Source organism: Arctopsyche grandis, chromosome 12 (genome assembly GCF_051622035.1).
Source record: "Arctopsyche grandis isolate Sample6627 chromosome 12, ASM5162203v2, whole genome shotgun sequence".
Taxonomy (NCBI): Eukaryota; Metazoa; Arthropoda; class Insecta; order Trichoptera; family Hydropsychidae; genus Arctopsyche; species Arctopsyche grandis.
This window is the reverse complement of record NC_135366.1, coordinates 8,434,454-8,722,811: the sequence shown is the minus strand read 5'-3', so window position 1 is coordinate 8,722,811 and position 288,358 is coordinate 8,434,454. Positions and strand designations below refer to the sequence as shown.

General features: G+C 33.9%; 11 protein-coding genes and 1 non-coding gene across 20 annotated transcripts; 5 read left to right on the top strand and 7 right to left on the bottom strand.

The window, feature by feature from the left end:
- Positions 1–79,911: 79,911 nt before the first annotated feature.
- Positions 79,912–90,795, bottom strand: LOC143919743 (maltase A3-like). Its single transcript, XM_077442235.1, has 13 exons — positions 90,575–90,795; positions 84,332–84,511; positions 84,076–84,242; positions 83,871–83,996; positions 83,658–83,793; positions 83,155–83,266; positions 82,869–83,064; positions 80,980–81,087; positions 80,760–80,907; positions 80,591–80,688; positions 80,425–80,522; positions 80,200–80,346; positions 79,912–80,130 (listed from the first exon to the last, which is right to left on the bottom strand). The coding sequence occupies exons 1-13, from the start codon at positions 90,729–90,731 to the stop codon at positions 79,983–79,985; spliced, it is 1,821 nt and encodes a 606-aa protein (XP_077298361.1). The 5' UTR covers positions 90,732–90,795; the 3' UTR covers positions 79,912–79,982.
- A 2,211-nt stretch (positions 90,796–93,006) lies between these two features.
- Positions 93,007–96,608, bottom strand: LOC143919723 (maltase A1-like). Its single transcript, XM_077442189.1, has 13 exons — positions 96,319–96,608; positions 95,840–96,019; positions 95,586–95,746; positions 95,362–95,487; positions 95,140–95,275; positions 94,952–95,069; positions 94,543–94,738; positions 94,354–94,461; positions 94,123–94,270; positions 93,933–94,030; positions 93,759–93,856; positions 93,529–93,669; positions 93,007–93,414 (listed from the first exon to the last, which is right to left on the bottom strand). The coding sequence occupies exons 1-13, from the start codon at positions 96,458–96,460 to the stop codon at positions 93,345–93,347; spliced, it is 1,722 nt and encodes a 573-aa protein (XP_077298315.1). The 5' UTR covers positions 96,461–96,608; the 3' UTR covers positions 93,007–93,344.
- Positions 96,609–96,940: 332 nt separating this feature from the next.
- Positions 96,941–206,718, bottom strand: LKRSDH (lysine ketoglutarate reductase/saccharopine dehydrogenase). Its single transcript, XM_077442338.1, has 21 exons — positions 206,509–206,718; positions 204,821–204,967; positions 201,247–201,423; positions 198,568–198,720; positions 197,600–197,681; positions 196,382–196,446; positions 194,978–195,056; positions 192,244–192,371; positions 173,171–173,322; positions 165,568–165,690; positions 155,172–155,343; positions 136,791–136,861; positions 135,699–135,832; positions 127,400–127,646; positions 119,650–119,786; positions 102,699–102,811; positions 102,445–102,616; positions 101,847–101,941; positions 100,472–100,673; positions 97,792–97,968; positions 96,941–97,134 (listed from the first exon to the last, which is right to left on the bottom strand). Exons 1-21 carry the CDS (start codon positions 206,578–206,580, stop codon positions 97,016–97,018), a joined length of 2,817 nt encoding a protein of 938 aa, XP_077298464.1. The 5' UTR covers positions 206,581–206,718; the 3' UTR covers positions 96,941–97,015.
- Positions 142,414–144,891, bottom strand: LOC143920120 (zinc finger MYM-type protein 1-like). The gene is made up of 2 exons (XM_077442832.1): positions 144,693–144,891; positions 142,414–144,622 (listed from the first exon to the last, which is right to left on the bottom strand). The coding sequence occupies exon 2, from the start codon at positions 144,577–144,579 to the stop codon at positions 142,414–142,416; it is 2,166 nt and encodes a 721-aa protein (XP_077298958.1). The 5' UTR covers positions 144,580–144,622; positions 144,693–144,891.
- Positions 190,638–190,709, top strand: TRNAP-AGG (transfer RNA proline (anticodon AGG)). Its single transcript has one exon. It is a non-coding gene; the product is annotated as a tRNA-Pro (tRNA).
- A 10,352-nt stretch (positions 206,719–217,070) lies between the features above and the next one.
- Positions 217,071–222,433, top strand: LOC143919868 (ethanolaminephosphotransferase 1). Its single transcript, XM_077442422.1, has 10 exons — positions 217,071–217,379; positions 217,527–217,641; positions 220,239–220,332; positions 220,411–220,479; positions 220,566–220,758; positions 220,837–221,093; positions 221,224–221,381; positions 221,632–221,812; positions 221,891–222,076; positions 222,155–222,433. Exons 2-10 carry the CDS (start codon positions 217,634–217,636, stop codon positions 222,209–222,211), a joined length of 1,203 nt encoding a protein of 400 aa, XP_077298548.1. The 5' UTR covers positions 217,071–217,379; positions 217,527–217,633; the 3' UTR covers positions 222,212–222,433.
- Positions 222,434–222,640: 207 nt separating this feature from the next.
- Positions 222,641–226,370, bottom strand: SWIP (strumpellin and WASH-interacting protein). Its single transcript, XM_077442324.1, has 5 exons — positions 225,969–226,370; positions 225,694–225,881; positions 225,136–225,620; positions 222,922–225,057; positions 222,641–222,847 (listed from the first exon to the last, which is right to left on the bottom strand). Exons 1-5 carry the CDS (start codon positions 226,259–226,261, stop codon positions 222,641–222,643), a joined length of 3,309 nt encoding a protein of 1,102 aa, XP_077298450.1. The 5' UTR covers positions 226,262–226,370.
- Positions 226,371–228,491: 2,121 nt separating this feature from the next.
- On the top strand, positions 228,492–237,143 carry Nup214 (nuclear pore complex protein Nup214). The gene is made up of 24 exons (XM_077443495.1): positions 228,492–228,677; positions 228,755–228,893; positions 228,968–229,149; positions 229,224–229,402; positions 229,479–229,687; positions 229,763–229,883; positions 230,137–230,224; positions 230,308–230,407; positions 230,491–230,644; positions 230,726–230,840; positions 230,919–231,087; positions 231,173–231,252; positions 232,691–232,867; positions 232,944–233,110; positions 233,188–233,352; positions 233,424–233,630; positions 233,707–234,200; positions 234,302–235,927; positions 236,004–236,183; positions 236,263–236,326; positions 236,407–236,516; positions 236,589–236,708; positions 236,778–236,904; positions 236,987–237,143. Exons 1-24 carry the CDS (start codon positions 228,639–228,641, stop codon positions 237,012–237,014), a joined length of 5,040 nt encoding a protein of 1,679 aa, XP_077299621.1. The 5' UTR covers positions 228,492–228,638; the 3' UTR covers positions 237,015–237,143.
- A 2,932-nt stretch (positions 237,144–240,075) lies between these two features.
- Ssb-c31a (single stranded-binding protein c31A) lies at positions 240,076–242,078 on the top strand. The gene is made up of 2 exons (XM_077442436.1): positions 240,076–240,823; positions 241,128–242,078. The coding sequence occupies exons 1-2, from the start codon at positions 240,749–240,751 to the stop codon at positions 241,386–241,388; spliced, it is 336 nt and encodes a 111-aa protein (XP_077298562.1). The 5' UTR covers positions 240,076–240,748; the 3' UTR covers positions 241,389–242,078.
- Positions 241,942–244,999, bottom strand: LOC143920554 (uncharacterized). 2 transcript variants are annotated; one of them, XM_077443466.1, is made up of 10 exons: positions 244,750–244,999; positions 244,469–244,676; positions 244,093–244,360; positions 243,873–244,011; positions 243,664–243,793; positions 243,376–243,586; positions 243,170–243,302; positions 242,955–243,099; positions 242,589–242,810; positions 241,942–242,512 (listed from the first exon to the last, which is right to left on the bottom strand). In XM_077443466.1, exons 2-10 carry the CDS (start codon positions 244,673–244,675, stop codon positions 242,039–242,041), a joined length of 1,929 nt encoding a protein of 642 aa, XP_077299592.1. In that variant the 5' UTR covers position 244,676; positions 244,750–244,999; the 3' UTR covers positions 241,942–242,038. The 2 variants fall into 2 exon arrangements, with proteins under 2 accessions (XP_077299592.1, XP_077299593.1); XM_077443467.1 differs by having other exon boundaries at positions 244,754–244,994.
- Positions 245,000–248,581: 3,582 nt separating this feature from the next.
- On the bottom strand, positions 248,582–253,483 carry Prp40 (pre-mRNA processing factor 40). Of its 8 annotated transcripts, none has more exons than XM_077442252.1 (15): positions 253,040–253,448; positions 252,516–252,671; positions 252,256–252,404; positions 252,061–252,185; positions 251,239–251,363; positions 251,012–251,160; positions 250,800–250,911; positions 250,358–250,720; positions 250,183–250,288; positions 249,859–250,088; positions 249,592–249,789; positions 249,398–249,505; positions 249,149–249,322; positions 248,893–249,065; positions 248,582–248,827 (listed from the first exon to the last, which is right to left on the bottom strand). In XM_077442252.1, exons 1-15 carry the CDS (start codon positions 253,286–253,288, stop codon positions 248,728–248,730), a joined length of 2,517 nt encoding a protein of 838 aa, XP_077298378.1. In that variant the 5' UTR covers positions 253,289–253,448; the 3' UTR covers positions 248,582–248,727. The 8 variants fall into 8 exon arrangements, with proteins under 8 accessions (XP_077298378.1, XP_077298376.1, XP_077298383.1 ...); XM_077442250.1 differs by having other exon boundaries at positions 248,583–248,827; positions 250,174–250,288; positions 253,040–253,483; XM_077442257.1 differs by having other exon boundaries at positions 248,583–248,827; positions 249,592–249,777.
- Positions 253,484–258,012: 4,529 nt separating this feature from the next.
- On the top strand, positions 258,013–262,825 carry Synj (synaptojanin). The gene has a single exon (XM_077442463.1). The coding sequence runs from the start codon at positions 258,150–258,152 to the stop codon at positions 261,288–261,290; it is 3,141 nt and encodes a 1,046-aa protein (XP_077298589.1). The 5' UTR covers positions 258,013–258,149; the 3' UTR covers positions 261,291–262,825.
- The last annotated feature ends 25,533 nt before the right edge of the window (positions 262,826–288,358 follow it).

Here is a 288,358-nt window from a genome sequence, read left to right as displayed (position 1 = left end):
ATCAAAGAATTCGTCATTGCAAAAATATACAAAAAACTCGCTTACCTCACCAAACCTAACCCAACCTAACCTAACCATCACCGAAATCAATGAATTCGACATTGCAAAAATATACGCAAAACGAGCTAACCGCACCAAACCTAACCCAACCTAACCTAACCATCACCGAAATCAAAGAATTCGACATTGCAAAAATATACAAAAAACTCGCTCACCTCACCAAACCTAACCCAACCGAACCAAACCATCACCGAAATCAAAGAATTTGACATTGCAAAAGTATACGCAAAATTAGCTTACCGCACCAAACCTTACCCAACCTAACCTAACCATCACCGAGATCAAAGAATTCGTCATTGCAAAAATATACAAAAAACTCGCTAACCTCTCCAAACCTAACCCAACTGAACCAAACCATCACCGAAATCAAAGAATTCGAGATTGTAAGTTATTCACAAAACACGATAACTTCAGCAAACCTTACCCAACCTAATCTAACTAACACCGAAATCAAAGAATTCGACATTGCAAAAATATACAAAAAACTCGCTTACCTCACCAAACCTTACCTAACCTAAACTAACCATCACCGAAATTTAAGAATTCGAGATTGTCAGTTATTCACACAAAACGATAGCCTCAACAAATCTTACCCAACCCAACCTAACCATCACCAAAATCAAAGAATTCGACCTTGCAAAAATAAACAAAAAAATTGCTAACCGTACCAAACCTTACCCAACCTAACCTAACCATCACCGAAATCAAAGAATTCGACATTGCAAAAATATACAAAAAACTCGCTTACCTCACCAAACCTAAACCAACCTAACCTAACCATCACCGAAATCAAAGAATTCGAGATTGTAAGCTAATCACAAAAAACGATAACCTCAACAAGTCTAACCCAACCCAACCGTACCATCACCGAAATCAAAGAATTCGAGATAGTAAGTTATTCACAAAAAACGATAACCTCACCAAATATAACCCAACCTAACCCTTCTATCACCGAAATAAAAGAATTCGACATTGCAAAAATATACAAAAAACTCGCTAACCTCACCAAACCTTACCCAACCTATCCTAACCATCACCGAAATTTAAGAATTCGAGATTGTAATTTTTTCACAAAAAACGATAGCCTCAACAAATCTTACCCAACCCAACCTAACCATCACCGAAATCAAAGAATTCGACATTGCAAAAATATACACAAAACGAGCTCACCGCACCAAACCTAACCCAACCTAACCTAACCATAACCGAAATCAAAGAATTCGACATTGCAAAAATATACAAAAAACTCGCTTACCTCACCAAACCTAACCTAACCGAACCTAACCATCACCGAAATCAGAGTTTTCGACATTGCAAAAATATACACAAAACGTGCTAACCGCACCAAACCTAACCTAACCTAACCTAACTATCACCGAAATCAAAGAATTCGAGATTGTAAGTTATTCACAAAAAAGGATAACCTCACCAAACCTTACCCAACCTAACCTAATTATCACCGAAATCAAAGAAATCGACATTGCGAAATTATACGCAAAACGAGCTAACCGCACCAAACCTAACCCAACCTAACCTTACTATCACCGAAATCAAAAAATTCGACATTGCAAAAATATACAAAAAACTCGCTTACCTCACCAAACCTTTCCCAACCTAACCATACCATAACCGAAATTTAAGAATTCGAGATTGTTAGTTATTCACAAAAAACGATAACCTCAACAAGTCTAACCCAACCCAACCTAACCATCACCGAAATCAAAGAATTCGAGATTGTAAGTTGCTCACAAAAAACGATAACCTCACCAAACCTAACCCAACCTAACCTAACTATCACCGAAATCAAAGAATTCAACATTGCAAAAATATACAAAAAACTCGCTTACCTCACCAAACCTAACCTAACCATCACCGAAATCAAAGTATTCGACATTGCAAAAATATACACAAAACGTGCTTACCGCACCAAACCTAACCTAACCTAACCTAACTATCACCGAAATCAAAGAATTCAAAATTGTAAGTTAATCACAAAAAACGATTACCTCAACAAGTCTAACCCAACCCAACCGTACCATCACCGAAATCAAAGAATTCGAGATTGTTAGTTATTCACAAAAAACGATAACCTCACCAAATATAACCCAACCTAACCTTACTATCACCGAAATCAAAGAATTCGTCATTGCAAAAATATACAAAAAACTCGCTTACCTCACCAAACCTAACCCAACCTAACCTAACCATCACCGAAATCAAAGAATTCGACATTGCAAAAATATACAAAAAACTCGCTCACCTCACCAAACCTAACCCAACCGAACCAAACCATCACCGAAATCAAAGAATTTGACATTGCAAAAGTATACGCAAAATTAGCTTACCGCACCAAACCTAACCCAACCTAACCTAACCATCACCGAGATCAAAGAATTCGTCATTGCAAAAATATACAAAAAACTCGCTAACCTCTCCAAACCTAACCCAACTGAACCAAACCATCACCGAAATCAAAGAATTCGAGATTGTAAGTTATTCACAAAACACGATAACTTCAGCAAACCTTACCCAACCTAATCTAACTAACACCGAAATCAAAGAATTCGACATTGCAAAAATATACAAAAAACTCGCTTACCTCACCAAACCTTACCTAACCTAAACTAACCATCACCGAAATTTAAGAATTCGAGATTGTCAGTTATTCACACAAAACGATAGCCTCAACAAATCTTACCCAACCCAACCTAACCATCACCAAAATCAAAGAATTCGACCTTGCAAAAATAAACAAAAAAATTGCTAACCGTACCAAACCTTACCCAACCTAACCTAACCATCACCGAAATCAAAGAATTCGACATTGCAAAAATATACAAAAAACTCGCTTCCCTCACCAAACCTAACCCAACCTAACCTAACCATCACCGAAATCAAAGAATTCGAGATTGTAAGCTTATCACAAAAAACGATAACCTCAACAAGTCTAACCCAACCCAACCGTACCATCACCGAAATCAAAGAATTCGAGATAGTAAGTTATTCACAAAAAACGATAACCTCACCAAATATAACCCAACCTAACCCTTCTATCACCGAAATAAAAGAATTCGACATTGCAAAAATATACAAAAAACTCGCTAACCTCACCAAACCTTACCCAACCTATCCTAACCATCACCGAAATTTAAGAATTCGAGATTGTAATTTTTTCACAAAAAACGATAGCCTCAACAAATCTTACCCAACCCAACCTAACCATCACCGAAATCAAAGAATTCGACATTGCAAAAATATACACAAAACGAGCTCACCGCACCAAACCTAACCCAACCTAACCTAACCATAACCGAAATCAAAGAATTCGACATTGCAAAAATATACAAAAAACTCGCTTACCTCACCAAACCTAACCTAACCGAACCTAACCATCACCGAAATCAGAGTTTTCGACATTGCAAAAATATACACAAAACGTGCTAACCGCACCAAACCTAACCTAACCTAACCTAACTATCACCGAAATCAAAGAATTCGAGATTGTAAGTTATTCACAAAAAAGGATAACCTCACCAAACCTTACCCAACCTAACCTTACTATCACCGAAATCAAAGAATTCGACATTGCAAAAATATACAAAAAACTCGCTTACCTCACCAAACCTTACCCAACCTAACCTAATCATCTTCGAAATCCAAAAATTCGAGATTGTAAGTTATTCACAAAAAACGATAACCTCACCAAATATAACCCAACCTAACCTTACTATCACCGAAATCAAAGAATTCGACATTGCAAAAATATACAAAAAACTCGCTTACCTCACCAAACCTAACCCAACCTAACCTAACCATCACCGAAATCAATGAATTCGACATTGCAAAAATATACGCAAAACGAGCTCACCGCACCAAACCTAACCCAACCTAACCTAACCATAACCGAAATCAAAGAATTCGACATTGCAAAAATATACAAAAAACTCGCTTACCTCACCAAACCTAACCTAACCGAACCCAACCATCACCGAAATCAAAGTATTCGACATTGCAAAAATATACACAAAACGTGCTAACCGCACCAAACCTAACCTAACCTAACCTAACTATCACCGAAATCAAAGAATTCGAGATTGTAAGTTATTCACAAAAAACGATAACCTCACCAAACCTTACCCAACCTAACCTTACTATCACCGAAATCAAAGAATTCGACATTGCAAAAATATACAAAAAACTCGCTTACCTCACCAAACCTTACCCAACCTAACCTAATCATCTTCGAAATCCAAAAATTCGAGATTGTAAGTTATTCACAAAAAACGATAACCTCCTCAAGTCTAACCCAACCCAACGTAACCATCACCGAAATCCAAAATTTCGACCTTTCAAAAATAAACAAAAAAATCGCTTACCTCACCAAACCGTACCCAACCTAACCATACCATCACCGAAATTTAAGAATTCGAGATTGTAAGTTTTTCACAAAAAACGATAACCTCAACAAATCTAACCCAACCCAACCTAACCATCACCGAAATCAAAGAATTCGACATTGCGAAAATATACGCAAAACGAGCTAACCGCACCAAACCTTACCCAACCAATCCTAATCATCACCGAAATTTAAGAATTCGAGATTGTAATTTTTTCACAAAAAACGATAGCCTCAACAAATCTTACCCAACCCAACCTAACCATCACCGAAATCAAATAATTCGACATTGCAAAAATATACAAAAAACTCGCTTACCTCACCAAACCTAACTCAACCAAACCTTACCATCACCGAAATCAAAGAATTCGAGATTGTAAGTTGCTCACAAAAAACGATAACCTCACCAAACCTAACCCAACCTAACCTAACTATCACCGAAATCAAAGAATTCAACATTGCAAAAATATACAAAAAAACTCGCTTACCTCACCAAACCTAACCTAACCTAACCTAACCATCACCGAAATCAAAGAATTCAACATTGCAAAAATATACAAAAATCTCGCTTACCTCACCAAACCTTACCCAACCTAACCATACCATCACCGAAATTTAAGAATTCGAGATTGTAAGTTATTCACAAAAAACGATAGCCTTTCCAAACCTAACCCAACCTAACCTAACCATCACCGAAATCGAAGGATTCGAGATTGTTAGTTATTCACAAAAAACGATAACGTCATCAAATCTAACCCAACCCAACCTAACCATCACCGAAATCAAAGAATTCGACATAGCAAAAATATTCCAAAAACTCGCTTACCTCACCAAACCTTACCTAACCTAACGTAATCATCACCGAAATTTAAGAATTCGAGATTGTAAGTTATTCACAAAAAACGATTGCCTCAACAAATCTAACCCAACCCAACCTAATTATCACCGAAATCAAAGAAATCGACATTGCGAAATTATACGCAAAACGAGCTAACCGCACCAAACCTTACCCAACCTCACCTATCCATTACCGAAATTAAAGAATTCGACATTGCAAAAATATACAATAAACTCGCTTACCTCACCAAACCTAACCCAACCTAACCTTACCATCACCGAAATCAAAGAATTCGAGATTGTAAGCTAATCACAAAAAACGATAACCTCAACAAGTCTAACCCAACCCAACCGTACCATCACCGAAATCAAATAATTCGAGATTGTAAGTTATTCACAAAAAACGATAACCTCACCAAATATAACCCAACCTAACCTAACCATCACCGAAATCAATGAATTCGACATTGCAAAAATATACGCAAAACGAGCTATCCGCACCAAACCTAACCCAACCTAACCTAACCATCACCGAAATCAAAGAATTCGACATTGCAAAAATATACAAAAAACTCGCTAACCTCACCAAACCTAACTCAACCGAACCAAACCATCACCGAAATCAAAAAATTTGACATTGCAAAAATATACGCAAAACGAGCTTACCGCACCAAACCTAACCCAACCTAACCTAACCATCACCGAAATCAAAGAATTCGACATTGCAAAAATATACAAAAAACTCGCTTACCTCACCAAACCTTAACCAACCTAACCAAACCATCACCGAAATCGAAGAATTCAAGATTGTCAGTTATTCACAAAAAACGATAACCTAAACAAATCTTACCCAACCCAACCTAACCATCACCGCAATCAAAGAATTCGACATTGCAATAATAAACAAAAAAATCGCTAACCTTACCAAACCAAACCCAACCTAACCTAACCATCTCCGAAATCAAAGAATTGGACATTGCAAAAATATACGCAAAACGAGCTAACCGCACCAAACCTAACCCAACCTAACCTAACTATCACCGAAATCAAAGAATTCGACAATGCAAAAATATACAAAAAACTCGCTTACCACACCAAACCTTACCCAACCTAACCTTACCATCACCGAAATCCGAAAATTCGAAATTGTTAGTTATTCACAAAAAACGATAACCTCAACAAATCTAACCCAACCCAACCTAACCATCACCGAAATCAAAGAATTCGACGTTGCAAAAATAAACCAAAAAGTCGCTAACCTTACCAAACCTTACCCAACGTAACCTAACCATCACCGAAATTAAAGAATTCGAGATTGTAAGTTATTCACAAAAAACGATAGCCTTTCCAAACCTAACCCAACCTAACCTAACCATCACCGAAATCGAAGGATTCGAGATTGTTAGTTATTCACAAAAAACGATAACGTCATCAAATCTAACCCAACCCAACCTAACCATCACTGAAATCAAAGAATTCGACATAGCAAAAATATTCCAAAAACTCGCTTACCTCACCAAACCTTACCTAACCTAACGTAATCATCACCGAAATTTAAGAATTCGAGATTGTAAGTTATTCACAAAAAACGATTGCCTCAACAAATCTAACCCAACCCAACCTAATTATCACCGAAATCAAAGAAATCGACATTGCGAAATTATACGCAAAACGAGCTAACCGCACCAAACCTTACCCAACCTCACCTATCCATTACCGAAATTAAAGAATTCGACATTGCAAAAATATACATTAAACTCGCTTACCTCACCAAACCTAACCCAACCTAACCTTACCATCACCGAAATCAAAGAATTCGAGATTGTAAGTTGCTCACAAAAAACGATAACCTCACCAAACCTAACCCAACCTAACCTAACTATCACCGAAATCAAAGAATTCAACATTGCAAAAATATACAAAAAAACTCGCTTACCTCACCAAACCTAACCTAACCTAACCTAACCATCACCGAAATCAAAGAATTCAACATTGCAAAAATATACAAAAATCTCGCTTACCTCACCAAACCTTACCCAACCTAACCATACCATCACCGAAATTTAAGAATTCGAGATTGTAAGTTATTCACAAAAAACGATAGCCTTTCCAAACCTAACCCAACCTAACCTAACCATCACCGAAATCGAAGGATTCGAGATTGTTAGTTATTCACAAAAAACGATAACGTCATCAAATCTAACCCAACCCAACCTAACCATCACCGAAATCAAAGAATTCGACATAGCAAAAATATTCCAAAAACTCGCTTACCTCACCAAACCTTACCTAACCTAACGTAATCATCACCGAAATTTAAGAATTCGAGATTGTAAGTTATTCACAAAAAACGATTGCCTCAACAAATCTAACCCAACCCAACCTAATTATCACCGAAATCAAAGAAATCGACATTGCGAAATTATACGCAAAACGAGCTAACCGCACCAAACCTTACCCAACCTCACCTATCCATTACCGAAATTAAAGAATTCGACATTGCAAAAATATACAATAAACTCGCTTACCTCACCAAACCTAACCCAACCTAACCTTACCATCACCGAAATCAAAGAATTCGAGATTGTAAGCTAATCACAAAAAACGATAACCTCAACAAGTCTAACCCAACCCAACCGTACCATCACCGAAATCAAATAATTCGAGATTGTAAGTTATTCACAAAAAACGATAACCTCACCAAATATAACCCAACCTAACCTAACCATCACCGAAATCAATGAATTCGACATTGCAAAAATATACGCAAAACGAGCTATCCGCACCAAACCTAACCCAACCTAACCTAACCATCACCGAAATCAAAGAATTCGACATTGCAAAAATATACAAAAAACTCGCTAACCTCACCAAACCTAACTCAACCGAACCAAACCATCACCGAAATCAAAAAATTTGACATTGCAAAAATATACGCAAAACGAGCTTACCGCACCAAACCTAACCCAACCTAACCTAACCATCACCGAAATCAAAGAATTCGACATTGCAAAAATATACAAAAAACTCGCTTACCTCACCAAACCTTAACCAACCTAACCAAACCATCACCGAAATCGAAGAATTCAAGATTGTCAGTTATTCACAAAAAACGATAACCTAAACAAATCTTACCCAACCCAACCTAACCATCACCGCAATCAAAGAATTCGACATTGCAATAATAAACAAAAAAATCGCTAACCTTACCAAACCAAACCCAACCTAACCTAACCATCTCCGAAATCAAAGAATTGGACATTGCAAAAATATACGCAAAACGAGCTAACCGCACCAAACCTAACCCAACCTAACCTAACTATCACCGAAATCAAAGAATTCGACAATGCAAAAATATACAAAAAACTCGCTTACCACACCAAACCTTACCCAACCTAACCTTACCATCACCGAAATCCGAAAATTCGAAATTGTTAGTTATTCACAAAAAACGATAACCTCAACAAATCTAACCCAACCCAACCTAACCATCACCGAAATCAAAGAATTCGACGTTGCAAAAATAAACCAAAAAGTCGCTAACCTTACCAAACCTTACCCAACGTAACCTAACCATCACCGAAATTAAAGAATTCGAGATTGTAAGTTATTCACAAAAAACGATAGCCTTTCCAAACCTAACCCAACCTAACCTAACCATCACCGAAATCGAAGGATTCGAGATTGTTAGTTATTCACAAAAAACGATAACGTCATCAAATCTAACCCAACCCAACCTAACCATCACTGAAATCAAAGAATTCGACATAGCAAAAATATTCCAAAAACTCGCTTACCTCACCAAACCTTACCTAACCTAACGTAATCATCACCGAAATTTAAGAATTCGAGATTGTAAGTTATTCACAAAAAACGATTGCCTCAACAAATCTAACCCAACCCAACCTAATTATCACCGAAATCAAAGAAATCGACATTGCGAAATTATACGCAAAACGAGCTAACCGCACCAAACCTTACCCAACCTCACCTATCCATTACCGAAATTAAAGAATTCGACATTGCAAAAATATACATTAAACTCGCTTACCTCACCAAACCTAACCCAACCTAACCTTACCATCACCGAAATCAAAGAATTCGAGATTGTAAGCTAATCACAAAAAACGATAACCTCAACAAGTCTAACCCAACCCAACCGTACCATCACCGAAATCAAATAATTCGAGATTGTAAGTTATTCACAAAAAACGATAACCTCACCAAATATAACCCAACCTAACCTAACCATCACCGAAATCAATGAATTCGACATTGCAAAAATATACGCAAAACGAGCTATCCGCACCAAACCTAACCCAACCTAACCTAACCATCACCGAAATCAAAGAATTCGACATTGCAAAAATATACAAAAAACTCGCTAACCTCACCAAACCTAACTCAACCGAACCAAACCATCACCGAAATCAAAAAATTTGACATTGCAAAAATATACGCAAAACGAGCTTACCGCACCAAACCTAACCCAACCTAACCTAACCATCACCGAAATCAAAGAATTCGACATTGCAAAAATATACAAAAAACTCGCTTACCTCACCAAACCTTAACCAACCTAACCAAACCATCACCGAAATCGAAGAATTCAAGATTGTCAGTTATTCACAAAAAACGATAACCTAAACAAATCTTACCCAACCCAACCTAACCATCACCGCAATCAAAGAATTCGACATTGCAATAATAAACAAAAAAATCGCTAACCTTACCAAACCAAACCCAACCTAACCTAACCATCTCCGAAATCAAAGAATTGGACATTGCAAAAATATACGCAAAACGAGCTAACCGCACCAAACCTAACCCAACCTAACCTAACTATCACCGAAATCAAAGAATTCGACAATGCAAAAATATACAAAAAACTCGCTTACCACACCAAACCTTACCCAACCTAACCTTACCATCACCGAAATCCGAAAATTCGAAATTGTTAGTTATTCACAAAAAACGATAACCTCAACAAATCTAACCCAACCCAACCTAACCATCACCGAAATCAAAGAATTCGACGTTGCAAAAATAAACCAAAAAGTCGCTAACCTTACCAAACCTTACCCAACGTAACCTAACCATCACCGAAATTAAAGAATTCGAGATTGTAAGATATTCACAAAAATCGATAGCCTCAACAAATCTAACCCAACCCAACCTAACCATCACCGAATTCAAAGAATTCGACATTGCGAAAATATACGCAAATCGAGCTAACCGCACCAAACCTAACCCAACCTAACCTAACCATCACCGAAATCCAAGAATTCGACATTGCAAAAATATACAAAAAACTCGCTAACCTCACCAAACTTTACCTAACCTATCCTAACCATCACCGAAATTTAAGAATTCGAGATTGTAATTTTTTCACAAAAAACGATAGCCTCAACAAATCTTACCCAACCCAACCTTACCATTACCGAAATCAAAGAATTCGACATTGCAAAAATATACACAAAACGAGCTCACCGCACCAAACCTAACCCAACCTAACCTAACCATCACCGAAATCAAAGAATTCGACATTGCAAAAATATACAAAAAACTCGCTTACCTCACCAAACCTAACTCAACCTAACCTTACCATCACCGAAATCAAAGAATTCGAGATTGTAAGTTGCTCACAAAAAACGATAACCTCACCAAACCTAACCCAACCTAACCTAACTATCACCGAAATCAAAGAATTCAACATTGCAAAAATATACAAAAAACTCGCTTACCTCACTAAACCTAACCTAACCTAACCTAACCATCACCGAAATCAAAGTATTCGATATTGCAAAAATATACACAAAACGTGCTAACCGCACCAAACCTAACCTAACCTAACCTAACTATCACCGAAATCCAAAAATTCGAGATTGTTAGTCATTCACAAAACTCGATTACCTCACCAAACCAAAGCCACCCCAACAAACCTAACCCAACAGCTTACCCAACCTAACCTAACTATCACCGAAATCAAAGAATTCGACATTGCAAAAATATACAAAAAACTCGCTAACCTCACTAAACCTCACCCAACCTAACCTAACCATCGCCGAAATTTAAGAATTCGAGATTGGAAGTTATTCACAAATAACGATAACCTCATTTAATCTAACCCAACCCAACCTAACCATCACCGAAATCAAAGAATTCGACATTGCAAAAATTAACAAAAAAATCGCTTACCTTACCAAACCTAACCCAACCTAACCTACCGATCACCGAAATTAAAGAATTCGAGATTTTTAGTTATTCACAACACTCGCTTACCTCACCAAACCTAACCCAACCTATCCTAACCATGCATTAACACCCTTCAAGAAAGCACCAATGTTACTAGCACCTCTACTGCTCTCAGGAATGTCTTTGTATATTTGAACACCTGTGTGGAAATCACCTCCTGCAGTTTTTCCTTCCTTTTTCTACCTATAATTAATTTATTCCTCTTTCTAGTTTTATTATGATGTATATCTCTTTTCCTTACTATTTGATTTATTTTATTTTATGCGTCATTTAACAGAAAATGTAATTGGAAAGTCAAATAAATATTAACATCGAAATATAGAACAATATTCTTGTCGAATAAGAAATTAATCGATTGATTGGTTGCACAAGGCATTGCTTAAAATCAATGGAATTATTTAACGTTCCCTTAATACGATGAAAGTTTTCCAATAGATCCATCGATGAAAATCCGAAATTAGCGTTTTTTGCTTTGGCCTAATACATATGTTTTTACATATGTGTTTCCTATCTATTGATGTTATTATTCCATAAACTCAATATTTTATCAGAATTCATAGATCTAAAAACGTAACATAAATATTTCACTATATTATTTATATGCTTTTCCTCCAATATTTAAAAATTATTTTTATAAGCTTTTTGTTTCTATGGAATTTTGTCGTTAATTAGTTTTTTTTTTCTGTTTTTGACCTGGAGTGATCGATACACTATATACGATCGATTATATATGTATATAAAATGAACTTATGTATATATCTCTGCTTAAATGAGAATTATATTTTCTCAATTCAATGAATTCCTTAAAGCTTTGTGACCATTGCTTAGCGCTTGCATTCGTGTGCATTTGCACTAATTTAACGATTGAATTTATGTTTTCTTCTAAACTCGCATAACACCCATTCAGATTAAGCGATATGTGTGTGGAGTTTTCCTTTGAACTCTCTGTAATATTATCTCTCGAATCAAGATTTCCTCTTACCCGAGTGTTGTTCCATTATTTTTTTTATCGTTCTTACATTATCATTTTTTGTTATAAAGGGAACCGCGAATAATACTGCGCCTGAGGAAAGCTTCCCGAAATTAAGCGACCATACATAGAAACATCGGAATATTAAATAACCCCCGTCATGGCGTCGAGTTTTTGCATATGCGACAAAAAAAAATTCTGTGCGTTTGCGACAAAACGAATGAAATCGTATTTCCATTTATCGAGATTAATTTTTAAAATAAAATTATATAATGTCTCAAAAACTGAATATAAAAAATCAATATAAAAAAATTCCATCTTATAAATTTAATGCGAAACGTTAAAAGAAAGAGTCTAAAGTTTCTCTAGAAAATTGAACGACGAAAAAATGTATTGAATCTTCGTCGAGAACTCAAAGATGAGGGAGGGGGTAAATTCATCGTGTCGATATTGAAAAAATATTAAATTATCAATACACCAGCAAAGTGCCCATCAAAGATGAAGGGTGCTCATATTTTCTTACATTATATTATAATCCAATAATGCTGCTTCCAATATATGCGCAAAATATTAATATTTTATCGAAGAAATATCTCAACATCAAAACATTACTCAATTTAGAGCTCTCGCTGACATTTTATGATAGGTATATATGTCTTCACCTGTTTATTGAAAAATTCTACGTGCTTTTATATCTGATATTAAATTACAGGTGATTTAAAAACAAAATTATTTTATATGTTGCGTGATGACAGACAGCCAAAAATCTATACAAAGCTTTTGTTCGATGCGATACATAGCGACACACCGAAAATGTCCGAAAAAAAGCAAAAAATAAATATAGACGTGACAGTAAAAATGTACCGCAACTTTCGCACAGAGAAATATATATACATATATAATTTATCTGTTTGCAGTGGCATAAGCGTGAATTATATTTTTAGTAATTTGCTTCATCATAAACGCCCGAAGCGTATTCCCATTGTTAAAAGGGAAAGCTCATTCGGACGAAAAAAGCTTTTCGCGAAGAGCTTCTGACCAAAAATTCTCTCGGCCGCACTCTTTTTTGCCCCCGCCAGTTTATTTTGCTCCCGGGAATAGCCAAAAAATAAAAAATATAAAATAAAATGATATTAAAGTAAAAAACGTTCAGTCGGTCAACAAAAAATGGCTGAATATTCGTATAATTTTACCCTGAATAGATGTCATAAATTTACATAATCATTCATTTATAAAACACACTATATTATGCATATACAATTTGTTTTGTACATATTTTACCTGAGCTTAAGTTTTGCCTTAGCCAAAAAAATAATAATACCCGTGTATTCCGAATATTTTCTTCATTACGAAATATCTTATATATTGATATGATCAAAAAGGACACTTCTTGGAATTTGCGTTTACTTTCATGGCTCGAAGGCGTACTTTGTTTCTTCCATTGTTTAATAATGGAAGGCGAGGCTTAATATCGAATCACCTTTTACTCGATATAATCCTGGCTACTTATTATACCCTTCCGAAAGTAATCCATCAAAAATACATTAATTATTACGTATATATTAATTCATAAATTTGTGGTGAAGTTTATCCAGCTTGCCGTTTGCGTTTCCCAATATGTACATATGTACAATGTATATGTATGTATGTACCTATACAAAGAACAAAAGTGTTTGTGCGGCGAACATTGTTTTCGAGTATTCTCCAAAAGTTTTAATGCGAAAACATTTGGTGCTATTAAAATTAATGCGTTGCGCAAACTTTGCATGATGTGTTGATTTAATAAGCTACATACGAGAGCTCTCTCCCGTTCAGAAAGCTTTCGATTTTGCTTCTTATCTAAGACCCTATTCATAACAACAGCATCTCTGCCATTGCTTTGTGGTTTTGTTTATATTATACACATATGTACACTGCTGTAAAAAACCATTACCTACATATTGCACGCTTTAATATCGAATGTTACTGTCGAATTTATAAATAGGATATTTTGAAGGGCTGCACGCTTTAATCCGATAGTGTTTTCGTTGCTGAAAACAATTCTGAAATCCATTTAAAGATAGACAGTTAAGATTACCTCTTCGAAGCGATGAAATCATTCAATCATACTTTAAGTTTATTTTTATATCAAATTGCTTAAGGTCAAAGTTTGAATAGGCTATTTGATTGAATTATTATAAATTCACATAATGACTGTCGTATATTTAAGGATTCGGGAAAAGGTAATATATTTTTTCTCAAAAATATTTTTCACCGCATATTTTTTCAAAAATACAAGTAGGCTCACAGTTCTCTATAAAAATTCCTAACATTCCTATATATTTACTGTGGAATTAAATGTACCTCTACACATTTTATTTTAGAAGGACTTTCTATAGATGTATGTATATTTTATTTTATTTTTTAACATATTAGCCACAGTGACATTACAAAGCACTGTAACGCGTCACTGTGGCAAGTCACACAATCATAACATCATAATAATAATAACCTTAATCATAATATTAATAAACTTAATCATAATAATAACTACTTGTTATATTTTGATGGAAAAATTATTGACATTTATAATTGATAAAATCAACCACGGGCGTTGCTTTACAACCACTCAACTAGTTCAGTACAGCTTACATTAAACGAGTCAATTTCATCACCAACCCCGTTGAACAGATACATCGCTCTAGATATTGGAGACGTTGCCAACATATTTGTGCGAACCACAGGAGGAGAAAATATATGTACATACATATGTACATACATACTAGTGGCGTTCCGTCCATGGATGCTGTGGATTCTGCGCATTCCTTAAAATTTACGTCAAAAATATTTTCATACCGTTTATTTTCTGAATTTCTTAGTTTTATTTTTATTTTTGATTACGTGATTATGATATATACGATATTTAGTCTGATCCAAAATTGACATGAGCATCCCCGTTGAAAGGCAGTAGCCATATGCGTGACCGGTGCTTGTTTCCCATCAAGCAAGTATTACCATGGATGCTGAAGTTCTCTACAAATCTTTTACGCATGCGCATAAGTGAGCTGTGACTCTTGCGTCTGCGCATGAGTGAGACGACTCTACAGTCGTTTCACTCGCGCGATACTTGCTCTGGAAGCAAAATCTCCTTTTACGTACATATGTATGGACTTGATTCGCTTTTTACATACCTCTTTCATTATGTACGGAATTTCGCTTGATTCGTTGATTGGTTTTTCGTACGTTACGTCCTAAGTTATATACTTTTATTATTTTATTGTAATTTTTTACGTCCTAAATTATTATTTATTATTGCCCTAAATATAAATAGCCAATAAATAGCAACTAATAATAATTGCAATTGTTTAATTAAAAATGTACTAAAAAAGGACATTTGCTTCTCAATATAATGAAAAAGAGATTATTGTTAAGAGCTCAAAACCCACACCGATATTGAATATTCATAAAAACGAAAACATATCAAAGACATTTTAATAGATATAAATATGACAATTTTTGGAAGAACAAAATAAAATTTAAAAAATTAAACTGATCGTGTTTTGTACAGAATCCTCTGGTTGAAAAGTCACCGCACGCCACTGATACATACATATATGCAGGGCCGATGAGAGGGGAGGGGCGTGGGGTAAAGTTCCAGGGTCCGGATTACTCGAGGGGCCCCGTGTCGGGACGTCCAACTAATCGATATTGATATTTTATATTACTCTACATAAAAATACATGTATTTATTTAATACTAAATGTTTATTGTTTTTCAACCCACGTGTCCAGGTGATATCGTATCTGATATATCATACTTTATTATTCAATTATTTTATAAAATAATAACCAACATATTTCTGACAGATTTTTCTCATATTAAAAATACATCTATAAGATGTATTTTTATTTTATTATATGTATATATATATATATATATATATATATATATGTATATATATATATATATATATATATAGTTTGTCATATATTTTTGATAAGATCAATAATATTACGTTTATTACAACTAAATGCATGTACATATGTTATGAAACTAAAACCTTTTAAATTGAAATTTCTAGGATAATAAATTTATTCAAAATAATTTATCTGTATTTAATAAATATTTAATTCAAAGTTGAGATAAGTCGTAACATATGTACATATGTATGTAGTAGAGATATTGGAAAATGTTTCTGGAATGATTACTATGATGATCCTAGTACCAAGCCGACGAGACAAGTATAAAAAGTTCATCTATTGAGAATTGACGTTTCGCAGATGTATGTATGTATGTATCATGTATATACATTTTTATAGAAAAATATAATATATGTATATACCTACATATAATATGTAAAAAAAAGAGAAAATATGCGTTATATTTATATAGTTATTTTGAACTGTGATTATATTGTATATTGTTTTGCGGCGTTGTTCTACTTTTACTTAAATAACTTTTGATGTTTTAGTAATTAGCTTGATGTATCTTTTGAATTAGGCGTATAACCCTATCTGAACGAGCTCACCTATGTCCACATATTGTACACACATACATGTTATGTATGTGTAATATGACAAAGGTATACCGTATACATACAATTACATGTATTAATTATATATGTATGTATGCATGTACATATATGTAGGTAGTGACATAAAATAAGCAAATGTTCTCGGGTTTGGGTCACCTTCTCCGAACGGTGACCCTTTTCAGAGCATCGTCATAATTCCTGGAAACTGAAAAGACCCGGGGATTTTGCGCCAGAAACTGGGCAATTTGCACGGCTGGCAAAGAAATCACCGTGATCCTCTTTCCCTCTCTCCTCAGCTACAAAGGACTCAAGTGTTTAAGTTTGCATTAGCCGAGCAACGTTTATTTATCACGCGATCGTAATACCCCTTTAGTATATTTCGAAAACTGCAATGGATACAAGTACATATTGTTGCTGGAAAAATGAAAATGAACTCGCATTGAAAGTTATTATAATTTTATATAACAACAACCTTTGTATTTTGTAGTCTGCATTGTGAATTTTTTTATTTCTAACAATTCCATTACAAAACTTGTGTGTGAAAGCTTAATTATGAAAGTTCAACAATGAGCTTTCGCAATGAGTACATACATACATATATCCGAGCTTTTGCTCGAGTTTAATGCATTATGGTTTCCTTTCGGCTTCATTGTAACATCATATACGCTGTTCTAATATCAATGGTAAGAGTACAATACTTACATATATATAAAACATAATTTTTGATATTATGTTCAGTATCGAAAACTTAAAATACATATATCGATACGAATAATACTTTTAGTCGGTATCGCTTGACACGACTATTATCCATTGATATTGTATCGTTGAATCCGAAATGGAAGGATGAATGGTTCAAAGTAAAATTGATCCCTCATTCAATTTCAGAATGGCGAATAATACGAAATCGTGAATGACGTTTTGGATGTATAGAATGTAAGTGACTCGTTGATTTGTATGAGAGAATAATCACATTAATGTATCTAACACGCATTCAAAAGCAATACAAAAAAATGTATTTCGGGGTAATAATACAACAATTTTTTTATTATTAACCTTTTTCTATTGCGAAACAATTAAGCAATTGATTCTAAAAATCAATAATTTTCAATTCATAGCTTCACTCCATTTAAACGTATTTAATGGAATTATTCTTTTTTTTTTATATGCATATTATTATTTATATACGCTTTTTAGATGATATTTGAATGGGTTGTGTATTAATATTGAATTATTTTTCAATATTAATTAAGACGAGTTTGGCGATTTTAATAAGGCAAGATTCGGAACTTATCGAATCTTGCCTTATTAAACTCGCCTGAAAGATCCAACTCAATTTTAATAATTACCATTTTAATAATTGCATCTGTGCACATCGAAAGGTTACCCGTCATCTGATGTGCAATCTATCATTCGAGAAGATGAGAATTGCATTTAAAGCAGCCGTCCGTTAATCTGTCGTTCAATTTGTCTGGCGGTTTTAGAGCGGATGCACCGCATCCGTTTGCATAATATATTTGTTTGTATATTATTTTAAGTAAACTTTAACTTGTGTTTTCAATGAGTTAACTACTTAAGCATTTAAAAACATATTATTTCGCTAGAGAAGATCTTGGCAAAGACAGCCTCGGCATATTTCCATATAACGAAAACCATCCGCAGGTTCCGCGTTCTTAGCGAGCGCATAATTAACGGGACCACTCCGTATAATGGCGGCATCTCTGCAATGAATATGTAATTCGCCAAATTAACACCGAAACGGCGCATAACTTTGAAATCAAATATAACCGGAAGATAGGGGGGGGGGGTGGGGGATAGTAGGAATAGGTCGGTTTTCACATGCGACACTAAAAGGTGTAAAATGTATGACGGTGCGTGGCACACACACGTGAGAAAACTAATTTCCTTTCGCATGGAAAATAAAATTTTCCGAGATTGTGCGGGAGAGATTGTTACATACGTAGCCCTTCAGCTGAAACCGGAAATGGGTACGGAAATAAGCGCGAGACTGTTAAGATACCATCTCTTCGTCGCTATCCATTTGTATACGCGACTGCGTTCCTCAAACTATCGCACTTTGCATTACAAAACACAAATTGGATATGCCACTCAATGGTTTAAATATCACAACCTATACCCAATATTACATACACATAATATGTGATGTGATCTTTTAGATTGTGATCACACTAAACCAAATTTTATTACATAAATTAAGCTGAAAGCGCTTTTTACCGGTCGGATTACAAACATTGCAGCATTTTTATGAAATAAATCGTTTGGTTTTATTTATTTGAGATTAGGTTGTTAGGGCTGGTAGTACGTTGTAATTCGAATTCATATTTTATTTTATTTTTCATAGATATATGTATACCAGGAAAGCTCGACAGGTAGACCTCAATGCGCCTTCCTTGACAGTTAATTACAAACATTGCACTATTTTTAATACATAAATCGTTGTATTTCAAGACTAAAGTACACGAAATTAACAATTAATTAATTAATGAATTAATCCATAGAGACATCTAGAGAAATGTGTAAGTGGCAATGATTAATAATATTCTTTTCCTTTTGGTTTTGGTGGAAGAGAGACTGCCGGTCGTGTGGCGCAGTGCAACTGGTCACATACTGAACTAGTAATGAGCTGATCACAGCTATACAAAGCTAAAGCTAACTGTCGGAAGCCCTATATTTATACATATAATATAATACATATAAGTGGGGAGTGGCCATAATAATATTAAGATTGTCCAACATTTATGGATTTAGACTTGTACATATTTTTTTACACATTGTGCATAAATCAAATTCAGATATTTGTGACAGCGGGTAGGGTGGATTTTTCCAATTTGATGGATGAACCGTTTCAACAATAAAATCAGATAAATTGGCAAACTGGTGTCAAAATATGGAGTCAAAATATCCAAGTCTAACCAACAGCATTAAATATTAGCCCGGGATGGAACCCGGTAACCTCTCGGCGCTAAAAATAAACGCAACCACCCAGCTTTACCGCTGGCTGTAATTAATTAATTTATATAAAAAATTGACTGGATGTATTTACTCCCATTGCTATAAATAAGTCAACACTAAATATAACTTTGGATTGCAGTTTGTAAAACAAACAAGGTTTATAATTTTCCATGCACTATGTAAACTAAAAAAGATGAAGAAAGTCTTGGAATTATCGTCTTCTACAAGCGAGGAGGAGCTTGAGATTAATTGCACGGTTGCATTTTAAGAGTTTATATAACCCATTTTAAGAGTAATACTTAAGAGGGATGTATACCCGAAACTTTAATTTTGTTGCCCTTCCTTTCTTCGGTATATGTATTGAGTGAATTATATTAAGTGAATGCGACAATATTTATTTATTTAAAGTTAGTTTTGGACCATTGCGGCATTAAAAGAAGAACCTAATGCGCCACAATGGCCTACATTTGATAAAGAAAAACAAAAATAAAATACATAAAATAAAAAGCAAAAATGAAAGGCAGAAAAAACATGATAAAATGATATATATCAATATATATATATAAATATATATATATATATATATATATATATATATATATATATATATATATATATATATATATATATATTGAGTCAATGCGACAGTTGCGCTTCGACTAGATAATACGTATTTCAAATCGACAAAATCGAGGTTTCGTATTCTCCAGTTTTCTCCTCCAAAACTGGACCAATTTAAAAAAAAATTTCATCATCGGTATGAGAAAGATATTTTCTATGTTTGTGTCTTGTGTATTAATCTACTGTTAAATTAGCACCCTAGAATCTTTTTGTGGGTGTAAAAACGAGGCGATTTTATATATGTTTGGTGGCTCCTAGCTCCTATAAAAAATAACTAATCAAAAAAATAAAAAATAGAAACATGCCTATGGTGGATATCCATAGCATATTAAAAAATAATTTCTCTAGTGCCATAATTAAGGATTTTTTCCGTGTTTTTCTCATACATGGATACATTTTATGTATACTCTGCGGTTTCATAGAGTTTTCCCAGGTATGCGAATGGAAAACTGGCGCCGAGATGTCGGCGTCTGTTTACAACTGGCGCGGTGGCGTCGAGATGCACTGAATTATAGTAGCTCTTTTCCTTTAGTCGCACTTCCGGTTGAATCCACGTAAGGGGATACCTTCAGTTGGCAAAAAGTTGTCTGCTCTCTTCAAGATCTGACTCATTCGCATGATTCATCGGTTCGGTATAACACGTACAAATAGATTCACTTTGAAACTTTTTCATTATTTAAACAATAAACTTAATATCGCGTATTGACAAATAGAGTGCTGCTAGCAATACGTACATATGTAGATATAGGTACTCACTACATCTATGTATGTTCATCGAGTTTCCGATTTCCCGGAATTTTTCAATTATATTACAACTGAAAATACATCTCAACTGGGTGACTGACACTGCACCGACAGTCAAAAAAATCGAAAATGTTCATTTACCATATCATACATATGAAAAACGGTTAGTATATATATATATATATATATATATATATATATATATATATATATATATATATATATATATATATATATATATATATATATATATATATATATATATATATATATATCAGTGGCGTGCGGTAAAACTCTCTCTCTCCCCGGCGTACATCCTCACTTAATTTGCACGAGCAGGATACAAGAGGAACAGACTTTTCCTCCCGTATCCTGCGCGCGCACATTAAACAAGGCTGTATGACAAAAAGAGAGATAATTTCACCGCATGCCACTGATATACATATATTATATATACATAGTACCGTTTACCATGCACCCTTTTTTTTGATCTTTCGACTTAAGATCTTTCGATTTTCGATCTTTGCCTTCCGATATTTGCTTTTTCGATCTTTAGGCTTTCGGTGCCGTGTTAGATGTAGAGGTTAGGTTTTCGTGAAAGCGTCACTCGACTAGTATAATATATTGAGTTGGATTGTCACATTTTTGTTTTGAACACATTCTTAGAGTTATCGTAATACGATAGTCTGAACCATTATTCGTAATACCTATCAAATATTAAAACATTATTGAATTCTAAATCATTCGTAAAAGCATCGGAACTGTCAAAACTCAACTGTTATATTATAGCTCACACATTGTTGAAAGTGTATTTGGCTGGGAAGGTTATTATTTACTAGTTGTATTGTATTCGAATATGACTGACCCAAAACTCCAGTTGGAATATACATACATAGTACAACTGAAAATACACTTCGACTGTAAAACATACAATACTGGACAATATGAAGATAGCGTCTGATGTTTTTATCGAATAATTCATTTATTGATTATGGAAGCCAGTATGAGTATATTATTTCATACATATGTATATTTAAATATGTATGTACATATATATTATATGTATGTACGATTTATTTTTGTTTATTTTGTCAATGTAAAGGAATTGAGTGTCACATTGAAAATGGTGTCAATATTTTGTATTTCAAAGTGTATTTCAGTGGATGTAAACATAATGTATAGAAAAATATAAAAACGTTGTTTTGTCACGAAAAAATAATACCTATGTATATATAATGCTTTATTCTCTGGAAAGCTTTCAATCTAGTATTTATGCGCATACATATTGAAATGTGATGTTGGGTTTTATGAAATTATTTTATCAATTTCAAATGCCAACGTCTTAAAATTGGAGTCTGTAAAAAAATAATTAATTGATTCAATCACTAAAGTATCAAATTTTCAATTTAAAATTCGACTATTCGGACGAAAACCTTTAGACCATTTATTGAACAAATTAGTTCAAACCTTTTTAATGTAATTTTATAATAGTTTGCCTCGTATGGCTCTACTTATAGATCTTACCGAATATACATACATATGTAGGTTTCATATGTACATATGTGCATTCAGAACGTTCACGTTACTGTTTTATTCTATGAACTGCATTTTTTTAAATGGAGCGTATACGAAACGAATTCAATAATGGATCTGAAATGAACTTCACAAAAAGAGCTTTTACGATATTTACCTATGTGTGTTAAAGAGCGAGTTGAGCGAAATGTATCCCATTGCGATAGAGAAATTGAATAGAAATTCAAACCTTTATAATTTCAATGCTTTGAAAACGTATAACTTGCGTATTCTCAGTGTAAAGTCATATATGTATGTATAGTTTGTTTTCAGATCTGAATGCAGACTATATGCTGGCTCATCGGCATTTTCGTCGCTTTTTAAGCACTGACTTTTTAAATAAAAGAATATCTTGAAGTGTAATTAATATGCGCACTTTGTGATGCTCACGGTTAGACCGAATCGGTGATATTTTTCATAATGAAATTTTCCGACTTAACTATCGTTTTTACTGCCTGTTTATTACTTGATACTTAATGTTGTTCCCAACTGTCGTTAAACAGCAATAAAATCTCTCGAGAGTAAAATAAAACCTTTTTCCGACGAAAAAGCGGACAGGTTCTCTCCCTCGCTTTAATTATTTCCCGAACGTCTATCTGCGGCAGGGAGTTTATAAGCGGTCAGTCATTGGTCGAAACGCCGTTAAAAATATAATTCAGAATCCTAAACGCTAACCAGTGACAGCGAATAAAATACGAGGTAGATATTTGCATGAATTTACCGACAAAATAACGAAACCGTTAGAATGATACCTGCGACCATTAATTACATAAAACCGTCGTTCGCCACTACCCAACCGACCCGGCCAGTTTACAATTAAATGATTAATTAACTAGATTTTATTTTCTCTTTGTTCCACAAACACACTACGCGGTTGTATTACTAAGTCATTGGTATAATTGGTAAAATTTCGCACCGAACACTTACAAATACGTTCAATTACGATCTTTCAATTCGCTTTACGCTGCTGAAAAGATATGAAAGACACGTTCAAAAGTAATGTCGTTCGAAAACTTTGCAATGTGACCATTTAAATTCAAGCACTGCGATCGTTTTCATCGCAGAATGAAATTGCTAAGAAGTCTTTTCAAATTGTATATTTCAACTACTTATAATTGTACGTATCAACCAATTATACAATACTTTTTTAATAACCTATAATTAAAAGCGAACGCGTGAAGAAAGTGGATTTTATTCTGATTCATTCAGACGTCTGGAAGATTACGTATGTAAATTGTGTTCATGCATTCAGACCACCAATCCAGTCATATATTTTTATGGTGTTTTCGTCTGGTAGTAGGGTCGACACAAAGGATTTATTCAGAGGTCTTTCTCATACCTCTGGGTGGGGGGGATTCACTAATTGAAAGCGATCTCGCAAGGAAAATGATCGACAAACAAGATAGTTTTCTCAGTGCTTCTTTTGAGCATTACACACGTACAGAAAATGGATACCTAAGCTAATATTTACTTTCGCTCTGGGACATAAGATCGACGTACATACGTCATCGCACCAAAAAATATTTGTTCCCAACGAGTCTCCATCATTTTCTTATTTGTTTTCTCTCTATTTGCTCTGTTCCTTTCCTTACAGAAAATTAACGATACGCTGAATTAAGCCCTTCTCCTTATTTAATACAAAAACACTGCTAGCATTTTCCCCAACAAAATATATAGTATGTATAGTTGACAATATTCATACATACCTACATATTTAAATTTCCACTAGTTCAATAGTATTTTTTTCGTTTAAGGATATACATATATTTACCAAAATATAAATCATCCTAATATATAAATATGCTGGTTTTTAATGAATTTTCTCCTTTAAATGATTATTAAAAATATAAATATCATTGTAATAAATCATATTTGTTATTTATTTATTTTTTTTATTGAAAAATCAACAGACAACAGGATGTTGATATGTATAAAAAACAAATAGTAAATATATAATACTAGTGTTGGACCCGTTGATTTCAACGGGTGGTTTCGAAAAGGAATTGAAACTCGAATAAAAATAAAGTTAAAGATATTGAATCGACTGGTTTCGGAAAGAAATTTATGCACGAATTACGAATGACAAATTACGAAGTGATTACGTTTTGTGCATCGCCGACGCCTCCGGCACCCCGGGGCCTTCGCCCCCGGCGCTCCGGGGCCTTCGGCCCCAGCGACGCCGACGCCACCGACGCCTCCGGCGCCCTCAGCGCCCCCGATGCCTTCGGCACCCCGGGGGCTTTGCCCCCAGCGCCGCCGACGCCTCCGGCGCCCCCAGCACCCCCGATGCCTTCGGCACCCCGGGGGCTTCGCCCCCAGCTCCCCCGATGCCTTCGGCATCCCGGGGGCTTCGCCCCCAGCGCCGCCGACGCCTCCGGCGCCCCCAGCACCCCCGATGCCTTCGGCACCCCGATGCCTTCGGCACCCCGGGGGCTTCGCCCCCAGCGCCCCCGATGCCTTCGGCATCCCGGGGGCTTCGCCCCCAGCGCCGCCGACGCCTCCGGCGCCCCCAGCACCCCCGATGCCTTCGGCACCCCGGGGGCTTCGCCCCCAGCGCCCCCGGCGCCACCGACGCACAAAAATGAAAAATATGAAAAAAATGAAAAATATGAAAAAAATGAAAAAACTAAAAAAATGAAAAAAACGAAAAAAAATGAAAAAACTGAAAAAATGAAAAAAATGAAAAAACTGAAAAAATTAAAAAAATGAAAAAACTGAAAAAATTAAAAAAATGAAAAAACTGAAAAAATTAAAAAAATGAAAAAACTGAAAAAATTAAAAAAATGAAAAAACTGAAAAAATTAAAAAAATGAAAAAACTGAAAAATGAAAAAACTGAAAAAATGAAAAAAATGAAAAAAATGAAAAAACTGAAAAAAATGAAAAAACTGAAAAAAATGAAAAAACTGAAAAAATGAAAAAAATGAAAAAACTGAAAAAATGAAAAAAATGAAAAAACTGAAAAAATGAAAAATATGAAAAAAAAAATTATTTGTTCCCCATACTGGTTGACTGGTTGATCGTCCGTCACATACAAATATACAAATATATTTAGCGACAGTCCGTTTTTATATATATTATATATGTAACATCCGAGTCCAATAACAGATTTTTACAAAGATTATAAAAATAATGAAAAAGATAAATATAAGGAAAACAAATGAAAAAGAAAAGAATAAAGGCTATAACATGACAAAATAGAACATTGCATAATTAAACTATAGTATTAAAATATTGGAAAAAGGTTATAAAATAGAAAATAAGAAGAAATTGAAATTTACAAATATAAAACAAATGAAAAAGGTAAATACAAAATAAACAAATGAAAATGAAAAGACTGAAAGCTATTACATGATTAAATAGCACATTACATAACTAAACTAAAGTATGAAAATATTGGAAATATTGGAAAAAGGTTATAAAATAGAATAGGAGAAGAAATGAATCAATCGGTCAAGATTCTCTTGATGTTAGACCTGAATTGATGTAGGGAAATACCAAATAGATCAACCTCATTCAGCTCTCCGTTAAACATACGATAAACGCGCTGCAGATAAGAATATTTTTGGGAATTAGTATTGAAAGGATCAAGTGAAAAGAGTGCAACGTGTCTAGAGTACCGAACTGGGATTCTGAAATTAACCTTATTCAGTAAATCAGAACAATCAAGGAAACCATTTATGAGCTTAAAGAAGAATATAGCATCAGTATGTCGTCGTCTGACAGAAAGATTGTTAAAAGATAGGATTTTTAAAATATCGGAAACAGTAGAATGGGTATAGATAGGAAAAAGGTAGCGTAAGGATTTAATAAATTTAAATTGAACTTTCTTAATAAAATTAATATGGGATAAATAAAAAGGTGACCAGATAATTGAGGAAAATTCAAGGTGAGACCTTACAAAAGAAAAATCTATGTTATGTAATCTATCAAATATTTTTAACAATCTGCTCATTTTCTTCGTCTGAAAAATATTCCATTTAACTTTTCTCACTAGCCTTTAATAAAATACAAAAACTTTACAGTGAAAAATTCGAAATGACACGTTTTTATTATGCATGATGCACATTAGAAATTCATTGAATTTTTCCCAGCTATAATTTGAATAAAACGACAGGGAGTGGAAAATACATATTTTGACGTGCAGAAAATTACGTTATGCATTCAACCGCACGAGTGTTCAATACATTATGTTAAAAATTACAGGAGTCTGTGATATCGTAGGATTTTTTTTACATATTTCCTCATTATAAAAAATGCTCAAGATTGGATTGAATCGGAGTGCGCGAGTCTTTAATACATACATATATAAAGGCAAAACTACCTCAATCATCACCGTTTAATCAAACGCCGCCACCCTTATAGAGCTCCGAAGTTTACGGTATTCCATAAAATTTCCTCTTCCACTGCTCGTTGTAATTATTCGCTCTTTATTTCTCACTTTGGGATTTCAATTTTCGGCGCCTTTTCGTCTCCTTCGTCGATTTGGCTCGTTATTCCCCAGCCGTTTCGTTTTTATCTCGATATTAAATTGTGCAACGGTGATGACGGTCGTAGCGGTGGTGAGAGACGAAGTCGAAATGAAACATTAATATTAACTTGATGTATCCACGACTATTAAAAAAATTAGCCATTAAAATTTAATCTACCTTTGGGACATGTATTCAATGAAAATACTTTGCACAAATTTTTAAAATACGTACACACATAGATATATAATTATTTCACATTAGCTATACTATAAAACTCATTTGAACTAATGGAAATCTAGTGACTTCTATTTAACTGTATAAAATATCTTTATTTATACATATACATATTTTATTTTATTCAATCAATCATGCACACTCACCTTAAATATCGTTCCAATTCGACGATTATAATTATTATATACTTTACATTAAACACGACATCTATGATCATCGGTTATCGGTCATAAACATTGTAAGCACCGGAAAAATTCACTAAATTGCACTGAATGCTGGCGCAGTTTCGAGAAGTCCTAATTTTCAAAGGTGCTCAAACTTACGCAATAAATTTCCACAAAAAAAAGATTAACACCCTCGGATAACATACAAATACCCCTTGATGCTTTTTTGTGGAATTATATTGAGTAAAATAGTTCTCCTTGAGCATCTTTTTGAAATTTTAAATGTCTAGAGAGTGCAACTACCTCGAGTGTATTTATACGGTCACTGTAAGCATTATACAAGTCAAATACGATCAAAATCCACAGAAACGTCTATGGAGAAGTTTGCAGCATTTACATATTTAAATCAGCGAATAGTTGAGAAGCTGAATAACTCAATTTTTTCAAGAGATGATGAAAGAGGAATGCCATTGTGTAGGAACCGTTTCAATAATAACCTATTAGTTAAGTAAAAATATATATGAGATAATGGGAGCCTATAATTCATATGTTATAAGATATAGTATAAAATATATAAAGTTATAGGCGTTTAAACAATTAAAATCTGACAAATCTAGATGATGGCGAAAAGTCAAACATATAAGGTTACTGACCACTAAACGTCAAGATGACCAAAATGTTTGCATTTTTAAACGTATCTATGACGATTATTTTTCATCATCGAACTATCAAAATCGATTCAAATTTCCATCGTTGACCAAACCGCGCAAAATGGCAAAGTTTCCAAACCACCGGAAGACTGTAGGAATACATACTGAATCGTTAGTGAAGTGAAACATAGAAAAGTCTAGTAAAAATCAGATAAATTGGCAAACTATGATAGGAAACGATCGACCTGTAGTCACATATCCAAGATCTGGTTCTAAGACACTTACCCCTTGGACAAATACCTCCCCGGACACATACCCCCGGTCAAAAATCCCCTGGAAATTAATCCCCCAAACAAATAACTCCCCCCCCCCCTCCGTCGAGGATAAAAAATTGACAGTATCTTTAATAAAAAGTCAGTATCAATGCTAATTTATTTCAGCAAAAAAATACAGATATTAATAATACATATATCAGATTCTTTATATATAATCAACAATCAATAATAAAATATCAATAATAGTTTTGTATATTTTAAATATACAAAACTACAAAATCAATTGTATTTTAATCTCTTTTCTCGATTTTACAAATTCCATCATGGATAGTATAAAAATATAATAATAATAATAATATAACAATAATATATACTTTTATTAAAATTTACTTTCAATACCACAGAAACTCTAACTGGTGACTAAAATTAAATATTCTTTATATATTGAAATTCAATATGCTCTACCACACTCAATTAATTCTTATTTATTACTTTACTTTATTGTTAATTATTAATTATTTATTACTATTTTTAAACAATTTTTATCCATGGCGGAGTTATTTGCACGGGTGGTTAATATTTCCACCTCGGTGAGCGTAGATTATCGGATATTATTTTAACATATTCATCTGGTAACCTGCACTCATCATTACTTTCTCAATTTGAATGTGATGTATGAGGTAAATCTTAATCTACTCTCTTCCATTTGGGCCTCGCTGTGATTTTATTTTTTATTCATATTTTGTTTTATTTATTTTACTTTTTCTTTCTCCTTTGTACATTTTTATGTACTATTTTAATTGTATTATTATTTTCCTTTTGTTACTTTTTTTATTATTATTTTATTTTACCATGTTTTCTGCTTTTTAATTTTTCTGTTTTTTACTAATTTTACTTGTATTTATATCTTTATTATGTAGGCCATTGTGGCGCATTAGGTTCTTCCTGTAATGCCACAATGATCCAAAACTATTAATAAATAATAATAATATACAGGGGGATTTTGGCCGGGGCATGTGTCCAGGGGGTACGTGTCCAGCCCTGTACATGTCCAGACACCCCAAGGTCTGGCCAGCAGCATATGCACATATGTATGTAATTTGATTTTCAAATTCAATATGAATTGCGTCTTCTGTTTATCGATTTTAAATAGTATTTTAATAACTATTTAATTAACGATTCAATTATATGTAAATTTAGATCCAATATTTTATATGACTAGGATTGGCGCAAGGCAAAAGGGTTAACGCCATCGAAGGAAGACAGTTCAGAGTTGGTTTCGAAAGTGGCGAACGCTGGACGAGGGTTCGTCGTAATCGTTTTAATTAAGGTCCCGAGACCGGAAGCGCGATTCGAATGCCAATCGGCCGGAAGTGAGTTGGCCGCGCGTTTAAAGGTTAACAGCTTGATTAGGGCGGTTTCGGCTCATTAACGGCCTCCGGTGATCGATCGTATCCGTCCGTCTGTCTGTCCTTTCGGGCGTCCGTCTGTCTGTCTGTCGATGTTTTCACGCCCACGAACACCGTATAAGAAACGCCATTAGCCGTTACGGCCCTCGTGAGGGCCGCCGTTAAAAGCATTAACGTATTCCTTTGTCTCTGCGATCGATGAAAAACACCATACTACATATGTACTTCCAATCTGACGAGGGCCGCTTTCACACTTGTTCCTGTATGTACTGCGAACACCAGCAATAATGAAAAAATCTGGTGAATATACGACATTTTTGTCCGTCCCCACCTATTTATTTATTTATTTATTGAAAAATCAAAAGGCCTCAGATCTAGAAATTCATAAAAATAATGAATAAAGGTCTGACCGCACTATGCGGCAACTGAACGATCCGACACTTCACAACAGTACGCGACCAAATATTGTTTGTATGAAATTGTATGAGACATAACTAGAGACACGTATTTTTGATATTTTGCTATTAATGCTTAATTGATGCTAAAGTTCGGAATAGATGCTAATAGATTCGTAAATTCGTAAAATATGCAAAAAAAAACAAACAAAAGTGAAATTTGCATAAAATTTATAGACAATTTAGAAGGGTCTTCCTATCCCTTTGCCCATTTATTATGTGAAGAAATTAGGGGGATAAAACAGAGCTTGCAATTTTCCTGTTGTTTTTCCTGTTGAAACCAAGCAACTGCTTTTGTCTACTACTGTAAACAAAAGAAGACAGTTGGAGCTGTGTTTACAAAAGGCCGCTCAAAAAAGCGTTTTAAAACTAGACTTGCACTAAGACTAAATGAGACAAATCTCTACCTCCAAACATTGAGTAAACTATTCAATCTATCTGTGGCAGGTACAAAGTCTAATATTAATTTTAAAGAATTAGTTTTGTTTTTTAGAAACCTGCCATTGTTTAATGTATTAACGGAGGCTCAATGTTTGTAGGGATATCAGCACTTTTCTAGACAATTAATAGAGAATATAAAAAGTTAATCCACGCCGGATATATTGCTTTTATTGATGGCAACAAAAATTAAATATGGAGAGTTTGGTTGTGCAGCCCTAAAATCTATTTGGTGTTCCGTCAATAGTGTGGATGCCGAAAGGTAATTTTAGTAAATACAATATAATTGTTGCCGATCGTCGCACAAACCTCAAAAAAGAATCTGTGGAAATATGCTCTATTTTGAGTTTTAAAAAATTTTAATTGGTATTATATTTTTATATTCATATTTTTTGTCTTTGTATTTTTATATTCATGTTTTTTTCATTGTAATTTTAATTCCAAAACATTTTTGAATTTTTCTAATTTTTTTTAATTGTTGTGATATCTTTAAATTGTATATATGTATATAAATTTTATTAAAATTCATCGAAATTTTTTTATTATTTAAAATTAAAGTCTTCATATAAATAGATGCTAAAATTGAACATTTGTAATGCCCTAAAACGCTAAAATGCAAAATGAAAATGCTAAAATTGACAAAAATAGATGCCCAAAATACGTGTCTCTAGACATGACGCGCTGCGCGACAGTCGCATGACGTAGAACGACACCGTGCGTCAAAGTTGACTTTTTGACCAAAATATTTATTTTGGCACATTTTTAGTACGATTTATACATAGGTGACACGACATGGACGAATTTTCTAATTAGTGTATGGATAAAAAATATAATTTCTGTTTCAACAACAACTAATTCCTGAGGTGATGGTTGACTCTTCGTTTGCATATCCAGTGAGCGAATAATCTGTTAAGCTTAAGTCAGAGTTGCAAAAAAAAAAACACTAGTTTCTACAAAGCATTATAATCCTTTATACTTGAGACGTACCTATGTACTTTACAATTTTGTACCCGAATATCCCGTATTTGAATGTTTGGGTTTGGCTTATTTTTCAATAAACATGTTGAAACATGCTCGGGATATCGGAAGCAAAATTTTTTTTTATTAAAAATTAAGTAATTAAAAAAACCACCGATAGTGGCGCTGATACCGGTATCGTTCTTTTTTATTTCGATAATACCGGTATCGGAAATTCCGGTATTTTTGCAACCCCTAGTATAATATGTACATGTATTATGTAATATTCAGGCACGTGTAACAATATCGTGTTTGCCGATTTGTATACGCTTTTCCAGCTCAGGGTACAATCGGGTATTGGAAGTTGGGCGAATAGGAAAAGGGAGAAGGTGAGTTTTGGGTGAAAATCTTTCGCGGTCCGATGATTTTTATGAATGCGCGTACGCCCCTAGAGTTTTCGAAGGGCCGTTTCGTTATTTTCGAAAAGGGTTTAAGTGTGTTGCCCGCAATCAAAATACTTCTAGCGCGAAATGTATATTCAACTATACAGCGATATGGACGCGCTTTGCAAATTTGACACAATTCCTTTTGCTCAACACTCTTTCACATATATTTTTGAATGCTTTTTTTTATCAGATAATTAAAACAACTGCTGAACATATGCGAATGGTATCGTTAATTTTGAATTTAAAACAACGGTATCATTCACAATCATGACTAAAGAGCGACTAGTCGTAGTTGCTTTTGAGAATAACAATAGACCGTTCTTTAAAATACCTTAAAAAAGACTTAAAAAAACATGGTTTTTCTAAGAACTTAACAATAGCGACCCTTTTTTCTGCCAAAAGAATCCATCAAACGTCATAGACTAGTCATGAATAGAGGTAGGACCGGAAGCGTGCTTTTTCCAGGAATCAGGGCGTTTTGAGTCTATTTACAAAGCTAGAGTGCAAAAAAAAGTTCAACTATAAACAAAGAACGGCACGCTTCCGGTCCTAGAGATCCAACTTGTCCGCCGATCACCGTTCCTTATTGTCAATTACTATTCTCAGCCTTTTTTGCTCTCTTGTATCCTTCTTATATTCCTCAAATACATAGATAAAGTCGTGGGATGGTCACATCCGAATTTTTACTTTATCTATGTTTTTTCTATATGTACAGTAATTTATTGTAAGTTACTTTTACCGGCGAACATTCTTAATCATGTTGTACGCTTATCACTGAATGAAAGTATTAAGTAAATGTAAAAAAATATGAGTTTTTAAAATTTATAATTTCTATTCCATGTGAAAGAATATCATTCTGATCCGTTGAGCGGTGTGGGAGAATATTGGATCCAAAAACTTAAAAAGAGAGGGCATCTACATATAAGGAAAGTTACCATTTCCGGCTAACTTGAAAATTTGAAAAATAATTACCTCGTATCAATTAGCATTTCAGTAACCGATAAGTTTCAGTTCGATAGGATTAACGGTGTTTAAAAAATCTCCAAAATACACAGACACAGCGTAAAACACGCACACAGACACACGCACACGCCCACACGCACACGCAAAATTTTTCTAGATCATGAAAACGCGATCAGTGATTGATTCCGAGTTCAAATCAGTCAAAATCTCGAGTTTGAATTTTCGCACGATCACAAAACTACATCTATTATTCGTACGTGCATAGATAAAGTAAAAAGTAACAAACAAATCATTAGATTGTATTTACAGCAAACGCATTTGTCGATTGTAAGCAGGGACCCGAACCGTTATTTTTTTCATTCCGGTTTTCTTCCCAATTCGGTAAAAAAAATATATCGGTTCAGTTCTGGCTTTTGGTTTTCGGTTTTCGGTTTACGATTGTTGGTTCTCTTGTGTTTTAAATATTAGCAAGTTAATGCAAATACACCCACACCATCTATACCTCTCTTTATACGGCTTTTCGCTATAGATTATTGTGTTCATATACATAATCAAAATGTCAAAGGAGAATATGTCTTAGCGTGTACAGCTTGCCGCTGGTGCACTGCGGAATAGAGGGCGGATTCTGATGTAGCTAAAACGCAGACAAAATACATTTTTTAGTTATACTTAATTGACTTTAGGCTTACCAACTCCTCGAGGCTCACCAACTTTTAATCGGGCCCTGCTTTTAGGAACAAAAGTGCGTCAACAGTTTAGAAAGAATCTAGTGGTTTGTTTAAGTTTATTTTTACAGGTATGGGTGTATTTACTCTTGCTTTTCCGTTCACTGGTGTTTGAATCGCGCACTTTTGATAGCCAACTTATAATGTGTTTATTGATATCTAAGATACATATATAATGAGTTCATTGACAACTCGCAAGCTTCACATATAATTGTATTTAAATCGCAATCGTTATAGAATCTTTGACAGTTAATTGTTAAGTATGTGCCATCATTCCCAAAGTATAAATGTGCTTCACCTGTATGGAATAACGCCTCGAATACTAACCTTTCCAAGCTCCAAGTAATACAAAATAAATCCCTAAAATAATTTATAATACACCCATAGATATATACTAACTTGAAAAAACTGCATGCCATATATAATATTCCGTTTATTACATACATTACTAACAAACTAACCAGTAGATTCTATGACAGAATCGCTAATAACTAGAGACCGGAATCTGAGGGGCTGTTTATTGTTCAAAGATTGTAAATGCATTGTTAAAGGTTTGCTGAACCTTTTTTACAAAGGATTTACAACAATGGAACAATAGGCGGCACGTTTCCGGCCCCTTCAGATTTCGACTTCTACTAATAACCATACTAACACAAGTGTGTTAGTAAGGTTAGAAGAATCTCGGTGATTACAACAAAATGTCTATACCCTTCAGGTATAAACACAGATTACCTAAACACAATCTGCTCTAGGTCATCGACTTTAGAGAGTCTTTAATTAATATTATGTATTAGATGTATTATGAGCATTTATAAGAATTGTAAATAGGCTTTTGAGCTATTTTTCCTATTATGCTGTACATTAACATTAGAATAATATAATACTATGATAACTAACCAAATTAAATTAAAATTGTAAAATCAGTAGCTATTAAAATAGATATAAGATGTATTGTGAACATAATTTTGTAATAATAAAAAGCATTTAAAAATCAAAATCAAAGTATATACATTAATGTATATTTATTTTACCGAACCGAAATAAAATATCGGTTCGGGTCCCTGATTGTAAGAATGGAACGCGGCGAACGTATTTATTTAAATTTTTAACAATCTCAACCGATACAATATGTATGATTTGCATAAATACACATTTCCATATAAATACTTGGTGTTTCATTTTTGTTTTTGTTTTTTTCTCTTCCTTGAAAACGGTCAAAATGGGCAATTTTCTCATTTTTTTCCACGGTCTACTTTTCATATTAAGTAGCCTTCGTCCTTCTCTCTTTTTCACTACGTAACGTGCTTTTACTCCCGTCCTCAATCGTGTTCCTTTTCTCGAAATGGAGATAAGCACAAATATTATTTTATAAGTGTATATGTATATAGGATGGTAATGGAGAGTACGTTTCGTTACCCAAGGCGTTAATGACGGCGTCAACAATGGCGACGACCGGTTCATTTGCCGCCACATTGTTTTTTTCTTCGGCCAATATGGCGGCTCAACTTCTTTCATTTCGTCCTCTCGACCACGAAGATGGTTGCCAAAAATAAAAAGTAAGACAACGCGTCGCATCACATCATAACAAAAACAAATACGTCTATGAACCGACATGGATGAAATCGGGAGGGGGAAATTCTCTGGTCGCCCATTTTGTTTTTTCTTCTTTTTTTGGTTTTTGCCGCTCGTTTTAATAAAATATTCAAACGTAACAGCCGACCATTAAGTATGTCCCGCGCGCATGCTGTCCCCCCGTATAATTTGAACATTACCACTATACTTTCGCGGGGAAAACCTTTGAATTCCCTCTCCCACTTTTACATACATTTCTTGTTTCTCTTTATGTCCGCATAATTTCGTAATTCAAAAAGGACATAAAGTCGCCCCGTAACAAGGCAGGCCATAATTTGAGGACGAGACGTATCCACTCGTATACTCCCCGTCGCAAATCCCTCCCCCCATCTCCAGCCGACTCTTGTCATGCACCGCTTTTATTTTATGTATTGTGTTCGAAGATTGGGTTCGTCAAATTTAGTCGGCGGATTTTCATTCCCACCCGCGCGTTTCTTATATATTTTATTTGTTTTTTTTTACTTCTTCGCCGCCGCGTGTGTGCGGCTCGTTCGTTTTAGGGTGTAAGGGGTGGAGATGGTGGAAACGTGCTTTGATGTCAAACAAGCGAACGATAATTCGAAATGATATCTTGGCGTATCCGAAAGGATTCAATTTACTCGGTGAAATTGGGACCAAGATGTTGAATTTGGTGGAGTGATATTAAGGACGAACGTGCGTGTGTATATTTTCCAACCGAATAAAAGAAGTAAATCCACTTCACCTTTTACAAAGACTAACTGCCTACGGGATAAAAAGCTCAATATTTTCCCCTCACTTTATTTTAATTTCATTTTTAATTTTTTTCTGTACATAAAATGTTAGAATATACAACATCACTACGTAAAAGGCTACTAATTTAAACAAGTAATATACAAACACTTACAAATATACAAATATACATATGTGCATATATATCTATACATATGTAGGCATAGCCATAAGGCTTACAAATATACATATGTGCATATATTCATACATATAAAATATATGTTTGTACATATATACAACTTCTCTGCCACAAAATTTTATAATTTTCTGTATAAAACTATCAAATTCATTTTTACTCCTAACTTTCATTCGCCCGAATAACGCCAGCCAGTTAATTACACAAACATAATCAGTGGCGGCTCGTGTTGTGGCGCTACAGCACCCCCAGAAAAATTATGAAAAAATCGCATTTGTATAGATTTAAAATAAAAATTATACGATATTTAACATACTCATTAATAATGAATATGAGTATCAAATATCTAAATGCAGCGCCGCAGCTCCTGTGCACGAACCGCCACTGAATAATTATTTTTCCCTATTTATAGATCTAACTCGAGACTTCCTTTTAATAATTGAATCAATTTTGAATCAACCAATGCTCCAATTCTACATCTGTATGTATTCATAGAATTCGCTATCTTCAGTGGTGTAGTGCTAAATAAAAAATAACCATGTCGGTGTTTAATTTTTACAACCAGCCCCGCCCTCGCTTTTTTCGTTACAAAAAAAAGTTGTATCCCAATATTGGTAGTTCAAATATTTATAAAAAAAATCAAATAATAATTAACAAATATTCTTACTTTTTGAAATTATGATGTATTTTCTTCAACATCTTTGATTTTGCAAAACTCGTGTTTGTGTGTCAACAGCAACATTTGCTTTTAGCAATTCTAAAACCATGTACATACATATGTATATATGTATATGTCAAACTATCAAATTTTAGCATGTGAATATAAAGATGACTATTCATTTAAGCCGAGTTCCCTCATTTTATCTATCCTCAAGTGCGTATTGAATAAATCAAAGAATGTTTTCTTTCGAAGTTTTGAGTGTTTTTAGATAAAAAATCCAATAAATTTCATTACACGTCTTTTAAATTTTGAATTTGCTCAGATTACTATTCGATTGTGGTCATCGAGTGTTAGAACGAGAGTCTGCTCGCAATATTTGGGATACAAAATTTTATGTGAAATTTTAGTCAAAATACGTTTTGATTGTACTCGAAAAACAATGTTTATATCAATCAAAATGCCAGGGCGGCGACCTGGCCCGACTACACCACTTGCTATCTTCATAGCATCTACTCAGTCTTCTTAAGGATATATGTATGTACATATGTACTATATACATTATCTTGTATTTGTATGGTAAATTATGATAAATTGAGTTGCAATCCACTATTAGATTATCCACTGTAATGAAACCATTCAGAGCTTGAATGCTTACAAAAAACACTCGAGATATTCGAATGCACCATCCGATCCAACTCGAGTCTTTTTACGATTCATCAGTTATTTTCTCGTCGGTTGAGCATTAAATATCTTTCTCGTTTGTATTTTATTCGAATTACATTGAACTGCGAAAGCTGCAGCACCATAAAATTCGAGCAATGACGAAAAGCTGCGGCTGTTTCAACGGCAACGAGGCTTTTCATTAATCAGTTCTCTCTATATAATATAATATTTGCTAAGGTGAAACCCCCATTCTTTCGTTCAGGGTTTCTTCCGGCAATTTTATGATTCAGCGCTTCTACACTACTTTTACGATTCTTTCGCATTCGCGCAGCAATAACTTCCACAGGCAAAAGTACTAACTCGGCTAGCAAAACGCTTGTTTCACAGACCTTTACGACCGTTTCATATTTCATTTTTATGTCGAACATGTCGTATAATATTAACAAAGCGACGTGTGTACGTTCAAATTATGAAAATCGTGGCTCATTAGAGTTCCTCAGTGTGTTTGATGTTGGCGAAGGTATCGGGATGAACGCCACTGGAAAGTAAATGTTAGATGGGAAAATAAATATTCGAGGGCAAGGGCTCGTATTATAATAAGTCGGGTGAAACCATCACGAAAGATACTTACGGAGCATTTAAAAAGCTTTCAAGTGCTTTCAGGACGTTTAAAAAGAAACTGTACAGCTTTAATATTCCGCTTTCGTGAATAAGCGATGTAAACTCGTAACACTGGGCGCGCGCTATAACTTCACTTAAATAAAATAAAAAGGAAAAAATGCGGTTCAACTTATTAAGCATCAAATTATACGGTGTACTAAATTGAAAATCATAGGCTTGGAACGCTGCTCTGTATTATTTTTCGCATGAAAATGCGTGTAAAGTTAAATTAAATACTAAACACGCATAGCTTAATCGTATCCGCAACTAAATAGAAAATTGAAATTCGAATAAACGATTGAAAAAGTATATAAAATGAGCTCATTCTTAATTGCATATTATTGAGCGTACAGACGTTATCATGAAACTATGAAAATTTAAATTTAAAAATATGGATGTATCATAACGAATTTTTTTTTTTAAATTACCATCATCGTCAATGTCCCTTTATATTCGTTTCTGGCAAATATTGTTTTCCGTTTCTCTGTATAAGGTAGAAGTTCATATTGTGAGATATTTTTACATTCGTATTGCCTTTTCTTTCCAGACAATCTACAGTCAAAAATTGTACAATTTTTCATCATAAAGTCCTTATTTGAACCATCTGCCTATTCATGCTTGCGTTTCATTTTCTCCAAAGCTCGGTTTAGACGGGACTTTACATTTCGCAAAGGAATGCGTGCCGTAAACTCGTATTCATATTGCTATTGTGAAATGTATACAGACGTATATCATGTTTATAGTTTTTATTGCAAATTAAATCGTTTAAAGTTGCGTTAATTGTACATTGTGCAGTATGGTGTGCAAGTGTACCTAAACGAATGCAAACACATTGCTGAAAGGTGATATTTATGAGAGTTTTGCACTTTTGCTGAAATAAAGCGGTAGCTGCACTCGAAAAGGTGGTCTCAAGAAATGCATCCGCACACTTTCGGGTATAAATTGTGCAAGAACGTCGCTAGCAGATGCTTCCGAAAATTACGAGCGTTAAAACTTTTACCAACAATAAAAATTTTGATGTTTACAATGTACGTGTGAATTTTTTGAATTTTTATAATGTGTATTTATACACATGTGTTGAAACGATAAGTTATTATAAATTTTGCTAATGTCTTAATATTTACTTATTCAATAATAAAATACCCAAGTAAAATAGACTTTTTCTTACTTTGACACCTAAGCATGAGTATTAGAAATAGTTTAAATCTTAGTGCATTGTCTTTTGTTTATAATTTAGATCATAAGTATTCTAAGGATTATGTAATAAGAAATAGTGATATGCTCGGTTATTATACTAGAAATTAGAACAATTTAGCTGTAGTTAGAGTAAGGAAAAACGAGACAGCTGATGATGTATTTCAGAGGGGTGTGCTCATATACAATGCCTTCCTTGAGTGCGTGGATGCATTCTAATTTCTTCTAAGACCGTGGATGTATTCTTGCTAGGTGCAAGGAGACATCTCTGTGAGGGACGGTGCATATAAGTTTAGTATATGTATAATTCAGTGGCATGAGGTGGAAATTTCTGTTTCTATCGCACAGCTTTATTTATATTTGCGTGAGTAGGATACGAAAGGATGCTGAGACGTCATACCGCATCCTCTTGTGTCCTGATCGCACACACGTAAGTAAGACTGTGCGACGAAAATAGGAAGAATTTTACCGCACGCCACTATGTATATGTAGTTTTATAGTTATTTAATTAAGTATTTATTAAATTAAAATAGATGTATGTATTAAAACTAGTTAAAATTATATAAATAAATAATTATTGATACAATGTTATTCTATCGTTCGACCACGATTTACTGACTTTGAGCGTCGCTTCACACTTTTCACTCCGGTTTAATTTTTAAACTCTTACAAATAATATACAAATCGTGTTTGAATATTTAGCGCGTCCAATTATGCCAACTCAAACAAATCGTAAATCTGTTCTTCGAACGGCCTTTGTATAATATTTATTTAAATTGAACCTTTCTTTTGTATATATTTGCCATTAAAAGTTCATAATACGACTTTTCCTTAATTAAAATATAATTTTCGTACGACTCAATTCGGTTAACTATTTGACTTGCAAATGAATCAAACTGTACCGACGAACCTATGTATATACATACCTATCCAAATTCGTCCTCCAGCTTGGTGCAAATATTCCGAATATCCGGTTTCGCGATACCAATTTTCGACTACTATTTCCATATTTAAAAATGCCAAAAAAAATACACACATGCAAAGAGAATGAGAAAAAAAACCGCTCGCGTTTCTCTGGCGCATATAAATCGCGTGAATTGTTATTCATGGACGTTAAAAGTGCGCGTATTCTCGCGGGAACCAACTGTATGATGAATGCTCGCAACCGTAACCACCAACAGTCATCTGAAGAGTAAACAATCCTTAGAACAGTGTGTGGTTCTCATCCTGTATAAGGCTCGTTAAAAATGTAACCAAAAATCCTTCAAATAAATCGCAAAATTCGCATGGCCGCATTCGAAGAATTCCTTCCATGCCCGTATATGAATTCGTATCACCTTTGTTATGAATGTGATCAATTTTTACCAATGTACATATTTTCAATTTATTTTTGCAATGAATTTATATTATTTTTTAAAATATAGATATACAAGGGATATTTGAATTTTTAAAAATATTTTTTATAGCTGAAAGGTTTTATTTATTTTTCGGATCTTAAAACCAAAATGAAATATCTATAAATATATGAAAAATTTGTTCCAAGGATAAATAGTGAAGCGAAATTGAATTTATATCAAAAAAATAAAACAAATGAAACGCCTAAGGCTTTCTTTTTATTATATTACGCGTCTGCGATACATATTTTAGCATTTTTCTAACAATCAACTTTGCTGTGTTATGTTGCTTACATTCTAAACCAGTGGTTCTTAACCTTTTCAGTGAGCCGCACCCCTTTAAATCTGAAAATATGTTCCCGCACCCCCTTGAAAAATGAGTTTTGGAATCTTTAATTTAGATAAATACATTCATTGCATTTTTTTTCTTAGCGCACATATATGCCACTTGATAGGACACTTCTAACAAGGGCTTTTGAATTGTTGCGGCACATAATTTTGTGATTGTACCACTGGCGTCAAATCGAGCCTTCTTTGACGTAGAAATGTTCAGACTATGACCTGCACCTTCACCACCATGAATATTATTGAAATATTCTAACAACTTTGATGGTTTAAGATTGGATTTTGAAAACATCTTGGAACGTAAGATGCATTGAGGTCAAGGTGTACCATATTTTTCTGTTGTACAAGTATATCCGTAACCAACATAATCGTCTTTCCACTGGTTTAATACAGTCAATTAAATAATAATTAGAAAGAACGTATAATAATAATAATAATAATATGTACTTCAAAATTTTGTGACAAAAATTCTTACGTTTGTATGATCATTATATCCTATTCGGGCTTTAATCACTGAACAATTAAGTATGTATTTGTTTCTGCTTTAAAATGGTAGATAACGTTTGCAATCGAACTTTCGTGTGTGTACACATGCTAGTCTCGAGAAGTTTTTTGCTATCTATCTATCTATAGTTTTTTTGCTATCTGCCACTGTCGCAAAAACAATTGTAAACAGTATACCAGTGGAGACGACGGTGTGCAAATTCTGAGAAAACTGTCGTTTTTATTTGGGAGGAATGAGGAGAAAGCTGAGGCGATATCCTGCCATAAATTATATTATTTTATTTATAGCTACTCAAACGCTTTCGTCACGAAAAAAATTAGCCGATGTCATCGAATAATAAAATAGTTTTCAAATGTCACAAAACTAAATTTATTTTGTTAGAAACGACTCCCGCACCCCCTGATATGCCGTCTCGCACCCCATGGGGTGCACGCGCTCCGGTTAAGAACCACTGCTCTAAAGCGACGAAGGCAAAACTCAGTTGGGACCAGTAGCGTACAAAATATCGAAATAAAAATTAAAATTAAAAAATTAAAATTAAATATCAAAATTTTAACTATTATTATAATATTAAAATTAAAATTAAATATTAAAAGTTAAAACAGAACATATGTATGTACACAATTAAAATAAATGTTCGGTATTGAGCTAAAATTAAACATCAAATCATCATATACAGGTAGTACGAAAATTATTTTATAAAAATCGCTCTTTAAATTTGATTTTTAATTTATTCAACTTTAATTTTAATATAATAATTATAGTTTTAATTTTTATATTTAATTAAAAAAATTTTATTTGATTTCTGATATTTAATTTTTATTTCAATATATTGTACGCTACAGTCCCAACGAGTTTTTATTACGCGACAAAAAAATCACCGCTGGATGTCACCGAAAAAAAAAATAGAGAAAAAAGCCTTTGATAATACTGACAACTTTGCCAATTATCAAAACACCAAACGATCACACACATTATCATGTTATACACTGTCATATGTAAACAGTAGTGGTACTTTTTGACGAAGTGTTTATTAAAGACCGGCTTTTAAAAAATAATTCTTTGATTTCTTTTCGATCATAGTGCGTATCAAAACATCTTAAGTTGAGAACTACCTGTATTTGATTGTTAATGATCGATTTTAGCTCAATCTCGAACATTTATTTAAATTGTGTTTGTTCTGTTTTAACTTTCAATATTTAATTTTAGTTTTAATATAATAATAAAAGTTTTAATTTTGATATTTAATTTAATTTTTATTTCGATATTTTGTACGCTACTGTGCCAACTAAGCTTACCTACGTTGGTTTAATTTGTACGCACTATCATACAAACGAATGATTCATTTTTATAATTCCATATGATGTACCTATATAGTATGTACATATATACATAGTATATACGAATACATTATCTTCTTTTTGATTGATTTTACCCTGTTTAGCTTCATTATCTGTAAGAGTGATGTTAAATATCAACGGCATCTGCTCGCGCGAAATCTATATATATATATATAGCTACATATAATATATAGCCAACGGCAAACAGTGCGAGAGTGACGGTAAATATGTGTGCGTCTTATATTAAATTCTCTATTAGAAACATTCGCTCGAGATTGGCAGATATCCTATGTATGTTACCTCGTCACGACGCAGACTATTCAAATATTTGTGAAGCGTATTCTCTTTGTTTCGATTCTCTCGTCTTGCGTGAGTGTGATTGACAAATTTATCAAAAATAAAAATGTGGCGCGTATTACAATGCAAATGTATCCTCCATTGGACGTAATTATTCGAAAATAAATATTATAATGTAAAATAATTTGAACATCGATGGTTTTATTATTAATATTGTTCTATATTAATGATAAAAACCACTTTTTTTTTTATTCTTTCGGGTTTATTGGAGGTAGAATATACATACATAAATAATGGTAAAAAAAACACTCCCACGGGATTTATGTAAGTCAATTGAATAAGAAAGGTAGATTCAATTTATTATTCAATAATAAAACAGCTATGATATATTCGTACTTTTAAGTATTTTCGAATCTTAGCTATTTTTGTCTTTAAGCACATTTTTGATATAATTAAATATTAAGTTGTGAAAAAGACTTTTTTTTTTGAAAAATCTGATATTAATAATACATCTTTTTTTAAATATTTTTACCCATTTTTCTTTAATATTTTTATTTGTGTCGTTTCCAAGTAATTATAATTGAAAATATTTTGGCGTTTCTACAGTATTTGTAGCTTAGTACAGCTACATACATATATGTATATATGTACATACATACATATCGTATATATAAAACCGAAACGGCGTATGTAATACGTTTCTGATTGGTTGTCGTCAAAGTCGTTTCTGATTAGCTGATTTGGTCAAAGACGTTTATGATTGGTCGATCGTTAATTTTTTTTTTTCAATTCAAATAAATTTATTAAAAACAACAAATTAAGATTTTATTCATGGTTCGATGGTATTCTCACTACTAGACTGCATTTCCATTTCAAGTTACTTTTATTATATCCGTGCTAAAACGGAAATGATTGTCAAAAATGGAACCGAGCGAAGCCTGGTAGCACCACTAGTATTTAAATATTACGTTTCTATCACTCCATCACTTTACTTTTCTTCTCCTTTCCGTCTCTTTATCTTAATACCTACTTGTATCGAGGTCCCCACGGCACTTATCTTCTTTATCAGCGGTTTCCAACCCGTGAAACGCGTACCACTTGGTGGTGTGCGGTTGATAGTTGGTGGTACGTGAAAAAAACAGTAATGATGGACGTTCAGGAATGAATGATTTACAATGATAAAAAAATAGAAATATTTTTTATAAAATTAAATAATTTAATCATAACATATTAATAAATAAATAAATACTTTCAAGTGATAGAATTTTAAAAGCTGAATTAAAAAAAATAAGGTTATTAATATTTGGCTAGATATTAGTGAGGAATATGAACAGCTTGCTGACAAAGCGCTTAAATTTCTGTTCCCATTTACTAGCACTGAACTAGTTGAGAGACCTTTCTCTTCATATATGTATGTATTTTTATAAAAGACAAATATATTGAATGTAGCTCCAGAATAAAGGGTATATCTCGCATCATTTGAACCAAATTTTAAAAAACTATGTTCCTCGAAACAAGCACAAAGATCTCATTAAATTTATTTTGTAATTAGACTTATTAAGAAAAGAAAATATATTATATGTACTTTTCAATTTTGTGCTTTTATTAAAACCATATATATCAGTAATAGAAGTATGACGAAATAATAGATACATTATTATATTAAACTTTGAGCATATTACAATTGCTTTACAAAACTTTTTTTCTACAAAATTTCTTAATAAAACAGATCCATTGCGTCTACCCTGTCTTCAAATTCCTTACCATGTTAATACTATATACATATGTATAATTACACTTGCAATAACAAATTTCATGAAATATTTTTATATGGTGGTACAATTTAGTGTAATGTACTACCAAGTGGTAAGCGAGTCAAAGAGTCGATTTCAATATTATAGAGATTACAAAGTGTCGTTTATATTTTACTAGCTGAACCCGGCATGCGTTGCAATGCCACAATAATGCATGCAATTCCCGTTCCCGTTCTCATTCCCGTTCTCGTTCCCGTTCCCGTTCCCGTTCCCGTTCTCTTTCCCGTTCTCATTCCCGTTCCCGTTCCCGTTCCCGTTCCCGTTCCCGTTCCCGTTCCCGTTCCCGTTCCCGTTCCCGTTCCCGTTCCCGTTCCCGTTCCCGTTCCCGTTCCCGTTCCCGTTCCCGTTCCCGTTCCCGTTCCCGTTCCCGTTCCCGTTCCCGTTCCCGTTCCCGTTCCCGTTCCCGTTCCCGTTCCCGTTCCCGTTCCCGTTCCCGTTCCCGTTCCCGTTCCCGTTCCCGTTCCCGTTCCCGTTCCCATTCCCGTTCCCGTTCCCGTTATTTGAAATTATTTAATTATTTGTTTATTTAAACCTAAAAACATTTGAAATTATTGCGTTGCAATGCCACTCATTCCCGTTTTTCCCGTATCCGTTCAAATTAATACTTAATTATCAAATTAAATTATAGTAAAGTATAGGAACGCATACGTGACAGACAGAAAAACATTGATTTTTATATATGTATGTATATGTATATGTAGGATTGTTACGAGTAGTAAGTAATGTAAGGTTGGAATGAGTGGTACATAGTGTAAGCGTTGGCATGCGTGCGCGCAATTTGATTACCATCGTAATCATTTCCTTAACTACACACTTGCGCTTCATACTTTCGCGTCGATAAAATCGTAATAACGAATATTATTATCAAGAGGTATTTTTCCTTTTTTTTTCACAGTTATCTTTCGGGACATGCCTACAACAAATCCTGAAAGTTCTATCGTAATCGTTTCTTTAGTTTAGGAGCCTATTCGATACAGACAGACAGACAAACATTGATTTATATATATATATATATATATATATATATATATATATATATATATATATATATATATATATATATATATATATATATATATATATATATATATATAGATAACTAATTGAATTGATAAGCTTTGTTAACATATGTACATATGTTCATAAATTAGAAACTAAATATATGCATAAAATAATGCAGAAAGAAGAAGTATGAATTGATGTTTACTTAAATATGAAGTTTGAATATTTCATCAGGATATCCAGGATGATTTTGGCCTTTAACGGTCAGTTGCACTATAACACTGGCTTTATTGAGAGAACGTACCTCTATATTTTACCGAAAATGTGTCCCGTTGACCACTATAAAGTGTACGTGTTACGCTTTCACATATTTCGCGCTATTGTTCCGAATTCACGGACGACAGTGTGCAAATACATAGCGCTGCCGGGGCGTTGCGGTCGAGTGTCCGTGACACCGAATTCGAGGGGCGCTAATTAAAACCGCACACGTTAGCACAATTAAGAGGACATAGACAGACACACGTTTCCATTACTCACCTGACTAATTAGTTCTTAAAATATCTTTTAATTGATATGTACGCTATGTATGCTCGTGTACATTTGATAATGCTATGACATGCGAATTTTTGAAGTGACAATTCTGCAAGTTGGTGAAATTAACTATTTTGCAACGAGTGTTACGCAATTTATTTAAGGAAACTTCCACTTTGATGGTATCGCTTTTCTTCGTTGCATTGGCGGTACGTGACTGAGCGTGCAACAAGTTTTCAACGATTTTGTTCGGGAAGCGTAATATAGTCCTTATATATAGTTACATATAAATTATATGTAATTATATGTATTAATAACGTAGATTATATGATATAATCTACCTTATTAACTTATTTTTATTTTTCTATAATAATTAAGTTTCAATTTAATTACATTTACAAACATTAAATATGGCAATACTATGTATATCACTCAGTCACGTTTTTTACGTGCTTTGGGTTCGTCCCGTCGTTATCGTAAAATTGTTTGATTTGTCCCGCTTTGCCCGTCCACTGATGTACAGAAGATTTTATTTGAAAATAAAATCGCTTCTTACTATTACTTTTACCATAATTATTTTTAAATAACTGGTACGTATAACAGTATGTTATATTTAAATTTTATCTTGTTTCAATTTGTTCTTTTAAAGAAATTTACGTTCTGGTAAAAATTGTATTATTTTACAAAAGAAGAATTTGATTTTTCTTGATTTTTAAATGCTTTTTATTATTACGAAATTATGTTCATAATACGTCTTATATCTATTTTAATAGCTACTGATCTACTGATCATTTTCTATTTTACAATTTAATTTGGTTAGTAATCATAGTATTATATTATTCTAATGTTAATGTACAGCATAATAGGAAAAAGAGCTCAAAAACCTATACAAAAGACGAAATGAAAATTTTCATTTGCACATAAATTTTTCAATTACAAGAAACCGAGAATATATTTTTGAAAAATTTATTTTATTTGTATTATTTGTATTATATTAGATTAAAAAATCAACCTGCGGTGCATGAACATGAAATATAATATAGATATTTTTTATCATGTTTCTATTTTCCTTATACGCAAGAATTGTACATTCTGAAAAAAAATACAATTCCCTCACAGTATTAATGGTTACTTGAGGGAAAAATGATATTTATAAGGGGGGGGGGGGATAATTTTTTTACCGGGCGTCCCGTTTTGAGTCCTGGGAAATATAATAATAATAATAATAACTTTTTTATTCCAGACGATAGGGAGAATAGTGAATCCCCATCGTCCATAAAAAATTAACTAAAAAAATAATAATAATAATATGGTCAGCCTCATTATGTATTTCAGTAACAATCTTAAATCTTGTATGAACAATAATATTTTGTAGTATGAATAGGAGAGTAGAAAAGATGGATGTACATATCTTCACAGTTGCGTTGTTCATGTTATATTATTATTCGTTGTTGTGTTTTCTAAAAAATGGAATGAATATTAATGTTTTAATATTGCAGAATTTCATTAAATTAATTAACCACATCTGAATACTAGTAAATTTCTTATTATTTGTAAGCGTTAGTCGAATAACTCTGGCTTTTATGAGCATTTATGCGCTTTTGAACCTCGGTTAAAACAGAAAAGGTACAATTTCGAGAGACTATTCAAAGTGCAGTACACCTAATTTCCCCGAGGGTTTCCCAGTTTCCGCTCACTCTCGCAACAGTGGTGGCACATAATCGTGAGCGTTTTTTTAGCCCTCAATCAAAATTTCCCGCCGGTTCGTGGATTTTCCAATTTATTTTCCATTAAATGCGCACCGGGAAATTGTCGACAGAATGACGAAAACCCCGTGTGCCACCGAGCAAAGTGCATTTTTCTTTCTTTTTTTTGCGACAGGCAGAGGTCGGTCGCATTCAAGCTGAGCTTTCTAAAAAAAACCCTCAAAATAGCTCACCGCCAAGGAATCCTTTATACGGAGCTTTTTAAGCGCAGTGCAAACTAATTCTTTCAAAAGCCCCTCCAAAAAAGCACTTTTTTGGTACGCTCTTGCCCCCTTTTGAAGCAATCGCTTGAGAATGAACCAAGTTATTTTTAAAAATTGAAAAGATTATTCAATAGCCAACGTACACAATTCATACCTCTTTCAAATGTCATTTTTTTCTGTGCAGGTAGAAGTTTTAAATTGCGATTAAAATCTCGTATAATTACTATTGCATGTACTGTAATGCTTGTTTGCTAGATAAAAATAGCTTCATCTATGGATATTTCGTGTATTAGATAAGTATGTACATATGTATGTAAGCTATTGGAAGATGAAATATATATAATCAATATATTCTATATATAGAATCAATATATCAATATAGTTATAGAAATTTCTAAATAAAACTTATTTTTAGTTCATACTAGCTGTATTACCAAGCTTCGCTCGGTATTTGTAATATAAACCGCTTGTTCCGACTTTTGTAATGACGTGTGGCAAACAGTCTTATTAACTGATTGTCGATTGGCATTATTGACGAGTTGGCATTAGTGTCGGCCCAAGCGGAAATACGCGACGGTCGACAGAGTCACCGAGTAGACGGCGTACGGACAGCTTGTGTTCCGTACGCTCCGCTGGCCCACCACGTGCAAATTTTACATTTCAATAAACTACATCAAACCATTATCGAAGTCTTTTCCATGATGGTCCTTCGAACCGGATACCAGTAACCTAGGCCACAACACCAAACGGACAAACCAATAGGAAAAAACGTGGTCGAGAAAAAATGGATGTCAATTAAGAAATCGGTATCGTTCCTTTGTTACTATCCATACCTTTCCAATACTAATAACATGTTTGCTTCTATTTCAGCAATATATTGATTGATGTACAGAGGTACATGACCGCGTGATTGACGCAGAAAATATATAAATAAAAACATAACCTACAAAGACGCATGGGACACAGAGGTAATCCAAAATTATCGGAACGATCACATAAACATCGTAAAGGATATTCAAGTAAGTGAATGTATTCAATCTCAGGCAATCTGTTCAAAAGGCAATCATGTGGGTAGGTCAGTTTTAAAATATGTTTTAAAGTATAACAATTAATTAACGCGATTGTATAAAATAATATCGCGCTACGAAGGAATGTTTCATCGGTCGCATCGAAATTCGTATTAAAAGTGTAAAATCAGATGTAGTGTAAAATTAGCAAAGCACGTGGGGAATTATACTTGTAGCCCCAAAGTGGCTTAAACCAAGTACATACCGGTATATTCATATACCGGCAGATCTCTTTGTTTCTTAATGTGTGTAGAAACTTTCTCCCCCCTCCCCCCTCCACAATAAATGTGGAATTATACTTGTAGCCCCAAAGTGGCTTAAACCAAGTACATACCGGTATATTCATATACCGGCAGATCTCTTTGTTTCTTAATGTGTGTAGAAACTTTCTCCCCCCTCCCCCCTCCACAATAAATGTGGAATTATACTTGTAGCCCCAAAGTGGCTTAAACCAAGTACATACCGGTATATTCATATCGGTAGATCTTTGTTTCTTAATGTGTGTAGAAACACCCTCCCCCCCCCCCCCTTCCACGATAAATGTGGAATTATACTTGTAGCCCCAAAGTGGCTTAAACCAAGTACATACCGGTATATTCATATCGGTAGATCTTTGTTTCTTAATGTGTGTAGAAACACCCTCCCCCCCCCCCCTTCCACGATAAATGTGGAATTATACTTGTAGCCCCAAAGTGGCTTAAACCAAGTACATACCGGTATATTCATATCGGTAGATCTTTGTTTCTTAATGTGTGTAGAAACACCCTCCCCCCCCCCCCCTTCCACGATAAATGTGGAATTACACTTGTAGCCCCAAAGTGGATTAAATCAAGTACATACCGGCATATTCATACATCGGTAGATCTCTTTGTTTCATAATGTGTGATGAAACAGTGGTGATTTAAAATAAATCACAAGACTTGTAGCCCCAAAGTGGTTTAAATCAAGCACCCACCAATTTAGGGTTGTAATTTCTTCCAAAATATGTTGGATAGATTCTGGTGATAATAGTTAAAGTAGAATATTAAGATTCACGGTTAATCATTGAATATTATTACCTTATCTCTACGAATAGTTCAATTGACAGCTATAGTAGAGAACAACTGTATTTATGAGACGAAATAGTGCAACTTTCTGAAACAAATGTCAAGTGCTGAAAACGAGGAAATAGAAGCTTCGACTTCCAAGTCGCATAAAGGTCGAAATCCAACTAGGGACGTAGAACCTATTAGAGACAGGTCAAGCTCTAGAATACATCAGACTCGAAGTCAGACTCAATCGATAGAAATATTAGCGAAGGAAAATAAAGTAGAAGTTATAATGACGTCAATAGAATTAAGGTATTCAGGCGCGGTACAAAGACTAAAAGGAAAAATAGATAAATCCTCCGAATTAGATGAAGGACAGTATCAAACCATTAAAGAAGCATACGATTATGTCCGAAAACTCCATTACGAGTATTTAGATAACCTTACAGACATACCGAAAGCGGCCAAAATAGACGAAGAGTACGATGCAATTACAATAACAGTTAAAAATCTTAAAGCAGCATTAGATTGCCAATCCTTTCAAGATAGTAAACTAAAGGTAGAGCAAGCAACAATTAAATTTGCTAGAGATAAGTTACCGACGTTAACCATTCCCACATTTCAGGGAGATCCATCTGAATGGCAATCGTTTCAACAAGCTTTTAAGAATATAATAGGAAACAAAACGGAATATTCGAATGTCACGAAATTGCAATATTTGCATCAATCCTTAATCGGTCCCGCTTTGGCAGCTGTATCAGGTTTAGATATTAGCTCAGACAATTACGAAATAGCTTGGAGTATTTTAGACAAGCAATATAATTTACCAAGACTTAATCTCAAAACTAGGATTAATTCACTTTGTGACTTAAAATTAATCACAAGAGAATCACATATCGAATTGAGAAATCTATTGAATCAGGTAACAGTGTGTATTAAAAACATTGAATCGTTGGGTTACGCGAGAGAAATTTTAGATCCATGGGTAACATGTTTAGTTCTAAGGAAATTACCTTTTAATATAGTAAGAGACTGGGAAATATCGCTGGTTAGCAGAGAAATGCCACCATATGAAAGTTTAGAGACATTCTTGCAGAATAGATGTAATGTATTACAATCTACTGCATCTGTAACTACGGTGAAGGAATTCCCTCATAACCGTCAACGAATCAGGAGAACTCATGTCGCGAACAAAAACCCATCAAGTAGAGTAAACTCATGTGCATTTTGTCGAAATAATCATTTCATAGGTAAATGCGATAAATTCAAAGCAAAATCCAGTTTGGAAAGAAATGAATTCGTTAAATCTAATAACATGTGTTTTAAATGTTTAAATTCATCGCATAAGATAACAAATTGCAGGTCTAACTTTAATTGCTTAAGGTGCAAACAAAACCATCATACTTTGTTGCATCAGGACGATACATTTAGTTCAAATAATACGGGAAGGAAGTCAATTAATGCTCATTCTACTCATTTCTCTCAAAGGGAGATAATTTTACCCACGGTACAAGTAGACATTATAACGTCCAATGGAACGGTCGTTAAGGGCCGCACATTATTAGATTCCGGCTCACAAGTCAACTATGTTACCACATCTTTCGCTAAGAAGAATAACTTCAAATTAGAGAAAATCTCTCAAAAAATTGTAGGTATCGCTAATCAAGAAAGTAGCATTCGTCACATCACCAAGGTGACCATAAGGTCTTCAACCACTAATTACTCAACCAAAGTGTTGTGTTTGGTATTACCAGAAATTACTGGCGAAATTCCAACTGTGAAACTGGATCAACAGTTAATTTCAATACCAGCGGGAATCAAGTTATCAGATCCCCTTTGGAATAAACCGACGCCAATCGATTTATTGCTCGGCGCCGAGATTTGCGTTCATGCTATGAAAGCAGGAACCATCCAGTTAGGAAAAGGTATGCCTATCTTAAAGGATACCGAATTCGGATGGACAATAGTTGGTCCATATCCCGAAGTAAATAATGCTCCAGGGAAGAGCCACATAGGCTTAAGTCAATTAGACAGTCACATTCAAAACTTTTGGATGATAGACCAGGTTCCTATGGTAAAACATCAATCTCTTGAGGAGAAAAGATGTGAGGAACATTTCCAAGCACACACATCACGAGATAAAAACGGTAGATTTTGTGTAGCTTTACCATATAAAAATTCCCCGGTAGTATTAGGAAGTTCATTGCACATTGCGGAGAAAAGACACAAAACTTTGGAAAGACGTTTTTTAGCCAATAATAATTTAAAAATGGAATACAATAAAGTTTTAGAAGAGTACATAAATTTAGGACATATGTCAGAGTGTGAACCTCCGGAGGCACATGAGGTTCATTGTTATTTACCTCATCACGTCGTGGTTAAGGAGTCTAGCCTTACCACTAAATATCGTGTAGTTTTTGATGCGTCCGCGAAGACAACGTCCAATATCTCACTAAATAATATTTTGATGGTGGGACCTAGTGTCCAATCAGATTGGTTAAATTTATTTTTATTAAAACTTATTGAACTCATTCCTCAGACAATCTTCAAAAAATGGAAGGATTGTCAATTATCCAATACAGTCATGAAACTTTATAAAATTCCTAGATTGATAATACTAAATAATGCCATTAATATACAGGCACACGGATTTTGTGACGCATCCGAGAAAGCTTATGGTGCTTGTATTTATGTAAAATGTACTGATCAATTGGGAAATTCCAAATGTCATCTTGTGTGTTCTCGTTCGAGAGTCGCTCCGCTCAGTTTTGTAACTATTCCGCGTTTAGAGCTGTGCTCCGCTATGTTATTATCAAAGTTAATGAAGTCAACAATAGACCAATTAACAATTCATATTAATGAAAAATATTATTGGACGGATTCAACCGTCGCATTGCATTGGATTAGGGGAGAGTCATGTAAATGGACTACCTTCGTTGCCAATCGAGTGGCCGAAATCCAATCAATATCTCAACCCATTGAGTGGTACCATGTCTCCTCTACAGACAATCCAGCAGATTTAATTTCTCGAGGGACTCAACCATCAGAATTAAATCATAATTCGTTATGGTGGGACGGCCCTAGTTGGTTGAAATTAGATGAATCACGATGGCCTCGAAGACCTCCTGAGATCACAATAGATCTTCCAGAGAGAAGGGTAGTCACTAACGCTACCCTTGTGAGGGAAAATAATTGGATAGATAAATATTCTCATCTTCCAAGACTCCTTCGAGTTTTATCATATGTTCGTCGGCCACTAAGGAATAAACAATTAAACGTTAAAGAAAATAACGAACCGTCCGCTTTAGAATTAAAAGATGCTTTAAATAATTTGATTAGGTTATCGCAAATGGAATCATTTCCATTGGAATATCATTTGCTGAGCAAGGGACATCCAATTCCCAGTAGCAGTAAATTAGCTAAATTGTCCCCTCTATTCCATGAGAATTTAATTTGTGTTGGAAGTAGACTTCCTCTGGGAACAACTCTATCAACGTCACCCATTATCTTGTCAAATAAGCATAAACTTACACACATGATTGTCCGAGATGCGCACTTGAAATATATTCACTTGGGTACTCAAGCCTTACTGTCGTTATTGCGGCAGACCTATTGGCCATTGGCCGGACATAATACTGTCAAAGGAGTGGTGCGTTCATGTGTCATTTGTTTCAGAAATAAACCACTGTCACACAATAGATTAATGGGATTGCTCCCGCTTGAACGTACCACTGCGAATTTTCCTTTCAGTCATGTGGGGATAGACTTCGCAGGACCTTTTCCTGTGAAGAGTGGTTGCAATAAGAATTCTAAGATAATTGAGGGTTACGTTTGTGTCTTTGTGTGTTTTTCCAGTAAGGCAGTTCACTTGGAACTTGTCGGAGACTTAACGAGTTCAAATTTCTTAAATTGTTTAAGAAGATTCGTAGCCAGACGTGGCAGGCCCAATACGATATATTCCGACAATGCTACTAATTTTGTCGGTGCAAGTCGTGAACTCGTTAATTTAGTAAAATTAATTTACGAACGTCCTCATGAGGAGAAGCTACTACGGTATGTAGCCTCCGAAGGGATTCGTTGGAAGTTTAACCCGCCAAGGGCGCCTCACATGGGAGGGCTGTGGGAAGCAGCGGTTAAATCCATGAAGATTCATTTAAACAAGGTGTTAAAGGCCACCACCTTAAATTTCGAATCATTTTGTACGGTATTGACTCAAATAGAAGCTTGCATGAATTCCCGTCCTCTTAGTCCCTTGTCTTCGGATCCACTAGACCTTTTACCCCTCACACCTGGACATTTCTTAATTGGCAGATCCTTACTCGCTCTTCCAATGGAGGTTAAATATAACACTAATGTCCATGCCAATCTGCTTCAGATACAATTGACCACAGCAGCATTTTGGAAACGTTGGTCGGCGGAATATTTACATTCTTTGCAGTTACGACACAAATGGAAGAAGGACTCGAGCAACAATCTGAGTGTGGGTCAAATGGTCCTGTTAAAGGAGGAACACATGCTGCCAACCCGATGGGTCTTGGGTCGAGTCACTAAATTGTATCCCGGACCAGATGGCAGAGTTCGAGTCGTCGACGTCTTTACTGCCAGCGGAGAGTTTCGTCGGTCCAGTCATCTAGTAGCGCCATTGCCGATTCTACCACAAGGACCACTTGACAGGAAGGAAGATCAGCAAGAGGGAGGAGAAACAGCAGCTTCAATTCCGTCAACTTCGGTAGCTTAGTTTAACCCGAAGACACTACCCCTAACTCATATTATTTATTAGATGTAATCATGAGTTTAAATCATTCAATGTTAATAGTAGTACTCCGTAATTCACTTTAATTGTGTTGTGTGTATAATTTAAGCTATTTTCATTTTAACATTCGGCAGTATATATCTCCGAATTTAATCTAATCATTTTGTCTTTATAATATAAGACTTGTCTCATGTCATCACTCGGAAGGATTATATCCGAGTTTAAAATAAAAATTTAAATTTAAAAATTTAAAATAAACTGTTCAAATTTGACAGTTAAAATTAGATTCATGATTTGTTAATGTTAGTCTCCAAGCCACACTAAATGGAGCATCTTAAATTATTTCATGTCTACTTAATTATAAATTGCCGGGAGTCATCCGCAGGTCTTATGTTTCTTGTTATGAAAACATAAGTTAACTCTTACTGTTTATAGTATTTATGTGAATCATAGAATAAGTAAATATTATAATACTGAACATTTCAATGTTTAACGTAGAGACATCTATAATCATAGTTCACTTTCATTTCCTGCTTGTAGGAATGAATGAATGAATTTCCAATTTACTTTTAATTTAGCAATGTTTGTGTTACTTATTGATGAAATCAAGTTAACTTAGGAGCATTACACTCACTAATCAAGTTAAGTTGATCGGTAATAGCTGATCTGTATTGACTACTGTAATAGTGTCAACATTGTATTGTCTAAGTTAACATCAAGATGAGGAATGCTTAAGTTTTAAACCATATACAGTCCACTCTCTCTTCTTTAAAGTAAACTTATCTTGTAATGCTTATTCACAGCTTCAAAGGAGATTTCAAAAATTTTAATGTAAATAGAAACAACATTCACCAGAGGTATATCTATAAGTTGAAATATTACTGAACCAATAAATTGATTTTATCCTCACACTGGATGAGGCAAAGGTTTCATTATTCACCCTCTATTTAATTATTTGAAGAGCTATGATTTATTGTAAACGACTCGTCAGTAATGCTGTAACTCTGTAGAATAACTGTATTGTTCAACAGTTTTCCTATGTGGGACTATGTTCCGACTTTTGTAATGACGTGTGGCAAACAGTCTTATTAACTGATTGTCGATTGGCATTATTGACGAGTTGGCATTAGTGTCGGCCCAAGCGGAAATACGCGACGGTCGACAGAGTCACCGAGTAGACGGCGTACGGACAGCTTGTGTTCCGTACGCTCCGCTGGCCCACCACGTGCAAATTTTACATTTCAATAAACTACATCAAACCATTATCGAAGTCTTTTCCACCGCTTAAACATGACTAATCTAATAGTAAACATTTTATTAAATTTATTTGAATAGTTTTATTTTATATAAATTTATATATGTATACGAAATTATATGTATACCAGAATCCGGCACCTGCGCCCCCTAGGGCTCCGCCCCCAGCGTGAAGGCGGCTTCGCCCTCAGCGCCTTTGCCCCCGGGGACTTCGAATCCTTTGAATCGAAAAAAATCGAATTATTTGTTCAATGACGTCATGGATTTACGACCCAAAGAACGAAGGTTACATACAAAATCTCTTTCCAAATTATATATTAGATTTGCGTATATATGAGCCGTTATAATGGAAATGGGATATGTTTTCTTTTCTTCATTTCAAGATATTCACAAAACATTAAGTATAGTGTTTTGCGTTTATCAATATTTAAAAATACTGGTGGCCTGTAAAACGTTTATTCTGTTTTTCCGAGATTCTGGACATATCGAATTAAAATAAGTGATAACAATTTGTAAATTAAGTCAAACAGAAATAGTGTTTTTGCAACTGAATATTGGAACTCCGCCACTTTCAAATATCGTAACGGCTCATATTTATTTTATTTTTTACAAATATACCAGGAAGGATTAACAGGTAAACCCCAAATGTGCCTTCCTGGTCCACATAATTATTACATTGATACATACATGTAAATCTAAACAATATCTGACATCTATGGTCAGATATTACAAACATCGTATTAATACGATAAATAACAATGAATAACTTTCATGTAACAATACGAATTTTTAAATTCGATAAACAACCACAGAGACATCTATGGTGAGCGATACGGCGAAACCTAAGATATAACAATAACTAAAGTTTCGCAACAGAAAATTGGGAAGGAAACGCAAATTTTTACAGGAATCGTTTCAATGAAAATCAGAAAAATTGGCAATTTCTGATAAGAAACGATCGAGACCTTGACAAACCAAGGTCTGGCCAACAGCGAAATAATTCAACATTCACCACTAGACCACGCTGCTGGTTATATGTTCCTATACCATTCAATGGTTTGCGATGAAACTTGCATCAACCGATTGCGATGAGTTATTGTGTGTATGCCCACGATGGTTTCTGTAAAAAAAATCACCCAAAAGCGGGAACGTGCTACGGGAAAACAGGAATGAGTGGCATTGCAACGCAATAATTTCAAATGTGTGCGCGTCGCCACCTGCGCTGTTAGCGTAAAATAACCAAAATTTTAAATGTGTTCGTCACCGCCTGCATTTTTCCTACAAATTATCATTACTGTAATTTAATTTGATTATTAAGTATTAATTTGAAACTGAAACATTCACTTATCGAAACACATCGAGAAACGGGAACGGGAACAGGAATTGCATGCATTATTGTGGCATTGCAACGCATGTCGGGTTCAGCTAATACACACATAAATAAATACGGGTATTGTTTGTTAAAATATCAACTTACGAATATAGGGTGTGAATTTCATTATTAAAAATTCTCTTCATTACAAATCGCTATTCAACACGCGTTGACATGGCTTTGTATACTGTATACATACTTATGTACACAGTTTACAAACATATACACATGTTTTTTTAAATATGTCGAAAAATATATTTATCAATAAATAAGTATCCATTTTTTTTTTGCTAAATACTACCAAAGTTTTCAGCCATTTTGCTCTGCAAGTGCTTAAATATTTATATAGATATGTACATACATATGTCCGTGTTCTAGAACATTTTTGTACCGTTTAAACCTTGACCAGAGTAAATTTACTCGTCAGAACTCGTCAGTGTATTCTCGACTTCCGGTCGGTTAATAATAATTCAGTAATAGTCTGGCCATATTAGTTTAACTTGTGAAACATTAATAAGTGGCGAATTAATTCAGTAGCAGGAGCGTTGTCATTTGCGACCGGAAGGCAGATATGAAACGATGGAGATAAGTGGGTGGAGGGGTGGGGGGAGTTACTCGACCAAATTCAATTATTCAAATATTTGGTAATTTTCAAGTTGACACTGCGCGGCCGGACCCCCGAGGGGCATTGACGGAATACTTCTTTTCAATATTTAACGAGCCGAATGCATTATTCAACGGACATTTAAATTCGCGCACAACTACCTGATCCAATTACCAAAGCGCCGCCACTACAGATAATAAGTAGTAGGAACGGGCGGGGTGAAAACTAAAAGAATAATAAAAAACACGGCACCCGCTAAGGAGCCATTTGCATCGCGCCCGAGCGGAATACGCCCCGAGAAAAGCTCACTAAAGGCTAACTAACTGGTTACTAACGAATTAAAGCTCTTTTTACCCGACTGACTGACGGTTCGTTTAATCAAAATCTAATTACACACCTTTGTTCTATCTCTCTTGTTTAACTTGCGTATTTTGCGAATATGATTGGATGGAAAAAAAGCAGCGCATTATGCATGAAAGCAATAACAAAGGGTATTAGTATCTTCAAAGCGGGTCTACCTCACGGCACCGAAAGTTAAAAAGACGAAAAAGCAAATATCGGAAGGCAAAGATCGAAAATCGAAAGATCTTAAGTCGAAAGATAAAAAAAGGGTGCATGGTAAACGGTACTATGTATATATATGTATATAATATATATATATCAGTGGAATGTGATGAAATTATCTCTCTTTTTGTTATACAGCCTTGTTTAATGTGCGCGCGCAGGATACGGGAGGAAAAGCCTGTTCCTCTTGTTCCTGTTGTATCCTACTCGCGCAAATTAAGTGAGGATGTACAACGGGGGGAGAGAGACTGAGAGACTTTTAACGCACGCCACTGATATATATACTAACCGTTTTTCATATGTATGCATGGTAAACGAACATTTTCGACTTTTTCGCTGTCACTCCCTTCAAAACATATAGTATATATGTTTTATATAATACTAGCTGAAGCGTTTCCCGTTCTCGTTCCCGTTCCCGTTCCCATTTGTCGGAAAAACGCAGGCAGCGAACACATTTTAAATTATTCAATTATTTGTTTATTTAACAACGCACGTCGCGACTCGAAAACATACAAAATTATTGGGTTGCAATGCCACTCATTCCCGTTTTTCCCGTTTCCGTTCCTGTTTTAGGCCGATTTTTTTTTCACGGTGAGCTTTTCCTGGACATGCATACAATAAATCCTGAAAGTTACATCGTTCCATCGTACAATAACGCATGCGATTCCCGTTCCCGTTCCCGTTTCTCGATGCTTTTCGATAAGTGAATGTTTCAGTTTCAAATTTATTAATATTTAATAATCAAATTAAACTATAGTAAAGTATACACACAAAAATTGATTAATATACATAAGTAGGATTGTTATGAGTGGTACCCAATGTCAGGTTGATATACGTGGTACGTAATGTATTTGTACGTTGGCAAGCGTGCACGCAAGTTGGTTACCAACGTAAACATTTCCTTAACTACACACTGGCACTTCATACTTTCGCGTCGATAAAATCGTAATTACGAATATTATTATTTAGAGGTTTTTTTTAACAGTAAGCTTTCCGGACATGCATACAACAATCAATCAAACAATCCTGAAAGTTCCATCGTAATCGTACCATCGAGTCTGTACGAGATAGACAGACAGGCATATAAACAGACAAACAGACGTTCAATTTTATATATATATATATATATATATATATATATATATATATATATATATATATATATATATATATATATATATATATAGATATTTAAACAAAATTCACAAAATGTATGTATGTATGTACATCAAAACTGATTGATTCGGTTAATATTTTCCTGGAATTTTAATTAAACTGAAGAATCAAAATGTAAATTTAATTCTTCCAAATTTTCTAAAGTTTCACTTTTCTTATTATTTATCCATTGTTAATAAAACAAAAAACAATTCACGGTCACGTTTCTTTAGAATGAGCAATTTTCACCTTGTGAATTTATGAAACGCTTTGTATTTATTTGGGCTTTGTGGCAATTTCAATTAGAAAAGTACAAGATGTCAGAATAATGGTAGCTGATTTCGTGTTCTCTTTATATATGTATGTATGTATGTAGGCATAAAATATTAAACCGCTTTCATAAGCATATTATATAATAATGTTTAAACGCAAATTGGGAATATAAGGCGATCGCGTAATCTCGAATGTAAATTATTCGTTGATTTTCCGATAATATTTAGGTCGCGTTTTCTCGTAAATAAATATTCAACAACGTCGTCGGAATGAATCAGAGATAAGCTTGCGCATTAATTTGCTTCGCAATATCGCTGTTGTATTATTAAAAATGTATACATATGTATGTATGTTTATGTATGTCATGTAATATACCGTAATTGTGTCAATGAGAATTTTAATGTAAACGAAAATCAATCCGTTTTATGCATTTATGCATTATGACATTTTAATACCGCCAATCAATATATTAGTATATATGTATGTATGCACATAAATAATGTAATAAATACATATCTTATTATATATTTGTATACATTAACTATGTGGTTAGCCCATTATTTGATTCCTTCGGCATTTAATTCTTGGAAAATTTGATCCTTTTTTTGTCCGAAATAGCATATGAATCGATATTATCCTTTTATTTTTTTACTTATGTTATATGTATAAAATGTGTATCTACGTACATACATATATGTTTGTATGTAATAACGAATACGTTATTCATATTTTAATATAAATGTATTCCTGTATGAAATTTCGTGATTAATACAATATTCATCAAGGTGAAAGGTCCCATATACATATTATATAATACACATATATACATACATACATATATATAGGTAGTACGTACACATTTTATCCGTCTTAAATATCAATATTACTTCAATAAATGTATAATGTTTAGCAACGTTTTTTTTTTTTCGTTAATAGCCTGAAATCATTAGCAAAAAAAAATCCATTTTACATTTTAATACAAGAAATACATACATATTTCTTAATTCGAAAATTTTTAAATAAATAAAATTACAATATATTTACATTATATTTCTGTATGCAATAGTAATTACATAACAGGATGTTATGAAGCTAAGTACAAAGCCTCGAGGGGTTGATAGATCATATTATTTAGAACATTTAAAGCCATACCTCAGTACAACGTCTTAAAAGAAAGGGAAATAAGAAAAAGGAAAATTTAGTTATTTTTTTTAAATACATCAGATTTTTCCTACATTACAAATTTCCGAAAACTTATTGTGCCTCTAATATTTTTTTTTTGTTGACACAGATGATTGTATTTGTTTTTATTTGTTTTTGAAAAACAAAAAAACATTAATTGAATAGCATACCACTTTTAACTTGGGCAGTATTATCATTTAACTGTAAGATTTTGGTGTTTTTACTAAAAATCTTTAAACGAAAACGAAATAAATAAAAGACTTTGTACTGAGATATGTGTGGCTCAAAATGTACAAAAAAAATAATATGAGCTATTAACCCCTCAAGGTTTTACACTTAAATTTCATAACAACCTGTATAATTTTACTATGAATTTGATGTGTTGAAAAAATGCAACTTGAAAAAGGCTATTTTCTTTTGTATTATCTGTTACGTTTTGCAGTGGGTTAATGTTTCGCAAAGTTTCTGAAAAGTAAAGCTTGTATACGTATAAAGCTCAAAATTTAGATAGGAAAAGCGAAGAGGGTAAACGAGAGGGAGGAGAAAGGGGGGAGTCGGCGTAAATAGGGTCGTTCAAAGTGATTCAGGTCAATCGGTGCACTCGCAACTTGGCACCCTTTCGAATCCTACAAATACGGCCGAGCATAGGATTCATGAAAAGTTGAAAATTCCACGTAGGAAAACTCGCGTTCGAATTTCCCCCGAGACATTTTACACCAATATTCGCCGGCGCACTAACTTGAATAATTGTGTGATTTTATGTCCGTTAACTCCAATAGGCCAATTTATTACTGAACTGTGTTTAAATAATAAATGATAAATGCATACTATTTTTAAATAATAAATGCAAATCATTGACCTGTTAACCATACTAGCCGAAAATTGCCAGTAAATATTTGTATACATTTATGCATATCTCAGTAGTAATCTTGAAAAATTCAATGTTTATTCTATTATATTTCAACTTATTTGTAATACATCTTTTTAAATTGATTAGTTTCTTACCATTTTTTCTGTTATATCATATTCTTATAGCCTTGGGAAAAATTTTATTTGAGATATTATCACAGCTGCGATTTATTCTTATGATAGAACCCCGATTTCCGTGTATACTAACTGTACTTTCTAATATTAATTGTATCTATGTACGTACATATGTATATATTTTTGTATTACATCTCCAGACCTATGTAGTTTATATAATACTCTATGTAGTATTAATCCGAATTTTAAACTTGACTTATTTTTATAATTTTTTACGGGAGATTTTCACAACAAATTAAATTGATACCCTAATTAAAATATTAAACTTCAGGTTGGTGTAATTGATTATTCAGACGTATTTTCAAATATTATTTCGTAATTTTTTTTAATAGAGATGTATATCTACAAATCGCCATATGATAGTATGCATATCTCCAATATTTATTCGCAATGTACATATACATAAATATGTGTATATGTATGTATACAGCAGATATTGATATATGTATTACAACAAATTAATAATTAAATTTAAAACTAAAAATATATACCGTATTCATTTAATATTTTTTTCAGTGAATTGCGTAATAATATACAATTTTCATATTAATTGTCTTATACGTGCATGCGTGCGTACGTGTGTGTGTGCGTGCGTGCGTGTGTACGAAGTACTCGTTAACACTATGTTACATCTCTTTTTCTCCCCTTGAAATCGTATATCATGGAAAACAACGCGGCATATCACTTCGTTCATATGATAGGCCGACAAAAACAAGTGTTTTTTCAAAAATATTAATTATATTTTAAATTACTAATTGCGTTGATACGAATTGCGATATTATACCGATTGCACAATTATGTGTACACAGGCTGCTATCTACTAACAAAATATAGTTTTTAATTCAAGACTATTGTTTACTTACATATACCGAGTATTCGAAATTGAATTTATCCTTAATTCCGTCGTTTAATTCTCATAATTTGACTTCTATTCCGGCAGTGGCTATCAAAGGGTTGAACTATGTTCGTCCAGCCCAGTCCGAATATTAAATGAAAATGAGGTAAACGTAGACGTTTACGCAGAACACTTCATCTGGCGACTGCGCATAATAAATGCCTCATTTTATTTACAATCCGAACCTTTTCGGACTTACCCCATTTTTTATTCATACGAGTCGTCTCTGAGGTTGGTAGGTCTCTTTTCTCTCCTTCGCCTCATTCTCCCTTGCTTGTTTGTTTTCCGTTTTTCGATGTGCGAAATCAAAGTATTCAACCGTTAAGAGAGCTGATCTTGTAGAACGTAAATCCACGTCCAAAGTAAACAACAAAGTAACCGGCGAAAGCGCTCTGTTTCAACTCTGTGGATTGTAGAGTTACCTATGGTTGTTTTAACATTCCAATAATGGTGTACGTGTACATACATAGGTATACCTTATTATACAGATCGGATGCTGTGTCGGAAACTTTTCATTTGGAACATATCGAGCTGAAATCGTCGACTTTAGTTTTTTTTTTATATATATAAATTAAATATCGCCTTAATATTTTGATATTCCTCAAGAATTTAATCTTACTTTTTACGCCAAAAAGTATTCCTGCTAAATTTTTATCTAAAAGCTTTCTTGGAAGCAGTGAGATTTAATATTAATTTATGTTTATAAAATAAAATTTTGTTCGAATCAAAGTTAAAATCATATACATATTTCCACAGTATTTATAATATTTGTGTATGTCGGCTATTGCCCAATTTTATAAAATTGTGTCATACTAACATAAAATTTTGTTTTACAACTGGGGTGGCTATCAAAAATTAAAATATCGATATGCCGATGTTTACAAATAAAGACTATTCGAATTTATTATACGAGCTCTACCCTCTGACTGATCTTATTCGTTCATATTCCCTGATATAAATGAACGCTGAATTCTGTATATGTCAATTATTGCTGTCAGTTCCCTCATCACTGAGGATCGTGACTATGATGTGCGGTCAACCAGCTGCCTCCATTCAGTTCTAAATTCGGCCAGGCGAAGACTTGCTACCGTGGAAGCGCCCGTCGCTGCAGATACTTGGTCAGTCCAGCGTGCGGGGGATCTGCCTCTGGCTCTTCTGCCTTCGACGCTACCAACCACAACCAACCGCTCCAGGCTCTCCTCACCTCTTCGTGCAATGTGGCCGAAGAACTGCAATATACGTTTCAGGCATATTGTTGACAATCTATCCTTGATTTTCAATTCTTCAAGAATAGACACATTCGTGCGTTTGTCGGTCCAAGGCACGCGCAGTAGCCGTCTCCAGGACCACATCTCGAAGGCATCGATTCTCCGTCTATCCGCCGCCTTCATGGTCCACGTCTCGACACCATAAAGGCAGACAGAAAAAACGAGACTCTTCACGAGACGGATTTTGACAGCAGTTGTAATGGCTCTATTCTTCCAAATCTTCGTTAGTTGTGACATTGCCGATTTTGCTAATGTAATCCTGCGCCGTATTTCCAATTCGCTGCCGCCGTTGTTAGATATGAGTGACCCCAGATAGACAAAATTATCGACCACCTCTATACCGTTTAAAGCTGAGTTGTTGTTTTGCAGCTGTTGGTGACGGTCAATTATATGTCAATATTCAATAGATATATAATTCAATATTCAATAGTATATGTCAATATTCTACAATAAATTCGAATATTCTGCAATAATGCAATTCGAAATATTGATATTCTCTTATGGTTGGTAGTACGTTGTTATTCGAATAACAAAATCACTGACATTGAGCAGTGAATTTGTAATTCTATTTTTATATCCGTACTTACTGCTTGAGTCAATGAAATTGTAATCTCACTAGAGAAATTCTAATTTCACTGACAATTATAGCTTCACTGTAACATATACATAAGACGTTGAAATATTTTCTAAATTCTTAGCGCGTATACCTACATATATAATATATAATATGTATGTATGTACATTAAGGTACCTCAAAAACAGTGTGATTTCGAATTTGGAAACACCTCTAGTTGGAAAAAATATTCTATTAACAATCCGTAAAAAATATAATTTACCGATTTTTAATGTTTTTTTATTTAAAATCGGTTTTGTAGTTTATTTCTTTTGTTTTGAAAAAAAGACATTTTTACACATTGCTAAGATACGAAAAAAAAATTAAAAAAAGGAACGTATTTTTTCAAAACAAAAAAATAAACTTATAAAACCGAGCTCATATTGAAAAAAACCTTATCACAAATTTGATGGGCTGACCCAGTGCAGATATATATTTTTTTTATTTTTTACATATTCCTCGTAATATAGAACATCTTTTCCAACAAGAGGTTTTTCCAAAATTCGCTGTTTTGGAAAAATTCCAAAATTCACTGTTTTCGATGTACCCCACTATACATACATGTATGTATATATAATACACTTATTCTGGCATGCGTTGCAATGCCATAATAAGGAATGCAATTCCCGTTCCCGTTCCCGTTCCCGTTGCGTTCCCGTTCCCGTTTCAATTGATGGTTGGAGCTCAACGCCGTGGAGTAACGTCTCTTCAACACCGTGTCGTCATAAACCAACCTGTTTAAGTGGTTACCTACAAACACATTTCCTTGACTACACAATGGCGCTTCATACTTTCGCGTAGGTAAAATCGTAATTACGAATATTATTATTACCAGGTTTTTTCACAGTAATCTTCCCGGACATGCATACAACAAATCCATCGTAATCGGTTCAGTGGTTTAAGAGCCTATACGAGACAGACAGACAAAGAGACGTTCAATTTTATACCTATACTAGCTGAACCCGGCATGCGTTGCCATGCCACAATAACGGCTGCAATTCCCATTACCGTTCTCATTCTCGTTCCCGTTCCTGTTCCCGATTTTATTTTACCAATCAAGTGGAATTGTCTAGCACCGCCTTTAATTTTCGTTACATGTCAAATTAAAATAAATATATACAATATAACCTTTAATAATTGCACTCACGGAAATACATGTCTGCCAATACTCTTCCCATAGCTTCGCCAGAATATGCAGAATTTACGGTAGTGATAAAATAATTTTCTCTTGTCAACGCAGTGTGATCGAATGACAAAATGGTCGTTTTGCCTAGTGACCTGATGTCTTTCGCCAATAGTGTCATAAATGAACCTTCAAAATCTCCTTTCTGGTGTGTATTTTTACGAAGCGTCTTGTTAATTTAGTTTTAGCTTGTTCTGCTACAGCTTCCCGGACAATGCATACAACAAATCCTGAAAATTCCATCGTAATCGGTTGAATGTTTTAGGAGCCTTTTTTTATTTAAATGTATAAAATGGTAGTTTCCTACTTTACCTATCAATAAAAACACTGGTAATGCTAATGTTCCTTTGTTTTTGTATTTGTTAATGTTTTCGCTTTCCGTTTGTTAAGGATTTCCACTGCATTGCCCGCGACCAAATACGAATTTGATTTCTTCAGTTGACAGACGTCGCGTTTCAAATAATGGTTGGAGTTGGCTGACTTGTATATCGCGTTTCAAGTGATGGTTGGAGATCAAACAACGTCTTTTCAAAGCCGTGTAGTCAAAAACCAACTGGTTGTCGTGGTTGTCAACAAACAAAGTTCCTTGACAACAATGGCGCTTCATACTTTCGCGTCGATAATACGAATGACGAATCGTAATTACGAATATTATTATTCAGAGGTATTTTCCCGTTTTTTTTTCACAGTAATCTTTCCGGACATACATACAACAAATCCTGAAAGTTTCATCGTTTATTATTAATAGTTTTTGACCATTGTGGCATTACAGGAAGAACCTAATGCGCCACAATGGCCTACATTTAACAAAGATATAAATACAAATAAAATTAGTAAAAAAAGAAAAATTAAAAAGCAGACAACATGGTAAAATAAAATAATAATAAAAAAAGTAACAAAAGGAAAATAATAATACAATTAAAATAGTACATAAAAATGTACAAAGGAGAAAGAAAAAGTAAAATAAATAAAACAAAATATGAATAAAAAATAAAATCACAGCGAGGCCCAAATGGAAGAGAGTAGATTAAGATTCCACTCATACATCACATTCAAATTAAGAAAGTAATGATGAGTGCAGGTTACCAGATAAATATGTTAAAATAATATCCGATAATCTACGCTCACCGAGGTGGAAAATATCGCATTCTGGGACGGCTGCAACGATTTCATTGATAAGTCGAATAGCTCTAGGTATAGGAGCCATTCGAAAAAGAAGGTACAACCATTAAATTATGATATCTACCACGCACATAATTATTAGGTACATAAAGTCCCAATTGTTCCAGCAACAACGGGCATGACGTATTACCACGCAGTAGCTGGAGAACGAAACGAATTAATGAGAAGTTTCTCCGAAGTTCAAGGGAATTAAACCAAGCATGCCCAAAAGGAAAGGAGTAAGATAGAGATATGGGTAATACCCAAACTCTTTCTTATACAGAAAACGAAGAAATGCTTTTTGCACTTTTTCGATAATAAGAGAGTAGTTTGCTTCATGCGGATTCCACACAATCGCATTATACTCTAGCTTACTTCTAACAAGCGAGTTGAAAAGCAAGCGAGAAGACATGGGGTTGGAGAATAATCTAGCATATCTCAAGACAAATCCAAGTCGACGAAAGGAAACGTCAGCGACTGTCTTGATGTGGTTGTGAAAGGTAATCGTAATCGGTTCAGTGGCTTAGGAGCCTATTCAAGACAGACATTGATTTTTATATATATATAGATATATGTACATAGATATTATATAAGAGTATGATAAAAACTTCGTTCGAATTTTCCGACCGCGAGTCGTCTCAATTTGCAGAATGGGGATTTTTTGCAAACGAAAGAGAAACGTCGGAGTTTTTCCCTCGTAAGAAAGGAGGCTGTTGAGAGGGTTAGCGGGTACGTTTGCGATTAATAAAGGTGTATCCACACGCGGGTCGGTAAATAGCCGCAAAGTGCGAGCGTGCCAACGCAAATACTCATTTTGTGAGGCGCATTTACATAAATTGACGTCGCGTTGGTTGGCTCGCGTGACTTTCACCAACTACACCTGTTGTGGCAGACGTAAATAAATGGCGGTTCGCGAGCCGATACAGGACTTCTTCCCGTTCTCGCACTCACCACCCCCCCCCATATCCTTCCTTCCCTCTATGTGTACATTGGGACGATTTATGCAAAATTGAGTCGACACCGACCGATGAGACGTTGCGATAGTGGGTACAAAGTACAATGCTTATAGAACGCTATTTCCACACACCTTTTGTCAAAGAAAATTCGCCCCATACAATTTTTCTATTCGAGCTAGGAAAATATTGTTTGAAACCAACAAGAGAGAAAATTTATTGCACCAATATGTGAGCATAATAAATGTATAACCTAAACATGCCAGCAGAATGGCTCGGTGGTTGCGTTTATGTTTAGCACTGAGAGGTTGCGGAGTTACTCCAAGTCGACCGCTTCCTATTAAAGTTTACCAGTTTATCTGATTTCATTGTTGAAACGGTTCCTCCATCAAATTGGCAAACCAACCTGGCTACTATTTGTCACCACTATTTGAATATAATTTGCACTACGCATTGGAATCCGAATGCATCATCCATTTCGGTCTCCGTGACGAGACAGAATGTTAAATGACAGAAAACGCAAATATCGGAAGGCAAAGATCGGAAGGCAAAGATCGAAAATCGAAAGATCTTAAGTCGAAAGATAAAAAAAATGGTGCATGGTAAACGGTATATACTAACGTACATACTCACTTAATTTGCACGAGCAGGATACAACAGGAACAAGAGGAACAGGCTTTTCCTCCCGTATTAATGTGCGCGCGCAGAATACGGGAGGAAAAGCATGTTCCTCTTGTTCCTGTTGTATCCTGCTCACGCAAATTAATTGAGTATGTACCGTTTACCATGCACCATTTTTTTTTTGATCTTTCGACTTATGATCTTTCGATTTTCGATCTTTGCCTTCCGATATTTGTGTTTTCTGTAATTTAACATTCTGTCTCGTCACGTAGACCCCATCAATTTGCGCCGTCTTACCATGCCAAAACTGTGACTAATATTTTTTCTATTGCTAAATATTCTAATCTAGAAATAAAATTAAAAGTATATGATTATGTTTGTAGGTGAAGAATTTTATCGCGGGAAGTGGCATTTCGCCCTTGGAATGGCCGGGTAGCGGGCCTGATTTGAACCCAATTGAGAATCTGTGGGCTATAATGGGTTCAAAAATTTAAAATAAAAAAACCTTCGACTAAATAAGAATTGATAGAAATAATAAAAAAATGTTTGGTACATTGAAATAACGGATGAGTACTTTAATACAATTAAATTTAATACAATGGATGCCTCGAGGGGTTGAGGCAGTATTAATAAATAAGGGGGGTCAACCAAGAATTAAAATAATTTTTATTTGTAGCTACTATTATAATAAATAAAATGCGATTTTCATTTTTTTAATTAATAAGTTAGTTTCACGAAAAAAACTTTTTCATTACACTACCAAATCTTCCCATATATTATTGATTCTTAATAATTGGAATAACATGGTAGTTTCATTTATGTACATTTCATTGTATTGCTACTTGATATTATGTCAAACATTATATACTTAAATATAAAATTCATTTTACTAAAAAAATATATATACCTATGCATATATGTATAACATCTTAAAACAAGGAAATATTGATATTTTAAAGCTGGGAACCTTTCATTAACCGCTACGGTAGATAATACAAATTAAGATGCTATCAGAAAATTAATTATCACCGTTAATTAATCTGCAAGAAATGGTTTTCAATCAATTTTTTGGCAATTAATACACGTCAAAGCAACTGATATGTACGATGTATGTATGTATTTATTTATTTTTTAAGCCCAAATATGTATGTTTGTTCAATTAGCTAACGAGTAAAAATAATCATTCATTTCATTTGTGAAAAAAAAATATTCTGATTACATAAAAATTTTAGTACATACCCGATAACGAATTTCCGATTCTCATTCACTAGTAATGAATCAAATGGCGAACAACGAAACACTCACAATTATTCACAGGTTGCATACGACAAAATGAAAATGCATTTTATTTATTGCAATCGACTGTTTTATACACGGCAGACCGATACGTTCAAATGTGGTTTTTGCACTTAAATAAATTAAAAAATCAGCGCCGTTTCAACTTTTCCTTTTGATAAAAATGTTTAAATACAATTTTGTACATTTACGCTCTGTAATTTGTATTGTGGAGACTTACATATGGAATATTCGGAAAAAGCTCATATTGTTTCGTGAAGCATTCGACTCCGCATATTTTAGCAATTCTAAACTCGGTTCGAATCATTTAAAGTTACAGCCTTAATCATTTGGTAAATTACACTATGTATGTACATTTGAATATGTAAAAATTTTAATTAATGCATTACTACAATCAGAGTGTAAAAATTTCCCACTAAATATCATTTAACTTGAATCACAACAAAAAATACCGGAGCGGAGACTAATCAATCTTTACTGTGTAAGTGAGACCCACTAAATTCGAATACGACAAGAATTTTTGTTAGCTTGCTAGTTAAATGGGTTATTTTTTATAGAGCAATTTTTTACAGGGCAATTAGTCACTTTAGCAAAAGTGAGTGTTACAATGAATAGTGTAATTTTTATTGCTTTTAAAGTACTTAAAATTAATTACCTAGCGAATACTATTTTATTATAATATTATGAGATAATTTTGTTAATTTTTCACTTCACCACGTTTACAAGGATTGGTTTTTTATGTCAATACTTATTTTTTATAAAAACGTACTAATTCGAGTGGTAAATAAATTTTTTGGCACAGCAATACTAGATTTAGAATTTTTGACTGCCATGGTCAAAAATCTGTAAAATTGCACATTTTTTTAAACGATCATGTCTTGTAAAAGAGAGCAAACCAAGAAAAATTATTGGCATATTCGAATTCACTGAGCCAAACTTGGTAAAGATTGATGTCTCCGATTCGCTAAAAAAAACTTGATTTTTTTTATTGCACAGTGTTATTGAACACTGATTTATTAATATTTTTCATAAATTTTAGGATTATTTATGTTTTCAGATATTGTGATTATTATAATGTCTTATTATTTTCATCTAAAACCGTTTATCAGTCCAAAAAAAATATGTAAATAGAATAAATATCAATAATAAAAATAAGGATAAATCATATATACCTATGTACATTATTCTGTGTGTCTGAGATAACGCTCGCCGTACTATATAGTCGTTTCGATTTGACATACATATGTATGCACGTCACAGCTTAACCACTGCCAAAACATATACAAATATACATAGTAACAAAAGAAAAAAACTTCTATATATACTGTTTGTTACCAATGTTTCTTCTAGGAAAATGGACGGCGGTCGGGGTCTCTGTCTCTGAGCGCTTACCGCTATCTTTTGAAAATTGAATTACTTATTTAATTAATTTTTCTATTGGTGTTTTATATTATTTACATGTAGGTAGGTAGTTTTTACCATTTTTTTAAAATGTAATATAAATATTTAAAAGGTATTTGAAAAAAATTCTACCGCCTGCGGATCGAACACAGAACCGACACATTTCTTTTAATTTAATAACTTCATATTCCAACACCGATGCGATGATATTTCATCGGGTACAAACCTAGTAAGTCATAAAGAGGTCAGAGACCTATTTTGCAGACCGGAGAAGGTTTTTTTTTCAACATTCATCTTGACAATACGAGACAATCCGGCTACAGTCTGGATGTGTACATGATGATGTACATATTTGTAATATGTAAATTTATTTTAGAAATTCAAAATAGCAATATTGAAATTTTAAACATTGTATCGTTTATAGGGGTAGTAGATACCTCGGCCTATGTGCGATTTATTCGAATCCTTTGAATCGAAATAATTTGAATGGTGAAGATGAAAGCTATTACACAATAGTAAACTTTCATTAGATTGACGTCCCTGAAAGCCTTAACTGTAAACCAAACACGGTTTGAACCAAGTGAAGTGCGACTAGCGCATTGCGGACATTCGCAGTGCCTATATTATAACTACATACATACATATGTATATATGTTCAAACCTGCTACACCAAGCAGTATGTACATAATTACATATATACATAACTCAATATTTTTTCAATTTTATCTACATCAATTTATGTAACGTTTTAAACACTTCCGGTATTTTCCACACAAGTGTTAGGCAAACGAATCGTTGAAAATCTCAGTTCCGATTTGCAACTGATCAAACATTCACCACCTACTCCATCTCTCCCTCTTCCTCATCATCTCCATCGGAGGATGCAATGTGCACATCCGGCTTTCACAACGGTGAAATTTTCGAGTCCGTAGTTTCTTCTGACAAAAACCGGTCGGATATAAATGTTATTTCCGGATTTTGCACAGCACCATTTCGTCCTTTGTTTCGGCGAATTGCCCGACCACAGTCTTTCTCATCGCACCTATGCGCATTTATACCGGAAACATGGACATTTAACCACATTATATATGTTTGAAATCGTAGACAACCTCATCTGACGATAAATTCATATCAAAACAGTTCGTTTTCCACTGAACGTTCAATTGTATGCTTTTCTACTGTGCATCCTATGCACATAAAGGCGTTGTATAGTATCACAGCACGCTCCTAGTCCAGCAGATGAGGTCAACTCGAATTCTATGACCAGACCAATATTCTCGCACAAAGCTTTCGAAAGCACCTTGTTGCCGGATATATCCTCGATTTCATTGATTGTACGGCTAAACCGAGCCCAATATGATCGATACTACAAAATTACGGTCTTTCTTGCAAATATGTCTGAATATAATACATAATCGCGAGGTATAATAGAAACAACGAAGCCATAACTTGGTAATAAATCCCGTTACGGTGAGAGCAGACGACCCTTCCACGCGGGATAAGGGGATGTTCGAATCGATATAGTGTGTTTCGTGTAATGGAACGGAAAATGGGCAAATAGATTTTCCGACATTAGGCAGTGCTTAAGCACACGCGAAACATCGATAGATACGCACACTTACGTGCAATATGGTCGGTGGTAGGATTTTGTAATAAGGATCTACGTTGGAGGTCTCTGCGGGAGAGTGGAGCTTATGAGAAAATGCGACATTACATCGACTTGTGTGGGTCTACTATCTATTCAAGTGGAGGACAGAAATACCGATGCCATAAACTGCACTTATCTCTCACTAGTGGTGTATTAGTGGCATATTATAGAGAATCTGTGCGAACAAGTTTAGGAATTTCCTGCTAGTTGAAAAGGTTGTACATTCGCTTTCTTTTGAATTTATTAGTATAACTATTAATGAGTGTTTTCTAAATATATGTACATATATTCTAACCTCAAAAAGTATTAGTATTTGTATGCTATCTACATATGTATTGACACTGTCAATTTGACAAGTTCATTATTATATACAACCTTCTTCTTCTTCTTCTTCTTTTTTATTCCTCTCCTCGTAGGAGGTTGGATAGCATGACATATATCTTCTCTCTATCCATGGTTGCCCTGAAAAGTGTTGTGGAGTCACATTGGTACCATCCACGGAGATTGCCCATCCATGAGATGCGTCTTCTACCAACGCTTCTTTTCCCTTGTACTTTCCCCTGCAATATGAGCTGCGTGATTTCATATTTCGGATTTCTCATCACATGACCCAGGTATTCGAGTTTTCTGCGCTTCACGACGCTTAATAACTCTCGTTTTCTTTTCATTCGTTTCAACACTTCTTCATTTCGGACTCTGTCCACCCAGGGGATCCTCAACATTCTCCTGAAACACCACATTTCAAATGCTGCCAGCTTTTTCTCTGTAGCTTGAGTCATGGTCCAGGATTCGACCCCATAAAGAAGTACTGATAGAACGTAGCAGTGTAGAATTCTCATCCTTAGGTCAAGATTGAAATCTCTATTGCAGAGGAGATCATGCATCTTGAAGAAAGCGTTTCGCGCCATCTCTATTCTGATTTTAATCTCTTGTGGATGGTCCCATTGGTCGTTCAACAAGCATTCTAAATATTTATATTGATGCACTAGTTCAATGTTTTTGTCATTTATTTTTAGTGGCGTGGGAGGCATTTCCAGTTTTTTATTTTTGGTAATAATCATAAATTTTGTCTTCGCTGCGTTCATTCTTAACCCACTGTTATTACTAGCCGCGTTAACTTTATCGATTAATTTTTGCAAGCTTTCCATGCTGTCCGTAAGAATGACTGTGTCGTCAGCATAACGAAAGTCATTAATAGTCTGCCCATTTATGGTTAACCCATCTGAAACCTCATCCAGTGCCTCTCTGAATATATTTTCCGAGTATATGTATGTTGAAAAGGATCGAAGAGAGTATGCATCCTTGTCGTACCCCTCTGTGTATTTTTATGTCTGCTGTCAGAGTGTTATCGACCTTGACTGCAGCCTTTTGGTGCCAGTAGAGACTTCTAATAATTCTAATATCTCTATTGTCAAGACCATTTTTGACTAAAGTTTCCATTACTTTGGAATGTTGAACTCTGTCAAAAGCTTTTTCAAATATACAACCTACTGAATTTAATTGATGTAAATCTGATTTCTTCAGCTTTTTTTTGGAGATTGATAATTCTTTAAGTTACATTCGGTTCTTTTTTTTTCAAATAATTTCATTCAGTCGTAATTTTTTAACTTCAATTAATTTCGTTTAATTGAAAAACTTGCGTAAAAATGAGAAAATTGAGAAAAGTCGACAATTCAAAAAAAAAATTTAAATTTGTCGCTCAAAGTAAATTTTAATGAAATTTTTTTTTGGTTTTCACATTTTTTAGTCCACATTAATTTAATCTTAGTAGAAATGTTTCAATAATTTGTCAAATGTAAATATGTTTAAAGTTGGCAATTAGACTATTGAACAAAATATTCAAAGCTCTTTAGAAACCTGGTTTTTAAATTGAAAATTTACATCAAAACATTTCAAATACATTATTTCAATGCGTATTAATAAAATACTTTCGTTTGAAAGTGAAACTAATTGAAGGTGATATTAAAAAAATGTATGTAAATTCAACCTTTGATGAATAATAATTATTTATAGCTTACGCATTTACCGTGAAATATTTCTGCTATGAACGAATTCGTAATACTACACACATTATATTTTAATATTGAAAATTATATATCTATACAATTTTTTTACATTTATTGGCTTTGTTTCAAATCACAATTTCTATTTTACAATAGTCTATCGCAAATTCAAAATATAATAGCATATAATTAAAAAAGTTTAGCATTTCTATTCACGATGCCAAAAGGACATCTTCCACATTTAATCTTTCCGCGGTATGAAAACTAGAAAAAAACCAAGGTAAAAAGCAGTTAATTGTGAAAAGCGTTTACGACGCGAAACTTTACAGCTCTAAGGAATGTTCGTTTTGAGTTGATTCTCGCGGGTATTTTCCTTATGCTTCGAGCACATCTAATTAAACGTGGATGTCTAAAAGACAAACGAGAATAACTTTCATCGTATATGTACATAGTGTTTGAAAGATTTATCAAAACTTATTATCTGATGTGAATAGACATTGGTTTATATTACACTCGAGAAAATCACATTTAAAAGTTCTAACTTTCATCCATTTCGTCCAGAGGTAGTACTTGGTAGCCGAAAACGGATATTGAAATCGTATAAGTTCAACCTAAGTGACGAACTAGAAGGGTTCTAATACCATTCTAGAATAATTGGAAAGTCCGGGTAATGTCTCCTATTATAATATTATTCAATGCTAAATTCGTACTAAACAGGTCAAAGTTCATATAATACTTATTTATATGGCGGGACGACTTCCCCTTTATATTTATAACAATTTCGATAATCCAGTAACGTGCCGGATGATGGTTAAAGTTTGTTCCGTATTCGACGAATGTTTGAATACACTTAATCTCGACAAAACCTCAAACAATAATTAAAAAGTTAAGCACTTCGATTTAGAAGCGTAACACGTGCCACGAAATAATGTCGAGTATTAAAAAAACAACAATACAAAAACAAACCAAGCAATATGGCGAAAGTTTCTTTCGGAAATGTGCTTTCGAGCTTTCAAAACGCGCTTTAATCCAAACAGTAGACGTTTATTATTAATTTTTCAACTTCTTTTCATACATATGTATGTACATATATGTATAAGCACTTGTATAAAACCGCAAAATTATACGCTGGATTATAATCAAGATTCCATTTTTGGATGCGGTGACCTTTAAACAGCCATAGAATACTTTCATATTTTACATTAAGAAATGTTAAAAATATAAAAATAAAGTACGTATTATTGATCGATTTGTCGCGCTATACATTTATAAATATATGTATATACAATATGTACATACATATGTATATAAATATATTTAACATCGAAATCACTAGAAAAGATTTGAATGTGTTTGAAATGTTCTTATGCATATGTACATACATATATGTATACATACATATTTCATTTTATTTTTATTTTTACATACATATGTATATACCAGGAAGCCTAACAGGTAAACCCCAATGCGCTTCCTGGCCAATTACAAACATCGATATACAATTTTGTAGAATAATTTTAACAAAAGATCATAGAAACATCTATGGATAAATTTTGACAAATATTTAAATAGTTATAAATTTTTATATCAAGGCGTGTTTTGATAAACTTACCTTTTTTGGCGCCTTTTTTATATATAAATTTTCAAATTTCGAGATGAAAAACTCGAAATTTGTGAGACATTTGTGGTCAAATTTGCAGCATTTTTGTACAAATTAGCGAAATTCGAGATACTGAACACTCAAAAATTGCGAGAAATGAGTAAAGGTTGCCAATTTGTTGGAACCGTTTCAACGAAAATCAGATAAATTGACAAACTCTGATAGGAAACGATCGACCTGGAGTCACAAACCATAGTCTGGCCAGCAGCAACCAGTGGGACTCAAACCCGTGACCACTAAAGTTCGAAACCATATATGCTAATCACTTGTCCACGCTGCAGGTTGCATATGTATGCATGTCATTTTTTTCTTAAGAATGCTGCATACTTCAATTTTCCCACTTGATACTTACTGTTCTAACAAAAGCAAAAGTTAATACATTTTAACTTAATTTGAAATTAAGTTTTTACTTTCATAATGTTTTTATGTTATACTTTCTCATTGATTAATCGTAAATGCAGTTGCGTAATACAAATGTATGTGTATACTAACGAAACATACCTATGTATATACATATTTAAGTAAAATACGTATCTTTGTATTATATCTATACACACAATATGAAGGTACATGTATTTTGTCGTCTACCGTAGCTGGGACCGGTGAAAAGCGATATATTTTCTTTTCGTCGTGTTTTCTTAAAATTTATTGTGCAGGCACGTGATTGCCCATCTTCCATGGCCGGACTCTGAAATTCTATTGTAAGCTTCCATACAATACAAGCAATTTAATATTTCTCCCACGTGTCCCATACGACCCTTCACGCTGGATGCAGCGAATGCGTTACGAACGGCATTCTTGTTCCGGAAAAGCGAGTTTTGTACTTTTGCTACAAGACGAATACATTTCTTCTGAAGTCAAACGACAGTATTTTATTCCAATGATTCAATACCACATTTTTTTGCAACAGCAGAATTCATCCACTATTTCTTTGTTTGGCTTGGTAGCTGTGGATTTGTTTTTCCATTTATTACCAACGTGCTGCGGACCCTATACGCTAGCTTCATATTTTGAATTTGAATGTAAATATTTCTAGCGAAATATATATTTTTTTATCGCATTAAGTGGTAGATCTATGAGTGGAAAGTCTACAAAGCGCCTCTCTCCCTCAATTATATAAATCAACAGCCCCGTCTTCGGGTTTCTCGTCTTAGGAATCTGTCGCCCCCTGCTTCGTATGTAAAGAAAGTCGGAGGAGTGGGAACAGAGAGGGAAGGATGAGGGAGAAAAATCTGGCGATAAATTTTCAATGGTGTGCTATTTTGGCCCTTTTGAAGTGCTCCGACGATAATTGGCCGTGTTGCTTTCGTTAGATGTGCACAGCACCCCTTTTGTGAATGGTAAAGCGGAAATATATGTACAAAATACGTTTTTATAATATACCCTTGAGATGTCAACTTTATTCGGTCCTATAAATAGCTGATTATTTATTTTTAAAACTATTAAGCTTATATAGTAGGTACATGTGCATTTCATTTAATATAATAACATAAAGCAAAGTACTCTTATATCGGAAAATTTCCATTGAATGTGTTTTTAAATATTTTTTATTTAATTCTTTATAAGCGGAAAATTAATATAATTACAAGTGTCGACTTTACGTAAAGTTAATCTCATTTTCCGTCAAAAAGAAGAAGAAGAAAAAATATCATGATCCTCAGTTAATGAAGCCCCGGTACATTTTTCCCATTTTCTTTTTTCTCGAAGGTAAAACCTTCTCAAGAAAGAAGCTTTCGCCTCGTTAAACGTGCACAATCTAAACTTGAAAACATTTCCGATTTAATTTTATAATAGTAAGAGACATACACACATACAGACACGAATAAAATTTTAATATAATAAAATTTTAATATTTAAATGAATAAAAATTTAAATTAACACAAATAAAAATTTAAATTAACACAAATAAAAAATAAATTTATTCTTTATATAATACTTTAAGCATCACATTAATATAATTTTATTAAACATCTATGAAAAATAAATTAAAAACCGTAATGGAAACACCAATTAAAAGTGTTATTATTGAAGTAGTCAAGAGTCCAACAGAATTTTTAAATACCAACGATTCGTATGGCTTCAACATGATTTCATTTAATAGCATCATATCCCTAGTAAAAAAAAAACATTATTTACATTGAATACAAATTTTATTATATAAATTGATGACGAAAAAATACCCGGAATCCCATTCAGAATTAACGCAGGGAACTAGAACTTGTAAACTCTCGCCTAAATTGTCGAATTTTAAATGCAAATCAGTTACTGATTTTATAGTATCCCCTGTATTTATTAATACAATTACAGTGCCTTCATCCTCGTGAAATCTATGTAAAAATAATATTGTTTTAAATATGTTGTGCCTACGTATTTATTTTTTTACAAATATATAATTATTTGTGTACCTTGAAAATGCTAATACATCAGCATCCAATGCTTCAACTTTTAAATCGCCGTATTTTACAACATCACTGCGACGCAATTGCGACAATCCTTTGTATAACTTAAAATAAATTTAAAAATAAATAAATTAATCATAAACTGATACCTTAAAATATATACAATATTTACTTTATAAGTGCTTCTAGGTGCTGCTTTTTGTGCTAATAAATTCAATGTTTCGTAATTATCGGCTATGGGTAACCATGTTGTCGAATTCGTTGAAAATCCTATTTCAAACGAAAATTGTAAATATCACTAACGATGAAATTATATTAACTAATATCACATTAAAACCTACCAGCATTTGGCGTGTTGTCCCATTGGAATGGGGTCCTTTGAGGATCTCTAGACGTGAGATTGTACATATCTGGACCATCTTTGCAAGCTTGTGGATCTTGAGTGTCTTCAAAACTCAAAGATTGATCTAACATTCCAATTTCTTCGCCCTACATTTGAACAGAGTATATTGACTTTAATTTGAAATAGATAAATATAATAAAGCGTAGAGAGTAATGTACCTGATAGGTAACTGCAGCTCCGGGAAGCAACATGGTCATCATCATGATACCATCTGCTAATTCTGGACCTACACGACTCGCCATTCGTGGCTGATCATGATTTCCAGCCTGAATAATATTATTAATTATAAAAATTAAAATAAAACAAAACAAATTTTACTTAAACATATGAACTTTTCTGGATAGTATTTGTTGAATAGCATTTGTTTTATTTTTTCAAATAAAAAACAATGTCGGTTCGATGGTAAAGGGCGATTTACTTAATATTTCCATTTTCCTATAAACGAATTGAATCTCAAGACAATTCATTATTCTTACAATGATTTCATTTATGTTTCAGAAAAAAATCTTCAGAAGCTGAAGATTTAAAATTGTAAGTCAACTAGTGGTCCAGTATAAAGCTTGGCTTTGGGTTTTGAAGGCAACGTGCGATATGTATGAATATACATATGTAGACTACATCATGGTTTATTTCAAAATAAGGTAAATGATATTTAACCAGTAGATTTTTGGCGTTTATATCTAAATGAGAGGTACTTACTTATACACACATCCTTGAATTCGCATAATCCCCACAAATGTTATCGAACTTATTTTATTACATATTCTAAAATGAATTCTATTTTAATTTAGATACACAGTGATATCAGTTGTTATGTTTGCTATCAGTTGTTATGTTTGAAGGTACCCGGTAAGTTATATGACTAGAATATACGTATTTTAGATATTACACATACTTATTTCGGCTATAAAAATTAAAACGATTAGTAATCGGACACGAATTTAATAGGAAAATATGTATAGTAAATATGGGTCTACATGACGAGACAGAATGTTAAACGACAGAAAACGCAAATATCGGAAGGCAAAGATCGAAAATCGAAAGATCTTAAGTCGAAAGATCAAAAAAAAGGGTGCATGGTAAACGGTACATACTCACGTACATACTCACTTAATTTGCGCGAGCAGGATACAACAGGAACAAGAGGAACATGCTTTTCCTCCCGTATTCTGCGCGCGCACATTAATACGGGAGGAAAAGCCTGTTCCTCTTGTTCCTGTTGTATCCTGCTCGCGCAAATTAAGTGAGTATGTACCGTTTACCATGCACCATTTTTTTTTTTGATCTTTCGACTTAAGATCTTTAGATTTTCGATCTTTGCCTTCCGATATTTGCGTTTTCTTTCGTTTAACATTCTGTCTCGTCACGGAGACCGAGTAAATATGTATATAAAATTATGATATTGTTACATATTTTAATATTAATTTTAAACTTCGATGTATCTGAAACTACATAGATTTTATCATCATACATCTATTGCTTTATATTTCCATTCAAATTACCAGTTCGTATCGTATGTATTTCGAATTATCGAACTCGATATGTGTATATATGACAAATTGATAGACACGATACAATCTATTGAATCGAGTTCACTTTTGCGCTGTACAAACATACCGATCAGATTAATATAAATGCGTCGAATATTGAATCAAAAGAATCCTTTCACGCTATGAGCACAAACAAAAATGAAGGATATCGAGTGTTTCACTTTACTTTGACCGATTTTATCATATTATATATCTAAGAATATAAGACGAAAGATAGGCGCGCGCGCGCACGCACGTATTTATTTACGGGCAAGGGCTGTAAATTAATGAAGGTTCCTTGTTAACGTGGAATCCTCATCATAGTGTGGCAGGAGGGATTCAAGGGAGAGGCTGGGGGGATTCAGGCGTTCATTTTGCCACTAATTGAGCCAATTCATCGGCTGAAAGGGAAAAAATCTCAGCTACCGCGCGCGCTAATGCGATCGATCGAAGTTTCGCCGATGCGAAAGAAATAATCCGATTATGGTGAAAGTGAAGGAATATCGAGAGTAACTCACCACCCAGTTTGGCACCCGATCTTCAGGAACTGAAGACATATACGTGTCTATGAGGGTCTTCAGTTGGTTGGCTTTCACTCCAGCTCTCACGTTTACCAGATCGAAATTGAATGGAAAGTGTGCTCCTTCGTGAGTAGCGTTGCCGTAATACTTCATCACTATGCTCATTTCGCTCGATGCCTCCATAAATATTACCCTATTATAATAAAAAGTGTCAAAGTATAATTCTGAATCATATACGTATGTATATTATATACTTGGACGATTGGTTGAAATTGAGTCATACTTTGTGTCCTTAAAATAAGAATATTCGTCCATCGTTTTGCGCCATTCGAATATGTTAGTCCAAGTTTCTTCTCTTTCTCGAGTGTGTACATGCGATAAATAGCTATAGTCGTCTATAAAAATAATAATTTTAGTTAGAGCTCTAAAAAAAGTGACGATTTTATCATTTTAAAAATTCTAATTCAATTTAATTTTTCAGATTTTCGTTAAAGCGAATTACTTACTGATCAGATTTGTAGTAAATATTGTATTTAAAAAAAATCACATTCTCATAAAATTGTTTATTTAACTAAAACATGACATTCTAACAAATGAACGTCCAAAGGACTAGTGCTCAAATTCAACTTATTTACTCGATTGATAAATTAACTGTCTTCACACATTCTATTCATTTAAATTACTTAAAGGTGTGATCTTTTTTATTCCTGAATAATGAATTACGAAAAACATCAACTTTTTATTTTGATTTGACGTTATATAAGATATAATTTAACTTTAAAATACCTTCATCCTCGGTTAAATCTGATTTTGGTTCGTCTGGATAATGTCCATCGTCATCGACATCTGCTTCTACTAAATGGGGAATAGCGTCTACCCGGAAACCATCTACTTCGATATCCAACCAGAATCGAAGTACCCTCTAGAAGTAATATGTACATAATGACTACATGTGTATGTATATTCAGGGACACTTTAATTTTAATCAAATTTACTCACTTGCATCATTTCTCTAACTGCAGGCTCTCTGTAATTTAGGTCAGGTTGTTCTGGAAGGAATTGATGTAAATAGTACTCTTGACGATCTGGATGCCACGTCCAAGCGCTATTTCTGAACACTGATATCTAAAATTTCAATATCAATAATCTATTTAGTCCAATCCAGCTGGTTTCCAAAATGGTACAATCATTCTGTTTTACTTACCCAATTACTCGGAGGTAAATTTTTCGGATTAGTAGGATCTGGATTAGGTTTTCCAGGATGCCAAACGTAAAAGTTTTCGAATCCCTCTTCCTCGTTGACAGACTTTATAAACCATTCGCACTGATCTGATGTGTGATTAGGCACGAAATCCAATAGTATACGTATTCCTGTAAATAATTTAATTCGTATGTATTATTTTCATTGTAGTATTAATTTTCATACTGATAAAATCATTATTCAATCAAATTGAACTCGCCCAATTTTTTGGCTTCGGTCACCAAAAGTTTCATGTCGTCCATAGTGCCATATTCTTTAGCAATTTCGAAGAAATTCGATATGTCGTATCCGAAATCTTTCATTGGCGATACGAAAACTGGAGAAAGCCATACCGCATCTGCCCCTATGTCAGCTAAATGATCCAGCTTGTTAATAATTCCTGAAATGTATGCAAAACATATTTTTTCAATAAAATTTGAACAGTAAGGTTTATATATGTACGATGATAATCGATGCAAGAAATAAAAATATAATAGGTATATATTTTTACTCGAAAATAAAAACGTGATATTTGCGAAAACATCAATCTCGTTTATGAAAATTTTGTACGCAGCATAATATAATATTTCAACAATTCGCCAAAGCTTCCCTAAATTAAATTCGTATCTTCGCCGAAAAGCTTTTAGTTGTTTACTTAACTTTGTTTAGAACGTTCATTAGCCGCTGCTTTGAATAGATGGATAGGTGGAGAGGAGGCGGAAACGAAAAATAAAATAAAATAAAAAAAAATAATATCAAGCGGATCAAACAACTTTTATGATATGCGATATAAAAAAGGGACTCTTAGTAATAACGCAATTTTCCCGCGCAACAAACGAAATTACGTGAAAATTGACGAAACGCTGAAAACGACGCGTGTCGGGACGGAACGCAGGAAAAATGACTGAGATTGATAACTACTGTGTGTACCTATCAAATTTTCATTTTTACGAAAATATGCGACGGCAGTTGATTGGGTTTCATGTAAAACGGTCACGTGTTTTTGACCGACATTGTTGTATTAGTTTTTGCAGAGAGCTTCCCACGTGCGGTCAAACTGCGATAGTGATGTGTGTGAAAGGGTGTGTGTGTGTGTGCGTTTACGGTGTGAGACGTGAAAAATTGATGTATGTCTGAGGATGACAAGTGTAATTTATCAGGTCGGAACAAGGAACAGTACAACCTGGTGAAAGCTGAAAGGAACCGTTCCAAATTATAAAAGGCGCAATTTCGTTAAACGATCCTTTGATGTAATCATCACGCTAATCGATGCGCTCGAATCGCACAGGATATTGCAACATATCAATATTTTATTTTTATCATAGATGATTTTAATATATGTATTATTTAATATATAATTTTGAAAGATACTTTCTTTGTATGTATTTATTTATTTTAAAGTTCAGACCATTGTGGCATTACAGGAATTCCTAATGCGCCACAATGGTCAAAAAATATAACATAAAAAAACAAAATAACAATTAAACATAAATTAATACATAACGAAAATAATATACTAATCAATTATACATAAAAAAATACATTTAAACATAAACATAAATACATTTATACATAAACATAAATACATCCATACATAAACATAAATACATCCATACATAAACATAAAAAAACAATAGCAATAACTGATAACGTAAAAATATCAAATATAACATAAGGAATGTCTTGCACCTACTGCCAGTTCCAATAAATAAGAACCAACTGCAAATAAAAAACATCCCTGTGAGGCCCAGATGGAAAAGAGTAAATCAAAATTCCACGCATAAATCACAATCAATCGTGAAAACAATGATGAGCGCAGACTACCAGATAAATGGGTTAGAGTAATATCCGACAATTTACGCTCACTAAGGTGGAAAATATCACATTCAGTCAAGGCGGCAAAGATTTCATTGAGAAGTCGAATAGCTCTTGGAATAGGAGCCATTCGAAAAAGTCGACGAAAGGAAACGTCAACCGCTGTCTTGATGTGGTTGTATCGATATCGATATCGATATCGTTTAATATTATTTTTTTTCGATTAAAATAAATTTAATAAAAAACAAATTAATGTTTCCTATAAGATTAGCCATTTTTAAGCGGTCTATATTACAAATTCCGGGTAAAACCACTAGTGTAATATAATATGGTTACGTACTACTACATACATATATGTATATGTACATTAACATATTTTTATTCCAACTCCTACATACTCTATTGGAGAATATATAGACAACGTCATATTCAGTGGACTTTGGAACAACATCAATGTAATATAATACAATAATTGGAAGCACTCTTTAAAATCCATTTTGTCAGGAAATTTTTCTTAGATCAGTTTTAATGTTTCCATATTTTTCCATTTATGTATATTTATTTTCCATTTATGTTATACCATATTTCCTTATTGAACTATTTAAAAAAAATAGCAAACAACATATAAGTATTTTTCCTAATAGCTCTGATAGATTTTTTGAATATTAAAAATATATCTAAAATATCTTTTGTTTTTAGTTTGTCATAGGGCAAGAAATAAATTTTTCCCAGGGCCCGAAAAATAAAACACTCGAGATAACAATAATAAAATAAAAAAGGAAATATAATGAAAATATATGTAGATAGATAAAGTAAAAAAACAGTAAAATGATAACTAAAAAAAAACGAAAATGTAGAAAGAAGAATGAGTCTGAAAGATTGTACTTATTTGATTTTGAATGTCTTTTATTAATGACTAGTGTTTTTACCCGGCTTCGCTCGGTATTTGTAATATAAACAGCTTAAACATGGCCAATCTAATAGTAAACATTTTACTAAATTTATTTGAATAGTTTTATTTTATTTAAATATTCATTTGTTTTTCTACGAACCAACAATAGTTACATACAAAGACACTTTCGAAATTATATAGCTATATTAACGAAAAAATATTAGCTATATTAGATTATTAACATTACATACATTTATTAGCTAACATTTACATACAATATAAAACGCGTAGTTATCGTGTTCTAAAATATTAGCGACGACAAATACATGTTTATTTATCTCCATTTAAAATACGCGTTTGACTTTAAAACTTTTCAAAATATAATAAATAAGTAAATCAAATCTCGAATCGCACATAATATTTTTTGAGACGGAAAAATATTAGTTTTCTAATATACATATGTATTTTTTTTATTTTTTTTTTTTTTATTTTATTAATTGAAAAATCAACAGACAGGATGTACAGAGATAGGTATAAAAAACACAAAAAGTAAATAAATAATATATGTAACACCCGAGTCCAATAATAGATTTTTACAAAAATGAAAAAGATAAATATAAGGAAAACAAATTAAAAAGTAAAGAATAAAGGCATGACAAAATATGTAGTACATTGCATAATTAAACTATAGTATTAAAATATTTGGAAAAGGTTATAAGATAGAATATAAGAAGAAATTGAAATTTACAAATATAAAAAACAAATGAAAAAGGTAAATACAAAATAAACAAATGAAATGGAAAGGAATGAAAGCTATAATATGATTAAATAGCACATTACATAACTAAACTAAAGTATAAAAATAATGGAAATATTGGAAAAATAGAATAGAAGAAAAAATGAATCAATCGGTCAAGATTCTCTTGATGTTAGACCTGAATTGATGTAGGGAAATACCAAACAGATCAATCTCATTCAGCTCTCCGTTAAACATACGATAAACGCGCTGCAGATAAAAATATTTTTGGGAATTAGTATTGAAAGGATCAAGTGAAAAGAGTGTAACGCGTCTAGGGTATCGAACTGGGATTCTGAAATTAACCTTATTCAGTAAATCAGAACAATCAAGGAAACCATTTATGAGCTTAAAGAAGAATATAGCATCAGAATGTCGTCGCCTGACAGAAAGATTGTTAAAAGAAAGGATTTTTAAAATGTCGGAAACAGTAGAATGGGTATAGGTAGGAAAAAGGTAGCGTAAGGATTTAATAAATTTAAGTTGAACTTTCTCAATACAATTAATATGGGATAAATAAAAAGGTGACCAGATAATTGAGGCAAATTCAAGGTGAGGAAATTAAAAGGAAAAATAAAGTAATTTTAGTACATAAGGATCATTAAAGGGTTTTGTTGAGCGGAGTAGGAATCCAAGAGATTTAAATGCTTTGTTGGTAATAAAAGAAATATGTTCAGAGAAATCTAGTTTATTATTGAGTATTACACCAAGATCCTTAATAGAAGATGACGTGTTAAGGATTGAATGATTTAATTGATATTGATTAGTAATAATTGACTTATTTCTAGTGAAATTTAAAATAGAGCATTTTTCTAGATTAATAAAAAGATCATTATTTAAACAATATATAGAGAATCTATCTAGATCTTCTTGTATCTTATGACAATCGTCTATGGTGTATATAGGTTTGTAAATTTTTAAATCATCAGCGTAAAGAAGTATAAAGGAATGTTTGAAGATGTATGAGATATCATTAATATAGAGTAAAAAGAATAAGGGACCTAAATGCGACCCTTGTGGGACACCGGAAGGAATATGTCTAAGTGATGATCTAAAACCATTGAGAATTATGATTTGGTGACGATTTAGTATATACGAAGAGATCCAACGAAATAAATTTCCTCGGATTCCAAGGGACCAAAGTTTATTGAGTAAAAGGTTGTGATTGATTTTATCAAAAGCTTGTAAAATTGTATGTATGTATTGTATGTCGATTAAAAAGTTTGGCACTAAATGATTTTACTAGTATTACATTAAAAAATATTTATATATTACATTTGAAATATTGTTTCAAAGTTTATGACGATTAAAGAGGTGATGTGAGAGACTTCGGATAGAGGTTGTGTGGAAAATAATGTCCCATAGCGGTGTTGAATAAATTCAATCTAAAGTTGTATGTATCAGCAAGTTTTTCGTTCGCGAGCAACAGTTTTCGCCGGGAGCACTTTCTTCCCATAAACCTTCACATTGTTGCAGAGCACTGGGGATTGGCGTTCGCACAAGTGCAGCTGATTATGGCTTCGACCTTTTTAGCGAACTTTTTATCCCAGAGATCCGTTTCGTTCCTCAAGCAGCAGCAGCTAGTTCTCGAAAACGATTCGAAACTTAATCACTCGAAGAGTTTTCCGTGTAACGGTTACGGCTTACAAAATAACGAATCCCCACCCCCTCAAACCATCACCCGTTGCCGTTCTCTCCCATGGGAGCATTCCTCTCGTTAAAAGTTTTAATAATTCCGCACAACTTCCGGTGCAACAACGTTTTAAATTTTATGCCCATTTGAAGCCGACCGTACTATGAAATGGCTTCGTACTGCGCCTAATTTGAATTATAAAAGGTTGCATATATGTACATACATATATGCAACATATGTATACATATTTACATCTGTTACAGACATTACTAACACACTAACCAGTAGATTATATGACAGAATCACTAATAACCATACTAACACACTTGTGAAGAGTCTCGGTGATTACAACAAAATGTCTATAGAACCCTTCAGGTGTAAACACAGATTACCTAAACACAATCTGCTTTAGGTCATCGACTTTTGAGAGTCTTTAATTAATATTATGTATTAGATGTATTATGAGCATTTATAAGAATTGTAAATAGGTTTTTGAGCTATTTTTCCTATTGTGCTGCACATTAACACTATGACGGCCGCTGACTCATATTTTTATCATGTTTCAGTCCGCTGATATATTTTTGTATCACGTTTTCGTCAATCGTTTGTGGTCGATGATTCAATTTTGTATCACGTTTTCGTTTATGACGAAAACTTGATACAAACATATATCAGCGGACTGAAACAGTTGGGGCAGTCGTGAATCATATATGTATTATATGTATATGTATTAGCGGCCAGTAAGCGTTGTGCACCCAACATGATACAAATATGAGTCAGCGGCCGTCACAGTGTTAACATTAGAATTATATACTATAATATAATAAATAAATAACATTCGAATAAATAAATAATATAATAACATTATAATAATAATGATTACTAACCAAATTAAATTAAATTGTAAAATATAAAATGATCAGTAGATCAGTAGCTATTAAAATAGATATAAGATGTTTCGTGAACATAATTTCGTAATAATAAAAAGCATTTAAAAATCAAAAAAAAATCTAATACATATTTACATATATACATATTTGTATATGTATATGTATACATACATATGTATAATTCATATTTTCATTTTATTTTGGAAATTTACTTTTGATGCGTCAATATCAGTGGTTCAATATGAGCAGCGAATAATTTTTAAATTATCTTTAAACGTTCAAAATAATCACTTCAAACAATAAGTTCAAACCAATCAATCTCATGATCACTTTTTGTATTTGTAATATCATATTAGTAATATTTTTAAGTCTCTAAAGTTTAGCCACTTTAAGATTTGTTGATTTCGTTGCAATAGAAAATATACATATATTTTTACCTTTTATGTCTCCTATTCCATCACCATTACTATCCATGTAAGACCTTGGATATATTTGGTATAGTTGAGCGTGCTTCCACCATTCGGTATCTCCATTAGCGTAACATACGACGACGAAATATGCGAGGCATATAAAAATATTCACTTTGAAAGCCATCGCAGTATCGATTTGGCACAATACGTCTATCTATCTATACACATTCGCGTATTTTTACCGAATGAACAAAAAATCGTCTCCGAGATCCAACTTTTATGACCGATCGTAAATTTTTTCAATAAGCCAAATATTATCTGCGGTCGTATAAAAATTTGGAAATATTCTTGTTAATCGAGAGTTTTCTGAATGTTTAAATCTGAGTCCTATTATGGATCATATCGTGCATCGGTCGCCATTCAAAGTTCAATATTATTCCGATAAATTTGTTCGTCGAAATAACTTGCGAAATGGCAATTAACTCGGTTAAACTTTAAGTAAATTTACTGTCGATGAAACTCTAACTCCCAAAGTCAAACGTACACCACCTAAGTATAATTATTCATAATATATTATGTATAATATTAATTAATGGAGGAAGTCCCGGATCTCTTTGTGCCGAAATTCATTTATGATTCGCGATTCAGGGAATTACATAGTTTCGTGCGTGTTTATTATTCTACTGAAGTACTCGTTATTGTAGTTTTTCTTTGTTCGCTTGTAAAGGTGACTCTAATCGAGATATAAATTTTATTTCATATTGTTCAGTGGAAGTATATCTAATTATCCGTGTCGTAAAGATAGCAGAAATAATTTGTCATCATAAACGTTGAAATTCGATAACAGTTATCAATGACATTATATACATTCATATGTATATACAATATTACGTACATATGTATGTGTAATATTCTTAGTTTTGTGTAATTTTTTGAACTTAAAATTTAAAATCAAATTAAAATATATGAATTCATACAATCTTTGCAGTATACGAACAGTTGTAAATGAAAGTGATTATACAATTATACAATACTGGCTGTATTACCCGGCTTCACCCGGTATTTGTAATATAAACCGCTGAAACATGACTAACCTAATAGTAAACGTTTTATTTAATTTATTTGAATAGTTTTATTTTATATAAATTTATTTGAATACTCATTTGTTTTTTCATTAAATTGACTGTCACGAACAAACAAACATATACATATAGTAAGTCTCTTATAAAAAAAATATATGTACGCCCACGCCATCTGCGCCCCCTAGGGCTCCGCCCCCGACGTCTGTGCCCTATATTGGGCAGAGCCCTAGGGCTTCGCCCTCGGCACCTACGCCCCCGGGAACTTCGAATCCTTTGAATCGGGAAAAAAGCGAATTATTTGTTTGATGTCGTCATGGATTTCTACGAACGAAGAATACATACATACATTTATACAAAGTCTCTATCAAAATATTAGATGAAACTATTACTTAATATCTTCAAGACGCTATATATTTTATTTACTGAAATCACATCTGAAATGTCAATATAACGCTATATAGGTACATATTTTTGTATAATTTTTAATGTCAATCCTCATTTGAGTATAGTTTTGCAAAAAATATCTATCATACGTGAATTATATTTAGACCATCTATTCTTTGGATGTACAAAGCAAAAAAAAATGTTTTTTAATACACAATTTTAAATTTTGATCATATCTACGAATTGGGACTTACCCATCTCACAATGATTCAATTTGAAAATAAATAAACAAAATTTTAGAGTATTCAATATTAAAAATGTATCGATTTGTTCAAGTGAAATCCGTTTGCAATTAATGATTTTTTTCTTTTTTTTAACAGTCTGTTTATTATTTATAACAAAACAAATATATACATATACATATATATAGAATTCCTTGCATATGTACATTTTTTAATGCATAACGCATTCCATTTTCGGAAATGTTTTACGAAAATCCTATCTCCATTTATACCCACTCGATATTGGTAATATTGAAAAGGAGTTTTATATTGAAAGGTCAACGTCGATTTTGTCGAAAGTAGAAACATGATTTATTATTTGCGATTTGCAAAACGCGTGTGGGTTTTCGAGAGAAAGATACTCCAACGCGCACGAGAACGAACTATGGCGTGTTTTGTATCAAATATTTTTTCCACCCCCTTGAACTCTTTTTGTTTCCATAAATCTCGGAAAGGCTTGTCGGATTTGCGCTTTCGTACCGGAAAAATATCACGTGAAATAAAAGGTAGGTGTTCGAGCGTCCAAAGGGATAAAGGATGATGTAAAGTCGACAACATCTCCACGCGAATATCCTACCCACCCCAATTAAACTACACGTGACGTTTTCTTGAGATGTATCTAACAAGTTCGGACTAATTCGCATCCATTGTTTTATGAAGCTGAAAACAAATTTAATTTTATAAAATCAAAAATAAAAAATTGTTTTTTTTTATTTAATGTTGTATTCGTTTATTAAAAAATTTGCAATATTATTTGTTTTTACATTTTTGTATTTTTCATGAGCCATTATGTACATACATACATACATATATACATATATGTATGCACATAATAACTCCTTAGCATATACACAATCTTTAGTGACAACTAAACATAAACAAGTGTCACTTATAATGATATGAATTCCGAAGAATAAATTATCCTTTATTGTTTTCAAATAGATAAAATGGTTTGCACGTAAATAAATCACTCACAAATAAGATTATGCTGCATACTGTCACGCTAGTTGCAATACATACATTTCTTATAATCACATCAGCTCCAGCTAGTTATGATATACTTCTCAGAACTAGAGCTTCATATCCCACTAGTTCAAGATTGTTCGCTGATACAACGAATCTAAAAATTGTGATATAAACAAATGATATAAATTTACTTTATTGTATGGAAAAACGATTTCATAAATATATTATAATAATAAAAACCACTTAAAAATGAAAAAAATTGGATTACCCTGGAATTTTCGGTGATTTCACTGAAGTCGTCGATATGATCAAATCGTTATCTAAATTAGGAAACTTTGATCTAAGATTCACTGTCAAATTATCTTTATCTGTGTTGATAACGACAACATAAGTTTCAAATCCAGAGGTTCTAAAATTAAGTGGGGTGTATTATAAACTGTCATTTAAAATAATTTTCGCATATTTACGCAAAAATAAATAATTTAAGAATCGTTATACCTAGTGAAAACTAGTACATCATCGTTCAAAGCTTCAATTTGGAAGCTTCCATTTTGAATTGCTTCAGTTCTGCGTAATTGTGCCAATGCTTCATACATCTAAAATAATTAAAATAATTAAAAAAAAAATTTTCAATACGAGTAATCACTTTGGCTGAATCGTATTTATGATCACCTTATATGCGCTTGCAGGTGCTTTCAATTGACTATCTAAATTCAATGTCAAATAATTATCAGCCACTGGTAACCAAGTCTTATCAGCATCAGAAAAACCTAAAAGCATATGTATATGCGTGCATATTAATATATGTACATATCAGCAAATTTTACGTCAGGTATATAGATCGATAATATGTATGTTGTACCTGAGTTTTTAGTAGTATTCCATTGGAAAGGTGTTCTTGCGGGATCTCTAGACGTGATGTTGTACATATCAGGACCGTCTTTGCAGGCCTGAGGATCTTGAGTATCTTCATAACTCAAATAGAAATTTTCCATGCCTATTTCTTCCCCCTGAATATTACATTAAAATGTTATTTTAAATAATACTTGGATATACATATGTATAGAAATTGAAAAAAGATTAAGCTGTTTACTTGATAGGTCACTGAAACTCCTGGAAGTAACATGGCCATCATAACGACACCATCGGATCGCTCTGGTCCATATCTCGTCGCCAAACGTGGTTGATCGTGATTTCCAGCCTGAAAATAACTCGTTTTGTCATTCTCACTATATATATTTTCAAATGAGAAACACTTATAGAAATGATAATTTTAACTTACCACCCAGTTTGTTACGCGTCCTTCTGGAATTTTGGAAAACCATTCGTCAATACTTTGTTTGAGCTTGTTAGCTTTCGCTTCTTTGTTGAGGAACGCGAGTAAGAAGTTGAATGGGAAATGTGCTCCTTCGTGAGTGGCATTTCCATAGTATTGCATCACAATGTCAACATCACTCATGGCTTCCATCAACAGAACTCTACAATTTTTAGCGGATTTTGAATTAAAAATGTATTGTTTTTATATTGTTGCACAAATCAGGTACCCGATAGTTTCCGTTAGACGTTTTCGAACAACCAGAACTATCTTGATAGTTTGAAATCTGTTCTCACTATCAACCAGTTGAACATCGTAACTTCACTAGATGTGTCAATTGTTATACATATAAAATATTTTTGAAAACTGTATTTACTTTGATGAAGTTTGAGTCTCAGATGCATAGTCATCCAAAGTTTTCCTCCAGTCGTAAACCATCGAGAAGGTTTCCTCTCTTTCGCGTGTATGGATGTGTTCCAAGTAAGAATAGTCGTCTGTAATTTATGACTAGGTTTGAATTTATATTGAAATTTTATACTTTTATAGCTATTTGAAATCGCTCACTTTCGTCATCAGTGGCACCGGATAGGGGTTCGTCTGGATAGTTTCCGGTTGCGTCAACATCCACCTCTACTAAATGAGGGATGGCATCTACGCGAAAGCCGTCTACGCCGACCGACAGCCAAAACCGAAGAACGTTCTGTGTCGAATACAAAACACATATGAAATTCAATTTTCCTTGTCAGATTTTTACTTAGAAAAATATAGCATTTCGGTACAATTTACTTTCATTTCTGCAACGACATTGGGGTCCCTGTAGTTAAGGTCAGGTTGTTCCGGTAAAAATTGATGCAAATAGTATTCTTGGCGAACTGGATGCCATGTCCAGGCTGAATTTCGGAACACTGAGACCTACAATATATATATATATATATATATATATGTATATTGTCGGGGTAAAATTATGTAAACATATACAAATTTATGATTGTCATTCGTATTTTGAATACCCAATTGCTAGGAGGTAATCTTCTACCACCAGCTGGATTTTCACGTCCCGGATGCCATACATAGAAATTTTCAAATCCTGGCTCTTTTCTGATTGACTTTTGGAACCATTCACATTGATCTGAAGAATGGTTAGGGACGAAATCCAAAAGTATTTTAATATCTAAAAAGAAAGTTAATTTTACATTTGCAATTTGTAAATTTTATCATTTTCTTGGCAGACTTTCAATATTTATGAATTAGTAATAATGCAAACCTAATTTTTTGGCCTCAGTTAATATTCTTTTAAGGTCGTCAATCGTCCCGTATTCTTCAGCAATTTTATAAAAGTCGGAAATGTCGTATCCAAAGTCTTTCATCGGCGATACAAAAATTGGTGAAAGCCATACAGCGTTCACCCCTATGTCGTCGAAATAGCTTAAACGCTCTGGAATGCCTAAATTAAAATGATTTTTTTTGTAAATATTCTTATATTTTAAACGGATTGATTATTTTGATATATTTTTAAGGAAACTCAATTTCGCCACAAGAATATATGTATGTTCATATGTATCTAATTATACATACATTTATTTAGCCTTACCTGCGTTCAGTTATTAGACACAACTTCAATAATAAATAATACAAAGGTTCGAGTCGATTAAGTGAAACTTTTCTGTTTTTTCTTCATTCAAATGTACATACATACATACATACATAACTGGTAATTACATATGCATAAGTGTCAGCGCTAACCTTTCAAATCGCCAATACCATCTCCATCACTGTCGAGGAAAGATCTGGGATAGATCTGATACAACTGCATGGTTTCCCACCAGTCTCCATGGCATCCGGATGCCATAATTATAAAGAAAATTACACTCACTAACTTGAACATGTTTGTCGCTCGTGTGTATATTCAATTTTTATATAAAATACCGAGAGCTGTACAAAATTGCCATCTCCGGCGCTGACGGCGCACTACTATTATTAAATCCATCTGACGACATTTATATATATTTGTACGCACACTCAATTTGTTATGTAACAGAGGTTAAAATAATGTGGGAAAAATCTATTCATAGTCATTGAAGATAAATATTATCACCGAGCACTGATTGGAGTGTAATCTTTGTTGTAACAATGGATAACGGTAACTCGTTCGTTTTTGAATACATAGACGAATTGAAGTTACATATAATAAAATATAATAATTTCTTTGTTAAGCTGTCCTCGAGATAATGACGTGTGTTTGTTTTGTACACAATGGGTCTATGGTGTATGTAAATTTGTCTGAAAATGATCTAAATTCGGAAAGGAATTATTTTAATAATTGGATTATGGTGCTCCCATTTTTTGAATAAACACGCAATATTTTGAAATTACTGAATTTTTAATTATAAAACCATATTTACAATACATAATATTACATATTAAATATAACTAAAAATATTTAAGAGACCCACGTAGATGTGGCAGTTTCTTTAATTCCTTCTGCACGCAGTCGTGACAGCATCGGTCTATAAATGTCAGGTGTAAAGGGTAAGACGACACCGCGCTGTTGAATTTCACCTGAAAATAAAACAAAATTATTTACAATAGACAACTTTTTCGCCAAATTGAATAGTCTTTTTTTCTTTTTCTCTTCTGGGCAACTTTGAAAGCATTGCCAAGCATTGAAAAAGTTTGCAAGCGTATGCTTCTTTTAGTACGGGTCACATCAGAGTTTGGTATTTACAAACACGCTGCTGCGTAGGAGCTCCTCGTCCATTTTTTACTTTTTTTTTGCATTTTTAATGAGCCTTGTTGAGAGGGCAGGTGTGCCCGTGGCACTCTATCCATTCACCGGCAAGTCCTTTTGTATCGGGCTTATCAAATAAACCTTCTTAGAGACCCTCTTTGTTATTTAACAACATCACTGTTTAATATTTACTACGCAACATTGTGTTCTTTGGCGAATGCTCCGCCTACGCTAAGATCAACATTAATATGATTTTCCTTCGTTGAGTATAAATACGTATATGTAGAACAAAATTTGCTGTTTGTTTTTTTTTTTTAAATATAGGCCATATTCTTCAAAAGACTTAATAACTAGTGTTAAATTTATTCGTATCTTAATAATTCTTATGTAATAAAATTTAAAATTTAAAAACCACTGAATGTATCTCCGTTTGACTTGGCTTTTGTCATATAATAGTTCGATATTGTAATGTTAAGTATGATTCATACCGTCGAGGACCATTTTGGTGGCAATAGCTGCTGGAAATCCGACGGTTTTCGCCATCGCTGAATGTCCTCCGTGTTCACCATAAACTACCAAATTTATGCCACGGTTTTCTCTTCTACTATCCGGCCATATAATTCCGAGCGAGTGCCTCAAAATTACCAAATCACGTTCATCTTTGCCTGAAAATGTATTAAATTTATGGTATATATATATATATATATATATATATATATATATATATATATATATATATATATATATATATATATATATATATATATATATATATATATATTAATTACAACGGCAATCGATAAACTATGTACATATACATACGTAATTTAATCATTGGAATATATGTAATTATATGGAACAAAATAATACATAAGTGATATGAATACTTAAAATAATAGCAATAATTAATTTTTGATCGATGATTGACGTTCGACTATTATAAATATTATACATATGTACATACAGACAGGCATTGGTTGGAAGAGGCAGGGGAGGAGTAGGCATTTAAAGTGAAACATAATATAAAATAATTAAATATTATCCTAAATTAAAACTATATCAATAGTAACAACTAAGATTGATCATTTTTGTTGGGACGTTTTTTACGTGTGTGTATATATGTATGTATGTATATATAATATACATAATATTTTTAATGTTTAATGCAATTCCACTGAGATATGCATACATTAGTATAAATAATTTCATTCCTAATCAATATTATCACGTGCAATGCGTTGGATTGAATCCAATATTGTATAGTAATTATCTACCAATCTGACGTTTAATTATGATGAAACGCAATTCGATCCCGAACTCATATCATAATCATAAAAGTACATAACAAATAGCATGAAGTGTTTACATAATATCCGTTAAGCGTGAATTTTATTATAATACAAAAGAAATATCATTGTTATGTATTTTTGTGGTAAAAATTTGAGCTCGAATCTGAAAGCATAGTAAGTAGATGACTCTCTGGTATGTCTAATATTTAGTGATTTTGATTTATGAGTATATGATAACATTCTCTGTGAACATATGTATACATACCTGTAGTATTATACATATATTATATAAATGTATTCCTCTAACCGAAACACACACGCAATACACATTTCGAGGTTTTCACGGTCGACGTGGTCAACACTAAAACATTTTGTTTCTGAAAGCCGCATTAAACTACCTACCGAAAACCAACTGCTCAACTCTCAAAAGTTCACGGGCTTTTAAATCCGAAAACAATGTGTTCCACTAATTACGCAGATAACGCTTTCATTTGGACGATGCAAATTTTAAATCCGCTCGCCGCAGATCAAAAATCCATAATTTATTCAGCGTCGTGCATCAAACGGAATGGATGAAGGTGTTAAATGATCGGGGTTGACAATTTCGCGTTCGCTTAAAAGCTCGTTCTAATTCAAATTATGTATTTATTTGAAACAGTGAGAAATATTTAAACAGATACTTAACCATGACACAGCTATCCAATTAGAATAGTGTCGAGTGAAGAAGTACATATGGACGACAACCGCTTTCAGCAACGTCATTAAAAAGAATTTCAATTCGCTTTTATACTCTTCAAACCGTATAAAATGCTTTATTCATAATCTTAATTGTTCGTAAAATGTACAATAACTAATCTTTCATGTGTTATAAGTAATATTAACAACAATAATATTCACGATTTTGGATGTTTGCATGCTTTAAAACGTGTATGTATAAGAGTTTATAGGCTTTATAAATATTAAATACAAAAATGATGTATTTTATGGATTTCCATTAAATTAATTATATAATCAAATATTTCGCAATTCATATTGTTTTTCTAATAAATGGTATTACGGTTATGTTTTTATCAAAAGCGGCTCGTGGCCGGAATTACAGCGCCGCAGGCTCTGCAGCACCCCCAAAAAAATTACAAGAAAATTTTACAACGCATTTACAACTTGCTTTTAGATATTTGAATCATTAATAATGAGTATATTAAATGTCTAATCATTTTTATTTTAATTTTATTCCGAATTTGTAAATGCATACAAATGCGATTTTTTCATATTTTTTTCTGGGGAGAGTTGCAGCGCCTGCGGTGCCGCAACTCCTATCCAGGAGCCGCCACTTATTGTTATAATATATTTAAAAACAGACGCGATGTATGGTTGGGGGTATGTGTTGTGAATCGACAAGTATAGAGATTTAAATTTTTTTTTTTAAAAAACGGGAGTTTATGTTATGCATAGGGATGTGGCGTGACGACCAATCGTGTGTCAAGGAGACGCAGGGGAGTGGGGCAGTGGGGAAATGGGGGGGGGTGTGGAGCGTCTGAAATATGCTCCTGATATTGAGCGAGTTGGAATGGGTGATGTCAGCGTCAGATACGCTGCGCCGGAGCGTACACACATGTACACATCCACGAAGTCTCATACACAGATTCATTCATAATTTCGAACGGGTGAAAGGATTGGATCGACGAGCGTGTAAGCGTACGCACACGCGTCTTTAAATTACCTTACATTATATTTACATGTATATATAACTTTATTTTAATTCGTGTATCAATTCCTTTCCGAAATCACCCACAATACTAGTACCTAATAGTAGAGATAAAATGTCAAAAATTTTGGAAAACATTTACCCACTGTGTATAAAACATTTATAATTAATTACCCAACGCTAGTTTCTTCGACAGATAGTAGCTCAATGTGTCCAAAGGTGTTCCCAGTTTCTTTACTGGAACTTCTTCTAAAAGTCCAAGAGTTTCCAAAGCTGCAGCACCGGCGGCTCCCCCCCTTTCGGCAATCTTTGTCTTTAAATTCTCGTAGAAAATATCGCTGTCAGCCAAGCCCAGGCATTCGCATATCATTTGACGCTGTATCAAAAGATAGACACGCAATTTACCATTATGAAGTCAATTCATCAATATTTAAAAATAAATAAACGTTCAATCAAAATAAAAAAATCGTATCTATAGCGATACGCATACGTGAAAACAATCTGATAAAATTGTATTCAAAATTTTACAAAATAAAATTAATATTATAGCCCTCGTACGATTCTTATCGACTTTCATAAACACGTACCGCACGAGTGAACGATTTTATCGGGGTTTTTTTTTAATAATTTACTATCCAACCGCGGTATAACGATTCAATAATATCATTAAATCGCAGTTTGCATAGCGTAAAATGTAAACGGTTTGAATAATGTATGTGCACACGAGCTTTGTCGAACTGTTGCAAACAAACAAAAAGTGCTTCGCGAGGCGGAGATTTGTGTTACAGACTACATTTAATATTTTATACACACATGTTCATATATTTCATATACGTAGGTACCTACTGTTTGTTAAGTATATTGTTTCAAAGTACATACGTAACTATATAGTAATTTATAGCATATGTTGACAATTGCTCTATTCATCGGCACACATTCTCGCACACATGGACATACTTTGGGGTTAATAGATAATACCGCAGTTTCACAGTGCCACCCACCTCGGATAGGCCATTAATCTTAACACCGTGGCAACACTTACCCACTGACATTGTATAAAACCGCAAGGTAATCCAACTAGCGGTATTTGTAATATCTCTTGCATAGAATACAATTATGTATATATCTATGTACATACATATATAAAAAGCTAAATAAAGATATGAACGGTCCAATTCGTACATCTTATAAGTACAATATTATATAACAATGTCATATTCAAATGTAAATCAAACTTCCTAACAGTCGAGTCAAAACGTGTACAAATCTCATTTCAGATTTTTAATTATGACCTTACATATGTTTATGCATACTCTATCTAGGTCAGCTTTGCTCAACGTATGTATGAGAAAAATATTCGGTTGTCGTGAATTTTTATTAAAATGGCTACAACTGGAATTTTTAATACAGAAAATGCATCTGCTAAATATAAATATGTATGTACATCGTCTGAGTTGCATTGGTTTTTTTTTTTTGATAAAAAGTGTCATGTAGGTATGCAGTTTATATTATATATGTATATGTATTACTATGTAGTGATGATAATTACCCATGTGACTTCAGGACCGTCTGGATGTAACATGGGATGAGGATTTGGATCTATGAGGCCCAAAAATTGCATACATTGCACGCATTCGGCAAAACCTGAAATTTAATTTATAATTCAAACTACATACATACATATATAGATACATATGTATATTGTAATGGTTTATATTTTTATTAAACTGTGTATTTAGCCTAAATGTGCTATAATAGTACATAACATTTCTAATCTTTATTACTTACTGAACGATACATCAATCACTCAACGTCAATTCGTATCAAATGTAAACATGTTACATCACCCAAATTTCGTAATGCGATCGAAACAATGAAATCGTTTTCAGAATAATGTATATATATATATGTGTATGTGTGTGCATAGATCAGTAGTTTGCAACCTATGACCCAAAATCATTATAAACCAATTGGAAGTTTTCATTGAATGCTGCCGTTGATTTATACATATAACTATATATGTATGTATGTATATCCTTAGCTATTGAACAATTTGTATGGAAAACACTTTTTTTTGCTTATAACGAAATGAACAATAGTTATTTAAGAGCTAAGTAATACATTTAAAAATATGATAACTTATTGACCTTTGTAACGAAGAGTTCCTCGGAGTATTGTGTTGACCTCTGATCTGATCCCGTACAAGTCTGCGTACAGAGTACTATCCCTGTTCGGATAACCTTCCAAAGAGAAACCCGGCAAGAAATCTAAATGCTTCAAACTTGCCATCAGATCACCTCCGCCGGATATTTCCACGATCTGAAAGTATTATTGTTATTTAGTATTAAGTTGGGGGATGTTTATATTACACAGTTTATTGTATATGTAATATATCAACTACCTGTCCTCTGCTCAAATATTTGGCAGCCGACATTGTGTTTAATAGGGCTCCTCTTGGCGACCACGAAAACTTATAACGCAACGGATTATCACTGTACTCTGGTGCTGGTAGACCTGAAATTTAATTTAATTTAAATTAATTTGCATAGTACTCTTGAGAAAACCATTCCGTAAAATATTTAATTATTTTTGAATAACTATTGCGTCTGATTATTTTAATAATTATTGAATTATTTTCTTTTTGTAAAAACGTATTGTTAGTATTATTGGAATAAAGATACTACTACATATTTCTAATACAATTTATTTGCAAATTTCATTGAGATTGTTAGAGCCGTATCGATTTTATACGTATCGTATATAATAATTGTCTAATGCGTGCGTACATGCGTGCGTGTGTATGAAGTACTCGCTGTTAACACCATGCTCCGTCTCTCTTTCTCCCCTTGGAATCATAATACATTAAAAGAGACGGAGCATGGTGAGTATTTACAAAGTACTCACTCGCCATGCTGCGTCTCTCTTTATCCTCTTGGAATCGTATAACGTGGTAAGAGAGGCGGCATTTAATAATAATATCGAAAATTTAATTAAATTTTTTGAAAAAAAAATCGTATTTTTTTTTATTTACCCTTTATGTCGGCCGATCAAATGGAGTGCACTAGTATTATATATTATAGTATATAATATAGGGTCGACGTGACGAGTCAGAATGTTAAATTACAGAAAACACAAATATCGGAAGGCAAAATTCTGCGCGCGCACATTAATACAGGAGGAAAAGCCTGTTCCTCTTGTTCCTGTTGTATCCTGCTCGCTCAAATTAAGTGAGTATGTACCGCTTACCATGTACCCTTTTTTTATCTTTCGACTTAAGATATTTCGATTTTCGATCTTTGCCTTCCGATATTTGCGTTTTCTGTAATTTAACATTCTGGCTCGTCATGTAGACCCGTTTTCACTGTTTTGTGATCATGCGATAATTAGAACTCGGGATTTTGACTGATTTGAGCTTTTCATAATTTTAATTGATTCGAAGTTTTCATAATTTAAAAAAAAATGTGTGTGTGTGTTAGTATGTGGGTTTGTGTATTTTGGAGATTTTTGAAGACCGTTAGTCCAATCGAACTGAAACTTTGTATTGGTTACTAAAATGCTTACCGATACGACTTAATTCCCTCCTCTCGTCAGCCCTGCTTATATTATATCTGAGTTCGGTTTTATATTACTTTTTTTTTCCTTTTTTTTTATTACTTATTTTGAGTGACATATATAGTATTAAACTTGTACATATACAAAATTATAGATTAAAAATATTGAAATCTTATTCATATAGTGGTGACATAATGAGTAGAATGCTTTTTGCCAACTTTACGGAGGAACCATTTCAACAATGAAATCATATAAATTGGCAAACTCTGATAGGAAACGATCGATTTGGAGTCACAAATATACAAGTCCAACTGCAGTACTACAGAAATACTCCCGAATAAATTCTTTTCAATCGAGGCTAACCCATGGTTTGAACCCGGGAACCATAATAAATCTGGCGCTCATTATAAATAGGGTGACCATATTTCCCAGGATTCAAATCGTGACGCTCCGTAAAATAATTGCCCCCCTCCCTTTATAAAAAAAAGTGTTGCACGTCCAAAAATATTATGATTTTCCCCTCAAATAACCATTAATATCGTAAATGAATTGTATATATTTTTTCAGCATATACAATTCATGTGTGTGTACAAGGAAAATATGTAATCACAAGATAAAAATTATATTAAATATAATATTTGATGCTCGTATATCACAGGCAGATTTTTTTCTGAAACGTGTAAAATTAACAAATAAAATTACTAAAAAAATTCCAAAAAGATATTATCGGTTTCGTTAATTATGTGCAACTGAAAATTTTCATCTCTTCTTTTGTTAAGTAATATATTTTTTTACGAGAACGTACTTTCTTTAAAACGAGAACGTACCTTTCTTTAAAATAAGAAAATAAAACAAGATAAAAAATTAAATATAATATAACGTAGTATTTTACAGTTATTTTAAAAAAATTATGATGAAAATTTATGAATTTTTTTCAGAAACATGTACATAAAATGAATCACGCAACAAAATATTTGAATGTTACTTTAAAATGAATATATTGTATGTGAATATTTGCTTTTGGGAAAAAAATTGATTTGGATAAAAAAGGACAAAACGGGACAAATCAAATAATTTTACAAAAACGACGGGTCGAACGCAAAGCATGTAAAAAATGGGACTGCCCCGGCCAAAACGGGACGTCATAAATCTAGTCATAGTAAAATAATTCACATATTTTTGTAAATACAAACTTGATAAATATGTAGAGGCGCGTATTTACCCTGAGTTGGAGCACTACAATATGTGTATGTATTACATGTACATTTGTAGTAGCTGAAACTCAACGAAGTGTTGAGCGAGATTCGAATCGCGAAGCCATCTTGTTTGTATACATACATATGTACATATATGTATATGTACATAGGATCCCCTCCCCTGTGATCCCCGATACATTAACTAATAGCATCAAATGAGAAATTAACCTTATTTTGACTTCACACTACAATACGCACGAGTAAAAGGAGACGAACGAAGGTAAAATGAGTGGATAGGTTGGTGGGTGGGTGAAGGGGGGGGAGGGAGGGGGTGGTAGGGTATGGTTTGTCATTGTGTGATTTACCGACGGTCCTTTCTATTATGAATGTCCAATCGGGCGATAGCGATGGCCGCCGGGCTATTGGCGAACGTTGAATAATTATACATCAGCGAATTGGGTGAGGAAAGTGGGTGAAAATCGGGGGGCGGAGGAGCAGTAGGTGGTTCGCCGGCGCTAAATTGGCGCCTCTGCAAAACGTCAATCCGGCCATGAATGATTCAGGCATCCCTAAAAGCCCTCCGAAGCCCGGCTTATAATTAAGAGCGGCCCTCCACCTGGCCCCTTTGACTCCGATTTGTATGGAGACCACTCAAGAATTATCCAACCTCATACATATGTACATATGGTCAGGGTTTCTATCTAGAATACTCGCATATTATGTACCTATCCCAATATACATACATGTACATGTATTGGTAACATAAAGTGGTCATCTCACAACATTCACTGAATTATGTCTATTAGTATTATAGAATGTTTACTGGGTAATTGAAGCGTGTATGTATTTTGAAATTGGAATCGGTTGGCTTTTATTTAAAACTAGCTGAACCCGGCATGCGTTGCAATGCCACAATAACGCATGCAATTCCCGTTCCCGTTCCCATTTGTCGGAAAAATTTCAGCGAACACATTTGAAATTATTCAATTGTTTGTTTATTTTACCCTAACAACGCAGGTCGCGACGCGAAAACATTTGAATTTAATGCGTTACAATGCCACTCATTCCCGTTTTTCCCGTTTGCGTTCCCGTTTTTGGGCAATTTTTTTTTCAGTAAGCTTCCCAGACATGCATACAACAAACCCTGAAAGTTCTATCGTAATTGGTTGAGTGGTTTAGAAGCCTATACGAAACAGATAGACAAACTATACAGACACAGACATTCATTTTTACATACCTATTCCATGGAAAACCATGGAAACCATTAGGTGATTTCGAGGGGTGGTTGATTTCAATGAATGAATGTGTATGTGTGTCGTCGTAGATTTGTGGATGTGTATACGCTCCCGCGGAGCGCATCTGACGATGACGTCACCCGTCGCTCGGCCTGACGTTGCTCGGCGCTCGATATCAGGAGCACATGGCATACGCTCTACACTTCCCTTCCACTTCCCCGCTACCCCGCTTCCCCACTTCTCCACGTCGTCACCCCACACCTCTACATATGTACATACATATAACGTACATACTATACTCCTGGCATTCTAAAATTTGTTTTTTTAAAATCTCCATACTGATCAACGCGTCCGTTTATATATATATATATATATATATATATATATATATATATATATATATATATATATATATATATATATATATATATATATATATATATATATATATATATATATATATATATATATATATATATATATATATATATATATATATATATATATATATATATATATATATATATATATATATATATATATATATATATATATTATTTTATCATTACGTGGTTACGTTCCTACGCCTCACGTTGGATCAGTAAATATTCGTGTATCAATATAAGTGGTTCATACATACATATTCCAGCTAATATCCGACACATGTTATTTAAATATTTTATTAATATTTATAATATTTATATCAGCAGGTGTATTGAATGCGTAGCTTCAATATTCAATATTGTATTGAATACGCGAATTTCGTATCAAGATTCGAAATTATTTTTTAAATTCCGGAATAGAGATTGTTGGTCTCACTAGGACCCAATAATCTAGCAAAACTTTAGTATGCTAAAATCTCTCTCACCGCAACAGGGATTCATATAAATTTCCAATGTACATAAGTACATATTTTGTTTTCATTAAATTTTAAATAGATTAAATTAAATACGTGTCTAATGTTCAAAAAGTGTATCACGGCGAAAACACTTTTGTAAAAAACCAAATTATTGAAAATATGCAAAAATTTTAAAATACTTTAAAAACTTTTTATAAAATTTTTATAAATGTCAATTTTCCCGATAACCGCCCTGTGATGGAGATAGTTTTATTTTCAAAACTCAACATTGAAAATTCCTTTTTAAAATTCCAAGCTTCGAATTCCACCACTTGAGAGCGATACTCGCTTATCCGATTTTGACTATGGTTTGCGGATATTTGAATAGATTTCCAGCATCGTGGTGGCACTTTATGGATAGAGCAAGAGTCGTTTTGGGTACGCGTACACTTTCGTCGATATTTATGGGTATTGTCGTATCGATCCGGCTCTCGTACGTTAGCTCGAATCGAGTGTGTCCTCCCTGCGGACGGAGTATCGGCAAAAAGATTTCCTCTGCAAGTCTCCGACAACGGTCGTCCCAGTATAAGCACATAAGCAGATTTTATCTGAGCTCGTAATTCTCGAACTTTCGTAATACGCGAGCCAGCTAAAGTGTTTTCAGGACGCTACGAAGCGTCGTTACTCGTCGTTTTTCATCACTTGTGCGCCAACTTTTCTAATACATTAACCTTCGATTTTGAACTGTTCTGAAGCGTCTGGTTTTTGTTCCACACGGGTTTAATTTGTTTAATTTTAATTTCTTCCACCAGCAAAATATAAAATACAAAATATAATACATTTTAGATTGTGTATTCTAATATTGCTATACATATGCATAAAGCTGTATGCTTTATATAATATACTAGCTTTATTACCCGGCTTCGCTCGGTATTTGTAATATAAACCGCTTAAACATGACTAATCTAGTAGTAAACATTTTATTAAATTTATTTGAATAGTTTTATTTTATATAAATTTATTTGAATTATCCATTTGTTTTTTTTATTAAATTGACTGTCACGAACAAACAATCATATATAGTAAGTCTAATAAATAAAATATATGTACACCCCCGGGGTCTGTGCCCCCTAGGGCGAAGCCCTCGGCGTCTGCGCCCCCTGCGGGGCGAAGCCCCAGGGCTTCGTCCTCAGCGCCAACGCCCCCGGGAACTTCGAATCCTTGGAATCGGAATAAAGCGAATTATTTGTTCGATGACGTCAGAACAATAGACTGTTAACGAAAAATACGTAGGTACATACATAAATACATCGATGACTTCAGAACAATAAATTGTTGACAAAAAATACAAAAAAAAGTACATAAATACATACATATACGAACAAACTTTAGTGTTTTATATAATAGATACAGTATTAATTAAAATGACGAAAAATACAAGAATACAAGAAAAACTTAAGTGTATTATATGTAAGATAATACATAATATAATTTCGAAAGAGACTTTGTAACTATGTACATATGTATGTAAGTATGTAAGGTTTGTTGATAACATCCAAAACAAATCAAAGTTTATATGATGACGATTCGATATGGTTTCGATTCGATATATGTATTATACATATGTATATTTTTTTCGATTCAAATAAATTTAATAAAAAAATAAATGAATATTTACTATTAGATTCGCCTTATTTAAGCTGTTTATATTACAAATACTGAGCGAAGTCGGCTTAAACAACTACTGTAGTAATAAATGTAACTATTGTAGGTTCGTAGAATTCGTAACGTTCAATTTGATAAAAAATCAAATGAATATTCAAAGAAAATAAAACTATTAAATGAATTTGATAAAATGTTTACTATTAGATTGGCCATGTTTATATTACAAACACTGAGCGAAGCCGGGTAAAACCACTAGTATAATATAATATTGTATTGCTACATAAAAAATTACAAACCTATTGTATATTGTTATTTTTTAATGTACATATGTACATATACTGTATGTATATGTAGGAACGGCGGCCGAGAGGAATCCCGAGCCCTGAAAAATAATTCCATACCCTATGACAAACCAAAAAAAAATCTTATAGATATATTTGTAATATGCTAAATATCTATCAGAACTAATAAAAATATACCTTAAAAATATACCTATATACATATACACATATATATATATATATATATATATATATATATATATATATATATATATATATATATATATATATATATACATATATATATATATATCATCATCATCATCATTTACAGCCATTCGCCATCCACTGCTGGATGAAGGCCTCTCCAACACGCTTCCACTCGTCTCTGTTTTGCGCAACACTCATCCATCTCATTCCGCACATTTTCCTAATTTCGTTCACCCATCTTCCTTGCGGTCTTCCTTTTACTCTTTTGCCTTCTCTCGGGTACCATTCAAGCACTTCTTTTGTCCACCTTTCGTCCATCCTCCTAGCTACGTGACCCGCCCATTGCCATTTCAATCTCTTCACTCTATCCACTATGTCCACTACCCTTGTCATATTTCTCACCCACGTGTTCCGCTTCCTGTCTTTCCTCGTTATGCCAAGCATACAGCGTTCCATACTTCTTTGAGTGCATTGGATTTTATTTTGCATCTTGGCGTTCAGTGTCCAAGTTTCACATCCATACGTCATCACTGGCAAAACGCATTGATCAAAGATCCTTTTCTTCAGGCAGAGTGGCATTTTTGATTTAAAAACAGCATTCATCCGTCCAAATGCACTCCACCCTAATTTCATACGTCTCTTTATCTCTTCATTTTTACTACCAGACATGTCAATTATTTGACCTAAATATAAATAATTATTTACTACTTCTACTGGTTTATCATCTAAGGGGATGCTATCAGGCATGCAATAACTATTGAACATTAGTTTAGTCTTATCTACGTTAATTTTTAATCCTACTTTTCTACTTTCCCTGTCCAGCTGTGTTAGTCTGATAAGTAGGTCAGCTGAATCACGAGCTACTAAAACTATATCGTCTGCGAACCGAAGGTGACTCAAAAAGCGACCATTGATGCTTACTCCGGCTGTATCCCAATCCAATTTCCTGAAAACTCCCTCAAGCACCGCATTGAATAACTTGGGCGAGATTGTATCTCCTTGTCTTACTCCTTTTCCTATGCTAAATCTATCTGTACCTGAAAAATTTTAACCGAAGCTGTGGCATTCTTATATATTGCAGCTAACAGTCCCACATAGGGTTCCGGCACTCCCTGTGTTTTTAGAGCGTTAAGTACTGCATTATGACTAACTGTATCGAAGGCTTTCTCATAATCGACGAAACCTAGGCACAATGGCCGTTGATATTCGTTGGCGCGCTCGATTAGTTCGCCAACTACTTGGAGGTGGTCCATTGTGCTGAAATTTGCCCTAAACCCTGCCTGCTCTATAGGTTGGTTCTCGTCGAGGATATTCTTCAGCCTTTCTGTAATAACCTTCGTGAAGAGCTTGTAGACCGCTGAAAGTAGACTAATGGGTCGGTAGTTCTTGATATCGCTTTTGTCGCCTTTTTTGTGTATTAAAATGATAGTTGCGTTATTCCATCCTTCTGGTATAGCTTGGTTCTGGATGCATTTGCTGAAAAGCCTAGCTAAGATATTAATTAGGGGGGGACCGCCACATTTTAGTAAGTCAATGGGAATATTATCTTCCCCTGGGGTTTTACCGTTCTTTGCAGTTTTTAGCGCGGCCTCTACTTCGCTAGGCAATACTGCAGGAACCCTTTGGCCGTGTGTCGATTCCAGAGCGGGGAATTGGCCGTTGTCGTTCTCGTATAGTTTTGCATAGAACGTGTAAACTCTGTCTATGATTTCTTCTCTATTCCTAATTATTACTCCGCTCTCTGATCTGATTGCGATCATTTGGTTTTTGCCTAAGAAAAGATCCTGTTTGCACTTTTTCAGGCTACGGTTATTCTTAATGGTATTTTCTATTAGCTTGCTGTTAAAATCCCTGACATCCCTGACTATTCTCTTTTTAATTTCCTTATTTACTAGATTGTATTCTTGCTTATTATTATCCCTATCTAAATTCCTTTTATGCTTAATTAGGTTTTTTGTTTCCGCTGAAATTTTGCTTAATTTAATCTGTTTCCTGAATCCACCTAATTTCTTACCTGTTGAGGTTAGAACCGAACTAATTACAGTGTTCAATTCCTCGATGTCTGCTTCTGGGTTTAATTTCCCGTATCGATTTCCAAGTTCGAGTTCGAATTCCTTTTTCCTAGACCTTAGTTGAGCGAAATCTGGAGAGTTACTGCATCCTTTTATTAATTTCCTACGTTCGCAATTTATATTAATGGCCATCTTGGCACGGACTAATCTGTGATCGCTACCTATATCTACTTTACTTAAAACACTAACGTCTTTAACGGAGTGCAGGGCATTTGTTAGGATGAAATCGATCTCGTTTCTGTCTCCTTTAGGACTCTCCCAAGTCCACTTATTGTTGGTGTTTTTCCTGAAAAATGAATTAGTGATAAAGAGCCTGTTGTGTTCTGCGAATTCTATGAGGCGATCGCCTCTGTCGTTTCTTTGGCCGGTACCAAAATTGCCTACTGCTCTTTCAGTATTTGCCTTTTGTCCTATTTTTGCGTTAAAGTCGCCCATGATTATTTTAAAGTGGTGACGGCTATTATCGTATGCGTCCTGTATTTTTTCGTAGAAGTCTTCTATTTCCTCGTCTGGGTGGCTAGATGTGGGGGCGTACACTTGGAAGATTTGACAAGTGTACCTGCTCGAGATTCTTAATACTATATAGCATATACGTTCCGATATGTCGCTTATTTCTATAATATTTCTTTCTATTCTCTTATTGATAAGAAACCCTACTCCTCCTATTCTACCATTTGGTAGCCCTCTCCAGTAGAGACAGTTACCACTTTTTAGGATTATTTGGTTTTGCTGTTTTCGTCTTACTTCACTAAGTCCTATTATATCCCATTTGATATTTTCTAATTCATTCTCTAATGCAAGCACACTTCCTTCACTCGATAACGTTCTTACATTGTACGTGGCTAAATACAGGTTTCTATTAGCTAAGCTATCATCCATCGTCACTCTTACCTTGTTGGAGGTTTGGATATTATTTTTCTCGCATTTATCCAAGATGTGTTGAGAAAAAGGCGGTACTTGAGAGAGATTTCCATTCAAGGAGTGAGTTCTTACCGCCATAGACTCTTCTCTGTGGTCAGCTTTGACAGATAGTCATCCTAGGTATCACTTGGATCACTTATGAGTTATTACATGCCATTTAACAGGGTTACTTTGTAAGTGAAAGTAGTTAGTTATGATAATAATAGATTAGCAATTGTTATACTACTTTTTTACAGATCTTTATCGTGAGACGCCTCTTTGGAGACAACGGATTTATATATGTGAGTGCGGTTTGCAATTTAATATTTTAATAATAAATTTAGTAAAGAATATAAAATTACACGAATTACTTTAATATAAATTAAATATGAAAAAGAACTATTAGACAGTTGGGAAACACCGTTTCTGTTTGCTATTATTCTATTAAGTAAAGTTCGTTAAAAATTTTTGTCTGAAAGCAATTATGTGGAAGATTTATTGCTTCTGTGGGACCGAATTTTGACTGGCGAGCAGGGACCCTTATTTTTTTTGTATTCAGGTAGGGAGATGTATCTCGTTCGTATACGCTTTTGTAACTGACACAAAATTAACACAAAATTTTTCGCAATCACTGATATTAAAAACGCTGTTAACGGCCGATCGTCTGTTTATTTTTACACTTAAATTATACTAGGATGCAATTAGTAAAATAAGTGATTAGATGGTTAAATTTTTAGATTAAATTTCGTGCAATAGCCGGGTTTAAGCGAGTAATAGCGGGAAGAACGCAGAAGCACGTCTTCCCCGCATGACACGAAAGACCGAACTCATATATATATATATATATATATATATATATATATATATATATATATATATATATATATATATATATATATATATATATATATATATATATTTATTTATTTTTTTTAATAATCGAATCAGTAAGTATGATATAACGGATATCATTTTACATGGACAAAAAGAATGCGCTGATCGAAAAATAATGAATATTTAGCATTAAAGAAATACATATACATATAGCCAGCAGTATAGCTTGATATTTGCGTTAATGCTAACCACCGAGAGGTTCCCGGGTTCAAGCTCTGGGTTGAACATGATTTATTCCAAGTATTTCTGCAGTACTGCTAGTATTATTCAGTATATAGTCGATCGTTTCCTATGCATCTAATCGTTTAACAATGTATTTAATTTAATTGTTGAACGGTTTTTCATCAAATTGGCAAAACCATCCTACCCACTATGTCAGCACTATTTGAATATGATTTCAAATTTACAATCTATAAAATTATGGGTCTACATCACGGCATCGAAAGGTCGAAAGATCGAACAAGCAAATATCGGAAAGCAAAGATCGAAAATCGAAAGATCAAAAAGAATGTATGCATGATAAACGGCATGTATATACATATAATATATATTTCAGTGGCATGCGGTGAAAATATCTCTCTTTTTGTCGTACAGCCTTGCTTAATGTGCGCGGGCAGGATACGGGAGGAAAAGCCTGTTCCGCTTGTATCCTGCTCGCGCAAATTAAGTGAGGCTGTACGACGGGGGGATTTTTCGACCTTTCGATGTGGTGATGGCCACCGGTATAATATGTATGTACATATATTCCCAAGCTAACGCATATCGATGATGAATATTGAGATTTGAACATAATGTATAAAATATATAATATATAATACATAAATGTACATATGTATGCATATACATTTATGAATAAAATTATACGTACTTTTACGTAGACGTACCTAATGAGTTTAATTTTGGTTCGCAGTAAAAGTTTTCTGTTCTTAAATTAAAAAAAAAAACCACATAAAACGAAATGGTAAAGAAAGAGGTCAAATTCATAATTAAGATTTTTGAAATTCACCTGACGTGAATTTTGTTCGTTAACAAATTTTGAATGACGCCTTTTCGAGCTGGGCAAAGTTAACAAGATCTCAAATTCGAAGGTTCACTCAGTTAAAAACTTAACCGCGCGCGGAGATTTAATGACTCAACCCGTTTCCAACCCGATTCAAGTTTTTGTACTTCACAAAAATTCAGTACGCACTCGAGGCGCTCGCAATATTTGCGCAAAACTTTAATAACTATCGATGCGAACTTGAGCATCGACAAGGCATACGAGTTGTTTGCTATACTATCTTCACTAAGTACGTATATCACGATCGTGTTGAGGGGGCGCGGGGTAGCGGGTAATTGGGATCTGAGCATCTGACATATGCTCCTGATATTGAGCACTTGAGTTGGAATGGGTGACGTCAGCGTCAGATACGCTGTGCAAGAGCGTACACACATACATTCACATATCCATGAAGACACACACACACACATTCATTCATTCATCATATCGTACGGGTGAACGGGTTGAATCGGCGAGCGTGTAATGCGTGCACTCATCATTTTACTATTAATACGTGCGCGTGCCTATAAATTTCCTTACGTTATATTTATATATAACATATAACTTTATTTTAATTAGTGTATCAATTCTTTTCTGAAACCACCCGTTTAAATCAACCGGCACAACACTATGTAGTGAAATAATAATTAAATTAATATCCCTGTCATAGCTCATGACCCCAATGGTTGACTTTGGTGTTTTTGACCGTTTATTTACCAATATTGGGATTAATTTAGTATTATCTCAATACGAATATCCTTCCTTGACGCAAAAACCAATGACCTCGAACATAAAGTTGGACGGCTTGACTCGGCCGACCCTGACCAGATCCATGTTGTAGGGTATTGGCGGGGGGCAAAAACCGATACGCAATTTTATTTTATTGCTTGATATTAGAAAAACTGGGGTATAGTATAATACAATATTGAAAGAATCGGGAAATTGAGCCCTCTTGGTTTCGATAGATGCGTGACTAGTGTATTTGACGTTTCGATTAATGGCGGTCGCTAGTGGGCATGACGAATTGTTTCGTCAAGGTCTCAAATACGCAATGCCGATTCCTTATCGCGCAATAAATTCCCTATTTTTGCAAGGAGGGTGTACATATTATTGGGGGTGCAAAATATTATTTTCATATCCGTACCGCAGTAAATTTGAAATTGGAAACGTCTACCGACATTATCTCTGTACCGTGTACAAATATTAATACAAAAATATCATATTGTAATACAATACAATACTATTGTACCGTACATACTTTGAGTCAACGCTTCAGCTCACAAAACCAATACTTTCATTATGTAAAATGTATTATTACCACATGCAATTTGAAACCCTCGCATGCTCCTTTCTCATCACATTTCGAACTGATACAAAACACGTCACTCGTCAAAGTAATCATGTTTTACTTTATCCTATAATATTAAACGAGCTACATATTCTATTATAACTATGTACTTTCATGTTTGTATATTTGTCAATATTTTCTCAAAAACTGACGCATAATCCCACTATTTCTGACCCAAAATATCAATTGTAATAAGCATATCGATTAAGCTTTAATATAAGTCGATTAAGATAATTATTATCGATTAATCTTTAAGATAAGTCATTTAAGGAGGTACATTATCATATTAAACCCTATTTTAACTCAAATTGAAAACGAGTTATTTAAAGTTTATTATTTTTTTAATAAATTATTTATAATTTATTAGTCATTACGGACCGTCTGAATTTTCTGAAAACCATCAATGAGAGTCCACATATTTTTCGCAAACTAACGCTAAAAGTAATAGATTTTGTAAATTAAACACAACTCCTAAACCAATCAATTTAATTAAAAATTCGAATACAACTTATCTATACTTGTCTTCGACCGTATGAATTATCAGATCAGTATTTCTCAAACTGTGGGGATTGCTGTATTCAATTTTGTATAAAATTTATATATAAACATTTCAATATATGGATATGTATTTTCACCTTATAAACGATATCATTCTTATAGTTCATTTTACTATTAACTTGAATGAAAGGCTAAATTTGAGAATTTTTTAGACTACGTGAGAAAAAACCAATCAATTTCAATATCTGTGGATTTGAAATATTTTCTGAATTTTTTTTTTTTTTATTTTTTTTTTATTTCATACCAGGAAGGCATTACAGGTAAACCCCAATGCGCCTTCCTGGCCAAATTACAAACAATACAGCATTTTTTATTATATACATAAGTCGCTAAATTACGAGACACTGACTTAAACTCGACAATTTAACGAGACATCTATGAATTGTACATACATTTTTATTGAAATATTTACATTAATCATACTCAAATAGTGGTGACATAGTGGGTAGGAAGGATTTTTATTATTATATTATTATTATTATGCAATATTATCAATCAATTCTTCAGAAAAAAAGTCAAGCTGTATAGAAATGTAATAGATACATATGTATATTTTTTTAAATTTATATATTGATATTTTGGATAAAGATTTGCTGGTATGATATCTATAAATGGAAGTTTGAAACTTAATCTTTAAAATACATATTTTTTATATGAAGTTTGGATATTTTAAAAACTCTCACGCTGTGTTGATGGGATCTGAATGAAGTTTTAATTTTAATATATCTAATCTATAATTTGGAAAGAGACTTTGTATGTATCCTTGGTCGTCGTTTTCGTCGTTTTCGTCCGTAGATCGGTGACGTCATCGAACACGTGATTCGATTTTTTTTTTTTCGATCCATGGGCGCCGATTTGTTTTTTTCGTTTCAATGGATTCACCCCCGCGGGGGCGCAAGGCGAGTAGCTTCATGGGGCCCCGCCAGGGGCGCCACAAGGGGCGCAGCCCCGTGGGGCCCCGAAGGGGGCCCGGGGGGCCCAGCCTCATGGGGCGCAGCCCCATGGGGCTCAAAAGGGGGCGCCACGAGGGGCGCAGCCCCGTGGGGCCCCGGGGGGGCCCAGCCTCATGGGGCGCAGCCCCATGGGGCTCAAAAGGGGGCGCCACAAGGGGCGCAGCCCCGTGGGGCCCCGAAGGGGGCCCGGGGGGCCCAGCCTCATGGGGCGCAGCCCCATGGGGCTCAAAAGGGGGCGCCACAAGGGACGCAGCCCCGTGGGGCCCCGAAGGGGGCCCGGGGGGCCCAGCCTCATGGGGCGCAGCCCCATGGGGCTCAAAAGGGGGCGCCACAAGGGGCGCAGCCCCGTGGGGATCTGAATGAAGTTTTAATTTTAATATATCTAATCTATAATTTGGAAAGAGACTTTGTATGTATCCTTGGTCGTCGTTTTCGTCGTTTTCGTCCGTAGATCGGTGACGTCATCGAACACGTGATTCGATTTTTTTTTTTTCGATCCATGGGCGCCGATTTGTTTTTTTCGTTTCAATGGATTCACCCCCGCGGGGGCGCAAGGCGAGTAGCTTCATGGGGCCCCGCCAGGGGCGCCACAAGGGGCGCAGCCCCGTGGGGCCCCGAAGGGGGCCCGGGGGGCCCAGCCTCATGGGGCGCAGCCCCATGGGGCTCAAAAGGGGGCGCCACGAGGGGCGCAGCCCCGTGGGGCCCCGGGGGGGCCCAGCCTCATGGGGCGCAGCCCCATGGGGCTCAAAAGGGGGCGCCACAAGGGGCGCAGCCCCGTGGGGCCCCGAAGGGGGCCCGGGGGGCCCAGCCTCATGGGGCGCAGCCCCATGGGGCTCAAAAGGGGGCGCCACAAGGGACGCAGCCCCGTGGGGCCCCGAAGGGGGCCCGGGGGGCCCAGCCTCATGGGGCGCAGCCCCATGGGGCTCAAAAGGGGGCGCCACAAGGGGCGCAGCCCCGTGGGGCCCCGGGGGGCCCAGCCTCATGGGGCGCAGCCCCATGGGGCTCAAAAGGGGGCGCCACATGGGGCGCAGCCCCGTGGGGCCCCGAAGGGGGCCCGGGGGGCCCAGCCTCATGGGGCTCAAAAGGGGGCGCCACAAGGGGCGCAGCCCCGTGGGGCCCCGAATGGGGGCCCGGGGGGCCCAGCCTCATGGGGCGCAGCCCCATGGGGCTCAAAAGGGGGCGCCACAAGGGGCGCAGCCCCGTGGGGCCCCGAAGGGGGCCCGGGGGGCCCAGCCTCATGGGGCGCAAGCCCTAATAGGCATTAACTAAGGGGGGCGAAGCCCTAGACGGCAATTAATCATGGGGGCGCGGAGGGGCGAAGCCCTAAAAGGCATTAACTAAGGGGGGCGAAGCCCTAAACGGCAATTAATCTTGGGGGCGCGGGGGGCGAAGCCCTAAAAGGCATTAACTAAGGGGGGCGAAGCCCTAAACGGCAATTAATCTTGGGGGCGCGGGGGGCGAAGCCCTAAAAGGCATTAACTAGGGGGGGCGAAGCCCTAGACGGCATTTAATCATGGGGGTGCGGAGGGGCGAAGCCCTAAAAGGCATTAACTAAGGGGGGCGAAGCCCGAAACGGCAATTAATCTTGGGGGCGCGGGGGGCGAAGCCCTAAAAGGCATTAACTAGGGGGGGCGAAGCCCTAGACGGCATTTAATCATGGGGGTGCGGAGGGGCGAAGCCCTAAAAGGCATTAACTAAGGGGGGCGAAGCCCGAAACGGCAATTAATCTTGGGGGCGCGGGGGGCGAAGCCCTAAAAGGCATTAACTAAGGGGGGCGAAGCCCTAGACGGCTTTGAATCATGGGGGCGCGGAGGGGCGAAGCCCTAAAAGGCAACTGATCATGGGGGCGAAGCCCTAAACGGCAATTGCTCATGGGGCGTGGAGGGGCGAAGCCCTAGAAGGCAAAGGCTCAGGGGGGTGCCGAGGGCGAAGCCCTAGAAGGCAAAAAAAAAAATTTTGATTTTTTTTTTTGATTTTTTTAAATTTTTTTTTTGATTTTTTTTTTATTTTTTTTTTGATTTTTTTTTTTATTTTTTTTTATTTTTTTTTTTTATTTTTTTTTTAAATTTTTAAATTTTTTTTTTTTTTTAATTAAATTAGCTTAGTCATGTTTAAGCGGTTTATATTATAAACACTGAGCGAAGCCGGGTAATACAGCTAGTATGTATATATAAGAACTATGTGACTACGTGTCTATGTCACTTTGTGGGTATGTCACAGACGCGTGGACACACATCCAATCAGAGCAAAGTATTCGAGATGTGGAGAAGTGGGGGGAGGGGGGTGTGGAGCGTCATTTGACGACAATCATGTGCGACGTTGGGCCGAATCACGGGTGATACATAAGCACACATATTTTTTTTACGATTAATATTACGTGCACCCGCATGCTTATAAAATACCTTACTAAATATTTATATATAACATATAACTTTATTTTAATTCGTGTATCAATTCCTTTTAGAAACCACCCGTTGAAATCAACGGCAGAAAACTAATATTATACATATATTGAGCGTGTGTGTTTATGGCCCATAGTGAGCTAATATTTGATTTCTAAATCGAATAAAGTCATTTAATGAAATTATTAATAAATAATATGATCACTTACCACCACAATACGACACAAAGGATTCAATTCTGCCACCAGCATTCTGAACCTCGTGTATGCACTCCATGGCCAGTAGATGATCAATACCTGGATCCAATCCGACCTCGTTCAACAACGTGACTCCAGCTTGAGAAGCCCTAAACACAATTAATATACAATATCATGATTAATATGTGTATAATAGAGCATGCACATATATTTATGTATGTATTTATGTATTACGAATGCTATTGTAGCCTTGTAGACTATTGTGTCGCACTGTCAAATTTCAGTAGGAAACAGTCGTACAAGTTAACCGGTTGAGTGCCATGTTGAAGGACGACCCAATGGCGGACGTATTTCCGTTCGGGTAAAATACGAGCTCACCGGCACACTTCCGGTATTCGCGGCTCGCATTTGCATATGTTTGTGACACCTTTAACGACCGCGAATAACCGAGTCGCGTGTATCAAATTGATCGAACTGCGAGGCAGTCAGCCTCGTGTATATTGAATAAAATGTCGATAAATTCGAAATTCAAAAGAACGCCAAATTCCATCGAAGAAAGCTTTCGTTTACGTTGACAAATTTTTAAAATTCCCTTTGAAGAAACGAACGATGAAAGCGAAACCGCATCAGACATCTGGGATTCGCTCCTAAAAGGGAGACTAATCCTCCATAATAATGTTTTACAAGGTAAAAATGTTTCTATAACTGTTTACGTTATATTTATTTGTAAAGCTATGGCTTTATAAATTATTTTTCGCCGACTTTTAATCGAGGCCCTGATTTAAGATTTATGTTTTTGTTTTAAAAAATTAGGGTTGTACGTACATTTTGTACAGCTTTATCGAAGTCTTTTGAACGAAAGTGTGTTTGTTTATATATATTAGTAGAGACACGTATTTTGGGCATTTTGCTATTAATGCTTAATTGATGATAAAATTCGGAATAGATCCTAATAAATGTTAAATTCGTAAAATATGCGAATAGATGCTAAAATAACAAACAAAAGTGAAATTTGCATAAAATTTATAAAATTAATAGACCATTTAGAAGGGTCTTCCTATCCCTTTGCCCATTATGTGAAGAAATTGATGGGATAAAACAGAGCTTGCAGTTTACCATAGACAGCGTTTTTCCTCTCGAAACCAAGCAACTGCTTTTGTCTACTACTGAACTGAACAAAAGAAGACAGTTGGAAATGTGTATCCAAAAGGCTGCTCAAAAAATGTGTCTTAAAACTAGACTCGCACTCAAGACTAAATAAGACAAATCTATTCCTCCAAACATTGAGTAAGCTATTCAATCCATCTGTGGCAGGTACGAAATCTAATATTAATGTTAAAGAAACAGTTTTGTTTTTTAGAAACCTGCCATTGTTTAATGTATTATTAACAGAGGCTCAATGTTTGGAAGGATATCAGCACTTTTTTAGACAATTAATAGAGAATATAAAAAGTGAATCCACGCCGGATATATTGCTATTATTGATGGCAACAAAAATTAAATGTGAAGAGTTTGGTTGTGCAGCTCTAAAATTTATTTGGTGTTCCGTCAATAGTGTGGATCCTGAAACGTATTTTAGTAAATACAATATTATTGTTACCGATCGTCGCACGAATCTCAAAAAAGAATCTGTAGAAATATTTTTATATTCATATTTTTTGTCTTTGTATTTTTATATTCATGTTTTTTTCATTGTAATTTTAATTTCAAAACATTTTTGAATTTTTCTATTATTTTTTAATTGTTGTGTTGTCTTTAAATTATATATGTATATGAATTTTATTAAAACTTATCAAAATTTTTTATTATTTAAAATTAAACTCTTCATAAAAATAGATGCTAAAAATGAACATTTTTAATGCCCTAAAACGCTAAAATGCAAAATGAAAATGCTAAAATTGACAAAAATATGTAGATGCCCAAAATACGTGTCTCTATATATTAATGGTATCAACGTCTTGTTTCGTATTTGAGCATTTGATTTTACGTATACATGGTTTTATTTAAAATGCATTGTATTTTTGATTTTGTTGACAAGTCGAATCTTCGATTTATCCAGTTTCGCTCGTCTGGCATTTGACAGATACACCTCACACTGGCCCAAAGCAAACACATCGAAACTCTCTGGATCCTCGACTTGACTCTGGCGCCTCTCGGTTTATTTTCTTTTCATCACGCGAGCCCTCCCATTCCAATAGACTTTCATTTATTTTTTTATTTACTTTCGAATCAAAAGCCTGATTGGATCGGCGCGAAAACTGTTCTTCCCTGTTTATTTCACGCCGTTTTGCCAAACGTGCAAATAGAGGAGACAATCACTTCTCGAAAAATATAAAGAATAAATCGGAGCGAAATAACAAAGCTGGGCGAAAATTTACATGAAATTTGATCGCGTCGAAGTTTCTGGTGCCTGAACTTAATAAAACTCGCGAATCTTCTGGCGACACTACTCATTTCAGATGAATTTACATTTCCAAAGAAGAAACAAATAAATCTGTGAATATATTTATACTTGTGTATAAACATCAACTTTGGGCTTTATTCAAGTGTAATAGCGCTGGCCTACATTGTCTCTTAATACACAATTCAAATTGTCTCTGTCGCGCAGTATATTTCGTATATTAGGGATACATATTTTCGCTTCCAAATTATACTATCAAATATTAAAAGAAAATTAAAACGCTTTTACGGCCGTATTTTATCGTCGCGATTTTACGTCATAAAGTATAATATGAAAGATAAACATCATACTACATACATATTATAATACAGTCATTATGTGCGGGCTTCACGATACATAAATTTTACAGTATCAAAATTACTACACACTCAAATATTTAACCTCACTCAGTTAAGAGATATGTACATACTGTACATATTATATGTATGTATGATACGTTGTTTGTTGTAAATGTGACTAGCAATGATTAGATCAAAACCATATCATACATAGTATGTAAAGAAATTACATACTATGTATATACTAGAGCGGAGACTAACCAATCTTTACTTTAATCTAAGTTTAATCCACTTAATTCGAATATGATAATGATTTTTGTTGGTTAGTGATCATTTACGAGATATGAGCGTTTAAAATGAGTGATTTTTATAGCTTTTTAGCTTTTGCGGTCTTTAACTCAAAATCTAGTATTTTTGTGCTCAAAGTGAGTATTGGAATCAATAGTCAGATGTTTTTTTATTGATTGTGATTTTTTATTGTTTTAAAAGTCAAAAATATTTTACGGATTTTTTCTGTATGTTATGTTGCGATTATTTGGCCAGTTTTTTATTTTACCACATTCATAAGGATTGGTTTTCTATCTCAATATATATTTTTTTTATCTAAACGTACTAACTCGAACGGTATTTTTTTTTTTGGTACTCAGTGTTATTATACATATAGGAATAAATCACCATAATATATATAATATCGCTATTCTGTATGTCAGTCTGTCTATATAAGATAACGCTAGCCGTGCTATAACAGTCGTTTAGATTCGACATACATACATATGTATGTCACAGCTAAAACAATGTCAACAAAACGTACGAATATATGTATAATAAAAAAAGAAAAAAAGCTTCCTATAGGCTTATAGACGGCGCTTAGTCTCTAAGTATTGAAATTTTATTTAATTAATTTATTTATTTTTTCTATTGGTGTTTTATGTATGTGCATTGTTTATGTGTAGGTATTTAGGCAGTTTTTACCATTTTTTTCATATTTAACAATTAAATATAAACATTAAATTAAATATATTTAAAGGTATTTGAAAAAAAGAAATATAACGTCCTTTTAATAAATTCTTCATATATCTACTTTTTATCAAATAAAATATTTTCTATAATATATGTATATACTATTGTTTGGAGAAGATTTTATCCAACAGTGGATGTAGCTTTTCTGTAATATTCATATGTATGTAGATATACCACATACAACATCCCCGTGAAAAAACAACATTTGTATTTTTGTTCAATAGATGCCATTGTAGGGTTTCCCGAATCGAACATATTTTCTCGGCGTTTTTCCGGCATTCATAAAATTTCTAAGTATAGATACGTGCAATTTTCTGAACATCGCAATTTCATATCAGCGTCGATAAACGAGCGTCGTAATTTATCAACATCGATGAGATGAGAGGGAGCTCGCATTTTCGTCGTATGAATTTTTCATCAAACTCGTCCATCCGGGCCGAGTCAAAACTTAAATATGTGTTCGTATATATGTATATACGTAGTAATAAAACGCGGGCGAATTAATTCGCGCGCTCGCGCGTTAATGAAATATTTATATTAGTTCATAAATAAATTCAACTCTTAATGGATTTCCATTAGCCTACGCAAATTCGTGTCTAAAGGTCTACGTTTCGCAATATAACTCGGAGGGGTGGGGGCGGGAGGGTAGTGGAGACGTACGTGCGTGCCCCCAGCGCTCCTCAAACCGTGCAGCCATCCACTCGTTAAACGCGCCCCGCATAACTAATATTCTTTTGATTGCGCAATATCGTCGCACGCGACCGCCATATCATAAAACATTCACACACGAATTTCGCCACCTCTCCGGGTATTGTTTTTCACCTTTCTCATTTCCCGGCTCGTTTTATACCTACGCGCCGAGCCAGTTTTATGGCGGCCAGACCCGCTTTCATCAACTCCGATTCCCATTTTGCCCGACTTCAATCACTATCCGGCGCGGAAAATGAAAAAGAAAACCAGAGTCGAACCGGTCTCTCCCGAGACTCACCCGGCATGATTCATATTTTAAACGGAGATCGGGGGTGATTGTTGTAGTGATCGCGAGAGAGCACATTAAAACTTTTCCCCGGTCCCTTCCTTCCCGATTTCCAGAGAGAGAGAGAGAGAGAGAGAGAGAGAGAGAGAGAGAGAGAGAGAGAGAGAGAGAGGCCAAGGAACAATTGCCAGGCTATAGAAGGGCCCACCCAGTACGTGGAATAATTTAAGGTATGATGAATGGGCGGCGAGGAGTGTGGGCTTCATCTTAACCGTAAACCTTTTCGGTTAAATTGCCTAAATTATTACTTCGTGTAATGTAGTAAGCAGCATTAAAATGAATAACGATATTCCATTTCGTAGGCACGGACATATTAAAATAAAAAAAGTGCGAAAATATACATTCACTGTACACATTTACCAAAGGGCCGTTTACCTTCAACGTGGATATAACTTTTTCCTTTTTTTTTTTCGGTGTACGGTTATAAAATTCCACGCTAAATTTGGGCAACAATGTTTGCGAAATCGCGGTAAAACAACAACGTAACTTGTAATGTTTATCGCGCGTGGAAAATCAGTAGATAAACTGTGTGAATGTAAATTTATGTCCAGAATGTGTACAAACATATATTTTTAATTTTTGGCCCGATCGCACTCAGTACAACTTTTTAAATCTAATAATAACCTATCCATTTCAATTACTTCACTACACATTATAATAGCATAGTGAATTACAATTTATTGAAAAATTAAATTGCGTTATTTTAAGTTTTTGTTTGTGAATCCAATTCGATCGTTTCCCATCAAAGTTGGCGTTCCGGGGAAACGCCAAAAATGGCATATTGGCATAACATTTTTTTCGAACCCTTAAACATGTGTGATCTTCACAAGAAGATTCTAGTATAATCCCTGTATGAATGTGATGAAAATAATAAAAAATCACTAAATTTAATAAACCGAAAGTGGGATTTTTTCCTCTTAGAAAAGTAAAAAATTTGACCACATTTTTTTGATTTTTTCCACACCCCTGAACGTATTGAGCTGAAAATTTATATTTGTATTTTAAATGTAAAATTTATGTACTAACTAAGAATTGATAAGGTTTTCGTCAGAATTAGTAAACCGGAAGTAGTATTTTTTTAAACAATATTTTATTATTCTATTTTGAACTTTTAAATTGTTTTTATTTTCTTGATATTTAATGCGTATAATATTTATAGTGATTAATTTAAGTAATAAAAAAAATTGAACAAAATCCAACAGTAAGAAAAAGCTCTCAAAGCCGGTATGTGTGAACGTTTATGTATGTATGTTTAATTATCAAATTTTGTTTTGTAACCTTCTTATATTCCTCAAATACTCAAATAAAGTCGAGGATGGTCACATGCGAATTTTTTTATTTGACGCTCCCTTGATACGATAAAAGTTTTCCACTAGGTTCATCGTGGGAAATCCAAAATTCACCTTTTTCGCTCCGGCCCAATGTATGTATGTATGTACGTTAATTAACATTTCTCTATAAAGTGGAGTAATTACAATATTAAATAGGCCCAAAAACAGTTTTCATTTTAGCTTTGAATAACGCTAAAACGTATACACGAATTCAAAATAAATATTCAATGAATTGCGTAAGAGTAAAGGCTGACAACCTTTTAGAAATACACATTTTAATAATACGCAAAATATACATAATTTAATTAAGATTTTACATTAATACTTCATAAATACATCATACTTCCAAAAATATTTATTTTGGTACTACGTAAAATGTACATACATACATTTTTATAAAATTTGATTTTATTCTTAAACATCAATTATAAATGCATATATTTTAATATGAATCAATGAGAATCATATATACATATATATATAATAGCGCTATTATGTGTGTCTGTGTAAGATAACGCTCGCCGCACTATAATTCATTTCGATTCGACATATTTACGTCAAAGTTGAAACACAACCAATAAAACGTACGAGATTAATAACAGATCAATAAAAAACTTCTATATTTACTGTTTGCTACCAATGTTTTCTCTAGGGAAATAAGTCTCTGAGCATTTAGCGCCATCTATTGAAAATTTATTTAATTAATTAATTTTTCTATTGGTGTTTTATATTGTTTATACGTAGGTAGGTAGGTAGGTATTTATTTTTTCAAATTAAACAATTAAATATAAATATTAAATTTAATATATTTAAAAGGTATTTGAAAAAAATATGACCGCGTGCGGATCGAACACAGGACCGAGACATTTATTGTAATTTTTTTTATTTAATAGCTTGATACGCTATAACCCATGCGAAGATGTTTCATCGGGCACATCACTAGTATATGTATAATATTGATGCGTAGATGTGGGTTCAGGATCCAAATGAAAGGCCAAAGTCGCTTCACACCATTTATTCAACGATTCAGAAAGTCCACACGAAACCATCACTCGCTCCAAAATTATCTGATCTACCGTGTGCACCTTCTTATAAAGGACAGTTGCACACCATAGCTTCCACGATCCATTTATGTATCTATTGTCTAGGCACATACAGGTCTACTATGGCGAGTCTTTCGTTTACGCATGCACTCGCCCAGGTCAGTGAGAACGTAGCGTATTCTTTGTCCGGACATTACTGAGTCCCATTAGCCTATTGTTCACCCATGAATGCACGTTACAATATATTTGTACTTCAGCTACAATATGTAATAATTCTCGAATTCATATTGCACTCACTAATTCTTACGTGTCATATATGTATTTTATAATAGCATGTCATAATGAACTCCCGACTGTTTAATTTTGCACAATAGGTATATCCATATTTTTTTTGGTTTAAATTGCAAAGTAAGGTTGCACGGCACTCGGGCATACATAAAATCGTGAGGTCTCCCAACGGCACCTAAGTGCAATAATAGATTGAATTTTGTATGGAAACGTGGGCGCTTTCGAAGCGGGGCCAAACGGCCATTTAGCACTGCAATAACCGGCCATTTTGACTGCATACGAAACTGTATATATATAATACTTACGCTTCGTGCAGCTCCTTTACTCCGGGGGTCACGTACGACGCCGTGATGAGGTGGGCTCCTGCCGAGATGCAGGCAGACGCCACCGATGCATGCAGATGGTATGGCAGAAGAGAGACTACCACGTCACTTTTCGCTATGAGACCCTCAAGTGACCCACTGATTTCATTGACTCCCACGCTCAAGTATACGGCGTCGACTCCTGGATAACGAGCTGCTAGCGCGTCCGCTTCCTCTTTTATGTGTGATGCTGGGGATAAAATAATGAATTTATTAAAGTTTTTCTATGAAGCATAGTAAAAATTTGAATACGAGTACGCACAAGCTCTAATAATGAAGTTAGAGGGGGGGGGGGGCTTTTGGGACCACCCATGAGGGTTTCGATTTTTGAAAATGGGTTGCCGAGGGGTATGCCAATTTACAACTACATATGTACATAGTTCAAAACCGATGATCTAGGCAAATTTTTTGAAAATTTGTAATGCATTATCTCAATTTGATTGATGTCATAACTCTTATACACAAACTCTGACACCAAAAACTCGATGAAAGCTTTGTCTGTATAAAGATATGTTTTGACTGATATACATATTTTATTTTTATTTTTATTCAATCAATCAATGTATACTCGACCCATTACAGATCGCTCCAATGCGAAGAATGTACTCTAGACCAGAGCATCTTAACCTGTGTGCCGCGGCAATATTTGTTCCCCGAACAGCACTTCGGCCTAATGCGTGCGAGTGAGATCTCGTGTGAGGGAGAAAACCGATGTTAGTTAGCGTTTTGTCACCTATGCATATACGGAATAACTAGCGACTGCCGATGAAGTACATATGCATGTATGTACGTAGCTGACAAACTCTACGAGTCGTAAACAATGTGTGCCGCGAATATCCAGAGGTTGCGATGCTCTGCTCTAGACATTAAGAAATTATATAATTTGTTTTAATACATAATCATTACATAATTCGAAACCATACACCATATCTATGGTCAGACATCGTATACAATACGGTCAATAAACATCGAATACAATACGATTAATAAACATTTTTATACGACAATACGAATTTATACAATAAACATCCACAGAGACGTCTATCTATGGAGAGAAACCCGTTGAATCCTGAGATATAACAATAGCTCAAGATTTCGCGAGAGAAATGGGTAGGGAAAGCCAATTTTGCAGGACTCGTTTCGAAACGACCGACCTGGTTACAAACCAAGCTCTGGCCAGCAGCAAGCAGGGAGACTCGAACTCATAACCACATTGACCATAGCAAGATATGCTAATCACTAGTCTATGCTGCTGGTTATGTATATATGTACATACATACATACATCAAGCAGAATTTATTTTATTTTAACCAGTGACGTAGATAAGTGGTTAGTATATGTATATGCTTTCGAACATTGTGGTCACAGGTTGTAGTCCCACTGGTTGCTGCTGGCCAGACCTTGATTTGTGATTCCAGATCGATCGTTTCCTATCAGAGTTTGCCAATTTATCTGATTTTCATTGAAATGGTGCCAACAAATTGGCAACCTTTACCCATTTCTCGAATTTTTTACCGGTATACAGCATCTTGAATTTTGTTGATTCGTATAAAAATGCTACAAAGTTTTTCATAAATGTCTAGCAAATTTTGAGTTTTTCAGCATCTCAAAATTTGACGGTTTATATTGTTGCGTAGGGGTGGGTGGAGGATCCAAGTAAAAGGCCAACAGTCGTTTCACAGCATTTATTGATGATTCAGGAGATATACGTACTGACAGTGCTCAGTCCAGAATGACCTGATATCGCCTACGTACCGCCTTATAAAGGGTAGATCTCTCAGGACGCCTAATCTGTATACCTGTTGTATAGTCACGTATTCGGATATGTATTTCCAAGACATTAGGTCTCCCCGTACCGATTCTGAGAAAGAACTAATAACGGTCATTGTTTAGCCTAAATGCACTTAGAGTCCAGATATAATCTTTGGAAGTAAGTGCATGCACCTAGTAAATCCGATAACAGATATCCGTTGGTCTAAGTGCAATTCGCTCAATCCGCGGCGTACGTAACAATATAAAAAAAATACTCGGAAAATGTAAAAAAAAAATTATCCATAGATGTCTCTGTGATGCTTTGTTAAAATTATTATAAAAATTGTATATCGATAATTATAATTGGCGAGGAATGTGCATTGGAGTTTACCTGTCAGGCCTCCTTGGTATATATGTATGTATATGTACGTAAAAAAAAATAAAAAAAAAAATTTCAAGTTCTTGTCATATATCCAAAGATGAAAAAATGCATAAAGATTGTTCGCGTTAGTTTTGACCGCAACGTCAATCGCAATGGACTAGCAAATTGCATACTAAAAAGAGGGGTGTTCCTGATCTATCTAGTATAGTGTAGTATAATATTTACTGCTTTACGTAGACTTTTAGTTTATCTTTCCGGTGCGGTGGTTCATATATATTGAATAATAAAGTTTTACCACGCGCGCTGTGCGGATGAAATTTCTCAATTTGAGAATAAAACTTATCGTGCCGCGCCCAATTGAATACCGAAACCGCCGAAGAATCCATCCCAAAGAAACCCCTTACCCCTTATTTAACCAAATAGACTCGTGAATAGTTTCAGGGGATTCTCCCGATTCCGGAGCGAGATTAGAAGATGGTCGCTTTGGATTCTGACCCAATTAACTTTCAAACCTCGAGTTTTCCCCCGTGCGGTCAATTTCCTTTTGTTTTCCATTGCACATTTTTATGTTCGTAGAAATCTTATTTTAAATCTACCTAAGGTGGAATCTCATTATAATTGCCTCGGTGGGTAGTTTTTACAATCGCTTTAATTAAAACGTACGTTTTGCTATTATTTTCATATTAAAATATGAAAGTGGACTTAACAAATTTAAATCGGTGTAATTGCATGACAACGCTTGTAGACTACACTGTCACGCAATACATATAACATAAAATTACTTACACGGACTATTTGATGAAAATAATAATTAGAATCTAATAAAACCAAATGAAAAATGCCTTTGTTTTTAAGATAACCATCTCTGTTATTCAATTTTTAGGCGTGTCGTAATTTAAAGAAATTAAACAATCACAATCAATAGGAAAAATATCTGACTATTGGATTCAATACTAAATTTCGAGTTAAAGACTGCAAAGGTCAAAAAATGTAAATATGTATGTATGTAAGTTTTGGTTCGTATAATCCGTGACGTTATCGAAAAAATCAAATTTTCTATGACGACGATATCGATTTCGATTCCGTTATCAATTTCGATTCCTTTTTCAGTTCCGGTTCCCAATTCCTTTTTCAGTTCCGATTCCCTGAAATTATCTAATATATAATTTCGAAAGAGACTTTGTATGTAAGAAACATTGGTTGGGAGCTTCGTAAACAAGTCAAAATTTCTATGACGACGAGTCGATTTTTTTTATTAATATTATTTATTTTCGATTCAAATAAATTTAATAAAAAAAAACAAATTAATGTTTGCTATTAGATTAGCCACGTTTAAGCGGTTTATATTACAAATACCGAGCGAAGCCGGGTAAAACCACTAGTATAATATAATAACAATTTACATTAGGAATTTATAAAAAAAAGTAGAATCAAAATTCTTTAAAATCTTCAAATTGATAAATTCATTTAATCAATAATGTGTCATGCTATGATTATAAATATGTACGTACATAAATACAAACGATATATATGTACATATATTATATATCAGTGGCGTGCGGTGAAATTCTCTCTCTTTTTGTCGTACAGCCTCACTTAATGTGCACAGGCAGGATACAAGAGGAACAGCCTGTTCCTCTTGTATCCTGCTCGCGCACATTAAGTAAGGCTGCACGACAAAAAGAGAGAGTATTTTACCGTACGCTACTGATATATATGTATGTACATACGTGTATACATATTTATATGCGGACATCTGTTAAAGTGGAAGAAGCTTGTCCGTACATACGGGCCAACAAATCGTATTAGGAAAAAAGTCATTCATGGGCGGAGAGAGATGGGGGGGTATTTCAAGAAGACAACGGATAAAGTTAAGCGGTCGTGATTATATTGTCTCCAAGTTTTTTCCCCTCTGGGCGAGGGCTAACGACCGGGCCGGGCGCTGCGCCCCATTCGCCCCCTTTCCCTCGCCACTTAACCAAAAAAGTTTTCGCTATGCCGAAACGTTTTCGGTGTACGCGAGCCCCGTAGAAAACATAATGGAATAAAACCGTTTCCGCGGAAGTGGAGGTCCCTCCCCAACTTACCATCTGACTTTTTGACAGTTTGAAATAACGCCCCCCACCCCCCTTTGGTACGGACGTATAACTCAATTCTCGCCGAGAGACCTCTAAGGGTCTAAATTTATAAAAACTATAGAGTGCACGTGTATGTACCATAGATGTTTATCGTGCATTTCGATATAGATTTATATGTATGTGTAATAAGTACATATGTAAACTGCAGTTTTGCTCCGGTTTTACGTATTTGCTTGTCGATGCTCGACGTGGCGTGAAACTGACTGCGATTAATTGGACGTAATGTGTATTAGCATTAAACGTTCCTCCCGGTTATAAAGCATTGAATCCGACGATTTACCGTTCGAATTTCGTTAATTCCAACCCTCGAACGAAAGGGCGTTCAATTTAAAAAATTAAACCAAAAAGTTTAAGTTGGACCAATACGCCATTTGGACAATTTAAAAAATAATTTCAATTTAAAAATCTTTAACCTTACACTATTTAATAATCACTATTTCAGTATATTATCGTTAAAATTGATATTTTTTTCTTTCTCATTTCATTGGTACCATCTTATCAATTCCCGATAAATCATTACTAATGCTATCGTTTTTCTTCCGGTCATGTACGGAATCATCACTCCGTCTTCCAAAATTGTGAATTGGTTTTCTTAATCTCGGTCATTCAGACCACTAATTCATAAGCCTTTTTTCTGTTTAAACGCCTCAGTTGAGGAGTTGTGTACAGCATCTGCAATGCTTATACATATATTGGGGTGACATTGCAGTCTCATCTCGTGAATTCCCGGATAACCTCTCTTACAGTTTGAATTTTGACGTCCTTGTGGATCTCTTCGTTTGTAACAAAGCGATATGCATCGGTGATGATCCTCAAAAACTGGTTTTGGCATATCTGTAACATATTCGATATTGGATGGCTTTTTGCACCCCCACAGTTGTACATATGCCATACGTCCATACAAGCTTCACAATGGCCTCGAATATTAATCTTTTGCAGAGAAGGTCTAATTTGGAATGTCTTCCTATTAGCCAGTACATTTCTCTGTTTGATTCGAATATGCTCTATTTTTTTCTTGATATGATGCCTCCATGTAAGCTTTGAGTTGAGATGCAGTCCTAAATATAAATAATGTAATAAAGAATACATCTGTATTTGCTAGTGCTGTAATAATATGAATATACCTTGAAACACATTTTAACGAATTTATCATCTGAAAAACAAATAGAGAGCCGTGTCACCTGGCCGTCCCTCCCCTTCACTCCCTGTCGGCTCACCACTTATTATTTATTTAGTGTGAACAAATGCATATACATATGTATAGTTTGACTAGTTAAATAGTCGTTCGATAGGCATATGTATAATTTGACTAGTTAAATAGTCGTTAAATTTTCCCTGTGATTTGAAAATACATATATATCCGTCGTAGATATATGTATGTACATACTCGTAAATAGAAGAATAGATATGTTCATAAATTTAACAAACCAAATTCAATTACCCTCTGATAATAAAAAAGCATACATATATGTATTTTTAACAGAGATGTCCAAAAGGGGTTCAAAGTGCTTATTTTTTCTTTTTAGAAACTTTTTATTAGCTTCACTTGTGATCTTCAAAAAATTGTGATCTGATTTTGAACCACTTCCACTCTTCAGATCACTTTGATATCTCACCTACGTACATAAGTTAATAAATCCGGCATGAAGCTAGAAGAGTTTAATCGTTAACGATTTTATTAAAAATTACATTGGAATATTGTGTCGAATCGAAGTGACGACAGCTAGCGATCCAAACATGTCTGTCTGCCGCCCTTTCACTACTCATGGCTCAAACAGTTATAACAGTTACTGTTTTCACTGTCATTTTTATAAAAATATAGATGATATTTTTATGTTAAATGAGTACCATCGATTAAAATCCATATATTCCTAAGATATAACATCCTTGAGGCACTTTTGTAACATCTTTACATGTAGTTTGAAATATGTATTTAAATGTTCTAAAATTTTAAATACGGCAATAAAAGTTCCTTAATGAATTAAATAATATTAATACTCAGATAAATTAAAGCAGGGTAGGATGTGCTCCGAGCTCGCGTTTGTGAACACACCCCCGCATCTACTGCCCCATCCCTACCACCCCTCAACCTCCACCATTCGAATAGTTTGGCCAAAAGTCTCACTTTCGCCAGCCAGTCAGCCAGGCGAGCAAGCCGCAGCGTAAAATAACACATTTCCAACCGGCGCGACAGTCGCAAAACTTTACACAGTGGAAACAATTAACTCTTCCGAGTTAACTTCGCGAGGCGACACTGGCGCCGGGGAGGACATTCGTTCGCGGAGTGACAATTTGGAGATTGTCGCCCGAGAATTTAATCCGGCAATCCCCCGAGAAATATGATGACGAAACGAGGTGCGACGATCATCCACTTTTCACCGCCATTTGATATCTTATGTAATTCTTAGGTTAAGTTATTCTCGCACTGGCGTGGAGCTAATTAATTAGATTTTGTTTTAATTTTTCCGGCCGCTTTATTTAATTCGTCGGGTACTGTCGTGTCGTAAATTTTTGAATTAAAAATTTACGAGCATAATTTAATTCGCGTGACTTGTAACTATAGTACGTACGTGCCAATTATGGTTCACTTTAAATGCCTCCTCCTCCCCCGCCTCTCCCAACCAATGTCTGTCTGTACGTATGTACATATGTATAATATTTATAATAGTCGAACGTCAATCATCGATCAAAAATTAATTATTGCTGTATTATTTTAAGTATTCATATCACTTATGCATTATTTTGTTCCATATAATTACATATATTCCAATGATTAAATTACGTATGTACATATGTAGTTTATCGATTGCCGTTGTGTGTGTGTGTGTGTGTGTGTGTGTGTGTGTGTGTGTGTACAAATAGAATTACGTAATTGTTACAGCTCAAGTCCATTGGGAATTTAATTTGAAATTCATAGTTTCGATGAGACTTTCAGTGTTTCTTCTTACCACTTTCTGCTTCAGTTACTATTAACATCAAAATTATTAAAATTAAACATTATATGTATTTTTATTTCATTAGTAGCTGAACCCGGCATGCGTTGCAATGCCACAATAACGCATGCAATTCCCGTTCCCGTTCCCATTCCCGTTCTCGTTCCCGTTTCCTTTCCCGTTCGCGTTCTCTTTTTAGATGAATAAAGTAGGATTAAAAATAAACGTAGATAAGAATAAACTAATTTTCAATAGCTATTGCATTCCTGATAGCATTTCATTACATGATAAAATAGTATAAATAGTAAATAATTACTTATATTTAGGTCAAATAATTGACATGTCCGATAGTTAAAAAGAAGAAATAAAAAAAAAACGTATAAAATTAGGATGAATGCGGTTTTTAAATCAAAAATGCCACTTTGCCTGAAGAAAAAGATCTTCGATCGATGTGTTTTGCCAGTGATGACGTATGGATGTGAAACTTGGACATTGAACGCCAAGTTGCTACACAAAGTCCAATGCACTCAAAAAAGTACAGAACGTTGTACGCTTGGCATAAGGCGGAAATACAGGAAACGGAATACATTGGTGAGAAGTATGACAAGGGCTGTGGATATAGTGGATAGAGTGGACGAGAGGTGGACAAAAGAAATGCTAGAATGGTACTCGAGAGAATACAAAAGAGTAAACAGAAGACCGCAAGAAAGATTGGTAGACGAAATTAGGAAAATGTACGAAGTGAGATGGATGAGAGTTGCGCAAAACAGAGACGAATGAAAGCAGATGGCGAATGGCTGTAGACGATGATGATGAGATGGATGTAGTACAAAAAATTTGCTAGCACCTTTACTTTAATATATTTATAAAAACCATAGGCTAATACAAAATGCAACCTTACACTTTTTAATTTCGCTACAAAGTGTTTATTTTTTTTCTGTTTTAAATTAAGGCGCGCACGGGAAATGATAATTTTTTATTTCATAAACTTCATAAATTATTCATCGTGTTCCTTCGTGTCGGAATTGTTTGCTTACCAACTATGATGGCTATGTTCTTTTCCCTGTGCAGATATTCAACTAGAGGTGCGGACACAAAGCCAGCACCCAGAACAAGAACTCGTTTCTCCGTGTCTCCCAGCTCTCTGTCGGCCTTCTGTCTCGACTTTCCGCTGAAAGTAAAAAAGAGAACGAATTTTATTATTATCTTTTTTTAGTTGCCACAAGTCACTTTTAACATACCCCGTAATTAAAATTTAAGAGTGAATGCCCCGCTCTAAAAATATAATATAATATATCACAGTGTACTTTGTTTCCTACTTTTCTGGCCTACACGGCACACGCTCGCGTAAAACTAAATAAAATATTTAACAAGAGCACATCTTGCTAGCTATTTATTGGTAGAATTTTATCCCCATGTGAACGCTGAACGTTTCTTTTGTCTCAACTTATGAGCACCTTCGGTGGGGAAAAGTGTACCCAAATGGTTAGCCAAAGTCAACATAACGTATAGCCCTTACGTGAAAATTATTTATCTTTGTCGTGTATGTACATAAGTATTTTTGATACACTTTTGCACTTTTAAAATTTACTGCACATATGCTAGTTTCAGAAACACGTACATATAAAGTGAGCCTGAAAGTAACTTCGGAAGCGACCGCTATCTATAATCTCAACCCAGAGGCGGACAAATCAAACTTTCATCCTAAACAAAGTCGATTTATCTTTAGGAGATGATCTCACTTCTGAGCGAGAGATAAGAAACGCAAGGCTAAGGGGTTGAGGTGTATAGCTTTCTTAAGGGTGAAAGGGGTTGAGCACGCGTGACGAAAATTATCCCTCCTTCTCCTCCCATCCCGCAGGGGCTTCAAAAGGCGCTTAATTATTGTGAACCGCTGCGAAGAGTTCAACATCTTGACTTGTCAGTCTAAATGTTGAAATCTTCTTCGGAATTAACGATCCGTGAACGTACTATGAAAATCCGTTTATATTAAATTAACGGTCGACAACTAAAATAAACTTTTAATGACAAAGAGATTCGAAAGATATTTACCTAAATAATTTTAAGACTATGTGTGTATGTATGTCATCCTTATATTTTGATAAATAATAAATCAATGTTGATTTTACCTGTTTGCTGTTCTCAAATCATTGATATACTCATGGGCTGGTGTTAATCTTCCGTTGCTAGCTATTATGGCCTGAAAGAAAATTAAATTTTAATTTAAAACAAAGTGCAAATAAAATATATTTTATAATGGCAAAAAAAGCACGAGTGTAGTTATTTGAAATGTAGCATCTTTAGCTTTTGTATATATACTATAATACATTTAAATACGTAAATGTTTTCATTTCTAATATTCGAGAGTCGCGTCGCATTCATTTATAAGCGGAAATACCAAACAGTATACATATAATACATATGTATGTAAATAAAAAAATACATGAACGTATGCGGTTTAATGTAAAAAAAACAGAAATTATAAAATACTTATTTAATTGTCTATATATTTATTTATATGACAAAACTTCGTATCGTCTGAAATAAATAAAATATTATTATTTATATCTCAAAATAAGCTTCACATTAATGACTCATTTTAAATTTGTATGTTAGTAATATAAATAAATGTATATATAAGTATACATATATAGCATAATGAATAATATTCCTTCGAGAAATCATTCAGAGTGATCGTTTAAGCGGATTATTGACATTATTAAAATTGAGCGCCCAGTGAATGAAAATAATATATTTCACAAAAAGAATTTCAATCACGAAAGAAATTTTGCCTAAAAATACAACCTTTATGTTCTTTAAATTCTTCTTTATTTTTAGCTCGAAAACAATATAAAGTCAAAAAATTCGAAAAGTCATTCTTGCATCGAGTGCTATTCATATACATACGTATGTATGTACATATATATGTATGTACACACTTTTACATAAATATATATGTACATATATATATATATATATATATATATATATATATATATATATATATATATATATATATATATATATATATATATATATATATATATATATATATATATATATATATATATATATATATATATATATATATATATATATATATATATATATATATATATATATATATATATATATATATATATATATATATATATATATATATATATATATACATATACGAACAAGCATAGCGAAAATTTGAGAAAACGAACTATGCAATAAATGATGTGAACGTATGTGGTTAAATTTCCAGGCCAATGCACGGCAAATTCAAAAGAAAAATAAAAGCTAAAATTGCTTTCGTTCTTGAAGAGGGATAAGCACTTTTGCTCCCACTTCAAAACTTCAAACTCACAGCTATTAGTATTCTAGCCATTCTTTGTTTTATATCAAAGGAATTACTCATTGTGAACTAATCAGACAATGTATTAACTTGACGTAAGAATTCACTATACATACATATGTACATATTTGTCGATCTACATCGAGTTTTCTTTTTGAATTTCTTTTAATAAGACAATGCTAATTTCTTTTATTATACAATTTACGTGCGCCTAAGTGGACTGCTACAGCAATAACATAAATGTATTTTTTTACAGTTGTAGTGTATCTTCCAGTTGTAATATATTGTAAACAAATATTAACGCATTATTAAAGTCTATAGCAATCGTAAGAACACCAGAACTGTCAAAACTCAACTATTATATTTCAATTCTTCTTTTTTTTACTTTTTTACGTGTATAATTCAAAATACATATGTTCATTCAACGACCTATACTTTTTGATACTTAAATCTCACTCTTGATTTACAATTGCTTTTATAAATTATTTGAAATTTTCAATATGTATTATATATCTGATATAAACAAATAAAATCAATACAAACGTTGGACACAATTCCATTTCAGTCATTTAGTATATTATGTATGTAATTTTACGTAAAAAAAGTACATGTTTAGATGATTTTTTTTAAATATAAAATCGCAAACTCGCCCGTTTTCTATTTGTGTTTACGCAACTTTGCAAAAGCGATTTAGAGGGAAATCTTTGTGCCTTAATCCTCGCGATCGTACAGCAAGTGGTATAAATTTTCCGACGAGATCACCTAACGTCTATCGCGGCAGAGAAAAGGTTAAAAAGGGAAAAGAAAAGAAAACGTTTCGTTTGAAAGAATGGAAGAAAAAAAAACGAAAAAACACATGAGCTTCGTTTGAAGTTTGTATCGGCGCCGCAAGCTATTTGATTCAGGCACCAATTTTTCCATGTTTGTTTGAGTTTGTTCATTTAGACTTTAGGAGACAATTCTTGATATATTAGTTTAAACTATTCAGTTTATTGATTATTTTCACAAAATTCCGAGCACCACGATTCTCGAATACACTCATATACGAATATGTCGAGTCGAGGAATCTGATTAAGTATCACTTCAACCGTCGCAATGTAACCACAAAGACGTGAAGTGCAAAATTATGTCCGCGATGAGAACAGGATTAGTATCACCTGAGCCAAGTTACCAAGTCCAACTATTCGCAATTAAATTAAATTAAACCGTGCAAATTTAAAGCGCTAGGCGTACGCCAATTTATGCGCCATTGTTACGTATGAACCGATTTTAAATCTACATACGCATAATATATCTTCCTACATTATTAAAAAAAAGGGAAATGGAAAATCCGACGGCGATGGAAATGGTAGAAGCGAAGGGTTTTTCGATTTTGGTGGAAATGTCTTTTAGGCTTGCCGTTAAATGATACTAAATCTTGATAAATGACTCTCGTGTCGTTTATCAACTGCATTTAGGGGGAGGGACAACTTGTGAATTGTGGTTATCCTTTTGTTGAGCCATTAGCATACCAATATTTTACTCTCCTGTGTATACAACGACTATTGATTCGTACTTTTTACACTCCTTCATAGCCGTACTTGTTCAACTCGAATTAATTTCATGGAATTTAATTTCAAAACGGATTTAAATAAAATTGAAATTATGTACAATGCTAATATATTTATTGCAATAATTGAGCCGTTATATTTGAAAGTGGTGGAAGTCCAGTTCCAGTTCCAAAAACACTATTTCTATTTGATTTAATTCAGAAATTGTTATCACTTTTTTTAATTCGATATGTCTAGAATCTCGGGAAACAGAATAAACGTATTACACCAGTATTTTTAAATATTCTTAAACGCAAAACATTATATTTAATATTTTGCGAAATATTTCTTGGAATGAAGAAAAATGGAATTATGCCACTTTCAAATATAACGGCTCAATTATATAGGTTATTACAAAACTATTCTTATTTTCACTTCGCCTCTTGGTCCGACACTATTCCTACATTCTTCCGATCGGTTTGCCATTTTGCGCAGTTTGGTCACCGATAGAAAGTTAAACTGCTTACGATGGTGAAAAATAATCGTAAACACGTTAAAGAATCCAAAAATTTTGTAAACGATGACAACTTATGGCCAATAAATTAATAGCCTTTTTTGTTTTACTTTCCGCCACCCACTCGTTTTGTCAGGTTTTAATTGATTTAAACGCCTATAATTTTAGTACATATAGTTTAAGAATCAAATAAGCCTAGTAAAAAAAGTATCCGAATGTTAAAAGTATGAGCAAAGTATTAAAGTGAAAATTATTGAAATACAACTTAATGAATATATACGTGAATACATAATTAGTGTCTATTAAAATAACACCATCTGACCTCAAATAATCTGTAAAGTTTTGATCGAATTAATTAAATTCGTGAAAATTTATACTCATTCCGAGTGTCTTTCTACAAATTGTATCCCAGAGAAATAACATATGCCCATGGCACATAAATATAATAAAATGCGAATATGTAGGTACATATATTTTAGTTGATTTTGATATGTAGAAGCGTGGCACGTTCAGAGTTCGCGGCACGTGCGCGTTATTGGCCGTATCTTTTGACGTTCGCGAGGTCGCAGCCGCTCTTTTCAGACCGGTCTTTTATCTCATGGGAGCAAGAGGGTCGCATAAGTTATTCATGAAGAGGTCCGTCCCGGCTGAGCAGACCTCAGATGACCGCTAATTGAAAAGTTTGTGAGCAGGGCCCAAACCAACTTTCGCACGAATGGAGACCCGTTGGCTTTCCGCTCCCTAATCCGCCCACTGTATCACTTTACTTCCTATTCATGTCGAAACGTATTGTCACCCTTTGTAATTACTCATTGATTCGGTAAACGTACTCTGTAGGTGTAAGTAATCACTTAAAACTCGCTAAAAGGTTCCTTGCCGGAATCTAAAACTGACCAGCCCTTGAAAAGTTAGACGGCGAAAACATACGTACACATTCTATATGTATACAGCTTTTCCGTGAAAAATCTTTTAAAAGGAATATTTATTGTGTTATGTTTGAAAGAACATGTGTATGTATACGTAGATAGATCAAACAAACTAAAGAATCTGTTCAGTAAAACTTTCAGCTTACAAACTGCGAAGTAGTTATTCTTGGGAGTTTGAAAACCCTATTGTACCTATATATGTATATACACACATATGTACATATTATAGATACATATGTATGTATATATATACCCATAGGTTACATCTTCAATTTATTACGTATTATTATATGATTGACTTTTAATTTTCAATGGAAAATCGAAAACTACATTGTACATCAATAGATATAAAAATCAATGTTTGTCTGTTTGTCTATCACGTATGCGTTCCTATACCATTCAACCGATTGCGATGAAACTTACAGAAGTTATTTTGTGTAAGCCCGTGATGGTTTCTGTAAAAAAAATCGCCCAAAATGGGAATGAAAACGGGATAAACGGGAATGAGTGGCATTGCAACGCAATAATTTCAAATGTGTTTGCGTCGCCACCTGGGTTGTTAGGGTAAAATAAACAAATAATTGAATAATTTCAAATGTGTTCGCTGTCTGCGTTTTTCCGACAAATTATCATTACTGTAATTTAATTTGATTAATAATTTGAAACTGAAGCATTCACTTGTCGAAACACATCGAGAAACGAGAACGGGAATTGCTTGCGTTATTGTGGCATTGTAACGCATGCCGGGTTATATTATATTAATCATTAAATTACTATAGGTATATTTATCGCTGTGTATATAGCCGTTCACGATCCACTGCTGGGTGAAAGCTTTCCATTATTTTCAGTTTTGAGCAACACTCATCCATTAGACCCACACATTTTCCTTATTCCGTCCACCCATATCACTTCTAGTCTTCCCAGCGTTGTTTCACACTCTCTTGGGTACCATTCGAGCGCTTATCTTAGCTATATTTCCGCCATATGACATATTATTGAGGAGTTATGTAGGAGAATGGCGTAAGAGCGATTAAAAATAAGTAACCTAAGTATCTACCATAACATCTCCTCGATTGTGTTGTCAACTTGTCAGGAGCCGAAACGATAATAGCTTTCGGTCAAACTCAGACCCAAGAGTCAATATTAATAAACTAATGTGTAATGAGTGTAGGTAGAGGATAGTTTACTTCGTCACGTGTTTTATAATTATACATTTTTATTATACATATGTATACTGATTTCAGCCTGTAATAAAGTGACATGAAGGAATATTTCACTCTTTTTATAAATTTGTCATTTAAATTAAGTGAGCTGGAATAAGAAGTAGACAGGCAGAAACACATATTATATGTACATACCAGTGGCGGGCGGTGACTTTTCAAACAAGGGATGCTGTCCCTTGTTTGAAAAAAAAAACCGACCAATTTATTTTTTAAAATTTTATTTTATTCTTCGTTTCTTTTTACAAAATTCATCGATAACCGCATCATAGAATTTTTTATTGTTTTTTAAATTTGACATTATTTTCTTTTCGATTGCAATTAAAGCAAGACCAGAGAGTCTTTCTTCACTTTGACTACTTCTGGTGAACGTTTTAATTCTTTTTATAGTCGAAAATGATCGTTCAGCCGATGCGCTCGTGGAAGGTATCGTACAAATTAATTGTATTAAACTAAATACTTGTTCCAAAACGTCTATTAGATCATCTTTCACAATTAATTCCTTTACGTCATTTATAGATTTCAAATGAAAATCTTGCGTTGAGTACATGTAAATTAATTCGCTTTTTAATTTCATAAAATCAAAGTATTTTCCATAAGTTAGGTGGAGTGATTTAAATAGGAAATCTGGAAAATTATTTTCATATTCTTTAAATTTTTTGACGTTAAAAAATTCGAGAAATTTTAAATTTTCGATATCTCGAAATCGATTGGTTGTATTTACTGAAAGAGTTTCTAAAATTTCAGAATAGTGAAGTTTATACGTTGTTTTCACATCTTCTTCACATTCAGCATATTTTCTTTTTCTATTAAAATTTTTAGTTATTACTTTGTTCCACAATGAATCAAAATCGTCTTTTTTGTTATCTAAATATTTTACAAATTTTTTAATTTCACTTACGCAATACGATATGTCAAAGGTTTTTTTTTGTAAAATTTCAAATAAAAAATCTGCCGAATTAAATATTGCAGAAAATAAATGCAAATTGAAATTGAATTCAAACTCTTTTAAATAACGATGAAGGACTTCAGCATTTATGACAGCATCAGTATCCCATTCGTCTTCGTCATTAATTATTTGATTAAATATTTCCATTAATTCTGTTTGATATTCTAATATCATATTTAAAATTTTGCTATTGTAGTTCCATCGTGTAGGGGCAGCAGTGGGAAATCGTTTTTTTATTTGACAATCGAGAAGGGAAATTCTTCTTGAAGACTTACAAAAAAAAGTTGAAAATGACAACATACGGCTGAAAAAACGTTTGCATCCGGATATATGTTTAACAGATTGCGACAAAACTAAATTCAATCTGTGAGCGTAACAATGGACAAATAAAGAATTAGGACAAATATCTCGAATTTTTCGTTGCACTCCATTATGCTCCCCGGACATTACAGCCGCTCCATCGTACGTTTGTGCAATTAATTTGTCCAAACAACCAAATTCTTCCAAGGTCTCACGTATGTGCTGAAAAAGAGCATTAGCTGTTCTATTGGGACTAACATCGACAAATCCAACAAATCTCTCCTGAATTTCATTATTTTCATCTACATATCTAAAAATAGTAGATAGCTGAGCTTTGCGACTGATATCTGTAGATTCGTCCACAATTATGGAAACAAATTTTGATGCACGTATTTCAGTTTTAATCTCATCTAGCAAGACTTTTGATATTGCGGATACCAAGTCATTTTGTATATGGTTCGATAGTCCAGTAAACACCGTAGAGTTATCTAAATGAGTTTTCAATTTTATGTCTGATTCACTCAACAGATACAGCAATTCAATATAATTCCCTCTATTTTCCGATTCCTGGTGCTCAAAATGTCCTCGTAAAGGTTGTTCTTGTTTTGCTAAAAAACAGATCGCGCTTATTAATTTCGACAAAATGTATCTATTTGCAGTAACTTCTTTGTTGTGCATTTCAATATTTGCTTTAAATTGAGCACTTAAAAAATTTTCTATACGAGGTCCCTTTCCAAATTTTTTAAATTGAGCAGCAGAACATATGTGAGCTTGAGAACATTCATGTCTCTTGCGCGATTTACTTAAATTGTTTAGGTCAGAAAATCCAAATTTACTCCAGACATTCACTTCTTGAGAAAATAAAATACATGGCCAACAGAATAATTTCGTTAAGTGAGCACATCCACAAATCCATGAAATTTTTTCGTATGTTTCTGTGTTAAAATACCTTTTAAATGTTTTTGTTTTAGACTGAATATTTAATATTGGTGTGGGTTTGGGGCTCTTAACAATAATCTCCTTTTCATTAAATGGGAGAGAAGCAAATCTTCTTTTCAGCACATTTTCAATTAAACAATTGCAATTATTATTGATCTCGACGACAAGTCCACTCTCATTGTTATTTTCGATATCCATATTAAAGGCAATAATGAAAACTCGTAAGTAGTGGAACAGTAAACTAAAAATAAAGTTAGACGAAACTAATTTAAATGAAAACTTAATTCAAAAGTAAAAAATAACCAACTTACAGTATAAATGATTAACTTCGTCTAAAGAAATGAATCGGCTAGCTTTTTGATAAATAACTTGGGGCGTAGCGTGCGGAAATATCGATCAACAGCGGCTTCCAAGTGAAACTCAATAGATAAGCAAACAGAGAAACCGAATCCACCGTAGAGGTTAAACAAGTGTCAACGCGTCCGCGCGAATAAGACAGCCTCATAGTGCGCATGCGCAAATGGGATCGGTCGCGACTCCGAATCCATGACGCGCGCGCACTTCACTCAGCGTCTACTCGCCAGCGTCACTCGCCTGTGGCCGGCCTATGCGAATGCGGCCTATGCGAATCCTTAATAAAAATTATCAAAAGATCCTATATAATGCATCATGTAACAAAAAACACGTGATATGTGAAATATATATCATATACTACATCATAATCACGTACATCACTAAGAATACATCGAAGCGAAATTCAAATATTTATTAAAAATACTCTTGGCTTTTTAAAGTTATAGGGGATGCGCCGCATCCACCGCATCCATGGACCGCACGCCACTGGTACATACATATATCAAGTATGTTATTTTTTTCCATAAAAACTTCATTTGAAACTTTTCACGTTAGCTAAATTTCATGCAAAAAGTCTCCTTCGTTTCTACCCAGAATAATTAAATATTTCTTTCAATATATAAATCAAAAATTTTGTATTTTTGATTCATTTTTTGTCTACAAAGTTCAGTTAATTTTACGAACCGAGTGAAGTTTTCATATATTCAAAAGAAAGAAAATAATTCATTCATTTTTTTGTTCTTGCGTTAAAACTTGAGCACAAAGTACACTTATCAATAATAATTTTCAGTTAACAGCCAAATTTATTGTACGCTTAAAAACCAAATGTATCATACACATTAGGGTTTCTGATTTCCCAGACTTTTTCAATTCCCGGGACACAGGATGGAGCTCAGGATCGCTCCCGGGTTTATCGGGATCCCGGAACATCTAAATAGATTTTCAATTTTTTATATTTTTATTAGTATAAAATTTATTTATTTAAAAATAAACAGTACATACAGTACATATGTATATCTATGAAATGGAAAAATTGTAATTATAAAAATAAATTTATTTGAAATATGTACATAGCTGCTTAAGAATACTAAAATATTTAAATGATAATCCGAAAGCCTATTTATAATGGAAAAAAACTCTTTAAATTTCAGTAGAAATTGTTTTCATATTAAGCTAAAAAGGACGAAAACATTTTTTTTATTATCTGTATTTCTCTTGTCAACATGTATATGTATATGAGCCGTTATATTTTAAAGTGGCATAATTCCACTTTTCTTCATTTCGTAAAACATTTAATATAATGTTTTGCGTTTAACAATATTTAAAAATACTGGTACCCTGTAATACGTTTATTCTGCTTTTCCAATATTCTGGACATATCGAATTAAAAAAGTGATAAAAATTTGTGAAATAAGCCAAACATAAATAGTATTTTTGTAACCGAAAATTTAACTTCCGCCACTTTCAAATACTATAACGGCTCATTTTTAATTTTTTTTTTTTGAGTTGATGCTATTTTATTTACGTATCTGTAATTTTATCTTTGAAAACTCCCTACCTAATTCTTCATTCATCGTCAAACACACAGTCGTCTCACCTTAATCAGAATTTAAAAGAGATTATTCCAATGTGAAATCGTCAAAGAAGAATACACTCGCTTCATATTAGTTTTATCGTAGGACATATGTACATTCGCTTTTATTAAACCTTTTAAAGAACGTTTTGATTGTAATATTTTTCCCTAGATTCGTGATAAAAATTCCCGGGACACGGTACATCAATTATTCCGTGATTTCCAAGAATATTCTGACCCGGGTCGACCCAGGCAGAAACCTATATATAATTTGTATTGTTTAAAATTCAAATAATACATATATAATTTGTATTGTTTAAAATTCGCCAGCATCTGTTTGCATCAAGAGACAAGTCAAAGAGATGCTTTGCTTAAAAACATAAATATACCAAGTCTTCCACAAATCCCCATCATATGTTCACCTGAATTATCAATCAATTCATATACATGCAAATTAATTGAATATACGTGTAAGCCAAACATATGTATGTACAGAGGATTAATTCGACATTCGAGCGAACACGCCACTGCGAAATCGTTCCCGTAATACGAAAATAATAGACGATAACGTCTAGAATTCGAAGCGATGAAAAAGCGACCCTCTTAAGTGTAATTTAAGCCGGATTTTCCGGTTTTTTATGACCGGTTTGAAAATATCACAACTCCCTTGTATGTATTATAGGTACATACATAAGTATACCATGAAAGTTTTCTCTTGTAACGCGGTGTGCGCGTAATGAGAAAAACTTCCCACGGCATTGCGGCAGAGAGCTTTTGTCCTCCAACTAGTTGGTAAAGGGAAGACGTGACTTTTGTGCCGACCTGTATACGTATTATCTGTGCCGGTACGTATTATTCACTTACTTTAACTATGGGCGAAAGTCACCCGAGAAAAGTGGTGTGAGGGCTAATTTAATTACCCCGGATAAGTTTTTGAGTTTAAACACCTTAAAAATAGTCAAAATCTAAAGTATACGTATATTTTCAAAGATTGTATTAAAAAATATATGACTTTGTTTTCGTTTTGAACTTCCTAAATAGCATGCATATGTATAAAATATTTTTATTTGAGATATTTATTTATTTACTAGCTGAACCCGGCATGCATTGCAATGCCAAAATAACCCAAGCAATTCCCGTTCCCGTTTCTCGATGTGTTTCGATAAGTGAATGCTTCAGTTTCAAATTAATACTTAATAATCAAATTAAATTACAGTAATGATAATTTGTCGGAAAAACGCAGGCAGTGAACACATTTGAAATTATTTAATTGTTTGTTTATTTTACCCTAACAGCGCAGGTGGTGACGCGAACACATTTGAAATTATTGCGTTGCAATGTCATTTTTACCGTTTCCATTCTCGTTTTCGGGCGATTTTTTTTACATAAACCATCATGGGCATACACACAATAACTCCAGTAAGTTTCATCGCAATCGGTTGAATGGTATAGGAACGCATACGTGACAAACATTGATTTTTATATACATATATAGATTTAAAATGTGGACCATCGAAGCATTAAAGCCTGTAATTTACAGGAATTCCAAATGCGCTACAATGGTCGAAAATATAACAGAAAAGAAACAAAATAAGTCAAATGTTCAGAAATTAAATACACATTTATACATACAATTTGTATACATATATATTTTATATATGTATGTACATATATGTATATATTTCTTATGTGGCATATCATAAAAATGTCTACATAGAGCATACTTTTTCTATATAACCTACATACTTTCTTAATCATTATTATCCGCAATTGACCCTCTCATAACAATAGCATACGAGAAAGCTTCTCAAATATGTATGTATGTCCATTTGGGGATCCATTCGCATTTATCTTGCCCCGCGTTCTACTTACCTGGGCTTCATCAATTATAAATGGCACTCGCTCATTCGTAATGCCAGACATTTTGATATTTTAAATGGTGAATTTATTCAATATGTGTGAACTTAATTTAAATTATTCCGCTGTAATTTTCGAAACGTATGTGCCTGAAAATAAACTTTTTTTAATAAAGATAATATTATACATTTGCCTCGATAAACTCGCGTAAAAATTGCGTGCGTTTTATCAAAGTTTCTGTGGATCCGCCAAAAAATTTCTGATAAATTTTTTTTCTAAGCGGCTTTTGCTTATGCGAAAACTTTCTCGGCAAACCGTCAAACAATTTTATGGATGACGTTGTAATTTTTATGTGAATCGATTAAATTTACATACGTTCACAAAAAAAAAAAAACGGAATAAATATGCGTGCCTGACGTGTCGAGTTAGCTTAACCGGGTAAAATAAAAAAAAAATTGTTTTATACGGTTGTGCGATTTTTTTTTCATTTTCAAATTATGTACGCAAAATCCCTATATGTATGCGCATTAATCTCCCTAATTGCAACATTAAAATAAACGTTATTTCACGGTTTACATCGTAGTTTAATATTAAAATTATACCGCAATTTCGTTTCGGGAGCTTTTTTATTTTGGTTCGTGACTTATCTTCAAATGCCAACTGAAAGAAGAATTATTTTATTTAATTAAAAAAATATATGTGATTTGTATTATAATTTAATTAATCTAGAATATTTATGAAGATCTCTCTCTCTCTCTCTCCCTCTCTCTCTCTCTCTCTCTCTTTATCTCAAGGAGAGGGCTGAAAATTATTCAGTACTAAATTTCATGAAATTAATATAATATAACATTCTATGTACCTATACTAGTATCCTTAAATCGGGCTTTGTCCCTTATGCAAATACGCTCATAACGCGTTGCGTAATTCAAGCCTCGCGTAAATAGTGTCAATTTACGTACTGCTTAAATTTTAATCAAAATTTGTATTCTAACAGTTTTTATATTACAAGCAAATGTCACATAAAAGCAAACACACGTTTACTAAAAGCGGTGCTATTCAAACTCGATTGGGTAAACAGAAGCCTTAGTAAATTATTGATCCCTATGAAATTACATTACATATTTCGGGTTAATATTATATGTACCTTAAAATTGAAAGATAAATTTTGTATTTATGTCATTTATAAAATATAAAATTAAATGTGAAATGTGAGATAAAATGTGAAGTTCTATAATTTAAAAAAAAATTAAATCATTGTATAGATTTATTATGGTAACTTGAGAAACGTGGGCGTTACCTATGTACATATGTTACCCGTAACAAACCCAGAAAAATAATATTTCAACATTTTTCGGTTTTCTAGTTGTGTATTATAATGGTGATTTTATTTATAGGATCATTTTCATTTCCAACTTTAAACGAGTAAATGAAAGCTTTCAAGTTAAACGCGATTAATTTGAAGCAATCAAAATCGTCAAAATTGAATGAAAATATACCGTTTTACTTTCTAACAATTGGGTTATTTTAGATACAGTTACATTCAACAATTCTTTTTTAGAGCATCTGGAAGGCTTTTATACTATTCCGTTGCAATTTCGAAAAAAAGGATAAATTCATGTGAACGGTAAGATGAAGGAAGACACGAATAAAATTAATTAACTAATGCAAAAACCTAATTAATAATATTTTTTAACATTTTGTTATATATACAGAGAGAGGGTAAGCAAATGTGACTTTTGAGCAGTTGGCAAAACACAACAGAAATTTTACGCCTATTATATAGTTTGTGTTAAAAGATTTAACATAGATCTGGAAGCAAAAAAAAAAACAACTGACATTTTAGTGTTAATGGTAACTGTGTGGTTGTTTATTTACTAATTTTTATCGTTTCTAAACTTAATAAATTTACGATTTCATATTATGTAATGTGTTTTAAAAGTACGCACTGATGTGAAATAACAATTAAAATACACAAACTCATACAAAATCTGTGCTAAAAAATTTCGTCGAAAACTTTAAAAGTAAATTGATAAACTCCTGTGAACGTTAAATATAAGGAAGGAAATATTTAAAATATTTTTTTACGATCTTGTGTGTTAAGTTTAAGAGAATGATTAAATCAAGAAAAAAGAAAATTCTCGGTGAATAACGAGAATATTCTTGTTCTCCGAGAATATTCTCGACTTACAACACTACCTACATTACATATATTATATTTGATCAATTTTAGGCCACGTTCATAGTCTCGACAATGTCGCTGCGACAAAGTCTCAGAAGTGTCGCTGTTCATACTAATTTCTAATAGTAAGCGCGACAAACTGTGGCGCTTACTATGAACTCTATTAGACATTAGTATGAACAGCGACACTTCGCGACACTTCTTTGACTTTGTCGCAGCGACATTGTCGAGACTATGAACAAGGCCTTAGATTTATTTATTTATTATAGGGGTGCTAATCATTTGAATATTGATTCAAAAATACCCATCTCACAATTTGAGAAGCACTAGGTACAAAGCACTCGAACAATGCTTATCCTTCTGATTTTCGCCCGACACACTGAGTAGTGTGTAGTAGGTGGCTTGGCAGTGAGAGTAGCGAGTGGCATTATCCAAACTAGCACTAGAAGTTTGGCGACGTTGAAGCACCCATTTACAAGACAAACCGCCACCCTCCAACCAGTACCCATAAGCTAAACCCCAGAACCACCCCTCAGTGCCTCAGGATTATGACTTCGACTTTGCCAATCCTCAAAGCACAGCTTTCAGACCGCTGCCGATTGGATTTGCTATGAGAGGTTGCTATGTGTACAATTGCACATGGCTACAATAAAATCCCTCGAAACAAAGTGCACCAGCCCATGGTCGTTTTGCGAAGAGGAGGCAAAAGTGTGGGACACATATGGCGTTAATATCGCTTTTGCACTTTCGTCCGTGTTTCACCGGCTGAGGTTAGCCGTACTGACAACAGCTATCGCTTAACGTCCCTAGCTGCTTTTTTACTACCTCACATCTAAAAACTTCTAAGCCCATACTAAAAAACGCACATTTTTGATAACATTGTGTTATATTTTTATATTTTAGAATCCATTTTCATGAAATAATGGAATTGGACCAAATACCCTCTTGGCTTAAGTCACGTAAATCCCTTGTACGAGTAGCTTTTCCAATATATTATTTGATGTTTTTCATTTCTCTCCACGGCTTTTTTTCTTGTCTATTATTTCAATGTACATACAATATATACGAATACACTTTTGTATAAGCATCCAACCTTTTTAGCTACGTGAATATTTTGTTTTTTTTTTCAATTAATCATGCACACTCGCCTAACAGATTGCTCCAAAGCGGCGAGTCTGCTAAACAGATTAAGACTCGAGAAATTATATATTAACCCTTTACCCGCGGATGACCTCTATAGAAGTCATCCGCAAAAATGCCAGTAGGGAGAATGGCATGAATCACTGTGTAAACAAAATAATTCAGGCGAGAATCACACTTTCAAAAAAAATATCAAGTATAAATTGACATATTGATATTGATACACTTGAATAAATCTTAAGGGCTAAATACATACACATGTAAATCGAAACAATGCCTGACATCTATGGTCAGACATTACGAAAATCGTATACAATACGATCAATAACATTTTTCATGTAACAATACGAGTTTTACATTCAATAAACATCCACAGAGAATTCTGGCGAAACCTGAGATATAACAATAACTCAAGGTTTGCAATATTTGCAGTATAAATAATATTCATTATATACCAATTACTAGCGTATATGCATATATTTATGTATGTGTGTACATATATAATACAAGTACATATTATACTTCTATTCCTATAAAAATATTTACGGTTAAGTTTTATTTTACTCCTACCGATTGAATATTTTATGCTTAACATTTGTACATGTAAGCAGGCATTTATGATGTACATATATGTTTATATGTACCTATGTACATATACATATATACATGACAAATATGATTCCAACCCACATACATAATGTGTTTGTATTTTAATTATGAACGTACGTGTTTTAATCTAGACTGGCTGTTAAATACGCCCAAATATTTATAAATACGCAGTTATAATTAATATGTTAATATTACACGTGTACATATTCCAAACTTTTTTTCACTTTTGAAGTTGCGGCATATTTATTTAAAACAAATTCTTCAGAATTTAATTTAGCAAAATAAAATATAAAGCTAATTTTCGTCTTCAGTGTTTTTATATTTCCGATTGGATGTGATAAGAGTAATTTATAAACTTAAAAAAATTATTTTCTGAAAAGATACCGTGCTATTATAATTTGTTTTAAGTGGTTTCAACAAAGAAACAAAAAATATTACGTATTTATAAATGGAAAGATACTACCTATGTATGTATATAAAACAACAGCTTCAAAATTTTAATATTTATCTTATACATACATATTTAAAGATGAATAATTGCTTGTTTATCCATTATATAAATCTACAGTTTTTAATTTAGAACCACCAAATTTGGTATTCTCTTTCGGAAAAAAATCCATTTTTTATTAATTCCTTTTCAATAAGCACTGATTCTACCAAAACAGCTATCTATCTATGTATGAGGTTCACTGAATTACACATTACTTAAATAAGTTATTGTAATATAAATATTACATTTGGCAAGCACTCGACAATAGTTTACATATTATAACTTCAATGCAAAGCTTTGTATTTCTGTACGCGTATTAGTACTGTCTTTATTCTTTGAATTCACATGTGTGTGTATGTCACAAATTATCAAGCTTTTTCTCGTGTACGAGAGCTTTCAGCTGAAGTCGATGCTTAGACCTTCCACTCGTACGACTCATTAAAACTATACAATGTGAAAAGTAAAACCCGCTTTGCACAAACTCAAAATAGTGCGCTGTAAAATATAATATTTTCATTGTCCTTAAAACTCACACATTAATATAACATGCAGTGCATTGAAAAGATGAACCAAAAGGTTATAGAATTCATCTCCTCTAGAAAGGATGATGCAAATGTTTTATTCTATTGTTTACGTTACATATAATGTGTATATGTGCAGAATAGAATCGCTGTACATACAATACATAAGCATTTTATAATATACCTGAGGCAAAAACGAACAATATTTGTTTTCGAACCTCAGTATACACCTACTTAATCTGGGTGAAAATAACATGTTATGAATGTAATATTTTATATACGTCATACCAATTAGGTTGATTTAATTTAACATGCTTTGTTTGATATAATAGAATACAGAATAAAATTGCTAAATGAACTTAACCACATGACTTTTAAATGATCATAAAACAATATCGCAAGTACATATGTAGATAATAAAATATTTTGAATGTAAAATCAGAAGATACAGAAGAAACAGAAATGGCAATGGGTGGGTGACGAAATTAGAAAAATGAACCAAAAATTGACAAAAGAAGTGCTATAATGGTACACGATAGAGTGTAAAAGTGTGAACGGAAGGCCACAAACAAGATGGATAGGTGAAATTAGATAAATGTGTGAGGTGAGGTTATTGAAAAGAGACGAATAGAAGCGTGTTGGATAGGCCTTCATCCAACAGTAGATAATGAATGGCTGTAAGTGATGATATGAGCCGTTATATTTGTAAGTGGCGTAAATCCATTTCGAGAAATATCTCGCAAAACATTGAATATGATGTTTTGCGTTTTAAAATATTTAAGGGTGGTGGGGTGGATTATTCTTCTTTTCCAAGATTTTGGAAAAGAAGAATTTTTGAATCAAAAGTAACATAACAATTTGTGAATTAAGTAAAACTGAAATAGTGTTTTTGCCACTTTCAAATTTAGCGGCTCATATGATAAAATTTGAAATACAACAGAAATAAGATTTGTAATTTGCACGAAAATTTTATGAATTGCGAGATGAAATTAAAAATCATTTTTTTAATAAATTATTCTTCAACAGTATCTAATACAAAAATTACTGTAAGGTTTCAGTCATTATTAAAATTAATACATACATACATACGTGTTTACAATACAATATACTACAACGTTAAAAAAACAACCTAGCGCACTGTGTAATTTGAAACTTTGATTGCTTATTTTTGTATACATATGTATGTACAATAAAAAATTTAAATAATTCGAAAATTATCCGTGCGGGTATATCGTTCACTCGGAAGATGTAAACCCGGCATTACGAGGCGATAAGGCGATGTACAATTCGTAGACAAGGCTTTCACCCTTCTAAATATTCCACCATATAATCCAATCGAATTTTCTAGAATTGTAGTTTGCCCTAAAATCGGATTACATGTTTACGATTATTATCCGAGAAAGTCGGGTACCTTTTTCAATTCAATTAAAACGAAATCCGCTTCACCTCGTTAACCGCCACTTTTGCTACGAAGGGTCGATTACTAAAACTAAACATCCCTACTCATTATATAGACCATCACATCCGGTTGTATGATGGATATCGGATTTATTCACCTGCACTTCCAGGTATGCACGAGTGATAATAATAACATCGTACATATATAGGACTATCAGGTGCGCGAACGATAGAGGCATACATGTTAGTAGCTCTACCGAGAATCGCAATATTCAACAATATAGCGAGATGCAACAGTCAGTCAACCGGAAGATTTCCTTTCACATGCATCTGTGCTATATATATTTATAATTATACTTTATAAATATCGTACCGTATCATAAAAGAGCCGTACGATACTTCAACATCTCTTATAAATCCGCATCAAATTTTTATGTATCATATTCATAAACGTTTGGCGAAATGATGAGTGCGCTATATAATGTGCCGATTATCATAATAATATATTTTTCCAAATTTTCGATACTAAAAACGGTCATATATATTGTATATTGAAGTTGGTTTCAGGGTGCCGTAAAATGTTATGGTCGATCGCATATTGTATACAAATCTGCGGCCACCACGCTACTTTTTAATATACGTGTATTATATTTATATATTTAAGCTCACCTTCTGTACTGCCGGGCAAAAGTTGTGATCTTCCAGTGGTTTCGTTGCGTCCGATTGCATAATGTCGATTACATAAGAATACAACAAATCTCCGAAGAAGTCGGTGGACTCTCGTGGTAATTGAGTCGGCATGTTGTCTATTGAGCACACCAACACTCCAGGACCTTTGAAACTGAAAAAATCATAAAATAATATTTTATTATATGTAAATACTTCACTGTATGAATAAAGTGCACAAATTTTGCATTTAAAAAATACAGTTTAATATTTGCTTAATACTCATAAATACATTGACAATTATATTTTCGAGTTGTTCAGAAAGGTTGTGAAACTCGTATCAAACAGTCATACACAATACTCGTATATAATAGTCTATTGCAATATAAATTCACTGAATGTATGTACATATAACGTTCAATTTCCTGACCTACATTCATATAACAAGACTTCCCCTATCACTCCTTGGAATGTACAGGCATATATCATGTTCCAGTATCTCCAAGGATGATTCTCGTAAGGGTTAACCGGTGTTGTTTTGTTTTTTTAATCCTCTTTTCTAACAACAAGAGCTCTCTATTTTGTGTTATCTGATTGCGTTCATCCAATGAGTCTATAAATTTCACAACGAAACTATTCACGTGCTGATAGGGAATTAGCATGAAACAAGTGGTGGAATTAACCTTTCGTGCTGATCACCCCACTGGATTAACCCTGACCAAACAGGTTGTATCGCCAGCTCAGGTTGTTCGGGCCAACGATACCCACGATTATAAAATTGTTACGATTACGGAAAGAGCATATTTCACGTTGAGTACAAAGTTGCCCTGGTTTGTAAAAAGGAATTCACAGCACATTATATTATACACGTTGTTGCGTTATCACACTACAATAATTCCTTTTTTCGTTCAAATAATACCATAATCTATTTCAGATTAAGCAGCAGATACACTTTTCAGTATACGATTATATTTCGCATTTTCTTTTTGATTTAGGAATCTTTACACAATCATTTTCGTTCGTGTAATATCACGCTTATGCAGTGCTAAATTACATAGGTGATGAAAATCATTACACAAAGTCGGTATTTTTCAGGGCTGTCGGATCAAAATTTAGCGACTTTATTTTATGTTTCGACTTCAACTCCGATTCCAACTTTAACGATATTAGTAATATCAACTTTTCTTTCCAACGTATACAAATATTATAATGAAAATAATAGTGATATTCAAAATATAAAAAAATTATGTAATTAAAAAACACTACAAATTGTCATGTAACAAAATTTATTGAATTTTCGGTAATGATATATGTATGTATGTACATAGATATAAATAAAAAATAAGTACATTCAAAGTGTACATGTGAGAATTTAATACACAAATAAATCAGTCCGAAAAAAGAGAATTATTTATTAGTGGATTTTCTTCAAAAAAATAGTTGACATTAATTACAGAAAATATGTAAATTGAGTCGGAGTCGGTTGATTTTTTTTACGACTGCAAATCCAACTCCACTTGAAACGCTTCGATTCCACAGCCCTAGACTATTATTAGCTAGTTTTCATGCTGTCTGCGCTAATATGCAATCAAGTGACAAAAATCATTTTATATAGCACATTTTACCACCACATAATGCTCACTATAAAATACTAGTGTTGTGCCCGTTGAAATGGATGCTTTCGAAAACAAATTGATACATGATACAAATAATAGATAAATTAAATCGGTATAACAATAGTGGATGTTTAAAATGCACCCATTGGTTCAAATGTATCGTCATTGCTCTTATTGGTCACACGTTCAGTGGTCCACTTGATTAGTTGTTATTTATTTTATTAAATATATCTAGGCACAACATATGTATACTCCTAGTCGGTCTCCGTGACTTGACAGAATGTTAAATGACAGAAAACGCAAATATGCACCGTTTACCATGCACCATTTTTTTTTTGATCTTTCGACTTAAGATCTTTGGATTTTCGATCTTTGCCTTCCGATATTTGCGTTTTCTGTCATTTAACATTCTGTCAAGTCACGTAGACCCACTCCTAGTATACTTGTCGATGAACCATGCACCGCACATACCCACAAACAAACATACATCGCGTCCGTTTTTATATACATTATTTATTTCGTGAAAGATCAAATCTGAAGTGTATTCATCGTCAATTTTCTCTTTACTGTGTTTCCAATCATACATATGTACAATGTATGTACGTATATATGTACATACATACATACATTCATTCAACTGTGGTAATAAATAAATGGTGCGACTTCAGCGTAGTATGGCACCACTACATTTTCACAACGTTTTATTTAAATTATTCAATTTTAAAATTTAGTCACGTTCCCAGGTACGTTTTTTTAAGAGACATAATATTAGGTAACGCCCATTCGAGTTAGTTTTAATATTTATGGGTGAGTTTTGTACGAGTCGCGGAACTTGGATCGTTCTGTCCGTCGAACAGTCGAAGGAAAACTTTTCACCTTTCTATTATACGGCGTCATAATAATTGATGACGCCGAGGCCTCTCCGGGGTGCCACCCGTCCCCATCCTCCCCTTTCGCCGCCCCTCAGACAAATTGCTCTAAGTTTGCAACTCGGCATGTCTCCTCGCGCCGATAAGGTGGCTCGCCGAGGCCAAACTTCGACTCGGATAAAATTTCAAATTTATTTTTATTTTTTTTCTACCTTCTCTACTACGTACCCCCACAATTTGATATATCGCCGTTACGCGAGACTTTGGCGGTCGGCGCACCCCCGCAACTTTTAACCCATATCCGGCCAACTAGCTCACGTCTACTCATTTTGACCACTCGACATTTGCATGGGAAGCTCGAAGTTTTCAAAAGAAATTCAATTAAGTTCAATTCGATCGGCCTCGTGCACACGAATCCTTGCATTCCATAGAATACACATACATGTGTACAGCCACCAGTGTGACTCTGTGGTTGCATTTATGTTTAGCACCGAGAGATTACCGGGTTCGATTCCGTGCTAATCTTTAATACTGCTGGTCAGACTTGGATATTTGTGCCTCCAAGTCGATCGTTTCTTATCAGAGTTGGCCAATTTATCTGATTTCATTGTTGAAACGGTTCCTCCATCATACGAGCATCAAATATTATATTAATATAATTTTTATCTTGTGATTAAATTATATGAATTTTATATGTTGAAAAAATATATTCAATTCATTTACGATAACACTTTTTTTATAAAAGGAGGGGGGCAATTAATTTACAGAGCGTCCCAATTTGAGTCCTGGGAAATATGGTCACCCTATTTATAATGTGCGCTAGATTTATTATGGTTCCCGGGTTCAAGCCATGGGTTGACCTCGATTGAAAAGAATTTATTCGGAAGTATTTCTGTAGTACTGCAGTTTGGACTTGTATATTTGTGACTCCAAGTCGATCGTTTCTTATCACAGTTGGCCAATTTATCTGATTTAATTGTTGAAACAGTTCCTCCATCAAAATTGGCAAACCATCCTACCCGCTTTGTCACAAATATCTGAATTTGATTTATTTACAATATGTAAAAATTTACATTGTATAAGTCTAATTCCATAGATGTCTCTATGGATTCATTTATTAATTGTTAATTTTGTGTTCTTTAGCCTCTAGAAATGCAGCGATTTATATAATAAAAATGCTACAATGATTGTAATTCTAATTGCCTAGGAAGTCGCATTGGGGTTCAACTTTCTGGTATATTTATATCTATGTAAAATAAATAAAATAATAAAATAAAAACACAAATGTATGTAAAGGTAATCACTTACAAAAAACTAATTACTCGATTCTGTCATTTGATCCGGTTTTAATTTCGATATTTTTATGTAACTTAGATTTAAAGTTTGAAAATAATTTACATATTGAAATATATTGAGAAAAACAAGTTCAAAATTAGCTATTTAAATAATTTCCGCTCTATTACATGTTAAAATTTGTAGCTACATATATATTATCCATTCATACGTATGTTGCAGTTAATGTGATAAACTAGTTATAATTATTAAATATAACCGATTAATATAATTGAATTAGAAAAGGAATGGGGTAATTTAAGTTGGTTTAGTTTATTTAAAATATGTAGGTTAGGTTAGGTTTGGTTAAAAATTAGAAATTTATATTTTAATGACATTAACTGGTTGTGTTTAATAATAACCAAAATAACCGTATACATATGTTTAATAATAATCATATTTATGTGCTCAAAAAACTCAATGAAAATTTGGTTGCAATTAAATATTTATGTAATGAAGTATATGTATGTAGATTTGCTATTTTTATTTTAACTTTTATGTATATTGCTAAATATGTATGTATATAAAATTCATATTTATTAGCAGTTCCATACACGTATATTATTTTATGTAAAAAAATGCTTGTTTCGGTTATGGTTCTCAATTTGATTTATTTTCCGCCTGTTAATATTTTTCTTTCAGTGCACATTAAAATTATTTCAGTGTTCGGCTACGCTGTTTCGTTTGTTGATCAAAATATAAATACCATAAATCAAAACCGCAAAAATAAATCGTGAAGTGCTTAATTAGAGAAATAACGCTGTGGTTAATTAATTTACTATTTGCCCGAATTTCCCCTGTTCAATGCTTTGCAACCAACCGAAAAAATCTGCTGATAATATTTTAGCTGAAACATTTCGTTTTTTACTCCTATTTCAAAATTAATTAACCAAATCGAATGCTTTTCAACGAATCTATTTATGAATTTTTAAGTCGCGAACGCTTTCAGTGGCGCGGATCTGGTTTCGCCTCCCCCAAGTATTATATATATATATATATATATATATATATATATATATATATATATATATATATATATATATATATATATATATATATATATATATATATGTAGATAAATGATTTCATCTATTCTAAAATAATAAATTTTACTATAATTCAATACTTTTGTAGGAATTGATAGACATATGTATGTACATATATATTGGACCGGATAGTATGTACATATATGTACATAAATGCAAATGATGAATATGAAGGAATTCTGTAGATTTAGATATTGTGACATCCAAATCGATCGTTTCCTCTCAGAGTTAACCAATTTATTAGATTTGATTGTCGAAATGGCGTTTCCCAAATTGACTCCTCCGCTTTCCCATTGATAACATTATGATTTGAAAATGTGATTTGAATATATTAAATAATAATGTAGCTCTAGAGAAAACATATAATGACACTATAGTACAAAATTTTAATAAAACAAATAAAAACATATATGTATTTATGTATATGCAACCTTTGCAGTGACAATATGTATGATACATACATATTTATATACCTATATGTACATATATTGTTCAAAATCAACATGTTATGTTTGTATGTGACCTACGACTCCCTAGTCTACCGTGCATCAGCTCGCAAAGCTTGACCATAATAATTCACCCCGGTTGTATCCAGGGGCAAATATCTTCAACATTACTTACTCCAAACGAGTCATCAAAGTGTACTAAATCTACTGAAGATATTTCCAATTATGGCCCCTTTTGTGTGATGATGCTACGCGAAAAACTCGGTTATTTTTCCGTGCGGCTCTTTTCAATTTTCGCGTTTTTTCCAGATTTCCGCGCATCACTGGGAATATAAAAAAAAATGAGGAAACAAATCATGATTTATGAACGAGCCCGTGACATTGATTGGGTAACCGATACTTCAATCTTACTTTCTTACAGCCACAAATCACATTAACGGCAGCATATTGAAAATATTACAGTCGAGATTTATTATCTTCTTTATATCTTGTATAATCTCGTGCGGTTTTTTTTTATTTTTGTTCGTGCTTTTTTTTATTCTTCGTCTTCGAGACATTTTACAATTCATAAGGTCCTCCCGGTGCTTTCCGTGGAATATTAAATTATCTGAATGATATTCTTTTTATCTTCTCGGCGGCGCGGTGGCCGCTCGAGCGCATCAATCAAGATTTGACTGCGGCTCAATTTTTTCCTCCTCTTTTGTATAAACACAAACGTTCTATTTAATCTCTTAATAAAACTTTTTTGTGCTCTCTTTCGGGTATTCATTGTTTTCGTTACATGAATAAAACATTTGTAAACGTTCATTACTCAAATTTCAAAATGTCTCTTATTTATATATGATTGAACATACATACATAAATAGGTATATATTTATGTACATATATAATAAAAGAATATACCTGTACATGTGTACATATATATTTGATATAATATTATGAAGAAATTAAATGTGTTCGACACATCCTCTTGAACTATAACTCGCATCTTATATCCATATATCGGAAAAGGAGTTTCTGGAACAACCTTGTTCAACAAGTAGGAAGATCTCATCATGCTCTGTATCTGGTTCATAATATTCACAGAATTATACATACTTTTGTTATATGATTTTATATGCAGAATCCAGTTAAAATTATTTGTACGCAATTCAATATATGAGCCGTTATATTTGAAGAAAAGTTCACTTTTCTTCATTTCGAGAAACATTATATTCAAAACATTATTTCACTACTTTTGATTCAATATTCCCAAAATCTTGGAAAAGTAGAATATGCCTATCAAAAGCCATCAGTATTTTTAAATATTTTAAAACGCAAAATATTATATTCAATGTTTTGCGAGATATTTCTCGAAATGGAGGAAAGTGGACTTACGCCGCTTACAAATATCCCACCATTCATAACATTTTCGTTCAAATTAAAAAATCTTAATTCTGTTGCATTTCAAATTTTATCATATGAGCCGCTAAATTTGAAAGTGGCAAAAAAACTTTTGATTCGATATGTCCAAAATCTTGGAAAATTAAAATAATCCTATTACACACCACCCTTATTTTAAATATTTTAAAACGCAAAACATCATATTCAATGTTTTGCGAGATATTTCTCGAAATGGAGGAAAGTGGATTTACGCCAATTACAAATATAACGGCTCATATCATCACTTACAGCCATTCATTATCTACTGTTGGATGAAGGCCTATCCAACACGCTTCTATTCGTCTCTTTTCAATAACCTCACCTCACACATTTATCTTATTTCACCTATCCATCTTGTTTGTGGCCTTCCGTTCACACTTTTACACTATCGTGTACCATTCTAGCACTTCTTTTGTCAATTTTTGCTTCATTTTTCTAATTTCGTCATCCACCCTTTGCCATTTCTGTTTCTTCTGTATCTTCTGATTTTACATTCAAAATATTTTATTATCTATGTACTTGCGATATTGTTTTATGATCATTTAAAAGTCATGTGGTTAAGTTCATTTAGCAATTTTATTCTGTATTCTATTATATCAAACAAACCATGTTAAATTAAAAACAACCTAATTGGTATGACGTATATAAAATATTACATTCATAACATGTTATTTTCACCCAGATTAGGTAGGTGTATACTGAGGTTCGAAAACAAATATTGTTCGTTTTTGCCTCAGGTATATTATAAAATATTTATGTATTGTATGTACAGCGATTCTATTCTGCACATATACACATTATATGTTTCTCGAAATGGAGGAAAGTGGATTTACGCCACTTACAAATATAACGGCTCATATCATCACTTACAGCCATTCATTATCTACTGTTGGATGAAGGCCTATCCAACACGCTTCTATTCGTCTCTTTTCAATAACCTCACCTCACACATTTATCTAATTTCACCTATCCATCTTGTTTGTGGCCTTCCTTTCACCCTTTTACACTCTATCGGGTACAATTCTAGCACTTATTTTGTCCACCTTTCGTCCATTTTTCTAGTTTCGTCATCCACCCATTGCCATTTCAATTTTTTCGTTCATATGCATATCTTCTGATTTAACATTATTAACCACTTTATTATCTATACTATCCACTTTTTTTCATTTAGAGAAATATATCGCAAAACATTAAATACAATGTTTTACGTTTAAAAATATTTAAAAGTACTGGTGGCCTGCAATACATTTATTCTGCTTTTTCGAAATTCTGGACAAAAAAAGAAGTGGTAACAATTTGTGAATTGAGCTGAAAATTGTACTTCTGTCACTTAAAATTGGACTATTGTAAAATATAACGGCTCATATGTACACAATTTGATAAGTTTCGTGATATCTATCAATACATATATTAGCAATAATAGTAAATAGTAATAATATAATATTACCCATGTTTTTATATTATAAACTTACACTTAATTAAATAAATCTAATATTTTGAATCAATATGCATGCAACCAGCAGCATGGACTAGTGGTTAGCATGTCTTGCTATGGTCAATGTGGTTGTGAGTTCGAGTCACACTGGTTGCTGCTGGCCAGACCTTGGTTTGTAACCAGGTCAGTCGTTTATTTTTAGAGTTTGCCAATTTTTCTGATTTTCATTGAAACGATTCCTGCAAAATTGGCTTTCCCTCCCCATTTCTCTCGTTATTGTGTTTTATCTCAGGTTTCGCCAGGTTTCTTTCCATAGATTTCTCTGTGGATGTTTATTGTCTATAATTTCGTATTGTTTCATGAAAATGTTATTGATCGTATTGTATACGATGTTTGCGTTGTCTGACCATAGATCTCATGTATGGTTTCGATTTATGTAATGATTATGTATTAAATATATATAATTAATTCTTAGTCGCTTTGGAGCAATCTGTTAGGCGAGTGTTCATGATTAATTGATGTTATGAATAAAATAAAATAAAAGTATATCAAAAACTTTTACTTAAACTGCGATTCTACATATATTCACAAGATAATAAATATCTGTATAGCTCAACTACGAATATCGAAAATCAAAGGCGATATTGGAAAGGCGTGAAATTCGAGCAAAAATCCTTTGTCGCGCTCTTGCGGGACAAGAACGAGTCCTCTCCTTTTTTCCTAGCTCCCTCGGGAAATACCGCTAACTTTAAGTGATTTATTGTCCTCTCGTGAAGGCTGTTGACGCGTCTGCCGCATCTTCGTTTTTGAAAAGCGAACTTTGCGTTTTGCTTTCCCGCCAACTTTTTTGCTCCCGATTCCTAGAGACCGTTGTACAGCCTCTCGCTCGTCTTCGGCAAATATTTGAGGATTTTTCACAAGCAATGGGAAATTCTGTCCAGACTGCCTCTTTCTATCTCTCCTTCGTTGGCGGAAAGCAATTCATAACTTGGAAACGCTTTACATAAACACACCACTTGGCCCTGACGGAATTCTGCTTTGCGCAACTAATTCATTAATACTTATTATTTCTTACAAAATGAAATACATTATTTTTTTGCCACATAGAATAGCTTGATGTTCACAAATAAACAATATTATATTACAATTCGCATTGCGCCAAACGGAAAAGTTGGCAAGACCACTCACATCATAACATAAAGCACAATAGTCTTAAAACGCACAAAAAAAATAAACAATCGACAATGAAAAATATTGTATGTACATTGTTCTCCTAAGCTTTTATTATTTATATATTCATTACTTCATGTAAATAAAATACATCAAACGAATTTCAGTCAACACTTTGTTGTAAGGATTGATTACTGAATTTTGAAACATTTTATAAAATCATATTGTATGAATTCAATCCTTAAAAACTATTTCAAAAGTTGTGACAGATTGAAATGAAGCCTTTTTAATATTCCAACGTCTTCATTGTATCAAACAGAGCTTATGTCTACTCGTATTTACATTTAATCATTTCTATAAGAAAATTATTAAAAATTTTACTAAGCATAAAAACCCCTGTTTTAAAATAAATATTAAATTATAACATATGTAAATTATATTAACTATCCGTATGTATTATAATAGATAAATATATACATATGTACATATACATATACAAAGTTAAATATTCTTATCTGAGATAGAGCGGAAAATATATGACACGCATTAAGCAAAATAATGGTGTTGTAAAGTTAAGAGTAAAAGATTTTCTTTTGCAAGCATTCGTTTTAAAATCGCCCCGACTAAAAGCTTCGTTTTGGAAAATGTTTGGTTTTAGCCGATAAATCGCAAAAGTTTTAAGCTCTCGCTATCGCGCTTTGAACCGTCGCATTATTATCTTAACAACCATAATGGCTGTGAATCGAAAATGGTTAATACAGACCATTCCCCACTCCCATCACGCAAACAACTTGTGACCAATGTGCACACTTTTATATTTATCTCACTAGCTATTGTTGGGTAGTATCAGCACCTGTATTACACACTAAAGCTTTTCCGAGTCATCTATCTTCCTTTGTTCCGCTTTAAAAGCCAAATTTAAATCCAACATTCCTCTCTCCCTTGTATACGCATGTAAATACATACACATTATACATGTGAATATTTAAAATAAACTTATCAAAAAATATACATATCCGTCCGAATTACTTTTCTTATCGTTTAATACAGAATTTTGAATTACCTCTTTGTATCCTTGTTTCTATTGGCGTCGTAGAGACAGAATGGTGTGTCTATAGTTGTGCACTCATTCATAAATTCAATAGAGCCTCCAGGATCTGCCGAAATGTCGCAAATCGCCAGCATCCTAAAAATGAAATATTTTTTATATTATTACGAGTAAATAAATTTGTTCCTTAGATATTTTTTCCATATAAATACACTCTTTCATTTGTTACATATGTTTGTGTCAGTCGAAATAAATTTTTGAAACTGAAGTTGAGAAATTTTAAAATTTAAATTTAAATCAGCTCATGGAGCTCTTCTTATAACTAAATCTGGAAAAATCATACTACATATAGAGAGGATTTATTTAAACTAATTATATCAATTTTTATCAAAAAAGTTCCGAAAATAAATCACAAAGATGTCAAAGAAGTGTCACTGAGCAATAATACTGTTCGTATTAAAATAGATCAGATGGCTAAGGATTTAGAAACACAACTTATTGAAAATATGAAAACAAGAAAATTATCAATACAATAAGACAGTGAGGTTGTATTGATGGCATTTGATGGCTCTATTAATAGCTTGTGACCTTAATTTATTTTATATAATTATGATAAGGGGGGGGGGACATGGACATTTTTGAGGAATTGAAATGAAAAAAGTTGCGAAACAATAGTTTGTGGCATTAACAAATACAGTTAATCTTTTAGAACAGCTTATCAATGAATTTAAACGAAAAAGTGTACGTCTGAACTAAATTTATTTTTTAAACGATCATTAATATAAATGTTTTTTGTGAACTTATTATTTAATCATATAATATATAATTTCGAAAGATGTAAGGTTTAATATACATATGTATGTAAGGTTTGGTTGGTAGAATCCAAGACGTTATCGAAAAAATCTATTTTTTTATGATTTCGATTCCGTTTTCAATTTCGATTTCAATTTCCAGTTCGATTCCAATTTAAATTCTGATTTACAACTCCGAATTTAGTTCCGATTCCCAATTCCAATTTCAGTTCCGGTTACGGATTCCTTTTTCATTTCCGGTTTCGGATTCCGTTTTCAGTTCCAGATCAGGATGATTTTTTCAGTTACGGTTTCCTTATAATATACATATTATAAAACCATTCGTTGTGTGTGTAATTCATTTCTGATTGTTAGTTAATTTTTGTTTTCGATTCATAAATTTAATAAAAAAACAAATTAATTACTATTAGATTAGCCATGTTTAACCAGCAGCGTGGTCTAGTGGTGAATGTTGAATTATTTCGTACTTGATGTCTCGCTGTTGGCCAGACCTTGGTTTGTCGAGGTCAATCGTTTCTTATCAGAATTTGCCAATTTTTCTGATTTTCATTGAAACGATTCCTGTAAAAATTGGCGTTTCCTTCCCAATTTTCTGTTGCGAACCTTTAGTTATTGTTATATCTTAGGTTTCGCCATATTGCTCACCATATATGTCTCTGTGGTTGTTTATCAAATATAAATTTCGTATTGTTACATGAAAGTTATTCATCGTTATTTATCGTATTAATACGATGTTTGTAATATCTGACCATAGAGTTCAGATATTGTTTAGATTTACATGTATCTATGTAATAATTGTGGACCAGGAAGTCGCATTTGGGGTTTACCTGTTAAGCCTTCCTGGTATTTTGTATATATGTATGTATGTTTAAGCGGTTTATCTTAATATAAAATAAATAAATAAATACCGAGCGAAGCCGGGTAAAAACACTAGTATCCAATAAAATAAACAAATCCACACTATTTGGAGGCAATCCTTGTTAAAGATGTCTTTTTATTTAACATAATTATATTGAAATGAATTTTTATTTATAAAACATACATATGTAGTATATGTATGTATGTACGTACGCCCATTTTTCTGCCGCCTCATATAATATAGCTCGATTCGCATATATTTAATCGCTTATAGCGAAATACTATAATTTGGAAAGGTACAATTTTCTCGAAATGCCCCGTTTGGAGTAGATGCGGTTCACCGTCAATTTTCAGAGACGACTATCGTCTCTGAAAACATGAGCCAAGGAGCCGAAACCGCGATGGTACGTAATGGGTCGATAATAACTTTGAATGCTCGTCGTTAATTTCGCATGATTACGGTAACCGCAAAACCTGGCCATTCACCATCGTTCGAAATGGATTTACCTTCCGCGGTAATAACCAGCCTGCAATGAAGTCGTTAAAATCTGATGAATATTCACCCAACAAATCTTCAACGCTTCGTACATTGTCATAAACTGCATATATACATATGTATGTATACAAACCATTGAAAACAGTATTACAACTCGTGTCATACAAAACTTGTCAATAACAATATTGCATTGTACATATGTACTAGCTCGGAATAAACACTTTATATTTTACATTTAATTTATTATATTATAGTATCGATACTTCAATTATCACTCGGTATTAAAGTGGATCAGTCACAAAACTTTAAGATTAAATTTTTAGGATTTTAATTAAATTAAATTGGTTTTATTTAGGACCGGTGAATGTAAGATACAAACCGACGAATTTAGTATATCCTTTTAAATATGCTTTTTAAAAGGTATGTATGTATATACATACAGTAGAGAAGCGGCCACTCCTTTGTAACACCATTCCATACAAAAATGCATATTCATTTTGAAATACGAGAGTTTCGCGGGTTCGCTCTTTTATCAGAATATGACGTTCGCAGTTGCGAAACAAACAAACGTTAATGGAATTTTTATTTTCTGCTCTTCCATTGCTAAAATATGCTAATAATAAACACCCTTCTCCTCCCTTACCACCATACAAAACACCATAGACACGTTATTAATGATATGCGCCGCGGTAGGGAAAAAACATTACCAATGTGAAACGATCTAATGATGAGGGATGCTAATGATACACTCCGTTTTCTGAACGAACCCGGTGATTGATCGGTGTTAATAAAATATTCTTCAGCGGGGGTAAGGGGTGTGTATACGAAGAGAAGGGACGGTTGAGCTTTGATTTTGGACCGATTTGGAGATGAGATATTAATCATAAAAATATTGACGTGTGCCCATTGGCGTGGGGCGACCGGAAAATAAATAAAAAAAGTCTAGTTCACGGCTCGTTAGGCATATCGCTGATTTATTGCCGATGCGATTGCTTGTTCCGTGGCCTTCTTGCCACCCCTATCTTCGTATCAGGGTTGCCAAAAATATTTTCATATCCGCAAAAAAAAAATGTAAAGAAAGTGATTGTTTTTATTCTACATCATTCATGGTCTATTTAACATTTTTACTTATTACAAATGTTTTTTAGTATTACATAATATTTGGTCCATAATATTATAATACAAAAACAAATATGTACAATAGAAATATTCAATATTTTTTTTATTTTTTGTTTCAATGTTTTAAAAATCTTAATTTGTTTATTTATTTACATATAGATATATACCACGAAAGCCTAACAGGTAAATCCAAATGCACCTTCCTAGCCAATTACACACATTGCAATTTTTTATGATATAAATCGCTGAATTTCGAGATGATGCAGAACACGAAAATAACTATTAATTAATCAATGAATTAATCCATAGAGACATCTATGGATTTAGACTTGTACATAAATTTTTACATATTGTTCATAAATCAAATTCAGATATTGGTGATATAGTGGGTAGGAAACTTTTTGCCAATTTTGATTAATTAAATACGTTGTATTAAACGGTTCAAATTGAAAAATTGATTGCGTTTGACATTTTGGTCACTCTTATTATAGACATGTATTTTAATTTTGAATATTTGAATGAAAAGTACAGTAGTAGTATATATCGTGATATTTTTGATGATTCAACCCTAATATGGTGAAATTTTCGATTCAATGCTGAGTGGAATTTTCCGTAATAGGTCGATATTCGTTGTCTTTGAGAGGATTATCTCTGGTGTCTCCGTAGTGGAATAAAATGAAACGAAAGCGTAAAAAAGTGTCAGTGCCGCAGTATCCTTTCAGTTCAGGTGTCATTTCGTTTTTAATTTGAATAAAAATGTATTTATTAGATTCTACCACGGAAGTTATTAAAACTTCGCACCATTACGGTGAATAAATCAAGAAAACCGGGAGTATTCTAATTTCACGGCATAACTAACATGTGTTAATAAACGTTAAACTTCAGCAATAAAAACAAATGGATGTGAATAGAAAATTTAAATTGCCCTTAGATTATTATTACGCTCGCACTAAATATTTTTAAACGACAATTCCAAATTACTTTATAAAGTGATAATTTTGTAATAAATTTAGTTGTCTAAAATAATGCCAATTTCAAGCCACGTTATATATTTTAAGCCAAAAGCTATTTTATTATATTTATTTTAAATGATTTTATTGAAGAAAATGAACCTCTACACATAAAATATTTTTTTAAATTATCGTATTCAGTTTCGAGTTCAGCCTACAAATTAAATGAGCTTTAGGTTCAACATTTGGAAATATTGGAATTTTAAACAGTAACAAATCGCTTGCCGAATTTTTCATTTGTGAAATTATTCGATACTAGTGTTGTGCTCGATACTAGTGAAGAAATATCATCGCATGGGTTATGCAGATCCACGCAACCTTTTGGTAATTGCGGAACACGTTGTTTACGACTAGAGTTTGTCAGCTACGTACATATGTACATATGTACTTTATTGGCAGTCGCTAGCTAGTCCCTACATACATAGGCAACAAAACTTTAACTAACATCGTTCTTCCTCACACGCGATCTCGCTCGCACGCGTTAGATCAAAGTAGCACGCACGGTACAAAAAGGGCCGTGGTCACCAGGTTGCGATGCTCTGGGTTATGGCATATTAAGCTATTAATTTTAAAAAAATAAAAGAAATTTGTCGGTCCTAAGTTCGATCCACACGCGGTCGTATTTTTTTCAAATACCTTTTAAATATATTTAATTTAATATTTATATTTAATTGTATAATATGATAAAAAAGGTAAAAACTACCTAACTACATATAAACAATATAAAAGACCAATTGAAAAATTAATTAATTAAATAAATATTTAATAGATGGCGCTAAATGCTCGGAAACTTATTGCTCTAGAGGAAACAGCATATATACATACATAGAAGTTTTTGTTGATCTTTTATTATGTTGGTACGTTCTGTCGGCAGTGTTTTAACTTTGACGTACATGTTGAATTGAAACGACTATTATAGTATAGGCGAGCGTTATCGCACACAGATGCACAGATACACAGACACACAGATTCACAGACGCACAGAATAGTGCTATTATTTACATATATGATACGTATATAATAAACAGCTATTTCTAATTTTATGTACATATATATTTATTAAATAAAATTATTAAATGAAATTTCTCTTCTCATGTCATTTATATAAAATAAATTATATACATATTATAATCATACGAGTAGATTTGGTACGTACATTGTATATTACGAATATTATATGATCATGTACAATAAATTAATAAATGTTAGCAATATGTCTACAACGAAACTAATTTTCTTTTCACGTGTAATGTTATAGTAACATTTTTCTTTTGTTTTAATATAAGAAGTGAGTCTGCAAATATGTCTACGCCACATTTTTCGTTTGACAATTCCATTTAATTTTATTTTAACGCCGCGTCAACAGTATGTATACAAAGCGCACCCTTCAAAAGTAAGCATAGTACGCTCTGAAATATGTCAGTGAGTTTTAAAACCAATAAAATAAGTCCATTTAACAACAGTGAATTGATTGCGATATCAATTTTTCGAACGATAATCGATAGCCGACGTGCATAAAAACCAGATCGTCATAACGGCTCGTAATAAATTTTCGCACGCGCCAAAATTTAAATTATTTATTCGTGTATGTGTGTATGGACATCGTACGGATAGCATATTTTCAATTTTATTATTTTTTTCCATTGAAATACGAGGCGTTCGTAACCGAAAACCGTCACGATAAAACGGCTTTCAAAATAGCGTACCACTAATCTGATCGTAACGCATCGTAAATAAATGCCTGGTGTGAGTGTATGCGTATTTTTTTCATTTTTTTTTTTTATATCTATCGGAGCTGCTTTAAATCGATTTTGGCTATAAGTCATTTTGGAGGAGATTCGATATTTCAATTATATTTTGTTGAACGTATATTTTTTTGAGTTTTAATATTACCTCCCCGGTTAACGGTACGTGAATGTATGTATGTATGTGCTTGAAGAAGAAATAAAAAATATATCAATTTCGCTTATAAACTGATATAAATTCCTGAAAGCATTCAAAAGGTTTCATGCCCAATATGCGGAAAATGGTGTCGTTTTTGTGAACACAAAGCCTTATTTTTTCCCCTATGCGAGAGTTTCCGTTTTCGCGTACTATTGACGCCCGGAGCGTTGTCTCCCGTAACGAGTGTTCGATTCGCCTAAACTTCTTCTATTTGCACACGGAACATCCTGTATATGCCGGAAAAATTCGATATGGGCTCTCTCTGGAAACACGCTCGATTTTCTCGCGGCAATTTTCTTTCGCAAGTTTATGCTATGAAGAGTCGTAGTGTCGCCGCTTGGCGAACGGATTACGAGTAGTTCGTGAACTGCGTGTTAGGTTTGATTTATCATGGCCGGAAGATGACGATAAAAAAAATGAAATGAATGATATATACTGTAACGTATATTATCCACTGTCTAAGTGCATTCTTGGGTGAACAATAGAGTCCCCGGATTAGGCTAACGGGACTCAGTAAGTGCCCAGACAAAGGATACGCTGGAGTTCTCATAGACTCGGGCGAGGCGTGCGTAAAAAATAGACTCACTACGGTAGATCTTTACATGCCTAGACAATATATACATAAATGGATCGGGGAAGCTGTGGTGTGCAACTTGTCCTTTATAAGGAGGTACTCACGGTAGATCAGATTATTATGGAGTGAGCGTATCGTCTGGACCTCCCGGATCGTTGAATAAATGCTGTGAACCGACCTTTGCCTTTAATTTGGATCCTGAACCTACTCCTATGCAACAATACTCATAAAAACCTCTTCTAAAATCCAAAAATAAACAAAAAAATATTTTTCATCAAATTTGCTATACATACAAATTTATATATTGAAAGTACATGCATATAGATTTACTACTGCTATATATGATACTATGTTTATTTATAATATTAAATCGTTTATAATATAACTTACAAAATACATATACATATGTAGGTGTACATACATGAAAATTGGTATATATTTTCTCTACTGTTCCATTGTGCGACATTGATGAATTACGGTAGAATGATCATTAAAAAATTGTATTTATATACGAGAAAAAAAAGCAATTTGCTTTTCGCATCTGCGACCTCGACGTTTCACGATAAAAATCCTTCTTAAATTTTTTGAGAAATGAAAAGCTAGTCGCTCTACTGAAATTTATTTTCTTTCCCTTACTCAAGTATACCCTCTTTGCGTTTTGCTATCGAAAGCTTATTATCCTTCCTTTCTTTTTATACATTTTCAAACTCTTTGTATTGATCCGAATTTCAATATAAAAGATTTCAATTTAAAAGATTTTAATTTAAAAATCATTATGAATCAAAATTAATATCATATAAAATACCTGTGTGGTAGAGCGGGTGCTCCAACGCTCGTCGGCAACCATGGAGTATCGGCTGGCCTCAACAGGTATTTCGCATCGGGAATTGTCAAAAGTTTTGGACTATCGACAGCCCAATATATTCCATTGACTATCACGGATGCGTACGGCGCTATCTGCAAATTGAAACATCTATAGTTTAACACTGAAATCTATTTCGATAAAGTGAATTACGTCGCAAATGGCATACTCGCAGTATTCAATTAGTTCTACACAAGAAAATGTCCGAACCCTTTGACTGAAAGTTCACCGTGAAACGCTCTGAAATATTAATTTTCATCTAGCGAGAGAGCTGCGAGATGGGGTGGACCGTTGGAAAGGGGTTAAGCGGAATTAGCCGGTCTTTGCGCGAATGCGCCGCGGCTAAATCAACGCTCGAGTTTTATCCGCAAGCTCCGTGACAAGCTTTGCATATATGCAACTCAATTTATTCCAACGAGTAATGTGGAACTTAATTTATTTCCATAAAGTCCGACCTCTACCCCCCCTAACTACCACCTCTATTTCCACGTCCATTCTGGACTATTAAGTTTGGGGGGTGGGGTCTGGAGGAACGGGGAGTTTCGGAGTCTGCACTCTAGAAGTCTGGCAATTGTCCGTGCGTTTTCATTAAGAGCTTATGTAAATGTTCATACCGCGAGAATCGAAATGCACTCAACTTCTACCCTCATTTCAATATACACAAACGTATAGTAACTTATTACTGCCGATTATAAATACTACTTATACAAGTTATTATCTTAACTGAGCTTTGATAAAATTTAATGAACCAAAAGAATTCACCAATTAATTAAAAAAATATACATATGTATATCCATCACGTAAGTGAATGTTTTTGAAAATTAAATATTTGTAACAATTCTTAATTTTCATTTAATCGATAACTAGCCATCAAGTCATAGTTTTAGTGTGAATTAACAATTTTTCTAATCAAATATTCATTTGATCAAATAAAAACAATTCTCTTTAACTCATCATGGGCCGTAAACACATACGCTGTGTTTTTACTTACACTTCATTCAAAGGCCATCAATACAGTATATATGTATTTAAATCCTCCAAACTTCATATAAAAAAAACTATATTATTTAAAAGATTTAGTTTTACACTTCCAATCATAGATTATCCAATCGTAGATCATACCGGTATATACATATTTATTTATCCGAAATAACAATAAATAAATTTAAAATATATACATATATTTCTATGATTCAATGCATTTTTTTCCAAGGAATTTTTTGATAAAATAGTCCAAACTTCAGAAATGATTTCAAATCCTCATAATATCGAAATTCACTGATTTTCTTCTCGCGTAGTATACATAATGTATGTAGTACTTTTCAAATTAATCTTACATTCAAATGAACTGAAAGATATACATATGTTTATATAACGTTTATTACGTGAAAATATATGGAAATGCATATAAATTTTCTAAAAAATTTACTTCAGCAATCTGAAGATCGGTCGAAACAATTGTAAAGAGGCTGTATTCCAAATTGCAATTTAATTGGTAGAAAATATTACGACTAATGTTCAATTTTCAAAACCTATGTACCATTTTTCGAAAAATACGCACTGTCATAGAGAGCTTTCAGAAAATTTGGGCTTTCCATAATGGGTTTATATATAATTTGTTAAAAATTGTCTATTTACTAAAATTTAATGCATGTTTTATTTAATAGTTAAATAGAATTTACAGTTTATATTTAATTCATTTCAAAGCTTCCTTTATTTTATTTGGTTGAAATTGTATTTTTGATGGTTTTTTTTTATCAAACTTTTTAATTCACAACTCGTCACCAGCCTTATGATAATAATTAAAGAAAACATCAATGAAGACGAAACGGATTAACGTCAATGAGTTTTTATTTCATCTCATTATAAAAGGAAAATATAAAATTATTACATTTACAGATCATTAAATATATGAGCCGTTATAATTTGACCGTATGTGTACATATGTATATTGGTCTTACTTACAATATAATATATTGTTGGAAGACATTCCCTACTTTGTATTTTATTATTTGATATTTTTATCAAATATCTTCTATTATTATAATGCTACTGTTTTTTATGATTATGTATAAATGTATTTTTTTCTGTTTATAAATGTATATATTTTTATTTTTCTCATCTCTCTGTATTTTTTTCGACAATTGTGGCACATTAGGGACTCCAGAAATACCACAATGGTACAAACTTAAGCTTAAATAAATAGATAATTGAAAGTGGAATAATTCCACCTTTCTTTATTTCGAGAAATATCTCGAAAACCATTAAATATAATGTTTTGCGTTTAACAATTTATAAAAATACTGGTGGCCTGCCATACGTTTATTCTGCGTTTCCAAGATTATGGACATATCAAATTAAAAGAAGTGGTAACAATTTGTGAATTAAGTCAAACATAAATAGTGTTTTTGGAACTGAAAATTGGACTTGCGCTACTTTCAAATATAACGGCTCATATCTACACAGCTACTCGATAGTAAAAACTTGAAAGCTTATTAGCTACAAAAAAATGTTGATTCTAACATTAAATATAATTTATATAAATCAATTTTAGTAGTATACGAAATCCTTTCCGTACTCATTGAAATATCTTAGTTAAATTTGGAATTATTGTTAACTAATGTCTTTACTCTCGCTTTTGGCACTTGAGTTGCGCAACTTTTCGAACGGCCACCCTCGTTGCGTCCACGAGCGCGCGCGCCTTCAAAACATGTGCCCAAATTGGCCAACTTACTGAAAGTTTGTTACGCTAATTAAATTAGGATAATCTGCAAACTAAAATTTTCGATGCGGAAACTTTTGTCAAGTTTCAATAATCTCGTGTACTCACACTCCCCTGACTAATAGTTGCTCGAAATTTCCGAACCGAATTTCCTCGAAACGGGCGGTATTATTATCGGCCTAGCGATAACACAAACCGGCACACGCCATTTCGCGAGTACAAATTAATCGTGAGTGCATTTCTTCGCTGCATTCGGTCGCGTGAGTGTCGACGATAACTTGCAAAATGATGGTTGTGGGGTGGGAGGCACCTCCCCAACTTGGAGGGGACCTCCAAGTTGGGGCTTACGCCAACAATTTTATTTTTGAACTCGTTTATATTCATAAAGCGACGGGAAGCTCCGTGGTCCTTTCGCATGTGGAGAACAGCCACTCGTTTTGCAAGTGTGTCTTCGTGGGAAGGAGTGTGAAAATGTGGGCCAACCTGTATACATTTTCGGCTTTACGCCGTACGTGCGCACCGTGAACGGATTTTGAATCTCCCTGTAGAATAAAGTGCATGTTTATGTATTATGCGAGACTAAGCCATATGTATGTACATAGGTACAATGACCTCGAACTTGGTATTTCACCATACATATTATTTAAGATAATTCATGTCGTAATTTTATGTGATATATACCCATTTTTTTATCTAAGAATATTTTCCAAAATACGCACTACATATATTCGTAATTTATATTTACATTTAGAGCGCTTTCCAAGACTTATATTAATTAATTAAATAAGAACTCGTCTAGACTCAACTTATGTATCTATGCTCAATAAATATAATCCATATTATTATATGATAATGTATGTATAGTACTTATGTGTGTAAATTTTAATTTCGAGACGCCATAGTCATGATAAGTGACATCTATAGAAAATTTTCCAAACAAAAAATAATTCATTTTTTTAAGACCAAATTGTTTAATTAGATATATTATAATTTCACCAACGATAATGTGAAATATTTTTTGATAATTAAAATAACAACCTTTTCCTTCAAACGACAAATAAATAAGTAAGTATTTCATCAACTCAAGTAAGTCAATTCGAAAATAACTACATACATATGTATCGATTTTATCGATTAGTTTGATCTTAACTCTTGACCTGAATGGACCTTTAAATGGACCTCAAGAATTTTCTAAAAACGTTCTGTTCGATTCCGCGTATTTTTCGCAAATTTACGGTACAAAAGTAGGATTTGTAAATTAAACATAATTCCTAAACCTTTCTATTAATTAAATTGAAAATTAGAAAACAAACTCTTTACAGTTGTCTTCGACCATATAAATTACAAGATCAGTGTTTTTCAAACTGTGGTGATTGCTGTATTTAATTTTGTAGAAATTAATATATGTACATTTAAATATCTATCTTTTAGATCATTTTGTTATTCATTAAAATGTATGCTACGCGAGAAAAAACCAGTAAATTTCAATATTTAAGGATTTGAAATCCTTTGTGAAGTTTGGAATACTATCCGTAAATTCCTTGGAAAAAAATCCAAGCTTTAAGCCATAGAAAGATATACATACCAGTGGCGTGCGGTGACTTTTCAAACAAGGGATGCTGTCTCTTGTTTGAAAAAAAAAACCGACCAATTTATTTTTTTAAATTTTATTTTATTCTTCGTTCCTTTTTACAAAATTCATCGATAACCGCATCATAGAATTTTTTATTGTTTTTTAAATTTGACATTATTTTCTTTTCGATTGCAATTTTAGTAAGACCAGAGAGTCTTTCTTCACTTTGACTACTTCTGGTGAACGTTTTAATTCTTTTCATAGTCGAAAATGATCGTTCAGCCGATGCGCTCGTGGAAGGTATCGTACAAATTAATTGTATTAAACTAAATACTTGTTCCAAAACTTCTATTAGATCATCTTTCACAATTAATTCCTTTACGTCATTTATAGATTTCAAATGAAAATCTTGCGTTGAGTACATGTAAATTAATTCGCTTTTTAATTTCATCAAATCAAATTATTTTCCATAAGTTAGGTGGAGTGATTTAAATAGGATATCTGGAAAATTATTTTCATATTCTTTAAATTTTTTGACGTTAAAAAAAATTAAAAGAAATTTTAAATTTTCGATATCTCGAAATCGATTGGTTGTATTTACTGAAAGAGTTTCTAAAATTTCAGAATAGTGAAGTTTATACGTTGTTTTCACATCTTCTTCACATTCAGCATATTTTCTTTTTCTATTAAAATTTTTAGTTATTACTTTGTTCCACAATGAATCAAAATCGTCTTTTTTGTTATCTAAATATTTTACAAATTTTTTAATTTCACTTACGCAATACGATATGTCAAAGGTTTTTTTTTGTAAAATTTCAAATAAAAAATCTGCCGAATTAAATATTGCAGAAAATAAATGCAAATTGAAATTGAATTCAAACTCTTTTAAATAACGATGAAGGACTTCAGCATTTATGACAGCATCAGTATCCCATTCGTCTTCATCATTAATTATTTGATTAAATATTTCCATTAATTCTGTTTGATATTCTAATACCATATTTAAAATTTTGCTATTGTAGTTCCATCGTGTAGGGGCAGCAGTGGGAAATCGTTTTTTTATTTGACAATCGAGAAGGGAAATTCTTCTTGAAGACTTACAAAAAAAAGTTGAAAATGACAACATACGGCTGAAAAAACGTTTGCATCTGGATATATGGTTAACAGATTGCGACAAAACTAAATTCAATCTCTGAGCGTAACAATGGACAAATAAAGAATTAGGACAAATATCTCGAATTTTTCGTTGCACTCCATTATGCTCCCCGGACATTACAGCCGCTCCATCATACGTTTGTGCAATTAATTTGTCCAAACAACCAAATTCTTCCAAGGTCTCACGTATGTGCTGAAAAAGAGAATTAGCTGTTCTATTGGGACTAACATCGACAAATCCAACTAATCTCTCCTGAATTTCATTGTTTTCATCTACATATCTAAAAATAGTAGATAGCTGAGCTTTGCGACTGATATCTGTAGATTCGTCCACAATTATGGAAACAAATTTTGATGCACGTATTTCAGTTTTAATCTCATCTAGCAAGACTTTTGATATTGCGGATACCAAGTCATTTTGTATATGGTTCGATAATCCAGTAAACACCGTAGAGTTATCTAAATGAGTTTTCAATTTTATGTCTGATTCACTCAACAGATACAGCAATTCAATATAATTCCCTCTATTTTACGATTCCTGGTGTTCAAAATGTCCTCGTAAAGGTTGTTCTTGTTTTGCTAAAAAACAGATCGCGCTTATTAATTTCCACAAAATGTATCTATTTGCAGTAACTTCTTTGTTGTGCATTTCAATATTTGCTTTAAATTGAGCACTTAAAAAATTTTCTATACGAGGTCCCTTTCCAAATTTTTTAAATTGAGCAGCAGAACATATGTGAGCTTGAGAACATTCATGTCTCTTGCGCGATTTACTTAAATTGTTTAGGTCAGAAAATCCAAATTTACTCCAGACATTCACTTCTTGAGAAAATAAAATACATGGCCAACAGAATAATTTCGTTAAGTGAGCACATCCACAAATCCATGAAATTTTTTCGTATGTTTCTGTGTTAAAATACCTTTTAAATGTTTTTGTTTTAGACTGAATATTTAATATTGGTGTGGGTTTGGGGCTCTTAACAATAATCTCCTTTTCATTAAATGGGAGAGAAGCAAATCTTCTTTTCAGCACATTTTCAATTAAACAATTGCAATTATTATTGATCTCGACGACAAGTCCACTCTCATTGTTATTTTCGATATCCATATTAAAGGCAATAATGAAAACTCGTAAGTAGTGGAACAGTAAACTAAAAATAAAGTTAGACGAAACTAATTAAAATGAAAACTTAATTCAAAAGTAAAAAATAACCAACTTACAGTATAAATGATTAACTTCGTCTAAAGAAATGAATCGGCTAGCTTTTTGATAAATAACTTGGGGCGTAGCGTGCGGAAATATCGATCAACAGCGGCTTCCAAGTGAAACTCAATAGATAAGCAAACAGAGAAACCGAATCCACCGTAGAGGTTAAACAAGTGTCAACGCGTCCGCGCGAATAAGACAGCCTCATAGTGCGCATGCGCAAATGGGATCGGTATCGACTCCGAATCCATGACGCGGGCGCACTTCACTCAGCGTCTACTCGCCAGCGTCACTCGCCTGTGGCCGGCCGGCCGCCCGCCCGCCTATGCGAATCCTTAATAAAAATTATCAAAAGATCCTATATAATGCATCATGTAACAAAAAACACGTGATATGTGAAATATATATATATATATATACTCATAAACTACATCATAATCACGTACATCACTAAGAATACATCGAAGCGAAATTCAAATATTTATTAAAAATACTCTTGGCTTTTTAAAGTTATAGGGGATGCGCCGCATCCACCGCATCCATGGACCGCACGCCACTGATACATACATATATATTTTTAATTTATTTATCAATATTTTCGATAAATACATATATGCTGGTTTAAATATTTATGAAAGCCAAATCTTTAAATAATATTTTTTTTGTATGAATTTTGGAGGATTTAAAAACACACGGTGTTGACGGCCATTGAATGAAGTTTTATTAAACACACAGCGTATGTGTTTACGACCCATTGTCATTTAAGCTGAATGTCCACAGGTACGGTGATCGAGTCAAGATATTCTTAAGATTATTCTTATAGCTGGTGCTTTTTGACTGCTTAACTACTTGCTGGTAGATTTGACTACAAAATTTAATTAACGGCTATATCCCGATCAGTCGTATCTTGTTAGAGATTTCTCAATATTCCGTCTACTATCAGAAGGCGGCCGTAATCCATTGGAAGAATACCATTCACGAGATTCACTAAAAAGGCGAATAAAAATTTGTAATGATCCACGATCGACTCATACCACGTTCAAAAAAAGTGATTTTACATATCCTTGAAATGTGTTTTCATGGTTGGTATTGGAATTGGTTTCTTTTATACAAAAATCTAGCACACTGACAATCAAAAAGTATAATTTTAAAGATTACTTTTTATCTCGTTCAACATTTATTAAATTTGGGCCGGAAAAGCCGTAATAAAAAGAAACGTCCCTTTTGCAACATGACTGCTCCCCCTTAAGACCCACTATGGGATTCGAACTAATATAAAAACAAAACATTTTTTACGACGCCCCACTAACTTCTTTATGTTGAAAGAATATAAGTACATATAATATTATAATATACATTGATATAATAACCGCACATACCAAAATTGACTTTGCATATAATATCGAAAAATCTAAATATTATATGTATAATATCGTATATATGTATTATACATAAATACATACACAGGTATGTGACGTGTTGTGTAGTCGGTGCGGGTACGCTTTTTATTATTATATAAGTCGATTTTAATATAATTTAATTATAATGTCGACGGCACTGTGCTGTCCTGGAATATTTCGCAGATTTAATATTCATAAAAATGGAGGCCTGACGCTAAACCAGAATTTAGCACAAAACATATATGTACATACATATAAGCACATAAAAATTGTATAAAGTAAACATTTGCATACACATGAGACTTTAATTGTGTACTTACGTTTTAATATGAGCCTGTTCATTTTTTTCCGGATGTCTAATTTTCAGTAAAAATGAAACCTTTTGTTTCCGCTTCCGTATAATGAAAAATTCATGTAACCAGTTTTATTAACAATCATATACAGAAATTCGATTATCATATGTATATAAAGATATAAACATATTACAGTGAGAGTGTAAAGCTTGCTAATGTATATGTACATTGTCTAGTATGTGTATGCATAGTCAAAATCATCAAGTAACAGTGTACACGGGAGAATGAATTAACACGTTTACTAGTAAAATCATACACTTGCTATCCGTACATAGTAAACGTTTACGATAGTAATAAGGAAAGGAAAACGAAACAAGCTGACATTCTTTAAAGTTATATGTATAAATAGTCGGCCTATGATGGAGTATACTAAAAGCTGAGAGAATGTGACCATAAATTATATTGAAGAACATATAATAAGTTGGTCTTCTAATCTAAATAAACCAAACTTAACCTAACCCAAAATCGTAGAAAATACGGATATAATTGTAAAACTTATGCATTAGATTGAATCGTGTTAGAAAAGCCATCTATGTACTTCCACGTAATGTAATGTAAAATAAACGTTCAGGCTTTCATCATAAGGGCAAGTCCCATTTTTATTTCATATGAAATATGTTTTCTATTTAGAATTTAGAACTGATATTGTAAATAGAAACTCGTAATATTTATTTTCTGCTTTTCAATAGTTTAAATTATCCCATGCGTGGTAGACGATCAATTATATTTTATTATATACATATGACCTTTATGGAAAAAATTTAACCAATTACCTTAAACATCCATGTATATTTCTATCTATAACATAAATGTATGTATATACATATGTATGTATATACATATGTATGTATGATTATACATAATAATAATTCGTTTATCTGTACATATATCTATGTACATATGTACACGCTTTCACGAAGTTTAAATATTCGAATTTTCGACAACGTATTTTATAAATAGAAAATATTAAAGCAAAACTACCGCCAGCATAAATTTGCAAAACTTCAAAACGAACATAAATTTTCCATTACTTAATTAGTAGTTCTTATTTAAGTTTCATACGAATGAAGTTTTATGTGATCGCAAGGTTTCATAATTTAATTTCGCATTCTATCTACATATGTATATACATATAATACCAGTGGTTTTACCCGGCTTCACTCGGTATTTGTAATATAAACCGCTGAAACATGACTAATCTAACAGTAAACATTTTACTACATTTATTTGAATAGTTTTATTTTATTTAAAACTATTTGAATATTCATTTGTTTTTTTATTAAATTTAACGTCACTGATTCTACGAACCAAAACTTACATACAAAGTCTCTTTCTAAATTATATGTATACTAGTGTTTTTACCCAGCTTCGCTCGGTATTTTTAATATAAACCGCTGAAACATGGCTTATCTAATCGTAAACATTTTATTAAATTTATTTGAATAGTTTTATTTTATTTAAAACTATTTGAATATTCATTTGTTTTTTTATTAAATTTAACGTCACGGATTCTACGAACCATATATATTTACAAACATACAAAGTCTCTTTCGAAATTATATGTATATATATAAGATATATATAAGATATGTATCTATGAATTATATATAAGATATGTATCTATGAATTATATATAAGATATGTATCTATGAATTATATATAAGATATGTATCTATGAATTTTTTTATTGTTTTCATTTTAATGTCAACATATCTTCACTAATACTTCAACGTTAATTGAACAATATCGTCTGAAATATTATACATATGTATTATTTCAATTTCGCTCATATAAACATAATATATGCTACCTTAATACAAAATAAAATAAAGCACACTCATGCGGCAATAATTTCCTAACCACTTCCGCGTATAACGAATAGCTCGTACAAACAAACGATTAACCCTGATTACACCTGGGATTCGAGACCATAATCGCTTAATTCATACCGCAAAGTCATTCGGGGAAGACCGCATTTCATACTCCTTTAAATATTCATGTTTTCCCCCACCACTTCCCATCTAGTAAAGAGGAGCCATGGGATGGGAGCCAAACAGCCTTATGGCTATCTATACTTGAAAATAGGGGGGGCAATTAATAGGGTACCAAAAACGGACATGTACCATAGGTAGCGTATTCCGAAGTGAATAAATTTTCCGACGGGGAAAAAAGCCAGAGTTTTCCGCGCGGGCCAAAAGGCAAAAAGACCAAGTATTTTACGATCATTATAAAATATGTGTATGTTGCCCCGTGTAGCGAGGTAATTGTCGAACCGAGGCTCGGTTTTTTTTTGTAATAGGATGGTGTTTTGGAGAGAGAGGACCAGTTGAATTTTGTCGAAACAATTTTCTCGTCATCTTCTCATCTGCCGATTCAAAGGTTCGGTGTTATTTTTAAATACTTACATTGGTCGTAACAGAATTCGATTGCGTGTTCGCCCTTTTCGGTGAATGCCAAAAATTCCTTTGATGAATCAATAAAGTGATAAAGGTCAAACAAAATATTTTAAATTTAAACAGTATTAATTTATACGCTCATTTATTTTACTTAAAATTGATAATATTTTGAAATTGCATCAATATTGTTCATATTAAAAGACTTATTCCCCATTTTTTAAACCATTTTGTCCCTAAAAAAGAACTAAATTCCTGCTTAAATAACTAATCTTAATTATCTAAAGGAGATTGTAATTTAACCAAAAAATACTATTTTATACTATCGTACTTTTGACATCCAAACGTGAGGAATTTTTGTCATCCCAACATTCCCATGCATTCATGCATTCCCATGCTATAAAAATATTATTTACGTACATTAGATCCCTTTTGCAAGACTAAGAGCAATTGACTATTTATACATACATTAATTAACTTCTGAATCTGGTATTCACGCAAAATCTTTTGAGAAACCATGATTTAAAACTTTTTAAATTTTCAATATTGCATAAAGGTGCAGACTCACAGAGGGGTACGTGGCACGTATTTTTTTAGATTACGCTAGCACGCCTTATCTATACCGTCGCGATTCTTGGCAAAACTCACCCCCTGGAGTGTTCTCGGTGATATTTTATTATTGTATTGACATAAGTTTGTTAGTGATCGATAACGGTAATTCTCATATTTGAAGAAATGTAGGAAAAACTTGTCGAAATAATAATATCGAACATACAGCTGGAAACCACGAGCACATTCCATGCTACACTTTTGAGTATGTTCTTACCAGGGAACCAAACTGGAACCGAACCGAAAACCGAAACAACCGTTAATTTTGCCGGAACGAAAACTGACACCGAACCGATATTTTTTTCGGTTCGGTAAAATTAATATATGTACATATATACTTTGGGAATGATGGAATTAATGGACAAACATACAGGAATGTATATTAAAAATATGTTTTCAAAACTTTCAGAAAAATATAATATCGATATCAAACAAATCTACTATGTTACAACAGATAATGGAGCTTATATGATAAAATTTGTCAACTTGAATCCGAAATAGACGAAGAAAACCGGAATATTAATTATGAAAGCGATTATGAAGCAAATATGCTACCTTCCATTAGAAATCAATGAACACATATATAAATTGGCGAGATCAAAAGTGTGAGAACACCTGTGAACTGAAAAACAAGAACAAGTACACCCACGCCAGTAGAAATAAAATAAATAAAACAATTTATATAAAAATAGTATTCTGCCCGTTGATGTCAATGAGTGGTTTCGGAAAGGAATTGATACACGAATTAAAATAAAGTTATATGTTATAATATAAATATTTAGTAAGGTAATGTATAGGCCCGCGGGCGCACGTAATATTAATCGTAATAAAAAGTGTATGTGTTTATATATCACCCGTGACCCGGCCCAACGTCACATAAGCCTATCGTTAAATGACGCTCCACACCCCCCCTCTGCTACTTCCCCGCGTCTCAAATACTTTCTTCTGATTGGGTGTGTGTCCACGCGTCTACCATAGACCCACACACATAGTCACATATCCACATCGATCACGTCTCTTTTTATATACAGGTATATTATATTTGATCTTAGATGAAATGAAATTACCAAATATTTTCGAATTATCTTCTTGAGATAAATAGCCAGCAGCATAACTCGGTCGTTAAGCTTCTGCCTATCGCCGAGAGGCGCTGGGTTCGATCCCATTATCTGACCTCGATTGAAAAGAGTTTTCCTGAGTATATATTATATGTAGTGCTGCTGGTCAGGCTTGGATATTTGTGACTCCAGGTCGATCGTTTCCTATCAGAGTTTGCCAATTTTTTCATTTCATTGTTGAAACGGTTCCCGATCATAATTGGCTAAAAAACCTACTATGTCACCACTATTTGAGTATGATTAATGTGCAATAAAATGTATGTAAAATTCATAGATGTCTCGTTGATTTGCGAGTTTTCAGTGTCTCGTAATTCAACGACTTGTAATAAAAATGCTGCATTGTTTGTAATTGGCCAGGAAGGCGCATTGGGGTTTACCTGTAAGGCTTTCCTGGTATATATGTACATATGTAAAAATAAATAAATAGTGTAGAAGAGGCATTGATTTTCAACGTGTAACATTGACCTGAACCATATGTACATAAAATCAATGTAATTTATTACGATTATTGAAAAGTGTATGAAACTCCCTCGATCGGGACTTGGTTCATTGTCGCCGCGATCGAACTCGGCAAATGTATGCCTATAGAATGCTAAATTGGATTGAAAAGTTGATTCTTTTACGGCGGCGTCGCGCATTGTTATTTATTTCCCGTTCCGGTCTCCACATCCACATCCACATCCACTCCCGATCCCGTTATTCCCGTGTCGTGCAGTCGCCGCCAATTAAACTTCGGCAAGTGTTAAATCACCCCGGCATCATAAAATTTCCGCAGTGAAAACGTTTTCGAACGTTTCGGCCATTGTGCGAGAGCGCGTATGCAAATGGCCGACACGGGAAACTCATTAATACGCGGCCCTGCTCGTTCACAAATTCCCTTTTTCAAATTATTATTTCACACCGCTCGCTCTTCGCTTCTGTCCCATCTTTCGGGCTCAATGTGTTCGAAAATAAATACACACACACACATACATACATATGTATATGCGTATTTATATGTATGAGGTGTGATCAAAAAACACAGTGACCGAAAAACTTATACTATATACCAGAAAGACCTAACAGGTAAACCTCAATGCGCCTTCTTGACCAATTATAAACGTGGATAAACAATTTGTAGAGAAATTTTACAGAGCATCATAGAGACATATATTGATAAATTTGACATTTTTGCAGCATTTTATATTGTTGCGTAATGATAGGACAATCAGTGCACGCCGACCAATCAGCGTGAGGAACTCATCATCCACTCAAAGAGCCCGACTCATTGACCAATAAAACCGCGCAAATACCTGTATGCGCTGAGCATCCAATATGTATAAATATAGGCGCTCTCGAACTGTGATTCATTCGGAACCTGGCTACCACCAGAAGAGCAGCATTAAAGAACTGGAACCTACCTGATTGTTTTCTTGTACCTGGGCTTGACTCCCCTTACCTTTGAATACTCTTCAATATAAATCAGCAAATTTGAGATGCTGAAAACTGGAAATTTGCAAGAAATAGGACAAGGTTAGCCGCATCAAAGCTTTTGAGATGTGGATCTACAGGCGTATGCTGAATATCCCATGGACCAAAAAACTATTAAACGAAGCTGTCCTCGGCATGATAGGGAGAGGCAGGGAACTTGTTTCTGTCATCAAGCGGAGAAAGATGGAGTACCTCGGACACATGATACGGGGTCCAAAATACGAATATCTCCGTTTTATACCCATGGCAAAAATAGAAGGTTGAGAATGGATTGGCCAGAAGAAGTTGCCTTGGCTTCGAAACATGCGCATGTTGACCGATATGAGCGCCGAAGTACTGTTCCGAGTTGCTGAAGACCGATGCGGATATCTGCAAATAATCGACGAGGTGGTTGCCAACGTCCGGATGCGAACAGGGCATTAAGAAGAAGAAGGACAAGGTTGCCATTTTGTTGGAGCCGTTTCAATGAAATCAGATAAATTGGCAAACTCTGATAGGAAGCGATCGACTTGGAGTTTTGTACATACCCAAGGTCTGACTTGCAGCACCGGATCAGGGATTGAACCCGTGATCACACAGTTGAAAGCATTACACGCTAACCACTGATCTATGCTGCTGGTTCTCTCTATCTAACCACTGATCTACTATTTGGATAAAAAAATCAAACTACGAAAATAAATAAATACACCTATTTTTACTATTTACTATTTTAGATTTATTTATAAATAAATATGTATCCACTGATACATACATATGTATTTATAAATTAATTTAGTAGTAAAACGTATGCGGATGTGATTTTAGTATACGGCTGGTGAAAATAAACCTAGAACTATCATTCGTTTCTCTAAATAAATTATTTTTGGAATACGTGTATTATAAAAATACTTATTATGGTATTTTTTTATCATACCTCAATTTTATGGAGTCCTCGTGCATTTTTTTTTGTTTATATTATTTTTTCATTTTTGTTAGCTGTTAATTTATTTCGCTTACACTGTGCGATCGTACCTACCTGGTGACGTTGGACGTTATTGATGGGTTATTCGCGAAGGCAATTTTTCAAAAACCTTTTTATTACTCATTTATTTTTTATTATTACTTTTCTTTTTAGTATTTTATTTGCGGGTGGTGTGTATATTGCGTGCTAAAAAAATGTTTGACAAAACGGTAAAGACCGTTTTTATGAATTGCGCTGATACGGGCCACGCTATCAAACCTCCTATTGTACTCGTAAAACTCAACAAAAAAAATCCAAACACCATTCACATACAATAACAATTTGCGTCATAATAAAACGAAAATTTTATTTCGTTAAATCAACATTTTTCAAATCTATTTATAACACTTTTTCAACGAAGGCATAAAACACTCTTATACGAATGGATATTTCAAAATTTAATACTTCGAAAACAAATTACTTACTTCGTTCGCTATCCGACTCGATTCAATCTGAATTTATTTTATTAAAAAATTTCATTTTCACAATGGCCACGTCTATATAATTTGAAAGTTTGTCGTGGAAAACTTGTACCGGAAGTGGAATTTCCCTTCCCCGGCCGTCCGACGCGGTAATGAAACCAACCAACTTTTCTTCGAGAAAACGCTTATAAATGTTCCACATTTCCATCAGAAAACGTTTTTCCCGCGCACACTTGAATATATAGAGACAGCAAAAATACTTTCTAGTACAAGTACCTTCTACAATGCATTCCGCAAACGTAAGCGAAAATAAAATATTGAATTCAAAATGTGTATTCGGAATTGATACCCAATGGAATTCCGATACCATTCAGAAGGACATGTTGAATCAAATTGACGTCCAAATAATATCGAAAATATTCATGCAATCCTTTATTTTTAGCTTTCAACGTAATAATTTTCATTTGATTATATATGTACATACATAGTTAATACGAATATTGCAATATTATATCTAAACTCAACAATCAGATAAACATGCGAATTCTGACGATAAATGGCTTTGAATTAATTAATTTTCAAATTTCGATTCAGTTATAATATATGTATGTATATATAATATATGTTATAAGTTATAATATATGTATATATGTACATAAATATGTATATTATACGTAAGCATACAGAGTTTGCCAAATATTTTTGTTCGCGGAACACTTTATTTTAGAATATGCATATATGTATATATAACAGAGAAATGTTATAATAATAGAAGTGCCTATAAGAAGAATTGCGAATAAATAAATTGTTTCAATATTACGCGTTACGTCTCCATAACTACGCTAAAACGCACGGAATACAATCAGGGTCATCACATATTCACTACAGAAAATAAAGTTTTATTTTGAAATAGATTTATTTACAATTTGAGTAATATGGTGGTGTTGAGTGCTGGTCGCTAATCCGTTTCTTTTCTCAGTGGGCGGACTATTTTTATCCACTTTTTTGTACTTGTCCTTGGAAACTCTTAAATTATCGTGTAATATATGTATAGTTTCAACAAAAATATGTATAATATAAAATGAACGATGTTTATATAAATTAAACTTAAATAATTGGTTATTAATATAATTGAGTATTCGGCGCCACCAAGAGATATGTTTTTACATTTATTTAAAAATATTTTTTACATTTCTCTGGTGCCACCCCTGAAATTTTATGTAGTATGCGGGCGATCGCCATGACACTTTTAAAATCTCTCAAACTAGGATGTTAATTGAATATTATATTACTTAAATGATCAATTTACTTATAAAAATGTATCACTTGTTGTTTATTGTGTGTTTTTGAATACATTGTGCAATTTTTAACGATGCACTTGCCCATTGCCCTTGCCCAGAGAAGTTTTTATCAGACATACGTCGACCACCAAGCATCAAATATGACTGATACTAAAATTATTTAGGAATGTCTGTGGACAATCGTCACTTGACAACAATATAACGCCTAAAGCCACTGCTATTATTATAATATTTCTCTGTATACATATATGTATATATATACTAGCCAGCATTATGATAAATATGGGAAACGTCCATTTAAACCGAAGTTTCTTCATTAAACTATCGAATGACTGGTGCTGACCAATCGTTGCGATATAAATTTTGATAATTAAAGCCGGCGATTCATTTGTAGCATGCTATTCGAACATACATACATATGCTTATAAAATTCTCAGTTTCCATTATTCCTATGATTAATTTAAGATTTGTGTTACAAATGAATTGTCAGCTTTAGAGTATCATTGGGAAACATATAAAAATTTAAGTCAATGATTCAAACTCCTACCCATCTCCAAAGTCAAGATTACCACTAAAAATTGCCACTACCTCATAATGCATCATGGGTGTATGTATTCTAAATTTTATGTATGTATTCTAAATTTTAAATCGATTAGTCCATTGACGTTGAGACGCCATCCATACAACGGCTCGTTGGTCTAGGGGTATGATTTTCGCTTAGGGTGCGAGAGGTCCCGGGTTCAAATCCCGGACGAGCCCAAATTAATTTTTATGCTTTTACACAAATGTAATATTTATTTAACGGAAATCAATCTAAATAATTTAATGTTCTCGATATGCAAAATACAATTCATGATTTTTTGGAAGCATACCAATACGCTTTCTACGAAGCCGTGTAGTATAATATTATGGATCGAAAGCGATCTTGATATTTTTATTGTGTGCATGTCTCAAGTTGATCTTGAGGAAATGTAAGTCGATAGTCGCAAAATCAATCAGAATCCGATGAATTTGGGTAATGGCAAAACATGGCTATTGACGTCGATTAGGGTCGAGACGAAACCTGGCAGTAAATAAGGCTTTAATATAAAATCCACGGCACTGACAATAAATAATGCGGTCGGTTCTCTGCCATCCCATCCTCTGCCTCATCCCTTTGAACAAAAGCAATATCCGAAGAGTGTTTTAATTATGATGAAAATACAATGAATTTCGTTCTAATTTATTGGGTGTTTTCTTTGGTAACGAGCTCACAGAGTGGCACACAAATAATTCATTATTTTCATTAAGAATTTAATAGCTATTACGGGTACCCGGGAAGACGCGCGTCCTCTCTCACTCACCTCCACTCTCACTCCGTCCTCGCTCTCCTCCAGTAGCTCCTTCGTAAATAATTTGTCGATTATTTTCTTATATACGTTTCAAAATTAATACGACAGCAAAACCAAAACGAACAATAAATTACAACATTGAAAAATTCCCCATCTTTCGTTTAACCCCTCCCCTCACCATCCTCCCTCCTTCTCGTATCTCGTGGCGTATTCTCTTGCCCGACATTAAATTCTCCCTTTTGTGCGCGAACATTCGAAAATTTTAATCATTTCATGCTTCAAAAACACAAGACCACACCACGTCTTCAGAAAAGAGCCTATTGAAAGGTTCAAACGCGAAACGAATTCAAAATAATAATAATGTACTTTCTTAAAGGTAATTGTGTACGTAGACAGGTCACCGCTTTACACAATAACAATATGTATATTTAGCATTTTGATTGAAATTAATGCTGGTATAAATGCGAATATATAATACATATATAAGTATAATACTTTCACACTTGTATTGTATTGTAGGTGTAAAATTTTTAGTCAGAATAATAAATTAAGAAAACACCGTTCAGTGACATCTAACGACCGAAATGTACACTATTATAATATTTATCCGAAATAAAACTGCAAACAATAAAAAGCATAAAATTTTCAATACAAGATAAATTTTCGCATACACGGTTCGAATGCGCCGCAAAAGAGCATGCGAGAATGCAGGGATCGTAAATATCGGCTAACGTACCCGTTCGAACGCCCAGCTTGCACTGCAAGTTGGGTGCAATAAAAGATGCAGATGTAATCAACTAGGAATGTATATTTAATCATACATACATGTATATACCTGTGTTTAACTGAAGCCCACACACGGCTTAATGTCCTCGAATTAACGACATCTTGTAAGATTTGTGTATCTATTACAAACATAGACGGGTAATTGAATATAAATATATACATATGAACATATATACCTTCTTGCTGAACGTGGATATGTATCTTTCAGGATGCTCGTCGTATTCCTGATAGTCGTACCCTCCTCCGACCTTCCTCTCCAAGTGGTGCCGCCTGCGAACCTCGCAGCCGTATATCTTGTTCGGGCCTGCCAATAAATAGTTTATGAACAATAAAATATAACCGTATATCTTTTGAATACAGAATGCATATTTCATTACGCAGACCTAACTCCGTAAAAAATAGATAAAAAAATTCTTGATAAACTTACATCACAAACAAGCACAAACATATGTACATACATATATGTAATGGAGATTAAATACTATTATTTCAATTTTCAGAAAAAAATTGATTGACACACATATGGAGGTAGGCTAAGAAATATACATATATAATATGAAATCAATATTTATAGATAAAAGAATTGTAAATAGGTTTTTGAGCTCTTTTTCCTATTACGCTGTACATATTAACACTATAATAATATAATACTATGATTACTAACAAAATTAATTCAAAATTATAAAATAGAAAATGATCAGTAGATCAGTAGCTATTAAAATAGATATAAGATGTATTGTGAACATAATTTAGTAATAATAAAAAGTATTTAAAAATCAAAAAATCAAATATTTATAGATATTGCATGTCTGATAGCATTTCATTAGACGATAAAATAGTATTAGTAGTAAATAATTATTATTATTTATATTTAAGTCAAATAATTGACATGTCATGTAGTAAAGAAGAAAAAATAAAGAGATGTATGAAATTAGGATGGAGCGCATTTGGACGAACTAATGTTGTTTTTAAATCAAAAATGCCACTCTGCCTGAAGAAAAATATCTTCGATCGCGATTCGGTGCAAACGATCGAAAAGCGCCAGACAGACTGAACCACAGATTAACGACACGTGTACCTTATGCGTGCGCACTGCTCGCACTTACACTAAGCGAAATCTACCCGAAGTCCCGACATACCTACCCTGTATACGTTCTGTGCTTTTGATATTTTTTGATAGTTCCGAATTTTTCCTTTTTAAATTATTAAAAACTCGCCAGAAAGATCCAACTCAATTTTAATAATTAGCATTTTAATAATTGCATCTGTGCACATTGAAAGGTTACTCGTCATCTTATGTGCAATTTTTCATTCGTGAAGTCGAGAATTGCGTTTAAAGCAGCCATCCAGTTAATCTGTGGTTCAATCTGTCTGGCGCTTTTCGATCGTTTGCACCAAACCCCTTCGATCGGTGTACATATGTATATCGTGGAAAGACAGAAAACGGAACAGGTGGATGAGAAGTATGACAAGGGTAGTGGACATAGTGGATAGAGTAAATATATTGAAATGGCAATGGGTAGGCTGCGTGGTTAGAAGAATGGACGAAAGGTGGACAAAAGAAGTGCTAGAATGGTACCCGAGGGAATGCAAAAGGGTAAAAAAAGACCGCAGGAAAGATGGGTAGACGATATTAGAAAAATGCGTTGGGTAAAATGGATGAGAATTGTGTAAAACAGAGACTAGTGGACGTGTGTTGGAGAGGTCTTCATCCAGCAGTGAATGGTGAGCGGCTGTATATGATGATGATTAGTCACCGGAGCCTGAGGGGGCCGTGTATTGTTCAAAGGTTGTAAATGCATTGTTAAAGGTTTGCCGAACAATGGATAGCACTGTGACTATCCTACCTCTAATGATGATGATGATGAAATGATATGAATATTAATCCAAAATTAAGCTATTACGTATTGCGTATGATTATTTTATACGTCGATATTTACATACATATGTATATGTACAGGCAACTTGTTGACTATTTTCAAATGAACCATATTTAAAACGTTTTTCATGTTTATGCTTATCTGAATTGTCTTAAATCTTTCATAAATATGTGCTAAAAATATATACACCCATTTCTCGATTTACGGAATAGATGCGTTCCACGAAAATTTGAATTCTTCTTTCCATTTCGGCCTTACATATATATTATTTCATTCGAAATTGGTCATGATCAAAGCTCTTTTCATCAAATGGACTAACAAAGCATTCAAAATAAATTTAAAGAAATTTTCATTTAAAAAGGTCGAGTAAAAACAAAATCGCGTAAATGAAGGGACGAATTTACATATATTATTTTTTCAAATAGATAAGCTTCACGTTTAACTAACAAATTAAAATATAATTTTTGTTTGCAGTTTGTCTAAATTTTTAAAATAATGTCAATAATGGATGCAAAAAAAGTATTTTGAGTAATATAAATTTACTTTGCAAAAGCTCGTTATTCAAACAATCATTTTTCATAAAAAAAATGTAGACTTAAATCTACTACATTTTGACATTTTCACCGAACGACAGAAATTCAAATGTTTACGTATACATAATAACTTATTGCTATTTATATCCTCTATTTATACGACTCTTTCACCCCAAAATGACTATCCTTTATCAACCCTTGATGTGCATCACACCGAATCATAAATCATCTTGTACTCTTTTTCTTTCACAATTTATACACAGTTCACTTTTACTTGTGCATTTATCTTTGCCTGTCCCTATACATATGTACTTGCCCGCATATTTGCAAAGTAGGATAAAACTATCACACATACATACTTTAGATAATGTCGTATTCGACGACTCTCACTTTAGGAAAAGTTTACACATCTAGGGCGCCGTAACAAAGTTTCCAGAATAGTGAATATGTAGATGTGAGTATTACATAATATAATATATGGTTAGTGATCAACTTACTTCCGTGTTCGGCCACTTTTCTCAGCATTTCAGGTGGGACATATTCATGCGGCAGCTCCTGGAACACCTCCTGCCCACCCTGAAACGAAACCGTTCAATTAACAAAGTGAGCCAAACCCTGCCGAAAATTCGCTCGCTGGAAATTGCTGGACAAACGCGATTTGCGCGATAATTGTCCGGCGAAAGCACACCCCGAAGCCGGACCCTCGTCACCGAAGGTCCAATTTTTAAAATGCTATTAAAAAGCACCGGACCGTCGCTACATTTTCATATCGTATGTATGGAAAGCTGGTGACCCGAAATATTTTTTGTGGGAATTTTCGCCAGGGTACCGATTTCGCGATGTTTCCTCGAGGGGCAGCTGGCCCCCATGCACGACTCCATTTGGGATATTGCGGTGCGGTATTATTTATGAAGGTCGACCTGAAGGAGAAGCTGTTTTTTTTTTGTCGGAGCTTCCAATAAGCTCGGTAATGAAGGCGTTCCAACGCCGGTCTAGCCATTGTTTGAACTGGCGAGGAAAATGGGTGGCTGGGTGGATTTTCCACTGGGTCACCCCTTTTGCTCCAGTGCTCGATACAATTTACATAAACTATACGGCTTATTTAATCAATAGCAACGCCCTTTGCTACCTCAACCCTAGTTAACTATAACATTTTTCAATTTAACACATTAATATATTAACCCATAAGCCTAAACTATTAGCCAATAATGTGAAGGCCATGATATTCGATCATATGATATACATATATTATATATTCAAACATATCTATCTATTTTTTATCAATTGAATAATTGAAGGCTCTTAAAAATCCAATTTATTCGTTGAATTTCACTAGTTATATATGTAATATATGTACACCAGAGATGGCCTAACAAGTATACCGCAATGTGCCTTCCTAGACAATTGATTACAAACATTGCAGCGTTTTTATTATATAAAACGCTGTATTTCGAGAGGCTGAAGAACTCAAAAATTAACAATTAATTAATCCATAAAGACATCTATGGATTTAGACTTGTGCATAAAGTTTTACATATTTTACATAAATCAAATTCAAATATTTGTGACAGCAGGTAGCAGGAGGAACCGTTTCAACAATGAAATCAGATAAATTGGCAAACTCTGATAAGAAACGAACGACTTGGAGTCACAAATATTCAAGTCTGACCAGCAGTATTAAAGATTAGCACGGGATCGATCCCGGTAACCTCTCGGTGCTAAACATAAACGCAACCCACCGAGCCATACTGCTGGCTGTCAAAGCCCAATTTGCCCATTTTTTCTGCTTAGCACATGTATCTTACTCGTATTTACCATACTGATACATTTAACAATTCCAATAAACCATTTACTTATTTTTTAACATTGAAATATATACTGAGTATTTTCAAAATACAAACCTGGGATACGTTTCCGGAACCGGTGAATACAAATGTTAACGGTCCTATCGATTTTGGCATCATTCCTTGAATTAAAAACAATATTAAATTACTAAATTATAAACATGTAAACATGTGTGTGTGTGTATGTATGTGCGCAGTGCAGCAATACTTAAAATTCCTACCGAAGTCAGAACCGAATCAAAAACCAAATACAAATCGAAACCTAGCTATGTACTTGCTACCCTACACATAACGAACCAACCACTAATTTAATATTTAAATTAGACTTGCCGAAATAAACAGCCGCAATAGTAACGCAAAAACCCCCTACCACTGCAAATATTTGCCTGGTTGTGCATTTCGATGATGTGATCCGACTGGATACACAGATATGCGGAATTATTCCGACTCGTTGACAGTTTAGCTGACTAAATAGAGTATTTCAACGGGGACGTGCAGATGACAAAAACTGATTTTTCCCCGCACTCGCTGAAAGGATTTTCTGATGCGCGGCTGAATATTGACACGCGATTGACATGATGTTCACGAATTCACTTCTGTGAATGGAGATATTTCGTATTATATATATATACGTATATGTATACCATTGTGCATGCGAGACTGCGGTAATAATGTTTGAACGTCAAGGGGCTGTCATAGACTTCAATTGTTCCAGAAATTACAATGGTTTTGTATTGTGCTCTAAAATAATACAGGGCATTCATCGAAGTGGCAGTCCTTTTCGTCGTGCTATCATTTCAACATCTTTGAATTTTATCTACGCTATCGTGCAATGACTCACAATAGAATCTTCCGGAGAAATAAATTTCCAATAAATAAACCACGACGTAAAAATAAAAATTTTCTTTTAAAGTTCTACGATCGCTTCTTTGACGTTCTTCAAAGCGACTAAAATATTCTGCAAGCTAATAGGACCGCTCTCTAGCAATTTGGAACAATCAAAATGTCTATACAAGAAAGACATTCCTCCCGTGCTTCGCTTTGATATGCTAAAGGCATATTTTAACATTGATTAAAAAAGTTTTATAAAAGCACGTATCATTTTTATTTCATCATACTCGGAAACAAATTTTTCCTCGGTCTTTTTGAATGCCTCTATCCGCGGCAGATGCACTACGTATTGAAAATTTAATATGAAAAATGTTTGCCTACACACGTATACAGTTATGTATACGTGTGTAGTAGTAGTAGTTATGTAGTAGTGCAGATATTTACCTAATGAAATCTCATATCCAGCATCCCGAATCGCCTGTCTAGCCATCATAGAATTGCGATAGTTGTGAGCAGGTCCTATATGCTGTAATATTAAATTGTATAACACTTTGAATATTGGAATAATTCATGAATAATAACGCAATTTAGTAAACATACAATCTCCATAACACCATAAATGTCAAACATATTCAATTGAACGAATTAGGTACTATAATTTTAATTTTAATTTGTTGTTTAACCCTTTGAGTGCTGACGTCTTTTCTGTTGAAAGCTCGCCACGCTGAAAATTTCGCCAACATTTCCAACTAGAATTATTTAGAAATCCAATAGAAAGCAGGTATACAAATTGTAGCTAATCCAAACAAACCCCAGATCACTACCCTATATAACTACCCCCGAGGATTTCGACTTTTGTAAAGGTGTGTTTAGACTCTCTAATATACATATCTTGCAACAATATAAAATAAACCAATGAATTGATGTATTTTTCCAAAACTAGTTCCATCTTCTTTATTGTTGTTAATATGTAATGCCCACAATCTTAATGCCAAGGCACAATCTAAAATACAAAGCAGTTAAGGATTTCCATTGATAAATTCTGCTATGGCTATAAATTCAGAAATTCCGGTGTCTTTAAAGCATTGACACGGATTACATGACCCATGTTCAGTGCACTTTTTTTTTCAATGCTACCTGGAAAGGCTTAGCGGGTAGTATTCTTGTTTATTTTTTACATACTCAAAATACAACGCCTATAGGCGTTTTTTAGGCTCATGGACTTGTTGGCAAAACGTCGAACGGCGTTGGTCAGCATTCAAAGGGCTAAATTCTCGAGTGTCTCATTCTAGTGTCTTAAATGTACATACATATATGATATTATTCATAGTCAGCTTGCTTTCCACAAAAATTTAAAATTACAAGACGAGTCAAGTTTTAAACATTATTTGTGAAAATAGATAAATACATACCATAAACGGTGTATGATGTCCAAGCGCTAGTAATCTTAACCCTAATCCGTGCAATATATTGACCATTCCAGCAACCCCAGCATACTTCCCAAATGCGACGACCCTCTGTCCAGAATCATCTACCAACTTTTCGTAATCTATCAAGCGGATATTCTGAAAGAAAAAAACATTTATTATACACATATATATGTACATACATATATACGAACGTCGAGCAAAATTAATATCGGTTACTTATTCAATTTCGTTCTAATTGACGTATCACGCAACGCGTCTCGAGTATTTCATTTGTTTCTCGGCAAAGCAACAACACACACTTCAGTGGATTTATTCGGAGACAAATTTAAGCCGGAGCAGATGCCAAAACGGGAAATTATTCCTGGTGCTGTTTTGACATGTTAAGTCTGCACAATTCACCCCCATCCCCCACCTCGCCCGTCGCATCTCTTTCTCGCTCTCCCTCTTCTCAGATAATTTAATAAATATTATTTAGAAGAGCTGAAAGGAGGGTACGTGGGTGAGTAAGTACGAGACTCGAAACGTCGCGAGAGTTTAATAAGGCGACATTCGAGCCTAAGTAAATTTTGACATTGCGCTAACGAGCTCCAAAATACAGCATACCACACTGTAGCGCGAGCACGCATTGTAAAAAGTAATCAAAAAGCACAGGGATTTCACGAATAACAAATATGTATATATTCAATTTGCAACCCCAAAAGAGTGTATATATAAATTATTAATTTGGCATTCTCGGGTCGAGTGTATATTTAAGTTGGTATGCTGCGTAACGCCGCGACCAAACTACTGTTCGTTTCGGCACATCGAGAAATAAGCAAGGCTTAAAACCCTAAACGAGTCTCATTGGTCTGCACCACGTGTCCCTTCACAAATCGAATCCTACATATACATATGTACATATATAACCGAAACTTTTATAGTGTAAATGGATACTATTAAAATGAATTAATTTCACAATTTGATGCTTTTATAATCCAGAATATCAATTTTCGTATTCTACATATACAGAATATTCGAATTTTGAATAAGAAAGTGTCAAAACGGGTCTACGTGACGAGCCAGAATGTTAAATTACAGAAAACACAGATATCGGAAGGCAAAGATCGAAAATCGAAAGATCTTAAGTCGAAAGATCAAAAAAAAAAGGGTGCATGGTAAACGATACATACTCACGTACATACTCACTTAATTTGCGCGAGCAGGGTACAACAGGAACAAGAGGAACAGGCTTTTCCTCCCGTATTCTGCGCGCGCACATTAATACGGGAGGAAAAGCCTGTTCCTCTTGTTCCTGTTGTACCCTTCTCGCGCAAATTAAGTGAGTATGTACCGTTTACCATGCACCTTTTTTTTTATCTTTCGACTTAAGATCTTTCGATTTTCGATCTTTGCCTTCCGATATTTGCGTTTTCTGTAATTTAACATTCTGGCCCGTCACGGAGACCTGCTGATCGTTTCCTATCAGAGTTTACCAATTCTTTCTGATTTCAGTGCTAAAACGGTTCTAAACAAATCGGCAGGCAACCTTTCCTCATTTGTCACCATTATTTGAATATAATTTCAAATTTATAATAATAATGTTATAAATTTACATAAAGTACATACATATGTACAAATTTGGCGGTAGGTATCGCCTTGGGGCAAACCCCGTAATAGCACCATGGTAAATATAAATATTAAAATAGACGAGACTAAAAAACACCCACTTTATCCAGTGACTGATTTGCATCCTACTATATTTTTATTCCTGATACAAATGAACGCTGAATTTCCTATATATTGATAAGTTTAAACTTTCAGCATTTGTATATTTGTTTCAGAGAAATTATATTTTAAGTGAAAATATATTTTCACTGACGTTATAGTGAAATCATGACAAGTTACATTTTCAGGGTAGGTTTTATTCATTTAAGATTAGATTGTTAGGGGCGGGCCGCACCGCTCAACTCGCGAACAACTTGGTTGAGGGCGACCAGACCAATGCATGCAGGTAGATGGGACATACCACACCCGTCAACTTGTTTGTCGCACACATTTCCATACATTTTTTCGTGTCGCGCGACTAGTCGGCCGACAAAGTTGCACGGTGCGGCCCGGCCCTTAGGCTCGGTATTATTTAAGGGTTAGGATGGGTTAGGTTAAGTAAGGGTTGGCCCTATTCATTTAAGATTGGGTTGTTAGGGTTAAATTTATAGAGTTATACGTTGTAAATTCATTGTTTGATACATCCTCACTGCTTGAATTGGTGAAAATAAATTTTCACTTGAAATATGCTTTCACTGTAACATATATACAATTCAAAATATTGTTATTTTATATTGTGACTGCCAACCAGGCATCTACCCTTCAAAATATTTAGACCACTGATTACGAAACCTTGCTCTAAAGACTAGATGCCACACCCCTCTATTCTCATCCGTAGAGATGAAATTCTAGAAATGCCAATATCACATTCCTTAAAACTATTATTAGAAACTAGTACCTATGTAGGTATAATTAAAACGCACATTTTTTTCCAGTACTTAACTCCATACATATGTACATATGTTTATACTAAAAATCCTTGTTAATAATTACAAGGCTTTTCTTACTATTTATTTTTTATCACACATCGTACTTACTATGTACATTCAAATTTAAATACCAAAAGATGTGTCTAACCTTTTCCAGTATGGCGTCCAACATAGGCATGTTAGATTCTTGCGCTTTTATCGTATGCGAGAAGAAACAATACGTCTTGTTCGGTATTAAAAGATCGATGGGTGTTTGCTTCACGCCGAATATTACAGATGCCTCGCTTATGTCCTCTTGTACTACACCGCCAGCGTTTATGTAAGCCTGAAAAATAAATAAAAACATAAATTTTCACTCGGTCTGAACGTGCAGCGCCCTTACTCAATTTATTATACGTCATAGGATGTTGTGACATGCGTAGCTCATTATCGAGGACGCTTATCGCGAGGGTTAAATACGTCAAATGTTACCAAGTTTGCGTTTTTGTACACAACCTTTGATCTCACGAACTGCGAAATTAAATTTCGGTTCCCATGGTATCTCAAATTAGTGTATTTTGTCGTTTAAGTATGGCCAGATACGATTCGTTGACCCAAACGTAAATTCGTTTTATTTTGTCAATTTTATCTGACGTATTACTCAGCAGCGTATCTCATTTCACAATAAGTAGAAAAAATGTCAAGAATAACGTTCTTCCCTCTATAATTATTTTTACAAGCTTTTTATTTTATATAGCATATATACATTCGCCTCCACCATAAAGCTAGATATTCTTTCATTTTCATTTTTACTTTTTTTTCCATTCAATTACTGAAATGACATTTCTCTTCAAACATACATATAATACGTTGTGATCTATCAAATTAAAATCGGTCAAAAAACAAGACATTAATATAATGGATCATTTTATTAATCAATTTTATTAGCCAGCAGCATAGCTCGGACGTTAAGCTTCTGCTTACCGTCAAGAAGGTGCCGGGTTCTATCCCTGAATGAAAATGAATTTTTCAGAGTATGCTGTTGGTCAGACCTGGATTTGTGACTCCAGGTTGATCGTTTCCTATCAGAGTTTGCCAATTTTCTCTGATTTCATTGTTGAAACGGTTCCCGGAAAAAAAAATTGGCTAAAAATCCTTCCTACCTACTATGTCACCACTATTTGAAATTTGATGGATGTACAATAAAAATTTATGTACAATTCATAGATGTCTCGTTAATTTGCGAGTTTTTTCAGTGTCTCGCAATTCAACGACTTATAATAAAAAAATGCTGCATTTGTATTTGTAATTGGCCAGGAAGGCGCATTGGGATTTACCTGTAAGGCCTTCCTGGTATATATGTAAAATAAAAATAAAATAAAATAAATATGAAATTTTCTGGAAAAAATTCGTCCCGGAGATGTCAATTTAATATAATGGGATATATCGAATTTAAGATACGTTTTTAATGACAAAATCACATGTATAGGTACCGTGCTTGATAATATGTGTGGTTATAGCGAACATCTTCAATTTATAGCTCATATGTTTCATTTAATGCATGCCTGATAGCATTTCAATAGATGATAAAATAGTAAAAGTAGACAATATTTATTTATATTTATGACAAATAATAGACGTATCCGTTAGTAATGAAGAAGAAATAAAGAATCGTATGAAATTAGGATAGAGTTTGAACGCCAAGTTGCTACACAAAGTCCAATACACTCAAAGAAGTGTGGAACGTTGTATGCTTGGCATAACGAGGAAGTGAAAAGATTGAAATGGCAATGGGTGGGCCACGTGGATAGAAGAATGGCAGTAAAATGGACCGAAGAAGTGCTAGAATGGTACCTGGAAGAATGCAAAAGGATAAAAGGAAGACCACGGGGAAGATGGGTAGACGAAATCAGGATAATGTGTGGGGTGAGATGGATGAGTTGCGCGAAACAGTGGAAGCTTGTTGGACGGGCCTTCATGTGAATGTTGAATGGCAGTGGATGGTGAATGGTTGTAGATGATGATGATGATGATGATGTTTTATCTAGGTCCTCGACAGTCTATAGTAATGGCATCATGTAAGGACTTTTGTATTTATAGGCAATGATTTCTGTTTCAAAACCAATAAACAATATGGATTTTCGCGTTATCTTCAAAGTAACCAATATAAGGCATGGATATGTCTTTCTCTTTAAAATATATACAAATATGTATAATATGTACACTAGTGGTTCCACCCAGCTTCGCTCGGTATTTGTATTATAAACAGCTTCAACATGGCTAATCTAATAGTAAACATTCATTTGTTTTTTTATTAAATTTATTTGACTTGAAAAAATATAATATTCAACTAATTGAATTGTCGTCATAGATACTTTGTTTTATTTACGAAGCTCCAACTAACATTACATATTTTCTTACATACTTACAAAGTCTCTTTTGAAATTATATATTAGACTAGCTGAACCTGGCATGCGCTGCAATGCCAGAATAAGGCATGCAATTCCCGTTCCCGTTCCTATATCGATATAGTCAACTCCGATATCGATTCAACATAATAATTCCGGATAATAATTCCGATATCGATTCACCGATATCGATATAGTCGTCATAGAAACTTTGATTTGTTTTCAAAACCTTACATACACAATTACATACATTAAACCTTACAAAGTCTCTTTCGAAATTATATATTAGGTACTAGACCGTTATTGTACAAAGTCTTATGAACTAGAGCTATATAAGCTAGATACGAATCTGTTACCCAAATTTTTAATAATCATATAGTTTGGAATAGAGATATACATAATTATAAAAGTAGAAATAGGAATTAAGAAAGCAAAAGCTGCAGGAGGTGTTTTCCACAGAGGTGCTCAAATATACAATGCCCTTCCTGAGAGCATTAGAAGTGCTAGTAAAATTGGTGCTTTCTTGAGGGGTGTAAATGGATACCTTTGTGGAAGATGACGTAATTATATACGGGTCTACCTCACGGGCCCGAATGTCAAACGCCCGAAAACGCAAATATCGGAAGGCAAAGATCGAAAATCGAAAGATCGTAAGTCGAAAGATAAAAAAGGGTGCATGGTAAACGGTACATACTCACTTAATTTGCGCGAGCAGGATACAACAGGAACAAGAGACTTTTCCTCCCGTATTCTGCGCGCGCACATTAGTACGGGAGGAAAAGCCTGTTCCTCTTATTCCTGTTGTATCCTGCTCACGCAAATTAAGTGAGTGTGTACCGTTTACCATGCACCCTTTTTTTTATCTTTCGACTTAAGATCTTTCGATTTTCGATCATTGTTTTCCGATATTTGCGTTTTCGGGCGTTTCACATTCGAGCCCGTGACGGAGACCGATTATATATGTACATATGTAAGTTAAATAAAATGCTATGTTTGGAATTATATAATATTATTTTAGGGTTACTAATTATAGTTTTGTTAATTTTGTTATATTATAGTTGTTAGTTTTAGTTTAAAACTGTTAATTGTGAAATAATTCATTTGTTATTTAATAATAAATAAACTAAATGTGAGAAGCATTTTACGATTGGGACCACTGTTTTTTTTTCCCTGCAAGTTGAGTGTTTACTTACAAGACGTCAACCTTTCAGACACGCAGTGAACATGTTTATGTTCACTGCGTGTCTGAAAGGTTGACGTCTTCTAAGTGCATGCAATTATTATTCACGTCGAGTCGAGTCTGATTAGAGGTGCAATTATCGGCTTTTAAGATACCTGCATGGGGTAAGCCCGTCTGTTGGACGGCTGCACGATGACCTTGACGTTCTCTCCCGTGAGTCTCATCACGTTCGTGGGTGATAATGGCGCCCTCCTCTCCCATACTGATTGATCCTCCCTCCTGATGGCGATGACCCTGCCTCCCTGAAGACAAAAAATACGAGAGCTTTCGGTGAAACTTTTCGAAAAAAAATTCGAGAACTTTCGAAAAATTCGAGAGCCCACAACGAGCGTTCGCCTGGGATTTGTCGGTAGTCGAACTCCAGTTTTCGCAACACGCGAAATATGCTGATTGCGTTAAATAATAAATACATCTTAACCGATAAAATTGCTTTATTTCAAAGAACCATAACCTTGGTTTGAATTCTGCTCAGTATTTTCCATTAAAATTGCAACAGTCAAGTAAAAAATCTGTATTAAAATATTAAATATTTAACATCATCTATGTATGTATAAGTACATGTATGACATTACCTCTTTATTTATTTATGTAGTAATATTGGACGTGATTTTGCTTAGTGGATCAAATCTTTTTGAATAATTTTTTGACAGCCACGATTTTATGATAATATTAATTACATATAATTAAAGTTGAAACTAAACAACGATGTTTGTTTTAATAAATCACCGATTCTTACAATCAAATATTTTGAATCATAAGGTCATTCGCTCTTATAAATATCTTTAGTTTTCAAAACTGTTTACATACATTTAATGACGTCATACACATTTTTTATATTTTTGAAAATAGGTTGAATCTCTATTTACGTTTTATTTCATGAACGTACAATTTCTTTTTGCGGGGTCGTTTTTTACTTTCACTTTTCTTATTTCAATAAAACTCCCATAGGGTAGATCAAATGAAACTGTGCTGATATCAGCAAAACGTCAGAGGAGTAACCCCTTAACACGACTTGGGCCGAACCAAAAAACCCTCTAAATTCTATACAAATATATAATACGACGATGTTATTTTATTTTTTATGTTTTGAAGAATCTATTCATCATTCTAAAACACTGTCCTCTTCTTCCCTCCTTTATCATCATCCAATATTATATATATACATACATACGTACGAAAGTTTTAGCTCACATTTTATACATACATATACAGAACTGAAAAGGTGCAACGTTTATTTACAATACATAAATTATATTTAATTTTTACGTTTCAGGCAAAAATAAAAATGGAAAGAGATCAACTACGCACTTTCGAAACGTGCGATACCAAATTCGTGACGTATAACGATAATGACATGAATGAATGCATTCACGTCTCGATGCATTACACGGTAATTAGAATATATTTACATAAATTACAATTAAATGGTTTTTGTGTGGTCCTTTTGTTTTTCATGGTATTTTCCTTTGTTTCATGTACTTCTCGGTTGATGAATGACCAAGTGTAAGATATAGCGAGAAATAAAGAAGAAAAATGGAGTCGTATCCCGTTGGCCGACCACGTCAGTAGCAACGTCGTTTTGATGAATCGGCACATCAGCTCGCCCCTAATCAACACTGAGCAATCCCCTTGCATCCCCCTAAAAATACACCCCAAAAGCGAAAGCTGGATATAAATGAATTCGAGGAAGTCTCACAGTTTGAATTAACACCAACTAAATAATAAACTCCGACGTTTGCTAATGTGACATCGCATTTTTAAATATTCACTAGTATGCACTCACATGTTTGTATCTGAAATGGGCCCTTTTCACGTGATGATGAAATTTCGACGAACGTGTCGATAGTGAATACATTGTGGTTGCACACTATCTTTGTTTTTATTTCGTAACAATTTTAATACATTTGAAAATTAACGCGATGACTGGAATCGCACTGTTTGTTCCGTTGTCAAAATAAATATAAACAGCATTATAATGGTATCATTGTAAGACAGAATTTTTAAGTTTAACGCACAAACGCTTTATAGTGGCTCGACGTGACGTTTCGCATATATTTCTTTAAAACAAAATATTACTAATTAAGCAGATTTTTCCTGGCGATACTACGGGTCTACCTCACGGCACCAAATGTGAAAAGGTCTAAAGAGCAAATATCGGAAGACAAAGATCCAAAATCGAAAGATCAAAAAAAAGGGTGCATGTTAAACGGTACATGTATATATAATATATATCGATACTATGTATATATAAATTTTCTCTCTTTTTGTCATACAGCCTTGTTTAATGTGCGCACGCAGGATACGGGAGGAAAAGCCTGTTCCTCTTGTTCCTGTTGTATCCTGCTCGCACAAATTAAGTGAGGATGTACGACGGAGGGAGAGAGACTTTTACCGCACCCCACTGATATATGTATACACTAACCGTTTTTCATATGTATGCATGTTAAACGAACATTTTCGACTTTTTCACTGTCGACTTTTTTACAGTCACCCAATACCAAGCGGCCTGTGTGCACATAATTGTGCACTTGGTAAAATGTCGCAATTCGGATCAACGGAATTAATAATTCAAATTTAAGTATTTTTTTGCCGGCCACTCATGTGAACGAAGTGATATGCCGCGTCTCTTTCCACGATATACGATTCCAAGGGCAGAAAGAGAGACGGAGCATGGTTAGTGAGTTCTTCATAAACACTCACCAAACTCCGTCTCTTTCCACGATATAAGATTTCAAGGGGAGAAAGAGAGACGAAGCATGGTGTTATGAGCGAATACTTAGTACACACGCACAACATAATATACATAATATAATATGATAATATACAGCACTAAAACATATTCATAATATAATATACATCACTAAAACAATTGACAGTATTGATTTAAAAATAATGCTATCTGTGGTTTTGGTCATTTTATGATTATTCCTGTAGACGTATAAATAAATAGTGCTATTTACGTATTAAATACAGCACTAAAACATATTCATAATATAATATACAGCACTAAAAAAATTGACAGTATTGATTTAAAAATAATGCTAACTGTGGTTTTGGTCATTTTATGATTATTCCTGTAGACGTATAAATAAATAGTGCTATTTACGTATTACATATATAAATAGTTGGCTCATTACCTTGTTTAAAATAAACTGACATATTTGCACCAGTAACACATATAACATTAGGTATACTTACATGTATAAAGATATTCGAAAGTGTTCTCAGGTGTGCCTTAGGGAGGAAAGTTTACAGAGAACTGACCTAGAGCACATCTATTGTACTTTGCGAAACAACAATTTCAAAATCAATTACACCAAAATTAGAAACGCAACATTTACTTTTGTATTTCTTATATTTCAAAAACATCTCGGCTAAAATAATGTAAAACATAAACTACAATTAACTACCCTCTTGCAATGACAATAGCATTCAAATTACTACATTGATAGAAATCTAAAATTAATAAAATAATTGAAAATTGCTAGTTAGCATTGTGTCGAATAATTTCGTATGCTATCGCGGGTTATACAGATATCGACCATCGTGTCAAGAGGAGATAAATCTCTTAAAATTCAGAAAACACCCAAACTCACAAACAAAAGCCTGGCACAGAAGTTGAAACTTCTATATAATTTAATTGTGCGTATTGTAATGAATACAATGAGTACCTACACGGACGAGTATGCAAACGTGTGGATTAAAAGTAGCATGAGACACTTTCTGGATAGGAAAATTGGTTTCATACATACATACATACATATGAATTTATAATATATTACAGAAATACACTTTTTTGGACTTATTTTTGTAAGGTTGCTATAAATATTGTTGAAAACCACTACTTCATATAAACATATACATTTTAATAGTAATGAGACACTACGTATATATATGTACATACATATGTGTACTTACATGTACATTGATTTAAAATCAACGCGTCACATATGTATATACATACATATGAATTTAGATATTATATCGCCTTCATCAGGATAAATGCTTTGAAACCATTATGACAAATGGCCGACGATTAATCAGGGAAAAGTGAGGCCGCTTTTACGCAAATTATTAATGCGACCATTTACGACCACTGACGTGTACATCAATTAACTTATAAATGAATTTGCCCCCCACTTTTTTTATTCATATATAAATTTCAATACAAACCTGTATAAAAAAAATATAACAATTCATCGTATACAACAAAACACTTGGCCATTGCATAGGTTTGAAATTTAATTATTTGATTTTTATATGCTTTTTATTATTACGAAATTATGTTCACAATACATCATATATATATGTATATATTTTAATAGCTACTGATCTACTGATCATTTTCTATTTTACAATTTAATTTAATTTGGTTAGTAATCATAGTATTATATTATTCTAATGATAATGTACAGCATAATAGGAAAAGAGCTCAAAAACCTATTTACAAAATTCAATTATAGACTTATATGTATATACGTATGAAAAAATATCTAAATCTATCTATGTATGTATATAAAAAGCTTATTTCGTCACACTGATTGTTCATACAGACGTCACAACAACAATGCATAGTTAGTTATTTTATGTTATTCACGTACATATGTATATGTATTTTGTTTAAGTAATATGTATGTTAAATAATAGTTTATACATGTTCTTTGTGTAAGATGAATATTAAATACATACATACATACATAAATCTACAAACATTTGTATGTACATATATTGTACATATTTTGTATGTATATTTTCATATATACATATATTTTCATTTGATTTTTACCTGAATCTCATAATGGATATTTTCATAAATTAGAATGACATCTCTTGTTTAACTTTAAAATATTTATTATAAAGTTAAACTAGTATAAACATTTATATCCAATATATTTTTATATATACATATGTTTTGTAATTATATTAAGACGTAAATGTACATACATACATATGTATGTACTATATGTATATATTTATATATATATATATTATGATCTCATTTTTAATGTGACATTTTGTATCTTTGTATGTATTATATATAAATTTTAATGCTCGATACTAAATCTATTGTACATATGGTATTTTTAAAATATGGTTTATTCTTTTTGACTTTCCGCAGTAAAATGCTGACTTGTTTTATACAAACACTCGTTCACCTTTTGTCTGAAATATTTTCATGCAAAAGATAAAATCGATATTTCGAACTGGGTCAAGTGATTTGATACATTCAGTCAACACGCATTTGAAACTTATTTGAACTCATTCAATATACTCCAAGCTTTTCAAGCTTTTTCCAAAAGTAAATTTGTTTCATTTTGAAAAGATATTCGTTTATATTACATATATGTATGTATGTATGTAGGACAGCACACATATTTCGTCTAGCGATAATTATAATTGTATAATTTGACGATGTTACATGTATTATATTAGTACACTGAGTTGATAACAGTGATTCCAGATAACCCTGAATTCCACATCCGCAATTGATGTCGTCTACAAAGAGGGATATTGTACATACATATGTATTATAATGAAGACGTCCGCAACCAATTCGTTCGCCAGGACCGGAATTAGACAATTTAAATTAAATGTTCTTTTTGCTGATTCAATGAATTTTGTATTTGTAAAACATGATTACGATACTAAGTACATTTAAAATTTAGTTGTATCAAAATACTTTAGATTTAATAACATCATTCTTTGATAGAATATATAGGTTTTTCATTTCAAATTGACACATTTTCATTTGAAATTAAACCTTTTTCATTTCAAATTGACATTGAAAAGGGGTCAATTTGGAATGAAAAACCTGTAACAACTAGAAACTTTTATCCATATTTTGAGCGTAATTAAAAATTTGCAATAAAAAAAAGAAACAATAAATTTTATTAACAAACGCATTATCAAAAACGCAAAAAACCACTCCTAAACCACTGAACCGATTACGATGGAACTTTCAGGATTTGTTGTATGCATTTCCGGGAAGCTTACTGCGAAAAAAAAACGGGAAAAACCTCTTAATAATAATATTCGTAATTACGATTTTACCGATGCGAAAGTTTGAAGCGCCATTGTGTAGTCAAGGAAATGTGTTCGTTGGTAACCACGCTACCAGTTGGTTTATGACGACACGGCGTTAAACAGACGTTAGTTGAGCTCCAACCATCACTTGAAACGGGAACGCAACGGGAACGGGAATTGCATGCTTTATTCTGGCATTGCAACGCATGCCGGGTTCAGCTAGTCTAATATATAATTTTGAAAGAGACTTTGTAAGTACATATGTAAGAAAATATGTAATGTTAGTTGGGAACTTCGTAAACAAAACAAAGTTTCTATGACGATAATTCAATTGGTTGAATATTATATTTTTTCGATTCAAATAAATTTAATAAAAAAACAAATGAAGGTTCGCCATGTTTAAGCCGTTTATAATACAAATACTGAGCGAAGCCGTGTAAAACAACTAGTAGTATATAAATATAAGATGCAAAATACATATATATACCTACGAATACATACGTACAATCAAAATTATTTCAATATTTGACAATTAATTATGAAATAGCATTATGAGGTCATCGAAATGTCATATTCACATTTTAAACGCTTTTTTCATTAGAAAACCAAATGTACATATTTTTTGTTTATATTTTTATGTACCCAAAATTTTATGCACTATGTACTTTATGTATTTTTTATATACGCACAATTTTAGCCAGAGGTAAAAATTTCATTTAAATAATTTTAATCATTTAAAAAAAACGAAATTTTTTTCTAATTTTCCTAATGTTGCGATGTTATGCAAATGCATAGATTTTAATCAGTTAAGTAAGTGCTTCAATGGTTGACACTTTAGCTTTGAATTCACCTTAGAGCGGACACCTTACAATTACAGTAATTGTTTCTGAGATTACATATAAAATAGGATTTACTCAAATAAGGTCAAAGTAATAAAAAAAGGCAAACTTCGTAAGCACCCCTAACTTTCTCATACCGCATAAAAGAGCGTGTCGGTTAAGTTAAATAAGTAAAAACGTTGAAAACAAATCTGAAGTGAAAATAAAATTATCGAATATTATCGCACACACTTACTCAGGTAAAGCTAGGTATATATGTATGTATGTACTACACGGATTTGTGAATTTAGATTTAATTACATTGCAATTAATTATCTTGCAATCGATTATAAATTTCTTCATTTTATCAATGATTTCAAGAACTTTTTTAATTTCATGTATATATGCTATTTTAATAGGTTTTAGAAAATCTATGCATGCGTCCGATCCAATACATATAGTTAATATTCTCAAAATACTTTTATGCCACCAAAACATGAACAATAAGGTGGCACAATGAAGAAAACTCGAGATGCTCGAAATGTAATGCTGGTGGTGAATGTTGAAAACGCCCTAAAACAGCAAAAAGAACAAACAAAGCTATCCTTTGAGTTGAAAGGTAAAGACAGACTGCCTATTATCTGCCTTTGTAAAATTCTCCAGTTCTTCTGAGACGGTGAGAAGAACGACCTTAATTATTTATTGGTGGCATCGAAGAACATAAAAAAATCCTCAACACATTGAACCCATCAAGTTAAGATAACCAGAGGATGTTCTCTATAGACAGCTCTCCATAGAATCGATTTACGAGAATACTAGAGACTTATCATCAACAGCACTCCCATCATAGCTTCAACTGTAGAGGATTACAATCTTATCATGAGGGACAATTCAATGGAAATTTGAAGATAGTACATTAATCCAGATACTCACTTGCGAGCTGTAATGTGACCAAGTGGATACAGTAGATTGCTGCGAGCTCACCTCAGCGGCTCGCGGCGCGCTCGCGAACCTATAAATAAAGCATCCACAACAGTTACTGTGTCGACTCAGCTACAGCTACAGCTCCAAATTAAGTACTCAGCTTAACACATTATACGACACGCCATTCATCCAAATTGTCTAAATCATAAAAAATGTTATAATTATAAAAAATACCTACCCTAGTTGGAGAATGGACTAATAACCAAAGATCGGCGTTAGGACGATGCTTTTTGCAAGTAAAATGTTTCAATATTGTCAATTTGTCAACCATGCTTTTTTGCTCTCTTGCTTAACTAACGGAAAGGTCTATTGTTATTTAAATATAAACAAGCCAAGGCCAAAGTCTACTAATAACATGAAGCAATACTCAATTATTTATAAAAAAGAAAAACACAAGTATGTATCGGGTGGGCTTTAAAGCTGAAATTATACTTGGTAGTTTTAAAAAAAAAACTTGATATGCATGTCGTTATAAAAGTATTACCTGCTGCGCTGTCTATCCACATTATTAAATAATGTGGATTTTTGGAATTTTTTTTAAATTGTGTCTTTCAAACATTTCAATGATACTGCTTTTCACGTACGAAAATAAAATCACAAAATACATACATACATACACTTGTATGCATATGTAGAAATAGGTATTATAATACCAATAAGTTTTTGGACAGAAATTAGCCTTTGGTACTACCGATATTACAAAATAGACTACCGACATTATTGAAATATGTTTAATATCTGATATATTTCCATTTTCTATTTTACTTCGTATTTCGTATTTTGTGTTGAAACTTCAATACAGAATAAATATGTACATATGTACAATATAGAAAGTAATATGTTATATTTTGAGAAAACTATTATATTAAATAAATAATTGTATAAACAAATAGAAGATTGTTTATTTAAATATTTTGCAATTTCTCTATAATCTGAATAAACAATACAAATCGAAAATTGATTGGAAACCAATTCAATCTTGTTGCGCTTATTACTTTAATAAGTTAAAACCAATATTATCAATACTGAGAAAAAAGCTATCGATAATACCGGTAGTGACCTAAGACCCTATATTAGTACCCGGTGCACTTTATAAAAAGTGAACTCCTTTTAAAAAAAACTGCACATTATCATTTGTAAAACGTCTGTACGAACGTCTGTAACGACGAAACGTGTTCGTTTCGACGTTACAGACGTGTGACGTCTGTAACGTCGTAGTGTCGTAACGTCTGTAACGTGTAACGAAATTAGCGTTTTATATATACAGGATACACTTCAGATCGACGCAAATCTTTTAATGGTAGTAGATCATTTAGAAGCTATCTAGCCACACTTACCTTAAACCAAAGTCTTTTGGAAGTCAAGGGTTTTGAAGATAGTCCAGATTTTTGACCTTCTTTAAGAAATCTTTGGTGACTAACGGCGGTTTCAGACTAGCGTTTTTTCTGCGCGTATACGGTCGTTTCGGCATACGTGCTTACACGCGCGCTACTTTTCGCGCTTCAAAAAACCGGACGCGTGTACACGGGCTTATTCCGGCGTTTTTGCTCGAACCGGTAGTGGTGATTTAGTATCAACATGGATAATACGAGCTTATAAGCGCGTCTACGCTCGTACGAGTTGCGCGTATGGAAAGCGACGCGCCTATACGCGCCTACATGCACTTCACAAAACGAGATTATACACGCGTATAAAACGCTAGCCTGAAACTGCCATTACGGATTTTCAAGGAATTTTACAAAAAAAAATCAGCAGGCAAAAACCAGCACTTCTCTGGTTTTTGCCCTTTCGAATGGTATAAATATCATTTATGTACATAAGTATTACGCCAATTTTTAGAACTGTGATTTTAAATATTTTTCACAAACTCACCCGCAGAACAAATTACTGTCTCTTCTCATTTCATCTCTAAAGAGACGTAAACTGCCCAATATGGCGACGTTGAAGAAAATTGCAAAAACAAAAGAACAAATTAAATAAAATTAAAAAATACGGCAGTGCATATACATTGGTATTAGGTTCCGTGGCGAATTGAGCATTTTTTATAGATATGTAGATAATCGAAAAAAAATGCACCTGCGGCGCAAGTGTTTCTTATTAAGCATATTGAAAAATGGAGAATATTTTGTTTCTGACAACCTAATATTGAAAATATGCCTACTAAATCAATGGCCTGTTTCTATCACACGCGCAGGGCTGAGGGGGGGGTATGCAAATAATCAGGGGGTACAGGTATGCAAATAATCAGAGCCTATTTCATAAAAGGCTCGTTCGTAATATGTATTTTAGAAAGTGTAGTTTGAAATTCGTTTACAATTTTGTTATATGCAAAAATTGGGTGGATTTTCGTTTACTTAAATTTCTTAGAAATGAATCGACCTAACTAAATATAGTTTTCACAGAAGGAACAGACCATCATTTTTTTTCATCTAAATCTATATAGAAAATATCTATATCTAAAAGTCGATACCCAACAAGAGTATTAACCACTTTTTACAAGCCTCGTTTTTACACAACCGTTGAGATTTGTCTTAAATCTAAGGTGACCATTTTACATATATTTATATTTTTATTTTACATATTTCTAAATATTTGAATTATTCAAAATGTTAATGAACGTTAGAACGTCATGACGCACATTTATGAAAATAAAAAATCGACATAAATATTTAAAAACATGCCCAACCCAAGCATTCTGCCAAAACAGATACCCAAAAAACCAGTACTGTATAGGTCTGTTACTGAGAGTTGGCGCGAACAAATGCGCTTGTGTAGTGTCGGTGAATAGATGTATAGCATGCTGTCACACTGCATTCAATAATAAATATAATATGTTGTCAGACCAATGAGCGAAGTGAAATATAGAAAAGCCTTGTAAAAAGACGCTCTGTCCCTTTCGCGCGTTTTTGCGTATAAGAACGCGCCAACTCTCAGTAACAGACCTGCACTGGTAAAACCAGTACGAATGGTCACTTTACTGTAAGTATTGCTATGCGATAGAAACAGACAAATTTCCAATTCTATATATTACTAGTGTTGTGCCTGTTGATTTCAACGGGTGGTTTCGAAAAGGAATTGATATACGAATTAAAATAAAGTTATATGTTATATATAAATATAATTTAAGGCGCGCATTACTTACTCGTCGATCCCACCTGTTCACCCGTTCGAAACGATGAATGAACATGTGTGTGTGTGTTTCTTCGTGGATGTGTGTATGTGCGTACGCTTCCCCATACTAAATAAATAAATATTTGTCCACGCATCTGCCACAAACTTACCCACATAACGTTTTTTCAAAGCCATTCTGTGTTTCATAATATATATATATATATATATATATATATATATATATATATATATATATATATATATATATATATATATATATATATATATATGTATATATATATATATATATATATATATATATATATACATGTAATATCGCTATTCCGTCTGTCTGTCTGTCTGTCGGTGAAATAACGCTCGCCGTAAGAAGCGTGGTAGTGGGGAAGTGGGGGTGGGGCGCGTCGGGGTGTGGCCGAGCGCCGGGTGACACATACACACACACACACTTAATTCATCATTTCGAACGGGCTCGATTGGTGAACGTGTAATACGCGCAGTTTTTATTACGATTAATATTACGTGCGCGTGCGCGCCTATAAATTGCCTTTAACTATATTTATACATATAACTTTATTCGTTTATCAATTTTTTTCCGAAACCACCCGTTGAAAACGACGAGCAGAACACTTATTGTATATATTACTAGTAGTTTTACCCGGCATCGCTCGGTATTTGTAATATAAACTGCTTAAACATGACTAACATAATAGTTAACATTTTATTAAATTTATTTGAATAGTTTTATTTCATTTAAATTTATTTGAATATTCATTTGTTTTTTTTTTTTATTATTAAATTTAACGTCACGGATTCTACGAACCAACGATAGTTACATCCATACAAAGTCTCTTTTGAAATTATATATTAAGAGACTAGTGTTTTTACCCGGCTTCGCTCGGTGTTTTTAATATAAACAGCTTAAACATGGCGATAGTAAATATTCATTTGTTTAAGATAGTAAAACAATACTAATAGTAAATATTCATTTGTTTTTTTCATTTAATTTATTTGAATCGAAAAAAAATAATATTCAACCATATATCGATATCGTCGTCGTAGAAACTTTGATTTGTTTTCGATGCCCCCAATCAAATATAGGAATTTACATACATGCATATATACAGTTTCTTTCGAAATTATATATTAGATTTAAAAAAGATTGAACCCCTCCTAAGAAAAAAATCCTGAGTGCGTGCCTAATCATACCGTTCAAAAATCGAATGAGCAATAATTACAAAGATTACACATCAGGCCATACAACGGTCGATCGTTGCAAATGTACAAATGTGTACGTAATCTAATCGTTAACGTGAATAGATTTGTAAATGTACGGATTCGGCACTGTGCAGAGTGCGCAGCGAGGGGTGTTGAGTGTTTTGAGCTCGTAGTTGCACACTTGACCGACAGGGGCGCGGCTAGCGTGCGCGCGCACTCATACTTGCTCGCCTACATGCATATGTGTATGGGTATCGTACGTTTTCGTTTCACCTCATCTCCGACTACACATTTCATTTGGCGTATATTCTTGAATTGAACACGATGGTTTGTCGTCGCCAATAATAGCGGGCGATCCTCGACGACGATTCCGCGTCATCAGATCGGCGACATTCGACCGGCAATAGGTGGGGTGAGTCTTTTGTTCGGGCGACTCGCCACCTTTGAAATATGCTGAAAGCCTTGTAGACGTGAACAACAGGTATTATTTTCATTCAATTCATGATTTTTTTTGTATATCACTGCACGTTGTTTGGCACGAAAGCATTGTGTTTACTATGTGTCAAATCAGCAATATAAATATATACATACATATATACATGTGTATCATTTGCTGAAACTTTTTCAGCTGTGATCAGGGTTGCCAGACGTCCCTATTTGAGCGGAACTGAGTTCAACAGACAAATCCCGAGTCCTGCATTGCCTCTGAAAATCCCGACTTCACAAAATCTGAACATGTACACGTACGTCAATAGTAACAAATTTCAGGGTCTACCTCACGGCACCGAAAGTCGAAAGATCGAAAAAGCAAAGATTGAAAATCGAAAGATCTTAAGTCGAAAGATCAAAAAAAAAGGGTGCATGGTAAACGTTACTATTTATATAAAATATATATATCAGTGGCATGCGTTGAAATTATCTATTTTTTGTCATACAGCCTTGTTTAATGTGCGCGCGCAGGATACGGGAGGAAAAGCCTGTTCCTCTTGTATCCTGCTCGCGCAAATTAAGTGAAGATGTACGACGGGGGGAGAGAGAGTTTTACCGCACGCCACTGATATACATATATACTAACCGTTTTTCATATGTATGCATGGTAAACGAACATTTTCGATTTTTTAACATTCGGTGCGGTGACGGTCATCCCAAATTTCAATTCATTAAAGTTTTGTCCTTAAAGCAAACATGAAAATCGAATTTACTTCAATTGAAGAATTAAAAAAATTATTTAATACTAGTGTTGTGTGTCATTGCATTTGTGTTGGCATATTAAGTTATTAAATAAATAAAAAATAACAGAAATGTTTCTGTCCTGTATTCGATCCGCATGCAGTCGAATTTTTTTCAAATAACTTTTAAATATATTTAATTTTATATTTATATTTAATTGTTTAATATGAAAAAAATGGTAAAAACTACTTAACTACTTAAAATTAATTAATTAAATAAATGTTCAAATACATGGCGCTAAATGCTCAGAGACTTGCCTGGTTCCTCTAGGCAACTTCTATACAACTATATTAACTTAACTATATACAACTTCTATACAACTATATTAACTTCTATATACATTGGTAGCAAACAATATATATAGAAGTTTTTTATTTCGTTATTATATTCGTATATTTTGTTAGCAGTGTTTTAGCTGAGACGCATATATGTATGTATGTCGAATCGAAACGACTATTATAGTACAGCGAGCGTTATCGCAGATACACACATACACAGACAGAATAGCGATATTATACATATGATTATTTGAAATGTTGACCTTCTATATGAAGATATCTGTTTATTAAACAAATTTTTACTGAAGCAAACGAGAAAAAAAATGTATGCGTAATGGATAATATTTTTTAAAGATCATTCCCCTTGCAATAATTTTTATAAAATTGTGGCCCACGTCCTTTCAATTCTATATTTCATTGCAATTTGCTAAACGAATATTTAGTCTAATGAGTGCAACCTGGAGAAAACAGATTATTGTTAGAAACCGTAGAAGCCGAATTAATGCAATTGTAATGACTTTAGAAAAATTGTATCAAGCGAACATATTTTGAAACAAGCTAAAATCTAAGAAAAAAACTTTTTATCAAACTGTTATGATTGCATAATTTTTTGCATTTAAAAAAAATGTAATTCTTGTAATTGTATCCAATATATTTTATTAACTGTGATTCCTGTGGATTATTAAGTGACTATTTTTTATGTTGTCTTCTACATACATACGTAATTATTTATATAATTTAATTAAAAATATTTTTTTCTTCATTTCTTCATTAATTCTTAAACTTTCTTTTTTTTTGATCTGTGATTTTGGAAATTTAGCAACCCTGGCTGTGAATGAAAGTTGAATTTATAAATATATTTTTTTACAATTTATTAAATCGTAAAGGTTTTATTTTCTAGTTTTAGTATTTACTTACATACATACATATATTTCGTTTATAATTAACACACATATTTTCGAATCGAATCGTTTTGAAAGTATTTCAAAGTTCACCTTTGCTTATTGGCTATTATATATTTTACTAATCTTCATTCAAATTCATTTATGCATTTCGATTTGTAAGTCTAACTGTTTTTATTCAATAAAATATTTATAAACTTATTGTTGTAACAACAAGCGTAAATAATTCTAAAGTCCACATCGTGGTTTGTTTTTTTTTTAATGTAATTTAAGTTCGAATTGACGATTGTGAATAAATGATAATTTCACGTTATCATCGTTCGACTGTGAATTTTTCTAACGTTTAGAAACACTAAAAATAAACCTACATTCATTTACTATGACGCAAATAACCACGCCACGTCCGTGAACCAACTCATCTGGAGATAATTTAAAATAGTTTAACTGTAAGAGTAGGTATATACGTGCTACTAAAAAGTACGAATAGTCTATAAATATTTATGTATAGCCAATTTCATAGTGTGAATTTCGACCTGGCACAAAATTTTCGTTGTGTTTGAACTCAAGTGACAGTAAAATTTAATATTTCTTTATAATATACATTAACAATGGCATTTTTTTGTTTATAATTATATTTTACACCTATTTATTTACATACAATCCATCCTTGAATTATTCAAATCCAAATTTATATTTATATTATTATGAAAATTTTTCTTCAATTATTTTCTATGAAGAGCTTCATTGTATATAATAATCAAATTTATACGAAGTTTATCTACGTAATATTACTCATTATTTACTTATGAATATCTACATATTATCGTCAATAATAAAGCAAAAAATATGTATCAAAAAAACAAATCATTAAAAATTACTATTAATATTTTTCTCATATATGTATTATATTGTTTCTATTTTTCATTTCAGTTTTCCTTTGGGTCAATATAGAGATACAATGAATCCCAAAACTAAAATGCAGTACTTAACGGAAGAAGAACTAACTGGGTTTGAAAAATATAAAGTAATGTATTCTATATAAATATTTTATACCTACGTAAGATATGTGAGTCATTCATTTAAATATTTTTTATGCTTTTAGTACAATTCTATAGATACTGGTATTCTGAGCGTGTATGTAATGCATCCTTTCTGGAACTGGTGTATAAAAGTAATGAATATAAATAAATTTAAAATAAAAAATGTTAAACGATTCAAAATTACATTACACATCAAATGATGAATTTCTCATTTCAGTTCTGTCCAAAATGGGTAGCTCCTAATTTACTGACATTCAGTGGCTTTCTCCTAACCGTAGTAAATCTTATATTATTTTCATGGTACGATTACGACTTTTATGGCAACAGTGAAAGAAACAAAAACGATGATTTTATACCAAAATGGATCTGGGCTTTGAGTTCAATAAATTTTTTCGTAGCATATACATTAGGTCAGTTGGTTAAACTTTATACATATATATTTTAATGCCATTATAACATTCCTAATGTTTAAATGTGTGTTATTTCAGACGGTATTGACGGTAAACAAGCGAGAAGAACGGGCACGAGTGGCCCTTTAGGAGAACTTTTCGATCACGGACTGGACTCGTACTCGGCTGTTTTAATACCAACATGCATGTACAGCATTTTTGGCAGACACTCGATCTCACCTTTGAGAATGTTCTTCCTCATATGGAATATATTTGTAAATTTCTTTTTGACGCATTGGGAGAAATACAATACTGGAGTTTTGTTCCTGCCATGGGGATATGACTTTACAATGATAGTACGTAGCCCATTCTCTATTTAATACTAAATTTTCTTGTATAATCTGAAAATAGTTTTACAAATACCAATATTCATTACGGAATTATCATATTTATGATGAGTTACTATACAAAAAGTTTTTGTTTTAGGGTTCAGTTTTACTTCTTTCAATAACATCCATAATTGGCCCAAGAGGTTGGGATATAAATCTTCCTGGGGGAATCACTCCTGGAATGATATTTGAATTTGTACTGTATTCATCCGCCATGATAACAAGTCAAAGTGTCATACTGTGGAATATATATAAGTAAACAAAATCTCACGTTAGTATAAGTGCATGCATAATGTGACAATTTAATCATTCCTTTTATTATCCCCTCTATTAGTATTTGTTTATCATTATTTCTTTCTACGAATTTCAAATAATTCAAACACAAATTTTAAACGTTCAAATATACATATATATAGTTTGCCTTGATTGTGTTTAAAATATATTAATTTATTAAAATAAAACCAATCATAACCAATTTTTTAAATTTGAAATATATAAATTTCAGATCTTATAGGGATAAAACGGGCAAAATGAGAAGTTTTTCAGAAGCAATAAGACCGTTGGTGCCATTATTTACATTTTTTGTCGTTAGTTCTTCGTGGGCAATGTTTTCTCCAAACAATATCATCGATAAAGACCCACGAGCCTTTTATATACTAGCAGGAACAGTATTCTCCAATATAAGTGTATGCATCAAACACACTATTAAATAAGATTACTGCGAAAATATAAAAATGCAATAAAAAACCAATTAAACTTTTCAGTGCAACCTCATTGTATCACAGATGAGTAACACCCGTTGTGAAATATGTAATCCGCTCGTAATTCCATATGCTATAACTACTTTGGTGTCAATTCTAGTTCCAATATCAGCGAACACGGAACTGTTGATACTGTATTCCGAGTGTTTTATAGCGACCGTGACTCATATTCATTACGGAATATGTGTGGTAAATATGTATACAAATACTTCATTTTAAATAGTAACAACAAAACAAAGCATTTTTTTAAAAACAAAAAATTTCCAGGTCCAAGACATGTGTCAGCATTTCAACATCAGGTGCTTCCATATCGAATCTACTTAGAAAAATTAATGAAATTTAATAAAATCATTTATTTTATATTAAAATAAGTAGGTATATGAGTCAATATCATAATTGCTCAAATCAGTATGGTAACAATTTAATAATTTTTTATATTTCAATCTACACTATGCATAAAAAGTACATTTATTTTGTAAATAATATTTTATTATACATAATTAATAAAAAATAACATATGCGTATATATGTATATTATGTATATATAGAGTATTTCTTTTATTTTAAATTAATCACCATTTGAAGGAATGATATAATTATATATGCTACATACATATATATATATATATATATATATATATATATATATATATATATATATATATATATATATATATATATATATATATATATATATATATATATATATATATATATATATATATATATATTATGTATCTAAAAATATAAATATCATTGGAAAAATATTCGAGCGCTACTAAAGCTAAAATATAATAATTGAAATTCTTGTTCTAGCATGTTCAATTTCTTTTCAGTCAGTGCTAAAGCGTGTTGTAGATGATTCGATTGATTAACCAATTGGTCTTGAATTGACTTTCTTTCTTCTGCTATGTGTTTGTTTACGGATTGGAACCAATTCAATGAATCCATACCCTCCTCCTACAACATAATAATAAATCTTATTTATAAAAGCAATCGCAATAATAGATATAGTACATAGAAATATATTTCACCTGATCAAGCAATTTTAAAATGTATGCTAATCCCATTGCAAAACCATCATCAGTAAAAGCAGCACCAATTTTATTTTTCTTGTTCATTTTATCTTTAGCCAACAGCATATTTTCTACAAAATTTAACGTAAGCGGAGGAACGATCATGAAAAATGACTTTAGATGCATATTGTCAGTTTGCTTAAACGCCGGGGCGAAAACATCTACAAGCAGCTTGAAATAATCAGTGCCTTGGGAGAAGTTGGATGTTAAATTTCCAATATTGTGTTCCAAATTCTGCAACGATTCCTTCACCAAATCATCCAACTCTTCATCATTATCGCACGTCAGAAAGGTATAATTCTCCTCGTCTAATGATGGTAAAAACATTGTAGCATTCGCACAGCAGTGCAAACCACCAGAACGTATCATGCGAACATATCCCATCGCATTACCAATATGACTAATGAGAAGACGAAACAGATCCAAATAACTCTGCCCATTCTCGTTCAATCCCAAGTTTCGTATTCCCTTATTAAACTTCTCAGCCCTCTTATAACTATACATTTGTTCAGATTGTAAGCTCGCTTCTCTGAAATGTCTCATGTCTTTGACAAGTCTAGATTTAATTTGTTCGTCGTACATAAACTGTGAGAATGTGTGAAACTTCTTCCTCAAAAATTGATAAGTGAAGTTTACAGTCGTGTTCATTATTCCTATGCCATGAGTGCGTATAGAATTGGCTATGTGTCGTATGTTTATTGTATTCAAGTACTTATTGTTGCTGCTCTGCTCAATGAAAACTTGGTTATTGAGATTGTACAGATATTTAGAAACAAACACGTGAATATTCCGCATGATTTCCAGTACATCCAATCCTTGCTCCAAAGTTTGAGTAGGTAAATTATCTTCGACAGTGTTCAAATTGAATTTGAATTTGGCCAATTGCCGCATTTCTCCATACGTCTTCCAGTCATGCAGAACTATAGTCGTAAGGTTGTAAAATGTGTACGATAGATAATGTTCGATAGCGTTGCTTATCGACAAATGTTCATTGTCGAATTTTAAACGCTGCATGGCAAGGAGTGAAGTGTTGTCTTGAACAGGAACAACAAACGGATTCATTGAATCGAGTTGCAAGTGAGAATGGACGTGCAGACGTAGATTGGTTTCAATTTGTTGACCCAGAGGTTTCAATATGCTATCGTTGAAATATTGTTCTATTTCATTGTGAAAACTATCGGGACATTCAAGCCTTTTGGAGTATGTTTGAATGCTTTTGGCGCAATCGTTAAACGCATCAACAATGCACTTCAATCTGTTCATATCTTTCTTCGCGCCAAATATGTGTTGTAAATATATTTGCATCGCAGATTTGTGCCAATATACGAAAGAGCAATCACAAAATAAATTCATCTTTGACTGTACATCTATAATATTATCCAACTTTTCCAATAGCGACAGCAATTTTTGATAACTATCATCGGGAAACGCTGACGAAGGCACTAAAGACAACGCCACATTCGCTACAATCCTTCTCAGAGTAGTACTTGGTCCATTCAACGCTCTTTCGGCTATGACTAGAGCAGACAGCTCGTCCAACCGTTGGGTGGCATAATTTTTATCAACCATCAAATTCTTCTTTGCTTGCATCAGCTGAGATATAATTAGATACAGCAAATGCTGAGTGATTAAATTAATCGAAGATACGATTGATGCAAATTTCAATTTGAAAACGTGCTGCAATCCCTTCAAAATTTCAATAAATTTGCAGATTCCCATCAAGGAACTTTTTGTTATTGGCATTCCTTGTGTGACGTGAATGCTCATAAAACACGTCATGGTGAAATTTATCTGAGAGACGAATCTAAGTCCTTGTAAGAGCAATTCCAATCGGTGATTCATCTCTACTGCGTTCAAATGCGATTCTCCAACGGCAAACACCTGTAGCATTTCCAAAGTCCATTTGCAACTTTGTAATTGCGCAGTGTACACATCTTTCGAGAGAGATTGCTTTTTATTTGCCACATATGACTGACGAGCTTTTAGTATGATTTGGGGCATTTTATTGCTGGGTGGACATAAAACATTGGCATGTTGTAATAAAAATTGTTCTGGATGCCATACGGCTAAGCCAAACAACGGTACACTATGAGCCTAAAAATTTACAGATTGATTACAAAATAGGAATTATCAAACAATACATATTATATTGATAAAATTCATTGTAAAAACCTTAACATTGACATCAAACAAGCTCCTAAACAGCTTTTTATCAACATTGCCGAAGATATGATAATAAAATACAAATAGTGCATTGACTTTAACCCACTGCATTGAATTTAAAGATTCATAATAATCAATTGACGCTCTTTCCAAATCCACTGTACACTTTTTCAAATACAAAACATAATCTTCTGCTGCAAGGAGACTTTTCTTATCAAGAGATGTTTTAATTTTTTGTAGGGAATGGTAAGAATTGTAAAATATTTTATCTGATAAAATAGTGTCATCTATATTATTTAAAACAGTTTCTATAGATTTCAAACTTTCCAGTGATTTTTGGCATTTGGACGAATTCCTCGAAAGACTTTTCACCGTCTTTCGATACTCGGCCCAATGGCTTTGCAACGGTGAACAATGTACTAAACAATCGAGCGTTACCATTATCACCAAAAGATCGCCAATCTGAGACAATATATAATTTAATTTAACACCTTCTGCAAAAATAAAAATAAAAATATACACATTGACTTTTTATATACTTTTCATATCATATTACAAAAATCTTACTCAAATTTACAAGGCCACTAGAATACAATGCGATTATTTGGCTACAAAAATTACTCGTTACTTCATGGCATCTTTTAACAAACGCCGTCAATAAATGCAAATCTTTGATATGGCTAGCAATAGATTCAGCAGGAGACACATTGGATTTTTGAAAAAATTCTCCATAGAATGCAATAAAAACGTAATGCCTGCAAAAATAATTGTTTTATTTCAAGTACAGTGAATAATAAGTTATAACGATTCGACAACAAATTGTTAAAATGACAAAAACTTACGAATTTACTGCTTCGGTCTGCAAAGTTTTTACTTCTTCACAAAGGACGGAAAAAACGGCGAGTATTTTATTCAATATCCTGTTATCCGATTCGACTATATCTAAAACCGAAGCTTGTTCGTGCGGTAACGTTTCAATATTAATAGGGTAAAAAATTTTATTATTTTTGCTGTAGACCATGTCATATTTTTTGAAAAATATAGAGAAATCAGTCTGCTGATTCCGCAAGAAATTGGCATAGCCTCGCAATATGAGAGCGGCTGCCTCAAGGCGAGAGTCTCGAGACTCCATCATCGGTTACGAACTTTCAGCACCACAATTGACATTCAATACAAGATAATTGACTAATGTCAGATAAGACCTGACACAACAGATAACAGCTGTCAGACTACAACTTGCCACTGCAGCCACCAAAGTGATATTAGATAGGGAAAACTACAATTGTTGACCATGCTAAAATTAAAACCGGTGACAATCACGATTAATCGGGACGCCTGGCAACCCTAAATATTTTCCAACTAGTCAAAATATATTACAACTGTATACATACAGTGCTATTTTTCGAATCAAATAAAAATATAACACTGATACATATAAAGTCAGAGAAATATTATATTAATAGAAACGGCTTTAGGTGTCATATTGTTGTCAAGTGACGATTGTCCACAGACAATCCTAAATAATTTTAGCATCAGTCGTATTCGATGCTTGGTGCTCGACGTATGTCCGATAAAAACTTCTCTGTTTGTTTATGTAACTCGCAAGATGGGCAAGAATGGGTAAAAATTGCACAATGCATTCAAAAACACATAATAAACAACATGGGATACAATTTTATAAGTAAATTGATCCGATTGTATTTCGTGCGTTGTACCGTATTTATAGAGACATACCACGTAATATTGAAAACAATTATTTATTCGTAAGGGCCCTTCTATTATTATTACATTTCTCTGTATACAGTGTTATTTTGCGGTGTAACTTACTGATTACGATGAACTCGTTTTGTGTATTTTCGTCAAATTGCAGTTTCAATACCGACTCTATCCGTGATTCCACTCCTGAATCTTTAGCTGAAACTTCGTATTTTTGCTTCCAATCATGTGTCAAATTATTTTTTTAAGGAATATCACTGCACGTGATCAGTTATATATTAAATATCCAGCGATATATTAAAGCTGAAAACAGGGTAAAAAATCTTTGGAGAATACCTAAAAAAGTTTGTGATGTTACAGAAGATTTCTCAGCGTCATATAAGGGCGTCTGCACACTTGCCGGACCGTTCGTTGCGGCTAGCCCGTTGCGTATGCCAGTACGTCCGCTTTCATATAAATGAGCGATAGCCGCCACACTGACGGACTTGCGGCTACCGCTCATTTGTATTGAGGCTAACCGCTGCGACCGGTCCGCACCGGCCGATCCGGCAAATGTGCAGACGCCCTAACTCAAGATTTAAATTGTGGATGCTACAGGGAAATGTGAAACAAATTTTTTTTTGAAGCATAATAGAATGTAAAAGGGAATGCGCCTTCGCCCAATGAATAGAATTTGCCGAGTTTGAATTATAAGACGGGTTAAAGGTTTCGACCGTTTCCCGGCCTATGGAAACTCAGTTGAGTTTGAAAGAGGATCGTTTATTTTTTTTCAATTGTTACAATGATTATTGTATGTACGAAGAGGATGAGCTTCGGAGATGTGAGCTGTTTGAACTCCAGAGGTTCACTCTGGTGTTGGGAGCTGGTACGTCGCTTTATATACGTTCTGGCTTGAAGCGTGCCGCGTGCAGATGCTTTGTCTTCGTTTCCAGGACACGTGTGTTAGAGACACGTGTTGACCTATTTTCGAGGCACGTGTGTTCGATACACGTGTGGTTTATAGCTATGGGGTCAGCGCCAGGACGTCGTTCGTTTGAGTACGCGTAAACGACTTTCAGGACATGTGTCGCGGTTGCCTGATGACATCACTGTTGGGTTTCGTTCGTTTTACGATCGAGCGATGAACTCTTTCTTCTGGAATGGTCGAAGGGGACGTTGCCCTTGAGTTATGCATGTTTGTACAGGATCGATGATGAGATCACTGGTTTTGATTCGTAATAGCACAAGTTGTGCTATATTCCTACACATAGAATGGTCATTGCTAATAAAAGTATCGTTTAAATGCGAGCCATCGAAGAGAGAGACGGAAAGTCAGAAGAGAGACAAAAGAGTGAGAAAAAAAAATCGTGGAAGTGATCGTCCATTAGCAAACAACTGCGCAAACAGCTGACAAACTCTGCCACGCAGAGTTTTTGTATCAAAATTTGTGTAGGCTGAGAGCGATTCAACAGAATGTTCAAACAAATGTTTGAACTAAGAACGTAGAGGCGCCTTTAAAATCACACAAAATTTTTACGACTCCGACTCCGCTTAAAATGCTCCAACTCCACAACTTCAACTCCGACTCTGCAGCCTTGATAAATTTTTGGAGGATTGGTGAGAATTATTATAAAAAGTTGAACTGCAGGTAATTTTTATGGGCTTTGGCCATATTTTATTATCTTCTTATAATCATGTTTTGTTGTGCAGAATATTGAGGTTATGTGTCGTACAGCGGTTAGATGTGACGGCGGCTGCCATCTGTGTCGAAAGTAGATTTAGCATAGTACTGCAAAACTTGGCAAATTCCGATTGCCATGGAGCCGGTAGCGGCACCTGACTCTCTCGATCTTCAGGTAAAAATTTCAATCCACTTCATTCCAACATAATCTCAATACACACAATACTAATCTACATTATAAATTTCCGACAGGACTTTCAATTCAAATTGCACAGACGTGTTCAAATATTTAATCCATCAATTCCTATCACCTCGGAACCGTTAGATGTGATCGCCACGGCTAGTAAATATGGACTTTTATTCTTAGGAGCACCTGATAAAACATTACGTGGTAATTATTGTTGTGCTTCATTTAGCCCTGTGAATCTATGACATTACCTCAATTTAAACAAATCTATATTGCAGTATTGCAGACGAAACAACTAGTCGAAAGTTCAGGTACACAATGCCCTCAAAGAACTATTCAGCTTCCGTCGGTGCCTGTACACGTATCATTGAATTGTGACTGTGAATTGCTCAGCGTTGTTGTATATAAAGAAAGCGCTCCAGTTGTAATTGTATACAATACGAAAAGTCTTGTAACCGAGGTAACTGCAATTGATAGAATATTATAAAATATTTTCCATACGCTCTCGTGTAATTCAAATTTGTCATTTGACAGAACGTGACTGTATTTAAAGAAATACGTCTCAGCGCAACTCCCAACGTACAATTATGTCGCCTTCTTTGGAATCCGTGTCAAGCCGATTCAATGGCTGTTTGTATGTCAGACGGAGCTCTGTCAGTTTTTCAGTGCAAACCAACATCACTTGAACTTCAAAATAAATCTACAAATGCCAGGTTATTTTAATAATGCAATTTGAATAAAGTTTTACTGTTTAAATATAATTTTTAATCAATTATAACGTACGTCTAGATGTCTGTCTTGGAGTCCTAAAGGAAAGCAAATAATCACTGGAAACGCTGATGGAACTCTCAATCAATACAAACCAGATTTGACCCTAGTAAAAACCATTCCGGCTGCCAAAGTATTCAACAATACAGCTGTATTGTCAATTCATTGGCTATCCAATTACCAATTTTGTGTAGTATATGGAGACTCCACCAACCCTGAAAGCAGACCATGTAAACTGATGGATATTTCAATTTTAACATAATCGTGTTGTTTTATTTAATTTCATTATTATTTTGTTATTGCAGGTGTTTCAATTGTAAACACACCTAAAGCGGGAACTTGTTCTTACATCAACTACGATGACATATGTTACAGTATGGGTGACTCTCGAACTAATCAATATTTCCTGCTACATCTTCCCTTATGGTGTTTTTTACATTCATTGGTTTTGATCATAGAAGTAGAATGCATAGAATGGTCATTGTTAACAAAAGTATCGTCTAAAAGCGAGCCATTGAAGAGATAGACGAAGTTTAGCAAACAATGAACAAACTCTGCCGCGCAGATTTTTTGTAGCAACATTTTTGGAGGCTGAGAGCGATTCTATGCATTCTTCTTCTATGGTTTTTATAAAATAATCTTTTTTTCAAATCGACAACATAGTTTATTTTATTTTTAGGGGTGTGATATTATCATCGTCCGCTAATAGTATGGAAGTTGGTGTGCTTGGAACTTTGGATCAAAACAACTGGCAGCAATGGATACAGGTCACTAAAATATGTCTTTTTCATGTATTTTTATAGGTTTGGACAGCTTTTAACTGTTTTTTTTTTTTTTTTTTTTTATTTAGGTTGACGAAGCTCGAGCTGAATTGCCTTTAATGGATAAACAAGAAAGTTATCCTATCGGAATTTCATTGGATAATTCTGCCCTAATTCAATTACCTTGGGGTAAAATTATCATAATTTTCTATCCACTTTTGAATTATAAAACATACATGCATATTTTAATTTTATTTTATACAATTTTTCAGGTGATGGACAAATTCTTCCGCACATGCCGATGTTACATATTTTAACTCACACTGGAATATTGGTTTCATTTTTTGCAATCAATCTCACTCAGAATGCTCAACCATTATGTATCACCCCAGAAGCAATAAATATTCAACAGCATTTGTTTGCATTGTATGAGCTATACATTTTATACATTATGACAATGAAACAAAATATTCTGTCGCTAATTTCATTATGCATTTCACCTTTCAGAGATAATACTCAAAGTGCGCCACTGCAAAATAACACACCACCTGCTCAAATTCCAAGCAATGTTCAAGATTTTTCATTCAACATTGCCCAAAATACTATCACTTCAACGCCCACTGTAAGGAAATTCTTAGTAATGTATAATCATGGATTTGAACTAAATTTTCAATATTAATTTACATGTATGTATTTTCAGATACCTAAAAGTAGTAACATTACTGCAAATAAACCAATTTCAACCAATCTTTTTGCCAATGTCGTTGAAGAACCTAAACCAAAAGAAAATCCGCCCGAACCATCCTATAAAACTCCACAAATACAATCAATTACTAATATGTTTAGTAAATTTGATTCTTTAAATAATGGTACGTCGACATTAAAAAATGTGAATTCTCAAATGAAATTAATTTATAATTGATAGTTTGTAATTCTTTTGTTTATTTGCTTCAGGAGCAACTTCGTCAGATTTCAAAAACACAATGCAATCACAGCAAAAAGCTCAAGAAATTCAAACTCAGAATGTAGTGAAGGTAATTGTATAATACATAAAAAAATAAAAATTAATATATTAACTCAATATGGACTCGTAAAAATAATAGGTTTTGTAAATTTAACACAGCTCCTAAACCTTTCTGTCAATTAAATTGAAAATTAAAATACAGCTTTTTTATATATGTATTGATCAGTATATCTCAAACTGTAGTTTGTTGTATTTGATTTTGTATAAAATTTATATACATTTCAATCCGGTCTACGTGACGAGACAGAATGTTAAATGACAGAAAACGCAAATATCGGAAGGCAAACATCGAAAATCGAAAGATCAAAAAAAAATGGTGCATCGTAAACGGTACATACTCACTTAATTTGCGCGAGCAGGATACAACAGGAACAAGAGGAACAAGCTTTTCCTCCCGTATTAATGTGCGTGCGCAGAATACGGGAGGAAAAGCATGTTCCTCTTGTTCCTGTTGTATCCTACTCGCACAAATTAAGTGAGTATGTACCGTTTACCATGTACCTTTTTTTTTTTAATCTTTCGACTTAAGATCTTTCGATTTTCGATATTTGATATTCGATATTTGCGTTTTCTGTCATTTAACATTCTGTCTCGTCACGTAGACCCATTTCAATCATACCAGGAAAGCCTTACAGGCAACCCCAATGCGCCTTCCTGGCCAATTACTAATATTGCAGCATTTTATTCATTATATATAAGACACTGAAAAACTCGCAAATCAATGAGACATCTATCAAATTGTACACAAACTTATTTATTGCACATTAATCATACACAAATTATTGGTGACAGGAATATTAGTATGTATAGGAAGGATTTTGGCCAATTTTTACGGGGAACCGTTTCAACAATGAAATCAGAGAAAATTGGCAAACTCTGATAGGAAACGATCAACCTGGAGTCACAAATCCAGGTGTGACCAGTAGCATACTCTGGAAAATTCATTTTCACTCGAGGCCCGGCCCTGGGATCGAACCCGGCACCTCACAACGCTAAGCAGAAGCTTAACGACCAAGCTATGCTGCTGGCTAGCTGGATATCTACATATCTAATAGATAGATATCGCTATTCATTTGAATAAAAGATTAAATTCGAGACGCTACGCGAAAAAAAACAGTCGATTTCGATATATCTGAGGATTTGAAATTATTTCTGAATATTATCGATAAATTTCTTTGAATAAAAGTCAAGCTTTAAACCATAGAAATATATATTTTTTAATTTATTTATAGATATTTTGGATCAAAATATGTTGGTATGATATCTATGGATGGAAATTTGAAACTAAACCTTCTCATTTATTTATGTATGAAGTTTGAAGAATTCATAAACACACATGTTATGTTGACTGCCTTTGAATGAAATTTTATTTAAAAACACTGTATGTATGTATGTATGTTTATGGTTACGGCCCATAGTGAGTAAAAAATCATTTTGATTGCTTTCAGCAAACATCAGAAAATGCAAATAAAACTCTTCAAAACAAAAGCACTGAATTGACATACGAATCTATTATAAAATCTGTTCCGAATGAGGTTATTAAATCAATGCTTTTGAGTGAAGTCAACAGTTTTCAACACGAACTATTTGAATTACTACAACGATGCAGAGGTGTTAATATTGAGGTAATATTTTCTATTAAATTATCAACCTTTACATTTTCACATCCAACTTCAATTGTAAATGTTGTTTTGGGCGCAGGTCGGTGATGGGGATGAAATGAACAAAATCGCCACTATTCTTTCCAGCAATAAAATATCCTCTCAGATTAATTGGTCTGACGATGATATGAAAAAGCAGATGACAATTTTGAAGCACGATTTAATCAACACGTGTGCATTTTTGGCCGAAGCTCGTATGCAACCAGCGTAAGTTCCTTTAGGTAATTTTGTCATAGTCTGTTTCATTTTGTAATTCATAACTATTTGTGTGAACAATCTTACAGGACTATGGAATTAGAACAGCTGGCTCAACTAGATCCAGTTTCTGCAAATAAAATGACTTGTATAAAGTTGACTTCTTATTATATTGAATCTCAATTGCAACAAGTTAACAGTGTTTTAGATGAACAGTGGGAAAATTTTCAAAACACGTGCAGACAGAAGACTTTGTAAGTAGAGTAACCTAAATAATTCATAATTACTATAAATATTGTCCCAACGATTGGTTTTGTTATTTTAGAGCCTTGGATGGAATTAATAATACTGACTACATGAAAATGCCCACACTTGAAAAGATCTATCAACCGTTATTGAAACAATCTGAAATATTAGTTAAACAACAAAACATAATTGCATCTTTGCAAAATACTATGGACGGGATGGATCTTGCAAGTATACCCCGCAAAAACCCATCGTCATCAACTAATACTCAATCTGATAACGATAGGTATTTACATTTTATTATTGCAAATACTCATTAAGATTGTATTACTCATATATATATGTATATTTGATCGTTTCAGCAAAAATAAAACCCTATCATGGTTAGCTAAGAGCCTCAACGATATGAATATACAATCAAAAAATGTCAATAAAACATTTGTCTCGAAAAAATCTAATGCTAAATATGACGCCCTTAGAAATGCGCTATCCAATCGCAGAACAGTTAAAATTAAACCGGTTAAAATGGACCCACCCAACTTGTTACAATCGTTCCATGATTGGAATTCTACCATTAAACCCGATACAAAGGTGGCGAAATCAGATTCCACGATTAAAAACACAAACGTCGCTCCGAATGTGAGCATAGTGCCACAAGTTGTCTCTAAACCCTTGATCGTCAACAATCAAAGTAATATTGTGTCCACACCGCCAAAAAATAATGCATTGCAAAATTTAAATGACTTTGTATCGAAAACAACCAACCAATCAAACAACATGAATGTGAAATTGATCAATCCGTCACCGACTACAGCAACCGCTACTGCTGATAAACTCAAAGAATATTTTGCAGCGAGTAAGTTCAAATTGCTTAAATATTTTTTGTGTGGGTTGATTCACTCTGTAGAACTATATACGAATGTCCGAGTTCGGTCACATGTGAAATTTTTTTTTCAGAACCAACTCCGACTGCTGGATTTCAAAACGTTTTTGGACAGAACATATTTGCAGACAAGAAATCGGTCGCTGAACCTAAAATTAATATCTTTGTTCCTCCTAGTACAGCTGCATCTCCTACTTCAACTATACCGATAGCAGTATCAACTTTTAAGCCATCGCCTGTTTCAAATCCTCCACCTTTACCTATAATTCAACCATCCATTCCGGTTAGTGCTGCTCCAAGCATATTCGGTGCTGTTTCGCAACCACAATCAAATATTAAAAAACCGCTTGAACAGGTGGAGAAGAAAGATATTCCAACTTCTACTCCATTGATTAAAGAAACTCCAAAGCCACAAACTGAGGCTATATTCAAATTACCGGTGTCTACCTCTATTTTCGCGCCGTCTACTACTGCTCCAATTCAATTAAAAAATTTCTCATTCTCGTTTACATCCCCAACTGCTACAACTTCATTGAACACCAGTATCAGCCCTGTAAAAGCAGTTCAATCACCAAATCAGGCAGTCGTAAATACAGAGCAACCAAAATCAAGTTTGATACAGTTGTTAACCAAAGACATCGCAACAACCACAGCACCAGTGCAAGTTTTCAACAAACCTGTTGTAGGGTCATCTTCAATATTTGCTCCGAATCCTCAATTGAATTTGAATTTTACTCCAAATTCTGTAGCAACAAATAGTTTTGGCGCTGTCACTAATACAGCGCCTTCGATATTTGGTTCTACTGCTCAAACAGTACCAAATGCAGCAGTTGTAAAAGATGAACCAACCAAATCCATTCAAATCAATCCAAATATATTCAACGCAAAAAGCATTTCATTACCTACTACTAGTACCACCCCAGTCATAACAACCAGTGTTTCATCTGAAACGGTTGCTAAATCTGGAAATGTAGCTCCAGCTCCGATTGAGAAAAGTTCAGAGCCTAGTAGAGTACCCAATATGTTCGGTGCTACTCCTATCACTTCTCCGGCTGTTAAACCATTTGATAAAGGTGTGACTGAAGTCGCTTTTGGTGCAATTAAAACTTCAGAAACGCCAAACGTTGTTGTATCTGTTGCCCTTCCAATCGCTTCCCTATCGTTTGGTACTACGACTGCTTCTAGCATCTTTCCCAGTACATCTGTTCCGTCCTTAATTACCAATACTTCTACAGCTGCCACTACAACTGCAACAGCTCTATTCAGCAGTCCTCAGCCATCCGTATCCACAACTGCACCATTTGCAAATTCTAATGCACCAACAAATATGTTTGGGTCTCCCACTGTATCTACGAGTCCTACTTCAAGTAGTATGTTCGGATCTCCTGCTCCCGTTAACACTTGCGCTTCATCACTGTTCGGAGCCGCCAATGCTGCCATAGACACATCAGTAGCATCGATGTTCGGAAGTACTAGTATTTCTACATCAAACGCCCAATCTCCATTCGGGACTGCCAATAAACCGGCCGGCTCGATTTTCGGCGGTGGATCTTCCGTATTCGGTGGTCAAACAACATTTTCTTCTTCTGGCACGTCTATATTCAGTGGAAATTCTACTTCAACTATTGGACAACCTCAGAATAATTCCGTGTTTGGAGGCACTGCTACTTTTGGAGGTGGTGCTACCTTTGGTGGTTTTGGTAAGAAAGCTTGTTTGATATATTAATGAAATAAACACTAGTGATTTTATGTAAGAGAATATTTACAATTGTGCAGGAAACACTCAGCAACCAGCTAACATATTTGGCCAAGCTGTACAGCCAACCAACACTTTTGGTAATGCAAATAATGCAAATCAAAGTTCTATTTTTGGTGGAAGTCCCATTGCAAAGAGTACATTCGGATCACCAGCTCCAGCTCCTCAACAGTCATTATTTGGCACACCATCTGCTCCCAGTATTTAATTTTAACATGATATCTTTACAATAGCATAATAAAAAACAATGACTAATTAAATTGACATATTCATTTGTAGACTCTCAAGTATTTGGCGGTTCACCGGCATTTGGATCTAAACCTGTCTTTGGTCAAACAACGAGGCATAATATATGACTTAGATTTGATTTAATTTTAAATATTCATTTATGTGTATTTAACAAATATATTTCAAAATTTTCAGCTTTGGATCACCGCCTTCGGGATCTTTTGGCGGTATGTTTGGGTCAAACGATCAAGGTAGTGTAGCTCAAACTGGATTTGGAACCACCAGTGGATTTAACAAACCGAGTGGTATGTTTTAGTTTAGTTAATCACATCGTTATTTATCTGAATTTCAATTATAATTTTTTTTTTATTATTTAGGTGGTTTTGGTGGCAGTCCTAAATTTGGCGGATCTCCATCATTCGGTTCGTCTCCCACATTCGGATCTACACCTGGTTTTGGTGGCCCTGTGGCTAATAATTCGTTTGGTGCATCGCCAGGTATGCCAGAAATCATAATATTGTAATGAAATCCGTATTTGCGCTGATTAATGAGTATTTTTAATTTAGGTTTTGGTGGAGGGACCCAACAGTCTTCAACATTTGAAAACTTGGCGAGTCAAAGTACGATTTCCTTTGGAAATCTAGCACAACAAACTCAGCAGCCTCAACAGCAATCTGCACCAGCATTTCAAGGGTAATTTATATGCAAATTTTCATAAATAATAGCGTTTTGATAAAATGTTATACATGATTGAATATTTCTTGTTTAATTTTAGGTCTTCGTCGTTTTCTACTTGGCGCTAGTGGAGTTTAACGATTTATGTTTAATTTAATTAATCAGAATTAAATATCAATAAATTAATTTTGTGTTTTAATATAATTTAATTTTAAAATATTTTTGAATGTGTATGAAATATATTAATTTTTCAAATGACAATTGTTTTATTCTTTATATTATTTGGAGTGAGTAAAAATTTAAAACTATGAGAACTAAGATTAGATAAGATAAGGTAAGAATTAAGAATTAAGATTAGATAAGATAAGAACTAAGATAAGGTTTTAAGCTATAAAAATTAATTATATTTTAATTTCGTAATTCAAATTTGTATTTATGTCAATATTGTTACGTACACCGCCGAGTAAGTACAATCGGATTTGGCCGAGTAGCATCCCAGAGACTTGTGACCGTTATTTATTTATTTTTATTTTTTATTTAATTTACACCAAGAAGGCCTAACAGGTAAACCCAATGCGCCTTCCTGGCCAAAGGCAATTATATAAACATATATGTACACCATTCATATATACACAAATACTTCCACGTATACACAAATACACATTCATACATACATAAATATAAAAATACACATATACATATACATACATACACACCTACACATATATATATATTCACATATACATACATATATATATATATATATATATATATATATATATATATATATATATATATATATATATATATATATATATATACATATACACATACAATACATACATCCATATACATACAAACATTATACATGCATATACACATAAACACATAAATCATTACAATATTAGTTATTGAGTTCAATTGACTCATATTAAATAGTTCTGACATAAAAATTAATTCATTAGGAACAAAATTCAAACTCCTAGGATTAAAATCACCCAAGATCATGACTTTCCTGCCAGCCAAAACATTAAAATTATTTTGCAAATTTGAAAAAAATGAATTTATAATTCGGAGGAGATTCATTCGGGGGAAAATACAGTACACATATTAAAATAGAAAAATTCTTTAAGCGAAGTTCAACCCAAATATGTTCACCGATGGTATTGAGCTGATCAAAAAGGCGAACAGATTGAAAACTAGCAGCTCGTACAGTGAGAAGTACTCCCCCGCCTCTGCTGCAACGATCCCTCCGAAAAACTAAACAGCGGTCATCGAAAAGTTCGCCATTTAAGACAGAATCGCAAATCCAAGTTTCAGAAAAAGCAATTAAGTTATAATTGGTTTCAAGGATTATCTCTAGACTAAGTGCGTGTAAGTCGAACAATGGCCACTGAATTGGCCGCTATTGGTCCTTTCTCAGAAGTGACCGATACCGTGGACTGAGTGTCGTGGGAATACATATCCGGTTACATGCCTTAACAATAGGGAAGTAACCGGACGTCGAAGATGCCCCGAGCGGCCTATCCGTTATAAGGCGGTACTTAGGCGATATCAAGACATTCTGGACGGAGCACTTCCAGTGCGTGTATCTCCTTAATCACCAATAAATGCTGTGAAACGACTTTGGCCTTGTAGGAATCTCGTCATCGTCATCGTCATCGAAACATTCGAGAATATTCCACAACAACAAACCACATTCCTTGCAGAACTCACCACACGTAAACAACACGTGCACTTCTTGGAATCAATCGCCAGTTCCTTCGAGAATGTTCCACCCCTCACACTCGAGCGGAACAAAACCAGTCGAACCACACCTGCAGCCATTATATTAAACTCAAGCGGAACGGTGCCAAATCCAACTCAAGCGGAACGGTGCCAAATCCTTCGAGAATGTTCCACCCCTCACACTCGAGTGGAACAAAACCAGTCGAACTACACCTGCAGCCATTATATTAAACTCAAGCGGAACGCCCCTACCAGTCGAGCGGAACCAAAACGGTCGAAACACGCCGCCGCCATTAAACTACGCTAATAATCGCCGAACCTGTGTGCATGTGTAGACAATTAACTTGCACGTTGATGGGCTTCTGTCAAGAGAGGACATACATAATCCTACCCCAATCTAAAATAAAATCAGATATTCTTCATAATAATTACAAGATATATTGAAGCTACCCAGGGAGAAATTACAATCGTTAGGCCCCAAACGCACAAAACTTTTTGTCACGCGATCACCTAGGGGGAAAACACAGCGCGGAACATGGCACGTGGAACGTCGACAAGTTCTATTTTTCTTCAAATATAGGATACACCGTTATCGATCACTACAATTTTATCGAAAACTATTATTAAGATAGAAGTAGAATGCATAGAATCGCTCTCAGCCTACAAAAATATTGATACAAAAACTCTGCGTGGCAGAGTTTGTCAGCTATTTGCTTAGTTGTTTGCTAAGGGACGATCACTTCCACGATTTTTTTTCTCACTCTTTTGTCTCTCTTCTGACTTTCCGTCTCTCTATTCGATGGCTCGCTTATAGACGATACCTTCGTTAACAATGACCATTCTATGCATTCTACTTCTATGATTATATTGCTGTCGGTTCCCTCATCACTATGATGTCCGGTCAACCAGCTGCCTCCATTCAGTTCTAAATTCGGCCAGGCGAAGACTTGCTACCGTGGAAGCGCCCGTCGCTGCAGATACTTGGTCATTCCATCGTGCGGGGGATCTGCCTCTGGCTCTTCTGCCTTCGACGCTACCAACCACAACCAACCGCTCCAGGCTCTCCTCACCTCTTCTTGCAATGTGGCCGAAGAACTGCAATATACGTTTCAGGCATATTGTTGACAGTCTATCCTTGATTTTCAATTCTTCAAGAATAGACACATTCGTGCGTTTGTCGGTCCAAGGCACTTCTATGATTATCAAGGACAAAGAAGGATTTTTAATTAGAATTTAAGAGATCAACGATCCAATTAGCACGAGCCACGACTGTAGTGTTTTCTACACACTTGAAGAAAATGTATCTAATAATTTGTAAGATCGCCAATTTAGTAGTCGGCGGTCATCAGTGTAAGATCGCCAATTTAGTAGTCGGCGGTCATCAGTGTAAGACAGGTAGTGCTGGCTGTTGCGAAGTTGCGACGTTCGTTGAGGGGGTCACCAGTGTAAGATCGCCAATTTAGTAGTCGGCGGTCACCAGTGTAAGACAGGGAAGGTATGTTGACCGTATCCCGGTCTAACGAAACACGTGTTGTGTAGTTTGAAAGAGGATATTTATTTTCGTTCAATTGGTACAATGGTCATTGTATGTACGAAGAGGTTTCTTCGGAGATGTGATCTAGTTGAACTCTAGAGGCTCACTCTGCCGGTGGAGGTTGCTGCGTTGCTTTATAAACGTTTTGGGTTGAAGTGTGTCGTGTGCACATCTTTTGTTCTTGGTAGTCGCGCTGCCCTAGTTATGCTGCGAGCGTGGTTTTATGGGTTCATACGCCTGTACGTAGTTCGTGGTTTTTATGGGTTCAGTGTGTTCTTCCTTTGTTTCCCAGATACGTGTATAGAAACACGTGTCGACCTTTTGACGAGGCAAGCGTGTGCCATGCGTTAATGACTTTCCTGGATATGTGTCGCAGTGACCTGATGAGATCATTTCAGTTGTACAAATACAAATTTAACATAGAACTTGCCGTCGATGGAGGTAAATTCTCTTAAAAATGAAAAAAAAGCAACGAGTAGTTATAGACGCGAAAGTGTGACTTTAGGCCATTAAAAAAGTCAGTTTGGCGGGCAGCGAGGTGGCAGTGGGTTCGTCCAGTCGCCGTTTGTTGCTTGAGTCGTCAACGAATTGCACAATAAAATGCCCAAAAACAAGAAGCAAGCAGCAGCCAGCGCGAGCGGCAGCTCCAGCGACAGCGATGATGGCCCCGTCGATGTAAGATATCGGTCTCCCGCCAACACCGCGTGCCACCAACACTTCTCATTATTTATTTTCCACCCGGAAACCTTATTGTTTCCGAACCGCTATTTCACCCGCCATTACGCACTACATACATGCTGTATTTTAACCAAAATTCGATCACTATCGGATCTACCTATACTATTTCGATGAAACGTTATCACATCGCTTAACCTTAAACCACATGCATAGATAATCTCATATATCATTTGTAGTCAAGTGCGCACTTCAATATATCGGTTCAAACTTAAGGTAATGTTTGTCAACATTGTTTTTTCAGAGAAATCCACCTCCGTCAAAGAAGGCCAAAGCCTCCAGTGGTGCAAGGACAGAAGATAAAGAACCAACTTGGGTGCTCCAGAAAAACAAACTCGTCAAAGTTAGAGAGTTCAAAGGCAAAACTTACGTCGACATCAGGGAATTTTACGAAAAGAATGGGGAACTTCTTCCCGGTAAAAAAGGAATCAGTCTTCCCGTAGACCTCTGGCGGAAACTGTTAACTTTAACCGATGAGATAAACGATGCTATTTCTGCCAACTAATTTAATTAGTATTAAGTTCGTCTTTTTTTTTATTGTGTAATAAAATTACAATTCGACTTCACCTATCACACTACATTCACTTTTAAAATTTATCTACATATTTTTCATTTTATATATATTACCTGTATTTAGTTTAAGTTATATTTATTTCACATTGTTAAAGCGTTAATCGTACATGTTTTATAAGACCAAACTTAAATATATGAAATAAACAGCAGCATTGCCTATCATTTAATTTAATACAAATCAGCAAATTTCCGAATTGCAAGAACTTCTATCAGTATTGCGAGAAATTCAATCCCATCAGATTTTGCCAATTCCATTGGGCTGCCTTTAAGAAAGCTACATATAAAACAAATTTTCCTCATATATTAAAAACAACTAATGTTCTCAAGATTTGTCTATTACTAGGAAAAAAACTGATATGGAAAAATCTAGAATATTTTGAAGGAGAGTGAGTGTGCTTTTTAAACAAATAAATAGTAAAACCGATAAATCTATATAAAAACGTACCTGTAGAATAGTCAGAAATTTGTAGCAATAATACAACACAACCCTAATCATTTTAATTTATTAATACAACAAGAAATATAAAATCTTTATTTAAATACACATACACAGTAGACAATACAGTTTTTTTTTATACAAATTTACGTTTCAAAGCAGATTCCTTGTAGTGTTTGCTTGTGTGTTTCGAGGTGTTTGTTCAATTTATATTTTTGTGTATAAGCGCTATTGCACAAGTGACACACGTGAGGCTTCACGCCGGTATGAGTCATGTAATGTCTCTTCAGCACCTGCGATGTCATGAACTCTTTGAAGCATGTGTCGCATTTGAAAGGCCGTTCACCCGTATGCTTCCTGTTATGTTCTAAAAGTTGCCGTCGTGTTTTAAATACGCTGTTGCACAGCAAACACGAGAATAATTTATCGCTAGAATGCGACCGAACGTGCACATTCAACTCGCCACTGGTTAGGAAGCTTTTGCCGCACTCTGAACAAACATAATTCCTTAGACCTTTGTGTCTCTCCATGTGACACTTCAATAGACTGTTGGTTTTGAACGACTTATCGCAGTGGTTACAACTGTATGGTCGTTCCGTAGAATGAGTCGATATGTGACTCTATAATCATAATGAAATTTGAAAAATTTATCATACTTTTACGTATTGATTCAATATTTTTATATATAATACGTACTTTCAGATGACTAGATTGAGTAAAGCTAGCGTTGCATTCCTTACATACAAACTTCCTGATACCTAAATGTATTCTTTTGTGCATTTCAAGAGCAGTTGGATAAGCGAAAACTTTATCGCAGACGTTGCATACATAATTTCGTCGGCCATTATGGCGATTCATATGCATTTTGAAGGTTTTTTGATTGGAGAGCTCTTTGAAACATATTTGACAAACGAACGGCTGAAATAAGTAGAAATACAACTTTACATCGCTTAACGCTCATATCTTAAATGAGACAAATTAATAAAAATACTATAAAACAACAAATTCTATATATACATACATACATTGTGAACATAATTCAATTCAAATATCAATTCAAACCTTCAACCCATAGTGTTGTCGCATATGAGCATCTAATATATGAGATAGTTTAAACTTTTTTCCACATTTTGGACATTTTAATAAAGCTTTTGGTGCATATCTGACTTTAGTTTTAGAAAAATCGTCACTTGTTGCACGATTCTGCCTGGAATGAAAATTTTATATATACTTATTTTACACTTTGAGGTTTATATTAAAAAATTTATATAATTTACATAGCCAACGTTTCAGCATGAGATTCCCTAACATGTTTCAAGAGTGATGATCTATGAAGATGTTTAAAGCAAAACTTACATTGTTCCATTTTATAACTAGCTACACTTTTATTCGAAAGTCTAACTTCGCTATCTATAAAAACATCATAAGTTATTAATGCATACTACATTTATAAAACAACATATGTATTCCATTAATTTTTTACCATCGAGAGACACTCTGTTTTCAATCCTTTGAATAACAAAATGATCCGGCTGAGTTAATAACAATGTTTCATCCATATTTGAAGCCACTGCATTATTCTCTGCAGTAAGATTTCTGATTTTAAAATCATCTATGTTATTGACTGAATTTTCCTCGTTTTGATTGGAATTGAGGAACGTAAATTGATTACTGTTTTCAATAATGGTGTTGACCTATTTGTAGAAATTGTATGTAATTGGTTTAGAGGATTAATTTATTATCGCAACAAATGAATTCTTAATTTGATTACATCATAATGTTGTTGAACATGTTCTTTAAAAACATGTATAAGCGGAAATTCCTGGCAACATTTTATACATTTATATAATATTTGATCGTTTTTCAATATAATTTTTAATGGAAGTTCATTTTCTGGTGACCTAAAATTTTACCATACATATTTAGATATATACAATATATTTTCATTCTTATATTTAGTTCAAAAATTTATGAAATTACCTCTCAATGTAATCAAAATGACTATCTTTTAAGTGATGCTCTAATGAAGTGTCATTAGAAAAACAATTGTAACATATTTCACATTTGAAAAATCTGTCGATAACTTCATTTTCCTCCAAATGCAATATCTCGTTATTTTCTATAATAGTTTATAACAATGTTAGAAAAAAAAAAAAAAAAAAAAAAACAGATTGATTAAAAATTGTAACAAGTATATTGCCTTCTATATAATCATCCGTCTCAAGTGGAAAATGTATTACAGTATTATCTTCAGTTTTTGATATTAGATCCTGATTTATAGGTTGAATACTCTCACAATATACACTTTTGAAATCGCACAAAGATTCACCCTGATCATACAAATCGCTGTTGAAATGAAAATCATTCGGTTCTTCGAAACCCTCCCAGTCATTCTTTGAACTCTGATTGAACAGTTCAAATTTAACATCGGATACATTTTCCTCTTTTTTAATAATTTGTTTTTTAACCTGAAAAATAATAAAAATACGTTTATATACAGAGTAAACTCCAACGTTTCAATTAAAATTTATAACAAACACTAAAGAATCTAATGATGGTGATATAAATTCGATCACCGTTTGTCGAAGTATTCGGGCCGAGGCTCGGCACAACCGGCGAAAACGATAGGCAACTAGGAGTCTACGCCAACAGGGGGTGCACAAAACAGGCGGAGTATCCTTGACACCAGTGCATACACGCAATCTTCGAACCCACATTGCTGAAAGTCTGACGTAGCCGGGTCCCGTGAACGGTCTCAGACAACCACTGCAACCACCCCACATCCTACATAACCTCAAAATTAGTAATGATACGATTTAACTACCCTTTAAACGAAATACAATTGTAAAACTACTACCTGCCTGCATATGCGCGTATCAACTCGTTTACATGAATTAAGATTTCACGACACAAAATTTAAATTGCGAAATAGCAATCAGAATAATCAAATGAACTTATTTTTGAGCTTTGATTACCACGCGACGATTGAAATGCTTGGGATGTACATAATTTAAATAGTCATTAGTGGAATCTTTGAAATATTGATTTGACGTTTGAATAGCATGCGATGCAAATGACAGCCAGGTTAGACAATCTTATCATGGCTACCAACAGATGATTTCCGCGGGGTAAATGAAAAATCTACGAAATAGCTTGAATATTCAAATTTTATTTTATTTTATTGTTACAAAACAATATACACTCGTCATTACAGATTTGCTCCAATGCGACGGGTGTACGTTAACGAAATACAGAATACATAAACAATCAGAAATACAGTAATACATATACAATCAGAATATATAGCATATAACAATTAATCAGAAATAATAATCATAGAGATGTAGGAATCTCGTCATCGTTATCGTCATCGAAACAATCGAGAATATTCCACAACAACAAACCACATTCCTTGCAGAACTCACCACACGTAAACAACACGTGCACTTCTTGGAATCAATCGCCAGTTCCTTCGAGAATGTTCCACCCCTCACACTCGAGCGGAACAAAACCAGTCGAACCACACCTGCAGCCATTATATTAAACTCAAGCGGAACGGTGCCAAATCCAACTCAAGCGGAACGGTGCCAAATCCTTCGAGAATGTTCCACCCCTCACACTCAAGCGGAACAAAACCAGTCGACCCACAGCAGCAAGCGTCGACATCCAGCTCCTGACCTGCCACCACTACACCCCGCGGACTTGGAAGATCAACCAGCCGAACGAGCCAGCAACACATACCTACTCCGCCTACATTGGTGACCCCGACGTGATCTGAACACGCAACCTTCTGATCTGCCCACAGCGCTGACAACACACAGTACCCCGCCTACATTGGTGACCCCGACGTGATCTACGCAACCTTCTGATCATTCAACAGCGCTGGCAACACACATGTACCCCACCTACATTGGTGACCCCGACGTGATGTGAACTACGCAGCCTTCACAGCAGCCCACAGCGCTGCCAACATACCTACCCCGCCTACAGAGACATCTATGGATTATTTTTGTGTACAATTTTTATACATATAATAAATAAAACATTATAGAGATGTCTATAGAGATATCCGGTCTCCGTGACTTGACAGAATGTTAAATGACAGAAAACGCAAATATCGGAAGGCAAAGATCGAAAATTGAAAGATCTTAAGTCGAAAGATCAAAAAAAAATGGTGCATGGTAAACGGTACATCCTCACTTAATTTGCACGAGCAGGATACAACAGGAACAAGAGGAACAGGCTTTTCCTCCCGTATTAATGTGCGCGCGCAGAATACTGGAGGAAAAGCATGTTCCTCTTGTTCCTGTTGTATCCTGCTCGCGCAAATTAAATTAGTATGCACCGTTTACCATGCACCATTTTTTTTTATCTTTTGATTTTCGATGTTTGCCTTCTGATATTTGCGTTTTCTGTCATTTAACATTCTGTCTCGTCACGGAGACCCATTTCAATCATACCAGGAAGGCCTTACAGGCAACCCCAATGCGCCTTTCTAGCCAATTACAAATATTGCAGTATTTTATTCATTATATATAAGACACTGAATTACGAGACACTATCAAATTGCAAATCAATGAGACATCTATCAAATTGTACACAAACTTATTTACTGCACATTAATCAAACACAAATTATTGGTGACATATTGTATGTATGGGAAGGATTTTGGCCAATTTTTACGGGGAACCGTTTCAACAATGAAATCAGAGAAAATTGTCAAACCCTGATAGGAAACGATCAACCTGGAGTCACAAATCCAGGTGTGTCAAGTCACGTACACCCAGAGATATATATAGATTTCAGATTACTATGTATAATTATTACAAATTATACACAGGCAGATTTTGTGACAACAGGAATAGATCTAATACCAATTTTCAGGAACCGTTTCAGCAATGATCAGATAAAATTGGCAAACTCTGATAGAGAAACGATCGATTTGGAGTCACAAAACCCCCAAATCTAACCAGCAGATGGCGAGGAATCGAACCTTTGACCTCAGTGGTGCTAAATATATACGCTACCACTAAGCCAAACTGCTGGCTTATATTTAAATATTTAAACTTAAATTTTCTTTAGTCATGATCCTGTCTACAGGATCTTTTGAGAGTATTATTTTTAAATAAAATGATCATTCCTGCTGGCAGCTATATAATGTCTCGTTTAGAGAAAAGAGTATTTAGTTAATAGTAATTTCATACAAAAACAGTCTCATTGAACGGGCAGAGCAGGTACTAAAATACTATAACTATTCAAAATATAAACTACGCCGGAAAATTACCCGTATAGCAACCTCTGCTGAAAAGCGACATCTCCACTTGCTTCATGCGTTTGTTAATTAATAAACAAAGGGAAACGCCACATTTTTTGAAAACTTGAACTTGTGCAACATACACAACGCATGCAAGTTGCATATTTGAGGATGTGAGCTATGTGGTCACGTTTTATCAAATGTAGCCAGCTACTGTTGATATAATGTACCCATCTCTAAGCAGTCTGGTTTCGTTTAAGATATTTTTTCTTTCTAATGACATGGATTTTTCGCCATTCAGTCCATCTCAATCCCTGCTTATTCCAGGTAATCCAGGTTTTACTCAAAATATTAATATAACTTTAAAATATTGGACTATTACTATATCAAAAGGTCTCCTCTATTTAAACATAAATTAAAATAATAATGAATTAATTGTTCGATTAAAAATTATCTAAATTTCAACCATTAGAATGTAGGAATATAACCATAGAAATAGAATGCATAGAATGGTCATTGTTAACAAAAGTATCGTCTAAAAGCGAGCCATTGAAGAGAGACAAGAGAGAGAGAGAGAGAGAGAGACGAAGTTTACCAAACAATGAACAAACTGCCGCGCGGAGTTTTTGTAGTAACATTTTTGGAGGCTGAGAGCGATTCTATGCATTCTACTTCTATGAATATAACGGTTCGGTAAACACATCCCAAATGTGAATCGCTACCAGGATAACCGCTGCTAAAAAAATTACGCGCGCAATCAGATTTTTATTATAATCGACTAGACGTATGAACTTCGCATGTTGATACGGACTTACGAGTCCGGAACGTCATTTTAGATTTGATAATAATAAAAATCTCGTAACAAATCGTTTCTGAAGTAAGAAGGTTTGTAAAAAGAAGGATATGATGAGCAATATTTGGGCAGTTTTCTGTACGGCAATTTTCCTATGTGACAGGAGACCACATTTGGGATGTAACCCGTTTAACGAATATAACACAACTTGTCCTATCCTCTATCCCGAATCGAAGTCGATGATCTGATCTATTTCTCCACAAACTTAAGTCGCAAGATTGCATCCGACTCATCACTCGAACACTAAGGATAACCTCGAGCTCGTAGGAACTCCCGAGAGCACGATGACATTACCCAACCAGGATATAAACCAGCGCACCAGCCCCAGACGCCAGTGAGCTTCAGAAGTTCAGCTAATTATTCCGCTGAAGTGGGCAATTAACCCACTTCGCCCCGAATACACAGCATTTGCAATTAACTTGTACAAATACTGAACATTAATAAACGAACCTCTTAAAAACCCAAAGGAGTTTCCATAGGCCGGGGGAAAGTCGAAAATAGCCTCCCGTCCTATAAGATTAAAAGAACCTGTTCAACATTACCTCGTTCTTTGATGAAAGTATTATATAAAATAAAATTCATAAGATTACAATTATATTTAATATTTATTTTGTTACAATTATATTTCACTTACATTTTGTGGAATATATTATAATATAATAGAGTGGACAATTTACCGGATAATATAATAAGACTTATTTCCATGGTAAAAAAGATTGTCACTATTTTTAATCATCATCATGTTCGTTCAATTGTGCAAGTAAAGCAGCTCGTTGAGATTCGAGTTCAGTTTCACTCAAAGCTGAAGTTTCCAAGCCATGAGGAGATCTTTAAAAAAATTACAGATTAAAATACGCATGATAGATAATAATAAAAAATGATTTCTAGTTTACCTAATAGTGTCCTTATCAGTACTCCTCCGTTTATCCTTCTTCTTTTTAGGTTTGTGTGGTGGTGGATCCTCTCTGTCGGGACTCTGTGGTGCAGACCTTTTCGACTTCTTTACTTTATGTCGGGGCTCTTCTACTGGAGAATTTTCATGATGTGGTGAGCCCTCAGGTGAACGCTAAACATAATTAAAATCATGTTAATATTTTAGTTAACAATAAATATACTAAATGACAAATTTATCATGTTAAATAGTAATACAGGAGCCGGAGAATGTCTCTTATGTTTTGATTTTTTAGACTTCTTATGTGGGCGCCTCTCACCCTCCTCAGAGCTCCAAGAACTAATGGATCCAGTAGGAGATCCAGTAGGAGTGCGTCTGCCTGGATGTACGTCAATCTGTCCAGCATCCCGTTCGCCTCCACTTTCAGAATTCTATTAACATAATATTAAATTGGTTAAAACTTATACACAGATATTAAAATAATGAATAAATGTCAATAATAATACCAATGAAGAATGAGACCGAGAACGTTTCTTATTCTTTTTACTTCGTTTAGATTTCTTGCTTCTTGAATGGTAATGTGTACAACTTTCCTCCATTTCGTGTTGATATTCCTTATAAAAAATAGATTTATTACATAGTAAAACAGACAACTTAAGAGTATCTTGCCATTATTTAATATAATATATTTAATATTTACTTTGTACAGTCGAATACGATCTTCTTCGACAGTAATAGCTTCAAATTCTTTACTTTCGAGATCCAACATTGGGCGCACTTCTGACCAATGAAGTTGTTGATTTATTGATAATTGCCGCAAGCCCCATTTGAATGATGATTCAAGACGTTTTATGGCTCTATTTTCTTCCTTTAATCGATCTTTTTCCTTTGATTCAGCCTAAGAATCGATAATTTATTTATTCATACAAAAATAATAAAGAAGGAATTAGATAAATATTCATCATACCTTTTCCAATAGGGAATTGTAAGTCAATTTAACATTTCCAGCATCAAGTGAGGCAGATTTGCTATCTTCACATACGATTGTGGCGAAATCTTCGAATGTTGTTGCTGTAGTAACATCAAAGCTTTTTTCTTTGAGTATTTCTTTGATAATTTTCTTCTCGTCGTGAAATCTAGCCTTCAGATCTTCAACGTAAAACTTAAACAAATCAAGAGGTGTAGAACCACTCTGACCTACAACAAAATTTATAGAATTTGTATAACTATGAATTATGTAAATACATTATATATGAATCAAATAAGAATTTAAAAACAATACATGCTTCACCTAACATAGCGGAGAAACGTATATCGGCCGATATCAAAGGATATAACTCAACCCACAGAGACATTGACGTTAACTTTCCTTCCTCGTGTAAACCATCAAGGAGAGCCTTAAAAATAAAATAATTAATTCACTCCATTTAATTTATACATATTTTTTTAATTGTAAAAATATATACCAAAAAACTGTCTCTATTCTTCCTTTGTCCTCGTTTATTTCTTTTACGTGTCTGTTCTTTTTCAGCCAAATACTCAGATTCTAAACTCCTAATGTGCTGTTCAAATACGATTAGAGCATCTTCCTTATCCATACCAAGTAAACTGACATCATTTTTAAAAGCTGAATTTTCCAATAACATAACTTGAGCTTCACTCCATGTAGTTCCATAATTGATTTCAGTCATATTATCTAAGACCTGACTTAGCATTTTCATATTACGTTTCTTCAAAGTTTTGGCTTCTTCTTTTTCTCTCTTTGCCAAAGCGAATATGCAGTCCTCATAGATATCTCTACGGTCCGAATCAGGTACACAACGCCAAATCTTAAAAATTATATTACCAATGAAAAAGTAGGAATTAAAATTTCGAACACTTGTTCTAAAATTAAGGAAATGTACATACCTCCAAATTAGAGAACATTTCATCACATTTATAATACTTGGTAAGAGATGTCATTTTTTCGGAATTTAATAAAAACTGTTCAAGGTTTTCTCTATTCTTCTTTGTTCTCAATCTTAATAAATAAAATATGATATGTATGTATGTACATTAATCATGAATGCATTTTATATCAATTATATTTTATTATACATAATGTATTAATTAACACTTACCGTTGCTCTTCCCTCTCTTCCTTACTTTTTTGAGTTTTGTAAGCATGGAATCCTTGCTTTTTTTCATTCAACATTTTAAGAGTGGGATAACGTGGATCCTTACAAATTAATTTGACACATTGTTCCCAAGTTGCATTCGATGGAACATTCTATATCAATACACATTTAGCTCAATTAGTTTCAGTCAATATAAGATCATTACAAAAGTTACTAAATTGGGAAACAACCTTTTCCTTAAGAAGCTCTTTGAATGCTTCCATAGCTTCTTTTTTATCTTTAAAAACAATATTTGGTTCTGGCGTGGCAATACGAATTTCTGGTTGTACAATTACTGGTTCATTAACCTCAACTTCTGATAAATAAATAAAAAAACATGAAAAAATCCACATGTAATTTACGTTTCATCCTGATTAGGGATTCCAATACCGGTAATGCTGAAACCAATTCTACGAATTGAACAATTGAACGAATTAGTCGAAAAATTAGTCAACACTCAATATCTTTTTTGACCTGCTATTCAAAGCCGCTAATTATAACGTTATTTTGAAATCAAAGATAAAGTATGCCGAAAATATTGTACTTATACCTGAGACCATTTCCGAATACATCTATCGTCTCACCGTCTGAATAGATACATCTAATATATAATTTCGAAAGAAAAAACTGAGCGAAGCCGAGTAAAACCACTAGTATATAATATTTAAAAGCTAAAACCATCGCTTCCACACAAAAATTCTTCAAAGTAAGGAGCATTCAAAAATTTATTTACTTTATTTTTAACACTTACTGATCAGCATTTCGTGTAGTGTAGAAATTCTCAATACATTATTTCGAAATTAATTATTTCAAGTTATTGATTAAAATGATTAATGATCAACCTACAGTTATAATACACTTAATTAATATTTTATTGCACTAATGGTAAAAATAAATCAATACCGGTAGAGGGGAATTTCTATTCGGTAGTACCGGTGGTTACAAATTTCGGTATTTTTGGAATCCCTAATCCTGATACAATGTTTATAACAATTAAGTATGGCAAACTGTACCATTAATAGCAGGAACTGAAGGCAATACAGGTGGTGCAATTTCTATTGCAGCCAAAGTAGCAGCCATAGCTTGATCGAGAGCAGATTGTCCACTATTCATCATTGATCCTGATCCTCCAGCATTTCTAAAAAACATAAATTAACTATGCACTTGCAATTTAATATATTAAATAAAAGACGAAAAAAGAATTATACAAAGAAACGCCTTCTGCAGCAATTCTGCCTTTGATTTCTTCCAACTCCTTTGGTACAATCCAACTGGACTCTTTTGTATTAACATTATGATAGTAGACCTTGCCGGTGTCTGAGGTATATTCTTTCCAAACACATTGTGACAAAAGGTGCTGAAAATTCAATACATAATAAAATGTGGCTAAATCACAAGTACAATATTTCAATCAATTCTGTTGAAAAATGCGTTTGATTTCATACACTAAGTAATTATATTTATATACCTCTGATGGAGTTTTAAGTTCGTCTGGTTTTTCCCAAGCACTTTGTTTTGTGCTGGAATTGTAATAATAAGTACGTCCATCGGGTGCTTTGTGTTCAGTCCATGGACAGGCCTTCTCCATTATGGGAACAGGTTCAGTGCCAGGAGCTCCTATATCCTGAAAGACGCAAATTTAATGAATAAAGGGGCAATGTATGCAATATGTGGTAATCCAGAATATATAGAAATTTTAAAGATCAGATTTAAAATTTGTCAAATATTATAAGTAACTGTGCAAAATAATTGTATGCGACTGTTTTTACCTAAATAAATAATAAAAAAAAAAAGATAAATAATAAATAGGATTAAAATAAATGAGTTCTTGTTTATTTATTTTATAGTCTACCCTTCTCAAAATGAGTGTACCAGTCAAGGGTATAATGAAATTTTACTAAAAAGGTGGCTTCAATTGAAAAAGGTAGTCTTCAAATTAAACATAACACAAAAATAATTTGAAGTCGTAGTATATATTCACATAATACTTACAGGTTTGTAAGCTCCGAAGCCAGGAGGTGGAATTGAAAAGGGAGGAATCATTGGAGAAAATCCCATAGGCGGAGGGATAGCAGCGAGGTTCGGTGGGATCGCTGGGGGGATAGATATCGGCATCGGCATCGGCATCGGCATCGGCATCGGCATGGGCGGCATCGGCAAGTTGGGCAAATTGGGGGGCAGCGCGCCCAGCACCGGGGGCGGCGTCCCCATCACCACTGGCGGCGAATCCCTCTGACTCATTGTCTTCGCCTTTCGTCTGCCTCAAAAGCAAAATACTCTTCGACGGTGGATTTCAGTCGAGCAATGAATGGTCAACTCACAATGCGAATGGCTAATCAGAGTGGGAACTGACAGAACGAACCGGCGACCGACAGCCGCGCCGGCGATTATATCTAAACACGCAACATATCGACCACGACCGCCTTCCTCAAAATGAACGCTTCATTTTAAAATATCTATCGTTTTACGTTTCAATTCAATTAAAACATTTAGAAAATTGCCCGCCACTTAGCTACGGCTGCGTTATTTAAGCTAGTAAATTGTCCACCGATGATTTCATTAATATATTTTATTTGATCCTGTAAAATGAGATCCTACATAAAAGTTCCAGTCTTAATTTGAAACTGAAACATTCACTTATCGAAACGCATCGAGAAACGGAAACGGGAACGGGAATTGCATGCGTAATTGTACGATGGAACGATGGAACTTTCAGGATTTATTGTATGCATGTCCGGGAAGCCTACTGTGAAAAAAATCGGCCAAAAACAGGAACGGAAACGGGAAAAACGGAAATGAGTGGCATTGCAACGCAATAATTTCAAATGTTTTTAGGGTAAAATAAACAAATAGTTGAATAATTTCAAATGTATTCGCTGCTTGCGTTTTTCTGACAAATGGGAACGAGAACGAGAACGGGAACGGGAACGGGAATGGGAATTGCATGCGTTATTGTGGCATTGCAACGCATGCCGGGTTCAGCTAGTTCAATAATAAAAAGACGCTCCGTCTCTTTCGCGCACTTTTCTGTGAGTACGAGAACGCGCCAACTCTCAGTAACAAACCTGTAGTAAACTACAATCCTGGGTCAGATAGTGGAATTTTAAAATTAAAACACAAGAACCCTATAACATTATTGAAAATCTTAAATCAATGATGGAGCTTCTATTCTCTACTATGTATTTTGCTATTTATTTATTTAATAAACAGAGAGACACTTACAGCTAAAACAAAGACAATAAAATAAATAGTTAAACATAAGCCAATTAAAAGTTTCTTCAAATAGCATAAAATGAAAAATGGAACTTGCTATGAAGGCCAATAAAAAAGAAAAAAAATAACAATATAAAAAGAAAATAATGATAAATTTGTAAATAATAGTAGATTATGGTGAATAACAGTAGAAAATTAAGCAAAAAGGATTAAGGTAAAAAAAAAAACAAAACAAAAAAAGAAAGTACGGGTTAAAAAATAAAAAAACAAATAAGTTCCTAATAATAATTGAACTATCATGAAATAGGTCAATATTCTCATCTAAGCCATTGTAAAAATTGCACACTCTGACGATATAGAAGAGTTTCGACGATAATTAGTGGAGGCAATGGAAGCACGCAAAAGGGGCTATTTGCGTAGAGATCGATTTGGTACTATAGGGGGGGTTGAAGGTTTTGGACCGTTTCCCAGCCTATGGAAATTCAGTTGAATTTTGAAGAGGATCTTTATTACTCGATTAATACAGGTGTATTTGTATGTACAGCGAAATAGGTAAAGGATTCACTGGAACGAGCTAGGTCGAGTTCCTGAAGCTCACTGGCATCTGGGGACGATGCACTGGTTTATAAAGGTGTTGCTTGAGCAACGCGTAGCTGGGCTGGTGAGATCACGTTCTGGAAGATTCCGACGGGGTCGAGGTCTTCCTTTGTGTTCGATGTTTGATGCGTAGTTGCGTAGCTCCTTGGGATTTCCCGTGTACTCGTGATTGCGTATCTGGAGCGAGTCGAATCGCCTTTATGGGTAAGCTGGACGAAGTATTTCGGCCACGGCTAACTTTCGTGTACGAGAAGAGGACACGATGATGTCATTTGTACAGATTAAGTTCGATGAGGCAAATAGGTGATATCACAAGTCGTGCTATATCTCTACAGTACATATAAATAAAACTTACTTAGGATAGCAGAGCAGTCGATGTCACCTCGTAGTATCCGTGAAAGTAAAGTTATATCAGCTACGTTGCGTCGATAATACAAGGGAAGGATATGAAGCCTACGACATCGGGATTAGTAATTCATTTCTTTTATATTAAATTTTATATAAAAGAAATGATATCTTCACGGTGTGAAGAGGCGATTAGCAGAGAACAGTTTGGGTTCAGACAAGGCTTGGGTACCCGAGAGGCCCTTTTCTGTATGAAAACACTACTCCAAAGATGCAGAGAAGTCCGTAAACCTGTGTACATCTGCTTTATAGACTTTGAAAAGGCCTTTGACCGTGTCCAACACGCTCGCCTGATGGAAACATTAAAAAATATTAGCCTGGATGACAGAGATGTCAGATTGCTACGAAATATTTATTGGAATCAGACTGCAGTAGTACGTGTCGATGATCAATTCACTGATGAGATTCCTATAGAACGGGGCGTCAGGCAAGGATGCATCCTATCACCTACTCTTTTTAACACCTATACCGAATCCATCTTCCACGATGCTCTCCAAGAGGCGGAGGGCATCAAGGTGGGCGGCGAGACGATCACCAATATAAGATATGCTGATGACACGGCACTAGTCGCTGAAAATTTAGCAGACCTGCAAAGATCTGTAGGAATCTCGTCGTCGTCATCGTCATCGAAACCTTCGAGAATATTCCGCAACAACAAAATACATCGAGCGGAACAGCGCCAAGCAACCCAGAAAATACTACGCCTCGACAAAAGTGCATTCCTTTCGTACGCATCAACAAACTAAATGCTCGTACGACCACTTCCACCAAGCATTCCAGAAAATTCGACGCCTCGACGAAAGCAAATTCCTTTCGTACGCATCAACAAACTAAATGCTCGTACGACCACTTCCACCAAGCATTCCAGAAAATTCGACGCCTCGACGAAAGCAAATTCCTTTCGTACGCATCAATAACCACTTCCACCAAGCATTCCAGAAACCATATAAAAGGAGGTACAACCCAAACAACGCCAGTCGACCCACAGCAGCAAGCGTCGACACACAGCAGCAGACCAGTCAACATACAGCTCCTGACCAGCCACCACTACACTACGCGGACTTGGAAGATCAACCAGCCGGACGAGCCAGCAACACACTGCCGTATCCAGAGACCTTCCGAACATAGCCGAACAACGAGCCAGCAACACACTGCCGCATCCAGAGACCTTCTGAACATAGCTGAATGCCGAGCCAGCGACACTCTACCATATCCAGAGACCGCTGAACGACATACTTTTGCCCACAAATACCATACCTTTGTACAACCATAGGCAAACAATAAAACTTTATAAAACTAGCACAACAGTGTTTCGTTAGGCCGGGATACGGTCAACACTTACCTACCCCGCCTACAGATCTCTAGACCGTGCACATCAAGAAAGCAATCGAAGAGGTCTGCGCATAAATCTAAAGAAGACAAAATTTATGATAGTAGATAGAATGCAAACAGACACCAGGAATCTAACCTTGGATGGAGAGGTGATAGAAAGAGTAAAAAGATTCAAATACCTGGGTACCTGGCTGAATGAAGAGATGGACCCAGATGAAGATTTAAGAATCCGCATCGAGATGGCTAGAATAGCATTTGTAAAAATGAAGGCGGCGCTTACAAACAAGCATCTCAATCTTCATACGCGGTTGAGATTCGCGAAGAGCTACGTCTGGACAGTATTACTACACGGTTGTGAGACGTGGACTCTGAAAACCAAGATGATCAGCCGCATTGAAGCTTTTGAGATTTATTTATTTATTTTATTTTATTTCATACCAGGAAGGCATTACAGGTAAACCCCAATGCGCCTTCCTGGCCAAATTACAAACAATACAGCATTTTTTATTATATACATAAGTCGCTAAATTACGAGACACTGACTTAAACTCGACAATTAACGAGACATCTATGAATTGTACATACATTTTTATTGTAATATTTACATTAATCATACTCAAATAGTGGTGATATAGTGGGTAGGAAGGATTTTTAGCCAATTTTTAATCGGGAATCGTTTCAACAATGAAATCAGAGAAAATTGGCAAACTCTGATAGGAAACGATCAACCAGGAGTCACAAATCCTGGTCTGACCAGCAGCATTACAGATATACTCAGAAAAATTCTTTTTCAATCGAGGTCAGCTCAAGGGATCGAACTCGGCGCCTCTCAGTGTTAAGCAGAAGCTTAACGACCGAGCCACGCTGCTGGCTATAGAGATGTGGGTCTATAGGCGTATGCTGAAGATTCCGTGGACCAAAAAGATATCGAACGAAGCTGTCCTCGGCATGATGGGGAGAGGCAGGGAACTTGTTTCTGTCATCAAGCGGAGAAAGATGGAGTACCTCGGACACATGATACGGGGTCCAAAATACGAATTTCTCCGATTGATAACCATGGGGAAAATAGAAGGAAAAAAATGGATTGGCAGGAAAAAGTTATCTTGGCTTCGAAACATGCGCATGTGGACCGATATGAGCGCCGAAGAGCTGTTCCGAGCCGCTGAAGACCGATGCGGATATATTCAAATAATCGACGAGGTGGTCGCCAACGTCCGGATGCGGACAAGGCATTAACAAGAAGAAGATATTAAATTTTAATGATACATACCTAAGAAAACGTTTTTGAATCAATTAGTAATAGGCGATTGGCTTTTGTGTACTGTTTTAGTTGAACTAGTACTAGCCAAACGAAACCACGGTGAATTGCGCAAATCAGTTTGACGTTAGCTGCAGCGAGAGGAGGTGGTGGTGGTGGTGGCAAGCCTGCATCGGAGCCAACAGCAGGTACAGGAGCAGGAGCAGCCGTTTCACTTGTCAATATCAGCGGGCGAGGCGGCGGGGGCGCGGGTGCGGGGAAAAGAGGTGAGGCGGGGCTGAGGGGCGGAGCGCCGCCATGGCCATGTCAAAGGGATTCCGCATCTTGGAGAAGAGCGCGCCGCCGCAGCCGCACAGCCTGCTGGTGGAGGCGCGGGGGGGCGGGGGCGGAGTCGCGGGGGGCGCCCTCCTGCTGGAGTCCGGAGCCGCCGTCTCCCTGTCGGGGTCGGAGGCGGAAGCCGTGCGCCGCCAATACAAGCGCGCCGCAGACGCGTACGGCCTCCTGGGAGTGCTGCCCCTGGCCGCCGGCGACTCCACTCTACTCTACTTGGCCGCGGTCACCGGCTGCTGCTCCATTGGCAAAGTCGCCGACTTGGAAGTGTTCCGAGTCACTCAGACCCAACTGTTCCCACTCTTCTACCAACCGCAGGGTGAAGATCGCGTCTCCGAGGTGCGCAAACTCCTCAACTCGGGCACGTTCTACTTCTCGTGGGGCGGCGCCGGACAACTACACCCTCTCTTCGACTTGACTCTATGCGCCCAAAGACGACACCACACCGGCAACACCGATAACAGATTCTTTTGGAACCGAGCTCTCTTCGTACACCTGCTCAGATTCGGCATAGAATGCGAACGCTGGCTGTTAAAGGTCATGTGCGGCTCCGTTGAAATACGTACCGTTTACGTAGGCGCCAGGCAGGCCAGAGCCGTCCTCGTATCTCGGCTCAGCTGCGAAAGGGCTGGGACTAGGTTCAACGTGAGAGGGTGTAACGATGAGGGTAATGTTGCCAATTTTGTTGAGACGGAGCAGGCTATCTTTTTAGATAGCGATGTCGTGTCGTACGTTCAAACTAGAGGATCCGTACCTCTCTTTTGGGAACAACCGGGGGTTCAAGTCGGCTCACATAAAGTCAAAATGTCTCGCAGCTTTGGCGCTTCGCAAACGGGCTTCGAAAGACATTTCTCACAGATGAAAAGAAACTACGGTTCTGTAATGATACTGAATCTGTTGGGATCCAGTTTAATCGGTGGCAGCGAAGGTGAGGCGATGTTGAGCAACGCCTTCCAAAAACATTTATATGAATCCTGTCACAAAGATATAGAACAAATAATCTTCGACTATCACCAAGAAGTAAGAGGAGGCGCTCCGGCAGCGTTGACCAAATTGAAGAGTATTGTAGAGCCGTTCTACGAATGTATCTCATTGTTCTGTTACCAGAACGGCAGTGTCAGGTACAAACAGAAAGGTACTATTCGGACAAACTGCTTAGATTGCTTAGATAGGACGAATTGTGTACAACTATTTATCGGATTAGAAATACTGAACGAACAACTGACTTTATTGGAAATCGGCGATAAGAAGCAAAATGTTTCTCGCTTTGAAGAAGTATTCCGTCAAATGTGGGTCAACAATGGCAACGAAATAAGTAAGATATACGCGGGTACCGGTGCCATTCAAGGTGGCTCGAAAATAATCGACGGTGCCAGATCGGCAGCGAGAACAATCCAAAACAATCTTTTGGACAATTCCAAACAAGAGGCTATAGATATACTACTTTTAGGTTCTACTTTGAATTCGGAACTCGCCGATCGGACTAGAATCCTCCTGCCTGGAAATATGCTACATATATCAACACCAGTGTTGAGGGAGATGTGCCGAAGGTACAACGAGTATGTAACACCGATGAGAATTCGCCTTGGCATCGGAACATATAATGTGAATGGAGGCAAACAATTTAGAAGCCTCGTTTATAAAGACTTATCACTGTCAGATTGGCTCTTAGATTCTACTGAATCATCTCTCGTCGCTACTGCTGATAATAAAGATCTCATTACTGACATATATGCGATTGGTTTTGAGGAGATAGTTGATTTGAATGCTAGTAATATAATGGCTGCGAGTTCAGACAATGCGAAGGCTTGGGCCGAAGAGCTAGAAAAAGTATTATCTCGGGATCGTCCGTACGTTTTGCTTAGCAGTCAGCAGTTGGTGGGGGTATGCTTGTATGTCTTTGTCCGCCCTGAATTATCTCAGCATATTAGAGATGTGGCGGTGGATTCCGTCAAGACAGGATTAGGTGGGGCTACCGGTAATAAAGGAGGCACTGCCATACGTATGGTCTTACACGGAACTTCGATGTGCTTCGTTTGTGCACATTTCGCTGCTGGTCAATCTCAAGTTAGCGAAAGAAACGCCGACTATTCTGAAATAACAAGGAAAATTGCATTTCCTATGGGACGCACGTTGAATTCACACGATTATGTATTCTGGTGTGGAGACTTCAATTACAGAATCGACATGGACAAGGATGAAATTAAGGAATTGGTTAGAGATGGCAACCTGCAAGCTATTCTAGAACACGATCAATTAAACAAACAGAAAAATTTAGGCAACGTGTTTAAAAATTGTTTCGAAGGCGACATAACATTCCCACCAACTTACAAATACGATCTATTCAGCGAGGATTATGACACCAGTGAAAAGTGCAGGGCTCCAGCTTGGACAGATCGCATCCTATGGAAGAGCCGCAAGTCTGTATCGGAGCCAGACACTGTCACCGAAATCGGAATCGGCAAATTGATCCATTACAGTCGTGCAGAGCTCAAACAAAGCGATCACCGTCCCGTGATTGCTATAATCGACGTAGAGGCCAGCCAAATCGACACGGAACTACGCCAGAAGGTATTCAACGAAGTAGTCAAAGACTTGGGCCCACCGGATGCTACGATAATTATCACACCATCCGAAGACGGCGAATACGACGAGACCGGACCATTCAATGACACCTTGATGGCAGCTTTGTTGCAAGAGTTGTCTTCCTTCGGTGAAGTTACCCTCGTCAGATTCGCCGATGATAATACGTTGTGGATAACGTTCCGAGAGGGTCAGAGTGCTTTGCAAGCGGCCAAAAATGAATGTCTGACGGTGTGCTCGGAGCAGTTAAACATTTCGCTCAAGTCGCCGGAATGGTGGAGCATTACCCAGAAGGAGATAGATCTTTGCACTAATAATACGATACCCCTGTGCGCTGAATTAGGCCTGAACATTCCATTGAGAAAGGCTCCACCGTTGCCAATTCGAGCGCCACCTTCGCCGGCTCGAGCACCGCCTCCTAGACCAGCTCCCCCTCCAGCCGCTCCACCGACGGGTCCTCCGCCTCCTCCACCTGTACCTTCCCGTCAAACGCAACCTCCACCTTTACCACCTCGTCCGAGTTAAATCTCTTAAGCTTCGGTTTATTTTTATATTCACATGTGATACTATTTTTTAACTTCCTTAGTTCCTTTTTTTCTGATTTATTTCACAAAAATTAGTTACTTTTTATTATACATATATATATTATCGTTATGGTCAGTAATATATCTATTGCTTTAAATATACATAATGTGCGATTCTTCTTTTTCATTTTATGAACGTATGTATGTTCACTATAACATAAATGTAAATTCAATTAAGTCTATCATTGAAATATGACCATGAAAATGTTGCAATTAAAATATTGCTAAAAAAAACTGTTGATTTATTAGATGTAAAGTCTAAAAGTGTTATTTAAGCAAATATAAAGTTTTGAAAAATGTTAATTACGCTTGTAATTGTTAAATATTTTTATTACGTTTGTTCGATGTTGTATAAAAAAAAAAAAAATAGTTTTGCATAGATGAGATAACGCATTCACATTGTTCACATTTTAAAGAACCCATTGGTAACATTTAAAATATAACTGTTATTATATAAATATGTGTAATTTATTACTAAATATCTACATACATATACATATATAGATGTATAACTTACATTATTTCATTTTTATAAGGCTATTCTATGTTTTTATATATATTTTCATGCTTTGTGTATACTTAGACCAGTGGTGGGCAACAGAATATGTTTGTAATTTGGTAAATTTTTAGTTTATAGTTATTTTCCATGAATTCATTCGACCAAATGTGCAAATATATTAGTCTACCCACTGTTATTTTACAATATTGTACTAATTTATGATGACAAATGTAAACCTATTCTATAAAGTTGTTCCAAATGTGAGAATCGTCGTATTTTGTATATATCTCATCTAGTCAATACAAATTTCTTATGAGTGTGTTTCGAAATTCTGAATATTTAAAGTATTTTAAGTCAATGTTTGAAAAATATAACCATTGTTCGACCAAAAATTTACATAATTTAATCAAAACTTGTATCGATCAACTATGGATATGTTTATGCTTAGCAGATTGATTAAGCTAATGTATGCGTTACGCATGTCTTCGAATTTGTTACTTGAATAAGTCACTAGTTAATAATATCATTGTGATGTTAATGAGTTTGTTACGAGCACCCATCATTGCATGTCAAATAAAGTAAAAAAATAAATTTAAATCAAATAAAAGTAGTTTATTGAATATTTTCACGCTTGTAATCGAAATCAATAGTATTTAATACAATATGTTAGTGTATTGTATTTAATAAAATTAATAAATTGCATGTTTAGAATTTCAATTCTTCAAATACTAAACAAAAAAATTGTTTTTTTTTTGTTTATCATAGATAATTTCAAAAGAAATAAATATGCCTCCGTGGAAGCATTTTCATTCATGAATTCCATGTTCAATATTATTTAAATTATATTCTATTGAGAACAATATCCTTTGAAAGATATCTGTTTCACATTTTATTTATGATTAACATCTCAATATTTTTTATCCTGCCAATATATCATATGTAAAAAATGTTTGTTAGAGAAAAATAAATGTATACCTATATTTATATAAACTTTCATTTACAACCCTGAGCAGATAATATATATATGTATATTCAGTGGCGGACTGGCCATACAAGCGAACATGTCCAATGGCATGTAGGCCCCACTATCTGTTAGAAAATATGGGCCCTCAGTAAATCTAAATAACTTGTTAACTTTTCAACGTGTGTAAAAATTTATAGGATATTGCACTTGGGGACCTAAAGTTTGGGTATTTCAACAAAACAATTTATATTTCTTACGATTTACACAAACAACTAATACCTGCTTTAACAGCCCAAGGATCGGTTAACTTTTTTTATTAGGCTCGAAATGTAAGTTTCAACATTTGCGTGGACCCTTTTGTCGGGCCCATTTCCAACCTCAATATTATGTATATACCAATACCTATGTAACAACTTCCTACTAAAATAAAAATGGGAATAAACAAATTTCCGTGAATAATATAAACTGAATTGCTTAGGACAATTTTGATAGGACGATTCATCATCAACCAGCGATTTAAATTTACTTCATACTTTCAAAATAACATTTGATTATGTTTCGACGATCTAGTAAGATTTAAATACACAATTTTAAACAGTTTCCGAATATAAAATCTATTCCTAATCTAGACACATCTATGTATATAGAAATATAGGATAGGGGCCCCCTCCCCAAAATCCCGATTTTCAATTAACATTAATTGAAAATATTATGCATTTTTTTCAGGGACGTAATTTAGGGGGGGGGCATAGGGGGCACTCGCCCCCCTAAATTAAGGAATAGTGTGAATTTAGAAAATATTATGAATTTAATGATTAATGAGATACTATGGATCTATGAATGCTACGTTTATTTCTTATGTATGTTACTTTTGGGTAACTAATAAAATAATCGCTGCTGTGCTTTGAAAAAAAAAAGATTTTATTATTTCGAAACAAGTATATTTTGGTTTTTAAGCCTTGGGTAAAATTCTTAGAAATTGTTCATCCTATGGAGCGAATCGTTAGAAAGGTCCCCTTTACTTTATTTTGTCTCAAAAACAGATGTATAACATTTATTTTTCCGAAAGTTCGTATATTTTTTGTTTTCAAGAAAGGTTTTAAATAATTATTTTACTGAATCGGTTCAATCACAAATGGTTTTATTTCTCGTATTTTTATTTTATTTGCAGACGTCCATTCTCTCACAAAACAACGAATGAGATGGATTTTAACTTCATGTGTAACGAATTCGGTCCAAAAAAAGTTTGAGTTATTTAATAAAATTGCTTTCTGACCAAAACTTTATCAAATTTAGTACATAAAGAATACACATAACATACAAATACAGTAAACGTGATCAGTGATCGATTCTGAGTTTAAATTTTCGCATGATCACAAAACTTTATCTATTGTTATTACGCACATATGTAATATATTAGCTCACTATGGACCGGAAATATGTTGTGTATTTAATAAAACATTATTCAATGCCGTCAACACAGCGTGTGTTTTAAAATCCTTCAAATTTAATATTAAAAAAATATTATTTAAATGATTTAGTTTGAAACTTCCAATAATAGATATCATACCGGCATTGCTTTAGTCAAAATATCGATAAATAAATTTAAAAAATATATTCTTATATTTCTATGGTGTAAAAAATAAAACTTGACTTTTTCTTTCGAACAGTTTATAATAAATAATATTCCAAAATTCACACAAGATTTTAAATCCTTGGATATCGAAATTCATTGGTTTCTTCTCGCGTAGCATACATACTTAAATTGAATCTTTCAATCAAATGATCCAAATGATATACATATATTTATAAAAGACTGGTGGCACAACAACTCAGCGGATGATAATTCAGCGCACCGACATTTCAGCGCAAAATCAATTTTTTTTCAATAAGTTTTAAATGCGTTTCCGAAAATAATTACTCTATTGACATATGGCCATATCTACATAATAATTTCATCAAATGCGAATAAGTGATTTTTTCACCGGGGTCCACGAAATATTAGCCAGCAGGGTTTCTTAACTAAGGCCGCAAAACCTGGCAGCAAAATTTTTTTTTTTAAATAGTTTTTTACCTTTTGCCTTTTAGCTATCCAAAATCTAAAGTATGCAGGGTATCTCAACTGAGTTCCGCAAAAAATATTTCTTAAGAAGTTTCCACACCGGGATAGACAGCAATAAATCTTACGTATGAAGGGATTCTAGATCAAGGTTCGCAAACCTGTCTTCGTGGGTTCTGCTATTCATATCAAACATGTATGCGTATACAGTGGCGGACTGGGACTGAAATCAGTGCATGCCAGGAGTCAAAGGGGGCCCACCCAGGGTTAAAAAAATTTGTCCCCCCCCCCCCATATAACAAAATTTTCTTCTTTCCATCACGCTAAAAATCAAGAGCAAAAAATAAATAAAATTTTCAAAAATGGGAATAAACAAATTTAGGCAAAAGCAAAATAGATCCATAAATTATATTGTATATTTCGTTTTAACCCTTTTCCTAGGTAAATAGAATGCATCATAAAAAAATGCGACATAAAAGCGGCTTTTACTTTCGGTAGAAAACAATCAGGGACGTCATTTCAGCTTTTTCTTGGGGGGGCAGGCAAAGATTGGTCAAATTGAATTTGAAAAAATAAGTTTATTTTTGGAAAAAGAATTATAAAAAAATATTATGTAAAAAGCGAAAAAAGGGCCGCAGGCGAAAATTTTTTTCCAAAAATCTTCACATGATTAATAAAAATCGACCAACAAAATTTATCACTATATCAAAAAATATACGAACTTTCGGAAAAATAAACGATATACATCTGTTTTTGAGAAAAAAAAGTAAAGGGGACCTTTCTAACGATTCGCTCCATGGGATGAACAATTTCTAAGAATGTTACCCAAAGCATACCACTTAAAAACCAAAATATACTTGCTTCAAAATAATAAAATCTTTTTTTTCAAAGCACATAGCTGCGATTATTTTATTAGTTACCCAAAAGTAACATACATAAGAAATAAACGCAGCAGTCATAGATCCATAGTATCTCATTAATCATTAAATTCATAATATTTTCTAAATTCACACAATTCCTTAATTTAGGGGGGCGAGTGCCCCCTATGCCCCCCCCCCCTAAATTACGTCCCTGAAATCAAAAAATGCATATTTTCAATTAATGTTAATCAAAAATCGGGATTTTGGGGAGGGGGCCCCTATCCTATGTTTCTATATACATGGATGTGTCTAGATTAGGAATAGATTTTATATTCGGAAACTGTTTAAAATTGTGTATTTAAATCTTACTATATCGTCGAAGTATAATAAAATGCTATTTTGAAAGTATGTATGAAGTAAATTTAAATCGCTGGTTGATGATGAATAGTCCTATGCAAATGTTGAAACTTACATTTCGAGCCTTGTAAAAAAAGTTAACCGATCCTTGGGCTGTTAAAGCAGGTATTAGTTGTTTGTGTATATCGTAAGAAATTTGTTTTATTGAAATACCCAGACTCTAGGTCCCAAAGTGTAATATCCTATAAATTTTACATACGTGAAATAGTTAAAAAGTTATTTAATTTTACTGAGGGCCCATATTTTCTAACGGATAGTGGGGCCCACATGCCATCGGGCATGTACGCTTGTATGGCCAGTCCGCCACTGTGCGTATATGTATGTATGTATGTATTCACGTATTTATCGACCATTGATTTAAATTATCGTGCATTTCAATGGGTGATTATATCATGCATTTCAACCAATTGAAAAAAAATGCAATTGCTGTTCATACTACTTAATATTCTGTCTTCATATTCACGCTTACCCCATTTCAAATATACGAATTATAACAATTGTTCCATGATTTGAAATATAATATGTATTATTTTGTAACTTCTACGATAGTTCGTTCACGACCGTTGCTACACAGGCCTGTCGTTCACAGCCATTTCGTTCACATATATAAAATAACTTGATCGCCGAATTTAATTGTTATATCGTTTACGATTCACAAAGGCAGTTCTTAAATAAAATAAAATAAAGTTTTTTAAAGCAATTTTAAAGGTAACCACATTAACATCTCCCGTTCTATAGTTATTGTTGAAATTGTGCTTTTGAAATAATTATTCAATAACGAGTCCATAATGTTATAATGCGTTAAGGTATATCAAAAACTAGCGGTAAGAATTAAAAAATATACACATTTTCGTCACACTAAAATCTATATGATAGTTTCGTTAAAAAATCAGGTTTTCGGTTTTTTGAAAAATGGTCAAAAAGCCCTATATCACTTTATATCGCAAAACTTTATCTGTTGTTACTACATACATAGATAAAGTAAAAATATAGCGGAAAATTTATTTTGTTTCTGAACTTCAGTAAAAATCAACCTCTTGATTGAAGCGATTGACCGAATTTTGTGTGTTAATAAATATATGTTAGTGGTATTTCACAATGAAGAAAAATTTGGTGCAGCCATGGTAAATTTCTATAGTACATATACATAGTTGATTGACGCCAACATTGCAACAACTGATCTATTCTTAATCACTATAAATTAATTTTGATAAATGATTTTGCATAGTTATCTGGCAGATTACTGATAAACCCAACTTCCAGTTTATTTTATTGCTTCCATCAGATACATATTTGGATTTCATTATACATAGATTTTAGAAATGTGCTGTTGTATTATTTGTTTGATTGTATGGTCGATGTTATATTCGCCAATTAGTTGCAAGTCGCGAAATTATGTAATAATTTTAAAATAGCATATAAACATATGGTGTTATATTGAATTTAATAGCACTATATGTTTAGAAATAAACATATAGTGCTATTTTAAACTTAGTGATCGGTGTTGTAATATATAATATTATGGTAAAATTTTCAGGGTCCGTATGCTATACATATTAATAAAATTGAAAAATGTAACTTATCGTTACCCGAAAATAACCTTTCTCTTAATGAATATGAATTGCACAATCCGATTAATGAAAAAAACCAAAACATATTAGGTGGTAAAATTATTATAAAAAAAGACCAATACGTGAAAAGGGTTTGGAAAAATATTTGTGTGTGTAGTTATATACCATACCCAACAACATTCTGCTTTATTAATGTTTTCGTATACTAAACAAATTTCAGGGAATGTACGTTACTTCTATGATTCACAATGGTAAAATCAATCCTATTTTCAATAAGACAACAACAAATCCTTGTGCTGACATTGTTCTAGGACCTGTACTAAAGCAAGTATATCGCATTAGCGATGATTGCTTTATCAAAAAGGTAAATTGTATTACATACACATTCTATAATATTTTAACTTCATTAAAACATTTTTTTGTTTTATTAGGGTGAATACAAAATAGCAGACATGAATTTGGACTTCTATGCACACAAAGTACTTGGGGGCTCTTTTTTCTATCGTCAGATGGAATTAATATTAGCATTTTTTTCGGAACACGGATTGTCTTATTGCACTCATGTTATTTTTGAAACAATACCAAAAATATCAAAAAAAGAAGTAAAACACCAATAAAATTTATGATCTTCCTTCAATCACCGTCCTAGAATTATATAATATTGAAGAATAATGATAATTATATTGTATAATAATACTCCAGTTAAATAAAGTCAGAATGACGTATGTACATATAAGATTTTTTTTTTAAATATCTGTTTCAAAGGCATTACCAAGATTTTGATGCTGTAGATTACTGATGCATTACCAAGATTTTTTTTTTAATTATTTATTTATTTTTTACACCGGCCCCGGGGTGCCGAAGGCATCGGGGGCGCTCGGGGCAAAGGCGTCGGGGCGTCGGCGATGCACAAAACGTAATTCGTAATTCGTATTCACTTCGAAATTTCTAATTCGTGCATCAATTTCTTTCCGAAACCAGTCGATTCAATATCTTTAACTTTATTTTTAGTCGAGTTTCAATTTATTTTCGAAACCACCCGTTGAAATCAACGGGCCCAACACTAGTATGAAGATATTAGTGGTAGTACCCAAGGCCGTAGAGAGAGGCGGGGACTGAAGTAAAGTTCCAGGGCCCGGACTACAAGAGGGGCCTCGCGTCAGGACGTCCGGCTAACTGATATTGATATTTAATTTTATTCTACTTAAAAATACATATATTTATTTAATTCTAAATGTCTATTATTTTTCGATCCACGCATTATTTGTGTCCATGTGAAATCATCGAACTGTTGTACTATACTTTCTTATTCAATTATTTAAAAAAATAGCAACCAACATATAGATATTAACCAAATATAGGTATTTTTCAACCCATGTTAGACCTAGTCGACTTAATTATGTATTTGAGGAATATAAGAAGGTCACAAAACAAAATTCGATAATTAAACATACATACACGTTCACACATACCGGTTATGAAATAGGTTTTTGAGCTCTTTTCCTATTATGCTGTAGATTAACATTAGAATAATATAATACTCTGATTACTAACCAAATTAAATTAAATTGAAAAATAGAAAATGATCAGTACATCAGTAGCTATTAAAATATATATATAAGATGTATTGTGAACATAATTTTGTAATAATAAAAAGCATTTAAAAATAAAAAAAATACTGGTTATGAAAGCATTTTCGATACAAATTGAGCGCAAATGTAGGGAAACTTACACAAGGCAAGTTCTACTTCTGGTTGTCTGATTTTGTTTGAAATTTTTTTATTACTTAAAATCACTATAAATATTATATACATATCAAGAAAATAAAAATATATAAAAGGTCAAAATAAAATAATGAAATATGTTTAAAAAAAAATACTACTTCCGGTTTACAATTCTGATCAAAACCTTATCAGATTTACGTAAGTTTGTACATAAAGAATACAAATATAAATTTTCGACTTGTTATGTTCAGGGGTGTGGACAGAATCGTGGTCACAACATTTTTAAACTTTCTGAGGAAAACATCGCATGTGCAGTGATTTTTTTTATTTTCATCACATTGATAAACGAATTATACTTTAATTTTTTCATGAAGAACACACATGTTTAAAGGGTTGAAAAAAATAGTGGAAGAAAAATCGAAAAAAAGTAAACTGCCACTTCCGGTTGACGGATGCTTACTAAATTTTATACATATCTTGGTATTAAGCTTGAACTTCTAGATATGTAATTCCAATTGAATAAATCAAAAAGTTTCTGTAATAAAAAATAAAAAACCTCGATTCTCTAGGTTAAAAGTACTAAATCCGGTTGAGGTGTATGTATTCAAAAAATATTAGGGTATAAAATTTATAATTTCTATTACATGTAAAAAAATTTCAGTCTGATTCAATTAGCGGTTTGGGAGATAATTGGATTCAAAAACTTAATAATCGTAAGTGAAACGTAAAAGAGGTTAGTAAAAAATAGTGCTTCCAATTCCGGAAGGTTACTTCAGCACCGGGATTGCGGTGCTGGGAATTTCCGATCCCGGGATCCCGGTGCTAGCACCGGGATTTCAAATATATATGAAAAAAATGTTCAATTGCATGTTTTCATATTTCAAAAACGTTCAATTGCATTTTGCAAACTCTTACGATGTTTCACGCAAAAAATACTCCCATTATTGGCGTACTAATTTTGGAAGTTTGGCTACATTCTTTAAATTTTAGGTTCGCATCCATAAATTTCTAAGATTAAATAAAACTCATTCGAAAATGTAATTAAATAAAGTAAAAAACATCGCTTTGATTCATTGATTCGTTTTTTACAAATAGTTTGTACCGTGTAGAAATTATTCATCGAAAAAATCCACCTAATATAAAAAATTCGGATGTGACCAACCTACGACTTTATCTATGTATTTGAGGAATATAAGGGAGATAAAAAAACAAAATTCGATAATCGAACATATGTATGTATGTACATACACGTTCGCACATACCGGCAATGAGCATTTTCAATACAAATTGAACACAAATGTAGGAAAACTTACAGAAGACTAAAGTTCTACTTCCGGCTAACGAATTCCGACCAAAACCTTATCAACTCTATGTTAGTACAAAAATAATACAAATATAAAATTTCAGCTAAATATGTTCAGGGCCTGGAAATAATCGTTGTCACAACATTTTTATTTTCTAAGAGGAAAAATCCCGCTTTCGGTTTATTATATTTAGTGATTTTTTTTTTCATCACATTTATACAACAATTATACTTGAATTTTTACGTGAAGAGCACACACATGTTAAAGGGGTCGAAAAAAATAGTGGAAGAAAAAATTGAACAAGGGTACACTGCCACTTCTGGCCGACGGATTCTTACCAATTTTTATACATAGCTTGGTAAAATTTCAGTTCAATAAATTAAAATAATTCTTAGAAACACATAAAAAACCTTGATTCTCTAAATTAAAAGTACTACTTTCGATTTAGGAAAAAATATTGGGGTATAATATTAATAATTTCTATTACAAGTAAGAAATTTCAGTCCGATTTGATGAGTGGTTTGGGAGATAATTTAATTCAAAAACTTAAAAAGAAAGAGGACACCTATAAGGGGAGGTACCATTTCCGGTCAACTTAATAATTTGAAAAAAATTACGGTGTATCGATAAAAATTTCAGAAACCAATACTAAGTTTCAGTTCAATAGGACGAACAGTGTTCAAAAAATCCCCAAAAGACACTGACTAACAATAAACATACAGACACTCACACAGAAACAGACAGTTTTTTTCTAGATCATGAAAACGTGATCAGTGGTCGATACTGAATTCGAATCAGTTAAAATATGCTTGAAATATCATTGCGGTTGAGCACAATATCTGCGACACAATACAGGCCGTTCATACCATTTCGTGGAAACGGCAAGCCGGCGCCGAAAAGGGTGGCAAACAAATGGAGTATGACTGTCATTGCTCATCCCACCATTGTTCATTATATAATGTTGTTTTCCATATTATTTTTGTAAAAATAATGTTTTTAAAGAAATTTCTGCCAGCACCGTAATCCCGGTATTCAGGCTGGTTTCAGCACTGGGATTCACGGCACTGGAAGCCTTAGTAAAAAGAGAGGACACCTGTAAAGGGAGGTACCATTTCCAGTAAACTTAAAAAATTGAAAAAAATAACGTATCGATAAGAATGTCGGCAAATGATACTAAGTTTCAGTCTGATAGGACTAACGGTGTTCAAAAAATCCCCAAAATACACAGAAACACACACTTATTCAAGATGAAAACATGATCAGTGATCGATTCTGAGTTCGAAACAGTCAAAATCTCGAGTTCGAATTTTTGCATGATCACAAAACTTCATCTATTGTTACTACGTATGTACATGGATAAAGTAAAAATATAGCGGAAAACTTATCAAATATAAACATAAAAAAAATTCTTCCATTATTACTAAACATATTGAATAAGAGGAATATTTTCTTTCTGAAATTGTAAAACTTAACCCCTTGATTGAAGTGATTGACCCCAATTTTTTGTGTAATAAACAATTTTTTGTGTAATATATATATAACCAGCAGCATAGCTCGATCGTTAAGCTTCTGCTTAGCGTCGAGAGGCACCGGGGTTCGATACCTGGCCCGGGCTTCGAATGAAAAAAATGTATTTTTCAGAGTATGCTGTTGGTCAGACCTGGATTTGTGACTCCAGGTTGATCGTTTCCTATCAGAGTTTGCCAATTTTCTCTGATTTCATTGTTGAAACGGTTCCCGGAAAAAAAACTGACTAAAAATCCTTCCTACCTACTATGTCACCACTATTTGATGTATGATTAATGTACAATAAAATTTATGTACAATTCATAGATGTCTCGTTAATTTGCGAGTTTTTCGGTGTCTCGTAATTCAACGACTTGTAATAAAAATGCTGCATTTTGTAATTGTAATTGGCCAGGAAGGCGCATTGGGATTTACCTGTAAGGCCTTCCTGGTATATATGTATGTAAAATAAAAAAAAAAATATGTTAGTGGTATTTCACAATGAAGAAAAATTTGGTACAGCCATGGTAAATTTCTATAGTACATATACATACATACTTGATTGACGCCAATATTGCAACAACTGATCTATTCTTAATCACTATAGTTTAATTTTGATTTATATAAATTAAATCAAATTGGTTTGCATAGTTATCTGGCAGATTACTGATAAACCTACCTTCCAATTTATGTTATTGCTCCCATCGGATACATATTTGGATTTCATTATACACAGCTTTCAAAGATGTCCTGTTGTATTATTTATTTGATTGTATGGTCGATATTATATTCGCCAATTAGTTGCAAATCCCAAAATTACGTAATAATTATGTTTAAACCGGTCTCCGCGACGAGCCGGAATGTTAAATTAGCGAAAACGCAAATATCGGAAGGCAAATATCGAAAATCGAAAGATCTTAAGTCGAAAGATAAAAAAAGGGTGCATTTTAAACGGTACATACTCACTTAATTTGCGCGAGCAGGATACAACAGGAACAAGAGGAACAGGCTTTTCCACCCGTATTAATGTGCGCGCGCAGAATACGGGAGGAAAAGCTTGTTCCTCTTGTTCCTGTTGTATCCCGCTCGCGCAAATTAAGTGAGTATGTACCGTTTACCATGCACCCTTTCTTTTTGATCTTTCCACTTAAGATCTTTCGATTTTCGATCTTTGCCTTCCGGTATTTGCGTTTTCGGTAATTTAACATTCCGGCTCGTCACGTAGACCCGTTTAAACATATAGTGTTATTTAAACTGAGTGATCGATGTCGTAATATATTATGGTAAAATTTTCAGGGTCCGTATGCTATACATATTAATAAAATTGAAAAATGTAACTTATCATTGCCCGCAAACAACCTTGATTTTAATGAATATGAATTGCACAATACGATTAACGAAAACAACCAAAACATATTCGGTGGTAAAGTTATTGTAAAAAGAGATCAATACGTGAAAAAGGTTTGGAAAAATATATGTGTGTGTAGCTATGTACCATACCCGAAAACATTCTGTTCTATTAAAGTTCTCGTATACTAAATAAATTTCAGGGAATGTATGTTACTACTATGATTCACAATGGTAAAATCAATCCTATTTTCAATAAGACAACAACAAATCCTTGTGCTGACATTGTTCTAGGAGCTATACTAAAGCAAGTATTTCGCATTAGCAAAGAATGCTTTATCAAGAAGGTAAATTTATTTATTTATTTATTTATTTATTTATTTATTTATTTAATAGTTTTGGACCATTGTGGCATTACAGGAAGAACCTAATGCGCCACAATGGCCTACATTTGAAAAATATATAAAAACATGATATAAAAACAAGTAAACTGTAAATAAAGGAAAAAAGCAAAAGCAGAAAACATGGTAAAATAAAATTACAAAAAAAGTAACAAAAGGAAAATAATACATCATTCAGAGAGAAAAAAAAAATAACAAAAGTGTAAAAATTAAAAATAAAATCCATAAATCCCATTCTTTGTTTACACTGATCAAAATTAAAATAGTATATAAAAATGTACAAAAGAGAAAGAAAAAATAAAATAAAATAAAACAAAATATGAATAAAAAATAAAATCACAGCGAGGCCCAAATGGAAGAGAGTAGATTAAGATTCCACTCATTCATCACATTCAAATTAAGAAAGTAATGATGAGCGCAGGTTACCAGATAAATATGTTAAGATAATATCCGACAATCTACGCTCCCCAAGGTGGAAAATATCACATTCAGGGACAGCAGCAACGATTTCATTGAGAAGTCGAATAGCTCTTGGAATAGGAGCCATTCGAAAAAGAACTGTGCGAGCAGCAGGTACAACCATTAAATGATGATGTCTACCACGCACATAATTATTAGGGACATAAAGTCCCAACTGTTCCAGCAACAACGGGCATGACGTATTACCACGCAATAGCTGGAGAACGAAAACGAAACGAAATTATATTAAACACTATAGTATTTAAACTTCATTAAAATATATTTTTGTTTTGTAAGGGTGAATACAAAATAACAGACATAAATTTGGACTTCTTTGCACGCAAAGTACTTGGAGGCTCTTTTTTCTATCGTCAGACGGATTTAATATTAGCTTTTTTTTCGGAAAACGGATTGTGTTATTGCAACCGTATCCTAAGTGAATCGGTACCATTGATATTAAAAAAAAAAGTAAAACACCAATAAAAGTTCTGATCTTCATTCAATCAACCTATTATGTAATATTTTAGAATAATGATAATGATATTGTATAATAAAACCATTTATCAGTAATAGAAGTATAACGAAATAGTAGATAAATATTGAAAATTTATATTTGTATTCTTTATGTAGTAACTTAGATAGAGCTGATAATTTTTTGACCAGAATTCGTAAACCGGAAGTAGTATTTTTTTTTTTAAACAATATTTCATTATTTTATGTTGACCTTTTAAATTATTTTAATCTTCTCTAATTTTATTGTGTACAATACTGAAAAGAATTGAACAAAATCTGACAACCGGAAGTGGAACTTTTGTCTTGTGCAATTTTCCATACATTTGCGCTCAATTTGTATCGAAAACGCTCCCATAACGCGTTTTTGAACTTGTATGTTTAATTATTGAATTTTTTTTGTGACCTTCTTATATTCCTCAAATACATAGATAAAGTCATGGGTTGGTCACATCCGAATTTTTCAACGTGTGTATACATATCTTTTATTTATTTAATTTTTCATTTTATGTGTTATTGTTTATTGTTGTATTTAATTAATTTCATTTGTTTCACTGTATTGTATTTATGTATATAAATTAATATGAAATATATCTTTATTAATTAGCAACGATTTTAATTGAAATACCCACATCACTTTATTTTTTTACTTTATCTATGTACGTAGTAACAATTGATAAAGTTTTGTGATCGTGCGAAAATTCGAACTCGATATTTTGAATGATTCGAACTCAGAATCGATCACTGGTCACGTTTTCATGATATATAAAAAATGTGTATGTGTGTGTGTGTCTGTGTATTTTGGGGATTTTTTAAACACCGTTAGTCCTATCGAACTGAAACTTAGTATCGGATACTGAAATTTTAATCGACACGACGTAAATTTTTAAGTTGACCGGAAATGGTACCTCCCCTTATAGGTATCCTCTTTTTTTAAGTTTTTGAATTCAATTATCTCCCAAACCGTCTACTGAATCGGACTGAAAATTTTTTACATGTAATAGAAATAATATTTTTTATAACCTTATATTTTTTAAATATTTTTATCTGAACCGGAAGTAGTACTTTTACTCTAGAGAATCGAGGTTTATGTTTTCATGAGAAACCTTTTGGTTTATTGAACTGAAATTTCATATCTAGAGGTTTAAGCTTAATACTATGTAAGTTATTTGTAAAATTTGGTAAGCATCCGTCAACGGAAAGTGGCAGTTTACTCTTGTTTGATTTTTCTTCCACTATTTTTTTCGACCCCTTAAACCTGTGCGCTCGTCACGAAAAATTCAAATTTAATTCTTGTATCAATGAGATGAAAATAAAAAAAATAATTATAAATCGGAAGTGGAATTTTTTCCTCTTAGAAAGGTCAAAAATGTTGTGCCCACTACTCTGTCCACACCCCTGAGCGTATCAAGCTGAAAATTCCCTTCTGACATAATTACATATTCGCTAGAAATAATTAACTCTTTGGATCGTATTGTCTTTGATAAAACTCTTCAAAACTGCAATTTCAGAAAATGCACAGATAATGAGCTTCCATTAATTACCTCTATCATTCAATTGTAGGTGTTTTGAGAAATGCTGCTTCGACATCGTTTTCGTCACCATCGCATCAAAATAATGGCAGGAGGTTTAAGGTGGTTCCTGATTGGAACGATCAGGTAGCGTTATTCATAAAAAAGATTTTAAATACATTAAGTTTAGAAATTCTAAAAATCATATCCATATTTGAATGTACATATAGTGGAACTTATTATATGTTCTAGCCACCTGAAACGACTTATGTTCTAGCCTCCTGAACACATCATAAATGATGGGTTCAGGAGGCTAGCACATATGTAAGTCGTTTCAGGTGGCTAGAACGGTTCCCGGAAAAGCACGCAAAGTACTTAGGGGCTCTTTTTTCTATCGTCAGATGGAATTAATATTCGCATTTTTTTCAGAGAAGGGATTGCCTTATTGCAATCGTATCCTTGGTGAAACGGTAACATTAATATAAAAAAAAGTGCAACACCAATAAACGTTCTGATCTCCCTTCAATTATTTGGTATTAAGGACACCTATAAAGAGAGGAACCATTTCCAGTTAACTTTATTACGTTATATTGATAAGAATATCAGTTACCGATACAAAGTTTCAGTTCGATAGGACTAACGGTGTTCAAAAAATCCCCAAAATACACAAGACTCACACACATTTATTCAAGATCATGAAATCGTGATCAGTGATCGATTCTGAGTTCAAAACAGTCAAAATCTGGAGTCCGAATTTTCGCATAATCACAAAACTTCATCTATTGTTACTACGTACATAGATAAAGTAAATATAGCGGAAAACTTATCAAACATAAACATAAAAAAAAATAAATTCTTCCATTATTACTAAACATATTGAATAAGAGGAATATTTTGTTTCTGAAATTGTAAAATTTAGCCCCTTGATTGAAGCGATTGACCCAATTTTTTGTGTAATAAATATAAGTATTATTTCACAAGAAAGAAAATAAAGTAAAAATGGTGCAGCCGTGGTAATTTTTTATAGGATCAATTATGCAACCACTGATCTATTCTTAATCACTATAATTTAATTTTGATTTATATCAATTAAATCAAATGGTTTTGCCTAGTTTCATGGCAGATTACTGATAAACCTAACTTCCAATTTATTTTATTGCTCCCATCGGATACATATTTGGATTTCATTATACACAACTTTTAAAGATGTGCTGTTATATTATTTATTTTATTGTATGGTCGATGATATATTCGCCAATTAGTTGCAAGCCGCGAGATTATGTAATAATTATAATTAAACATATAGTGCTATTTTAAACGTAGTGATCTGTGTCGTAATATATTATGGTAAAATTTTCAGGGTCCGTATGCTATACATATTAATAAAATTGAAAAATGTAACTTATCATTACCCGAAAATAGCATTTTTCTTAATGAATATGAATTGTACAATACGATTAATGAAAACAACCAAAACATATTGGGTGGTAAAGTTATTGTAAAAAGAGGTCAATACTCAAAAAAGGTTTGGAAATATAGTTGTATGTGTATTTATGAACCATACATGACAATATTCTGTTTAATCAAAGTTCTCGTATACTAAACAAATTTCAGGGAATGTATGTTACTAATATGATTCACGATGGTAAAATCAATCCTATTTTCAATAAGACAACATCAAACCCTTGTGCTGACATTGTTCTAGGAGCTGTACTAAAGAAAATATTTCGCATTAGCATAGATTGCTTTATCACGAAGGTAAATTGTATTAAACACTCTATAATATTTTAACTTCATTAAAATATATTTTTGTTTTGTTAGGGTGAATACAAAATAGCAGACATAAATTTGGACTTATTTGCACGCAAAGTTCTTGGGGGTACTTTTTTCTATCGTAAGATGGAATTAATATTGGCATTTTTTTCGGAAAAGGGATTGTCTTATTGCAGCCGTATGCTTGGTGAAATGGTACCATTGAAATTAAAAAAAAAAGTGAAACACTAATAAAAGTTCTGATCTTCATTCAATTAACCTAGAATTATATAATATTTTAGAATAATGATAATGATATTGTATGGTAAAACCATAAATATTGAAAATTTATATTCGTATTCTTTATGTACAAACTAAATTAGAGCTGATAAGGATTTGGTCAGAATTCGTAAACCGGAAGTAGTATTTTTTTTTTTTAAATAAAAACCATTATTTTATTTTGACCTTTTAAATTATTTTAATCTTCTTGAATTTTATTGTGTACAATACTGAAAAGAATTGAACAAAATCCGACAACCGGAAGTGGAACTTTTGTCTTATGCAATTTTCCACACATTTGCACTCAATTTGTATCGAAAACGCTCCCATAACCGGCGTTTTTGAACGTGTATGTTTAATTATCGAATTTTGTTTTGTGACCTTCTTATATTCCTCAAATACATAGATACAGTCATGGGTTGGTCACATCCGAATTTTTTAACGTGTGTATACATATCTTTTAATTATTTAATTTTTCATTTTATGTGTTAATGTTTATTGTTCTATTTAATTAATTTCATTTGTTTCACTGTATTATATTTATGTATATAAATTAATATGAAATATATCTTTATTAATTAACAACGATTTTAATTGAAATACCCACATCACATTCTTTTTTTTTTTACATATTTTGAATTTTTTTACTAAAATGGGTCAAGGGTGTAGGCCGGATTTTCAAATTTCCATTCATCATAGAATGTGTAACTGTTTACTTGAGTAGATTCCATCCATCATTTGAAGGTACTGTTAAGTCTGCAGTTGACAGCGGTTATGGAACTGTAGTTGGAAGTGGTGTTATATAAAAAATCTTTAGCAGCCTCCCAAATTGACTTTCATAATCCGAGATTACTTTGCATCAAACTTTAGCAAGGTGATATTGAGTTGTTAATTATTTATTCTATATGCCGACGGCGAAACTAGACAATTTTGAAGATTTTACTACTTTCTTGGGCATTGTTAAGAGGGCTGGACAGCTGCACCTTGTCCATACAAACGTACTATACTTCTCCCTTCCTCAATTATGCCACTAGAGAAATTATTTTTTAATATGTTATGGATATCCACCATTGGGGTGCATCTATCGTTTTATTTTTTTGATTAATTATTTTTTAAAGGAGCTAGGAGCCGCCAAAAATCTATAAAATCGCCTCTTTTTTACACCCACGAAACGAGTCCAGCGTGCTTATTTAACGGTCGGTTTTTAAAAAAATACGCCGATAGATGCACAGAAAGTATCTTTCTCATACCGATGATGAAATTTTTTTAAAAATTGGTCCAGTTTTGGAGGAGAAAATAGTAGAATACGAAACCTCGATTTTGTCAATTTAAAATACGTTTTATCTGGTCGAAGCGCAACTATCGCATTCACTCAATATTGATATATATTGTCGCATTCACTCAATATATTCATACACTCAATATATATATCGAAGAAAGGAACGGTAACAAAATTAAGGTTTCGGGTGTACAGCCCTCTTAACGCCGCTATTGAAGAACATAGTCGCTCGAATTTTATTGTCGTGGGTGATTTTAACGCTCATTCTGGTTCTTTAGTTTGGAACGAACTACTATCATTTTGTGAAGAAAATCATTTGAGGATTCAAAATTATGCGTGTCTTCCATCTAATACATTTACATATGTTGACGTGACGCACACGGCTCCTCACGCTGGTTGGATCACTGTATCACATCTGAAGGAATTTTAGGATCCATTCAAGATTTTAAGGATGGTCAGATCATCGCCCGCTTTTTGTTATAACTAGTCACCGGAGCCTGAGGGGGCCGTGTATTGTTCAAAGGTTGTAAATGCATTGTTAAAGGTTTGCCGAACAATGGATAGCACTGTGACTATCCTACCTCTAGTTATAACTGCTGGGAATGGTCTGAATCGTTCGAGACCATCTCATAATTATCGTCACGCAACCCTTCTGACATAATTACATATTCGCTAGAAATAATCAACTTTTTGGATCGTATTGTCTTTGATAAACCTTTTCAAAACTGCAATTTCAGAAAATGCAAAGATACTGAGCATAGGACCTCTATCATTCAATTGTAGGTGTTTTGAGAAATGCTGCTTCGACATCGTTTTCTTCGCATCCAAATAATGGCAAGAGATCTAAGGTGGTTCCTGGTTGGAACGATCAGGTAGCGTCACTCTACTTATGTAGATCCAAGGAAATCATTCATAGAATGAATGGCTCGCAGCGGGCCACCCTTTTACAGGAGAAGTTCCCTACCGAGGTCGTCATGCTAGACATGTCTTTAAACCAGCTTTTTTTTAAATGTCACTTGTACCAGTCTGGTTTTCAGCCCGTCAACTTTTGTCTTAGGTATATAAGTTTCCCTACAATTGCGCTCAATTTGTATCGAAAATGCGCTCATAGCCGGTATGTGTGAACGTGTATGTATGTTTCATTATCGAACTTTGTTTTTTATACTTTTCCTATTCCTTAAATACATACATAAGTAAAGTCGTGTGTTGGTCACATACGATTTTTTTTTACAAGTCTATTCTATGTTTCATTTAATTTATATTGTATACATGTACATAAATGGATGAGCACCAAATTTATTTTATCAACCTGAAGCACAATGAATTAATTTTTTTTTTAAATCGAGTAGTTCCGCATTATTTACCAGCAGATTACTGATAAAACGATCACTTTATTTTATTGCTTCCATCGTATACATATTTGGATTTCAATATACATAGATTTTAAAAATGTGATTATTTATTTGCTTGTATGGTCGATGTTATATTCGCCAATTAGTTGCAAGTCGCGAAATTATGTAATAATTTTAAAATAGCATATAAACATATGGCGTTGTATTGAATTAAGTATTATATTGAATTTAATAGCATTATATGTTTATAAATAAACATATAGTGCTATTTTATACGTAGTGATCGGTGTCGTAATATATAATGGTAAACTTTTCAGTATCCGTATGCTATACATATTAATAAAATTGAAAAATGTAACTTATCATTACCCGAAAACAACCTTTCTTTTAATGAATATGAATTGCACAATACGATTAACGAAAATAACCAAAACATATTATATTTGGTGGTAAAACTGTTATAAAAAGATATCAATACGCGAAAAAGGTTTGAAAAATATTTGAGTGTGTAGTTCTGTACCATACCTAGTGTTGTAAGTCGAGAATATTATCGAGAGAATATTCTCCAAAAGATTATTCGCCGAGAAATTTTGATAATTTTCTTGGTTATAAAACATCTCTAGATAGTTTATTAGCTTTTGAGATGATTCTAGGATATTTTCAGAACTTTATAGGAGTAATAGCACTTTCTAGAATGTCTGAGAGCATTTTGAATGACATTTTTTCATTCTGACGACACTGAATGTGTCATTTCGTCATTTAAACGGATGCGGTGCATCCGCTCTAAAATCGCCAGACAAATTGAACGACAGATTGACGGACGGCTGCTTTAAATGCAATTCTCCTCTTCTCGAATGATAGATTGCACATCAGATGACGGTTAACCTTTCGATGTGCACAGATGCAATTATTAAAATGGTAATTATTAAAATTGAGTTGGATCTTTCAGGCGAGTTTAATAAGGGAAGATTCGATAAATTCCGAATCTTGCCTTATTAAACTCGCCAGAAAGATCCAACTCAATTTTAATAATTGCATCTGTGCAAATCGAAAGGTTACTCGTCATCTGATGTGCAATCTATCATTCGAGAAAACGAGAATTACGTTTAAAGCTGCCGTTCTGTTAATCTGGCGATTTTAGAGCGGATGCACCAAACCCCATTTTAACATACGCTCACTACTTCTCACAGGATTACAATGCTTATTAACTCTGGAAGCAATAAATTATACATATTTTTATTGCTTTGGTGAATATATTCCAATGAAATTGTTCCAACTTACTGATTTAATCATTCTTTTAAACTTGACACACACGATCATAAAAATTTTCCCGTATTCACGCTCCATTAAATTTAATATACTTGGGGGAGGCGGCAAAGCCGTTAAGTTTCGAGAAAGAATTTGACCTTTGTTAAAATCATCACTCCCTGAACTCAACAACCTCTGAAAATTCCCCTCCTGTTAGCATTTACAGAATATAAAAACACTTCAATAATCCTCACATCGTCAGAGTTACCATCGCTCTTCCTACAAGGAAGACTACTACTACCCTCATCTTTACCGTTCACATGAATTAATCAATTTACTTTCATACTTTTCGACGAAATTTTTTAACACAAATTTTGTAGTCACATTTGTAACAAAAGTCACATTTGCTTACCCTCTCTCTATACATATGAAATGCAAAAGGTTAAAAATTATTATTAATTAGGGTTTTGCATTAGTTAATTAATTTTATTCGTGTCTTCCGTCATCTTACTGTTCACATGAATTTATCCATTTTTTTTAAATCGCAACTGAATAGTATAAAAGCCCTCCAGATGCTCTAAAAAAGAATATTCTCGAAAAATCTCCAAAAGATTTTTACCGAGAATTTTACAACACTATCCATACCCGTCAACATTATATTTAATCAAAGTTCTCATATACTAAGCAAATTTCAGGGAATGTACATATGTACATTGTACGTTACTACTATGATTCACATTTTTTTCAGAAAAGGGATGGCCTTATTTCAATCGTATACTTGGTGAAACGGGTACCATTAATATAAAAAAGCAACACCAATAAAAGTCCTGATCTTCCTTCAATTATTTGGTATTAAGGACACCCATAAGGGGAGGTACCATTTCCAGTCAACTTAAAAATTTGAAAAAATAATACGTTATATCGATAAGTATTTTAGTAACCGTTACTAAGTTTTAGTTCGACAGGACTAATGGTGTTCAAAAAATCCCTAAAAAACACAGACACACACATTTATCCAAGATCATGAAATCGTGATCAGTAATCGATTCTGACTTCGAAGCAGTCAAAATCTTGAGATCGAATTTTCGCATTATCATAAAACTTCATCTATTGTTACTACGTACATTGATAAAGTAAATATAGCGGAAAACTTATCAAATATAAACATAAAAAAATAAATTCTTCCATTATTACTAAACATATTGAATAAGAGGAATATTTTGTTTCCGAAATTGTAAAACTTAACCCCTTGATTGAAGTGATTGACCCAATTTTTTGAGTAATAAATATAAGTATTATTTCACAAGAAAGAAAATAAAGTAAAAATGGTGCAGCCATGGTAATTTTTTATAGGATCAATTATGCAACCACTGATCTATTCCTAATCACTATAATTTAATTTTGATTTATATCAATTAAATCAAATGGTTTTGCATAGCTATCTGGCAGATTACTGATAAACCTAACTTCCAATTTATTTCATTGCTCCCATCGGATACATATTTGGATTTCATTATACACAGCTTTTAAAGATGTCCTGTTGTATTATTTATTTGATTGTATGGTCGATATTGTATTCGCCAATTAGTTGCAAGTCGCGAGATTATGTAATAATTATAATTAAATATATAGTGCTTTTTTAAACGTAGTGATCTGTGTCGTAATATATTATGGTAAAATTTTCAGGGTCCGTATGCTATACATATTACTAAAATTGAAAAATGTAACTTATCATTACCCGAAAACAACCTTTTTGAATATGAATTGCACAATACGATTAATGAAAACAACCAAAACATATTCGGTGGTAAAGTTATTGTAAAAAGAGGTCAATACTCAAAAAAGGTTTGGAAATATACAGCAGCAGTCACATAAAACGGAACGCTTAAGCGAAACATGTTTTTGCGTGAAATTTCGGTAATCTTATATAAAACCAAAACCGAAAGTCATTTAAATGATAGGTTGTACCATAGTGCATTCGTGTAATACCAAACGTGAAAAAAAAGGTGACAAAAATGAGTTGGGGAGAAATTTAATGGAGGGCAGATTTTACGACCGTGCGTTGACTTCACGGTTAAATGAAATTTGAAATGAAAATAACACTATACATATACATTTTTAATTTTATTACAGTCACATATTATTATTTACAACTTATAAAAAAGAAATTAATATTTTGTAGCGGCTCCTTTCGATTTTATAACTTCTTTTATTCGGTTTGGCATGGAATCTACTAAAGTTTTTAAATTTTCGATTGGGAAGTCTTCGTACCATATATTTTCTATTATTTCTTTCAACGATTTAAGAGTAGTAACATTGTTCTTCCTTATCCTGTACTTGATACCCATCCATAAATTTTCGATTGGATTTAAATCGGGATTATTGCCAGGCCATGGTAGTGTCTTTACACCCATTTCTTGTAAATAGTCCCGAACCTAAAAAAAAGTAAAAAAAAAATTCAGTTTTTTGATTGAAATTTTATAATTTATATTCAATGCTATCAAATAAAATGAATACTCACCAATTTAGCTCGATGACAAGGGGCAGAGTCATCTTGAAAAATTATATCATCGGAATATGAAAGGTGGTTTTCCATCGATGGGACAAAGCTTTCTTCTAAAATTTTTTAATATTTTTTTCCATCGATGGCACCTTGTAGAAACTCCAATTGTACAATGTTATGGTACGAAAAGCATCCCCAGACCATTTGACTTGGAGGATGCGTAAAAGTTTTAAGGGTACAATTTTCATTATACCTTTCGCCAACTTTCCTTCGGACATACGGAAAACCATCAGGACTATAGAGGTTAAACTTTGATTCGTCGGAAAGTATCACTCGTTGCCAATCTGATGGACTCCAATTTTCATGTGCTTTCGCCCATTCCAATCGATTGTTTTTCATTCTCTTGGTTAGTAGTGGTTTTTTTGCAGCTTTCCGACCGTGCAGTCCAGCTTCTCTGAGTCGCCTTCTTACTGTTGAGTCGCTGATTTCCATGGAAAATTGTGAAGATACATCTGTTCTTATTTCTACAGCAGTTTTGAATCACTGCTGTAAAGATAATCTGGTTATTACACGGTCTTGCCTCTCCGATGTGCATCTTTTCAGTCCGGTCCCCTTCTTACGATCAAAACTTCCAGATTCTTTTTTTTTTTTCCAGTATTCTCGAAACAGTTGATATAGAACATCCCATTTTCTTGGAAATTGACCGAAAGGAAAATCCTGAACTCGCCAATGTCGCGATTTTTACACTCTTCTGCAATGATAACTGAGCTCGTTTTTTCATGTTGACGTGTTAAAATTCGAATTTGATGCTTTCTCCTCGAAAACCCACACTAAACTCAACTCAAATCTTAGAAAACAATCATATTTAGAATATTTGGTCGTTAAAAACCCTACACATAAAGGGATAATCCTTTAATGGCCTCGAAGTCGTAAAATTCACAAGCGTTCCGTTTTATGTGACTGCTGGTGTAGTTGTATGTGTATTTATGAACCATACATGACAATATTCTGTTTAATCAAAGTTCTCGTATACTAAACAAATTTCAGGGAATGTATGTTACTAATATGATTCACGATGGTAAAATCAATCGTATTTTCAATAAGACAACATCAAACCCTTGTACTGACATTGTTCTAGGACCTGTACTAAAGCAAGTATATCGCATTAGCGTTGATTGCTTCATCAAAAAGGTAAATTGTATTACATACACACTGTATAATATTTTAACTTCATTAAAACATTTTTGTGTTTTTTTAGGGTGAATACAAAATAGCAGACTTAAATTTGGACTTCTTTGCACGCAAAGTACTTGGGGGCTCTTTTTTCTATCGTCAGATGGAATTAATATTAGCATTTTTTTCAGACAAGGGATTGACTTATTGCAATCGTTTCCTTGGTGAAACGGTACCATTAATATCCAAAAAAAAAGTGAAACACCAATAAAATTTCTGATCTTCATTCAATCAACCTAGAATTATATAATATTTTAGAATAATGATAATGATATTGCATAGTAAAACCATTTATCAGTAATAGAAGTACGATGAAATAGTAGATAAATATATTAAACTTTAAGCATATTATAATTGTGACTCCGCAAATAACTTTTTTTCTACAAAATTTATTAACAAAACAAATCCATTGCGTCTACCCTGCCTTGGGAATCGCTGCTCAAGAGTTAAAGTACTACTTCCGGTTGAGGTAAAATATTTTTAAAATATGAATATATAAAATGTATAATTTCTATTACATGTTTGAAATTTCAGTCTGATCCGTTGAGCGGTTTGAGAGATAATTGAATCCAAAAAAAAGGAGGAGACCTATAAGGCGAGGTACCATTTCCGGTCAACTATCGTTTCGTATCGATAAGCATTTCAGTAACCGATACCAAGTTTCAGTTCGATAGAACTGACGGTGTTCAAAAAATCCCACACAATAATAGACACATTTTTGAAATCATGAAAACGTGAAACAACAAACAATCATGAAAACGTGATGAGTGATCGTCTTTGAGGTCGAGTACAGGGCTTCCAAGTCGGTTTAAAGCGAAACCGAAAAGCCGGCTTTTTGACCATTTTTCAATAAACCGAAAACCGACTTATTGGCTCGATAAACCCGCTTAATTAATGTTTTTTCCTCAACATTAACAATTATGAATTTCAAATTTCTATGAAAGATCAAAATAAATGTGTATATCTAAATTCTCTTAGGTAATAGGCGTATATTTCTTTGAACAAAAAAAAAAGTTAGAGCACTTAGCGGTTTCTTTGAGATTTATTAATGTTACAGTTCATAAACCAATAACATATTGTTGCGTAGGGGTGGGTGGAGGATCCAAGTAAAAGGCCAACAGTCGTTTCACAGCATTTATTGATGATTAAGGAGATACACGCAGTGTCACTGCTAAGTCCAGAATGCATTATATCGCCTACGTACCGCCTTATAAAGGGTAGATCTCTCAGGACGCCTAATCTGTTTACCTGTTGTATAGTCACGTATTCGGATATGTATTTCCCCGATATTGGGTCTCCCCGTACCGATTCTGAGAAATAACTAATATCGGTAATTGTTTAGCCTAAATGCACTTAGAGTCCAGATATAATCTTTGGAAGTAAGTGCATGCATTTAGTTAATCCGATAACAGATATCCGTTGGTCTAAGTACAATTCGCTCAATCCACGGCGTACGTAACAATATTATTGAAAGTATGTATTTTCAATGACCTACCCAACTTCAGGTATATAAAACATCGCAAAACCTTTTACTTGACAATAACAAAAAAGTATTCGTAAACTCAAATATTTATACAAAATGCGTGGGAATTTCCGGATAATACATATAATTTATTTTTCTTCGAAGGAATTGGAAGCCCTTTAAATATTGAGGCCACATACCTACTTTTATTATGGTTTTAAAATGTTTGTGATATGCCGTTTAATGAATTTGTTTTCGAAATTTGCAACGATTTGTTAAGCTTTTGGATTTTTAAGCTAAAACAGATGCGTAAATACAACTTTTGAAAGATGGAAATACTTAAATATTGAGCGCACCTCAGGGCGAATCTCAGCAGTTCTTAATATCCAGAGATAGGCGCTAAAATGCGCTAAAACGGGTTCCTAACAATAGAAATTGACAAAAGAAACCCCTTTATTTCGAGCTAGCGCATCCTAGCGCCGCTCACTGTTAATATCTATTCACAATTCCACAATTACATATAGTTTTTCTGCGAGGTTACACATTATTTTTTTAATCATATATTCTTGATAGTAACTTATGTAAATCATTTAATTATTTGTGCGTATTTAGGATCTGCCATTTTACGGCTGTTATATATAATACAAATTGTATTATTTGTAATAATAATATATAATAATGATCTTATGAAAGTTCATAATGTTTATAATTCAATTTAATTTATAATTTAATTTTTTTTGCATTATATAATATATAATATATTTACATT

Excerpts from the sequence above, each read along its gene's own strand:
- LOC143919743 (XM_077442235.1), bottom strand. The coding sequence starts at position 90,731 with ATGGCTTTCAAAGTGAATATTTTTATATGCCTCGCATATTTCGTCGTC. Across the intron at positions 84,512-90,574 it reads TGGAATAGGAGACATAAAAG|GAATTATTAACAAGCTGGAT; the intron begins GTAAAAATATAT and ends CATACATTTCAG. Across the intron at positions 83,794-83,870 it reads CAGTTAGAGAAATGATGCAA|AGGGTACTTCGATTCTGGTT; the intron begins GTGAGTAAATTT and ends TATTACTTCTAG.
- LOC143919723 (XM_077442189.1), bottom strand. The coding sequence starts at position 96,460 with ATGTTCAAGTTAGTGAGTGTAATTTTCTTTATAATTATGGCATCCGGA. Across the intron at positions 95,747-95,839 it reads AACTGAGGCCAAAAAATTAG|ATATTAAAATACTTTTGGAT; the intron begins GTTTGCATTATT and ends CTTTCTTTTTAG. Across the intron at positions 95,070-95,139 it reads CGGTGCCACTGATGACGAAA|ACGACTATTCTTACTTGGAA; the intron begins GTGAGCGATTTC and ends CATAAATTACAG.
- LOC143920120 (XM_077442832.1), bottom strand. The coding sequence starts at position 144,579 with ATGGATATCGAAAATAACAATGAGAGTGGACTTGTCGTCGAGATCAAT.
- LKRSDH (XM_077442338.1), bottom strand. The coding sequence starts at position 206,580 with ATGTATTCACTATCGACACGTTCGTCGAAATTTCATCATCACGTGAAA. Across the intron at positions 101,942-102,444 it reads AGGAACTCTTCGTTACAAAG|GTTTTGCCGAATGCGTGCAA; the intron begins GTCAATAAGTTA and ends ATTAAATTTCAG. Across the intron at positions 100,674-101,846 it reads ACGGTCCTGAAGTCACATGG|CGTCAAATGATATGCGAATG; the intron begins GTAATTATCATC and ends CTTTTGATACAG.
- LOC143919868 (XM_077442422.1), top strand. Across the intron at positions 220,759-220,836 it reads TTTCGTAGCATATACATTAG|ACGGTATTGACGGTAAACAA; the intron begins GTCAGTTGGTTA and ends GTGTTATTTCAG. Across the intron at positions 221,094-221,223 it reads GATATGACTTTACAATGATA|GGTTCAGTTTTACTTCTTTC; the intron begins GTACGTAGCCCA and ends TTTTTGTTTTAG.
- SWIP (XM_077442324.1), bottom strand. The coding sequence starts at position 226,261 with ATGATGGAGTCTCGAGACTCTCGCCTTGAGGCAGCCGCTCTCATATTG. Across the intron at positions 225,621-225,693 it reads TAGTGGCCTTGTAAATTTGA|AAGGTGTTAAATTAAATTAT; the intron begins GTAAGATTTTTG and ends TTATTTTTGCAG. Across the intron at positions 222,848-222,921 it reads TTTTAAAATTGCTTGATCAG|GAGGAGGGTATGGATTCATT; the intron begins GTGAAATATATT and ends ATTATGTTGTAG.
- Nup214 (XM_077443495.1), top strand. The coding sequence starts at position 228,639 with ATGGAGCCGGTAGCGGCACCTGACTCTCTCGATCTTCAG. Across the intron at positions 230,225-230,307 it reads ACTGGCAGCAATGGATACAG|GTTGACGAAGCTCGAGCTGA; the intron begins GTCACTAAAATA and ends TTTTTTATTTAG. Across the intron at positions 236,709-236,777 it reads TTCGTTTGGTGCATCGCCAG|GTTTTGGTGGAGGGACCCAA; the intron begins GTATGCCAGAAA and ends TTTTTAATTTAG.
- Ssb-c31a (XM_077442436.1), top strand. The coding sequence starts at position 240,749 with ATGCCCAAAAACAAGAAGCAAGCAGCAGCCAGCGCGAGCGGCAGCTCC. Across the intron at positions 240,824-241,127 it reads GCGATGATGGCCCCGTCGAT|AGAAATCCACCTCCGTCAAA; the intron begins GTAAGATATCGG and ends TTGTTTTTTCAG.
- LOC143920554 (XM_077443466.1), bottom strand. The coding sequence starts at position 244,675 with ATGTGGGGTGGTTGCAGTGGTTGTCTGAGACCGTTCACGGGACCCGGC. Across the intron at positions 244,012-244,092 it reads GACGGATGATTATATAGAAG|AAAATAACGAGATATTGCAT; the intron begins GCAATATACTTG and ends AAACTATTATAG. Across the intron at positions 243,587-243,663 it reads ATGTTCAACAACATTATGAT|GTCAACACCATTATTGAAAA; the intron begins GTAATCAAATTA and ends TTCTACAAATAG.
- Prp40 (XM_077442250.1), bottom strand. The coding sequence starts at position 253,288 with ATGAGTCAGAGGGATTCGCCGCCAGTGGTGATGGGGACGCCGCCCCCG. Across the intron at positions 250,289-250,357 it reads AGAATAGAGACAGTTTTTTG|GCTCTCCTTGATGGTTTACA; the intron begins GTATATATTTTT and ends TTTATTTTTAAG. Across the intron at positions 249,323-249,397 it reads CTCGGTCTCATTCTTCATTG|AATTCTGAAAGTGGAGGCGA; the intron begins GTATTATTATTG and ends TTATGTTAATAG.
- Synj (XM_077442463.1), top strand. The coding sequence starts at position 258,150 with ATGGCCATGTCAAAGGGATTCCGCATCTTGGAGAAGAGCGCGCCGCCG.